Source organism: Lolium perenne, chromosome 6, assembly GCF_019359855.2.
Source record: "Lolium perenne isolate Kyuss_39 chromosome 6, Kyuss_2.0, whole genome shotgun sequence".
In the NCBI taxonomy this organism is placed as follows: Eukaryota; Viridiplantae; Streptophyta; class Magnoliopsida; order Poales; family Poaceae; genus Lolium; species Lolium perenne.
Window position 1 is genome coordinate 53,658,041 of NC_067249.2, and position 288,358 is coordinate 53,946,398.

General features: G+C 45.1%; 3 protein-coding genes across 7 annotated transcripts; all 3 read left to right on the plus strand.

Annotated features, from left to right (window-relative positions):
- Nucleotides 1-12,812: 12,812 nt before the first annotated feature.
- On the plus strand, nt 12,813-16,279 carry LOC127308010 (uncharacterized). Its single transcript, XM_051338770.1, has 4 exons — nt 12,813-13,963; nt 14,046-15,799; nt 15,875-15,982; nt 16,065-16,279. Exons 1-4 carry the CDS (start codon nt 13,136-13,138, stop codon nt 16,171-16,173), a joined length of 2,799 nt encoding a protein of 932 aa, XP_051194730.1. The 5' UTR covers nt 12,813-13,135; the 3' UTR covers nt 16,174-16,279.
- Nucleotides 16,280-66,245: 49,966 nt separating this feature from the next.
- On the plus strand, nt 66,246-185,977 carry LOC127308011 (uncharacterized). Of its 5 annotated transcripts, XM_071821709.1 has the most exons (3): nt 66,246-66,274; nt 183,535-184,256; nt 185,508-185,977. In XM_071821709.1, the coding sequence occupies exons 2-3, from the start codon at nt 183,539-183,541 to the stop codon at nt 185,804-185,806; spliced, it is 1,017 nt and encodes a 338-aa protein (XP_071677810.1). In that variant the 5' UTR covers nt 66,246-66,274; nt 183,535-183,538; the 3' UTR covers nt 185,807-185,977. The 5 variants fall into 5 exon arrangements, with proteins under 5 accessions (XP_071677810.1, XP_051194732.1, XP_051194733.1 ...); XM_051338772.1 differs by lacking the exon at nt 66,246-66,274 and having other exon boundaries at nt 183,416-184,256; nt 185,511-185,977; XM_051338773.1 differs by lacking the exon at nt 66,246-66,274 and having other exon boundaries at nt 183,464-184,250.
- A 72,598-nt stretch (nt 185,978-258,575) lies between these two features.
- Nucleotides 258,576-259,483, plus strand: LOC127309662 (uncharacterized). The gene is made up of 2 exons (XM_051340424.2): nt 258,576-259,027; nt 259,106-259,483. The coding sequence occupies exons 1-2, from the start codon at nt 258,590-258,592 to the stop codon at nt 259,481-259,483; spliced, it is 816 nt and encodes a 271-aa protein (XP_051196384.2). The 5' UTR covers nt 258,576-258,589.
- The last annotated feature ends 28,875 nt before the right edge of the window (nt 259,484-288,358 follow it).

Sequence of the window (288,358 nt, forward strand, 5' to 3'; positions counted from 1 at the left end):
GAAAAGGAGGGGGCGTAGACATCAAGCTATTTTCTGGCGTCGTTGCCGGGGAACAAAAAGCTACAATACAGGGATTTCCTCCCTCGTCAACCACGCGCTAGTTGTAGGCAGTCAGCCGGCGCGGTCCAAGGGGGGGTGCGCCCCCCTATTGTGTGGCGCCCCCGTAACCCTTCTGACTCCGCCTCTTCGCCTATAAGAAGCCCCCTGACCTAAATCTTTGATACGAATAAGCCACGGGACGAGAAAAGTTACGCAACCGCCGCCATCGCGAAGCCAAGATTCGGGGGACAAAAGTCTCTGTTCCGGCACGCCGCCGGGACGGGGAAGTGCCCCCGGAAGGCATCTCCATCGACACCACCGCCATCTTCATTGCCGCTGCTGTCTCCTATGATGAGGAGGGAGTAGTTCTCCCTAGGGGCTGAGGGCTCTACCGTAGCTATGTGGTTCATCTCTCTCTTTGTGATCTAGTTGAATATCATCTATGTGTTACTCTGGTGATGTTATTAAAGTAGTCTATTCCTCCTCCATGATGTAATGTTGACAGTGTGTGCATCATGTAGTACTTGGTATAAGCTATGATTGTGATCTCTTGTAGATTATGAAGTTAACTATTACTATGATAGTATTGATGTGATCTATCCCCCCTTTCATAGCTGATGTTGATAATGTGCATGCTATGTTAGTACTCGGTATAATTGCGTTGGTCTATCATGCACTCTAAGGTTATTTAAATATGAACATCGAATGTTGTGGAGCTTGTTAACTCCGGCATTGAGGTGCTCTTGTAGCCCTACACAATTAATGGTGTTTGTCATCCAACAAGAGAGTGTAGAGTGGTTTTATTATGTGATCAATGTTGAGAGTGTCCACTAGTGAAAGTATGATCCCTAGGCCTTGTTTCCAAACATCGAATCTCCGTTTATTTACTGTTATGTTGCATGTTTACTCGCTGCCATATTTTATTTAGATCGTTATTACTACTCATATACATCCATATCACTTGCATCTCACTATCTCTTCGCCGAACTAGTGCACCTATACATCTGACAAGTGTATTAGGTGTGTTGGGGACACAAGAGACTTCTTGTATCGTGATTGCAGGGTTGCTTGAGAGGGATATCTTTGAACTCTTCCTCCCTGAGTTCGATAAACCTTGGGTGATTCACTTAAGGGAAACTTGCTGCTGTTCTACAAACCTCTGCTCTTGGAGGCCCAACACTGTCTACAAGAATAGAAGCGTGCGTAGACATCAGCCGCCTGTACAAAGGTCTAAGGAGAAAGTTCGCATTGGATTTCTCGCTTTTGATTATTCTCAACTTAGACATCCATACCGGGACAACATAGGCAACAGATAATGGACTCCTCTTTAATGCATAAGCATTCAACAACAGATAATATTCTCATGAGAGATTGAGGATTGTTGTCCAAACTGAAACTTCCACCATGGATCATGGCTTTAGTTAGCGGTCCAATGTTCTTCTCTAACAATATGCATACTCAAACCATTTGATCATGATAAATCACCCTTACTTCAGACAAGACGAACATGCATAGCAACTCACATGATATTCAACAAGGGTAAAATAGTTGATGGCGTCCCCAGGAACATGGTTATCGCTCAACAAGCAACTTATTAAAAATAGAACACATAAGTACATATTCAATACCACAATAGTTTTTAAGCTATTTGTCCCATGAGCTATATATTGCAAAGACAAAGAATGGAATTTTAAAGGTAGCACTCAAGCAATTTACTTTGGAATGGCAGAGAAATACCATGTAGTAGGTAGGTATGGTGGACACAAATGACATAGTTTTTGGCTCAAGGATTTTGGATGCACGAGAAGTAATCCCTCTCAATACAAGGCTTAGGCTAGCAAGGTTGTTTGAAGCAAACTCAAGTATGAACCGGTACAGTAAAACTTACATAAGAACATATTGCAAGCATTATAAGACTCTACACTGTCTTCCTTGTTGTTCAAACCCTCACCAGAAAATATCTAGACTTAGAGAGACCAATCATGCAAACCAAATTTCATCAATCTCTACAGTATTTCTTCACTAATAGGTGCAAAGTACATGATGCAAGAGCTTAAACATGAGCACAACAATTGCCAAGTATCAAATTATTCAAGACATTATACCAATTACCACATGTAGCATTTTCTGTTTCCAACCATATAACAATTAACGAAGCAGTTTCAACCTTCGCCATGAACATTAAGAATAAAGCTAAGAACATATGTGTTCATATGCAACAGCGGAGCGTGTCTCTCCCCCAAACAATGAATGCTAGGATCCAATTTTATTCAAACAAACAAAAACAAAAACAAACAGACGCTCCAAGTAAAGCACATAAGATGTGACGGAATAAAAATATAATTTCACTAGAGGAACCTGATAATGTTGTCGATGAAGAAGGGGATGCCTTGGGCATCCCCAAGCTTAGATGCTTGAGTCTTCTTGAAATATGCAGGGATGAACCACGGGGGCATCCCCAAGCTTAGAGCTTTCAATCTCCTTGATCATATTGTATCATCCTCCTCTCTTGATCCTTGAAAACTTCCTCCACACCAAACTCGAAACAAACTCATTAGAGGGTTAGTGCATAATCAAAATTCACATGTTCAGAGGTGACATAATCATTCTTAACACTTCTGGATATTGCACAAAGCTACTGGAAGTTAATGGAACAAAGAAATCCATCAAACATAGCAAAACAGGCAATGCGAAATAAAAGGCAGAATCTGTCAAAACAGAACAGTCCGTAAAGAAGAATTTTTCTGGGGCACCAGACTTGCTCAAATGCGAAAACTCAAAACTAATGAAAGTTGCGTACATATCTGAGGATCACGCACGTAAATTGGCATATTTTTCTGAGTTACCTACAGACGTGGCGCCTCAATTTCGTGACAGCAAGAAATCTGTTTCTGTGCAGTAATCCAAATCTAGTATCAACCTTCTATTAGAGACTTTACTTGGCACAACAATGCAATAAAATAAAGATAAGAAGAGGTTGCTACAGTAGTAACAACTTCCAAGACTCAAATATAAAACAAAATTGCTGTACTAAAATAAAAACATGGATTATCTCCCAAGAAGTGCTTTCTTTATAGCCATTAAGATGGGCTCAGCAGTTTTAATGATGCACTCGCAAGAAATAAGAGTTGAAGCAAAAGAGAGCATCAAAAAGCAAATTCAAAACACATTTAAGTCTAACCCACTTCCTATGAAAAGGAATCTTGTAAATAAAAAAATTCATGAAGCATAATGCAACAAGCATAGAAAGATAAAACAAGTGTAACTTCAAAAATTTCAGCATATAGAGAGGTGTTTTAGTAACATGAAAATTTCTACAACCATATTTTCCTCTCTCATAAAGATTTTCAGTAGCATCATGAACAAACTCAATAATATAACTATCAAATGAAACATTCTTATCATGAGTCTCATGCATAAAATTATTACTACTCCCAACATAAGCATGGTCATTCTTATTAATTGTAGTGGGAGCAAATTCAGCAAAGTAGCTATCATCAAATATAGGAGGCATATTGTAATCAGAATTAAATTTATCATCCATAGTAGGTGGTACCAAAAGACCACTATCATTATAATCATCATAAATAGGAGGTAAAGTATCATCAAAGAAAATTTTCTCCTCAATTCTTGGGGGACTAAAAATATCATGCTCATCAAAACCAGCTTCCCCAAGCTTAGAATTTTCCATATTACTAGCAACAATGGTGTTCAAAGCGTTCATACTAATATGTTCCATAGGTTTTTTCATTTTCGCATCAAACAATCCATGTCTCAACTCAGGAAATAGATTAAAAAGCTCATAGTTGCTTTCCATTATGCCTAACTAGTGTAAAACAAGAAACAAAAAGATGCAATTACAGGATCTAAAGGAAATAGCTTTGAGCACTTACAACGGCACCAGAAAAGTGCTTAGTTGCCTGGGACCATAGTGTGAGTACCGTTTACCTTTCCTCCCTGGCAACGGCGCCAGAAAAAGTGTTTGATGTCTACACACGCTTCTATTCCTGTAGACAGTGTTGGGCCTCCAAGAGCATAGGTTTGTAGAACAGCAGCAAGTTTCCCTTAAGTGAATCACCCAAGGTTTATCGAACTCAGGGAGGAAGAGGTCAAAGATATCCCTCTCAAGCAACCCTGCAATCACGATACAAGAAGTCTCTTGTGTCCCCAACACACCTAATACACTTGTCAGATGTATAGGTGCACTAGTTCGGCGAAGAGATAGTCCCACTCTGGCTCTCTGGAAGCTTCCGGGAAAAATAAGGTTCTGGGCGTTGATTTCGTCCAATTCCGAGAATATTTCCTTACTAGGATTTCTGAAACCAAAAACAGCAGAAAACAGCAACTGGTCCTTCGGCATCTCGTCAATAGGTTAGTTCCGGAAAACGCATCAAAACGATATAAAGTGTGAACAAAACATTTAGGTATTGTCATAAAACAAGCATGGAACATAAGAAATTATAGATACGTTGGAGACGTATCATTGGGCGTTGATTTCGTCCAATTCCGAGAATATTTCCTTACTAGGATTTCTGAAACCAAAAACAACAGAAAACAGGAACTGACACTTCGGCATCTCGTCAATAGGTTAGTTCCGGAAAATGCATAATAATAACATAAAGTGTGTATAAAACATGTGTGTATCATCATAAAAGTAGCATGGAACATAAGAAATTATAGATACGTTGGAGACGTATCAGTGATCTATTCCCCCTTTCATAGCTATTATTGACAGTGTGTATGCTATGTTAGTACTCGGTCTAAATTGCAACGGTCTATTATGCACTCTAGAGGTTACTTTAATATGAACTCCGGATGTTGTGGAGCTTGTTTACTCCGGCTTGAGGTGTGCTTTTATAGCCTTACACAATGAATGGTGTTTGTTATCCAACAAGAGAGTGTTTGAAGTAGCACAAGTGAAGAGAAGTTATTTATTTATGTGATCATTGTTGAGAGTGTCCACTAGTGAAAGTATGATCCCCAAGCCTTGTTTCTAAGCATTGAAACACCGTTTCCAACAAGTTCTGCTACATGTTTGCTTGCCGCCATCTTTATTTCAGATTGCAATTACTACTTACAATCATCCATATTACTTGTATTTCACTATCTCTTCGCCGTACTAGTGCACCTATACATCTGACAAGTGTATTAGGTGTGTTGGGGACACAAGAGACTTCTTGTATCTTAATTGCAGGGTTGCTTGAGAGGGATATCTTTGACCTCTACCTCCCTGAGTTCGATAAACCTTGGGTGATTCACTTAAGAGAAACTTGCTGATGTTCTACAAACCTCTGCTCTTGGAGGCCCAACACTGTCTACAGGAATAGAAGCGTGCGTAGACATCAGGCACCAGTGAGAATCATCAGAAACAACCATCCATGCTATAAATTTCACTTTCATGTCTTTCCTTGCCTCCTAATTTCTCTATATATAATACTTACCGCATTGTGGTTCCCCTCTCCTAACCTCGAGACTTTAGCGGCATCCCTTTACCTTCCCCATATAATCTACAGTTACAGAATAGAACTCTAGACTAGAAGTCGTAACATCTTATCCACCTTGATCTCTTACTTAGCCATTCTTGTGCACCCTTGTCCATTTCCGTGCTTAGCATTGATACCTAAAAGGAAAAGGTGATAACAAGGATCAAGAATGAATTTGGTGGCGTCCAAGGCTATGCTGATACATCTCAAAAGCAATATCATGTTTGACAGACCGGTGAATCCAACAAGTGATACAACAAGACGCGAGCCGAGGCCCTTGCCAAGGAGGTTGTGAACCCTAATCCAAGATGAGGATCCTAGAGAGGCATTCTATAAGTACATCAACACTAGTGTTTTTCTCAAAGTGAACAATTAATCTATAGCTTATAGAGTTGTTAAACTATTGTTGCAATTTGAGATTTTCTATGGTCTAGGTTACATTTTTTCAAATGTTTCCATAGACAAGTTAAAAACTAAACAAATTAATGCTCCATCCATCTGAAAATCTGAGTTGCCCTTGACTCTGCATAGTCTATATTGTAGGACTTTGACCACTAATATGTACGGAAAACTATGCATTGGGATTTTTGAATGTGATTGATGTATTTGTATTTGCAAAATCTTTCATTTCTAACTCATAATAATTTTGTAGAAATACTATAATTGAAAATGTTAGCGGAAATTATACACCAAAGATCAGAAAATCAAGTGTGTCTTACTCTTTCTTAATTAAGAGTTTAACCCATTTATATGAATCCCAATCATTTTATTGCTCATATGGAAATCATCCATGGAAAGCCACCTTTGATGAATTCAAGGTAATGCTATTCACCTGTGTCGTAGAGTTATATACACATGATGCGCAAACTAACTAAAATAGTTGCAAAACAGGGTCGTGTGGTCCTAGTTATTGTTATGTTGACTTATGGTCAAACGCCATGAGAGCATAACACGTCGTGTGTGCCCTACATGCTAATGGCACAAGGCTAGGTTATCCCTTTTTATTAAAAAACCCGCAACTTTGCTAGAATTGACAATTAAAGTCCTCCGTACTTAGAAAACAAAAAATCTTAGATTGATTCAGCAGTTCACCACAAATCCCTAACCCTACGTTCTCGACCACAACCATTGGTTGTGGTGGCGTGGACAGAGCGAACAACTTAGCGGCGGAGGGGTGAGAACGGGCGTATAGGCTCGATTCAGGATAGGGCGCGGAGGCAGGGTGAGCAGGATGTTGGCGATGATTGCACCTGTAGTACAGGTGACGTCGCCGGCCAAGAAAAGGTGAAAAGGGAGGTATTCTGGGACCGAAAATCTTCTTCTCATGTGACTTTTTTTTGCCATTGTTCAAACTGACCATGGTCTGCCATTGGCATTGGTGTTATTAAGTTCTTCCCAACTGTTGTGATCTTTTGTTTGCATTTTATTTTATTTAGGATAGTGAGAAATCGGAGCAGATTGATAATGTATGGTGATAGTTAAGTTTCATTTTCTTTCTTGAAGATCTAACACCTCTTTATAGTATGGCTTTTCCTACAACTCTGAATCTTTAGAAAAACCCTGCATCTTTGAGATTTCTTCTAAGTCCTCAGATTCATCAACACCACTCCTAATGACTCTTTAGAAACACTACTCGTCTTCAATTTTAGACCATACATTCTCCACTTTATTTTGAGGAGTCGATTTCCTTGTGGTTAAACCAACTAGCTGGGACTAATTTCCCGTGTATGCTCCCATCACGTTAATCTCTTAATCGTTTGTAGTTAATCATTTAAACCCAAGTAGAAAGGATCTAGATGCATTTTCAGCCCTACTTTTGTGACAGAGTAAGTAATATATTCGTTTTTATTGTACGTGTATTTCTTAATTATAAGCTAATGTCTCATATATATAAATCCCCTTATTGCTGATATTTATCATCCATGGAAAACCACCTTCGATGAATGCAATGCAATGTAAGGCTAGGCATGTGCATCGTATGAAAGATGTACATTTGTTCAGTTCATGAAGCCATTCATCCACTTATTGCAAATAATGAACATGCCAACTCTCACTTATAAATAGTGGCTTCTTGTGTCGCAAAACATGAAGAAAAATCGAGTTGTGCTTTACATGGTGAACTCGATGTCGAGTGTAAGAGCTATTGATTGGAATGAGATGCACTGGGAATTCGAGTTGAACCGCTACAGAATCAAGCAGCTCGTCAACGGTGCCCGGTCCGTTATTATGTTCGCCGCAATCAGCCAGGGACATGGCTGGACGTGGCTGCCACGAGAGCTTTCGTAGAATGTCACCGATGTCGAGAGCAATTTCAACAGTGTAGGCAGTTGTTGGCTATAAGCCAAGTGTCATATCATTTATAGTCAATTTAGAGCTAACATATATAATAGTGAGCTATAAAAATATAGTATTTTATCAATGTATGGCCTAACTTTCACTCTCATAAAGTGCCTAGGAGCACATGCTAGAGCTGGCTCTTGCATAAGGCTGGTGCCAATGCATCACAGGTTATAGCCTCGTCACATCAGCTTTTACCCTCACTCTCAGCCCACTCTCACCCCACTCTCACCACACGGTGCCAGTGCACGGGCTATAGTCCCAGCTCTCACTTCTCTCTCCTCCACATCACCCAACGGCTTGCTGACGTGGACGAATCAAATCGCGCCACCCGCTCTCGCCCCGCTACCACCCCTACCCGCCAGCGCGCCACTCCCGCTCTCGCCCCCTTCTCGCCCCCCTCTCCGCGCCAGCGCGGGAGGTACCGCCGGGCGGTGGATCTGTCGCCCCGCGTTGCCATCTCGCCGCCAACTCGCCCCGCTATCGCCCCGTCGCGGGCGATACCGCCCCAGCTCTCGCCCGCGTTGGCACCAGCCTAATAAGAGCCCACTCTCCTTCTCTCTCCTCCTCTCTCTCCTCCATCTAAATAATAATATATTATTTTAATCCTTATAGCCAGCTGACTAGGATTTATTGTACTTGCTCTAAGGCGGAGCTCTGGAGAGCTACATGTGCGGATACGTCTGTGAAAACCGTTTATTTGAAGAAATCTCTCATCTTTCGTAGGAAGCGCTGAGTTTTCGACGTTGTTGTACTCACTCGAAGACTTCACTCCCTCGAACTTCTCGCCTACAACATCTGCCTCCATGGATCCGAACGGCGCTGACCCCCGTGCATTGTCCAAGCCCCACCTCCCTACGTTAGGGTATCTCCAACAAGGCGAGGCAAACAAGCGTTGAGCGATCGTTTGCGTTCGCGCGGTCGAAAAATGCGTCTAGGACCAGACCCAGCGATCCGACATATAGTGACCGTGCCATCCACAGAGACGCAAACGCGACGCATATTTGCGTCTCGGACGCGTCTCCGCAGATGCTGCGCGGTTGTGCCGAGTGTCCGCATGCTTTTCCCACGGCCCGCTTGGAAGCGACCTGTTTCAATCGCATCGCTTCCGCGACCGTCGCTTCGGCGGTCTTCCTCCACGTCTGTGCCGCAACCTTCGCCATCAATAGCGCCGCTTTCTCTTCCGCAGCAGGACTGGCGGGTGGCGGATGGACTTCTGCTTCGCCATCAACGACATCGTGTCCCGCGTGCGCCCAACTTTTAAAAAGGCGCCAGATATCATTCCTACCATTGCCTAGACCACGGACACCTCCGCTCCAACCCTCACCACCGTGCGTCGCCACATCCACCATGGGAAAGAAAAAAGCATGACTCTGAGGCGTCTGGCAGCGGCACCAAGAAGGACACGCGGCCGAACAGGGTGCCACTGCCCGTCGAGGTGGCGCTGGTGCTGCACGCCAACTGGCTGGCGTGCAATCGCTGGAGGCACGTGCACCTTCCTGGCGGCGGCTGGCGGCTCAGCTACCACCGGGTGCCTGTCCCGCTGCTGCCTCGTCGCGAGGCAGAGAGGAGCGCCGAGATCCGGCGCAGGCGAGCTTACCTGCCGCCGGACCTCCACGACAATTTAGCCTTCGCCGTCAGCTCGTATCAGTTGCACACCTAGCGTCATACCGAGGAGGATCCGAGGAGGAAGGCGGGCTTTCTCAGTGACCGAGACTTCCCGTTCGCGCACCCGCCGCCTCATCGTTGAACATGGCACCCGCCGACGCCTCCACATGACGACGACGAGGATGAGGACGACGACGATGCGTACGCGCTGGTCTACCAGAACGAGGAGGCGAAGGACGACAGCGACGACTTCATCGTCTGCGTCTTCCACAACTGGCAGTTGGCCATGGCGGTGGGCCGAAAGGTCGACTTCCCGCCGAACATGACCGACAAGGAGATTGAGAGGCTCAGTGTCCTCGTCTCGCAAGTGGACCGACCGGTGCAGCCACCGCTGCCCCGATACGCCACCCATTTCATGTCGCGTGGCCTCACGGGGGAACATGCCCTACAGCAGGTGCTGCAGAACTCGACCTTGCACCCGCCGCCGCCTCCACCTCCGCCGTTCAATCCGTGGGCTCCTGAACCTCCACCTCCACCACCGGCGGCTCCGGCGTACGTTCCGCCAGTTGCAAACTGGACGTGGCAGGTACTAGACTTCGTCGTGATCGACGACAAGGACTAGGCTAGGGTTTGTAGTTTTTATATTTTATATTTTCTTCTATCACTATGTAAATTATGTTTAAACAATGTGAACTAAAAAAACTGTGTCGTGCCGCTGGAGGCAGCCCCGACGCAAACGGACGCGCGGTCAGTTTCGACCATTTTAACCGACAGAAACAAACGCGCGCGAACAATTTGAACGCCCGTTTTGCGTCGCTCCCTTGGAGATGCCCTTCTTTTTCATACGAAGCCCTACGATATGAAGATTCCACTCACACCTCACTCCTCATCCATTCTGAGTCTTCAGAGTGGTCAACCGCTCCACACGACTTCATAGAAATGCCACACGTATTTAATTCTAGCCATACCTTCTTCACTTTATTTTGAGGTGGCGAGTTCATTGTGGTTAAAAAAACTAGCAGGTACTAATTGCCCGTGTATACTCAACAACACGTTAGCCTCCTAATAGTCTGTCATTAGTCATTTAAGCCCCGTTAGAAAAAGCACAAGATGCACTTTCAGCCTTACTTTTAGGACAGAGTAAGCAATGTATTCATAAATTTAATTCAGCTCTTGGGTGCATATGCTCCCTTCATTCAAAAACATATTTTTAATTGCCAAAAATTTCTAACAAAATTTTCCTTAATTAAGCTAATGTCACATTATATCAATCCCAACCATCTTTGTTGCTCATATAGATATCATCCATTGAAAGCCACCTTCGATGAATGCAATGTAATGCCAGGCATGTGCATCGTATATAAGTTATATGTTCAGTTCATGAAGCTAATCATGCAGGACATGCTTCTCGCGCTATATCGGTCTCTTTCGATGATTTTCTGATATATCAAATAACTTAGCAATTCATTTTACTTGCCGGGCAGGGCTTGGAAGCGGTTCAAGTGCTTGACTGACGGTATCTCTCATGAGAAGCTGACGTTTAGGAGTGTTCAGGTAAGTAGTATGAGATAGGGCAGTGCATCTCTTTACTTCTATTTTAAATACAATAATGATGCTAGACTATTATTTTAATTAAATTTTATTCTCGTAAATTGCGACCAACAGTCACCGGAAACGCATATATGTGGATACTACGTTTGCGAGTACATTCGCAAAAGTGCAAGAATAATAGATACAACGTAAGCAATACATTCACAACTTTATTTTATTACCGTCACTTTTTGTTATCATGATTGATATTCATATTGATCTCCTTTTCTTGTACAATTTGAGGTCATACGGGAGAAGTTCCTGCCAGAGCAACGCGCAATTGCTGTTGCAGAGGAGCTGACGGGTTTTTTGAGGATAGAAGCTGTAGACGATAAATGACGATTTAGTGTAGCTAAGAGCCATTACTGATGTCGGCCCGTGTAATCAAATAGACGGGCTCTAGTCTCGATAATTATGATTTTCATGTAATTGTATATATATGTTCGATCGTAAAACAAGTTATCTTATATGTATGTACGAACCTGTATGCGTACAAATATACAAAAACTATTTTGAAATGAAGAAAGGAATAAATAAAACACAAAAAAATAAATTCTCTACCGCAGGACAGAAAGTGCCCAAGTTCCTGCCGCGGCAGAGACTCTTTAGTCCTGGTCCGTGTTACGAGCCGAGACTAAAGGAGGTGCCCCAGCGTGCTCTGCGGCGCCCACGTGGACTATTGGTTCCAGCTGGTAACGGCCGGGATTAAAGGTTCAACCTTTAGTCCCGCCTGGTTAGTCACGGTTGGCCAACCTGAACTAAAACCCTTGACCGGGACAGGAGGGCCTGTCTCCACTAGTGAGGCACTAGATGCAGTAGTGAGGCACTAGATGCACTTTCAGCCTTACTTTTACGACAGAGTAAGTAATGGAGTATTGGTTTTTATTGTAGTATTTCTTATTTAAGCTAATGTCACATTATATCAACCCCAACCATCTTTGTTGCTCATACTGATATCATCCATTGAAAGCCACCTTCGATGAATGTAATGTTATGCCAGCCATGTGCATGGTATTTATTTAAAGATTTAAGCCTGTTGAATACCCAACCTGCTGAGAGCACTTTCGTCGCGGGTGTTAACAGCCGTTGGATTTCGGGTAGAATCCATATGGACCGTTCGTTCGGGCTGGTTTACCTGGTTTTTTCTTACCGCCCGGAATGTCTCTCATGTGAAGCCACCCCGACTTGGGTCCACCACACATCGACGGTTGTAAAAAGGGAAAATTTGCTACGGGACACTGTTATTTCCCGGTCTTTGCTAAAACACACTAATAAAACGTGTCTTTGCCTAGTACCATTATAATTTTGGATACGTTTGCTAAAACACACCACATGACCCAAAACGGAAAATATTTATTTTTTTATTGCAAAATTACCAGATTATTGAGAATTAAACCGGTTTTCCTTCTCATCTAGTTAGACAAGAAAAAAACCAACCAGACTTTGGTTTTAATTCCATACGGGTAGGGATGAAGGGGAGGAAGCCCTGCATCTGTATCAGCTACGAGCCCTAGTGAGATTTACGAACCGCCGTCCTCCATCTTGCCGGCCGCCGCCGTTTTGATTCTCACCGCCGGCGAGCACGCGTACGTCGTCCAGGAGGGGTCCGGGGACCGGCGCCCTCGGCCGCACTCGCCGGTGCCCTCGCGTTCGACAACAATCTGCTGGCGGCCATGGTTGGCGACACAGCCTGGGTGCCCAAAGGGTATATTTCTGCCCAGATTGTTTCCCAGTCACGTCTGTATGTATCTTGATCTTAGTTGAGCACTAAATCATTTGCTAGCTCACGCCTCATGGTTGTAGATAGCCCGTTCATATTATTCAGTAGTAAGGAATGCTGAATATGATCCAAAAACATTACGTGATGCCTGCACCTTTGTGCACTTTATCAGTATTCAGTAGTTATATCAAGGGATTGCTTATATCATTGGGATACCTATATCATTCGGTACTGATGGTGCGATGTAACAATTCAGATTACCCCAACTGATGTGATTATTACTACGTACTTGATCCAGTCTTACTAGAGTATTTTGTTCTAGAATATAGTCTGTAATATCCGTATTATTTTGAACAGGATGGATTGTAGTTCAGCTACCAGAATTGATGTCCGGGTGTGTGCATATGCTGAATTTTGCGATAATGGCACACAAGTATGGCGTCCAACTAGAGATGAACTGAAAGTTGTAGACAGGGATTGTGTCAATTTCAAAGATTTCAGCGAAGAACTTGATCAAGAAATAAATCATGGGCTAAGTCAGAAGTTGTTAATCACTTATTGGGATAAAGTTAGGCAGTCTTTTGCAGAAATCAACCATGAAACTTTGTTGTTGACTGCGATACACATGTATTGGGATGAAAGGAGGCTTCCTATTATGGTTTCCGTTGTTTCCAAAGGGGATAGTTCTACATCTGCTTGTGTGCCACATCTAACTGATCCCTCAATTCAAGTTGATAAACCAGAACATCAGCCTCATAATGACCATGAGTCTTCTAGCAGCGACGAACCACCTGTTTTTGATGATTGGGTTGATGCGGAAGTTGAGTATGTTGGCGTAGATGATGAGTGTGAATACAAAGAGTTGCTAACTGACTCTGATGAATCTAACTTAGATGATGGGTATGATTCCGGTGAGTCATTTCATGATGACCTAGTTGTGGATGACACAGTTGGGTGTGAGACCATTGTCCATGTGACAGATTTTGAGAACCCCAAAATTGAAGTTGGTGTTACATTTGAAGATGGTAAATGCTTTAAGAAAGCAATTAGGCAATATGCAGTAAAGGGTGAATATGAAATTGCAGCTCCATATTCCGAGGCAACAAGGTACAGGGGCTATTGCAAGGCTAAGAAGTGCAAGTGGAGGATACATGCAAGCCAACTTCAAGATGGCAGGACTTGGCAGGTATGTAGTGTTTTGCTTTAATAAATATATTTTGCTAATATATTCTATAACATGGTTTTGATGTGTACATTTGTTAACGTAGATAAAGAAGATGCCAAGGGAACACAATTGCGGAAGCACAGGGACAGTGGAAAAGAACTGCATGGCAAATAATCATTGGGTATGTGACAGGGTCATAGAATGGCTCTCAAACGATGCTAGCATCGGGCCTACTGAACTTCGAAAGAAATTAGAAGAGAAGTACAAAATCAAGATATCAAATTGGGTTGTCTGGGATGGAAAAGAAATGGCTCTCAAGAAGCTCCAAGGCGACTGGGATGCTAGCTTTGAGGATGCTTTTAGCTTCAAAGCTGAGCTGGAGAGGACAAATCCGGGAAGCATAGTGGACATTCAGTTCGAGAAGGATGGGGAGGGAAAACAAAGGTTCACTAGGATGTTTGTTGCGCTGCGTGCATGTGTCGACGGGTTTTTGTATGGTTGTAGACCATATGTAGGCGTTGACTCAACAGCATTAACTGGAAAGTGGAAAGGACAACTTGCATCTGCCATTGCTATTGATGGGAACCATTGGATGTTTCCAGTAGCATACGGTGTATTTGGTTCAGAGACGACTGATAATTGGACATGGTTTTTTGATAGGCTGCACATGGCTATTGGGTCACCCCCTGGATTAGTTATATCCACTGACGCGGGTAAAGGTATAGATGCTGCTGTTACCCAAGTTTTCACAAATGGAGTGGAGCATAGAGAGTGCATGCGGCACTTAGTCAAGAACTTCATGAAAAAATTCCGTGGTGATGTCTTCCTCAAGCACTTGTGGCCAGCTTGTAGAGCGTATAGAGTACTTCGCTTTGAGCAGCATTACAATCCTATGCTTGAAGCATCTCCTGAAGCCATGCAGTGGCTGGAGGATAACCACAAACACCTATGGAAAAGGTACCAATTCTCAGAAACCAGCAAAGTAGATTATGTGACCAATAATATTGCTGAATCCTTTAATAGTTGGATAAGAACAGAAAAGTCTCTTCCAGTCATTCCTCTTTTTGATAAAATAAGGCAGATGATAATGGAGAAAATGGACTTGAGAAGAAGAATTTCTTATAAACTTTGTGGGAAAATTCTTCCTCGTGTTGTCAAGGATGTAAATGCTAAGAGCCGAGGATTGCCATACATCCACACATTTTCTAACAAAGATCATGAAAACGTTGCACTTTTAGCTGAGGTTCAAGGAGTTGATAAGGACCTCCAACCGTGGAGGCATGCATTGGATCTCACAAATAGAACATGCACATGTAGGCAGTGGCAAATAACTGGTTTGCCTTGCTATCATGCTGTTCATGTTATCACTAGCATGAGAAATCCCAAGATGGAAGATTACATCGACAACTACTACTCAGTTAACAAGTTCAAAAAAGCATATGAAAATTGGGTAGGGCCAATGACAGATAGGCAGCAGTGGCCGAAGGTAGACCCTGGCTTTAAACTTTGGCCCCCTATTCTAAAACGTGCAGCTGGAAGGCCAAGGACAAGAAGATACAAAGGATGGGAAGAAGGGGGAAAGGGACGCAGAACTGTCACGTGCAAACGTTGCCATCAAAAGGGCCACATGAAGAAAACTTGCAATGAGACCGTTCTTGATCCGAATGCACCTCCACCTGCACCACCTAAACCGAAGAGAGTAAGGAAAAGGAGCAAGAAAGCAGTTGAAGTTCAACCACAATCTAAACAGACTGAAGCACCATCTACACACATTGAATCATCATCTCTGGATATTAGTACTACACCCTCGAAGGCCCAGGCTCCATCCATGGATATTAGTAGCCCAATGACACGGAGGTAATCATAAATGCAATTTTTCACTAATTTCATGCTAGCAAAAATGTTTACACTTGCCTTCATACTTTTCTACAGCCGTAAGCGGCAATTAGATCTTGATTCTGCGGCTATACAAGGAATGTGCACACCAACAAAACAACTTGCTTGTACCGATGATACCAACAATAGCCCCATGACAAGAAGGTAATCAAGTATGCAAGTTCTTTTGCAATATTTACATGATGTTTGTTGTCCAATGTGATTTACATGTGTGTAATTATTTCAGCCGCAAGAAACAATCGGGGTTGGACACAGCTAAGTCGAAAGTTGCTGCTAAGCCTAAAGTCATGAAGAAAACAACTCGCAAGTTGGAGGTCAAAAGGGCCAAAAAGTAAAGCTCAATATGATTTGCCATATGTAATAGAGCGAATATATACACGATCTGTTACTTTTGCTAGTTGAACTCATATAGGATATATACACGATGTGTTACTTTTGCTAGTTGAACTCATATGGGATATATACACGATCTGTTACTTTTGCTAGTTGAACTCCCACAGCTTGTTGAGTTTGGAACCATGTCAATCTGCTCGGTTATGTTCAAAACCATGTCAATCTGCTCGGTTATTTTCAACCTGTGAATTTATGGGATGTGTTGAGCATTTTAAAGTGTCTTTTCCAAGTTCTTATTTTAATATGCCGATGGTGCTTGTAGTACTTCCAATATGGCTCGGACTGGGACTAAATGTTTGCCATTTTCTTTTTTTGCATCCGATTGATACGTACAAACTAACAAGGCAAAGGAAAAAAAACTTTTCTTTCATTAGAAATTGATACCTACGCACTAACAAGGGCCCCCAAAAAAACCGTTAAAGCTAAAGATGGCTGGGCCAAAGTTTTAACTACCAGAAAAACCAAACTAAACCGGACGTGGATGGTTATCCTAAGCAGAAAAAATAAACTTTCCGTTTTGGGTCAAGTGGTGTGTTTTGGCAAACGTATCTAAAATTATAATGGTACTAGGCAAAGACACGTTTTAGCGGTGTTTTTTAGCAAAGACCGGAAAATAACGGTGTCCCGTAGCAAATTTTCCCTTGTAAAAAAGTCGCAGGTCTCTACCATCCTTCCCAATCCGCGAACCTTCGACCTCGGCCTCGGCACCGCTTCCTTGCCCCAGCCGCGGTGGCACCTTACACTCGCCCAACCAAGATGAAATCAGCAGGCGGGGCGGCGGAACTAGGCCGGTTGCCCTCCCCTTCGCTCAAACCGGAAGCTCGAGCGGTGGCACGGAGGACGCCATTCTATTCAGTTGTTCCAAGATCCCCAAAATCCCCCATCCAGCTATGGAGAAGGAGGGGTGGGAGAGTGGTCGATGTCTCGCGCAGAGGCACGGCGACCTTCAACCTGCAGAGAAGAAATCGCCCACTCCCTCGAGCAACAGGAGGACGAGGTCCCCTGCTCAAGGCCACTCGTGTAGTTGTTCCACTAAGAAGGCCAGGAGTTCCTTGCCGTCGGCCAAGATGCTTGCTCTCCTGCCGCTTCTGCCTCCACTCAGAGAAGCCCAGCAGTGAAGTCACGGGACTTATCTGCGGCTGCCTGCATCTTTCTTTGTTCGGAATGGATGTGAGAAACTAATCTGAATTCTGTTTGTTCTCGACTCTGACTTTCTCGTGCTTATCATGTGCTTGTAGGAATGCATCATAAGAAGCGACCAATTTTTTTCTGTACTTGTATATATGTGTTGTGGTGTAAGTGCAGATACGGGCATGGCTCTCAGGATCTGTGGTTTGAACCTGGGTTTTGGTAGTGCTGATTCTCAGCAAGCTTTTGTGGATGGTGTGCATATGCCTTAGTTTTATTTTGTAATGCATATACTTGGAATAGTGAAGATATGCTCTAGCTGGTGCGTGTTTAACCAAGAAAGGTTGCAATGAATTGAGACAAGAGAATTCGGTTTTTACCTAACAAATTCATTTCTCTTATGTTTAGTGTTGTAGCTCTCCATCATTTTAAGTGCCTACATCTATATACAAAAAAGGAGCACAAGCAAGATTCAATTTTTATGGATTTCTAGATTTATGTATAGAGATTATTTTTCTTTAGACAAAGATAGATGATGTTTCATATTTATGCCTGCGTAGTACTTCCAACCTTACAATTGTGTTCTATCAGCATACAAACTGATTCAATTATTATGGAGAACAAGCACTGAAGCACGGGTCGCTTAATTTTGTGATTTTGTCAAAGCTTTCTCTTTCATATGAGTCATGAGTCATGTTCCTAAAGAGAAGACAATGAATATAGGCTTATAGCATCGTATCTTCTGCGTAATTTACACTAATCAAACTGTGAGCTAGCATAGCAAAGATGGGGTTTAATAATTCATTATTCATTTTGTTATAGTAGGAGGTGATTTGCACCCAGCTCCTCATGTAACACATTTTGTTTCGAGAAACCAAATCACACAATCTAGCATGCTCCTGATTGTTTTGTTTCACATGTGATGGGATGGGAGTAGGATACATCATGTATACATGATTACATGTGAAAAGATAAGTAGCTATTTATGTAGATCAGTTGTGAATATTTCTTCCATGCTTTCGACTGAATCATCAGAATATCTTTATTTGCTTCTGTGGTACCTTAAAAAAAGATAATGTTCTGTTCACTGATTCAATAGTGAAATCTGCAGAGATACGACACGCAGCCGCATAGGTAAATTTGGACTACTTTTAGTGATTCAGGCTTCCTAGGCTACTCAAATACTCCATTTTATTACTAGATGATCTCCTTGGAAATCGGTGGCGACTCTTGGTACAAGATAATCTGTTTGACATCCAATTTGGATAGTCTTAACTGCCTTATTGCTAAAAGAATGGAGTCTGTTTGTTGGTAAAGGAATTCGTTGTTTATGTGTTCAATATAATTATGGGAGGATGCACAAGCTAGGTTTCCTTAGAATGCAGAGTGTTTATCTCTCCCTTTCAAGTTAGTGAATTCATTATCTTTACAGTAATATGAGTATATGTACATGTGGGAAAAGGGGGATCATTTAGTGTTACATATTGTGTGCCATCTTCAGCATATCCCTCTTCTTGCATGGACAGTTTGGTAATTTCAGATTTGCTGTCTTCTAGGTTGCAAGTTTGTTTACTACTTATGTATTTAATTATATGTAGTGGAAGAGAGATGAAGGATGCATTATTTACCATCTTTGCGAAATCAATAATTTACTATATTTGTTAAGGACTATAACAGAACCCATACCGATTTGAAAAATAGTATAACAATTAGAAACTTACATTGACAAACGTAGCGGAACCGGTTAACCTCCTTAGAGGGCCGGGTTGCATGTTATATAGGGGGCAAGAATAACCCTTGCCAGGGTATTACATGTGGGGCAGCTATACGTGCGGTGTACTACACCGTATCCGTATAGTGCTATAATACAACTCTAACAGCCTCCCTTAATCTAAACTTTGTACAAGATTTAGATTACGCCTAAACTCATGTAAATTTCTAACTGGGAGAGCTTTAGTAAAGCCATCTGCAACTTGATATTTACTAGAAACAAACCGAATTTCTAGTCTTTTCTTTGCCACTCTTTCACGAACAAAGTGAAAATCAATCTTAATGTGTTTGGTACGGGCATGAAACACTGGATTTGCAGACAAATATGTAGCACCAATGTTGTCACAGCATAAACAAGGTTTCTTCTGTAATCTGACCCCAAGCTCATGTAGAAGTGCTTCAACCCATATCATTTCAGCTGTGGCATTTGCTAAGGCTTTATATTCTGCTTCAGTACTTGAACGAGAAACAATATCTTGCTTCCTGGCACTCCAAGAAATCAAGTTTGGTCCTAAGAATATAGCAAAACCACCTGTAGACCGTATATCATCAAGACAACCTGCCCAATCAGCATCTGAGAAAGCACTCAAAAGGGTAGATTGAGATGGCCGAAATTTTATACCAAGATGAATGGTGTCCTTAACATATCGTAGGATCCTCTTAACATCTGTCCAATGTACAGTTGTAGGAGCATGCAAATGTTGACATACTTTGTTCACTGAGAAAGCCAAGTCAGGACGAGTCAGTGTAAGATACTGCAAGGCACCAATGATGCTGCGATACTGTGTGCTATCTTCAGACCCAAGGAGATCTCCTGCAACAAGAGACAATGGCTCTGTAGGGGACAGAGGTGTGGGTGCTGACTTGCATTGGAGCATACCGACTTTTTCTAGCAATTCCGCAGCATATTTTCCTTGTGTCAAAACTAGGCCGGCTGAGGTTGTCTTGACCTCAATGCCCAGAAAATAGTGCAAAACTCCAAGATCCTTGATAGCAAAATCCTTATTGAGATCTTTAAGCAAATCACTAATAGCATGATCTGAAGAACTTGTGACAATAATATCATCAACATAAATCAAGACAAATATGGCAATACCTGATTTCTGATAGAGAAACAAAGAGGTATCTGCTTTTGATGCTGAGAACCCATAACTGTGTAATTTGGAACTGATACGAGAATACCATGCTCGAGGGGCTTGTTTTAGGCCATAGAGAGATTTATCAAGCTTGCAAACATAATTAGGAACTTTGGGATTCTCAAAACCTGGAGGTTGTTTCATGCAAACCTCCTCTTCCAGAATACCATGGAGAAACGCGTTCTTGAGATCTAGCTGCCGCAAACTCCAGCCTCTGGAGACTGAAATGGCTAACACAATTCTGATAGTAGTTATTTTAACTATAGGACTGAAGGTATCTTCATAATCAATTCCATATATTTGCTTGAAACCTTTTGCAACAAGACGAGCGTTATACATGTTAATAGTGCCATCTGCTCGTTTCTTGATACGATACACCCATTTGCAATCAATCAAATTTTTGGTAGCACTTGGTGGAACCAAATGCCAATGTTTTATTCTGAAGCAAAGCATCATACTCTTCCTCCATTGTTTTGCGCCAGTTATCATCATGGAGAGCATCAGATAGTGTTCGGGGTTCACCTGAAGAAGCAAGCATACCATAGCGAACAGTGCCATCTTTGTAAAATTTCGGGTTTTTTATACCTTTTTGTAACCTTGTTTGGACTCCAGCCACAGGAAGAGTAGTAGCAGGAGCGGCCGCAGAGGATCCAACATGTGCAGCAGGAGGAGTAGTAGCTTCAGATCCAGGGTGTGCTGCTGTGTCAGCAGTAGTGTTGGTCGGCGATGTGGCAGGCGCGGAGTGGTGGGAGTCGGTGCCAGCATGCGTTGGAGACAGCGACTGGCGTGGACCACGCGAGCGCCCAAGCCGCGTGTAAACCTGCAGGCGAGGCGGGGACCGGGACCTGGAGCGGCCACGCGCCTGCGACGGCTGCAGCTGGGAGCTCCCGCCCTCGGGAGCAGTGAGGCCAGGCGTGCCAGGCGGATCCTCCTCGGGATCAGCATGCGAGTGATCCGAGGTACGCGGAGAATCCTCCTCGGATCTGGTACCAGGCTCCTCATTTTGTGCCAAATCTGAATTTGCTTCATTTGAGCTCAAATCTTCATCATTTTGACTGAAATTTTCACTGGAATCTTCAGTATCGGAGTGGCCTTCCTCTGGACCAGTCTGAGGATTGTGTTCCAGAGTATGATTAGCAACAACAGGAACAAATGGTAAAGGCATATGATCATCAAAACATGCATCCCCACTAGTACATGAAGAAGAGTCTTTTGGCAAAAGAAGAATATCATTGCTAAGTCGAGAGCCAGCATTGGGATGCAATGAGGCAAAGGGAAAGACAGTCTCATCAAAGACAACATCTCGAGACACATAGACTCGACCAGTAGATACATCCAGACATTTTACACCTTTATGAAGAGGACTGTAGCCTAGGAAAACACATCGTGTAGAACGGAAAGCAAGCTTTCTTTTATTGTAGGGACGAAGATTGGGCCAACATGCACAGCCAAAGATTCGAAGAGATTCATAGTTTGGTTTGGCACCAAGGAGTTTTTCAGCAGGAGTATGGAAATCAATTACCTTGCTAGGAAGGAGATTGATTAGAAAAGTAGCTGTAAGAAAAGCTTCATCCCAAAACTTAAGAGGCATGGATGCATGTGCAAGTAAAGAGAGCCCAACCTCTAGTATATGACGGTGTTTGCGTTCAGCAGAACCATTTTGTTGATGAGCATGAGGACAAGACACATGATGAACTATGCCAATTTTCTGAAAGAAACCATTGAGTTTTTCATATTCACCACCCCAGTCTGTTTGCATAGTAATGATCTTTCTATTGAATTTGCGCTCAACATAAGCTTGATAATTAAGAAAGACTTGATAAACATCAGAACGCTTCTTAAGAAGATAAATCCATGTGAATTTACTATAATCATCAATGAAGCCTACATAGTAGAGATGTTTGCCAACAGAGGCAGGTGCAGGACACCATACATCAGAGAACACTAATTCAAAAGGAACAGTGGATACACTAGAAGATATAGGATATGGCAACTGGTGGCTCTTAGCTAATTGACAGGCATCACAAATATAAGAATTTATTTCTGGGGTGTATGAAATCTGATTTTTCCTAAGAACTTGTTGCACCACGGAGGAGGAAGGATGTCCTAGGCGGGGATGCCATGTAGAAGACGACGGCTTTATTGTGAGGAAAGCTTGCTTGGATGACCCTGTAGAGAATGGCACTAGTGGATAGAGGCCAACATGACATGGTCCTCTAAAGAGAATCCTTCGCGTGACCTGATCCTTAATAAGAAAGAACCAAGGATGGAACTCAATAAACACATTATTATCAAGACAAAGTCTATGAACAGATAAAAGATTTTTAGAGGCATTGGGAACATAAAGTATGTCATGAAGATGTAAAGTACTATGGGGAGTATGCAATTTTGAATAACCAGTATGACTTATAACCATACCATTGCCATCAGCAGTGTGCACACGATCACGGCCCTTGTACTTCTCTTGAGTAGTAAGCTTGTGGAGTTCACCGGTGATATGATCTGTAGCACCAGAATCAGAGTACCAATTTGAGTCTACACCATATGATGCAACATTGGCACTCTTTTTGTTGGCTCTTCCACCACCATCATCATCATCATCAGAATCATTCTTGAACTGCCACCAACAATCACTTGCGGGATGGCCATGAATCGTGCAAATCTGGCAAGTCACATCCACATAGTGTTGGAGATATGCCCAAGAGGCAATAATAAAAGTGGTTATTATATATATTTGTGTTTATGATAAATGTTTATATACCATGCTATAATTGTATTAACAACAATGAGTCCCTAGTATGCCTCTTAACTAGCTTGTTGATTAATAGATGATTAGTTTCATAATCTTGAACATTGGATGTTATTAATAACAAGGTTATATCATTATATGAATGATGTAATGGACACACCCAAATTAAGCGTAGCATAAGATCACGTCATTAAGTTATTTTCTATAAGCTTTCGATACATAGTTGCCTAGTCCTTATGACCATGAGATCATGTAAATCACTTATACTGGAAAGGTACTTTGATTACATCAAACGCCACTGCGTAAATGGGTGGTTATAAAGGTGGGATTAAGTATCCGAAAAGTATAAGTTGAGGCATATGGATCAACAGTGGGATTTGTCCATCCCGATGACGGATAGATATACTCTGGGCCCTCTCGGTGGAATGTCGTCTAATGTCTTGCAAGCATATGAATAAGTTCATAAGAGACCACATACCACGGTACGAGTAAAGAGTACTTGTCAGGAGACGAGGTTGAACAAGGTATAGAGTGATACCGATGATCAAACCTCGGACAAGTAAAATATCGCGTGACAAAGGGAATTGGTATCATATGTGAATGGTTCATTCGATCACTAAAGTCATCGTTGAATATGTGGGAGCCATTATGGATCTCCAGATCCCGCTATTGGTTATTGGTCGGAGAAAGTTCTCAACCATGTCCACATAGTTCGCGAACCGTAGGGTGACACACTTAAGGTTTGATGTTGTAATAGTAGAACTTGAATATGGAATGGAGTTCGAAGTATTGTCCGAAGTCTCGGATGGGATCCCGAACATCACGAGGAGTTCTGGAATGGTCCGGAGAATAAGATTCATATATAGGAAGTCATATTCCAAGTTTGGAAATGATCCGGTGCATTTATGGAAGGTTCTAGAAGGTTCTAGAAAAGTCCGGAAGAAATCACTTTGGAAGGCGGAGTCCCGAAGGGTCTCCACCACCCATGGCCGCCCAACCCTAGGGGTGGAGTCCCAGGTGGACTCCACCTAAGGTGGCCGGCCACCTCCCCCTCATGGAAGGGTGGGAATCCCACTTGGGTGGGAGTCCCACCTTGGGTAGGTTTCCCTACTACATGGAAGGTTTTGGGTTGGGGTCTTATTCGAAGACTTGTAGTCCAACACTTGGGGTTCCACCTATATAATGAGGGGCATAGGGGAGGGGGCCGGCCACCACAAAGCCATAGCTTGGCCGCACCCCTCAAGTGGCCGGCCACCCCCTCTCCCAAACCCTAGCCGCCCCACCTCCTCCCTCTCTCCCGCAACGCTTAGCGAAGCTCCGCCGGAGATCTCCATCACCACCGCCACCACGCCGTCGTGCTGCCGGATTAAGGAGGAGCTACTACTTCCGCTGCCCGCTGGAATGGGGAGAAGGACGTCGTCTTCATCAACACCGAACGTGTGACCGAGTACGGAGGTGCTGCCCGATCGTGGTACCGTGCTCAAGATCTTCTACGCGCTTTTGCAAGCGGCAAGTGATCATCTACCGCAGCAACAAGAGCCTCATCTTGTAGGATTTGGAAATCTTCAAGGGTGAGTCTCGATCATCTCCTCGTTGCTCCCGTCTTCTAGATTGCATCTTGGCTTGGATTGCGTTCTCGCGGTAGGAAATTTTTTGTTTTCTATGCAACGTATCCCTACAGTGGTATCAGAGCCGTGTCTATGCATAGATGGTTGCACGAGTAGAACACAATGGTTTGTGGGCGTTGATGCTTATGTTGTCTTTAGTTTGAGTACTTTGCATCTTTGTGGCATAGTGGGATGAAGCGGCTCGGGCTAACTTTACATGACCGCGTTCATGAGATTTGCTCCACGCTCGACATGCAACTTGTATTGCATAAGTGGCTTTGCGGGTGTCTGTCTCTCCTACTATAGTGAAGATTCAATTTACTCTTCTATTGAAAACACTAGTATCACCGTTGTGGTTCATGTTCGTAGGTAGATTAGATCTCCCTCGAAAACCCTAAACCACGTAAAATATGCAAACCAAATTAGAGACGTCTAACTTGTTTTTGCAGGGTTTGGTGATGTGATATGGCCATAATGTGATGATGAATATGTATGAGATGATCATTATTGTATTGTGGCAACCGGCAGGAGCTTTATGGTTGTCTTTAAATTTCATGTTGAGTAGTATTTCAAAGAAGTTGTAATAGTTGCTACATGGGAGAACAATCATGAAGATGGCGCCATTGACCTTGATGCTACGCCGACGATGATGGAGATCATGCCCGTTGATGATGGAGATCATGTCCGTGCTTTGGAGATGAAGATCAAAGGCGCAAAGACAAAAGGGCCATATCATATCACATATGAACTGCATGTGATGTTAATCCTTTTATGCAGCTTATTTTGCTTTGATCGCGACGGTAGCATTATAAGATGATCCCTCTCACTAAAATATCAAGATAATAAAGTGTTCATCCTTAGTAGCACCGTTGCCAAGACTTGTCGTTTCGAAGCATCTCGTGATGATCGGGTGTGATAGAATCAACAAGTGCATACAATGGGTGCAAGCCAGTTTTGCACATGCGGATACTAAGGTGGCCTTGACGAGCCTAGCATGTACAGACATGGTCTCGGAACACGTGATACCGAAAGGTAGAGCATGAATCATATGATTGATATGATGAACACTTTGAATGTTCGCCATTGAAATTACATCTTGTCTCGTGATGATCGAACTTGGTGTGGTGGATTTGGTTCATGTGATCACTAAGACAATTCGAGGGATATTGTTTTGAGTGGGAGTTCACCTAGTTTTTAATTATGTTGAATTAAAATTTGAACTCAATTTGTCATAAACTTAGTCTAAACTATTGCAAATATATGTTGTAGATATGGCGTCCCCAATCAATTTTAACCAGTTCCTAGAGAAAGAAAAGCTTAAGAGCAATGGTAGCAACTTCACCGACTGGTTCCGTCATGTGAGGATTTTCCTCGCTGGCGGAAATCTGCAATATGTGCTTGATGCACCGCTAGGTGACCCTCCTGCAGAAACTGAAACCGATGAAGTAAAGAATGTTTACGCGACTCGGGAAACTTGGTACTCTCAAGTTCAGTGTGCCATCCTATGCAGTCTGCAAGTCGATCTTCAAAAACGTTTTGAGCACCACAATCCACATGAGTTGATAAAAGAGTTGAAGACTATTTTTTAAACTCATGCGGCCGTGGAATGCTATGAAGCATCGAAACACTTCTTCAGTTGCATGATGGAAGAAGGTAGCTCCGTTAGTGAGCACATGCTCGTTATGACCGGGCATGCGAAGAAACTCAGTGACTTGGAAATAGTTATTCCTAACAGACTGGGGATTAATCGTATCCTTCAATCACTGCCACCTAGTTACAAGAACTTTGTGATGAACTACAATATGCAGAACATGAACAAAGAGTTACCTGAACTCTTCTCCATGCTTAAAGCTGCTGAGATTGAGATCAAGAAAGAGCACCAAGTGTTGATGGTCAACAAGACCACCAGTTTCAAGAAACAGGGCAAGTCTAAAGGCAAATTCAAGAAGGGTGGCAAGAAAGCTGCCACGCCTCCTGTGAAACCTAAGACTGGCCCTAAGCCTGATGCTGAGTGTTATTACTGCAAGGAGAAGGGACACTAGAAGCGTAATTGCTCCAAGTATTTGGCGGATCTGAAGAGCGGCCTTGTCAAGAAGAAGAAAGAAGGTATATCTGATATACATGTTATAGATGTTTATCTTACTGGTTCTCGTACTAGTACCTGGGTATTTGATACTAGTTCGGTTGCTCATATTTGTAACTCGAAACAGGAACTAAAGAATAAACGAAGACTACTAAAGGATGAAGTGACGATGCGCGTTGGAAATGGATCCAAAGTCGATGTGATCGCTGTCGGCACACTTCCTCTACATCTACCTTCGGGATTAGTTTTAAACCTCAATAATTGTTATTTTGTACCCGCGTTGAGCATGAACATTATATCTGGATCTTGTTTAATGCAAGACGGTTATTCATTCAAGTCTGAGAATAATGGTTGTTCTATTTTTATGAATAATATCTTTTATGGTCGAGCACCTGAAAAGAATGGTTTATTTCGGTTAGATCTCGATAGTAGTGATACACATATTCATAACATTGATGCTAAGCGAATTAAATTGAATGATAATTCTACTTATATGTGGCACTGTCGTCTTGGTCATATTGGAGTGAAACGCATGAAGAAACTCCGTACCGATGGATTACTTGAATCACTTGACTTTGAGTCACTTGATAGATGCGAAGCATGTCTAATGGAAAAATGACTAAGACTCCATTCTCTGGTATTATGGAGCGAGCTACAGACTTATTGTAAATCATACATACCGATGTGTGTGGACCAATGAGTGTAGCCTCGTGCGGTGGTTATCGTTATGTTCTAACCTTCACAGATGATCTGAGTAGATATGGGTATATCAATTTCATGAAACATAAATCTGAAACTTTTGAGAAGTTTAAGGAATTCCAAAGTGAAGTAGAAAATCAACGTAACAAGAAGATTAAATTTCTACGATCTGATCGCGGAGGTGAATATCTGAGTTATGAGTTTGGCATGCATTTAAAGAAATGCAGAATACTTTCACAATTGACACCGCCGGGAACACCACAACGTAACGGTGTGTCCGAACGTCGTAATCGAACTCTCTTAGATATGGTTCGTTCTATGATGTCTCTTACTGATTTGCCGTTATCATTTTGGAGTTATGCATTAGAGACAGCCACATTCACTTTAAATAGAGCACCATCAAAATCCGTTGAAACGACAGCGCATGAGTTATGGTTTAACAAGAAACCTAAGCTGTCGTTCCTTAAAGTTTGGGGTTGCGAAGCCTATGTAAAGAAGTTACAACCGGACAAGCTAGAACCCAAAGCGGAGAAATGCGTCTTCATAGGATACCCTAAGGAAACTATAGGGTACACTTTCTATCACAGATCCGAAGGCAAAATCTTTGTTGCTAAGAACGGAACTTTTCTTGAGAAAGAATTTCTCACTAAAGAAGTGACTGGAAGAAAAGTAGAACTCGATGAGATTGATGAATCTTCACAAGTTGATCAGAGTAGCGCAGTACCGGAAGTTGTTCCTGTGCTGCCTACACCGACAACAGAGGAAGCTAATGATAATGATCATGAAACTTCAAACGAGATAGCTACGGAACCTCGCAGATCGACATGGGAACGTGCCACTCCTGATTGGTATGATCCTTGTCTAAATGTCATGATTGTGGACAACAATGATGAAGACCCTGCGACGTATGAAGAAGCGATGATGAGCCCAGATTCTAAAAAATTGCAAGAAGCCATGAAATCCGAAATAGGATCCATGTATGATAACAAAGTGTGGACTTTGGTAGACTTACCTGATAGCCGAAAGGCTGCCGAGAATAAATGGATCTTCAAGAGAAAAACAGATGCTGATGGTAATATTACTGTCTATAAAGCTCGACTTGTCGCAAAGGGTTTCCGACAAATTCAAGGTGTTGACTACGATGAGACTTTCTCACCTGTAGCGAAGCTAAAATCTGTGAGGATTTTGTTAGCAATAGCTGCATTTTTCGGTTATGAGATTTGGCAGATGGATGTCAAAACGGCATTCCTTAATGGAGACATTGAGGAAGAATTGTATATGGTACAATCCAAAGGTTTTGTCGATCCTAAAAATGTTGACAAAGTATGCAAACTTCAGCGTTCAATTTATGGACTGAAGCAAGCATCGAGAAGTTGGAACCGACGCTTTGATAAGGTGATCAAAGACTTCGGGTTTATACAGTGTCATGGAGAGGCCTGTATTTACAAGAAAGTGAGTGGGAGCTCTGTAGCATTCCTGATATTATATGTAGATGACATATTATTGATTGGGAATGATATAGAACTATTAAGCAGTGTAAAAGGTTATTTGAATAATAGTTTTTCAATGAAAGACCTTGGTGAAGCATCGTATATATTAGGCATCAAGATTTATAGAGATAGATCAAGACGCCTAATAGGGCTATCACAAAGTACATACCTGGACAAGATTCTAAAGAAGTTTAGAATGGACGAAAGTAAGAAAGGATTCTTACCTATGTTACCAGGCAAGGTCTTGAGTAAGACTCAAGGTCCGGCTACGGCAGAAGAAAGAGAAAGGATGAGTCAGATCCCCTATGCTTCGGCAGTAGGCTCTATTATGTATGCCATGCTATGTACTAGACCGGATATAGCACATGCTGTCAGTTTGACTAGCAGATATCAAAGTGATCCAGGAATGGAACACTGGACAGCGGTCAAAAATATCCTGAAGTACTTGAAAAGAACTAAGGATATGTTTCTTTGTTATGGAGGTGACCAAGAGCTCGTTGTAACCAGTTACACCGATGCAAGTTGGAACACTGATCCTGATGACTCTAAGTCACAGTCTGGGTACGTGTTTATATTGAATGGTGCTGCAGTAAGCTGGGCAAGCTCAAAGCAGTGCACGGTGGCGAAGTCTTCAACAGAATCGGAGTACATAGCGGCTTCAGAGGCTTCATCAGAAGCGGTATGGATGAAGAGGTTCATTGTAGAGCTCGGTGTGGTTCCTAGTGCATTGGACCCACTAGTCATCTACTGTGACAACATGGGTGCCATCGCCAATGCACAAGAACCAAGGTCACACAAGAGGCTGAAGCATATCAAGCTGCGTTATCATTCGATTCGCGAGTACATCGAAGATGGAGAAGTAATGATTTGCAAAGTACACACTGATCTGAATGTAGCAGATCCGTTGACTAAAGCTCTCCCTAGGGCAAAGCATGACCAACACCAGAATGCCATGGGTGTTAGGTACCTTACAATGTAATCTAGATTATCGACTCTAGTGCAAGTGGGAGACTGTTGGAGATATGCCCAAGAGGCAATAATAAAAGTGGTTATTATATATCTTTGTGTTTATGATAAATGTTTATATACCATGTGATACGTCTCAAACGTATCTATAATTCTTATGTTCCATGCTACTTTTATGATGATACTCACATGTTTTATACACATTATATGTCATTATTATGCATTTTCCGGCACTAACCTATTAACAAGATGCCGAAGAGCCAGTTGCTGTTTTCTGCTGTTTTTGGTTTCAGAAATCCTAGTAAGGAAATATTCTCGGAATTGGACGAAATCAAAGCCCAGGGTCCTATTTTTGCACGAAGCTTCCAGAAGACCGAGGGGGAAAGGAAGTGGGGCCACGAGGCGCCACCACAACAGGGCGGCGCGGCCAAGCCCTAGGCCGCGCGGCCCTGGCGTGTGGGGCCCTCGTGTGGCCCCCGCGTTGCCCTTCCGCCTACTTAAAGCCTCCGTCGCGAAACCCCCAGTACCGAGAGCCACGATACGGAAAACCTTACTGAGACGCCGCCGCCGCCAATCCCATCTCGGGGGATTCAGGAGATCGCCTCCGGCACCCTGCCGGAGAGGGGATTCATCTCCCGGAGGACTCTACACCGCCATGGTCGCCTCCGGATTGATGAGTGAGTAGTCCACCCCTGGACTATGGGTCCATAGCAGTAGCTAGATGGTTGTCTTCTCCTCATGTGCTTCATTGTCGGATCTTGTGAGCTGCCTAACATGATCAAGATCATCTATCTGTAATGCTATATGTTGTGTTTGTTGGGATCCGATGGATAGAGAATATTATGTTATGTTGATTATCAATCTATTACCTATGTGTTGTTTATGATCTTGCATGCTCTCCGTTGTTAGTAGAGGCTCTGGCCAAGTTTTTGCTAGTAACTCCAAGAGGGAGTATTTATGCTCGATAGTGGGTTCATGCCTCCATTAAATCTGGGACAGTGACAGAAAGTTCTAAGGTTGTGGATGTGCTGTTGCCACTAGGGATAAAACATTGATGCTATGTTCGAGGATATAGTTATTGATTACATTACGCACCATACTTAATGCAATTGTCTGTTGCTTGCAACTTAATACCGGAAGGGGTTCGGATGATAACCTGAAAGTGGACTTTTTAGGCATAGATGCATGCTGGATAGCGGTCTATGTACTTTGTCGTAATGCCCAATTGAATCTCACAATATTCATCATGTCATGTATGTGCATTGTCATGTCCTCTCTATTTGTCAATTGCCCAACTGTAATTTGTTCACCCAACATGCTATTTATCTTATGGGAGAGACACCTCTAGTGAACTGTGGACCCCGGTCCATTCTTTTAATCGAATACAATCTACTGCAATACTTGTTTTACTGTTCTCTGCAAACAATCATCATCCACACTATACATCTAATCCTTTGTAACAGCAAGCCGGTGAGATTGACAACCTCACTGTTTCGTTGGGGCAAAGTACTTTGGTTGTGTTGTGCAGGTTCCACGTTGGCGCCGGAATCCCTGGTGTTGCGCCGCACTACATCTCGCCGCCATCAACCTTCAACGTGCTTCATGGCTCCTACTGGTTCGATAAACCTTGGTTTCTTACTGAGGGAAAACTTGCTGCTGTACGCATCACACCTTCCTCTTTGGGTTCCCAACGGACGTGTGTATACACGCTATCAAGCATATTTTCTGGCGCCGTTGCCGGGGAGATCAAGACACGCTGCAAGGGGAGTCTTCACAATCCAATCTCTTTACTTTGTTTTTGTCTTGCTTTATTTTATTTACTACTTTGTTTGCTGCACTAAAACAAAACACAAAAAAATTAGTTGCTAGTTTTACTTTACTTGCTATCTTGTTTGCTATATCAAAAACACAAAAAAATTAGTTACTTGCATTTACTTTATCTAATTTGCTTTATTTACTGCTGCTAAAATGAGTAATCCTGAAGTTGAAGTTCGTTCTTTTAAACAACAAGGTGGAGAAAGTTTTAAAGATGCTTGGTATAGAATTAGTGATGCTCATCATAGGTGCACGAAGAAACACTCCACTATTATCCTACTTAGGAACTTTTATGTTGGTATATCTAGTTGGAATAGGTATGTTCTTGATACTCTTTCGGGGGGTAATTTCCTAGGTACTCCTGCTTTAGAAGCTAGTTGCATCAACGAGAGTCTAGTTGGAATACCACCTGTTAATGAAACTAAAAGCGAAATCTCTCTTGAGGACGTTATGAAAAAATTGGAAACCATAGAGAAAAAATTTCCAAGCATTGAAACTAAATTGCAAATGCTGCTTGATAAAACTGATGAACTTGATAAATCCTTAGGAGGAATTGATGAAAGAATTAGTGTTCTAGGAACTTGTGTTGACCATGATAATCAAATCAATAGGATCGGTGAACTTGAAGAAGCTATGGAAACCTTCGGTTCAACTTTTTCTCTTAAGTATAAAGAGAAAGCTTATGTGGGTAAGGAGCAAAAGTTTATGTATGTCTCTAAGGTGCCTAAACCAAAAAATATTATTATAGGCCTAAAATTGACAAAGCCCTTAGTACCACTACAGATGGGGGAGCTAATGATATCAATGCTTCATCTCTTGATAATACTTGATACACACTTTCTGCGCCTAGCTGAAAGGTGTTAAAGAAAAGCGCTTATGGGAGACAACCCATGTTTTTACTACAGTAATTTTTTTTATATTTGAGTCTTGGAAGTTGTTTACTACTGTATCAACCTCTCCTTATCTTAGTTTTGTGTTTTTTTGTGCCAAGTAAAGTCTCTAATAGAAGTAAGATACTAGATTTGGATTACTGCGCAGAAACAGTTTTCTTTGCTGTCACGAATCTGGGTACAATTCTCTGTAGGTAACTCAGAAAATTATGCCAATTTACGTGAGTGATCCTCAGATATGTACGCAACTTTCATTAGTTTTAAGTTTTCTCATCTGAGCAAGTCTGGTGCCTGTTAAAAATTCGTCTTTACGAACTGTTCTGTTTTGACAGATTCTGCCTTTTATTTTGCATTACCTGTTTTGCTATGTTAGATGGATTTCTTTGTTCCATTGACTTTCAGTAGCTTTGTGCAATGTCTAGAAGTATAAAGAATGATTGTGTCACATCTGAATGTGTGAATTTTGATTATGCACTAACCCTCTAATGAGTTTGTTTCGAGTTTGGTGTGGAGGAAGTTTTCAAGGATCAAGAGAGGAGGATGATATACACTATGATCAAGGAGAGTGAAAGCTCTAAGCTTGGGGATGCCCCGGTGGTTCACCCCTGCATATATCAAGAAGACTCAAGCGTCTAAGCTTGGGGATGCCCAAGGCATCCCCTTCTTCATCGACAACATTATCAGGTTCCTCCCCTGAAACTATATTTTTATTCCGTCACATCTTATGTACTTTGCTTGGAGCGTCTGTTTGTTTTTGTTTTTGTTTTTTTTGAATAAAGTTGGATCCTAGCATTCATTGTGTGGGAGAGAGACACGCTCCGCTGTTGCATATGGACAAATATGTCCTTAGGCTTTACTCATAGTATTCATGGCGAAGGTTGAATCTTCTTCGTTAAATTGTTATATGGTTGGAATCGGAAAATGATATATGTGGTAATTGGTATAATATCTTGAATAATGTGATACTTGGCAATTGTTGTGCTCATGTTTAAGCTCTTGCATCATATACTTTGCACTTATTAATAAAGAAATACATAGAGCATGCTAAAATCTGATTTGCATGTTTGGTTTCTCTAAGGTCTAGATAATTTCTAGTATTGAGTTTGAACAACAAGGAAGACGGTGTAGAATCTTATAATGTTTACAATATGTCTTTTATGTGAGTTTTTCTGTACCGGTTCATCCTTGTGTTTGTTTCAAATAAACCTTGCTAGCCTAAACCTTGTATCGAGAGGGAATACTTCTCATGCATCCAAAATCCTTGAGCCAACCACTATGCCATTTGTGTCCACCATACCTACCTACCACATGGTATTTCTCCGCCATTCCAAAGTAAATTGCTTGAGTGCTACCTTTAAAACTTCCATTCTTTATCTTTGCAATATATAGCTCATGGGACAAATAGCTTAAAAACTATTGTGGTATTGAATATGTACTTATGCACTTTATCTCTTATTAAGTTGCTTGTTGAGCGATAACCATGTTCCTGGGGACGCCATCAACTATTTCTTTGTTGAATATCATGTGAGTTGCTATGCATGTCCGTCTTGTCTGAAGTAAGGGCGATTTACCACTCATTTAATGGTTAGAGCATGCATATTGTTAGAGAAGAACATTGGGCCGCTAACTAAAGCCATGATCCATGGTGGAAGTTTAAGTTTTGGACATATATCCTCAATCTCATATGAGAACATTAATTGTTGCTACATACTTATGCATTAACGAGGAGTCCATTATCTGTTATCTATGTTGTCCCGGTATAGATGTCTAAGTTGAGAATAATCAAAAGCAAGAAATCCAATGCGAACTTTCTCCTTAGACCTTTGTACATGCGGCATAGAGGTACCCCTTTGTGACACTTGGTTAAAACATGTGTACTGCGATGATAATCTCGGTAATCCAAGCTAATTAGGACAAGGTGCGGGCACTATTAGTATACTATGCATGAGGCTTGCAACTTGTAGGATATAATTTACATAACTCATATGCTTTATTACTACCGTTGACAAAATTGTTTCTTGTTTTCAAAACCAAAGCTCTAGCACAAATATAGCAATCAATGCTTCCCTCTGCGAAGGGCCATTCTTTTACTTTTATGTTGAGTCAGTTCACCTATTTCTCTCCACCTCAAGAAGCAAACACTTGTGTGAACTGTGCATTGATTCCTACATACTTGCATATTGCATTTATTATATTGCTTTACATTGACAATATCCATGAGATATATGATGTCTACGTTCCCCCCCCTTTCCTGTAGACAGTGTTGGGCCTCCAAGAGCAGAGGTTTGTAGAACAGCAGCAAGTTTTCCCTTAAGTGGATCACCCAAGGTTTATCGAACTCAGGGAGGAAGAGGTCAAAGATATCCCTCTCATGCAACCCTGCAACCACAAAGCAAGAAGTCTCTTGTCTCCCCAACACACCTAATAGGTGCACTAGTTCGGCGAAGAGATAGTGAAATACAGGTGGTATGAATATATATGAGCAGTAGCAACGGTGCCAGAAAATAGCTTGCTGGCGTGTAGTTGATGGTGGTAGTATTGCAGCAGTAGTAACACAGTGAAACAAGAAACAAGCGTAGTAACGCAGCAGTATTTAGGAACAAGGCCTAGGGATTAGACTTTCACTAGTGGACACTCTCAACATTGATCACATAACAGAATAGATAAATGCATACTCTACACTTTTGTTGGATGATGAACGCATTGCGTAGGATTACACGAACCCTCAATGCCGGAGTTAACAAGCTCCACAATTTGTTCATATTTAAGTAACCTTATAGTGTAAGATAGATCAAAAGACTAAACCAAGTACTAACATAGCATGCACACTGTCACCTTCATGCATATGTAGGAGGAATAGATCACATCAATATTATCATAGCAATAGTTAACTTCGCAATCTACAAGAGATCATGATCATAGCATAAACCAAGTACTAACACGGTGCACACACTGTCACCTTTACACACGTGCAGGAGGAATATAACTACTTTAATAACATTGCTAGAGTAGCACATAGATGAATAGTGATACAAAACTCATATGAATCTCAATCATGTAAAGCAGCTCATGAGATTATTGTATTGAGGTACATGGGAGAGATGAGCCACATAGCTACCGGTACAGCCCCGAGCCTCGATGGAGAACTACTCCCTCCTCATGGGAGCAGCAGCGGTGATGAAGATGGCGGTGGAGATGGCAGCGGTGTCGATGGAGAAGCCTTCCGGGGGCACTTCCCCATCCCGGCGGCGTGCCGGGACAGAGACTCCTGTCCCCCAGATCTTGGCTTCGCGATGGCGGCGGCTCTGGAAGGTTTCTGTGGGTTTCGTCGAACGTCTCAGGGTTTTCGCGACGGAGGCTTTAAATAGGCGAAGAGGCGGCGCAGGAGGGCTGAAGGGGTGCCCACACCATAGGGTGGCGCGGGCCCCCCTGGCCGCGCCGCCATGTGGTTTGGTGGGCCTGTGCCCCCTCCCTGGTGGCTCTCGGGTGTTCTGGATGCTTCCGGTGAAAATAGGAACCTGGGCGTTGATTTCGTCCGATTCCGAGAATATTTTGTTACTAGGATTTCTGAAACCAAAAATAGCAGAAAACAGGAACTGGCACTTCGGCATCTTGTTAATAGGTTAGTTCCAGAAAATGCACGAATATGACATAAAGTGTGCATAAAACATGTAGATAACATCAATAATGTGGCATGGAACATAAGAAATTATCGATACGTCGGAGACGTATCAGCATCCCCAAGCTTAGTTCTGCTCGTCCCGAGCAGGTAAAACGATAACACAGATAATTTCTGGAGTGACATGCCATCATAACCTTGATCATACTATTTGTAAAGCATATGTAGTGAATTCAGCGATCAAAACAATGTATATGACATGAGTAAACAAGTGAATCATAAAGCAAAGACTTTTCATGAATAGCACTTCAAGACAAGCATCAATAAGTCTTGCATAAGAGTTAACTCATAAAGCAATAATTCATAGTAAAAGCATTGAAGCAACATAAAAGAAGATTAAGTTTCAGCGGTTGCTTTCAACTTGTAACATGTATATCTCATGGATAATTGTCAACATAGAGTAATATAATTGTGCAATATGCAAATATGTAGGAATCAATGCACAGTTCACACAAGTGTTTGCTTCTTGAGGTGGAGAGAAATAGGTGAACTGACTCAACATAAAAGTAAAAGAAAGGCCCTTCGCAGAGGGAAGCAGGGATTAAATCATGTGCTAGAGCTTTTTAAGTTTTGAAATCATATAGAGAGCATAAAAGTAAAATTTTGAGAGGTGTTTGTTGTTGTCAACGAATGGTAATGGGTACTCTAACTACCTCGCCAACCAGACTTTCAAGAGCGGCTCCCATGAAGGACGTTATCTCTACCAGCAAGGTAGATCATCCCTCTTCTCTTTTGTTTACACATGTACTTTAGTTTTTGTTTATTTATGGGTGACACTCCTCCCAACCTTTGCTTACACAAGCCATGGCTAACCGAATCCTCGGGTGCCTACCATCAATCTCATACCATGGAGGAGTGTCTATTTGCAAAATTAAGTTGCTTTGCTGATGAATCAGAGCAAAACATGTGAAGAGAATTATTAATGCAAGTTGTAATTAATTGGGGCTGGGAACCCCATTGCCAGCTCTTTTTGCAAAATTATTGGATAAGCGGATGTGCCACTAGTCCATTATGAAAGTCTGTCAAAAGTAAATGACAAGGTTGAAAGATAAACACCACATACTTCCTCATGAGCTATAAAACATTAACACAAATTGAGAAGCATTTTGAAGGTTTAAAGGTAGCACATGAAGTATTTACTTGGAATGGCAGAAAATACCATGTAGTAGGTAGGTATGGTGGACACAAATGGCATAGTGGTTGGCTCAAGGATTTTGGATGCATGAGAAGTATTCCCTCTCGATACAAGGTTTAGGCTAGCAAGGCTTATTTGAAACAAACACAAGGATGAACCGGTGCAGCAAAACTTACATAAAAGACATATTGAAAACATTATAAGACTCTACACCGTCTTCCTTGTTGTTCAAACTCAATACTAGAAATTATCTAGACCTTAGAGAGACCAATTATGCAAACCAAATTTTAGCATGCTCTATGTATTTCTTCATTAATAGGTGCAAAGTATATGATGCAAGAGCTTAAACATGAGCACAACAATTGCCAAGTATCACATTACCCAAGACATTATAGCAATTACTACATGTATCATTTTCCAATTCCAACCATATAACAATTTAACGAAGAAGAAACTTCGCCATGAATACTATGAGTAGAAACTAAGGACATACTTGTCCATATGCTACAGCGGAGCGTGTCTCTCTCCCACACAAGCATGATGTAATCCAATTTATTCAAACACAAACAAAAACAAAAACAAACAGACGCTCCAAGTAAAGTACATAAGATGTGACCGAATAAAAATATAGTTTCAAGGGAGGAACCTGATAATGTTGTCGATGAAGAAGGGGATGCCTTGGGCATCCCCAAGCTTAGACGCTTGAGTCTTCCTGAAATATGCAGGGATGAACCACCGGGGCATCCCCAAGCTTAGACTTTTCACTCTTCTTGATCATAGTATATCATCCTCCTCTCTTGACCCTTGAAAACTTCCTTCACACCAAACTCGAAACAAAATCATTAGAGGGTTAGTGCATAATCAAAAACTCACATGTTCAGAGGTGACACAATCATTCTTAACACTTCTGGACATTGCCCAAAGCTACTGGAAGGTAATGGAACAAAGAAATCCACCCAACACAGCGAAAGAAGCAATGCGAAATAAAAGGCAGAATCTGTCAAAACAGAACAGTTCGTATTGACGAATTTTATCGAGGCACCAGACTTGCTCAAATGAAAATGGTCAAATTGAATGAAAGTTGCGTACATATCTGAGGATCATGCACGTAAATTGGCTTAATTTTCTGAGCTACCTACAGGGAGGCAGGTCGAAATTCGTGACAGCAAAGAAATCTGAAACTGCGCAGTAATCCAAATCTAGTATGAACCTTACTATTAAAGACTTTACTTGGCACAACAAAACACAAAACTAAGATAAGGAGAGGTTGCTACAGTAGTAGACAACTTCCAAGACACAAATATAAAACAAAGTACTGTAGCAAAATAACACATGGGTTATCTCCCAAGAAGTTCTTTCTTTATAGCCATTAAGATGGGCTCAGCAGTTTTAATGATGCACTTGCAAGAAATAGTATTTGAAGCAAAAGAGAGCATCAAGAAGCAAATCCAAAACACATTTAAGTCTAACATGCTTCCTATGCATAGGAATCTTGTAAATAAACAAGTTCATGAAAAGCAAAGTAACAAGCATAGGAAGATAAAACAAGTATAGCTTCACAAATTTCAGCACATAGAGAGGTGTTTTAGTAACATGAAAATTTCTACAACCATATTTTCCTCTCTCATAATAACTTTCAGTAGTATCATGAGCAAACTCAACAATATAACCATCACATAAAACATTCTTATCATGAGTCTCATGCATAAAATTATTACTACTCCCAACATAAGCATAATCAATTTTATTAGTTGTAGTGGGAGCAAATTCAACAAAGTAGCTATCATATATAGGAGGTATATTGTAATCATAATCAAATTTATCCTCCATAACAGGTGGCAACAAAAGACTACTATCATTATAATCATCATAAATGGGAGGTAGAGTATCATCAAAGTAAATTTTCTCCTCAATGCTTGCGGGACTAAAAAGATCATGCTCATCAAAACCAGCTTCCCCAAGCTTAGAATTTTCCATATCATTAGCAACAATGGTGTTCAAAGTGTTCATATTAATATGTTCCATGGGTTTTTTAATTTTCGGATCAAACCATCCATGTCTTAAATCAGGAAATAGAGTAAAAAGCTCATTGTTGTCCATTATGCCAAACTAGTGTAAACAAGAAACAAAAAGATGCAATTGCAGGATCTAAAGGAAATAGCTTCGAGTACTTACAACGCCGGAAAATAGCTTAGTAGCCGAGATACGGAGTGTGAGTACCTTTTACGTTTCCTCCCCGGCAACGGCGCCAGAAAATACTTGATGCTGTCCAGGACTGGCGCGTGGTTGATGAGGGAGGAAATCCCTGTTGTGTAGCTTTCTGGTCCCCGGCAACGGCGCCAGAAAATAGCTTGATGTCTACGTTCCCCCCCTTTCCTATAGACAGTGTTGGGCCTCCAAGAGCAGAGGTTTGTAGAACAGCAGCAAGTTTTCCCTTAAGTGGATCACCCAAGGTTTATCGAACTCAGGGAGGAAGAGGTCAAAGATATCCCTCTCATGCAACCCTGCAACCACAAAGCAAGAAGTCTCTTGTGTCCCCAACACACCTAATAGGTGCACTAGTTCGGCGAAGAGATAGTGAAATACAGGTGGTATGAATATATATGAGCAGTAGCAACGGTGCCAGAAAATAGCTTGCTGGCGTGTAGTTGATGGTGGTAGTATTGCAGCAGTAGTAACACAGTGAAACAGTAAACAAGCAGTAGTAACGCAGCAGTATTTAGGAACAAGGCCTAGGGATTAGACTTTCACTAGTGGACACTCTCAACATTGATCACATAACAGAATAGATAAATGCATACTCTACACTTTTGTTGGATGATGAACGCATTGCGTAGGATTACACGAACCCTCAATGCCGGAGTTAACAAGCTCCACAATTTGTTCATATTTAAGTAACCTTATAGTGTAAGATAGATCAAAAGACTAAACCAAGTACTAACATAGCATGCACACTGTCACCTTCATGCATATGTAGGAGGAATAGATCACATCAATATTATCATAGCAATAGTTAACTTCGCAATCTACAAGAGATCATGATCATAGCATAAACCAAGTACTAACACGGTGCACGCACTGTCACCTTTACACACGTGCAGGAGGAATATAACTACTTTAATAACATTGCTACAGTAGCACATAGATGAATAGTGATACAAAACTCATATGAATCTCAATCATGTAAAGCAGCTCATGAGATTATTGTATTGAGGTACATGGGAGAGATGAACCACATAGCTACCGGTACAGCCCCGAGCCTCGATGGAGAACTACTCCCCCCTCATGGGAGCAGCAGCGGTGATGAAGATGGCGGTGGAGATGGCAGCGGTGTCGATGGAGAAGCCTTCCGGGGGCACTTCCCCATCCCGGCGGCGTGCCGGGACAGAGACTCCTGTCCCCCAGATCTTGGCTTCGCGATGGCGGCGGCTCTGGAAGGTTTCTGTGGGTTTCGTCGAACGTCTCAGGGTTTTCGCGACGGAGGCTTTAAATAGGCGAAGAGGCGGCGCAGGAGGGCTGAAGGGGTGCCCACACCATAGGGTGGCGCGGGCCCCCCCTGGCCGCGCCGCCATGTGGTTTGGTGGGCATGTGCCCCCTCCCTGGTGGCTCTCGGGTGTTCTGGATGCTTCCGGTGAAAATAGGAACCTGGGCGTTGATTTCGTCCGATTCCGAGAATATTTTGTTACTAGGATTTCTGAAACCAAAAACAGCAGAAAACAGAAACTGGCACTTCGGCATCTTGTTAATAGGTTAGTTCCAGAAAATGCACGAATATGACATAAAGTGTGCATAAAACATGTAGATAACATCAATAATGTGGCACGGAACATAAGAAATTATCGATACGTCGGAGACGTATCAATATACATGTTACAAGTTGAAAGCAACCGCTGAAACTTTATCTTCCTTTGTGTTGCTTCAATACCTTTACTTTGAATTATTGCTTTATGAGTTAACTCTTATGCAAGACTTATTGATGCTTGTTTTTAAGTACTATTCATGAAAAGTCTTTGCTTTATGATTCAATTGTTTACTCATGTCATTTACCATTGTTTCAAATCGCTGCATTCATTACATGTGCTTACAATAGTATTGATCAAGATTATGTTGGTAGCATTGTCACTTAAGAAATTATCTTTGTTATCGTTTACCTACTCGGGACGAGTAGGAACTAAGCTTGGGGATGCTTGATACGTCTCAAACGTATCTATAATTTCTTATGTTCCATGCTACTTTTATGATGATACTCACATGTTTTATACACATTATATGTCATTATTATGCATTTTCCGGCACTAACCTATTAACGAGATGCCGAAGAGCCAGTTGCTATTTTCTGCTGTTTTTGGTTTCAGAAATCCTAGTAAGGAAATATTCTCGGAATTGGACGAAATCAAAGCCCAGGGTCCTATTTTTGCACGAAGCTTCCAGAAGACCGAGGGGGAAAGGAAGTGGGGCCACGAGGCGCCGCCACAACAGGGCGGCGCGGCCAAGCCCTAGGCCGCGCGGCCCTGGCGTGTGGGGCCCTCATGTGGCCCCCCACGTTGCCCTTCCGCCTACTTAAAGCCTCCGTCGCGAAACCCCCAGTACCGAGAGCCACGATACGGAAAACCTTACTGAGACGCCGCCGCCGCCAATCCCATCTCGGGGATTCAGGAGATCGCCTCCGGCACCCTGCCGGAGAGGGGATTCATCTCCCGGAGGACTCTACACCGCCATGGTCGCCTCCGGATTGATGAGTGAGTAGTTCACCCCTGGACTATGGGTCCATAGCAGTAGCTAGATGGTTGTCTTCTCCTCATGTGCTTCATTGTCGGATCTTGTGAGCTGCCTAACATGATCAAGATCATCTATCTGTAATGCTATATGTTGTGTTTGTTGGGATCCGATGGATAGAGAATATTATGTTATGTTGATTATCAATCTATTACCTATGTGTTGTTTATGATCTTGCATGCTCTCCGTTGTTAGTAGAGGCTCTGGCCAAGTTTTTGCTAGTAACTCCAAGAGGGAGTATTTATGCTCGATAGTGGGTTCATGCCTCCATTTAATCTGGGACAGTGACAGAAAGTTCTAAGGTTGTGGATGTGCTGTTGCCACTAGGGATAAAACATTGATGCTATGTTCGAGGATATAGTTATTGATTACATTACGCACCATACTTAATGCAATTGTCTGTTGCTTGCAACTTAATACCGGAAGGGGTTCGGATGATAACCTGAAAGTGGACTTTTTACGCATAGATGCATGCTGGATAGCGGTCTATGTACTTTGTCGTAATGCCCAATTGAATCTCACAATATTCATCATGTCATGTATGTGCATTGTCATGCCCTCTCTATTTGTCAATTGCCCAACTGTAATTTGTTCACCCAACGTGCTATTTATCTTATGGGAGAGACACCTCTAGTAAACTGTGGACCCTGGTCCATTCTTTTAATCGAATACAATCTACTGCAATATTTGTTTTACTGTTCTCTGCAAACAATCATCATCCACACTATACATCTAATCCTTTGTAACAGCAAGCCGGTGAGATTGACAACCTCACTGTTTCGTTGGGGCAAAGTACTTTGGTTGTGTTGTGCAGGTTCCACGTTGGCGCCGGAATCCCTGGTGTTGCGCCGCACTACATCTCGCCGCCATCAACCTTCAACGTGCTTCTTGGCTCCTACTGGTTCGATAAACCTTGGTTTCTTACTGAGGGAAAACTTGCTGCTGTACGCATCACACCTTCCTCTTGGGGTTCCCAACGGACATGTGTATACACGCTATCACCATGCTATAATTGTATTAACCGAAACATTGATACATGTGTGTTATGTAAACAACAATGAGTCCCTAGTATGCCTCTTAACTAGCTTGTTGATTAATAGATGATTAGTTTCGTAATCATGAACATTGGATGTTATTAATAACAAGGTTATATCATTATATGAATGATGTAATGGACACACCCAAATTAAGCGTAGCATAAGATCACGTCATTAAGTTATTTTCTATAAGCTTTCGATACATAGTTACCTAGTTGTTGTGACCCGGCATACCACTGCATGATGTAGTATGCAAGTCTGATATAACACCAATGAAACACCGTTCCACTCGTATTATATCGCTCAGAGTGGTACAACAGAAACATATGCGGGTCCAAGGCATGTCTATAGAATTACAACACAGACTCTTTACAAAAGATCCACACAGCCTCCTACTTTATAATGAGGTAAAACTGCAAATAAACTCCAAAAGAACGACTCGTGATCTAATCTTATCACGGACTCTATTTATAGAGTATTTGACTAGCTAAAGAGGCTATGACTAGATTCTAGCTAAATAGGAGCTAGGTTTAGGAAGCTAGTTCCCTTCTACTACTTAATTTAGGTTTTCTCCATGGTAGTTGTAGTGTTTGACCCTTCCGGCAGGTTCCTGTCCCCTTGAAGTATTTGTAGACTCCTCGGTCTTCGAGTTGCATGGTAGATCCTCCTTCGATGCCTCCATATCTAAGCAGGGGATTTAAGAGTGGGATGAGTACGAGCGTACTCAACAAGTTCATTATAGGAAAGAGGTGTTTAATGCACTAGCTACGGCATTAGACCAGAAAGTCTAATACCAATGCAGGTTTTCATAACCATTTCTTCAAAAGGTTGCTTTTATTCAGAAGAACTATGTCCGTCAGCCTTCACCGGTTTACTAGAACTTCATGGAGCTCCTTTCCGGCCGCGTCATAGCGATTCCATATCCCAGAACAGGGAGTGACAGGTCACGGTTCTTTACACTCTGCAGAGGTGTGTTGCTTTACCCATAAGAGATCTTAACCTTGGTGCCAACCGGGCGTACACCCCGTCCACACTTCCTTTGGTGTGAGGCCCGGTATAAGGTCATAGTCAATCATATTCCTCCGCTACCTCGCACACCCACCCTTTGTTGCAAACCCCGACCCTGGGTCCTCGCCGGTCCCATTATTCCCGTAATTTCAGGGTGGGCCCCGACCACGACGACAGTCTGGGATTGAACCAAACTCCTTCGCCGGTAGCTGCAACCCATCATAGACCACATTACCGTGGGGAATTAGAAGGGGATCCCCACCCACCAATTGTTCCGCAAGCAGCAACCGTCTACGGTAAGCAACAGCTATACCGTGGGGAATTAGAAGGGGCTCCCCACCCACCAATTGCTCCGCAAGATACAACCGTCTACGGTAAGCGAATCCGTTGATGTACAAGAGGTGGAAATACGGTTGACTATTCCGTCCCACTCCAGATCTTATGGTTAACACGGGTATTACGGCACAAGAATCACTGGCGACATTTGTTGTTTAATCCTAGATGGATATAAGCCCGTGCAATGGAACCTCCACCATATCAACACAATCCATGGTTCCATTGCCCACCACATAGTCATATTCATAGTTATGAAAGTAGTGGTTTTGATTTTTATGCAATAGTGATAACCATAATACTTTTGCAAGTAATTTGATAGAAATACACAAATGACATGAGCAAGTGATGAACTTGCCTTTCTTGGCTGCAAGATTATGCAGACAAGGTCTTCGATACGCAATAACTCCAAATTCTGAAATAGCATCATCGTCCGGTAAGGACGATGTTTAAAAGATTGGCAAGGATGCAATAATGCATAAGTATGAGATGCAATCGCTCTAAACGTGACCTAACCCCGATGATTTAGGATTAGTGAGTGGAAATGATTTGTTTAAGGTGTGTTGCACTTTTAGAGTGATTCACAAACAAGGTTCTTATTCAGGTGGGGTTACATGGTATCATAAACAGGTGCTGCAATGTATCATAACAATAGCATTAATAGCACATAGCAATAAGATTTGGTGTAATCCTAACATGTAATGAATATTGGTTGGTTTTAGCACTATATGTCATGGTTAATGATTGATTATTATATACTTCAAAAGAATAACTTTTGAAGAACATGTTCTTTGATAAAGAACAAGTATGATAATTAGGGTTGTGGAGTTCTATGGTTTTCTATGGTTCTAATTGGTTTCTGGAGTAAGTAGTAGATGGATCACAACCTAGTTGGATTCATCAACACAAAGGGCCTGTAAGGTTGAGTTAAGCCTGGCATTCTAAGCAATTATTCATACAAGATGGTTGTCAAGGTTGGTTTATCTTGCTAGTGATAGCTGGCTAGGGTTTATAGGTCCTTATAAGCAGGGTTGAGGATGATTCTTTATTTACTTCAAAAGAATAACTTTTGAAGAACATACTTCTTAAATAATAAGAAGTTTATCAATTAGGGTTGAGATGGTTTAGGTTGTACTGTTGGTTCTATTAAGTAAAGAATAATTGGCTCCTAAATAGGATGATTAATAATTATCTCATACTGATAGGGTTTAGTGGAACAGGGCTATGCAATGTTAAATAGTAGGTATGGTTGCTATTAGGGTTCATCACAATGGTGTGATGCTAAATAGGGATAAATAATGCTGATGGCTTTGGTAATAGGATCTAGGGTTTACACTTGGTTAACCCTACTTAATTATCTAGGTCTGATGAAGATGAATACATGGGATACCCATATATTAGTGATAGGTCTTCTACATTTTATGTGGCCAAGACAAGTATTTAGTTGCGACTCTGGTTCTATGCTTTGAAAGAAGGTACCATGATCTCAGGTTCTAACCTAGGGTTTAGGTTAGAAACAATTAAGGTTCACATGTAATAATGGAACTAGGGTTCCTAATTAATTTAGGGTTTTAGGAGTCACATGAAATGGTAGGGTTATAATATCATTCAATATGAAATTAGGGGTTTGCTATTTACCATGTAGTTCTATGATTAATAACTTCAATTTAAAGTTGAAGTTATTAATAACTAGGGAATAAAAATAAAAATAATATTGAATTAGGCATTTTATTATTTTTAAACAATTAATAATTAAGGTAATTATTAATTAGGGTTTAAATCTTTCTAATTATGATTTAACAAAATAACAAATAAAGAAAATTAGTCTAAATGTTTTCTTTATTTATCTACTGGTTTTTATTTACTTTTGGAAATTTTTACTAATTATTGAATTTTAATTGAATTTAGAATAATAAATAAGGCTTTAATAACAAGTATTAAATAATTGAGTTTTTATTAAAAATATAAATTTCATTTTATATTTTTATTGGATAGCTTTTTCTTTTATAAGAATTTTGATATCTCATTTGTGTTTTTCTGAGCTTTTATGAATTTCCTATAAATTTGCAAAGTTTCAGCTATTAATGAAATTTAGAATTTAAAACGAATGGGCTAAAGTCACCCGGGCAGAATGTACCCCCAGCCAATGACTGGTGGGCCATTAGCCACGTAGGCATTGACTATGTCAAAATTGCAAACAATTGGCTTGGAAGCTCACTGCCGGCGGGGATTCACGACGGCGGCGAGGCTCCAGGTGATTTACTAGCGCGCGACGATGCTCTTGCTACTCTACGCGACACGGGGGTTCTAATGGTGGTGGCGCCGCCCACTTTTGGTCGCCGGCGCTTGCCCGACGGCAAGGCCGAGCGGCGGAGCTCGCAGGTCCACAACGGCGACGCAGTACAGCGAGCTAGGGATGGTGCGGGGTGGTCCACAAGGTGCAGGAGCTCACCAGAAACTCGTCGGAGTGCCCAGACGAGGCAGAGGTGACCGGACGGCGACGCCATCGCCGGCGGAGACGGTGGCCGGGGGCGGAGAAGATGGCTTGGTAAGGTCGATTTAGGACGCGTCGGCTCGATTCCTGGTGCAGGCTTAGCAAGTCTAGGACGGCGGTCCTCGTGGTGGTCACGGCGAGGCTTGGGAAGGCTCTGAACGGCGGCAATGAGGTTGGCCGGAGCGAGCTAGGGTTTCGTCTGGGGAAGATTTTGGACGAACAGAGAGGAAATGGAGGACGCCAGTGCGTTTTATAGGGCTTCCTGAGTGTGCTGGCGGTCAGCAACTGCGGCGGCGACGCGGGACGTGGCGTGGGCGTCGCGGTGTCGTTCTCCAGTGCGTGCGGCGAGACAGAGACGAAGGAGAAGAAGACGTGCTCGTCCTCTTCGAGTTTATCTGGAGCGAAGGGTTACGGGCCAGTGTTGGGCTGTGGTTTGGCGGTGGATTGGGCTGGAGTGCTGGGCTGCCGCGTGGGCTGCTGGTGGGCTACCCGGCCAGGTAAGTCCAGGTGAGGCCTTTCTTCTTTTTCTCTTTTTCTGTTTTCATTTTCTGTTTTATAATTTACCAAATTGAACTCATATATGAATTCTTTTATTTTTGGCAGGTGTCTCAATTGTGTTAATTCCATTTGGATGTTGTGAAATGACTATTACACCCATAATCCATTTGAAACAAGTATTTTATAAAGCATTATATTACATACTTGTGTTTTATTCAAAATAGCAAATGAGCATGAATTTATATCCTCATTTATTTTTATGTTTTTCTTTTCTTGTGGATCAATCTATTTGAAGTATTAGAGTTGGTAAGTCCAGCTCAAGGTATTTTAGAGTTTATCATTAGGACTTGTTTTCTTATTTAAGAAGTTGGTTCTTCACATATGATTTTATGTGAGCATCAATCTGTTAGGGTTTTATGATTTCTATTACAACCATATTTCAGAGTTGGCACTAGGATTATATTTAATAACACCTTTAATTACTTAGAGTAGGTATTACTGCATTTATGGGTTGGTCTTAATTAAGTAGTTGATCTCCACCATGGTTCTAAACAAATGGTTTAGCACTAGGTTATTCTTGAGTTCCATAATGAAGCATGAGCTTTAATTAGTGATTAATTATAGGGTTCTCATCATGTTCACCTAATGGCAACTGGTTTGAATCTCAATTAGGGTTTAGGTTTTATTTGTGATCACCCAAGTGATACACAAACTAGGGTTGAAATTTAATTCTGGATTGTAGAGATGAGATGACACCATATTGTATGTGCTAGGGTTTAATCTCCCCTAACCATGATAAGGTGGTTACTTGCTTAATATTTCATGTGCTTCTCTAATTACTAAGGATTTGAGAATTGGTTTTATCTTGTACCAATTAACTCCTATTATTATCCCCAACTTATCATTAAAGTAACCACATTGATTATAGTTCTTTTTTTTATAGTTAACTTTGGTCATATGGATGTATGGTTACTCACTACATAAAGTATAGTGTTTAACTCTAAGGTTCTCTTGGGTTCTTTAATTTAGGAAATATAGATATGGTAGGATTCTAATTGTGAGCACCAAGTGGTTCACAAGTAAGGTTGGGATATAAGCCTAGGATTGCTTACTATTGATCTCCCTATAATTTCATGTGGTGAATGATATCTACTTATCCTATTAGGGTTTATCTTATCCTCACATATCTCAAGAGCATGATCATGGTTAGACATGATCAACTTGTTCTTGATATCATTTCCTCAAGTTCTTAGGTTTTATGATCATCATTCAATTTATAATGTTCAAGGTTGGGCTTCCTAAAGTATTTCTAATGGAATGGTTTTCACTTCCATGTTCAAATGTTGTCTTGATTAACTAAACATAATATCTCCCTTATAGTTTCTTGGGTGGACATGGCTATGGTTGTCTCTATAGGTTATATCCCAGGAAAATGCCTGAGATATTTTGTTAGGGTTTCACTTAAATAAGGTTGATATTATCATCTGGTAAATGGGTAGTTCTCTCCCTCAAACTCAAGTGTTGCCTCAACTAACTTGTGTGTAACACCATAATTGATCTCTCTTATATAAGAATGGATTATTCTAGGTTATGGTGTACTCCTAATACTCTAGTTCAATTATTGTCCTTTATTCTTAAATAGATAAAGCTATGTTTTGTATGATTGGTCTCACTCATTTTGGAAAGTACTTTAATACTAATTTAAGGTTAGGCTCCATAGGGATTGATGTGATCATCAATATCTATGTTTAACATAAATGGTTTCTCTCTCTAGGAATATCTTGAATAATATCCTAGGGTTCCTCTTAAAGATGATGATTTGTATACTTGGATGTATATCCAAGGTTTAGCTCAAGGTTTGTTATTGCTTCTCTAATAATTATAATAGAACTCTCACCTCTCTAGGTTTGATACTTAATTATTTGGAATAGAGAAGAATATATAGTTCTAGAGTTGATCTCCATGTCATGCTTCCAAGATTCAAGTAGAATGGATATCATAGAGTTTATGATAAGAGCATGGATTAGTTTAAGATATGGAGAAGATAAGTGAAGAATAGTTTCTCCAGTTATTGTTACTTGATTTCCAATTAGATGTATGTTCATATGTTATGGTAAGGGTTACCTTATTATGATCTGTTATGAGATCAAGCAATTGATCATTGATTCAAATGTTGTTGTGTTGATTTTAATTCCATTTGATCTAACCCCTTAGATCAAATCATCTCTACCCAAAACAATGTTTTAACAAAGTCACATTGAGGTTTATAGCGCTTGACTTGATGAGCTACTTCAATTCCACCAAGATCAAGTGAAACTTGATTATCGTGGACTGTTTTACTTTAAAGCGCGAAAATTCCCCAGATTTTCTATGCATGAATGCAATGCACACATCTGTTTCCTCTATTTTTGTAACCCCAATACCTGGGATATTACAGTCTCTACCCCTTAAACTAAACTTCGTCCTCGAAGTTTGATCTCTCTCACGTTTCCGGAGTGTGGATCTGTCTTGTGCAGACTACGACTTTTCTCAAACTCCGTATTGATCTTACTGGATATAATTGAATATATCCCTTGTCCAGATTCTTCCTGGAATCCTTTATGGTTTGTCTCTGAACATAAGTTTCTAACTCCAGTTCTATGATTTTCTTCCGGGAATCTAATAATACCTGTCTCTGAGCCATGGCTTCTAACTTTAATTATTTGATTTCTTTCAACTCTATAAACTTGTTTCCTTTCTCTTTGAATATTTAATGATTGGGACTTCTTCTTGTCCTGACAGTCTTAATTGAGGGTTAATTGGATAACATTCTCCTATTTGATCAAATAGGTCTTTGTTTTTCCCTTGCTACCAAAACTGCAATAATGTTACTTGGTAAGGTACTTACCATGGAAATGGTCGTGATGGTTTATTTCCCTAAGAATGGATTAGACTCATTTAGTCCATCCAATCATGGATTATGGTTGATACCTCTAACTATTTTATTTCTTTTAGGTTCCATGAAAGGAATCTTTCAATTGGACTTAAGTTTTGGTATAGTCAATCTCCTTTGGTCTTTGGCCTTCTAGGGCTGTATTTTATCTACGGTATTTCCTTCGTCCAACTTCATTATCATTAGCTGACTTGAGCTTGAGTACTTAGGAGTAATTACTACTCACTTTCTCAAGTTATAGTCCACTTCTTACTTCCTCGAGGTATGAATCTCGGCTTCTGGTCTGACATCCTTCTGAAGGTAATGTTCAACAATCTTATAAAAATAAGATTGAACTTCCTCTCAGTTCAGACCTTCTGCTTCTATCTAGCTTAAAGTATTGAGTTATTGTACATCCATCTCAATCTTTACTCTACCCCTTTGAGTTTTCTTATGGTCTTCAACTCCTTTTCTTCCAACTATTGGATTGATGGTTAGAATATTGGTCTAGGTGTAGCTTATGGTTTATATTCTTCTAACGTCTCGTGAAGAATCCTTGTGGTGTATCTAATCAATTGTGGACATCCAATGTGAATCCTTTGACTAAATGATTATAGATCATAGTTATTTGGCTGACAAAATTTTATTTGTTCACAACTTCTTGGTACAAATGATCCAATGGTGGACTACTTGATACCAATTGTGGCTATTTGTTATCTAAAAATGAATTCTATTATAGGTTCTGATCAACTGGACGAGACATCTTCTACTCTATCTCGCAGTATTGATCCTATACCATAACTATGGTCTTCTGATACCAACTATGGTCTTCTTATATCTGCTATGGTTTCATAAGTCATCTACCGTTTTCGAGGTTTCATTGGTGCAAGAAAACCACTAGCTGACACTTTGAATATAGTATCCTAAGTGATTTCCCATGCATTCCCTCTTCTATGTTGACTATGGATCTGCTTGAGCTTCCCATAATCACCAGATTTCTCACCCTCATGCTTCTCCCGTACTTAAGTACTCCTCTGTTGAGGCTAAGCATGAGTTTTGATTGGTACTTCCTTCTGAATATTGTGGTTGCTTCCCACAATTTTGCTTCCTTCTTCTGATGAACCTTCATCTTGTCTTCAGAATCTTCAGAATTCGTCACTTCCTCACACGAATACTATTACCCTCTAGATCTATAACATCAAGTAAGAACTTGATATTGCAACATGCATTTGCATATCAGAGTCAAACTTCATGTATGGATCTAGTCAAACAATGAAAATCCAAATAAAATCCAAGAAGATTCAGCTTTGTGCTTATAATACACATCATCATAAGCCTGAATATAATAGTTGAGTAAGACATCTCTAAACATCAGGCTCTGATGTGTAGTATATAACACCACATAGATAGGTTTATATTGTGATACTTAGCACATATAGTTGGCATTCTACTATTTGTCTTGACATTTACCTGAATTGCACAATTGCAATGAGATAAACTGGAAACAAAGTGGTCTAGGATAGCTAAGGTTAGCCTAATTTTCTTTGGAAGTACTAACTTAGCTTCCATTTTGTTGAGGACTACTTCACATGATATATCTGGGTTCTAACATTGCTACTCTAAACACATAACTATGAAAATATAGCTCCTATACTTCCAATTGTTTCTACCATAAAACTATGGTCATGATGTGCTTGGCACACTTCCCATGGTTTTGGAACACAAATCTTGCACTATTATTGAACAACTGGCTTCTTATTGTTCTCCTCCTAATATTGTGATGTTCTAGTTCATCACATAATGACTCTCAAGTGAAACACTATGATTACTATCTCTACCATGTAAGTAGACATATTTCATTTCTATCACTATTCCTTTCCTCCCATGATTGACTCATCATGGTCTTTACTTCCTCATATGACTCATAGTTATCACTTACTATCAATTGTTTCACCTGTCTAGATAATTTTACTAACTCATTACTTAACTTGGCCTACATCTTCTATTAGGATATTTTAATTATCTTTGTCACTTAATATTACTCCTATTACAGTTCTGGATAACTCTTACTTAACCATAACATGTGTTGGTACACATCTTCCAATAGGATATCTTCCTTATGATTGTATCCTCTCTTTGGACTACCAAGCATTGTATACCAACTGTGATCTACTCATCTATTGTTTAGGAACTTAATTGTGCACTACATGTTTGGGATTAGCTGACTAACTTTACTTTATCTTAGTAAGTTAGGTAAGAAATGTTGACTCAAGTGTGTCAGGATTATTCTCCAGTGAATATCCATCTCAAGTCATAAGAAGTATTTGTTTTAGCTAAGACAACTTCCTATAGACACTACCAATCCTATAGGTCTCATTTAAAGGGTTTTAATCCTAGGGTCAAAGCATTTGCTCTGATACCAACTGTTGTGACCCGGCATACCACTGCATGATGTAGTATGCAAGTCTGATATAACACCAATGAAACACCGTTCCACTCGTATTATATCGCTCAGAGTGGTACAACAGAAACATATGCGGGTCCAAGGCATGTCTATAGAATTACAACACAGACTCTTTACAAAAGATCCACACAGCCTCCTACTTTATAATGAGGTAAACTGCAAATAAACTCCAAAAGAACGACTCGTGATCTAATCTTATCACGGACTCTATTTATAGAGTATTTGACTAGCTAAAGAGGCTATGACTAGATTCTAGCTAAATAGGAGCTAGGTTTAGGAAGCTAGTTCCCTTCTACTACTTAATTTAGGTTTTCTCCATGGTAGTTGTAGTGTTTGACCCATCCGGTAGGTTCCTGTCCCCTTGAAGTATTTGTAGACTCCTCGGTCTTCGAGTTGCATGGTAGATCCTCCTTCGATGCCTCCATATCTAAGCAGGGGATTTAAGAGTGGGATGAGTACGAGCGTACTCAACAAGTTCATTATAGGAAAGAGGTGCTTAATGCACTAGCTACGGCATTAGACCAGAAAGTCTAATACCAATGCAGGTTTTCATAACCATTTCTTCAAAAGGTTGCTTTTATTCAGAAGAACTATGTCCGTCAGCCTTCACCGGTTTATTAGAACTTCATGGAGCTCCTTTCCGGCCGCGTTCGCAGTTCCATATCCCGGAACAGGGAGTGACAGGTCACGGTTCTTTACACTCTGCAGAGGTGTGTTGCTTTACCCATAAGAGATCTTAACCTTGGTGCCAACCGGGCGTACACCCCGTCCACACTTCCTTTGGTGTGAGGCCCGGTATAAGGTCATAGTCAATCATATTCCTCCGCTACCTCGCACACCCACCCTTTGTTGCAAACCCCGACCCTGGGTCCTCGCCGGTCCCATTATTCCCGTAATTTCAGGGTGGGCCCCGACCACGACGACAGTCTGGGATTGAACCAAACTCCTTCGCCGGTAGCTGCAACCCATCATAGACCACATTACCGTGGGGAATTAGAAGGGGATCCCCACCCACAAATTGTTCCGCAAGCAGCAACCGTCTACGGTAAGCAACAGCTATACCGTGGGGAATTAGAAGGGGCTCCCCACCCACCAATTGCTCCGCAAGATACAACCGTCTACGGTAAGCGAATCCGTTGATGTACAAGAGGTGGAAATACGGTTGACTATTCCGTCCCACTCCAGATCTTATGGTTAACACGGGTATTACGGCACAAGAATCACTGACGACATTTGTTGTTTAATCCTAGATGGATATAAGCCCGTGCAATGGAACCTCCACCATATCAACACAATCCATGGTTCCATTGCCCACCACATAGTCATATTCATAGTTATGAAAGTAGTGGTTTTGATTTTTATGCAATAGTGATAACCATAATACTTTTGCAAGTAATTTGATAGAAATACACAAATGACATGAGCAAGTGATGAACTTGCCTTTCTTGGCTGCAAGATTATGCAGACAAGGTCTTCGATACGCAATAACTCCAAATTCTGAAATAGCATCATCGTCCGGTAAGGACGATGTTTAAAAGATTGGCAAGGATGCAATAATGCATAAGTATGAGATGCAATCGCTCTAAACGTGACCTAACCCCGATGATTTAGGATTAGTGAGTGGAAATGATTTGTTTAAGGTGTGTTGCACTTTTAGAGTGATTCACAAACAAGGTTCTTATTCAGGTGGGGTTACATGGTATCATAAACAGGTGCTGCAATGTATCATAACAATAACATTAATAGCACATAGCAATAAGATTTGGTGTAATCCTAACATGTAATGAATATTGGTTGGTTTTAGCACTATATGTCATGGTTAATGATTGATTATTATATACTTCAAAAGAATAACTTTTGAAGAACATGTTCTTTGATAAAGAACAAGTATGATAATTAGGGTTGTGGAGTTCTATGGTTTTCTATGGTTCTAATTGGTTTCTGGAGTAAGTAGTAGATGGATCACAACCTAGTTGGATTCATCAACACAAAGGGCTTGTAAGGTTGAGTTAAGCCTGGCATTCTAAGCAATTATTCATACAAGATGGTTGTCAAGGTTGGTTTATCTTGCTAGTGATAGCTGGCTTGGGTTTATAGGTCCTTATAAGCAGGGTTGAGGATGATTCTTTATTTACTTCAAAAGAATAACTTTTGAAGAACATACTTCTTAAATAATAAGAAGTTTATCAATTAGGGTTGAGATGGTTTAGGTTGTACTGTTGGTTCTATTAAGTAAAGAATAATTGGCTCCTAAATAGGATGATTAATAATTATCTCATACTGACAGGGTTTAGTGGAATAGGGCTATGCAATGTTAAATAGTAGGTATGGTTGCTATTAGGGTTCATCACAATGGTGTGATGCTAAATAGGGATAAATAATGCTGATGGCTTTGGTAATAGGATCTAGGGTTTACACTTGGTTAACCCTACTTAATTATCTAGGTCTGATGAAGATGAATACATGGGATACCCATATATTAGTGATAGGTCTTCTACATTTTATGTGGCCAAGACAAGTATTTAGTTGCGACTCTGGTTCTATGCTTTGAAAGAAGGTACCATGATCTCAGGTTCTAACCTAGGGTTTAGGTTAGAAACAATTAAGGTTCACATGTAATAATGGAACTAGGGTTCCTAATTAATTTAGGGTTTTAGGAGTCACATGAAATGGTAGGGTTATAATATCATTCAATATGAAATTAGGGGTTTGCTATTTACCATGTAGTTCTATGATTAATAACTTCAATTTAAAGTTGAAGTTATTAATAACTAGGGAATAAAAATAAAAATAATATTGAATTAGGCATTTTATTATTTTTAAACAATTAATAATTAAGGTAATTATTAATTAGGGTTTAAATCTTTCTAATTATGATTTAACAAAATAACAAATAAAGAAAATTAGTCTAAATGTTTTCTTTATTTATCTACTGGTTTTTATTTACTTTTGGAAATTTTTACTAATTATTGAATTTTAATTGAATTTAGAATAATAAATAAGGCTTTAATAACAAGTATTAAATAATTGAGTTTTTATTAAAAATATAAATTTCATTTTATATTTTTATTGGATAGCTTTTTCTTTTATAAGAATTTTGATATCTCATTTGTGTTTTTCTGAGCTTTTATGAATTTCCTATAAATTTGCAAAGTTTCAGCTATTAATGAAATTTAGAATTTAAAACGAATGGGCTAAAGTCACCCGGGCAGAATGTACCCCCAGCCAATGACTGGTGGGCCATTAGCCACGTAGGCATTGACTATGTCAAAATTGCAAACAATTGGCTTGGAAGCTCACTGCCGGCGGGGATTCACGACGGCGGCGAGGCTCCAGGTGATTTACTGGCGCGCGACGATGCTCTTGCTGCTCTACGCGACACGGGGGTTCTGATGGTGGTGGCGCCGCCCACTTTTGGTCGCCGGCGCTTGCCCGACGGCAAGGCCGAGCGGCGGAGCTCGCAGGTCCACAACGGCGACGCAGTACAGCGAGCTAGGGATGGTGCGGGGTGGTCCACAAGGTGCATGAGCTCACCAGAAACTCGTCGGAGTGCCCAGACGAGGCAGAGGTGACCGGACGGCGACGCCATCGCCGGCGGAGACGGTGGCCGGGGGCGGAGAAGATGGCTCGGTGAGGTCGATTTAGGACGCGTCGGCTCGATTCCTGGTGCAGGCTTAGCAAGTCGAGGACGGCGGTCCTCGTGGTGGTCACGGCGAGGCTTGGGAAGGCTCTGAACGGCGGCAATGAGGTTGGCCGGAGCGAGCTAGGGTTTCGTCTGGGGAGGATTTTGGACGAACAGAGAGGAAATGGAGGACGCCAGTGCGTTTTATACGGCTTCCTGAGTGTGCTGGCGGTCAGCAACTGCGGCGGCGACGCGGGACGTGGCGTGGGCGTCGCGGTGTCGTTCTCCAGTGCGTGCGGCGAGATAGAGACGAACGAGAAGAAGACGTGCTCGTCCTCTTCGAGTTTATCTGGAGCGAAGGGTTACGGGCCAGTGTTGGGCTGTGGTTTGGCGGTGGATTGGGCTGGAGTGCTGGGCTGCCGCGTGGGCTGCTGGTGGGCTACCCGGCCAGGTAAGTCCAGGTGAGGCCTTTCTTCTTTTTCTCTTTTTCTGTTTTCATTTTCTGTTTTATAATTTACCAAATTGAACTCATATATGAATTCTATTATTTTTGGCAGGTGTCTCAATTGTGTTAATTCCATTTGGATGTTGTGAAATGTCTATTACACCCATAATCCATTTGAAACAAGTATTTTATAAAGCATTATATTACATACTTGTGTTTTATTCAAAATAGCAAATGAGCATGAATTTATATCCTCATTTATTTTTATGTTTTTCTTTTCTTGTGGATCAATCTATTTGAAGTATTAGAGTTGGTAAGTCCAGCTCAAGGTATTTTAGAGTTTATCATTAGGACTTGTTTTCTTATTTAAGAAGTTGGTTCTTCACATATGATTTTATGTGAGCATCAATCTGTTAGGGTTTTATGATTTCTATTACAACCATATTTCAGAGTTGGCACTAGGATTATATTTAATAACACCTTGAATTACTTAGAGTAGGTATTACTGCATTTATGGGTTGGTCTTAATTAAGTAGTTGATCTCCACCATGGTTCTAAACAAATGGTTTAGCACTAGGTTATTCTTGAGTTCCATAATGAAGCATGAGCTTTAATTAGTGATTAATTATAGGGTTCTCATCATGTTCACCTAATGGCAACTGGTTTGAATCTCAATTAGGGTTTAGGTTTTATTTGTGATCACCCAAGTGATACACAAACTAGGGTTGAAATTTAATTCTGGATTGTAGAGATGAGATGACACCATATTGTATGTGCTAGGGTTTAATCTCCCCTAACCATGATAAGGTGGTTACTTGCTTAATATTTCATGTGCTTCTCTAATTACTAAGGATTTGAGAATTGGTTTTATCTTGTACCAATTAACTCCTATTATTATCCCCAACTTATCATTAAAGTAACCACATTGATTATAGTTCTTTTTTTTATAGTTAACTTTGGTCATATGGATGTATGGTTACTCACTACATAAAGTATAGTGTTTAACTCTAAGGTTCTCTTGGGTTCTTTAATTTAGGAAATATAGATATGGTAGGATTCTAATTGTGAGCACCAAGTGGTTCACAAGTAAGGTTGGGATATAAGCCTAGGATTGCTTACTATTGATCTCCCTATAATTTCATGTGGTGAATGATATCTACTTATCCTATTAGGGTTTATCTTATCCTCACATATCTCAAGAGCATGATCATGGTTAGACATGATCAACTTGTTCTTGATATCATTTCCTCAAGTTCTTAGGTTTTATGATCATCATTCAATTTATAATGTTCAAGGTTGGGCTTCCTAAAGTATTTCTAATGGAATGGTTTTCACTTCCATGTTCAAATGTTGTCTTGATTAACTAAACATAATATCTCCCTTATAGTTTCTTGGGTGGACATGGCTATGGTTGTCTCTATAGGTTATATCCCAGGAAAATGCCTGAGATATTTTGTTAGGGTTTCACTTAAATAAGGTTGATATTATCATCTGGTAAATGGGTAGTTCTCTCCCTCAAACTCAAGTGTTGCCTCAACTAACTTGTGTGTAACACCATAATTGATCTCTCTTATATAAGAATGGATTATTCTAGGTTATGGTGTACTCCTAATACTCTAGTTCAATTATTGTCCTTTATTCTTAAATAGATAAAGCTATGTTTTGTATGATTGGTCTCACTCATTTTGGAAAGTACTTTAATACTAATTTAAGGTTAGGCTCCATAGGGATTGATGTGATCATCAATATCTATGTTTAACATAAATGGTTTCTCTCTCTAGGAATATCTTGAATAATATCCTAGGGTTCCTCTTAAAGATGATGATTTGTATACTTGGATGTATATCCAAGGTTTAGCTCAAGGTTTGTTATTGCTTCTCTAATAATTATAATAGAACTCTCACCTCTCTAGGTTTGATACTTAATTATTTGGAATAGAGAAGAATATATAGTTCTAGAGTTGATCTCCATGTCATGCTTCCAAGATTCAAGTAGAATGGATATCATAGAGTTTATGATAAGAGCATGGATTAGTTTAAGATATGGAGAAGATAAGTGAAGAATAGTTTCTCCAGTTATTGTTACTTGATTTCCAATTAGATGTATGTTCATATGTTATGGTAAGGGTTACCTTATTATGATCTGTTATGAGATCAAGCAATTGATCATTGATTCAAATGTTGTTGTGTTGATTTTAATTCCATTTGATCTAACCCCTTAGATCAAATCATCTCTACCCAAAACAATGTTTTAACAAAGTCACATTGAGGTTTATAGCGCTTGACTTGATGAGCTACTTCAATTCCACCAAGATCAAGTGAAACTTCGATTCGTGGATCGTTTTACTTTAAAGCGCGAAAATTCCCCAGATTTTCTATGCATGAATGCAATGCACACATCTGTTTCCTCTATTTTTGTAACCCCAATACCTGGGATATTACACTAGTCCTTATGACCATGAGATCATGTAAATCACTTATACTGGAAAGGTACTTTGATTACATCAAACGCCACTGCGTAAATGGGTGGTTATAAAGGTGGGATTAAGTATCCGAAAAGTATGAGTTGAGGCATATGGATCAACAGTGGGATGTGTCCATCCCGATGACGGATAGATATACTCTGGGCCCTCTCGGTGGAATGTCGTCTAATGTCTTGCAAGCATATGAATAAGTTCATAAGAGACCACATACCACGGTACGAGTAAAGAGTACTTGTCCGGAGACGAGGTTGAACAAGGTATAGAGTGATACCGATGATCAAACCTCGAACAAGTAAAATATCGCGTGACAAAGGGAATTGGTATCGTATGTGAATGGTTCATTCGATCACTAAAGTCATCGTTGAATATGTGGGAGCCATTATGGATCTCCAGATCCCGCTATTGGTTATTGGTCGGAGAAAGTTCTCAACCATGTCCACATAGTTCGCGAACCGTAGGGTGACACACTTAAGGTTTGATGTTGTAATAGTAGAACTTGAATATGGAATGGAGTTCGAAGTATTGTTCGAAGTCTCGGATGGGATCCCGGACATCACGAGGAGTTCCGGAATGGTCCGGAGAATAAGATTCATATATAGGAAGTCATATTCCAAGTTTGGAAATGATCCGGTGCATTTATGGAAGGTTCTAGAAGGTTCTAGAAAAGTCCGGAAGAAATCACTTTGGAAGGCGGAGTCCCGAAGGGACTCCACCACCCATGGCCGGCCAACCCTAGGGGTGGAGTCCCAGGTGGACTCCACCTAAGGTGGCCGGCCACCTCCCGCTCATGGAAGGGTGGGAATCCAACTTGGGTGGGAGTCCCACCTTGGGTAGGTTTCCCTACTACATGGAAGGTTTTGGGTTGGGGTCTTATTCGAAGACTTGTAGTCCAACACTTGGGGTTCCACCTATATAATGAGGGGCATAGGGGAGGGGGCCGGCCACCACAAAGCCATAGCTTGGCCGCACCCCTCAAGTGGCCGGCCACCCCCTCTCCCAAACCCTAGCCGCCCCACCTCCTCCCTCTCTCCCGCAACGCTTAGCGAAGCTCCGCCGGAGATCTCCATCGCCACCGCCACCATGCCGTCGTGCTGCCGGATTCAAGGAGGAGCTACTACTTCTGCTGCCCGCTGGAACGGGGAGAAGGACGTCGTCTTCATCAACACCGAACGTGTGACCGAGTACGGAGGTGCTGCCCTATCGTGGCACCGTGATCAAGATCTTCTACGCGCTTTTGCAAGCGGCAAGTGATCATCTACCGCAGCAACAAGAGCCTCATCTTGTAGGCTTTGGAAATATTCAAGGGTGAGTCTCGATCATCTCCTTGTTGCTCCCGTCTTCTAGATTGCATCTTGGCTTGGATTGCGTTCTCGCGGTAGGAATTTTTTTGTTTTCTATGCAACGTATCTCTACACATAGGGGGTTGGGGCGCGGCCATGCCCCTTCCGGTGTCGTAGTCCTTTTCCATCAGTTCTGTCATCACGGCGACGGTCACGGTCATCAGGACGGCGACGGTCACCGCGGTCATCTTTGCGGCGACGATCCTCCCAGCGATCATCACGGCGACGGTCTTCCCACTTGCTCCCATCACGGCGACGGTCAGGGGACTGGGCATGATCACCACGGGGCTGGCGGTAATAGTCAGGGGACTTGCCGCGATCACCGCGAGAGGCACGATAGCCACGGTCAGAGTCACGGCGACGGCTGGCAGCATTGGCAGAAGAGGTGAATCCAGAGCCAGCACCCTGTCCAGTAGAGGAGAGCATGTCTTGACGTCGATCATGAGCATAGACTTGGTCATACAGGTCATCGAGGGTAGTGTCAGCATTGCCATTGACATTAGCAGCAACATCGTTGTAAGATGCATCAAGTCCATTGACTATGTAACCCACCATCTCATCTTCATCAACATGTTTTCCCGCAACAGCCAATTCCGAAGCAAAGCTCTTCATCTTGGCGAAATAGGCAGTCGGGGTGAGATCATTTTTTTTGGTGCTGGTGAGTGCGCCCCGCAGCTCGTTAAGCTTGGACCGAGAGCGCCCACTGAACATAGTTGTGAGAACTGCCCACAGGACGGCAGAGGAGTCGATGCCGACAACATGGGCTATGACTTCCGGCGAGAGGGTTTGTAGCAGCCACCCAAGCACCGTCTGATCCCGAGACAGCCAGGCCGCATACGCAGGATTGGCCTGCCGGGTTTTCTTCTTCTCTGAATCTTCCACCTCGAAGAACTTCTCCAGCGCAGGATCTGTGCCCTCAAGCAGCTCAAGGACCTGGGCACCGCGCAGAGGAGGCAACCAAGGTTTTGAATAGAAACTTTGTCCTGGTTAGCTTGGTGGAGGGTGGGCTTCCCAGAACAGCGGCCAGTGCGATCGACGAGGAAGACGAGGCCATGGCACCGATCAGGGAGATTTCCGATCGTGCAGATCGTGGTAGATTTGGGTTTTCCGATCAAGGGATCGTGAGGCTGATGGGTTTTCTGATCAAGGGATGGTGAGACTTCCGATCTGGGGATCGTGACTGCTTGGAGATTTCCGATCAGAGAGAGGATCGTGGAGGAATTCTTGTGGTTTTTGGTGTTTCCGATCAAGATCGATCGTGGGAGGTTTCGGCGGCTAGGTCATGGAGAGGATTGCTCTGATACCATATTGACTAACGTAGCGGAACCGGTTAATTAACCTCCTTAGAGAGCCGGGTTGCATGTTATATAGGGGGCAAGAATAACCCTTGCCAGGGTATTACATGTGGGGCAGCTATATGTGCGGTGTACTACACCGTATCCGTATAGTGCTATAACACAACTCTAACAACTTATTCATTATTGTGTACTTCAAAATAACTAATATCCGAGGATGATGTGTGGTTTGGCATGGTTCGGGAGAAACTTGTGTCATCTGGTTTCAATATAAAAAGCTAGAGAAACTTACCTTTTGTTCTATTACCAGAATCACGCTATGGTTGAGTCATTTACATTTAGTTTTGCTTAACTACAGAAGAACCGGTTTGGATGAATCTAAAGTTAGCATGCTGCCTAATTTTTTTTATTTAGCTGAGTTTTACTTTCCTTGCACATAGACTTGTGGCTATAAAATTGTGGTAATTTACCTCTTATAGTTGTATATTTGCTTCTGAGTTTATGACTGTCATAATGTCGTCGCTCAATGCTTACTGACATGTGCAACTATACAGTGTGGTATAAGAATTTTCTTCATAGTAAAATATATTATTCATGTTGTTTGAGAAACCAGGAAATAGCTGCTCATTTTAAAGTGCTATTAGAGGAATCGTTAGAAGATAAATAGACTTCTGTTACATTTGACCCTGTACTTTTAGTAACTTGGCACTCTATCCTTTAGCAATTGACAAATAAAACATGTTGTCTAGGTACTCTATTCTTAGTGAAGGTGCATCCGATTGTTTTTCTTTTCAATTTAGTATGAAATCTGAAGTACTAGGGACTTCAGTAATCATCGATGTTGTCCTTAGTCAAGATACGGACAACCATGGAACTGCCTTTTCTCACTATGTTCTTAGGCTCGCAAACGTGGACTGGTGAAGAGCTTACTCATGGTGAAACTATATATCTTTCAGTATCTTGGTGCTATTATACATATAATTTCATTCCGCTACTTTCACTGTTTTAGTTGCAGGGGTAAGCACTAGGGTGTGATTTCTTCTTTGACTAAACAACTCAGTTTTCTTGTTTCTCAGAGCACGCTGACATAATGTTCCTTTTATTAATTACACAATCTGTCATTACATGGCTTTTTCCCGATGCTTGACACCAAGTGTTTTGTTCCGACCTTCCTTTGATTTTTGTTTGTTTCCCTTATAAATGCTCACTCGAGGCTGTCCTAATCTATCTAACTGATTCTTAATTTGCATTTTCAGATGCTTGCGCCCTGAAGGTTAGAGGGGCCATGATTCTTTGTTTATACTCATTTTTTGGACAGTCTCCAAGTTTTAGCTTGAGTATATTACTGAGTTTTTTGCTGGTCCTATTGATCGCTGAAAATAAAAGAAAAATATATTCCTAGGACCGAGTCTTAATTTTGATATATGCAAGTGAGTTTATCATTTCGGATGTTGAGTTTTACATCTCATAATGAGTTTCCATCAAAACAAGGTGCAAAGGTACAAAAATGTCTATTATAGTTATGGTGTGTTTTGAACTTCATTAATTTCATTGGTTTGAGCTCGAGTTTTCTCTCTCAATCCATGGACATCCAGTAACTATAACCTAATATATGATGGTCACTTAGTTTGAAGATCCAGGCCGGTATAAACTAAGTGCATTAATGTTTCGATGTTTCACTGCACACAAGACAACATTTCCTGATAAGTTATTTGAAAGATCAAATGTACTCAGTTTTGTTTGTAAAGATTTTTGAAGATAATAGCTTAATGGAAAAAAATTGTGCGCCGGGTATCTTTTTGATATGAATATAAATCTGTTTGTGCCCACTTTGGTCCTTGAATATTAAAAATCTTTTCCCCTAATGATGCAATAGGAAACATTGAACAACCTCCAATTAGTATTATTAAATATAATCTGATATTTGTAGATGGCTGATCGCTGCTTGTTACGTATTCAAAATAAAGAAAATGTAATTTTCTGGTGTTCAGATATTTATGCTTCCAAACTATGCATAGAACTTCTATTCGTGACTGCACATATACATCTTTTTTTTGCATATGACCAATTGCAGTTCCTTCCACTCATTAATTCATATTTTATGCTCATGCTGCTTATAACCATGTCATCCTCTCGATACACATTGATGTGCACATGTCAAATGGGATCCTTTCCTCTGCATAATGTAAAAACTTGGAGAACATAAACGTATTATGCCTTACACATCTACCACACCCGGCCACTTTGTGTCAGGATGCCATGCAGGCGGCGAGGCAAAGCTCGCTTATTCATCTAGTATAAGTCATATGTTCAGTTCATGAAGCAAATCATCCACTTATTGCAAAGGAAAAACTCCAAAATAAACCTTGAATTTATAGGTGCTAGCTAAATCAAACCTTGACCTTTGAATCTCTAGAATCGGCACTCTTAACTTATGAACCCCGTTCTACCCCAAACCATAAACATATTTGGCACACAAAGAAAACTATGATCACGACTAGGATTATGGGCTCCTCTCACTGACAGTTGGGCCCACAAGTCATATTTATCTTTTTTAAATATTTTCTCCTTTTTCCCCATCCTGTGACTTTCTTCCAGTCAAACCTACCATCTAGGCCCAGTGGCTAGGCGTTTCTGCTCGGCGACAAAGTGATCCCGCAAGGCACGTCAGTAGCGGGAATCGGGGAGGCGCTCACCATACGCAGTGGCGACAGAGCAAGAACATCGCAGGAAGAGAAACTCGTTAGGAAGATCGATCAACGGTGGCTCCCGATCGAAGACGGAGAAGAAACGCGTGGTGCCGATGATTGGGGGACTTCGGGGTCGATTACTTCTTTGAGGAGAAGCGAGATGACATGACGAGGAAGGTTTGCCGATCAGCTAGACTTGGGGATGGCCGCGACGGCGACACGGTCAATAGCCGCGACGAAGGTCACGTGTCTTTGTCGATGTGTTCGATGCGGGGACTGTCGAGCTCGATGGAGTCGTATCGGAGGTGCTCCTCGGCTCCAAGAAAATCCTCCGATGGTTGGCTAACAACAATGTTGCTTCCCCTAGCAGCATTTGCTCTCCGAAGTAGCGACAATGGCGGAGCTCGGAGCTTTCAACACGGGCATGAGGTTGCAGCAACGAGCTCATCCAACCTTCCTAGTGAAGCCTTGCTCCCCATGCGGCACGGCCCTGGACGAGGACATCAACTAGGTCGCCGACATTCCTCCGGGTTCGAGTCTAGGCGAAGCCGGGGGGAAGGGGGAAAAGTAGTGGTGTTAACCATCTAAGGTCTAACTTGCGACGTCAGCGAGTACCGGCTGAAACCGCCCGAAGCTTAAAAATAAACCGGAAGAATGCAATTTAATGCTACTCATGTGTGTTGTATGAAAAATGCACATTGGTCTGCCTATAAAGTGGCACATCCACTTATTGCAAATAAAGCCCATGCACTGTGTATAGTTGGCTGGTTACTTAATGATTATGCCAACTCTTACTTATAAATAGTGGTTTCTTCCGTGTCGCAAAACATGAAAGGAAAATCAAATTCTACTTTACATGTAGATGCTTGTGTCGATGTCTAACAAAAGAGCTATTAATGGGAAGGAGATACACTGGGAATTCGAGTTGAAGTATCAGGATAAAAAGAAGCTCGTCTTTGGACAGCAATAGGCACAGATATGTTCGTGCAAAAACGCGTTTATTTAGAACACTTTCACCTCTTTTCATACGAAGTGCTAAGGCTACTACAAAATCTGTACGACATGAATATTCGACTCACTCAATCTGAGCTTGTTCAACAGACACAACAATGTGAGTGGTTTGTGCAATTTCCTCTTAATGCAAACACGTTTGTTTAGATTAGAGGACTTAATGATTGTGCCAACTCTCACTTATAAATAATGGCTTCTTCTGTGTCGCAAAATATGAAAGAAAATCCAGTTCCACTTTACATGTAGATATGTCTAATGAAAGAGCTATTAATCGGAACGAGATACACTGGGAAATCGAGTTGAAGTATCAGAAAGAAAGAAGCTCGTCTTTGGAGAGCAATAGGCGCAGATATATTTGTGCAAAGAAGTTTATTTAGAAAACTTTCACCTTTTTCCATACGAAGTGCTAAGTTTGCTTCGAAATCTGTACGAGACGGAAGATTCCAATTCACTCCTCACTCATTCTGAGCTTCTGCCACCCGGCTCTCGCCTCCCCATTCCCAACAGCCTCTGCCGGCCTCCATGGATCCCCACAGCGCCGACCTCCCGTGCACCGTCCAAGCCCTAGCCACCGATATGTACTTTTTCTTATTTTTTATGGTCCTTTGATTATCATCAATTACAGCACTCACATGTTCCATGAGGTCTTGATGAAATCATTAATAGTACAAAGAGTCTTCATATTTGCTTGAATTCCAGCGAACCAACGCTCCCGATGGGAGTAATAGTTGTAATAGCCGAAGATATTTCAGGAGCCCCGAGTGATTCCAACGCTCCCGAAAATATATCGGGTCAATATTATATAAGATGATATCCATTGAAGATCACAGTCGATGAATCCACTGACTCGGAAGTATATCGGGTCAATATTTATATAGTCATAGAAGATAAATCCATTGATAACCATAGACGATGAAGCCATTGACCCGTGATTGCATCGGGTCAATATTTATATAGCCGTGGAAGACAAATCCATTGATAACCGTAGATGATGAAGCCATTAGTTCAGTTGCAACGAGACCAATGTGGAAGCAGGTCGCATGGTGAACGCAGTCAAAGTAATTGCGAAATCAGAAATAGTCGATGTGGCGAACGCAGTTGAAGTAATCGCTCGGCCAGAAATAATCGATGTGGCAGGCGCATTTGAGGTAATCGCCCGGCCAGAAATAGTCGATGTGGCGGGCACAGTTGTCGCGCGGCCAGAAATAGTTGATATAGCCGCGCGGCGCTTGGCCGGCGTGATCGATGAACAAGACGTAGTTAATATGGCGGATTCGCGACTGTTGAGCACCCGAGTATATCGAGTCCTTAATGTCGTGTCCGCGACAAGCGAGCCCCCGAGTGCGACGAGTGCACGATGGCGGGCGCGGTCGACCGGGCAGAGTAGTCGAAGCTTTGTTTCAATCTGCAGTTATACTGTAGTGCGCAAATTCTCGCGCAAATAACAGCACAAGAAAAAAAAATTGGCCAAATAATTTTATAAATAGTAATTAATTGGAAATATAGAACCTGATAGTCCTTTGTATCGGATGTTCGTGATGAAGAGTCCGCGAAAGTTTCGTGTCCGTGCTAGCGAATCCGCTAAGGCGATCGTGAGACGTCGAGTAAAGCGAAGCAAGGCTGCTGAAGCTATCTTGTAGCTCCGTATGACTTGTAGTTGCCGTTGTAGGTAGATTCCGGTCACAGGTGATTTCCGTGCTACCAAAGATGATGCTGTTGAGTTCCGCACGTATCGTTTTATGTCTTGAAGCTTCTCTTGATTGGAACTGATCCGATCATGCATGTATCGCTTCAAGACTTCGCTTCTCCCCCTTGGAACTTAAAGCGTGTACGCGTGTGCTGCTCCAGGGTATGGCATCAAAACTTGATCCTGAACTTGACGGTGCGGAGCGAACGGTTGCTGAAGCCGATGCGGCCAGGATTTTCTTCTAGTCGACTCATGGCACGTGCAACGGAGTTGACGTCTTCATACACGATCAGTCGATGTCTATTGACTGCTTCTTGGATGTTGATGATGATGAATTTGATGGATCCAGCCCGGATAACGAATCTAGTCATCGTGCTTTCCACAGACGGCACCAATTGACGAGGCGGCTCCTCGACAATGCCCACCATGAGGGGCTTAGGATTGACGGAAGACGATGATGGAGATTCTGGGAGCGAGAGAAGGCACAACGTACCTAGGTTCACGTCCCCGCAGTGGAGTATTGCTACGTCCTGCTAGCAATCCACTATATGAATATATGTGTACAGGGGGCCGCTATAGGCGGAGTTGTTGTATCTAGTTTAGTTCTAATCTGCGGGTTGCGATGTCTAGACGTATCGCGTCTATGTTTTTTATGTTTCTCAATCTAAGATCTAAGGGGTGCCCCTGCCTGGTTTTATATATCAACAAGGTTAGGTTTATAAGAGTGCTAGTAGAATTTATATTGGAGTCTTCTTTCTTGCAGTCCAAGTTGATATTCCTTGTGGGTCCAGCTTATCGAGTCATTGCGCTGGTTCATCTTTATAATCTGTACCGGGTATAGCAATGTCGGGTACCCGAAGGGTAATGCCCATATCACCCATACTTGGAAAAATAAAAATAAATTCAAAAAAAGGTTAAAAAATTCGAACTTTTTTTGAAATCAAAGATGATTAGGTATTGTACTTGTATAAAATTATTTATCTAGGGAATTACTTTCATTGTATCATGGGTAAAAAAAAACTCAAAACGCTCCATGACCAGGTACTATTCACTTTCTATTCGTCATATTTTTTTGCGTGAAGAAGACCATGGGAACCATTTTTTTTCAGACATTTTTTACGAGTACAAACTTGATCATCCTAAGTGAAGGAAGGTTTTCTTTTTTTGGCTTTTTAAAATTACTACAATTTTTGGGGTGTATGGGGTGTGTAGCACGGGAAAGCCAAAAGTCCGCGTTACACATTTCGGTCTATAAAGTGGCACATCCACTTATTGCAAATAAAGCCGATGCACTGTGTATAGTTGGCTGGTTGATTGTCGAGTGAATTTATAGATCGATTACCTAATGATTATGCCAACTCTCACTTATAAATGGTGGCTTCTTCTGTGTCGCAAAACATGAAAGAAAATCGAGTTCTACTTTACATGTAGATGCTTGTGTCGATGTCTAATGAAAGAACTATTAGTCGGAACGAGATACACTGAGAAATCGAGTTGATGTATCAGACAATAAAGAAGCTCGTCTTTGGAGAGCAATAGGCGCAGATACACTGGTGGAAAAAGGGCCTTCCATCCAGCCACATTAGTCCCCAAATATTTGGAACCGTGATTAATGGGACATTTAGTCGCGGTTCGGGAGGCGAACCGCGACCAAAGGCCTGGGCCTAGGGCGCTCGCTGGCCAGCTGGTGCAGGTGAGGGGCTTTAGTCGCGGTTGGTGGCCAACCGCGACTAAAGGCCTTCGGGCACCTTTAGTCGCGGTTTGCCAGGCCAACCGCGACTAAAGTCCCTCCCCTATATATACCTATCCAGCAGCCAGCACTTAGCCATTTGGATCCATTCTCTTCACAAACTTCACAAGTGGGTGTTAGGTTTGCTTTTGGTTCATCTTATGCACACAAGGTGTTTGATGAAATGCCCAAAGAGCATGAAACAAACATGATATGAAGTGTCGGAGCCACACTTGAGCTTCCTCATTTATTTTTTCCTCCTCGATCGCGGTTAGCAACTTGAACCTTTCATGTGTCATTGATAAAATATGCATATGTGTGTAGTTCATTGTTTGATTTCTATTGTTTGTAGTTAGTTAATTAGTTTAACAAATGCATGATGGTTAATTATATATTTTATATTATAATAATGCAGATGAATCGGCAATGGATGTACGGTAACCGACTCTCCGGTGAGTTCACTACGGGTTTGAAAGATTTTCTCGTAGTGGCTAATGCGAACAAGCAGGGGGTTTTGTTATCTGTCCATGTGTTGCCTGTAAGAATCAGAAGGGTTACTCTTCCTCAAGATATGTTCACATGCACCTGCTTCGGCAGGGTTTCATGCCAAGCTATAATTGTTGGACCAAGCATGGAGAAAGAGGGGTTATAATGGAAGAAGATGAAGAAGGGGATGATTTCATCGATGACAACTATCTTGATCATTTTGGTGATACTTTCATGGAGGATGCTGAAGGTGGGGAAGGTGAAGGGGAAGGTCAAGGGGAAGGTGAAGAAGAGGCAGGTGATGAGCCCGTTGATGATCTTGGTCGAACCATTGCTGATGCACGGAGAAGCTGCGAAACTGAAAAGGAGAGGGAGAATTTGGATCGCATGTTAGAGGATCACAAAAAGTCGATGTACCCCGGATGCGATAATGGTCTGAAAAAGCTGGGCTGCACACTGGATTTGCTGAAATGGAAGGCACAGGAAGGTCTATCTGACTCGGGATTTGAAAACTTGCTGAAAATGTTGAAGAATATGTTTCCAAAGAATAACGAGTTGCCCGCCAGTACGTACGAAGCAAAGAAGGTTGTCTGCCCTCTAGGTTTAGAGGTTCTGAAGATACATGCATGCATCAACGACTGCATCCTCTACCGCGGTGAATATGAGAATTTGAATGAATGTCCGGTATGCACTGCATTGCGTTATAAGATCAGAGGCGATGACCATGGTGACGATGTTGAGGGCCAGAAACCCAAGAAGAGGGTTCCCGCCAAGGTGATGTGGTATGCTCCTATAATACCACGGTTGAAACGTCTGTTCAGGAACAAAGAGCATGCCAAGTTGTTGCGATGGCACAAAGAGGACCGTAAGTCGGACGGGCAGTTGAGACACCCCGCAGATGGAACGCAATGGAGAAAGATCGACAGAGAGTTCAAAGATTTTGCAGCTGACGCAAGGAACATAAGATTTGGTCTAAGTACAGATGGCATGAATCCTTTTGGCGAGCAGAGCTCCAGCCATAACACCTGGACCGTGACTCTATGCATCTACAACCTTCCTCCTTGGTTGTGCATGAAGCGGAAGTTCATTATGATGCCAGTGCTCATCCAAGGTCCGAAGCAACCCGGCAACAACATCGATGTGTACCTAAGGCCATTAGTTGATGAACTTTTACAGTTGTGGGGCAGACCTGGTGTACGTGTGTGGGATGAGCACAAAGAAGAGGAATTTGACCTACGAGCGTTGCTTTTCGTAACCATCAACGATTGGCCTGCTCTTAGTAACCTTTCCAGACTGTCAAATAAGGGATACAATGCATGCACGCACTGCTTACATGAGACTGAAAGTGAATATTTGGGTAATTGAAAGAAGAACGTGTACCTTGGGCATCGTCGATTTCTTCCAAAAATTCATCCAGTAAGAAAGAAAGGCAAGCATTACAATGGCAAGGCAGATCACCGGCCAAAGCCTGCGGAACGTACTGGTGCTGAGGTATTTGATATGGTCAAGGATTTGAAAGTCATCTTTGGAAAGGGTCCTGGCGGACAATCAGTTTCGCAGGGAGCTGACGGGCGCGCACCCATGTGGAAGAAGAAATCTATATTCTGGGAGCTAGAATATTGGATAGTCCTAGATGTCCGCTCTGCAATCGACGTGATGCATGTTACGAAGAATATTTGCGTGAACCTCCTAAGCTTCTTGGGCGTGTATGGGAAGATAAATGATACAAAGGAAGCACGGCAGGACCAGCAACATTTGAAAGACCCTAATGACCGGCATCCGTAATGGTTTCAAGGTCGTGCCAGCTACGCTCTGACCAAAGAAGAGAAGGTCATCTTTTTTGAATGCCTGAGCAGTACGAAGGTCCCGGCTGGATTCTCGTCGAATATAAAGGGAATAATAAACATGGCGGACAAAAAGTTCCAAAACCTGAAGTCTCACGACTGCCACGTGATTATGACGCAATTGCTTCAGGTTGCTTTGAGGGGGCTCCTACCGGAAAATGTTCGAGTAGCCATTGTGAAGCTATGTGCATTCCTCAATGCAATCTCTCAGAAGGTAATCAATCCAGAAGATCTACCACGGCTACAGAACGATGTGGTCCAATGTCTTGTCAGTTTCGAGTTGGTGTTCCCGCCATCCTACTTCAATATTATGACGCACCTCCTGGTTCACCTAGTCGAAGATATTTCCATCCTCGGTCCGGTATTTCTACACAATATGTTCCCCTTTGAGAGGTTCATGGGAGTATTAAAGAAATATGTTCGTAACCGTGCTAGGCCAGAAGGAAGCATTGCCAAGGGCTATGGAAATGAGGAGGTAATTGAGTTCTGTGTTGACTTTGTTCCTGACCTTAAGCCGATTGGTCTTTCTCGATCGCGGCACGAGGGGAGACTAAGTGGAAAAGGCACGATCGGCAGGAAATCAACGATATGTATGGACGGCCATTCTATGACTGAAGCACACTACACCGTTCTGACCAATTCCAGCTTGGTGGCTCCGTACTTTGAGAAACACAAGAATATTTTACGCGAGGACAACCCGGGGAAGCCTGAATCCTGGATTACGAAGGCCCACATGGAGACTTTCGGCTGTTGGTTGAGAAAACATTTAATGAATGACGATCATGTTGTAGATCAGCTGTACATGTTGGCCAAGACACCATCTTCGACTATAACGACTTTCCAAGGGTACGAGATAAATGGGAATACATTTTACACGATCGCCCAAGATAAAAAGAGCACCAACCAAAACAGTGGTGTCCGCTTTGATGCAGCAACCGAGAATGGGCAAAAGGTCACATATTATGGTTACATAGAGGAGATATGGGAACTTGACTATGGACCCTCCTTTAAGGTCCCTTTGTTCCGGTGCAAATGGTTCAAGCTAACAGGAGGTGGGGTAAAGGTGGACCAGCAATACGGAATGACAATGGTGGATTTCAACAATCTTGGTTACCTTGACGAACCATTCGTCCTAGCGAAAGATGTCGCTCAGGTTTTCTATGTGAAGGACATGAGTAGCAAACCGAGGAAACGGAAAGATAAGAAAACGATCAGTACATCATGCGATGATCCAAAGCGCCACATTGTTCTTTCAGGGAAAAGAAACATCGTGGGAGTGGAGGGCAAGACAGACATGTCAGAAGATTATAATATGTTTGGTGAAATTCCGCCCTTCAAAGTGAACACCGACCCAAACATTAAGTTAAATGATGAGGATGCTCCATGGATACGGCTCAATAATTTATTGTACCAAACTTTGTTGAATGGATCATGTGAATTATATTATATGTGATGTGTTTGGTGTCCATTTTCGAATGATTCGATTGATTCGAGATACCACTGATGATACATGAAATTTGGAGTGACTAAGTCATACTCCTGCCTAGGCGTATAATGGGAAAAGGACTAGAGGAGACGTAATTGCATGGGATTTGGTGGATCTAGCATTGCCCAAATTGATTGGCCATGCCATAAATACCACTGATGATACATGAAATTTGGAGTGACTTAGTCATACTCCTGCCTAGGCGTATAATATGCATACTCGTAGTCTTCATAGTCGCCAACGTTGTACTGGTAGTCGTCGCCTTCTAAGTTGCCGCCATTGTCGTCGCTGCTGTCGTCGTCGCTGTCGTCGGGCGGCGCTCGTGGCTCGAACTGAGGGTAGCGCAGGCGGGGGATATCGCCGGCCGTGATGTAGTCCATGACGCTCTGTAGAGTCCGGCCGTACCACCATAGCCGACGGCCGGCCTCGTTGAAGTTCCCAGGAGGCAGACCGTCCTCCTCATACCTGGCGAGCGCCCTGTGATACGTCTCAAACGTATCTATAATTTCTTATGTTCCATGCTACTTTTATGATGATACTCACATGTTTTATACACATTATATGTCATTATTATGCATTTTCCGACACTAACCTATTAACGAGATGCCGAAGAGCCGATTCTTTGTTTTCTGCTGTTTTTGGTTTCAGAAATCCTAGTAAGGAAATATTCTCGGAATTGGACGAAATCAACGCCCAGGGGCCTATTTTTCCACGAAGCTTCCAGAAGACCTAGGGAGAGACGAAGTGGGGCCACAGGGCGCCGCCACACTAGGGCGGCGCGGCCTAGGGGGGCCTGCGCGGCCCTAGCGTGTGGGGCCCCCGTGAGCCCCCCGACTCCGCCCTTCCGCCTACTTCAGCCTTTGTCGAAGATAGCCCCAGTACCGAGAGCCACGATATGGAAAACCTTCCAGAGATGCCGCCGCCGCCAATCCCATCTCGGGGGATTCAGGAGATCGCCTCTGGCACCCTGCCGAAGAGGGGAATCATGTCCCGGAGGACTCTACACCGCCATGGTCGCCTCCGGATTGATGTGTGAGTAGTTCACCCCTGGACTATGGGTCCATAGCAGTAGCTAGATCGTCGTCTTCTCCTCATTGTGCTATCATTGTCTGATCTTGTGAGCTGCCTATCATGATCAAGATCATTTATCTGTAATGCTACATGTGCGTTTGTTGGGATCTGATGAATAATGAATACTATGCTATGTTGATTATCAATCTATCTATGTGTTGTTTATGATCTTGCATGCTCTCCGTTGCTAGTAGAGGCTCTGGCCAAGTCATTGCGTGTAACTCCAAGAAGGATTATTTATGCTCGATAGTGGGTTCATGCCTCCATTGAATCTGGGGGAGTGACAGCAACCTCTAAGGTTGTGGATGTGCTGTTGCCACTAGGGATAAAACATCAATTCTATATCTAAGGATGTATTTGTTGATTACATTACGCACCATACTTAATGCAATTGTCTGTTGTTTGCAACTTAATACTGGAGGGGGTTCGGATGATAACCTGAAGGTGGACTTTTTAGGCATAGATGCATGCTGGATAGCGGTCTATGTAGTTTGTCGTAATGCCCAATTAAATCTCACACTACTCATCATAACATGTATGTGCATTGTTATGCTCTCTTTATTTGTCAATTGCCTAACTGTAATTTGTTTACCCAATATGCTATTTCTTATGGGAGAGACACCTCTAGTGAACTGTGCACCCCGGTCCATTCTTTTACATCAAATACAATCTACTGCAATACTCGTTCTACTGTTGTCTGCAAACAATCATCTTCCACACTATAATCTAATCCTTTGTTACAACAAGCCAGTGAGATTGACAACCTCACTGTTACGTTGGGGCAAAGTAATTTGGTTGTGTTGTGCAGGTTCCACGTTGGCGCCGGAATCCCTGGTGTTGCGCCGCACTACACTCAGCCGCCATCAACCTTCAACGTGCTTCTTGGCTCCTACTGGTTCGATAACCTTGGTTTCTTACTGAGGGAAAACTTGCTTCTATACGCATCACACCTTCCTCTTGGGGTTCCCAACGGACGTGTGTATACACGCTATCAAGCAACTTTTTCTGGCGCCGTTGTCGGGGAGATCAAGACACGCTGCAAGGGGAGTCTCCACTTCCAATCTCTTTACTTTGTTTTTGTCTTGCTTTACTTTTATTTACTACTTTTTTTGCTGCACTAAAACAAAACACAAAAAAATTAGTTGTTAGTTTTACTTTATTTACTATCTTGTTTGCAATATTAAAAACACAAAAAAATTAGTTACTTGCATTTACTTTATCTAGTTTACCTTATTTCCTATTGCAAAATGAATACTCCTAAAAATACTAAGTTGTGTGACTTCACAAACACAAATAATAATGATTTATTATGCACACCTATTGCTCCACCTGCTACTACAGCAGAATTCTTTGAAATTAAACCTGCTTTACTGAATCTTGTTATGAGAGAGCAATTTTCTGGTGTTAGTTTTGATGATGTTGCTGCCCATCTTAATAATTTTTTTGAACTATGTGAAATGCAAAACTATAAGGATGTAGATGGTGACATTATAAAGTTAAAATTGTTTCCTTTCTCATTAAGAGGAAGAGCTAAAGATTGGTTGTTATCTCTGCCTAAGAATAGTATTGATTCATGGACTAAATGTAAGAATGCTTTCATTGGTAGATATTATCCTCCTGCTAAAATTATATCTTTGAGAAGTAGCATAATGAATTTTAAGCAATTAGATACTGATCATGTTGCACAAGCATGGGAAAGAATGAAGTCTTTGGTTAAAAATTGCCCAACCCATGGACTGACTACTTGGATGATCATCCAAACCTTTTATGCAGGATTGAATTTTTCTTCACGGAACCTATTGGATTCAGCTGCTGGAGGTACCTTTATGTCCATCACTTTGGGGGCAGCAACAAAGCTTCTTGATGATATGATGATAAATTACTCTGAATGGCACACGGAAAGAGCTCCGCAAGGTAAGAAGGTAAATTCTGTCGAAGAAACCTCTTCCTTGGGTGATAAGATTGATGCTATTATGTCTATGTGTAGGATAACGTTGCATAGAAAACAAAAAATTTCCTACCGCGAACACGCAATCCAAGCCAAGATGCAATCTAGAAGACGGTAGCAACGAGGGGGTATCGAGTCTCACCCTTGAAGAGATTCCAAAGCCTACAAGAGGAGGCTCTTGTTGCTGCGGTAGACGATCACTTGCCGCTTGCAAAAGCGCGTAGAAGATCTTGATCACGATCGGTTCCGGCGCCACGAACGGGCAGCACCTCCGTACTCGGTCACACGTTCGGTTGTTGATGAAGACGACGTCCACCTCCCCGTTCCAGCGGGCAGCGGAAGTAGTAGCTCCTCTTGAATCCGACAGCACGACGGCGTGGTGTCGGTGGCGGTGTAGAAGTCCGGCGGAGCTTCGCTAAGCAATGCGGGCAATATGGAGTGGAGGAGCTTGGCTAGGGTTTGGGAGGGGTGGCCGGCCACTCTATGGGGGGCGGCCAGCTTGTGGTCTTAGGGTGGCCGGCCCCCTCCCTTGGCCCCTCATTATATAGGTGGATCCCAAGTGTTGGTGTCCAAGTCTTCGAATAAGACCCGAAACCAAAACCTTCCATAGGAGGGGGAAACCTAGCCCAACTAGGACTCCCACCCAAAGGTGGGATTCCCACCTCCCATGTGGGGGGTGGCCGGCCCCCTATGGTGGAGTCCACTTGGGACTCCACCCCATCTAGGGCTGGCCTTGGTGGTTTCTTCCGGACTTTTCTAGAACCTTCTAGAACCTTCCATAGAACCTTCCGCGACATTTTATTTCACATAAAATGACATCCTATATATGAATCTTATTCTCCGGACCATTCCGGAACTCCTCGTGATGTCCGGGATCTCATCCGGGACTCCGAACAAATATTCGAACTCCATTCCATAATTCAAGTGCTACCATTTCAACATCCAACTTTAAGTGTGTCACCCTACGGTTCGAGAACTATGCGGACATGGTTGAGTACTCACTCCGACCAATAACCAATAGCGGGATCTGGAGATCCATAATGGCTCCCACATATTCAACGATGACTTTAGTGATCGAATGAACCATACACATATATTACCAATTCCCTTTGTCTCGCGATATTTTACTTGTCCGAGGTTTGATCTTCGGTATCACTCTATACCTTGTTCAACCTCGTCTCCTGACAAGTACTCTTTACTCGTACCGTGGTATGTGGTCTCTTATGAACTCATTCATATGCTTGCAAGACATTAGACGACATTCCACCGAGAGGGCCCAGAGTATATCTATCCGTCATCGGGATGGACAAATCCCACTGTTGATCCATATGCCTCAACTCATACTTTCCGGATACTTAATCCCACCTTTATAGCCACCCATTTACGCAGTGGTGTTTGGTGTAATCAAAGTACCTTTCCGGTATAAGTGATTTACATGATCTCATGGTCATAAGGACTAGGTAACTATGTATCGAAAGCTTATAGCAAATAACTTAATGACGAGATCTTATGCTACGCTTAATTGGGTGTGTCCATTATATCATTCACATAATGACATAACCTTGTTATTAATAACATCCAATGTTTATGATTATGAAACTAATCATCCATTAATCAACAAGCTAGTTTAAGAGGCATACTAGGGACTTCTTGTTTGTCTACATATCACACATGTACTAATGTTTCGGTTAATACAATTCTAGCATGATATATAAACTTTTATCATAAACATAAAGATATAAATAATAACCACTTTATTATTGCCTCTAGGGCATATCTCCTTCAGTCTCCCACTTGCACTAGAGTCAATAATCTAGATTACATTGTAATATACCTAACACCCATGGCATTCTGGTGTTGGTCATGCTTTGCCCTAGGGAGAGCTTTAGTCAACGGATCTGCTACATTCAGATCAGTGTGTACTTTGCAAATCTTTACTTCTCCATCTTCGATGTACTCGCGAATCGAGTGGTAACGCAGCTTGATATGCTTCAGCCTCTTGTGTGATCTTGGCTCTTGTGCATTGGCGATGGCACCCATGTTATCACAGTAAATGATTAATGGGTCCAATGCACTAGGAACCACACCGAGCTCTACAATGAACCTCTTCATCCATACCGCTTCTGATGAAGCCTCTGAAGCCGCTATGTACTCTGATTCTGTTGAAGACTTCACCACCGTGCACTCCGCTTCGAGCTTGCCCAGCCATCGCAGCACCATTCAATATAAACACGTACCCAGATTGTGACTTAGAGTCATCAGGATCAGTGTTCCAACTTGCATCGGTGTAACCGTTTACAACGAGCTCTTGGTCACCTCCATAACAAAGAAACATATCCTTAGTTCTTTTCAAGTACTTCAGGATATTCTTGACCGTTGTCCAGTGTTCCATTCCTGGATCACTTTGATATCTGCTAGTCAAACTAACAGCATGTGCTATATCCGGTCTAGTACATAGCATGGCATACATGATAGATCCTATCGCCGAGGCATAGGGGATGTTACACATCCTTTCTCTTTCTTCTGCCGTAGCCGGTCCTTGAGTTTTACTCAATACCTTGCCTGGTAACATAGGTAAGAACCCTTTCTTACTTTCGTCCATTCTAAACTTCTTTAGAATCTTGTCCAGATATGTACTCTGTGATAGCCCTATTAGGCGTCTTGATCTATCTCTATAAATCTTGATGCCTAATATATACGATGCTTCACCAAGGTCTTTCATTGAAAAACTATTATTCAAATAACCCTTAACACTGCTTAATAGTTCTATATCATTCCCGATCAATAATATGTCATCTACATATAATATCAGGAATGCTACAGAGCTCCCACTCACTTTCTTGTAAATACAGGCCTCTCCATGACACTGTATAAACCCGAAGTCTTTGATCACCTTATCAAAGCGTCGGTTCCAACTTCTTGATGCTTGCTTCAGTCCATAGATTGAACGCTGAAGTTTGCATACTTTGTCAGCATTTTTAGGATCGACAAAACCTTTGGGTTGTACCATATACAACTCTTCCTCAATGTCTCCATTAAGGAACGCCGTTTTGACATCCATCTCGCCAAATCTCATAATCGAAAAATGCAGCTATTGCTAACAAAATCCTCACAGATTTTAGCTTCGCTACTGGTGAGAATGTCTCATCGTAGTCAACTCCTTGAATTTGTCGGAAACCCTTTGCGACAAGTCGAGCTTTATAGACAGTAATATTACCATCAGCATCTGTTTTTCTCTTGAAGATCCATTTATTCTCGACAGCCTTACGGCTATCAGGTAAGTCTACCAAAGTCCATACTTTGTTATCATACATGGATCCCATTTCGGATTTCATGGCTTCTTGCCATTTGTTGGAATCTGGGCTCATCATCGCTTCTTCATACGTCGCAGGGTCCTCATCATTGTTATCCACAATCATGACATTTAGACAAGGATCATACCAATCAGGAGTGGCACGTTCCCTTGTCGATCTGCGAGGTTTAGTAGTTTCCTCGTTCGAAGTTTCATGATCATTATCATTAGCTTCCTCTGTTGCCGGTGTAGGCGGTACAGGTACAACTTCTGGTACTGCGCTACTCTGATCAACGAGTATAGATTCATCAATCTCATCGAGTTCTACTTTTCTTCCAGTCACTTCTTTAGTGAGAAATTCTTTCTCAAGAAAGGTTCCGTTCTTAGCAACAAAGATTTTGCTTTCGGATCTGTGATAGAAAGTGTACCCTATAGTTTCCTTAGGGTATCCTATGAAGACGCATTTCTCCGCTTTGGGTTCTAGCTTGTCCGGTTGTAACTTCTTTACATAGGCTTCGCAACCCCAAACTTTCAGGAACGACAGCTTAGGTTTCTTATTAAACCATAATTCATACGGTGTCGTTTCTACGGATTTTGATGGTGCTCTATTTAAAGTGAATGCGGCTGTCTCTAATGCATAACTCCAAAATGATAACGGCAAATCAGTAAGAGACATCATACTACGAACCATATCTAAGAGAGTTCGATTACGACGTTCGGACACACCGTTTCGTTGAGGTGTTCCCGGCGGTGTCAATTGTGAAAGTATTCCGCATTTCTTTAAATGCATGCCAAACTCATAACTCAGATATTCACCTCCACGATCAGATCGTAGAAATTTGATCTTCTTGTTACGTTGATTTTCTACTTCACTTTGAAATTCCTTAAACTTCTCGAAAGTTTCGGATTTATGTTTCATGAAATAGATATACCCATATCTACTCAGATCATCTGTGAAGGTTAGAACATAACGATAACCACCGCGCGATGCTACGCTCATTGGTCCACATACATCTGTATGTATGATTTCCAATAAGTCAGTAGCTCGCTCCATCATACCAGAAAATGGAGTCTTTGTCATTTTACCCATTAGACATGCTTCGCATCTATCAAGTGACTCAAAGTCAAGTGATTCAAGTAATCCATCAGTATGGAGTTTCTTCATGCGTTTCACTCCAATATGACCAAGACGACAGTGCCACATATAAGTAGAATTATCATTAAGTTTAATTCGCTTAGCATCAATGTTATGTATATGCGTATCACTACTATCGAGATCTAATAGAAATAAGCCATTCTTTTGTGGTGCTCGACCATAAAAGATATTATTCATAAAAATAGAACAACCATTATTCTCAGACTTGAATGAATAACCGTCTTGCATTAAACAAGATCCAGATATAATGTTCATGCTCAACGCAGGTACATAATAGCATTTATTTAGGCTTAAAACTAATCCCGAAGGTAGATGTAGAGGAAGTGTGCCGACTGCGATCACATTGACCTTGGATCCGTTTCCAACGCGCATCGTCACTTCATCTTTCAGCAGTTGTCGTTTATTCTTTAGTTCCTGTTTCGAGTTACAAATATGAGCAACCGAACCAGTATCAAATACCCAGGTACTAGAACGAGACCTAGTGAGAGAAACAGCTATAACATGTATATCAAATATACCTTCTTTCTTCTTCTTGACAAGGCCGCTCTTGAGATCAGCCAGGATACTTGGAGCAATTACGCTTCCAGTTGTCCCTTCTCCTTGCGATAATAGCACTCAGCATCGTGCTTAGGGCCGTTCTTAGGTTTCATAGGAGGCGTGGCAGCTTTCTTGCCACCCTTCTTGAATTTTCCCTTAGACTTGCCCTGTTTCTTGAAACTGGTGGTCTTGTTGACCATCAACACTTGGTGCTCTTTCTTGATCTCAATCTCAGCAGCTTTTAGCATGCCAAGAGTTCAGGTAACTCCTTGTTCATGTTCTGCATATTGTAGTTCATCACAAAGTTCTTGTAACTTGGTGGCAGTGATTGAAGGACACGATTAATCCCCAGTCTGTTAGGAATCACTATTCCCAAGTCACTGAGTTTCTTCGCATGCCCGGTCATGGCGAGCATGTGCTCACTAACGGAGCTGCCTTCTTCCATCATGCAGCTGAAGAAATGTTTCGATGCTTCATAGCATTCCATCGCCGCATGAGTCTCGAATATAGCTTTCAGCTCATTCATCAACTCATGAGGATCATGGTGCTCAAAACGTTTTTGAAGATCGGATTCCAAACTGCACAGGATGGCACACTGAACTTGAGAGTACCGAGTTTTCCGAGTCACGTAAACAGCTTTTACTTCATCGGATTCATCTTCTGCAGGAGGGTCACCTAGCGGTGCATCAAGCACAAATTGCAGATTTCCGCCAGAGAGGAAGATCCTCACATGACGGAACCAGTCGGTGAAGTTGCTACCGTTGCTCTTAAGTTTCTCTTTCTCTAGGAACTGATTAAAATTGATTGGGGACGCCATCTCTTCAACATATATTTGCAATAGTTTAGACTAAGTTTATGACAAATTGAGTTCAAATTTTAATTCAACATAATTAAAAACCTAAGTGAACTCCCACTCAAAACAATATCCCTCGCATTGTCTTAGTGATCACACGAACCAAATCCACCGCACCTAAACCCGATCATCACGAGAAAAGGTGTGATTTCAATGGCGAACACTCAAAGTGTTCATCATATCAACCATATGATTCATGCTCTACCTTTCGGTATCACGTGTTCCGAGACCATGTCTGTACATGCTAGGCTCGTCAAGGCCACCTTAGTATCCGCATGCGCAAAACTGTCTTGCACCCGTCATATGTACTTATTGAATCTATCACACCCGATCATCACGAGGTGCTTCAAACGACAAGACTTGGCAACGGTGCTACTAAGGATGAACACTTTATTATCTTGAGATTTTAGTGAGGGATCATCTTATAATGCTACCGTCGCGATCTAAGCAAAATAAGATGCATAAAAAGGATTAACATCACATGCAGTTCATATGTGATATGATATGGCCCTTTTGTTCTTGCGCCTTTGATCTTCATCTCCAAAGCACGGATATGATCTCCATCATCTTCGGGCATGATCTCCATCATCGTCGGCGTAGCATCAAGGTCAATGGCGCCGTCTTCATGATTGTCCTCCATGTAGCAACTATTACAACTACTTTGAAATACTACTCAACATGAAATTTAAAGACAACCATAAGGCTCCTGCCGTTGCCACAATACAATAATGATCATCTCATACATATTCATCATCACATTATGGCCATATCACATCACCAAACCCTGCAAAAACAAGTTAGACGTCTCTAATTTGGTTTGCATATTTTACGTGGTTTAGGGTTTTCGAGAGAGATCTAATCTACCTACGAACATGAACCACAACATTGATACTAATGTTTTCAATAGAAGAGTAAATTGAATCTTTACTATAGTAGGAGAGACAGACACCCGCAAAGCCTCTTATGCAATACAAGTTGCATGTCGAACGAGGAACAAGTCTCATGAACGCGGTCATGTAAAGTTAGTCCGAGCCGCTTCATCCCACTATGCCATAAAGATGCAAAGTACTCAAACTAAAGATAACAAGAGCATCAACGCCCACAAACCATTGTGTTCTACTCGTGCAACCATCTATGCATAGACACGGCTCTGATACCACTGTAGGATAACGTTGCATAGAAAACAACATGTCCTACCGCGAACACGCAATCCAAGCCAAGATGCAATCTAGAAGACGGTAGCAACGAGGGGGTATCGAGTCTCACCCTTGAAGAGATTCCAAAGCCTACAAGAGGAGGCTCTTGTTGCTGCGGTAGACGATCACTTGCCGCTTGCAAAAGCGCGTAGAAGATCTTGATCACGATCGGTTCCGGCGCCACGAACGGGCAGCACCTCCGTACTCGGTCACACGTTCGGTTGTTGATGAAGACGACGTCCACCTCCCCGTTCCAGCGGGCAGCGGAAGTAGTAGCTCCTCTTGAATCCGACAGCACGACGGCGTGGTGTCGGTGGCGGTGTAGAAGTCCGGCGGAGCTTCGCTAAGCAATGCGGGCAATATGGAGTGGAGGAGCTTGGCTAGGGTTTGGGAGGGGTGGCCGGCCACTCTATGGGGGGCGGCCAGCTTGTGGTCTTAGGGTGGCCGGCCCCCTCCCTTGGCCCCTCATTATATAGGTGGATCCCAAGTGTTGGTGTCCAAGTCTTCGAATAAGACCCGAAACCAAAACCTTCCATAGGAGGGGGAAACCTAGCCCAACTAGGACTCCCACCCAAAGGTGGGATTCCCACCTCCCATGTGGGGGGTGGCCGGCCCCCTATGGTGGAGTCCACTTGGGACTCCACCCCATCTAGGGCTGGCCGGCCATGGAGGTGGAGTCCCTTGTGGACTCCACCTTCCTTGGTGGTTTCTTCCGGACTTTTCTAGAACCTTCTAGAACCTTCCATAGAACCTTCCGCGACAGTTTATTTCACATAAAATGACATCCTATATATGAATCTTATTCTCCGGACCATTCCGGAACTCCTCGTGATGTCCGGGATCTCATCCGGGACTCCGAACAAATATTCGAACTCCATTCCATAATTCAAGTGCTACCATTTCAACATCCAACTTTAAGTGTGTCACCCTACGGTTCGAGAACTATGCGGACATGGTTGAGTACTCACTCCGACCAATAACCAATAGCGGGATCTGGAGATCCATAATGGCTCCCACATATTCAACGATGACTTTAGTGATCGAATGAACCATACACATATATTACCAATTCCCTTTGTCTCGCGATATTTTACTTGTCCGAGGTTTGATCTTCGGTATCACTCTATACCTTGTTCAACCTCGTCTCCTGACAAGTACTCTTTACTCGTACCGTGGTATGTGGTCTCTTATGAACTCATTCATATGCTTGCAAGACATTAGACGACATTCCACCGAGAGGGCCCAGAGTATATCTATCCGTCATCGGGATGGACAAATCCCACTGTTGATCCATATGCCTCAACTCATACTTTCCGGATACTTAATCCCACCTTTATAGCCACCCATTTACGCAGTGGTGTTTGGTGTAATCAAAGTACCTTTCCGGTATAAGTGATTTACATGATCTCATGGTCATAAGGACTAGGTAACTATGTATCGAAAGCTTATAGCAAATAACTTAATGACGAGATCTTATGCTACGCTTAATTGGGTGTGTCCATTATATCATTCACATAATGACATAACCTTGTTATTAATAACATCCAATGTTTATGATTATGAAACTAATCATCCATTAATCAACAAGCTAGTTTAAGAGGCATACTAGGGACTTCTTGTTTGTCTACATATCACACATGTACTAATGTTTCGGTTAATACAATTCTAGCATGATATATAAACTTTTATCATAAACATAAAGATATAAATAATAACCACTTTATTATTGCCTCTAGGGCATATCTCCTTCACTATGCTTGTGAGTGGTAGGACTAATGTTGATCCTAATAATGTTCCGTTAGCTTCATTGGTTGCTCAAGAAGAACATGTTGACGTTAACTTCATTAAAAATAATAATATCAACAACAATGCTTATCGGAACAATTCTAGCAACAACTATAGGCCATATCCTTATAATAATGGTAACGGTTATGGTAATTCTTATGGGAATTCTTACAACAATAATAGGAATACACCCCCTGGACTTGAAGCCATGCTTAAAGAATTTATTAGTACACAAACTGCTTTTAACAAATCTGTTGAAGAAAAGCTTGGGAAAATTGATATACTTGCTTCTAAAGTTGATAGTCTTGCTGCTGATGTAGATCTTTTGAAATTGAAAGTTATGCCTAATAGGGATAATGAAAATAAAATTGTTACTAAAGCAAATGACATTCAAGTTAGAATTAATGAGAATATAAGATTAATGGCTGAATTGCATGCTAGGTGGGAAAGAGAAGAAAATAAAAAACTAGCTAAAGAGAATAATGTAGCTAAAGTTTGGACTATTACCACCACTAGTAATGCTAATGCTCCAGATGTTGCTGCACCTCCTACTATCAATGGTAAAATAATTGGTGTTGGCAATGTTTCTACTCCTAATGCAAAGTGAGCAAAACTGCCTGAAACTGCTAAAACTATTTAAAAGCCCGTGATAAAACTGCTGAATTTTTTTCCAACATTGGGAACAATGATCCCATTGCTTTAGATCATAATGGTTTAGATTTTGATGATTTCCACATCTCTGAAGTTATAAAGTTCTTACAAAAACTTGCTAAAAGTCCCAACGCTAGTGCTATAAATTTGGCCTTTACAAAACATATTACAAATGCTCTCATAAAAGCTAGAGAAGAGAAACTAAAACTTGAAACTTCTATTCCTAGGAAGTTAGAAGATGGTTGGGAGCCCATCATTAAGATGAGGGTCAATGATTTTAATTGTAATGCTTTGTGTGATCTTGGTGCAAGTATTTCTGTTATGCCTAAGAAAATCTATAATATGCTTGACTTGCCACCATTGAAAAATTGTTATCTGAATGTTAATCTTGCTGATAATGCTATAAAGAAACCTTTTGGGAGGATTGATAATGTTCGTATTATGGTTAACAATAACCTTGTCCCCGTTGATTTTGTTGTCTTGGATATTGAATGCAATGCATCTTGTCCCATCATATTGGGAAGACCTTTTCTTCGAACTGTTGGTGCTACCATTGATATGAAGGAAGGTAATATTAAATATCAATTTCCTCTCAAGAAAGGTATGGAACACTTCCCTAGAAAGAGAATGAAGTTACCTTTTGATTCTATCATTAGAACAAATTATGATGTTGATGCTTCATCTTTTGATAATACTTGATACACACTTTCTGCGCCTAGCTGAAAGGCGTTAAAGAAAAGCGCTTATGGGAGACAACCCATCATTTTACTACAGTACTTTTGTTTTATATTTGAGTCTTGGAAGTTGTTACTACTATAGCAACCTTTCCTTATCTTAGTTTTATTGCATTGTTGTGCCAAGTAAAGTCTCTAATCGAAGGACGATACTAGATTTGGATTACTGCGCAGAAACAGATTTCTTTCTGTCACGAATCTGGGTAAAATTCTCTGTAGGTAACTCAGAAAATTATGCCAATTTACGTGCGTGATCCTCGGATATGTACGCAACTTTCATTAGTTTTGAGTTTTCTCATTTGAGCAAGTCTGGTGCCCCAGAAAAATATGTCTTTACAGACTGTTCTGTTTTGACAGATTCTGCCTTTTATTTCGCATTGCCTGTTTTGCTATGTTTGATGGATTTCTTTGTTCCATTAACTTTCAGTAGCTTTGTGCAATGTCCAGAAGTGTTAAGAATGATTGTGTCACCTCTGAACATGTGAAATTTTTGGTTATGCACTAACCCTCTAATGAGTTTGTTTCGAGTTTGGTGTGGAGGAAGTTTTCAAGGATCAAGAGAGGAGGATGATACAATATGATCAAGGAGAGTGAAAGCTCTAAGCTTGGGGATGCCCCGGTGGTTCATCCCTGCATATTTCAAGAAGACTCAAGCGTCTAAGCTTGGGGATGCCCAAGGCATCCCCTTCTTCATCGACAACACTATCAGGTTCCTCTAGTGAAACTATATTTTTATTTCATCACATCTTATGTGCTTTACTTGGAGCGTCTGTTTGTTTTTGTTTTTGTTTTGTTTGAATAAAGTTGGATCCTAGCATTCATTGTGTGGGAGAGAGACACGCTCCGCTGTTGCATATGGACACATATGTCCTTAGGCTTTACTCATAATATTCATGGCGAAGGTTGAACTGCTTCGTTAAATTGTTATATGGTTGGAAACGGGAAATGCTACATGTGGTAATTGGTATAACATCTTGAATAATGTGATACTTGGAAATTGTTGTGCTCATGTTTAAGCTCTTGCATCATATACTTTTCACCTATTAATGAAGAAATACATAGAGCTTGCTAAAATTTGGTTTGCATAATTGGTCTCTCTAAGGTCTAGATATTTTCTAGTAAAGGTCGAACAACAAGGAAGACGGTATAGAGTCTTATAATGCTTACAATATGTCTTTTATGTGAGTTTTGCTGTACCGGTTCATACTTGTGTTTGCTTTAAACAACCTTGCTAGCCTAAACCTTGTATCGAGAGGGAATACTTCTCATGCATCCAAAATCCTTGAGCCAAATACTATGCCACTTGTGTCCACCATACCTACCTACTACATGGTATTTCTCCGCCATTCCAAAGTAAATTGCTTGAGTGCTACCTTTAAAATTTCCATTCTTTATCTTTGCAATATATAGCTCATGGGACAGATAGCCTAAAAACTATTGTGGTATTGAATATGTACTTATGCATCTTATCTCTTATAAGTTGCTTGTTGTGCGATAACCATGTTCCTAGGGACGCCATCAACTATTTCTTTGTTGAATATCATGTGAGTTGCTATGCATGTTCGTCTTGTCTGAAGTAAGGGCGATTTACCATGAGTTGAATGGTTTGAGTATGCATATTGTTAGAGAAGAACATTGAGCCGCTAACTAAAGCCATGATTCATGGTGGAAGTTTCAGTTTGGACAACAAACCTCAATCTCTTATGAGAACATTATTTGTTGCTAAATGCTTATGCATTAAAGAGGAGTCCATTATCTGTTGTCTATGTTGTCCCGGTATGGATGTCTAAGTTGAGAATAACCAAAAGCGAGAAATCCAATGCGAGCTTTCTCCTTAGACCTTTGTACAGGCGGCATAGAGGTACCCCATTGTGACACTTGGTTAAAACATATGTATTGCGATGATAATCCGGGTAATCCGAGCTAATTAGGACAAGGTGCGAGCACTATTGGTATACTATGCATGAGGCTTGCAACTTGTAGGATATAATTTACATGATACATATGCTTTATTACTACCGTTGACAAAATTGTTTCATGTTTTCAAAATCAAAGCTCTAGCACAAATATAGCAATCGATGCTTTTCCTCTATGGAGGACCATTCTTTTACTTTCAATGTTGAGTCAGTTCACCTATTTCTCTCCACCTCAAGAAGCAAACACTTGTGTGAACTGTGCATTGATTCCTACATATTTGCTTATTGCACTTATTATATTACTCTATGTTGACAATATTCATGAGATATACATGTTACAAGTTGAAAGCAACTGCTGAAACTTAATCTTCCTTTGTGTTGCTTCAATGCTTTTACTTTGAAACTATTGCTTTATGAGTTAACTCTTATGCAAGACTTATTGATGCTTGTCTTGAAAGTACTATTCATGAAAAGCCTTTGCCATATGGTTCAATTGTTTACTCATAACATTTGTCATTGCTTTGAATCATTGCATTCATTACATGTGCTTACAATAGTATTGATCAAGATTATGATAGCATGTCACTTAAGAAATTATCTTTGTTATCGTTTACCTACTCGGGACGAGTAGGAACTAAGCTTGGGGATGCTTGATACGTCTCAAACGTATCTATAATTTCTTATGTTCCATGCTACTTTTATGATGATACTCACATGTTTTATACACATTATATGTCATTATTATGCATTTTCCGGCACTAACCTATTAACGAGATGCCGAAGAGCCAGTTGTTGTTTTCTGCTGTTTTTGGTTTCAGAAATCCTAGTAAGGAAATATTCTCGGAATTGGACGAAATCAACACCCAGGGGCCTATTTTTCCACGAAGCTTCCAGAAGACCTAGGGAGAGACGAAGTGAGGCCACGGGGCGCCGCCACACTAGGGCGGCGCGGCCTAGGGGGGCCCGCGCGACCCTAGCGTGTGGGGCCCCCGTGAGCCCCCCGACTCCGCCCTTCCGCCTACTTAAGCCTTCGTTGAAGATAGCCCCAGTACCGAGAGCCACGATACGGAAAACCTTCCAGAGATGCCGCCGCCGCCAATCCCATCTCGGGGGATTCAGGAGATCGCCTCCGGCACCCTGCCGGAGAGGGGAATCATCTCCCGGAGGACTCTACACCGCCATGGTCGCCTCCGGATTGATGTGTGAGTAGTTCACCCCTGGACTATGGGTCCATAGCAGTAGCTAGATGGTCGTCTTCTCCTCATTGTGCTATCATTGTCTGATCTTGTGACCTGCCTATCATGATCAAGATCATCTATCTGTAATGCTACATGTGCGTTTGTTGGGATCTGATGAATAATGAATACTATGCTATGTTGATTATCAATCTATCTATGTGTTGTTTATGATCATGCATGCTCTCCGTTGCTAGTAGAGGCTCTGGCCAAGTCATTGCTTGTAACTCCAAGAGGGAGTATTTATGCTCGATAGTGGGTTCATGCCTCCATTGAATCTGGGGGAGTGACAGCAACCTCTAAGGTTGTGGATGTGCTGTTGCCACTAGGGATAAAACATCAATTCTATATCTAAGGATGTATTTGTTGATTACATTACGCACCATACTTAATGCAATTGTCTGTTGTTTGCAACTTAATACTGGAGGGGGTTCGGATGATAACCTGAAGGTGGACTTTTTAGGCATAGATGCATGCTGGATAGCGGTCTATGTACTTTGTCGTAATGCCCAATTAAATCTCACACTACTCATCATAACATGTATGTGCATTGTTATGCTCTCTTTATTTGTCAATTGCCCAACTGTAATTTGTTTACCCAATATGCTATTTCTTATGGGAGAGACACCTCTAGTGAACTGTGGACCCCGGTCCATTCTTTTACATTGAATACAATCTACTGCAATACTCGTTCTACTGTTTTCTGCAAACAATCATCTTCCACACTATACATCTAATCCTTTGTTACAGCAAGCCAGTGAGATTGACAACCTCACTGTTACGTTGGGGCAAAGTAATTTGGTTGTGTTGTGCAGGTTCCACGTTGGCACCGGAATCCCTGGTGTTGCGCCGCACTACACTCAGCCGCCATCAACCTTCAACGTGCTTCTTGGCTCCTACTGGTTCGATAACCTTGGTTTCTTACTGAGGGAAAACTTGCTTCTATACGCATCACACCTTCCTCTTGGGGTTCCCAACGGACGTGTGTATACACGCTATCACCCTGTTACGCCGAGTGATGAAGAAGGCGTCCCAAGTATGCTGGTTATCGGGATGCCAGCGGGGATTCATCCGCTACTCCGGCGTGAGATCGAGGTAGTAGTGGTTCGTGATGGCCGCCCGGCGCGCAGTACCCTGAGGGACGGGAGGGACCGGCACGCCTCCGGCGCTTAGGCTCCAGCCGGCGGGGACGCGGTAGCCCGGTGGGTAAGGGTAGTTCGAGGCGCAAAGCTCCTCCACCTGCTGGTACGTTAGAGTGGGTGCGGTGGAAGCCATGAGAGAGTGATGAGAGATTGCAGAGATGTGATAATGCTGGCCAAGCCGGGCTACATATATGTAGTGAGAAATGGCGGGAAAATGGGAGCGGGAAGACAGGAGGCGGGAAGAAAGTGGCGGGAAGACAGGGAAGAAATGGCGGGAAGAAGAGGAGTAATACAGAGCTGGTCATCTAACCTTTAGTCCCGGCTGGTGGGTGCAACCGGGACTAAATGTGGTTTTTGTGTCATCTAACAAAACTGTCGGTGGGATATGTACGTTTGGGTAAGCTTTAGTCCCGGCTGGAGGGTGCAACCGTGACTAAAGCTGTCGGCAGGATAAGGACGCGTGGGTAGCGCACGACGCCCTATCGGAGGAACAGGACAAAGCAGAAGCATCGATACGCGGGAAGATAGAGGCGTGAAAAAATGGCGGGAAGACATAGGCGGGAAAGAACAGGCGGGAAGACGGGCCGGGAAGAAATTGTGGGAAGACAGAGGCGGCCGGGAAGAACTTCTCTGAATTTTTTGATATATTATTTGTATTTTTAACATTTTGCATTGAATTATTTTTATTTTTCTTAATTTTTTGATATATTATTTGTATTTTTAAGATTTTTAAATGAATTAGTTCTATTTTCTGATTTTTTTTATATATTATTTGTATTTTTAACATTTTGAATTGAATTAGTTTTATTTTTCTTAATTTTTTGATATATTATTTGTATTTTTAACATATTGAAATGAATTAGTTTTATTTTCCTGATTTTTTGATATATAATTTGTATTTTTAAGATTTTGAAATGAATTAGTTTTATTTTTCTGAATTTTTTGATATATTATTTGTATTTTTCACATTTAGAAATGAATTAGTTTTATTTTTCACATTTAGAAAATGATTTTTTTTTGAAAAAAGCCTTTAGTCGCGGTTGGCTGGCCAACCGCGATTAAAGGTCATTTTCCGCGGGAACCGCAAAAGGGGCGAAAAAAAGGCTTTAGTCGCGGTTGGGGTCACCAACCGCGACTAAAGGGTACTTTAGTCGCGGTTGGTGACCCCAACCGCGACTAAAGCCCCACGCCTATAAATAAGAGCGGGCGGCGCCTCTTCTCTTCTTCCTCGCCCGCTCCGTCTCTCGCGATCGAATCGCCGCGCCATCGCCGCGTCGTCATCGCGCCCTCGACGCTGCAATCGTCGCCATCGCCGCCGTCGCCGTCGCCGCCGCGTCGTGATCGCCGCCGCCGCCCGTACGTCCTCTCGATGAACGCGCGTGCGCCCGCGCCGCCCTCTCTCGCGCGCCCGCCGCGTCTTGTGGCCGCGCGCCCTCGCCCGCCGCCCGCGCGCGCCGCTCTCACCGGCCCGCCGGCCTCCGGCCACGCGCGCGGCCGCGCTGTACAGAGGAGAGATGAGGAGGGAGAGACGAAGGGGCCGTGGCCGGTGCCCCTTTTTTTGTTTTTTTTTATTAATTAACTCACAATTTGTTAATTAAAATTGTAAACTAAAATTTGACTTAAAAAGATTGTGTAAAAAAAAACTAAAATTTGGCTTAAAAAACTAAAAATTGACTTAAAAAAGATTGTGTAAAAAAACTAAAATTTGACTTAAAAAAGATCGTGTAAAAAAAAACTAAAATTTGACTTAAAAAACTAAAAATCGACTTAAAAATTCTGTCTCAAAAAAGAACTACAATTTGACTTAAAAAAAACTCAAATTTGACTTAAAAATTTTGTCTTAATTTTTTTGACTTAACCACCGCGCGTATACGGAGGGGGCAGCGAGCCCCTCGTCGCCCCCTCTGTATACGCGCGGTGTTTTTTTTTTGGGATCGAGAGGGGGCGGCGAGGGTTATGTGTGTTGTCCTCGGCACCGCCACTGCCCTTTCGCCACCGCCACCCTTTCGCCACCGACCCTGCGTGTATACGGAGGGGGCGGCGAGGCCCTCGCCTCCCCCTCCATATACGCGCGGTTTTTTTTTTGTTTTTTTACGAGAGAGAGGACCGGCACCGCCACCGCCCTTTCGCCACCGCCACCGATCTCTCGGTCACGCGGTCACTGCGAGGCGAGGTCGATCGTCCGCATATACACATCTAATACGCGTCCCCCCTCTCGCGTCCCTCGTCGCCCTCTCTCTTTATATGTAGAAGAGATGTGATAATGTTGGCATATACACAATTAATTAGTTTTTACTACATGTTTTCAGGTGACACATATGGCGGACGATAGAGCCGACCCGATTAGGGATAACTATAATCCGGAAGCCGAGGCACATCTTTTCGGCATCATAAACGGCGACATTCTTTATGTGCCGCCCCAAGAAGATGAAGAAGACGATATCTCTTCTTATCTGAACCTTGGCGGTGAAGATGAAGGTCGTCAGCGAGGTGATGACGAAGGAACGGGTACTGTTGATGGAGGTGAACCATCGACAAACACCTCCGGCGATGTTGATAAGCAATTAGCAATCACCACCTCCGGTGAGGTATATATATACATTGAGCCTCTGGTGATACAAATTTACCGATTTCAATAAATATGTGTATTAACTCGACTCTCTTTCTTTTTTTAGCCCTCGGCCAGTGGATCGTCGAAAAAATCGGTGAAGACAAAGCGTGGCAAAACCAAGACGCTGAAACAAGGAGTGATATATACCATTGATGATATCAGTCCAAAAGGCAAGCCGCTGGAGCCCGAAGAGGCGTACACCAAGTTCATCAACCAATGCGGAGTCGTTGTTAGAGACAGCGTCCCGATCACCGTCCAGGAATGGCATGAGCCAGTGAAGGTTTTGGTTCCAGTTTTGTCAGCAAGAGAAAGAAAAAGGAATGCTGGAGAACGGTTATGGAGCATTTCGTTCTACCTCCGGAATACCGCAAAAAAGATGAATTCGGTAACGACGATCCTGAGGGACGTAAGAGGAGGAGGCTGGTCAAAGAGTTCGCTCTTCAGAAGATGGCCACAGCATTCCGCACATACAAGAAAAATTTAGCGGCTCAATAAGTCGAGAAGGGGAAGACTCCGGATTTCACCGGACAGTATGAGAAGCTGAAAGATGATTGGCCCAAATTTGTGAGGCAAAAGAAATCAGAGGAATTCAAGGCCATATCGGATAAAAATAAGGCAAATGCGGCTAAGAAGCAGTACAATCATATTATGGGGCCAGGAGGATACCGCCTTTCGGAGCCCCACCGGATGTCGAAATTACTGTACCGGAGCCTCCGGTTATCGAAATTACTGCACCGGAGCCTCCTCGCTACCCCGTGGACGATGTAAAGGAGATGAAAGAATGTCATCTGTATTATCCAATCGGGAACATGTCCATGAAGGTAGCCATCGGCAGTGCTTTACCATGTTTACCTGGAGCACTCCACCACAACAACCCCATTCAAGATGGCTATGCTCGTGTCACGGTGGAGGACATAGTCCAAGGGTTTGAAGACCTGGAGATTGACATTGCTACACCTGAAGGGGCGAGAAGACTTGCAGATGTCTACCGCCAGTTCATTCTATGGCAAAAGAAGTTTATCAAGTTTCTAGGCGAGGCGCCAAGGCCAACAAGTCCACCCCCCTACGGTGGTGGTGGCGGTGGCGGTGGTGGTGGTGGTGGTGGTGGTGGTGCTTCACCGACGCCGCCCCCCAATTCACCTCCGGCGGGTAAGCAGTCGCCGCCCCCCAGTCCGCCTCGGGCGGGTAAGCAGACGCCGCCCCCCAATCCACCTCCGTCGAAGAAGCAGAAGCAGTCCTGGACTATTAACCCGGACCCTTATGTACCTAAGACCACAAAGGTACCGGAGCCATCACTGAAGCCTCTCCCCACAAGGCCTTGGGAACGTAGTGCCGAGGAAGTCGACGCGGCCGCGACTGCTGATTATGAGAAATGGAAGGCGGACTGCAATAAGAAAAGAGAGCCCGAGCCCAAGCCAGTATTTTCTAATGAGCAAAAGAAGTGGGCTAAGTCATTTTTGAGCACACCGTCCCAAGCCGCGAAGAATCTGCCCGAGGACTATGCACGTGAACTTCGTAGGCAAGCACTCATGTTGAAGGAGAAGAAAGAGTTGGCGGAGAAGCAGGAGAAGAAAGCCTTGGAGGAGGCCGAGAAAAAGTTAGAAAGTAAAATAAGAGGGAAACGAGTTGCCCAGCTCGGGGAACAAAGTAAACAATCGATCCTCCCGCTCATAGTGAAAGCCGCATGTCCGGATGCTGAACTAATGGACCCCACAATCATAGCAGCTGCGGCAGCACAGGGATTGACTGTAACGGGTGCCAGAGAACAAGCGGCCCAGATGGGTATGACTCTTCGTGCAGTGTTAGGCCTTGAGGAGGCGCCAGTGAGTGAGGTAGTAATTACATATGTGCCGAATGGGCCTCTCGTCGAGCCTGCGCAGGAAGAGGATCTACCTCCACAAATGAAAATCTGCTAATTTGGTACAAGGGTTACATAAAAAATAAAAACGCCAAAGAATATATTTATGCGGAAGTTAAACAGGAGCATCACTTCAAACATTACTATGTAACAGTTCATCGGAGTGAATTGTTCCAGCTGTTCAATCTGCGCGAGCTCGACAAATCTATCATCAGTTGCTACGTTCTGTAAGTAATCTATTTCTACCTCATCTCGTTCATTGCCTGCACTATATATATATATATATATAGGGTCACACTATTCTGAAACCGATGCTCAGAATATTATTCTGAGCACCTTTCCGTGTATAAGGACGCGATGAACTGGAAATATACAGACCCGGAAAAAGGAACCTACTCCACGTCTCCACGAACCCATCGTCACCAACCTCCCGACCAGTTCCCCCCGTTGGCCGCTGCATCCCGTCCTCCCGCCGGCGGCCGCGCCCTTTTCTCCCTCCAGCGACCATGGCTGCGCCCCTTTTCCCCTCCGGCAAACGGCCCACGCCCGCCCCTTTACCCCTCCGGCGACCGTAGCCGCGCCCCTTTCCCCCTCCGGCGAACGCGCCCACGCCCGCGGTGCCCTGAACTTTTGCCGCCTTCGTGCGCCGAATTGACATCCCGCGGATGGCCTGGGCCTCGCATCCCCACCCCTACATCCCGATGCTGCATGGGAGGTCCGCCGTCCCCCGTGTCCCGCTCGACGGCTGACGCCGCGCCCCCGCATCGACGGCCCCTGCAGCGCCCAGTCATGGTCGGTGAGCTAACGTTCGCGCGCCGATGCCATTGAGCTGGTAACGTCGAGGTGGTACTGGCGGTTTAGCTGCAGGCAGATGAGTTGCACGATCCAGATTTCCCCAAGCACTGCTATAGCACTTCCCCAACCGCTGCAATGATACTTCTCTGATCCCGAAGTGGACGTCCCTGCAAGTGCTGATGATGGATTTTCGGGCGCCGCCCTCCCCTGAAATCTCATGCTTCGCCCACCTTTGCACGACGGATGATGTCACCCTGTAAACTGCTCGCGTGCGCTTTTTCTTCTGTCGGGTTCCGTCGTCTTGATCTGAACCTCACCGCGAGTGGAGACTGCCGCACGCTCCCTGGCTAGTGATTGGACTGCCATGGAGATGCGAGTGAACTGCCGCCGGAGATACGTGTAAGCTGCTGCTGGTGATGCGGATGAACAGTTGCGTTCTCCGGCTTCGTAGCCCCATCCCCTCCACAAAATTAGCCCATGGCGCCAAAGGTGAGCTCCGCGATGGCTCGACTCTTTGCTGTTGGATCCCGTTCGCACCTGTATCTAGCAAACTAGCACGACAAGAACAGCGCTCTCGGAACGGCTCGGGCACTTGGCACGATGGCGAGTGCGCGGCGGTGGCCTGCGAATACGAGAATACCTCGAGCTCCATGGGCAGCCAACTGAGGCCAGCACCTCAGGCCTCGCCTCATCCTGACCAGTCGCCGGTCCCGTCGTTAGCTCGGTGCTCTGGATCTTCTCTCTGTTTCTCTCAGCAGTACAAATTTGTTGACAGAGGCAGCGCACTTGGTTGTTAACAAAAGTACATATAGTTTTGATTTGCAGCAAACATGTATTGCTGAATTTGTTTGAGCGAACAACAGCTAGGAGTCGAGAGCAGAAAAAAAGGAGTCGAGAGCAGAAAGATAGCAGGCATTCGATGCAGAGAGGTTGGCCACGACCACATGTTTCTCTGTCTCTTCTCCATCTCTCTGAAGTGCAGTTATTTCTCCACGGTGCTAGAGGAGCGTTGCTCGACCATCTTCCCGTATGCTAGGGTGCTGCTGCTCTCTCACTCGCTACTCCAGCACTGCAGCAGCGTCCTAGTCAGCAGAGCATCCCCCTGCATGTGCCATGGCCAACGATGGCCAACTCCATGGCCGGGCACTACAGTTTATTTTTGAGATGGCCGGGAGAGAGAGGGAGCCATGGGGCGCACACGAGGTACTCGCTAGTTAAGAACGTAGGAATGCTGACATCCCGCTCAACAAAAAAGATAAATAATTAAATAATTATCTGGCGCGAAGCGCAAAAACTAAATACAAATATATACACAAACTTCATTTTCAGGAAAAGTACACATCCCACTGTTAGTCCATGAAAATAAATCAAAAAGTTTATACCAAATCTATCCAACGGAAATTATAAATGTTTGTCGAGAAGTACAAGGTGTTGACATTGAGAGGTACAGAGCTTCAGGTTCTACAAGTACAAATTCCCACCCAGTAATCTAGAAAAAATTTAGTAAGGCCGTCGGGAAGTACAAACAATTAACCCTAGGAAGTAAAAAAAACATATGAAGTGTAAGAAAAAATAATAAAATTGTACACCAAAATTATTAAATTCATCCATACAAAATAATATAAAATTATCGTCAAAAAAACTATCCGACGGGAAGTATACATGGACGATGGAAAGTACAAGAGTTCATTCCCGGTAAGTACATATAGTATTGACGGGAATTACATGGGTTAATTATTTTTCTAGAATTTTCAAGCAAGGCATGTACTTCCTATTTAAAATTTGTCACGTCAAGAAGTACACTTAGTAAAAATAATTCAACGTTGGGAAGTACAAGACAACGGGATGTAGCTAGGCAATTGTGTGGGAAGGACAGATGGATTATCATATGAAGTATACTCGCTCGCCACCGACAGAACAAGTCTATGTAGTGAAAATGTGTATAAAAAATTATCTACTGTATTAGAAATTCTAGCTTAATTATGCGGATGTACAACTAAAAATATTCGTAAATACACGGAAAAGGCAGCGTCTACAGAAGAGATAACTTCGTTTCTAAGTACACAAACCCTGGATGGATGGTACAGACAAATCATCAGCATGGTAACCGTGAAAGCTAGGAAGTAAAGCCGATGTGTTTTTTCATATTCATATTTCATTTGTTTTTCTATTTCCTAAACAGAAGCAGTTAAATTTCAAAAACCGTAAAGTACAAAAGTACTCCCTGCCCACCTCTATTTGACGACATTAGTAGAGTTTTGCTGACAAGAAATGAATTGAGCAGCTCTACCCAACGCTAGCCCCTCCATTTTTTGATATGATGTCACAAACAACCGCGTCTCACCGTAGATGATTGGGAAAGCGTATTTAAACATTGTGCAATGCCCCTGTGCTGCAGACTCACCTCTTTGCTATTTTTTAGAGAACCGTGTGTGAATTTGTGTTGCCAATTTAACATTGTTTGTTTGCAAGCGTATGTGAGCTTTTTTGTCGATAAAACATGTGCAAAAAATACATGCAGCACGCATGTTAGTAAATAGGAAATCCAAGTCTTTGGTTTAAAAGTATAGTACTAATGCCCAAAAAATAGATAAAATCATCAAACATGAAACACATATAGTAAAATCGGGAAAGTACAATGATTGGGGAAGTACAAAACGTTACTGCGAAAAGTACAATTGCATCATCATAGGCAATTCAACTTGTAGATACTTCATTTCTCGGAAAGTATACACATCAACATTGGGAAGTACAACTGATTAGTGTTAGGAAGCACACAATTTTCCTTGTAGTGTATTAAAAATAATAAATCATTCAATTTTTTTATCTCACGGGAAGTACAAGCAACAAATATAGGAAGTATAACCACTCAAAATCCAAATGTAGAAAAAACAAAATAATCCCGTCATTCGCTAGAAACTTCAAATGCTTGACGATGAGAAGTACAACCATTCGACACGACCAGTACAACCACTAATTATAGGAAGTACAAGAAAACCGATAAAATCAAAATGTAGAAAAAAACAAAATAATGTAGTCATCCGGAGTGAAGTTCAAATACTTGCGGTTGAGACGTACAACCATTTGGCGCGAGCAGTGCACCCACTTAATATTGGAAGTACTAGAAAAACAACTAAAAACCAATGTAGAAAAAACAAAATAATCTTGTTACTCACGAGGAAGTTCAAATACTTGACGCTGAGAAGTACAAGCATTCAACACGAGCAGTACACCTGCTTAATATATGAAGTACAAGAAAACCGAGAAAATACAAATGTACAAAAAAATATACTCCGGTCATCCACGAGGAAGTTCAAATGCTAGACACAGATAAGTACAACCATTTAACACGAGCAGTACAAGCAGTTATTATAGGAAGTAAAAGAAAACCAACAAAATCCAAATCTAGAAAAAAACATAAAAAAATCCCGTCATCCGTGAGGAAGTTCAAATAGTTGATGCGGAGAAGTGCAACCATTCAACACGAGCAGTACACCCGCTTAATATAGGAAGTACAAGAAAACCGACAAAATCCAAATGTACAAAAAACAAAAATAATCCCGTCACCCGCGAGGAAGTTCATATACTTGAAAACGAGAAGCACAACCATTCGGCACGAGCAGTACACCCACTTAATATAGAAAAGTACAATAAACCCGACAAAGTCCAAATGTAGAAAAAACAAAATAATCCCGTCATCTGCGAGAAAGTACGTGCAGTGATTCCGAGAAGTACAGGCGGAGACAACAGGAAGTACAAGCGGTAATTACATGAATTAAAAGTGTTCAAAGAAAAATACTCCCACCTAAGTTCACATAGGAAAAAACAATAATAATCCCATCACCCGTAAAGAAGTTCATATACTTGACAATGAGAAGTACAACCATTAAACACGAGCAATACACCCACTTAATATAGGAAGTATCAGAAACCCAACAAAATCCAAATGTAGAAAAAACAAAATAATCTCGTCATCTGCAAGGAAGTACGAGCAGTGATTCTGAGAAGTACAGGCGGAGATAACAGTAAGTACATGCGGTAATTACATCAAGAAAATTCCCCCACATAAGTTCACATAGCAACATTGTGAAGTTCAAATATTAAGATCCGGGAAGTGCAGAATCTCTTAAAATAGAATATAGGGACAATCTAACATTATCATTTTGAAGCACACATGCTAGTTTTTGTAAAACACACTAGTATCAAAACATTTCCAGGAAGTACAACCACGAAGGCCAAGCAGTACAAGGACGTGTCGTGGGAAGTTCAGATGCGCGTGGTTGTGCTGAGCATTTTGTGTGGTCATGGACCTCAAACGAACACCGTATGAGAAACTTATAGTCATTTTACTGAACACTTTCGTGAAACGGCGCCGAGAAGTACAACCGCATTTCCCAAGAAGTGCAAGTTCGTGTCGAGGGAAGTTCAATGCTCTATTTTTACGGGGCGGAAATGTATTGTTCAAATCTCATCGATTTGATCACCAACCACTTCAATCATTGTCACCAAAAGCTTTATATGGTAGAGTATATGTCTAATTTCCTTACCTACAACATTTTACAACAAATAAATGGATCTAATCCATCAAATTCAAATCGTTGTCCCACAAAATATACCCGAAACATAATTTCAAAACTTCTAAAATTAGTTTTAAACCATTCGGATTTGGCAAAAAATGGTAGATACAAAAAAGATGCGCCATTTCGACACCTTTCCAACCGTATATCATTTCCATTGTTTAAATATACTGCATGGAAATCGCGGCGGAATTACTCGATGCCCGTCACATAAAATAGGCGGACAGTAATTCGAGTTATTCTTTTAAACTGTAAAGAATTAGAGAAAACAATTGGAATAAGAAAGTTGCGCCTAGTCCATAGCTTTCCAACGCCATATCATTTGCATCATTCCGACATACGGTTGAAACAAATCATCCAGATTACTGTCCGCTCGTTTTTTGAGTACGTCCGAATTTCGGTATTTTCAAAATCATTCAAAAACTGTTAGGATTTCGAAAAAACATAAAATATGAAAAAGTTGCGCAATTTCATTATCTTTCCAATGGTATATCATTTGCACAGTTTCGATAAGCGATTCGAAAATCGAACTAAAAGTTCGTTTTCTGGCCATATAGAAGCGTTTTCGTATTTTCAAAATTAAATTTAAACCGTGCAAAATCTATGAAAAGTGTTAACATGAAAAAGTTGCGGTTTTTTATTATCTATCCAACGGTATATTATTTGCATAGTTTGAACAAACGGTTGAGAAACACGAGGTATAAGCAGTACCTCTAAAGAAAACGGGAAGTTCAGGTAAGTTCGACAGAAAGTTAAACCCTGTTATCCAGAAAGTACAACCTTCTGTCCAAGAAAGTACAAGTCGGTGCTCAGAATATTATTCTGCAACTGGTTGCAGAATAGTGCTGGTATATATATATATATATATATATATATATATATATATATATATATATATATATCGACGCGGATTTTCTACCAAGGGTGGTAGCTATGCATAGGGTAGCAGCCATTGGATAGAAGGAGTTATTGATTGTACTACTGACAAGATAAAAAACCCGGGAGCACTTTCATGAAACGGGCGTTTGTGCTCCGTGATTGCATGCAGACTAAGAGGTTGGAAAAACGTTGCCACAACTTTCACATACATGTTTTTAACATCATTTCACACATTGTTTCGGCAACGGTCAAGGCAGCCATCCGTGTGCAATTTAGCTTTTTTTACATGTTTTGACACATTGCAACGGTGACGGTACCTAGTGCCATACCGTATGGAATTTGTCTTTTTTACTCTTTTTCACACATTTGAGACGGAACGGTCCGATTTAAAAAGAATTACATTGTAATTAAGGACAACCATGGTCGTTGATAAGTGGTCGTTCAATTAGCCGCGGCATTTTTTCCAATCGACCTGTTATAGGTTAGCTCTTTTATTTTATGTGGTTCACCTAATATAATTTTTCTTCTAACGAAGAAGCTGCGGTTTCTCGATGGCTGATACTGATCACGGCTATGGTGAAGTACAAGGATAGAAAAAAGATGTGATCGTTGGATGCTTTTCACAAGTTGGCAAAAAACAACCGTGACCGTGCTTTGTTTGTTGTTTTGGTATAATCTTTACCACGGCGTGGTTGAAATTTTGGTACGATCCATACCGTAGTATGGTTGTCGTTTTGGAATTTTTCCATGCCTACGGTCGTTTTTCTAGGTACAAACTGTGACCATGGTCTGGTTGTGGTTTTGTTATTTAAAAAACGTACTGTGGTGGATCGGTTGACCATGGTCTGCTTGTGCTTTTCTAACTCTGGACGATGAGGCTAAACTGAAAAAACATTACACATACATGAGCATAGTTCGTCTTCCATAGTTCTAAAATTGCCAACGCAATCGTGTACAGTGTATTGCAGATCCAAAAATAATCTTGCTAACTTTGTTTTTGTTTACATTGCGCTCCTGCTATATCAAGATACCAAACTAGGATAATGACTGAATTAAGCCAGATTATCTCTTCATGCCAAGCCGATTGATTGCACTTCTCCCTTGATCTTTCATACGATGACCCATGCTGCCGTGATACCTTTTCCCCAACTTTAAACTATGCCAACAGAGAAACTCTTACGGCCATTTCCTTCACCGAGCATGCTACTACTTCACATGCATTTTCACAGTTTCTCAACGGCATGGGAGAATGGCCTGTGTCAGCCTGCCCAGCCGCTAAACGATCCAGTGCTTTTTCACCCGAGCCGTGCATATTTTGCACTTTTCTATATGATTCCACAATTTCACTACGGCATGGATCAAGGACTTGTGTCAGCCCGCCGAGCGGTGCAGTGTTTCTGCACTTCCGCAACCGAACCGTAGTTGTTTTGCGCTTTTCTCTATGATTTCACAGTTTTACTACGGCTGCATAGCAACTGAATCAAGCGACTTATCACCTCCATCTCGTGCAAGGTAGTCATGGCTGTTCAGCGTTATCTGCCAGCTGTTGATGTCCTTCACCGGTGGTTAGAAGCAACGAGTGGTAAAACAATGCAAAAATGATAGTAAGCATGTTGATGATGGGAAAACAGTACGCGCATGTACAAATTTACATCTTGTGACGGTACGGTGCATAGTACTCAAATGATCTAACATTCCATGCTACCTTTTCAGCGCGTCCGCCTGCGGCGTGCCCTCAGCTCTACTCCTCTCTCGTCCAGTAGTCGCACCGGAGAAGCGGTCAGACGAGTGTGTGGACTTGGTCGAGGGCAGCGCCTCCCCGACAGGAACTAGATGGCGACGCGGAGGGCAGGGTCGCGCGGTCTGGTCATGGTGGAGGAAAAGCCCCCCATCGAGATAGCTGTACAGAAATGGCAACCACCATTCCTTTTCGCATACACGGAATTGGAAAATGAACAAAACATACTCTAAAATCACAAGATGCATTTCTGCTATGGAAAGAAAATGTATTGTGCAAAGAACAAATATGGGAACCATTCTTTGCAATTTGCTCTAACATCCAATGAAAATAAATGATCTATCTCTACCATCCAACAAAATTACATGATCTAGACAAACATGAGAACAAGTTTTTTTTTGTGCGGAAGAACATGCGAACAGGTTGAAACACCTCTTTGCACGAATTAGTGGATCTTAAAAAATAATTTCAAAAATAAAAGGAAAAAATCAGCAAACATAGGGCGGCCCCGCATCAGTGGAGACGAAATCCATGGTGGGAGGATCCAATCGGGCTGTTCGTCACATGAATCAGAACGGATGGAATCTAGAAAACCTCAGCGCAATGTAAACCGATGGTAATCTCAACTTGCAACAAAAAAAAACATATGCAGCCACGGGAAGATGAGGCGCGCGTCGGTCGAATGGAGCTATCCGCGAAATCTGACAAAAACAGAAAAAACACGAACCACCAAAAAAAAGTTTTAGGGGAGGCAGAACCAGAGGAGAGCCAGATGCAGCAGAAACGGATCTACAACACGCGACGGGAAAAAAAAAGATCAGATTCCTTGCAATATCTAGATTGGAGCAAAAACGAGGAGATGGTGTTTTTGTTACTGTGAAAATCGATCATACGGCTGCCGCGTAGCTCTGCAATAAGCCGTCAGCAAATAAACACCAAGTGCTGGCACGAATGGCAATGCACGTGTGTGATGCCTTCTGGCTCACATACTTGCTTTTTCCCAACCTCCAAAATCTCTTGCAATAGGTTGGGGTGGATAAAATATATATGTTATGCATCGGCGGAAGTCTATTGTCAGAGATGCCCAGCCTTCTTGTTTCATGTCGTGAGAAGCAACAACCTGTCGATATTTGTGAGCAACGGATATTAGGCATATAATGGAGGCTGATCAATAGAAAGATCTTGGTAATGAATTAAACTAAAGGACAGGTCTGCTCCACAGAATAATATCCTTTTTTATGTGTACAAGGAGGCTTATGTGTGAACAATAAACTTCCTGTTCATGAAGAGAAAACAACCAAAACGACGCATTGCTACGGCTGCGGTCACTTACGGTCCGTGAGAAGAAAACAACCAAAACGACGCATTGCTACGGCTGCGGTGTGGTACACCGGATGCTATCCAAACGTAGTCAACTGAGAAACTGCCAACCGTGACTGTCACTTGGTTGTTGTTTTAGCAAAAAAAATTGCTACGGTCTTTAGGTACGATCCATACCGTGGTATGGTTGATGTTTTGGAATTTAACCGTTCAACTTGTTCTTTTCCTATGGTACAAACCGTGCCCATGGCTGGTTGTTGTTTTGGTATTTAGAAGAGTTACAGTATGGTTAACTAACAGAGTTGCCTGTTCGAAAATGGATGAAAACCAAGTGGTCTAACACCGTGTGCTCCTTATGTGCTCCATATAGAAGATCTAATGGTTGGATGTATATGCATAGCTACCACCCATGGTAGCCCACTATTTTCCATATATATATATATATATATATATATATATATGTGTATATATTGTCCTAACTATCTCGTTGTGTACGCTATTATGCAGAATGAAGCTTAGGGAATGCAAAATAAGGAACATCCATGATCTTGGGTTCATTGACCCACAAATCGTTAATGGATATGTGTTAAAAAATCACCCCGCCGACGTGGAGGAAGACCTGTGGCGGTTTCTTTCAAAGCAGGAACTCAAAAGTGATATTCTATTTCCTTACCATTTTGGGTGAGTGTTTCTGTCCTGAGCACATTCTCTTTTGTTTACTCCATGCATGGTATGTGGCTAATCGATGAGTTATGCATGACTGTGCATGTATCGTGTCCGCAGGTTCCACTGGATTCTGCTAGTAATTCAATTTCACGAATCCACAGTTCTCGTCCATGACTCTCTGAATCTGGATGCAAAGCTTTGGGCCGACATGAGAAAAATGATGCAGAAGTAATTATTTTCATTCATTTGCGCTCTATATCGATCGGCCTATTTCGTTCATTTCCTAATATCAAGTAACTAATAACTCTCTTGTTCATTTAATTTTCTTTGCCTCGTAGGGTTTGGAGACGGTTCGTAGATGAAAAGGTCGGTGAATTCAAAAAAGAGCTACAATTTAAAAGGTCAATTCTTGGGACTGGGGATATTCAGCCAAAGGGGACCAATCTATGTGGATACTATGTTTGTGAGATGATCCGGAGATACACCTCTGAGCGGGTTCCGTGTGATAACAATGTCAAGAGGAATAACCTACGGCAGATGCTTAGTCCAGAAGCTCGCTTCCGACCACTTCAAGAGGAACTAGCTGGATGGTTCGTGAGGGAAGTCATCGATCCTAAAGGAGAACACTATGTAGAGGACGGAGAACTTCTGATGCAGTAAATTATGTATGGAAACTTGTTCAAAATTGTATATGGTCATCCGATATTGAATATATATTGTATATTCCTCTTGAATTCTCTTTGGTTCTAATTTCAAATTTGTATGAAATTGTACATTCATATGCATGTATGTAGTACCGTAGAATATGTGAAACTCCTTCAAAATTAAAATAAAACACAAAATAAATAAAACAATACAAATTAAAAAGAAACCATGTTTAGGGGGGCTAAAACCCTAAACCTGCGGCGGCCTTTAGTCGCGGTTGGCTAGGAGAACCGCGACTAAACCGTCGCCTGGCGCCCACGTGGATGGCCCTTTAGTCGCGGTTCGTAACCAACCGCGACTAAAGGGGGGGGGGTTAGTCCCGCATGTTTAATACCGGTTGCACAACCGGTATTAATGGAACGTTACGAACCGTGACTATTGGCCCTTTTTCCACCAGTGATATGTTCGTGCAAAGACGTCTATTTAGAGAACTTTCACCTTTTTCCATACGAAGTGCTAACCTTACTTCGATATCTGTACGAGACGGATGATTCCACTTCGCTCCTCACTCATTCTGAACCTCTGTAAAAAGAATCAGCTCAAAATGAGCTAGCGTATGAAAATGGTGGCCCTCCAAAGTTGGAACATTTTCCTGATTTTTAAAACTATAAAACTAAAAACAGAAAAGGGAAAACATCTTTTATTAATGAAACTTTGATGGGTGGGCCCCACCAGAATCTAACCCGAATAGGTATCATGTTTTTTTTAAAAAAAAATAGGACGTGGCGCGCATGAGAGCACCGGCGAAGCTCGCCGGCGAGAGAGTAGGAGAGAGGGCTCAGGACCTACCTAGACCGACGTATAATGGAGAAGCGCGTCGAACGAGCTCCTAGTCAACCTCCGGGGTGAACTGGACGTCGAATTGGTCGTCTTCTCCGTCAACGGCGGCGACAGAGGAAGATATCGTTAGTGCTAGCGTGATCTCCTAGCTTCAGCGATGACTGCATTGGAAAGAGGGTGGAGTGGGGGTTCGATGGGTTCAAGGAATCAAAGAACGGTGGCCTAGGTCGAGCTGAATTGAAAACAACAGGGGCAGTAGTCTTGAGCTTGCTCTAGCGAGGTGAAGCCTCGTCGGCGGCGATGCTCGAACATGTGTGACCAAGGAGGGGGAGGAGAGGTGGTGCAAGGAAAAGTGGAAGCAAGGTGTATCCTTTTATAGGGTGAGCGTGAGTGGGCAGGGGCGGTGCACGCACGGCAACGGTAAGCGGATGCGGCAGATGCAGTTCACCGGTTTGGTGCAGAGCGTCTTGGTGGGAGCGAGTGCATCGATGGAGTTGACGAGCACGCGTGGGCGGTGGCTGAAGCGGCGTACGGCGTGCTGTTGCCACCGAGCGCACAGTGGCATGATTTGTGTGCGGTAGCTAGGCGGCGCGTCGGCTAGTGGCTTGGCGCGGTGCATCTCGACGACGGGTGGTGTGTTGCGCCTAGGTGCGTACGCGTGCGTGCTACGGAGTGGCGAGCGACGTGGCACTGACGACGACCACAACTCGGTGGTGCATGTGGTCACCCGTGGTGAGCGTGTCTATCGATGCCAAGGTCGGCATCGATCTCGTGTAGGAGCTATGGTGCTCCAAAATTGCAGTTTTGGTGTTTGCCGTGTGCAGGAGAGAGAGAGAGAGAGAGAGAGGGAGGGAGGGAGGGAGAGAGAGAGAGAGAGAGAGAGAGAGAGAGAGAGAGAGAGAGAGAGAGAGAGAGAGAGAGAGAGCTACAACTTTGTAATTGGAAGCATCTTCAAATTTTAAAGTTGAGAATTGAGAAAGTTTGGAAATTCAGTAAACCCTGAAAATCCAGAAAGGATTTTGGGAAACAATATGGAAGATTTTGGAGTTTGGATTTTTGCAGCAGATGCCCCACATAATTTTCAAATTTTTTGTAAACTACCATTTTTTTAAATTCAGAACTTTGGTAATGTTGAAATTTGGAAAATTAAAACATGTTAGAAATGGCTTTGAATTTTGAAAGGGTTTGTGTAAGATTTTGGATTTGGGATTTTAGTGGCTTTTATAGAATGCAAGGATGCATCTAAAATAATCCAACTTGGCCATCGAGAAGAAAGTTTGAGAATTCAAATATTTTCAAAATTCAGAAACAACGATAAAAGGGTTTGGCATTTTGGTGAGATTTTTGCTATGCCCTTGATCCAAGGTTTTACTAGAAGGGGGCATTGGATCAGAAAAATAAATTCATTGGTAAACCATTTTGAAAGGGAATTTGAAAAAGGTAGAAACAAGATGGGTTAAAATTTTGAAGTTAGTCCAAAGTGACCATGGGATATTTTGGATATTTGGTGTCTAGGGGTACTAGGGATCGCTCCCTAATGTTTGTGGAATTTTTTGAGGTTTAGAAAGTAGGGTTTCTTTGGAAAGCTAGAGTTTAGGTTTTTTCTTTGGATAAATAAAAGAAAATCATTTTGAAACATTTTGGTGTGGGAGACAAATTCAATGAATCAGATTATGTCATAGCGTCAAGGTGAAAAGAAAACCAAATCCAACATCCTCAACTTTGCCAAGGTTGAGTAATAGAGAAGCATATGAAAGTCAAATGGAAAAGAAATTCAAATACGGTAAATAGTTTTTGTTTTTGGATTTTTTCTGAGAAGGCCTAAAATTTGGGGTGTTACAGCGAACCATCAAGTTATTGCAAATAAAGATCATGCACCAGGTGCAGTTGTTTATCGCTGAGTCAGTGTATAGTTTGGTTACTTAATGAACGTACCAACTCTCACTTATAAATAGTGGCTTCTTCCGTGTCACAAAATATGAAGAAAAATCGAATTCTTTACATGTAGAAGCTTGTGTCGACGTCTAGTGTAAGACCTATTGTCGTCGTGGGGAACGAGCAGATGCCATGGGATGGCTTAAGTTGGGGCCGAATGGACGCTAGAGGATTCGGGGGAGGGTTTGCGACTAGACGGGATGAACCTCCGGTTGCTTTCCTCAAGAACACAGCACGAGGCAGGTAAACAAGAAGAAAGACAAAAGGAAGAACTCTGCTCTAGATCGCTAGCTTCATTGATCTTAACACGGTTACAGGTTTCTGGATAGAAGGTTCCTCTTCTAATCTCCTCTATCGTCTCGCAACGCAACGCGACGTGCCCGTAAGAGGCTGTGCCCCCTCTCCTTATATAGGGGAGAGGGTGGCTTACAGTGCAAGAAACCCTAATGGCATCTTTGACTGGACAAACTACTTTACAAAGCTACTTTAATCATGGATGACGCCGGGGTCTTCTTTAATCAGGGACGCTGACGTCCTCCGGCTTCTTTCAGCGTCACCCTTCTCTTTGGCGCCAGGGCTCCGATTAAAGTCACTTTGCTTAGCTCATCCTTGTCTTCTAGCTCCAGAGAGAATCTTTGACCAGCTGCGCCGACACGCTCTCCTTCCGGTATCTTCTTTATCCGGTTCCGGTATACCCCTCTTGGGGATACCGGCTTACCTTTACTTAGCCAAATATACAACTTTGTCCTCCGGCTTAAATATTAAACCGGTATCTTGATGGCCCAAACCATCCGGTTTGGCATGCCTTTGGCATACCGGGGGTCATCCCCCCAACATTAGTCCCCGAAGCTGGTATAGTCTGACGGATTCTATCCTACAGACCATGCCAGGTTCTCATACCATAAGATTCCGGTTTAATCATTCCGGCGTTTAACTCAGATTCGGCATCTTTACCCGGACTTACGTTTTCTATCTTTATGTAGTATCCCCCGGTATCTTATTCTCCGGTATTCCAGCCATTAATTGCCTCCTCGGCGAGGTCGAGAATTTCTCGGTCCCCGCGCCTATCAGTGACATGCGCACTGTGACTGACAGGCCAGTGTCAGGGGTCACTTCCCTTCGGCTCCCGCGCGCACATTAAATGCTCCGCTGCGGATCCTCGTCGCCAATTCGGATCTGTGTGCCCCTCCGTGTGGCTTTCTGTTTCCTCGCGTGTATTATTGCGCCACGTGGCGGCCCGTTATGTGAACCGTCGCGGCCCGCGGTGCGAACCGCCGTGGCCCGACGGTTTTCGGCCCATCTTCTTTCTTCTTTATAAGGAGAACCACCCCCTCTTCTTCCTCTTCTCGCATTCTCCACCCTTCGCGCACAGTGCTCCTCGCTCTCTGCGCCTTCGCCGTTCTCCGTCCGCCGCCGTTCGATCGAGCTCTGCCGCCCGGCGAACTTGTGCCGCTCCTCTGCCGGACATCGCCGTGCGGAAATCCCTCGTAGCGTCTCCGCTGCGACCGCTGCATTCACGCTTCCTCGCGCCTTCCTCTGCTCCGCCGTCGTGGGAGCTCCTCGGTGACCGCAGGCCCACTGCTTCGCCGGTGAACTTCTTCCCTAGCGACTGTGCCGCCTCAGGTCGGTTCCAATCTTAGTTTGCTTGCCCTTTGCTCGTTTTCTAGATCTTGGGTCGACAGTGTTTTTATTTCCCCTTTTCCTTTGATTTTCCTCTTACTCGTAGATCTTCGCGCGAGGGCCAACCGTGGGATTTCTGTTTTTCTGCCTTTAAACCAATGTCTAGCGAGGAATCTTCCTCTGCCTCCTCCTCTGCCTCTTCTTCCGGTAGCCGGCGTAGGCATTCTTCCGATAGATCCGCCGATTCCGCTTCGATGGATACCGATTCCGGTAGCCACGGAGAATCCGGTAGCTCTAGCCAAGCTTCCGGTGTAAATCCTTCCGCTGTCACCCGTGGAGCCTGGATGGGCTCCAACGTTACTGAGTACGAGATCGACTGGTTATACCGGCCCCGTAGGATTCCGGAAGGAGTAACCTGCCGGCTTCCCGGTGACGAGATTGAACCGGAGCTTGAGCCCGGTGAACACGTTGTTTTCCTCGCTCACTTTGAGCGTGGCTTCGGCCTTCCTGCTTCGCCGTTTTTTCGGAAGTTCTTAGATTTCTATGAACTTCAACCTCATCACCTCCCTGGCAACGCCATTTTTTATCTTTCTTGCTTTGCCACCTTCATGGAGGCTTATGTTGGCATTCATCCCCTCCGTGAGACGTTTGCCCGTTTCTTCGCTCTGCGGATCAATTCCGTTCAGGGCAAGGACATCCCTGCGCCCAAGCCCCCCGTTCAGTGCGGGTCTTGCATCATCGGCTCCCGTCAGGGGAGCCCCTTTTTCAAGTTTGCCGGTCTCGAGTCATGCCGGGCATGGCAAGGGACCTTCTTTTATGTGAAGAATAACGGCGCCGCGGATCTCATTGATCTGCCGCCCTTCAATCCGGCACCGCCCAGCAAAGCCAACTGGAGCTACAACCCGAAGTCGGGTCATACGGAAACCAACCGGGTGGTACGCTATATGGCGAGCTTGATGAAGGAAACCAACATCTGCTCTGACGATATTATTCGCACCTTTATCTCGCACCGGGTGCTTCCTCTCAAGCGTCGGCAGCACAAGATGAGCGAGATGTACAGCCCCGGCGATCCCACCAAGATTACCGGCCTCCCTCTCAGCAAAAGGGACGTCGTCCGCAAGGCTAAGCAGATCTGCCAGACTGCCATGCCGGATGATTGGGAATGGGGCCTTCTTCCTTTCAGTACTACTAACCCTCCAACCCAAGAAGTAAGAGATTATGCAACTCGGGTCGGTTTACCGGTAACGTTCATGCTGTTGTTAACCTTCTTTTCATTTGTTTCAGGTCAAGGACCGCTTCCCCTCTATTCACGCAGAGCGACGAGGCCCCTGCGTGAAGCGTGCCTTAGACTCTGTTGATCCGGATCCTTTTATCCGTTGGTTGGATCTGAAGATGGGCAAGACCAAAGCTTCGCGCCTCGGCCCGTCCGTGCCCAAACCAACCGGTTCCTCGGATGACCTGACCATCCTCGAGGTAGCTTTCTTTTTCGATTTCTCATATTTTTCATTATTGCTCTTTTGTAGATGTTTTCTTACTTATCTCAATCCTGCAGGTTCATGAGCATGTGCCGCCGCTGCAAGCCGAGGCCGGCCACGAGTTCGTGGACAAGCTTGTGGCCCAAGGCCAGAAGAACAAGGCGCCGGCATCTGATGCCGGTTCCAGCGAGGCCCCTCCCTCGAAGCGCTTCCGGACGAAGCCTTTGGGGCAGAAGGAAGTAGGTATGCGGCGCTATAAGCGCAAGCAGATGCCGACCTCCTCTGGGTAAGCTCCTGTTTCCTTGCTTGTTTCTTTTTGCTAAGTTCTTTTTTCGGTTTCTTTTTTCCAACCCTTTCTTCTTCTTTTATTTAGCCCTGCGCTCAAGCTTCGCCCAAGGCCCGAGGGCCCTGAAGGTACCGCGAGGACCTCAACTCCTCCTCCTCACTCAAGCCCGGCACCATCTGGTGCCGGCAACATCTCTGCCTCCCCTCTGGGGGGCACTCCAAGTTCGGGGCGCGCGGCCCCTACACCGCCAGAACACCGCGCGGAGGAGGACCTTGTCTCCCCTCCTGAAACCCAAGATGTAGGCGCCAGCAACATCGGCGCCGAAGAAGAAGATGCCGGGCAGGCGGAACCTCTGGTTCCTCCCGTCCCGAAAAAGAAGAAGAAGACTCCCGCGCCGGAAACTTCCGTGCCGGGAGGTTCCAACTCGGGTGAGGCGCCTAGCGCTCCCCTTTCTCCAAGAACTGCCCCAACGCCACCGCCGGAAGCTCCTCGCAGCGAGCCGACCGGCGCCACTCTGACTCCGCCGCCGCCCAAGACCTCCAAGCTTATCAAGGAAGGCGACGGCCTCCAATGTCCCCTCCGGCGGACCGCAGCCCTTGGTGCTGCACGCCTCCCGCGCCGCAAGTGCCGTCAGCGAGAAGGCAACTGGCCTGCTCGGCCGGATTACTGAATTTAAACGCCAAGGCCGGGAGCTGGGGCACCTTTTGCCCTACGCGGAGAAGTGGAACGCCGCGGACATGTCCCCGGCGACCCGCGGCATGGGCAAGGATAGGCTGCCGCTGCCTGACCCTGCTGGAGATCGATCCTCCGAGGAGCATTTCATGCGGCTGCGCCGGGCCGTCAAGGAGCTGGATAGTGTGTGGTATGATTCCACGAACAATCTGATGGTAAGTCCCACTAACTTTCTTCAACTTTTTCCGGTTTTCCTGCTTCTGGATCTTTTCTATCTCTTTCTTAATTTCATGCCGTTTTTTCTCTTATCTTTACTGAATCTTATCTATCTTCCCAGTCCCCGAGTTTCGTGTTGAGAGCGTAGCTCTTAGCACAAAACTCAACTTAGAAACGCGCAAAACCGGCATGCCCAGTCCCCGAGTTTCGGGTTAAGAACTTTGTTCTTAGGGCGAAACTCTAACTAATCTCTTTGTCTTGAACAGCACACAGCTGACGCCCGGAAGGTCCTCTTTGAGGAGCTTTTATGGGAGCACCAGGAGCTTGCTGAGGCACACGAGAAGTGCCAAGGTAAACTCTTTGTGCCTCCGGTAACTTTTTTCGGTAAGCTTTTCCTTCTTAACTCTCACAACTCTTTGTTCAACAGCAATTCTGGAAGCTTCCATTGTAGCCCTCCGGCAGCAGGTCGCTGCGCTCCAAGGTACGGTTGCCTGTTTTCCGGTGAACTTGTCTTTTCCTTACTTTACCAACTTCAATTTCGTTAACATTTTCTTTCCGGGGTTTAGCCGAAAAGGAGCAGCTTATCCGGCAGCATCGCGAGGCTCTGGACGTCCAGGAGACCTACGCCAGCGGGCTAAAGGAGCAGCTGATCCAGGTCGGGCTGAAGCACAGCGCCGCCATGAAGGCCGCCCAAGCCGCCGCCGAGGCCAAGTTGAATGAGGCTCTGGAGGATGCCAACAACTCCAACGCAGTGCTCAATTCTGAGTTGGAGGAGGGGGCGAAGGCGCGGAAGGCTGCTGAGGAGAAGGCCGCACGGCTGGAGGCGGAGCAGAAGGAGTACGACCTTCTGGTCACGCAAACTGATGCGCTTGCCCTCCGTAAGCTTCTTCCTTCTTCCTTTCCGATTTCTGCTTATAAGCTTATCTCTCTCGGTAGCATTTGCTTAACTTCTTTCTTTTGCCTTGTAGGGCTCTTCCCGGACTCCCAGGGGTTTGCAGCGAAAAGAGTTGGAGAGCGCCGGGTTGCCCAGGGCTATGAAAATCTGGGCGCGCCGTCGGACCCTTATGACCACTTGGTTGCGTTGAGCGCACGGGTCTCCCATATGCGCGCCATCGACCGCAATCTCTCTGATATTCCTGAGGTAGCCACCCAGCTCTTCAAGACCCTCTGGCCCGGAGAAGTGGTGCCAGACACCTTCTCCCTCATCAGCGACCGCCTCAAGGGTGCCGGCAGAAGGATCCGGGAGTGGCAGTGCTCTGCCGCCCGTGCCGGAGCTGACTCCGCGCTTCGCGTTGCCTGCTCCTGGTACCCGGAGCTGGACTTGGACGCCCTCACCGGAGTGCGCGAAAACGCCGAAACCGATCTGGACCCGGTCCTCACCGCTAAGCGGCAGGATCGCGCATACCACATCGCGGAGTACGCCGATGCGCGCACCTTCATCGCCGCTCCCTCAGACGTCAAAGATTATCTGAGCGAAGAGGAGGAGGGTGAAGGCGAGGAGGAGGCCGGAGCCGTTGACGAGCCTCTGGATGGTCCTGGCGCTGGCGATGCTCCCCCTGAAGCCCCTGTCGCGTGATTTATCTGATGCTGACTATTTGCTTGTGAAATACCTGTTGTTCCTGTTAACTTAAAACATTGCTGGTTAAATTCTACCCGGTATGCCGGGGTTTTATGATGTAATTTAAAACTTAGCCTTTTGGCTTTTGGTTGTGCTACAACGATTTACGCCGGTATGCTATACCGGTAAGTCATTAAGTTGTGTTTGCCTAACTTAGCATTTTGCTCTCAATTTTGCTTTTTTATCTTGCACTGTGAAGATTCCGAGATTGTTTCGGCATTCAATCCGATGCACACTTGGTTCTTTTGCTTTGTCTATGCCTACCCTCTGGGTTTTTTGGCGTATGAGTCACAAAGTTCTTTTGCCAAGCAAGCACTTTCTTGAACTTAGAAATAATATGAAACTTTTCACAAAAAACCGGTATAACCGGGGTTAGTTAAACTTTCCGGATTGTTTGTTCCCATCTCCTCTCTTCGTCGTTCGCGTGCTTAGTTCCTACCAGTTTATCTTGCTTGCCATGAAGCCGGGTTTTGGACAGCAGCAGAGTCGAAGACTCCGGTAGGTTTAGCACGTTACTAAACCGGAAAGAAAAAATGCTCTGCAACCAACCGGTAACTGAAAAAATAAACATATTACATGCAATTTTCGGTAGAGGCAGTCCCCGAGATTCAATCGAGGGTGCCGGCATCTTTTATTCATAGCATATAAGGTACAAAAAGGAACTTCTTACAACACAGCCTCATGCATAGAAGGGACGCAAAAGAGCTACATTCCATGGGCGCTTGGTTTCTTCTCCTGACCTGTCCGCCTTTCCTTTCTTAGCTTCCTGCGCGTCAACCAAGTAATAGGCATCATTGTGTAGAGCCTTGCTCACAATGAAAGGTCCTTCCCATGGGGGAGATAGTTTGTGCCGGCCCTCAGTGCGCTGCACTAGGCGCAACACCAGATCTCCTTCCCGGAATGTTCTCGGGTTAACCTTGCGGTTATGATAGCGTCTTAGGTTTTGCTAGTAAATGGTTGTTCTTGCCAGGGCCAGCTCTCTTGCTTCTTCTAGCAAGTCCACATCATTTTCTCTTGCCTCTTTCACCTCTTCTTCGGTGTATTGTTGAACTCTTGGTGAGTCATGTATGATATCGGTTGGAATTACAGCTTCAGCCCCATAGACCATGAAAAATGGAGTGTATCCGGTAGACCGGTTTGGAGTCGTTCTTATGCTCCACAACACTGATGTTAGCTCATCGAGCCAACACCCCGGTGTCTTTTCAAGAGGTTCAATTAGCCTGGGCTTGATACCGGAAAGTACCAAGGCGTTTGTTCTCTCCACTTGGCCATTGCCTTGTGGGTGCGCGACTGAGCACAAATCCAACCGGATATTGTTATCTTCACAAAATCTTTTGAACTCACCTTGAGCAAAGTTTGTGCCATTGTCAGTAATTATGCTATGCGGGTATCCATACCGCAAGATAACATCTTTTAAGAATTTTACGGCTGTATGCCCATCACATTTTGCGATAGGCTTTACTTCTAACCATTTGGTGAACTTATCCACCATCACTAGGATGTGGGTAAAACTGCTTCTAGCGGTTTTGAAAGGACCAACCATGTCAAGGCACCAAACAGCAAATGGCCAAGTTAGTGGTATTGTTTTTAGCCCGGATGCTGGGGTATGATTTTGCTTGGCGTACCTCTGGCACCCATTGCATTTTCGTACTAAATCCTCAGCATCCTCCAAAGCAGTGAGCCAATAGAAGCCGTGCCGGAATACTTTTGCAACCAGCGCCCTTAATGAAGCATGGTGCCCACATTCTCCTTGGTGAATTTCCACGAGCATTTCTTTTCCCTCTTCCGGTTCCACACATCTTTGAAGGACACCGGTAACACTTCTCTTGTACACCTCACCATTGATAATGGTGTAAGCTTTGGACCTTCTCTGGATCCTTCTTGACTCATTTTCGTCAACCGGCAAGGTGCCGTTGATCAGGAATTCCTTAATAGGTTTAACCCAAGATGGTGCTTCCCGGACTGTGAATACTGGTACATCTACTTCCATGTTATCCACCAGCATTGCTTCTCCTGGTACAGACGCAGCAGTCCCCGAGTTTACCGGAGCATTCCCCGGGTTTACTTCGTCAATATCCATTGGTACAACATGTGATTCCGGTACGAAAATTGATTCCGATTCCGGGCTTGGTTTGATCGATGGGTCTCTTAAGTGTGCCAAGGCTATTCCGGGTGGAATTTCTTGCCTCGACGATCCGAGCTTGGAAAAAGCATCCGCGGCTTCATTTTCTGCGCGCGGCACATGGTGAAACTCACAGCCCTCGAAGAAGCCGGAAATCTTCTGCACGTGAAACCGGTATGAAGCCATGTTGGCATCTTTTGCATCCCAATCGCCGGAACACTGCTGCACCACGAGGTCTGAATCACCATAGCAAATGATTCGGTGCGCACCGATTTCTTTTGCGACTTTGAGTCCATGTATTAGAGCCTCATACTCAGCCACATTGTTTGATGCTCTGAAGTGTACTTGCAAAACATACCGGAGATGATCTCCCTTAGGTGAGGTAAGTACCACACCGGCACCTAGACCTTCCTTGAGCTTGGATCCGTCAAAGTGCATCTTCCAGTATTCTATCTTTTGCTCTGGCGGCTTATATTGCATTTCCGCCCAATCAACAAGAAAGTCAGCCAAAGCTTGCGACTTTATGGCATCTCTTCTCTCGTACTCCGGTACATATGGTGATATCTGGATTGCCCATTTCGCGATCCTGCCGCTAGCATCTTTGTTACACATGATATCGGAAATGGGAGCTTCACTTACCACCTTCATGGGGTGTTCCTCAAAGTAGTGCTTAAGCTTTGTGGCGGCCATGAACACGCCATAAGTCATTTTTTGGAAGTGAGGGTAGTTTTGTTTCGAGAGGGAGAGCACTTCGCTCAGGTAGTATACCGGTCTTTGCACGGTTTTTCCTTCCTCTTCTCTTTCAACCACAACCACTACACTCACAACCCGGTTTGTTGCTGCTATGTACAACAACATGGGCTCCCTTTCCAAAGGTGAAGCCAATATGGGCGCAGTGGCCAGCATCTTTTTTAGCTCCTTGAACGCCGCGTCTGCCTGAGGGGTCCAGACGAATGTATCGGATTATTTCATCAAGGCATAGAGGGGCAGAGCTTTTTCTCCCAACCTGCTTATGAACCGGCTTAGCGATGCCAAGCTTCCGGTAAACTTTTGCACATCTTTTAGATCGTGCGGTATGGTCATTCTTTCGATCGCCCGGATTTTTACCGGATTCACCTCTATTCCCCGGCTCGATACGAGGAAACCAAGCAACTTGCCGGCTGGGACACCAAAGGTGCATTTTGCCGGATTAAGTTTCATCCGGAACCTTCTTAGGTTATCAAATGTTTGCCGGAGATCATCGATTAAGGTTTTTTTTCTTAGTTTTTATCACGACATCGTCTACGTAGACTTGCACGTTTTTGCCGATTTGATCGTACAAACATTTTTGCATACAGCGCTGGTACGTTGCACCAGCGTTGCGCAAACCGAAAGGCATTGTGACATAGCAATAAGCCCCGTGCGGGGTGATAAACGTAGTCTTTATTTGGTCCTCCTTTTTCAAGGGGATTTGGTGGAAACCGGAATAAGCATCCAGGAAAGACAACAGTTCACATCCAGCAGTGGAATCAATCACTTGATCGATCCGGGGTAACGGGAAAGGATCTTTTGGGCAAGCCTTGTTCAGGTTGGTGTAGTCGATGCACATGCGCCATACCTTTGGAGCTTTTGCTTCGAGGTTCTCTTCTTTCTTCTTTTCGACCATCACCGGATTGGCTAGCCACTCTGTGTGCAGCACTTCCACGATGAAACCGGCAACCAACAACTTTGTTACCTCCTCTCCAATGATCTTTCTTCTGTCTTCAGCAAACCGGCGCAACGGCTGCCTTACCGGTTTAGCATCTTTCCGGACGTTTAGACAGTGCTCAGCCAGCTCCCTCGGAACACCCACCAAGTCATCAGTAGACCAGGCGAAGATATTCTGATTCTCACGGAGGAAGCTGGTGAGCGCGCTTTCCTATGCCTCAGTGAGGCCGGCACCGATGCGAACGGTGCGCTCAGGGTAAGCCGGGTCCAGCACAATGTCTTTTGTTTCATTGGTTGGCATGAATGCCGGTGTGCCCAGATTTCCACTCATTGCCGCTAAGCTCAACTGTGAAGATTGAGCCAGCGCAACCGTGGTCTGCATTCTTTTCTTTTCCTCTGCAATCACCAGCGATTCGGCCAGATTTGATCCGGCGGAAGCGGTTTCCAGTGACACTTTATAATTCCCCACCACGGTTAAGGGTCCACGAGGTGCCGGCATCTTCATCTTGAGATATGCCGTGTGGGTCGAGGCCATGAAAGCAGCCAATGCCGGTCTCCCCAGCAGTGCATGGTAAGGACTATCCAGATCCACCACCTCGAACAGAAGGTTTTCCACCCGGCAATTATCACGTCCACCGAATGAAACATCCACCCGGACTTTTCCCATGGGCGAACAAGACAGCCCCGGAACGATTCCGTGGAAAGTTGTGTGCGTTGGCTGCAGCATATTCTCGGTTATTCCAAGTGTGTGCATGGTGTGCCGGTACATGATGTTTATGCTGCTCCCATTGTCTATCAGCACTTTGCTGAATTTGACTCGAGCGTTTGGCCCATGCATGATTGGGTCCACAACCAGAGCGTAACCACCCGGATTAGGCATTATTTTCGGGTGATCCTTGAACGACCAGCTTATCTCTTGATCAGACCACAGCATGTATTTTGGAACTGCCGGCATCACCGCGTTCACTTCCATGGAACGGCGCCGCAGGCTTTGCTTGTCTGTTGGCTCAGTAACGAACACAACACAGCACATATCTGGGTCATAGTAAACATTCCGGCCCAAAGGTGCCGGCGGAGGTGGTTGGCCATTGGCGTCTCCCACCTGATGAACTTGTTGTGGTGGAGTCCTGTTTTGCTGAGGCTGCACCGGTATAGCATTTGGTCCGGTAAGCGGGGGTGGTGGCGGTAATTTTCCAGCATCTTTTGCTGCGCCTTGGCCCATTAACCTTCTGGTCCAAGTACAATATTTTGTTAAGTGGTTCGCCGGCCTTCCGGGGTTTGGTGTGTGCCACCGGCATGGCTGGTCCATTGCGGATTCCATGGTGTACCTTTCCTCATTGTTTTGCCATGGTTTTTTCTCAACCCATTGTTTCTTAGGACCCGCCCATGGCTGCGATCCGGTTTTTTGCCTTTGGCTTCCGCTGGCGCTGGAATTTTCCTGCACCGCGGCTACTTGCTGTGGACCATACCTTCGATCCGGAAACTCTTCTCTTCGTTTGTTTTGCCGGTTGTCCCGGTATGGCTCTTGGCGTTGCTGTGGTTGGTTTGTTTGCTCCGGCTCAGCTTGTACTGCCGGTTGCATTGGGTCTCCCAATGCATAGCTATCTGCCACACGTATCATCTCTGCCAATGTTGCCGGCATGTTCCGTTGCAACTTTTGCCACAACGGTGAACCTCTTCTGCACCCACTGCTAAACCAAGCTATGGCTTGTGCTTCTATCACCCCTTCACAGGAGTTCCTTGTGGTGTTCCACCGGGCCAGGTAATCCCGGTCTGTTTCATTCTGGCGATGTATGCACAGAGAGAGCTGCTGCGGCCTATTTGGCCTCCGGTAGGTACTGCTAAAATTGCTCACAAAAGCTTCCTCAAAGTCCAACCAACCGTTAATGCTTCCGGCTGGCAAATTGTTCAGCCAGATTCTTGCCGGTCCCACCAGGAATGATGGTATGATTCTTACGGCCCAGCGGCGATTTCCGCCTCCGGCTACGGTTCCTCCGCCACCAGCGACATAGACCGCGGTGACATAATCTGCGAGCCAGTCTTCCGGCTTGGTGGTGCCATCGTACGTTTTTGTGTCACGCAGCAACTGGAAATTGCGAACTGGCGGTCCCTCTTTCATGATCCTCGGACCAAAACATTTTGGACCTGGAGGTCCTTCTTCCTCAATTATTTCATACAGGTACACCCTGTCCAAACGGTGCCTCGCATCCCGTACTGGCAGGTGCCTTTCTCCCACGCGATCTCCCAACGGATTCCGGTATGCCACGGGTCTGTCAGCTGTTGAGTCAGCCTCATCATAAGGTTCCGGTACCGCGGCCCTTGCCTGCCGGTACCTTGGGGGAATCTCATCTTCCTCTTCATATGCAGCCCTTGCCGCTTGATAATTTTTCCCGGTTTCGTATTTACCGGCATGATTGTTTCCGGCATAGCCCCTTTTGGCGTAGCCTCGATCTGCCCCTTGGCTTTTCCTTCCGGCATCATATTGCCTGGCTTTTTGTTTTCCGGCAAGGACTGGATCATACACAGTCATCTGCTGCGCATTCACCTCTTTTTCCCTTCTTTTATCCGGATGAGGGGACGATGCTTGTCCCTGAGACTTGCTACCGGCATTCTTTGTCGAACGCGTGGACTTCGAAGCCACAGCTTTGTTCAGCTTAGCCAGATGCTCAGCATTTTGCTGCTCGATGGTTTCAAGCAGGTCCCGGACGCGCTCTTGCTGTTTTACCAGAGCTTCCCCGGAAAGCGATTCGCACAGCTCTACCGCAGCCTTAGCAGCTCTTATAGTTTTATCCGGGCTACTGTACTTGGGCTTTTCTATGATGCTTACAGATGCAGAGGCACTTTTGCCGGCTAGAATCTCTTTGCGCAGATCCTGATCTAGATTGCGAGCCTTAAGCCGGTTTTCCGGTACCCTAGCAGCATGCGCGCTAACAGAAGCAAAGCCATGGGCAGCATTGTACTCACGTAGGGTTAGGTTCAGCTCGCGCTGCGCCCGGATGATGTCCTTGCCGTTCTCGAGCAGCTTCTGGCGTTGCGCCTCCAGCTCCGCTTGCACTGCTGCCGGGTCGATGTTCTGTGCGATGGGGGTGGCGAGGACGTTCATGGCCGCTTGGAGTGGTGCCTCCGGTAGCGTTGAAGATGCTCCCGCAACGTCAGGGTCGCGCTCCAGCGGTGGCTTGGCTGCGCGGGTTGAAACCGCACGCCCAGCACCTTCTTCCACAGCTTCTTTGCCGGCGACGACCGCGCCTGCCATCATCACCTCCACGCTGCCAGGAGCACGGCCAGCATGTAGCCATCTTGGCGGATCCGGCGCCACCAGCACCGGCGAGAGGCGCTGGCGCACAGGGACGGTGCCGAAGTAGATGCGGTGGCTGCCGAACTCGATGATGCGGCCGTTCTTGGGGAAGATGCCGCCATTGGCGAAGCAGCCCGCGTTGTCGTTGATGAAGTCCATGTCGTAGAAACGCTGCACCAGCGCGGACACCGTTCGCTGGCCGGCGGCGTCAAGGATGCCCGCCCGAATGTGAACTCCATCAAGCGCCACTTTCTGCCACACGGTGGGCGCCAACTGTCGTCGTGGGGAACGAGCAAATGCCATTGGATGGCTTAAGTTGGGGCCGAATGGACGCTAGAGGATTCGGGGGAGGGTTTGCGACTAGACGGGATGAACCTCCGGTTGCTTTCCTCAAGAACACAGCACGAGGCAGGTAAACAAGAAGAAAGACAAAAGGAAGAACTCTGCTCTAGATCGCTAGCTTCATTGATCTTAACACGGTTACAGGTTTCTGGATAGAAGGTTCGTCTTCTAATCTCCTCTATCGTCTCGCAACGCAACGCGACGTGCCCGTAAGAGGTTGTGCCCCCTCTCCTTATATAGGGGAGAGGGTGGCTTACAGTGCAAGAAACCCTAATGGCATCTTTGACTGGACAAACTACTTTACAAAGCTACTTTAATCATGGATAACGCCGGGGTCTTCTTTAATCAGGGACGCTGACGTCCTCCGGCTTCTTTCAGCGTCACCCTTCTCTTTGGCGCCAGGGCTCCGATTAAAGTCACTTTGCTTAGCTCATCCTTGTCTTCTAGCTCCAGAGAGAATCTTTGACCAGCTGCGCCGACAAGCTCTCCTTCCGGTATCTTCTTTATCCGGTTCCGGTATACCCCTCTTGGGGATACCGGCTTAGCTTTACTTAGCCAAATATACAACTTTGTCCTCCGGCTTAAACATTAAACCGGTATCTTGATGGCCCAAACCATCTAGTTTGACATGCCTTTGGCATACCGGGGGTCATCCCCCAACACCTATTGGATCGGAATGAGATGCATTGGAATTTCAAGTTGAAGTGCCAGAAAAAGAAGAAGCTCATCAAACTCGGTGTCCATTATGTTTGCCACCACCAGCCAGGGACATGGCGGGACGTGGCTGCCATAGCTGTTTTCGTAGCGTATCACAATGGACATGGCCGGATCGTGGAGGAGCTCTGGAGAACAAATAGGCGCAGATATATTCGTGCAAAACATTTACTATAGGAGAAAATTTTCATTTTTCATACAAAACGCTAAGTTTACCGAATAATTTGTACGATACAGAGGTTTCACTCACTCCCCAGTCTTTATTCATTCTGAGTCTTCAGTGTGCCAAGGTTGAGTAATAGAGAAGCATATGAAAGTCAAATGGAAAAGAAATTCAAATACGGTAAATAGTTTTTGTTTTTGGATTTTTTCTGAGAAGGCCTAAAATTTGGGGTGTTACAGCGAACCATCAAGTTATTGCAAATAAAGATCATGCACCAGGTGCAGTTGTTTATCGCTGAGTCAGTGTATAGTTTGGTTACTTAATGAACGTACCAACTCTCACTTATAAATAGTGGCTTCTTCCGTGTCACAAAATATGAAGAAAAATCGAATTCTTTACATGTAGAAGCTTGTGTCGACGTCTAGTGTAAGACCTATTGGATCGGAATGAGATGCATTGGAATTTCAAGTTGAAGTGCCAGAAAAAAAAGAAGCTCATCAAACTCGGTGTCCATTATGTTTGCCACCACCAGCCAGGGACATGGCGGGACGTGGCTGCCATAGCTGTTTTCGTAGCGTATCACAATGGACATGGCCGGATCGTGGAGGAGCTCTGGAGAGCAAATAGGCGCAGATATATTCGTGCAAAACATTTACTATAGAAAAAAACACCGCTCCGGACGAACTCTATAGAAATGCTACGGTTATCCAATTCTAGCCATACCTTCCTGGCTTTATTTTGAGGGGTCGATTTTCTTGTGGTCAAACAACTAGCTGAGACTAATTACCCCTGTATGGCTGTATACTCAACAACGTGTTACATCCTAATCATTTTTCATTACTCATTAGTCATTTGCACCCCATTAGAAAAGGCAGTAGATGCACTTCCGGCCTTACTTTTATGTCAGAGTAAGCAATGGAGTATTAGATTTTATTGTAGTATGTCTTAATTAAGATAACGTCACATTTATTGTTGCTCATACTCATATCATCCATTAAAAGCCATCTTGGATGAACACAATGTAATGCCAGGCATGTGTATCGTATGAAAGTTATACATCATTCAGTTCATGAAGCAAATCATCCACTTATTGCAAAATAAAAAGTTCAAAACAAACCTTGAACTTGTAGGTGTTAGCTAAATCAAACCTTTAACTTTGAATCCCCGAAATTGGCACTCTTAACTTATGAATCCTGTTCCACCCCAAACCCTATACATGTTTGGCACACCAAGAAAACAACGATCACGACTAGGATTATGGGCTCCTCTCACTGACAGTTGGGCCCATAGTTCATAATTATCTTTATATTTTTTTTCCTTTTCCCCATTGTAAGGGTATTTTATCCTTATCCATTATTTTGGTAACAATGACACCGTGCTAGAGTATTTGGCCTAATACATGTCTATAAGGATAATCTCAGGTATTAGGCAAAGAGGCATAAATGGTGTATCAAAGAAACAAGAAGGCTGAAGGAGACCCCCCATTTCAACAACAATCAAAAAGGGGTCTACAGCAGGAATCCGGTCAGCTGCCCGGTCAGACCGGCCTCCCGACCGGCCAGGCTGGCGTGCCGACCGGTCGACCGGGCGCCAACTAGGCGCCAACCGGGCGCCAACCGGGCGCCGAACTGATCCGGCCTGCTGCCCGGTCAACCGGCCTACAGACCGACGGGCCCGGCGTGACGGCTGGTCGACCGGGCGCCAACCGGACGAGCTCCTGGACGTCGCAAAGTGACCCCGGTCGGGGTCCGGCCTGCTGACCGGTTTGGACCGGCTGGTCCGGTCCCTGGTCCGGTCCGACCGGGCTCTGAACCGGAAGATCCGGTCTGTGGTCCGGTTGACCGGGTTTGTCGGGAGAAAGGATGATGTGGCAAGTGACCAACGGCCATATTTCGAAGAACACTATAAATAGCCCTTCTCCTACCTCTGAACAGTTAGGCACTACACTAAAAGCTGTTCTTGAGCTCTCTCTCTCATACTCCATTGCTAGAAACACCAAAAGCCTCAGATCTCCATCCTCCTCCACCCAAACTCAAATCCCTCCGGGGAAACCTTAGAGGAGGACCCGATCTACTGTTCTACTAAGCCAAATCTCATTCCCCCTTGTATTCATCAGAAGCTTGCTTCCTAGGGTTCCTTGGAAACCCTAGGTGGGCAAGAGGAGTCTGGAAGCATCCGGGCTGTGGATTTGCTCCGTGATTGTGAAGGTTTGGAGGCTACCTCAAAGTCTACCACAAGTGAGTGAGCTATTCCTTCGTGGGATAGGCTCCGGAGAATAGGGTGAGCCTTCGTGGCGTGGGGAATCCTTCGTGGGACCTCCACCCCTCCAAACGTGACGTACCTTCTTGCAAAGGAAGGGAACACGGGAATACATACTCGTCTCCGCGTGCTATCGGTTATCTCTAACCGAACTCCTTACTTGTGATTTAACTGCCTGTGAGAGCCTTCGTGCTCGAGTTAGTTGTATCCTCATATAGGTTGTTTCACCTAGTTTGCATTAGGCTCACCTTTATATTCCGCAAAGCCTAATATTGCAAAGAAAGAATTAAAATCTGTAGAAACCTATTCACCCCCCCCCCTCTAGGTTTACCATCTCTATACTTTCAATTGGTATTAGAGCTTGGACTCTTATTAAGGGCTTCACCGCCTTAAGAGTGAGATGGAAAACTATTCGAGGGTCTAGATGAAGACTCTAACCTTTCGGTTAAAGAGATGAAATCTAGATTCTTGGCATATGATGCCGAGAAGAAGAAAAAGGAGGATGAACTACAAAGCCAAATGGCGGAGATGTCCGCCATGCTTAAGAACTTGACTAGTGGGCCTCCTAGTGGGGCTTCGGCCTCCCTAGGGAGCTATCATGAAGTCAACCATGACTATCCCAAAAACACTTCACCCATGCCTCATATAAATCATAGTGGGAACGTTCCCCATTTTGATGGAACTCACTTTCCTTTTTGGAAATCTGCTATGGAATCTCATATTCGCAGCTGCAGTGTGGAGTTATGGGAGATCATTGTTCATGGATACCGAGTGCCACAAGATCCCATTCGGTTGACCTCCGCCGAATTCTACAACCGTCAACTCAATGCCTCCGCACGTGACAAGATTAGGAGTGGCATCAACCGCAAGCTCCTTGATCAAGTCAACGATATAGACTCCGCTAAAGAGTTGTGGGATCGAATCATAGTACTTCAAGAGGGAACCGATTTGATCCAATCAGCTCTTTATGAGACCGCAAAGCAAGAGGCCCATCAATTCATGATTCGAGAAGGAGAATCCGTGGCCGATGCTTATGCAAGGCTTGGTGCTCTTAGAGTAAGGGTCAAGGGACTTGGTGTTGAGAAGTACAATGACAGCTTCGAGATGAATGAAGCATTCATAAAGTCCAAGGTCATTGCTATGATTGCTGTCAAGCAAGAAGACACCAACCTTGCACTCAACTTGCAAATCATGACCAAGAGCGCCGATCTCAACTCCGATGATCTAGTCTCCTATGTGGTCGCCAATGAAAACATGGCCAAAGCCGGAAAGAGGCTCATGGCAATGAACCGTGTTGATGAAGCCTCACACAAGCATGAAGCGTCACACAACCTTGCTCTCAAAGCTAGAGCCGACCATGGAAGAGAAGAAGACTATGAACTTGGAAAAGATGAAGAGATGACTTCAACTAGTGACATTGCTACCGACTTTGCTTTCTTTGCCAAGAAGTACAAGGCAAAGTTTCCAATGCTCCTCAATGACAAGAATAAGAAGAGAACTTGCTACAACTGTGATGAAGATAACCACTTTGCAAATGAGTGCCCTTATGAGCACTACTAGGGAAAAGCCTATAGGTGGAGGCAAGTGGTGCCGGTGCACCACCTTGGACATGCGCCGGTGGAAAGGGTTGCCGGCGCACCACTTTGCAGCAGCGCCGGCGATGAAGGACTACTGCCGGCGCACCTCCGGGAAAGACGCGCCGGGGAAACATCCTAGCATGGCCGCAGTCGATTCGGGCCAGGCCCAAGAATCATTGCCGGCGCACCAGCCCAGGGGTGCGCCGGCGGAAAATGCGCTATTGCCGGCGCACCCCCGGGCTGGTGCGCCGGCAATGATTCTTGGGCCTGGCCCGGGGGTGATATAGCCGAAAGGGCTATGTGCTGCCGGCGCACCAGCCCAGGGGTGCGCCGGCAGTAACCTGGGCAGTTATTTCTGCTCAACAACCACTCCCCCCACTACTACCACTCCACTCCTCCACACAAACCCGAGCCTTCTCCCAACCCAGCTCATTTTTGCCCATTTCTATCCCCGATTTCACCAATTTGACCAAACAAAATCATATTTTTTGAGCAAATCTTCCCTTCCTACATGCATCTCCCACATCCCCCTATGTAGATCTAGATCTACTATCCCGCATTGACCGCTCAATCTAGATCTAGATCTAGAAAGTCGGCTTCCATACGCCATTGTCGCGGCGCGTCATCTCGATCTTATCAACGAATATATCAAACAAATAGGTGATTAATGAACAAATTAAGGAATGAAATCGATGTATGTTGGACATTTGAAGAAAAGCTCTCGTGTGTGGCATATATATATGTTGTGCTTGTGCTTGTGTGTGTGTTGGCGTTGAAAATGAGTTGCCAACGTTGCGCCGAAATGTTGATTCTTCAAGTTTCCGTTTCGGCACATTTCTGGCGCTCCTATGTCCTACCGTGTAGGAAGGTCATGCCGAAATTTTCCGTGAAAACTACCGACGGATGCATGGTTCTAATGAATTATGTAATCTTACCATGCAGGCGATAATGGTTATCGAGATGAGTGAAAGCATCGTGATGAGATATCTGAAACACGCGATCATCGACATGTATGAAAATAACCGCACGGAGGTATTGTGTCCGTGCCGGAGATGCAAACGAGGGAAATGGTTTGACCCGTATTCAGGCAAATTGCAGGGGCACCTGCTCACTAATGGTTTCATGCATGGACACACTCAATGGATGAGTGATGATGGCGCGGAGGTCAATGGGGCGACGGCGGCAGGTGGTAAAAATGGCCGGCAAGAAGGAGGGCATCATGATATTGATGACGATGAAGAGTTTGTCGCACAGGACGATAACCTTGACGACGACAATAACCTTGACGACGATGAAGAGGTGCCGCTAGCTTCAGTCGTGCGGGACCCTCATCTTCAAGATCTGCTTCTCGAAAAGATGAAAGGCGCCAAGCGGAAATCAAAGTTTGAGCAACTCGAGATAGACTCGAATACTCCGTTGTACGACTCAGGTCGCGGGTTGGAGGAGTCTCGCTTGAGAGTAGCTCTCGATGTGCTGCAGATGAAGGCGAAACACGGATGGACGGACACAAGCATCGACGACATCCTGGAATACGTGAAAGATCTCCTTCCTGCCGGGAACACGTGTCCTGGTAGTCTAGCCGAGGCCAAGAGAATCACGTGCCCTCTCGACTTACCCCACGAAAAGTATCACGCCTGCATCAACGACTGTATCATGTATCGCAAGGAGCACATGGACAAGACCTAACGTCCTGTGTGTGAAGCTGAACGGTACAAGAAAGGGAAGAAGAAAGCTCCTCGGAAAGTTGTGTGGTACTTCCCGCTCGCCCCCCGGCTTCAACGGTTCTACGCGGACCGCAAGGAAGCAAAGCTCATGCGCTGGCACGCAGAAAGAAAGGAGGCAGTGTTGAATGATAAAGAGCGGATTGAGCACCCAGTGCTGACGCACCCTTCGGATGCAAGCCAGTGGAAAGCATTAGACAATGAATTCGGAAGTTTTGGGGCAGATCCCAGAAACATCAGGTTGGGTGCGAGCACGGACGGATTCAATCCGTTCGGAAACCAGAGCAGCACACATAGCACATGGCCCGTGTTTGTATGGATCTACAACCTCCCGCCCTGGCTGTGCATGAAGAGGAAGTACATACAGATGAGTATGCTAATTCAAGGGCCGACACAGCCAGGAAACGATATCAACATGTATCTCGAACTATTAAAGGAGGAGCTTGAAACGTTGTGGGCGGAGGAAGGGGTAGATACATGGGACGCCGTCGCGGAAGAATATTTCCCTTTGAGAGCCGCGTTGATCACGACGGTGCAGGACTACCTCGGATACGGTTACATTTCGTGCCAGGTGTGCCATGGACACAAGGCATGTGTCAGGTGCATGGAAGAGTCGATGTTTTTGCAGCTTGGTAAGGATCCCGGCTCTTCGAAAACAGTTTACATGGGGCATCGAAGGTGGCTACAGAAAACTGACCCGTGGAGAAAGCGTGGAGATCTGTTCGATGGTACAAATGAACCCCGAGGACCTCCACGTAAGAAGAGCGGCGAAGAGATCGATACATTACTGAAAGGTTGGAAGGAGTGCCCTGCGCCGGGAAAGATTCGTCAAAAGCCGGGAGAGAAGAAGAAGAAAAAGGAAACGACGCCGCTCATTGGTGTATGGAAAAGGAGGTCCGTGTTTTGGGACTTGCCATACTGGAAAATTCTCGATACACCTCACTGCCTTGATGTCATGCATATTACAAAGAACGTGTGCGAGAGCTTGCTTGGCACTCTTCTCAACATGCTGGACCGGACCAAAGATGGGCCGAAAGCAAGACAGGACCTGAAAGTTTTGGGCATCGTGGAAGAGCTTCGAGATCCCGCCGGCCCAAGAGGGACAAATGGAGGAGGAGGCGGACGGCGGTCAGAAGCGCAAAAGGATTAAGCAGCCAGACTATTACTGTCCCCCCTCCTGCTTCACTTTTAGTCCGGCCGAGGTCGATCAATTTTTCAATTGCCTTGTAGGAGTCAGAGTGCCCTTCGGTTACTCCGGGCTAATAAGCAGATACATGGACCCCAAGAAACGAAACTTCAGCGGCATGAAGTCTCATGACTGTCACGTGATGATGACGCAGATTCTTCCGGTTGCAATCCGAGGTATAATGGATGACCATGTCCGTGCAACGCTGATCGGGCTCAGAATCTCTTCGACGTCATAACTCGGAAGTCGATAAGCGTGAAGAAACTCGCAAGCCTCCAGGAACAGATCGTGGTGATCCTAGCTGAGATGGAGATGTACTTCCCGCCCGCATTCTTTGACGTGATGGTCCATCTCGTTGGTCCATATCATGGATGATATCGTCGATCTAGGGCCGGCATTCTTACACAACATGATGCCGTTTGAAAGAATGAATGGGGTCATTAAAGGATACGTTCGTAACAGGTCACATCCGGATGGAAGCATCGTACAGGGCTGGCTCACCGAAGAGTGCATCTCTTTCTGCACGAATTATCTAGACATCGAGGACCCTGTTGGTTTCCCTCAAAACAAGCACCTCTGCAGGTTCGAGGGAGTAGGCCACAAAAATGGAAGGAAGAAACTGCACGTGCACATGTCTGGTCGGAGTTCCGACTTTGACAGGGCCAACTTAGTAGCGCTACAACACATTGACTTGATCGATCCTTGGTTTAAAGAGCACAAAACCATGATAGAGAACAGTGGCAAGCCGATGATGACGGAAGCAGAAATATACAGAGAGCACAACTCCTCTTTCGCGCGCTGGTTCAAAGACCACATTGATGCTAATCCCCCACCAATGGATTCTGACAAGGATAAACTAGTATTGGCCTTGTCACATGGCCCCGCGCCCAACATCATGACTTACCAAGCGTACGATATCAACGGGTACACATTCTACACGGAAGAAAAAGACAAGAACAGTGTTTACCAGAACTCAGGGGTAACGATGGATTCCTGGACGGGTGACGTAAAGACTAGATACTACGGAAAAATCGAGGAAATCTGGGAGCTTAGCTACGCTGGGGAGAAAGTGCCGATGTTCCGTATCAGATGGGCTAAGAGCGTCAGAAAAGAAGACCGGTATTTCACCACCATGTTTCTACCCGAAGCCAACAAATCAAAGTCCACGAACGCCACCGCGCAGAATGAGCCATGGGTACTGGCAGAACACGTGCACCAATGCTTCTTCATAACCGACCCATCCAGGCCTAGCCGTGTTATCGTGAGGAGAGGCAAGAGGACCATCGTCGGAATGGATGGAGTCTCCAACGAGGAAGACTTCGAAGGACAAGTCGGAAACCCAATGATGGAAGAATCCGAGGAGGAAGACACAACATACACCACAAGAAGAAGCAGGACCACGCTACCGAGGTTAGGTCGACCCTTCAAAAGAAGAAGTCACGACACGGGGCTAAATTATTCAACGACGAGCAAGAAAAGCAAGAAGAAAGCGAAACACTCTTCTCAATCGATGATGTAAAAATTTATTTGCAATCTATAACTCATATTTTGTGTAATTCATAACTACTCATATGGTCATGGCCAATATTTTATGTATGACTAATTAATATTGTGTTGGTCAATATTTTGTGTATGTATATATAACTCATATTTTTTTGTGATGCCTAATTAAGATTTTGAAATTGTTTTTGCATATATAACTCATGCATATTTCTTGGCTATTATCTTGAAAAGATAAGAACATAAATATAATAGAAAAGGCCAGAAAAGAAATAAAGAAAAACAAAAGAAATAAAGAACATGTGATCTGGGCCAAGTCCCAGGTATACACGGGGTACACTTATTGCCGGCGCACCAGGGCTTTGGTGCGCCGGGGGTCCACCTGTCCCCGGCGCACCAAAGCCCTGGTGCGCCGGCAATATGTGTACCCCGTGTATACTTGGGACTTAACCGCACGCGACTACCTTTCTCCCTCCCCATTCCCAATTCATCGACGACGAACCCTAACCGCCACCGTGAGCGCCGCCGTGAGCTTCACTGCCCCGCCACGCTGTCCTCGACCGTTCGCCACCATCCCCCTCCACCAGCCCCCACCACCTGCCCCATACACGCCGCCGCTGCCGTTGGAGTAGGGGACGTCGGAGGAGGACCACGCCGCCACCGCCGTCGGAGGAGGACCACGCTGCCGCCGCCGTTGGAGGAGGAACACTCTGTCGCCGCCGTTGGAGGAGGACCACGCTGCCGCCACCGTGAGCTTCCCTCTCCACTTCCCTCTCCCCTCCCCCTTCCCGTTCAAATTTCTTCCAATTGCTATGAAATTGGTTCAAATTGATGCTCGATCCCCTCCTGTACCCTGCATTGCAATGAAATTGATGATTTAGGGTTCATTTAAATGCTTGCAGTATGCTCGATCCCCTCCTGTTCTGTCCATCAATTCTCTGGTTCATTGAAATATATCAGCTTATAAGGAGGTTAATTGCTAGCAGTAGCAAAAAAGGAAGTTTGTTTACTTAATTTAAATTTGATGTCCAACGAAATTGCCCAAAAAGGAAGTTTGAATGCTAAAATTGGTTTGAAAAGCTAGCAGTAGCTTCAAATGCTAGCAGTATTGTTCTCTGGTTTTGGTTCTTTATGTTCATAGAAGAATGGCTGATATTGGAATAATGCATGACATTGTTGGTGCATAGAAGAATTTCTGGATAATCTTGTTGTTGCAGTCCATGCTATTATAAGTGGGTACAAGCTCTGTATGTTGTATGCTCTCTTGTTTGAAACTAAACCAATTTTAAAATGAACCATATATATGCCACTTGATTTAGTTGCAGGTTGCAGTAGGAAAAAAGAAAATGAACTTTATATATGTTGAAAATGAACTTTATATATGTTGGTTTAGTTAATAAAATTTGCTAGCAGTACATGGTTCATTTAAATGAAATGAACACTAGTCGGCAGTAGCAAATGCTACTACTGGTTTAGCCATTCTTGATTCATGTTTATTAAATTTTTAGGGTTCATATATAGCAAGAATGCATTCTCTGGTTCATTTAAATGCCTAATGAAATGCATTCTCTGGTTCATGCTAATAACAAGAATGAAATGCTGATATACAAAATGAATTGCTGCCACTGTAGGTGTTGCATGCTCATGCTAATAATATGAATGAAATGCAAAATTGCTTGCTCATGCTCATGCTCCTAACAAGAATGAAATGCAAAAATGCTGCCATAATTGCTACTGGTTAAAAATGCTCAATTGTTTAGTTCAAAATGCTCATGCATGCTCACTGGTTGTAAATTAATTTGGTTCAAAATGAAAATGCATCATTACCTACTGCCAAAAAAAGAAAATGAAATAGAGGTTTGGCTCAAAATTGATTTTACTTGCAGTAGCTAAAATGAAAATTGATTTTGTTTAGTTAATTGGCCAGTGCATGTACAAGGTGAAGGAATGTCACTTTAATTCCACTTTAATTCCACTTATAGCAGCAGTTGCTACTGCTGCTATATATGCAGTAGTGGTTCTTCATTTAAATGCCTACTGCCAAGAATTGGTTGATATATAAAATTCATTGGTTGATATGCAAAAATTCATTGGTATTTGCTTCTTATTTTTGAATACATAAAAACTAATTAAGCATCAAATGCTACCAGTAGCAAGTGTTAGGGTTAGGCATACCTCACATTTATTCACTAGCAGTAGGTTTACTTTATTTAAAAAGAACAAGTGATATGTTCATTCTCTGGTTCATTTAAAAAGAACAAGTGCTATGTTCATTCTCTGGTTTTAAATGGATGCTGTCAACTGATGTACACTGTTAAACATAGCTGGTGCTACTGTAAGAACAAGTGCTATTTTATGCTACTGTAAGTGCTATGAAATGATTTTGTGTCAGGAATTCAGTATGCATATAAAATGATTTTGTGTCTCTGGTTAAATGCATGCTACTGAATTTGTTCTCTGGTTTGAAAATGAAATGCATGCTACTGGCATGGTGCTGCTGATGTTAAGTGCATGATGATGTATATGAAATGATTAAGTGCATGTTGATGTATATGGTGCTGTGTATGCTGATGTATATGGTGCTGTGCATGCTGATGCAATGGTGCTGCTCTCCACACTAAATGATCAAGAATGAAATGGTGCTAAAGTATATGGTCTTCTTTTTGCATTTCTGTACATTTGCAGGGATTGAGTTGCTATTGAGTGCCGGAATGTCGATTCATTTCCGTTCCGGCAATTCTAGCACTCGGCATGACCAATTTTTAGCAAAGGTCATGCCGAATTTTTCCGTGAATTCTAACTCTTTTTCATCTTCTATTAGTGCAAGCCACCATGTCGTCTCAAGAAGAGTTAGAGGAGCACTACAATAGGCACTTCTTTAGGACGGAGGAGGATGCCGAGGCCGCTGGTGTTGGTGGCGACGAGGACCATGAGATGGAGGATGCCGCTGGGGGTAGTGCCGACGAGCCGAGCGGCAACAAGGCAAGCGCCGCCGCCGGGGGTAGTACCTACGAGCCTAGCGGCGATGAGGCAACCGGCGCCGCCGGGGGTGGCGGCGAGACAAGCGGCGACGATCCTAGCGGCGCCGCCGGGAGTAGTGGCACCGGGACAAGTGGAGCCAAGAGGCCGCAGAAGGCAAGGCGCCAAAACACGGTCGGCACCGGCAGAGACACAGTCAAAGAGGTGGACCCCGCCAGTGGTTTGCCGGTGGAGCCTAAGGATGTTGCCAAGGGGTACGGCAACCAACTGGCATGTATCCTCCGAGAGGTCGTCAATCTCAACGAGACGGACCTCCGAGCTGAGAGCAAAGCGCCTTTGCGAGCCCAGCTCATTGCGAGGTTGCACGCACGATACAAGTTCCTAGGCGACTACGCCTCCAGTCATCAAACCAACAACATTGTGAACTCACAAGCCCTCCTGAAGTTCACCAAACACCTCAGCAGCTATAAGTACATGGTGCGGAAGTTGATTGCTGAGGGCAAAGGTTTCGAAGAGGTCCACTCCGCCTTTCCGCATGCCACCCAGGCGGACTTTGATGCTTTTGTGGCCAATGAAGAGCTACAAGCAACCAAGAATCGCAAGTTGTGGGGGAAGGAAATGTGGGAGCTTAACATCGGCAACCACAACCTTGGGAGCCGTGGGTACGAGGGAAAGGAGCCCTATTGGGCGAAGGAGGACGAGGCGTATGTAAATGCCGGCATTGAGAACCCCTGGCTCAAGTACAAGGACCCGCTTGAAAGAAGATTCATCAGGTCCCGGTACCATAAGAAGAAACTAACCGGGGAACTTGTCACGGACCCGAAGGTCGTAACCGACATAATTTGGTTCACGAACGACAAGAAGGTCCTGGCGTTGGAGAAAAACTGGTAAGCAATTTACCGGTTTTATTAGATCAAGTATCGTTCATATAATAGTAGCAACATTTCTAAATGGTTCGCGTTTCTTCCGCAGGAAGAAGAAAGACAAAGACTTTCTCAAGGTGACGAAGGCTCCTCGTCCCAGGCGTCGACGGGCAGGGTAGCCTGGGACAAGCCTCTCGTACGGGCGCTAAACATCGTTAATGAGCATTCACCGACGAGAAGGCCGCATAGAGGCCGTGTGGCTGGCGCCGGTACAGGCTACAAGCATGGTCACTATGGCTTGTCGTCTGCGGCCGATAAAAATGCGCGTAATGAGAGGAAGCAGCGGGAGGCGGAGGAAATGAGGGAGTCAATCCTAGCCCAAGTCCAAGCTGGTTTGGTACCGCAACTGGTACCGCAACTCAAAGCTACACTCGTACCTGAAGTCAAAGCTGAAGTCGCCGCTGGAGTCCAAGCAGATTTCAACGCTCTACAAGCGTGGTATGAGGGTGGCAAACAAGGCCCCCGAAAATGCAAGTGGTTAGCTTCAACGGCAGCAACTCGATGGTGCCGCCGTCCGCCGGCAATGACAATGTTATAATCGAGACTCCTCCGGCCGCCGGCAATGTCGCTGGTGCTAGGGATTCACCGTCCATGCCGGGTAGCAGCCCCTCCGTCACTTGCACGCCCGCCGCCGCATGTGCTGGCCCGTCGACATTAGCCGAGCTCAACGCCCTCACGGTAATTAACTAATGTGTACATCAAGTTAATATATTAGTTTCGTCATCCTTGCCCTCTCTCTAACGCCATACACATGTTCTCGCAGGCGCTCTCAACGCCATGCACCTTCCTGATGAGAGTAAATGACGAACTCAAAGACGTCGCGAGGGGGTCCATCCTTCGGCCCCTGGATAAGAAGTGGCACACACGAGATATGGCGGATGACGTTTACCGGGTTGAAGTGGATCGGGCGTTACCGGGCTATGAGGATTTGTTTCCTCCTAATCAACCGCATGGTGCCGATGACGATAGCCCGTTGAATCTGGCCTCACTGAAGGGTTGGGTACTGCTATGGCCGAAGACCCTAATTCGGATCAACACCTACTCGGGGTCGACGGCAAGCAAAGACAAGCACCTTGCGGCGCCACATGTCAGCGTCCCTCCACGACAGCCAGCGGCGCCCGTGGTCATCGCCCCACCAGAACGGCCAGCTGCGCCAGAGGTCAGCGCCCCACCACAATAGCCAGCTGTGCCAGAGGCCGAGGAATATGAACGTGACAACTTCCAATGGGATATTCCTACGTCTTCACAAGTTGTCCATGAGGATGCGCCGGGCTTGAAATATGTGTGCTCCAAGAAGCTGTTCGATTCTCAAGAAACGGCTGATGAGGAGGAAAATCCTGAGGAGGTCGCCACCGCCGCCGTCAAAAATATGTTGAGCCCAAACACACTCCGTGCTACGGCCACTACGGCGATGGAGGGTCCATCAGTACAACCCAAGAAGAGGAAGAGGCAAAATAAGAAGGACGCCCAAGACAAGGCGGCGGCGGCCAAATCCAAGGACAAGGTCCCACTCCTTGACAAGTTGCCAAACAATTGGCGACCTCTGCATCACTTGGGTCAACCGATGCTGCCGGAGCATGTCGTGAAGAAACTCACCCCGGATATGAGGAGCTTGCATGAGACTGTCTTGCATGTGGAGAACCTTCTTCTCAAATCAAAAGATCATGGTTACCCTCTCTTCGTGGCGAAGGTGCCAACTGGCATGAACTTCGTCGAGAAGTACCCCGCGGACTTGTGCTTCATCCGGTTCAACGACATCTTCAGCATCTATCGCATGCAAACGCTCCACTTTAGTGTGGTTCGCCTAGTTGCTCTTAGCTTATCTTCCCAGATTGTTAAGGAGGGGACGCCGACCATCGCGATAATGGACCCCTTCTATATGCGGGAGAGCATCATCTGCAACCCTGGGGATCGCGCGATTGCCACCCAGCAGGTCGAGGATTTCATGCTGGCGAACATTAAGAAGGGCGCCATTCTCATCCCTTACTTCCCCGAGTAAGTAATCACTCGCTAGTCCCCCATCACCATTCTATCCTACATCTCCATTTGCATTTCCAAAGGTTAATCCGTGTGTTTTCCGCAGAGACAAGTTCTGCACCCTCATCGTCGTGCACCCGCAACACTCGCATGCAGTCTATCTCGACTCGGGTAGGGACCGCAAGAAAGACTACTCCCACATCAGGGCCCTTCTCAATGATGCTCTCACCGGCTTCGCCAACAAGGCAGGCCCCCTCAAAGTAGAGAGGAAATCCCGAGGAGGCTTGGTCTTAACCCACACAACCAACTTCCCCTGCCTCAGGCAGTCGACGCCCGACAATGGGATGGACGCGTGGTACGCCATCCTTCAGATGCAGGAGTACATAAAGTACGCAGATGACATGTTGCTGCCAGAGAATCTCAGAAACAGGTTTGCAAACATGGCGGATGTCCCTGATAGAGAGATTAGAAAGAACTGGGGTCGCATCCAGCAGTTCATTTGCACGATAATCCTGCAGGATGTCAACAATAGGTCTGGCGAGTTCTTCTACGGCCATGGTCTACCACCTAATGACGAGATAGACCTCCGCTTGGAGATGTCGCGTGATGAGAGGCCGTTCAACTCGCTTGAGGGCTGCCGTCCATTCCCCCCTAGGCGTACAACCTGATCCTACGACGGGAACACTTGCTAAAGCTTGAACGATATGTCCTTGAACTTCCGTATCGTAATAATTGCTATATATTCCCATAGAATCGACTAGTTGCTTTTATTTAGTTGTATGAATGTGCATGTGAACATGTGTCTGTAGTTTCATTTACTTCGCTATATATTTCAAGATTATAGCGTACATAGCTTAATAATTATTTGCATTTACTCGACCACTACTTGCCTCGTATTTGGAGTTCGCCGATGATTAGAATGTTCGGTCAATCGTACACTCGGGGGTGGAGCCAGTGAGCCTTGGTGCGACGGCCACAAGTATCAATCTATTGTGCATCCTACCTAGCCTCACTGACTCCATCCCTGGATGTTAATATTTGTTTCGACCGACAAAGTATGAGGCACGCTATTTAATTCGTACTACTTGTCTTCTATTTGAGTTCGCACTTCTTAATTGCATTGGCCGATGATTAAAATGTTCGGTCACTTGTACACTCCGGGGTGGGGCCAGTGAGGCTTGGTGTGATGGCCACAAATATCAATCTATTGTGCATCCTACCTAGCCTCACTGACCCCATCCCTGTATGTTATTATTTATTTCGACCAACAAAGTATGAGGCACATGCTATTTAGTTCATACTACTTGTCTCTTATTTGAGTTGGCACTTGTTCATTGCATTGGTACTAACGTTTTACTTGTCTTGTGAATGGAGATGCCGACGACATATGTCGTGTACAAGGAGGGTTCTGGAGTCTACGACAATCGGGAGGACTGTCGGAGACAGGTGCACCGTTTCAGCGGCAACAGCTACAAGGGATACCCCACTAGGGTGGAGGCGGAAGGAAGATACGCCCGTTATCTAGCGGGAGAGATGAGGGACATGAGGAGGAACCGGATGAAGACCATGGCCTTCGTGATGATGGTCATCATGACCATGTTGGTCATGTTCTATGTGATTGTAGTTTAGGTTAGGACCTACATTGTGAGGTGTATGACGATACTTGTGACGACTATGTACCGAGACTTCTAACTTTGTGAAACTTCGTCGTTCGGTGTTGCATATGCACATGTGTTGTATGAATCAACACATTCCGGAACGAGACTTGCGTAATTGTGTATTGATACCGAAATGAAACTTGGCTCTCTATGTGCTTCTCATATTGCATGTAATGCTGTCTAAATATGAACTGCGTTGTAAATATATACTGCTGTCAAATATGTATTGTAATATGCTAGAAAAAAAGCTGGAAAATGAATTTTCGAATATAATTACCGGCGCATCTAAATGCCCTACTACCGGCGCACGTGGCATGCGCCAGTGCTGGAAGACCTACTGCCGGCGCAGCTGCACGTGCGCCGGTGGAATTTCTCTTTGCCGGCGAAGCTTGGGTGGTGCGCCGGCAGTAGCTGACATATCGCCGGCGCACTACCTGGTGCGCCGGCAGTGTCCATTTATCACCGGCGCGTTCGCACCGGCGGGCTCGTGGTGCGCCGGCAATGGGCCTTTTAGGTGCGCCGGCAATGGGCCTTTTCCTAGTAGTGGAGAAAAGGGTAGACAAGCCAAAGTTCATCAAAGGGGTCAAGCCAAGATTGAAGCCAAACCCAATCAACGATCGATACAAGAAGAACAAGGGAAGATCCTTTGTTGGAGCCGAGTACTTGTCCGATGAAGAAGAGGAAGATGATGAGAAGGAGGCCGGAGTGGCCGGTTTGGCTTTCTCTAAGCCCTGGTCACTCTTCACATTTGACTACTCCAAGGATTACTCCACAGAGAATGATGTTGGTTCTTCCTTCATGGCAAGAATAACTCAAGATGATGACTCCGATGGCTCTCCCTCCTCTACAACCGTTGGCTCTTGTCTTATGGCAAGAGAAACGAAGGTAATGGAATCCCCACCTTCCTTATCTAGTGTTCTTGATGATGAAACTGAAAATCAAGAGGAATTAATTGTGCTTAAGGAACTTTATAATGTTAGATGCACCCTTCGTGGTGAAGCTCTTGTCAAATTTTATTTCTTGATGGACTCCCTCAAAGAAAAGGATGAGTCCCTTGAGGAATTAGAATATCAATTGAATGAAAAAGATCGAAGATTCAATCTCCTTAGACAAGAGCTAAAAACCAAAAGGTGCATATCTCAAGGTCTTAAGCAACAAATTGAAACTTATGAACTTGATAAAGTTAAGGACCTAGAAACTATTGATAGGGCTCAATCATTGACTCAAGAGCTCAATGCCTCAAAGGAGGAACTTGAAGTTTCTCATGCTTCTCTCACTAGGGATCTTGACCACCTTGAAAGAGCTAACAAGCTTGTTAAGGATGAGCTCAAGAAACTTGGAGAGAACCATGACCTACTCCAAGAAACCTACGAAAAGGCTCTTGGATAAATGAAGGATCCCATTGTTGTTGAAAAGCTTGCTTGTTCCTCCACCTCCTTTACTAGTGAGCATGCTAAACTTGTTGAGGAACATGTTCGTTTACAAGAGGAACTCTCTTTGCATGTTGAGACCAATGCATATCTTGAATCCTTGGTGACCAAATATGGTCTCGACTATCATCCTAATGAATCTTCTTGTGAGCAAGCATCTATTCTTGAGGAAAATGTTAGGTTAACAAAGGAACTTGCAAAGTTCACCGCCGCCAAGAACAAGATGGGATTGGATTACCTCTTGAGTAAGCAAAGGTCAAACAATCAAAAGTTTGGACTTGGATATGTTTCCAAGTCCTACAAGAAGAACAACTACAAGAAGGAGAAACCCGCTCAAGATAAGAACAAGAAGGTCACTAACAATGGCAAAGCCTCAAAGGGCAAAGCCACTACTGGTGACCGCACGGGGCCAAACGATCACTATGCTTTATTTATTGATTATTATGGTGATGTCTATGCTAACTATGTTGGCCCTCCTAATGGCTATGCTTATAGAGAGTACTCAATTGGGGTACCAAAAGATATTGTTGCCATTGCAAAGGGACCCATTAATCGATGGGTTCCTAAATCCTCTACTTGATTTTGTAGGGGTATTCCTCCGGTGGTCCAAAATGGGTGTTTGATAGTGGATGCACCAATCATATGACCGGAGGAAGAGGTGTGCTTGATCAATTCATTGAAGATATCAACAAGAAGTCAAGCATCACCTTTGGTGACAACTCAAAGGGAAAGGTACTTGGGTATGGCAAGGTGGCAATCTCTAAGGACTTGTGCCTTGAGACGGTCATGCTTGTTGAATCCCTTGGCTATAACTTACTTTCTATATATCATCTTGCCGATGCCGGTTACAATTCATATTTTACTAATTATTGTGTGAAAGTCTTTAGGAGTGACAATCTCAAATTGGTCCTTGTTGGATATGTGGAGAACAACCTTTACGTGGTTGACCTCTCGAAAGAGAGCTCCTCTCCCTCCACATGTCTAATGGCGGCCAAGCATGACGAAGGTTGGTTGTGGCATCGCCATCTTGGTCATTTTAACATGAGAAATCTTAAACAACTCCTAAAGGGTGAGCACATTGTGGGACTAACCGGCATTTCTTTTGAGAAAGATCGTGTTTGCAATGCATGTGTACCCGGAAAGCAATGCAAGACGAAACATCCTATCAAGAGTATTGTCACCACATCTAGGCCTTTGGAGCTCCTTCATTTGGATCTCTTTGGGCCATCACATTATGATACTCTTGGTGGGAGCAAGTATGGACTTGTCATTGTTGATGATTACTCAAGATACTCTTGGGTCTTTCTCCTTAAGTCTAAGGACGAGACCCATAGAGAGTTCATCACCTTTGCCAAGAAAGCTCAACGTATGTATGAATCCGAGATCAAGGCGATTAGGACCGACAATGGCACCGAGTTCAAGAACTACACCATGCAAGAGTTTGTTGATGATGAGGGCATCAAGCATGAGTTTTCGGCGCCATACACCCCTCAACAAAATGGTGTTGTTGAAAGGAAGAACCGGACTATCATTGAGATGGCAAGAACCATGTTGAGTGAATTCAACTCACCCCACAACTTTTGGGGAGAAGCCATCTCTACGGCTGTCCACTACTCCAACCGGCTCTTCCTCCGTCCTCTCCACAACAAAACTCCATACGAGCTTCTTACCGGTAACAAGCCTAATGTCATGTATATTCGTGTCTTTGGATGCAAATGTCTTGTTAAAAACAACAAAGGAAAGCTCGGTAAATTTGAAACTAGAACCATAGAGGGTATATTTGTTGGGTATGCGGAAAACTCTCATGCCTATAGATACTACAACCGGTCCACTGGGACTATTGAAGTATCTTGTGACGTGGTGTTCTTGGAGGATAATGGCTCCCAAGTGGAGCAAGTTGTTCCATGTGTTGCAGGTAATAATGACGATCCATCTAGTGCCATCAAGCATATGGGCATTGGACACATCCGGCCCATGGAAGTTCATAATGATGATCAAGATGATGGAGTAGAAGTATCAAGCTCGGCTCAAATGGAGCCTAGCTCAACTCAAGCCGAACCATCAAGTGCAACTCAAGAACCATCCTCCACTCAAGATGAGTCACATTCCGAAGAACAAGAAGAAAGCCCTCATACCACGGAGCAAGACCATGATGATGATCAAGAAACATCCTCAACTCATGATCAAGCTCAAGTGGTCCCTCATGATCGAGTACTAGCAAGAGATGAATTCATTGATCATGAAGGAACCATTCGGAAGATCAAGGCCGCTACAAGGGCAAGTGACATGAAAGTAGATCAAGTCCTTGGTAGCATCTCAAGAGGAGTGGTAACTCGTAGACACCATGCATTACTTATCACTTATTGTCAACACCATGCTTTTGTGTCTAGTTTTGAACCACTCAAGGTACATGAAGCCTTGGTTGATCCGGATTGGGTAATTGCCATGCAAGAAGAATTGGAGTGTTTCACTCGTAATGAAGTATGGTCTCTAGTTGAGAGACCCAAGGATCATCGCATCAATGTTATTGGGACCAAATGGGTATTCAAGAACAAGCAAGATGAGAATGGCATTGTCATACGAAACAAAGCAAGGTTAGTGGCGCAAGGGTTTGCCCAAATAGAAGGTATGGATTTTGAGGATACCTTTGCGCCGGTAGCCCGTCTTGAAGCTATTCGTCTTTTGCTTGCATTTGCATCTTTCCACAATTTCAAACTATATCAAATGGATGTGAATAGCGCATTTTTGAATGGTCCTCTAAAAGAAACCGCATATGTGGCTCAACCCCCGGGTTTCGAAGACCCATGCCGACCCAACCACGTGTATTTACTCCATAAGGCACTCTACGGTCCCAAACAAGCTCCACGTGCTTGGTATAAGTTCCTTAGGGATTTCTTACTACATGATGGGTTTTGCATGGGTACGGTCGATTCCACCCTTTTCACCAAGCGGGTTAAAGGGGGTGGCTTATTTATATGTCAAATATATGTTGATGATATTATCTTTGGTGGAACTAACCCCAATCATAACAAAGCTTTTGAGCTATTGATGACTAGGAAATTTGAGATGTCCATGATGGGAGAGTTGAAGTTCTTCCTAGGCTTTCAAGTGAGGCAACTTGCAAAAGGCACCTTCATCTCTCAAGAAAAGTATGTGAAGGACATGCTCAAGAAATTCAACATGACCAATGCAAGCCCAATGAAGACACCCATGCCCGTAAAGGGGCAACTTGGCTCATGTGATGGTGAGAAGGATGTGGACATAAAGGTATACCGCTCCATGATAGGATCCTTGCTCTACCTTTGTGCCTCTAGGCCGGATATCATGCTAAGTGTAGGGATGTGTGCTCGTTTTCAATCCGCTCCCAAGGAGAGCCATTTAATGGCGGTCAAACGGATTCTAAGACACCTTGTTCTCACTCCTACTCTCGGGCTATGGTATCCAAAGGGGTCAACCTTTGAACTCATTGGCTATTCGGATTCCGATTGGGCCGGTGATAAGGTTAACCGGAAATCTACCTCCGGGGCTTGCCAATTTATTGGCCGGTCATTGGTGAGTTGGTCATCCAAGAAACAAAACTCCACCGTGATGACGCGTCAAGCACACGCCCGTTGGGAACCCCAAGAGGAAGGTGTAGTGCGTACAACAGTAAGTTTTTCCTCAGTAAGAAACCAAGGTTATCGAACCAGTAGGAGTCAAGGGCCACGTGAAGGTTGTTGGTGGCGGAGTGTAGTGCAGCGGAACACCAGGGATTCCGGCGCCAACGTGGAACCTACACAACACAATCAAAATACTTTGCCCCAACTTAACAGTGAGGTTGTCAATCTCACAGGCTTGCTGTAAACAAAGGATTATATGTATGGTGTGGAAAATGATGTTCGTTTGTGAAGAACAGTAGAGAACAATGATTGCAGTAGATTGTATTCAGATGTAAAAGAATTGGACCGGGGTCCACAGTTCACTAGCGGTGTCTCTCCAATAAGAAATAGCATGTTGGGTGAACAAATTACAGTTGGGCAATTGACAAATAAAGAGGGCATAACAATGCACATACATATCATGATGAGTAAAGTGAGATTCAATCGGGCATTACGACAAAGTACATAGGCCGCTATCCAGCATGCATCTATGCCTAAAAAGTCCACCTTCGGGTTAGCATCCGCACCCCTTCCAGTATTAAGTTGCAAACAACAGACAATTGCATTAAGTATGGTGCGTAATGTAATCAACACAAATATCCTTAGACAAAGCATTGATGTTTTATCCCTAGTGGAAACAGCACATCCACAACCTTAGAACTTTCTGTCACTGTCCCAGATTTAATGGAGGCATGAACCCACTATCGAGCATAAATACTCCCTCTTGGAGTTACAAGTATCAACTTGGCCAGAGCCTCTACTAGCAACGGAGAGCATGCAAGATCATAAACAACACATATATGATAGATTGATAATCAACATAACATAGTATTCCATATTCATCGGATCCCAACAAACACAACATGTAGCATTACAAATAGATGATCTTGATCATGATAGGCAGCTCACAAGATCTAACATGATAGCACAAGAGGAGAAGACAACCATCTAGCTACTGCTATGGACCCATAGTCCAGGGGTGAACTACTCACACATCGATCCGGAGGCGATGAAGAGTCCTCCGGGAGATGATTCCCCTCTCCGGCAGGGTGCCGGAGGCGATCTCCTGAATCCCCGAGATGGGATTGGCGGCGGCGGCGCCTCTGGAAGGTTTTCCGTATCGTGGCTCTCGGTACTGGGGTTTTCACGACGAAGGCTTTAAGTAGGCGGAAGGGTAGGGTTGGAGGTATCACGAGGGGCCCACACACTAGGGCGGCGCGGGCCCCTCCTTGGCCGCGCCGCCTTGGTGTGTCGCCACCTCGTGGCCCCACTTCGTATCCTCTTCGGTCTTCTGGAAGCTTCGTGGAAAAATAAGACCCTGGGCGTTGATTTCGTCCAATTCCGAGAATATTTCCTTTGTAGGATTTCTGAAACCAAAAACAGCAGAAAACAGCAACTGGCTCTTCGGCATCTCGTCAATAGGTTAGTGCCGGAAAATGCATAATAATGACATAAAGTGTGTATAAAACATGTGAGTATCATCATAAAAGTGGTATGGAACATAAAAAATTATAGATACGTTTGAGACGTATGAAGCATCCCCAAGCTTAGTTCCTACTCGCCCTCGAGTAGGTAAACGATAACAAGGATAATTTCTGAAGTGACATGCTATCATAATCTTGATCAATACTATTGTAAAGCATATGAGATGAATGAAGTGATTCGAAGCAATGGTAAAAACAATGAATAAACAACTGAATCATATAGCAAAGACTTTTCATGAATAGTACTTTCAAGACAAGCATTAATAAGACTTGCATAGGAGTTAACTCATGAAGCAATAGATTCTTAGTAGAAAGTTTTGAAGCAACACAAAGGAAGATATAAGTTTCAGCGGTTGCTTTCAACTTCAACATGTTTATCTCATGGATAATTGTCAACACAAAGTAATATGATGAATGCAAATAAGCAAGTATGTAGGAATCAATGCACACGGTTGACACAAGTGTTTGCTTCTAAGATAGAAAGAAGTAGGTAAACTGACTCAACATAAAAGTAAAAGAATGGCCCTTCGCAGAGGGAAGCATGGATTGCTATATTTGTGCTAGAGCTTTTATTTTGAAAACATAGAAACAATTTTGTCAACGGTAGTAATAATTCATATGTGTTATGCATAAGACATTTTATAAGTTGCAAGCCTCATGCATAGTATACTAATAGTGCCCGCACCTTGTCCTAATTAGCTTGGATTTACATGGATTATCATTGCATAACATATGTTTCAACCAAGTGTCACAAAGGGGTACCTCTATGCCGCCTGTACAAAGGTCTAAGGAGAAAGTTCGCATTGGATTTCTCGCTTTTGATTATTCTCAACTTAGACATCCATACCGGGACAACATAGACAATAGATAATGGACTCCTCTTTAATGCATAAGCATTCAACAACAGATAATATTCTCACATGAGATTGAGGATTGTTGTCCAAACTAAAACTTCCACCATGGATCATGGCTTTAGTTAGCGGCCCAATGTTCTTCTCTAACAATATGCATACTCAAACCATTTGATCATGATAAACCACCCTTACTTCAGACAAGACGAACATGCATAGCAACTCACATGATATTCAAAAAAGGTGAAATAGTTGATGGCGTCCCCAGGAACATGGTTATCGCTCAACAAGCAACTTATTAGGAAATAAGATACATAAGTACATATTCAATACCACAATAGTTTTTTAGGCTATTTTCCCATGAGCTATATATTGCAAAGACAAAGAATGGAATTTTTAAAGGTAGCACTCAAGCAATTTACTTTGGAATGGCAGATAAATACCATGTAGTAGGTAGGTATGGTGGACACAAGTGGCATAGTTTTTGGCTCAAGGTTTTGGATGCACGAGAAGTATTCCCTCTCAATACAAGGCTTAGGCTAGCAAGGTTATTTGAAACAAACACAAGTATGAACCGGTACAACAAAACTTACATAAGAACATATTGCAAGCATTATAAGACTCTACACTGTCTTCCTTGTTGTTCAAACCCTCACCAGAAAATATCTAGACTCTAGAGAGACCAATCATGCAAACCAAATTTCAACAAGCTCTACAGTATTTCTTCATTAACAGGTGCAAAGTACATGATGCAAGAGCTTAAACATGACCTATTTGAGCACAACAACTGCCAAGTATCAAATTATTCAAGACATTATACCAATTACCACATGCAGCATTTTCTGTTTCCAACCATATAACAATGAACGAAGCAGTTTCAACCTTCGCCATGAACATTAAGAGTAAAGCCAAGAACACATGTGTTCATATGCAACAGCGAAGCGTGTCTCTCTCCCATATAAAGAATGCTAGGATCCGATTTTATTCAAACAAAAACAAAAATAAAACATACGGACGCTCCAAGTAAAGCACATAAGATGTGACGGAATAAAAATATAGTTTCACTAGAGGTGACCTGATAAGTTGTCGATGAAGAAGGGGATGCCTTGGGCATCCCCAAGCTTAGATGCTTGAGTCTTGTTGAAATATGCAGGGATGAACCACGAGGGCATCCCCAAGCTTAGAGTTTTCACTCTTCTTGATCATATTGTATCATCCTCCTCTCTTGATCCTTGAAAACTTCCTCCACACCAAACTCAAAACAAACTCATTAGAGGGTTAGTGCATAATCAAAAATTCACATATTCAGAGGTGACATAATCATTCTTAACACTTCTGGACATTGCACAAAGCTACTGAAAGTTAATGGAACAAAGAAATCCATCAAACATAGCAAAACAAGCAATGTGAAATAAAAGGCAGAATCTGTCAAAACAGAAGAGTACGTAAAGACGAATTTTCTGGGGCACTTAACTTGCTCAGATGAAAATGCTCAAATTGAATGAAAGTTGCATACATATCTAAGGATCACGCACGTAAATTGGCAGATTTTTCTGAGTTAATTACAGACGGGGCTACTCAATTTCGTGACAGTAAGAATTCTGTTTCTGCGCAGTAATCCAAATCTAGTATCATCTTTACTATCAAAGACTTTACTTGGCACAACAATGCGATAAAATAAAGATAAGGAGAGGTTGCTACAGTAGTAAAAACTTCCAAGACTCAAATATAAAACAAAAGTGCTGTAGTGAAATAATGGGTTGTCTCCCATAAGCGCTTTTCTTTAACGTCTTTCAGCTAGGCGCAGAAAGTGTGAATCAAGTATTATCAAGAGGTGAAGCATCAACATCATAATTTTCACAACTTGTCACAATAGGTATCTTAGATGTTCCATTATCTATAGTGGTGCTAAGGGCTTTGTAAATTTTAGGCCTATAATAGTTTTTTGGCTTAGGCACCTTAGAGACATACATGAACTTTTGCTCCTTACCCACATAAGCTTTCTCCTTAAACTTAAGAGAAGAAAAAGTTGAACCCAAGGTTACCATAGCTTCTTCAAGTTCACTAATCCTATGTGTTTGATTATCATGAGTAGCACAAGTTTCTAAGATGGCAATTCTCTCATTAATTCCACCTAGAGATTTATCAAGTTTATCAGTGCTATTAAGTAATATTCCCAATTTAGTATTAATACTTGGAAGATTTTGCTCTATGGTCTCCAACCTTTTCATGACATCCTCAAGAGAGATTTCAAATTTAGCTTCATTAAAAGGTGGTATTCCAACTAGACTCTCAATAATGCAACTAGCCTCTAAAGCAGGAGTGCCTAGGAAATTACCTCCCGCGAGAGTATCAAGAACATACATATTCCAACTAGAGATACCAACATAAAAATTCCTGAGTAGGATAATAGTGGAGTGTTTTTTTGTGCACCTATTATGAGCATCACTAATTCTATACCAAGCATCTTTTAAACATTATCCCCCTTGTTGCTTAAACGAACGAACTTCAACTTCAGGATTACTCATTTTAGCAATAGTAAATAAAGCAAACTAAATAAAGTAAATGCAAGTAACTAATTTTTTTTGTGTTTTTAATATAGAGAACGCAAACAAGATAATAAATAAAGTAAAAGCAAGTAACAAATTTTTTTGTGTTTTTAATATGGAGAACGCAAACAAGATAATAAATAAAGTAAAGAGAGTAACTAATTTTTTTGTATTTTGATATAAGAAAGCAAACAAAGCAGTAAGTAAAATAAAGTAAAGAAAGACAAATGCAAAGTAAAGAGATTGGAAGTGAAAGACTCCCCTTGCAGCGTGTCTTGATCTCCCCGGCAACGGCGCCAGAAAACAGTCTTGATGACGCGTCAAGCACACGCCCGTTGGGAACCCCAAGAGGAAGGTGTAATGCGTACATCAGTAAGTTTTCCCTCAGTAAGAAACCAAGGTTATCGAACCAGTAGGAGTCAAGGGCCACGTGAAGGTTGTTGGTGGCGGAGTGTAGTGCGGCGCAACACCAGGGATTCCGGCGCCAACGTGGAACCTGCACAACACAATCAAAATACTTTGCCCCAACTTAACAGTGAGGTTGTCAATCTCACCGGCTTGCTATAAACAAAGGATTAAATGTATGGTGTGGAAAATGATGTTTGTTTGCGAAAAACAGTAGAGAACAATGATTGCAGTGGATTGTATTCAGATGTAAAAGAATTGGACCGGGGTCCACAGTTCACTAGTGGTGTCTCTCCAATAAGAAATAGCATGTTGGGTGAACAAATTACAGTTGGGCAATTGACAAATAGAGAGGGCATAACAATGCACATACATATCATGATGAGTAAAGTGAGATTCAATCGGGCATTACGACAAAGTACATAGACCGCTATCCAGCATGCATCTATGCCTAAAAAGTCCACCTTTGGGTTAGCATCCGCACCCCTTCCAATATTAAGTTGCAAACAACAGACAATTGCATTAAGTATGGTGCGTAATGTAATCAACACAAATATCCTTACACAAAGCATTGATGTTTTATCCCTAGTGGCAACAACACATCCACAACCTTAGAACTTTCTGTCACTGTCCCAGATTTAATGGAGGCATGAACCCACTATCGAGCATAAATACTCCCTCTTGGAGTTACAAGTATCAACTTGGCCAGAGCCTCTACTAGCAACGGAGAGCATGCAAGATCATAAACAACACATATATGATAGATTGATAATCAACATAACATAGTATTCCATATTCATCGGATCCCAACAAACACAACATGTAGCATTACAAATAGATGATCTTGATCATGATAGGCAGCTCACAAGATCTAACATGATAGCACAAGAGGAGAAGACAACCATCTAGCTACTGCTATGGACCCATAGTCCAGGGGTGAACTACTCACACATCGATCCGGAGGCGATGAAGAGTCCTCCGGGAGATGATTCCCCTCTCCGGTAGGGTGCCGGAGGCGATCTCCTGAATCCCCCGAGATGGGATTGGCGGCGGCGGCGCCTCTGGAAGGTTTTCCGTATCGTGGCTCTCGGTACTGGGGTTTTCGCGACGAAGGCTTTAAGTAGGCGGAAGGGTAGGGTTGGAGGCATCACGAGGGGCCCACACACTAGGGCGGCACGGGCCCATCCTTGGCCGCGCCGCCTTGGTGTGTCGCCACCTCGTGGCCCCACTTCGTATCCTCTTCGGTCTTCTGGAAGCTTCGTGGAAAATAAGACCCTGGGCGTTGATTTCGTCCAATTCCGAGAATATTTCCTTTGTAGGATTTCTGAAACCAAAAACAGCAGAAAACAGCAACTGGCTCTTCGACATCTCGTCAATAGGTTAGTGCCGGAAAATTCATAATAATGACATAAAGTGTGTATAAAACATGTGAGTATCATCATAAAAGTAGCATGGAACATAAGAAATTATAGATACGTTTGAGACGTATCACACCGCTTTATCCACCGTCGAAGCCGAATACATATCCGCGGCATCTTGTTGCACTCAATTGTTATGGATGAAGCAAACCTTGAAAGACTATGGTGTGTCTCTTGGTACGGTGCCTCTTCTTTGTGACAATGAAAGTGCAATTAAGATCGCCAATAACCCGGTTCAACATTGTCGCACCAAACATATTGACATTCGCCATCACTTCCTACGTGATCATGTTGCCAATAAGGATATTGATCTCACTCATGTGGGGACAACCTACCAATTGGCGGATATTTTCACTAAGCCTTTGGATGAAGCCCGGTTTGTTAACTTGAGAGGAGAACTTGGTATTCTTGATCCTAAAAACTTGGATTGATTAACTTCTTGCACTATATTCTTGCATTTATCGTGCTCTCTAGCTTAGAGGCATAGCACATATGGGGATAGTCATCTTACCATGTCTTGGTATGATGCATACCTATGTGTGCAACATAAATAGACCCAATGTCATTATATGGACCCAAGCATGTCTCTTCGCGGTCTCATGACATTTGCGCTTTCACATAGGGGGAGTAATCCTCCGCCCCTCATTGAGCCTCAATTCCAATTTTGATTTGACTATATAAGGCTAAATGATCTTATTGCAAAAACTATTCCACAATGTTTTATGGTTCTTGATATACTTCGAATCATGCCCATTGTTGCTATTTATATCTTGTTTGGATTTCCCTCCAATGGGTATGCCTAGAGAACTTTGTGTTTCCAACCCCATGTCTATGCTCCTCTCATCATCATCTATCTATCTATATGTACATGTCATCATCTGAGCATTCATGCACTTTTACACAAAGAATAGGGCAAAACGAGGCAAAACGAGACAAAACTGGGCAGATTGGCCCTGGCCGGTCTCTGGCCCGGTCGGACTGGCCTCTGGGCCGGACCAGCCGGCGCCAGGCCCGGTCGACCGGGCGCCCGACCGGCCGTGCGGCTGGTTATGTTTGGGGGAGGATACCCCTTGGGGTCTTCTTCCTCATTATTCCCCAACTCCACAACCACCATTGCCGCCGCCCTCTTCACCTCCACCTCTCCCTAGGGTCTTCCCACCAATAGATCTCTCCCAAACTCCACCAAACCATAGATCGGGCCTCTTGGAACATCTCTACCAAAGGATTTGGCCTCTCTCAGGCTATTTTGGGAGATCGTGCAGTTTTGGCTTTCAAGGCCTACCTAGGTGTTCTTCTTGTTCTCTTGATCAAGAAGGACCATGTCTTCGGGTAATTTGTTCTCTCTTTCTCTCTATTTCCTAGTCCTCATCACACATTGCACATCTTTGAGAAGATTTGAGGAAATTTTAGGGTTACGGTTAGGGTTTGTAAGTCCTCATGCCATTAGAGTGTCTCACAACACAATGCACATACTCCACTCTATTGATATAGTCTATGTCCAAGTTTATGAGTTTTTGCATGATTTTGTGGTGGACATTCTGGGCAACATCTCACAAATTCGACAGATCCGGTCACCAGCTGATGACCCACAAGTATAGGGGATCGCAACAGTCTTCGAGGGAAGTAAAACCCAATTTATTGATTCGACACAAGGGGAGACAAAGAACACTTGGAAGCCTTAACAGCGGAGTTGTCAATTCAGCTGCACCTGGAAACAGACTTGCTCGCAAGAGTTTATCAGTAGTAACAGTTTTATAGCAGTAGCAGTAGTGAAATAACAGCAACAGAGTAACAGAGACAGCAGTAGTGATTTTAGTAAACAGCAGGATTAAAATACTGTAGGCACGGGGACGGATGACGGGCGTTGCATGGATGAGAGAAACTCATGTAACAATCATAGCAGGGCATTTGCAGATAATAATAAAACGGTGTCCAAGTACAAAGCAATCAATAGGCATGTGTTCCAATTATAGTCGTACGTGCTTGCAATGAGAAACTTGCACAACATCTTTTGTCCTACCAGCCGGTGGCAGCCGGGCCTCAAGGGAATCTACTGGATATTAAGGTACTCCTTTTAATAGAGTACCGGAGCAAAGCATTAACACTCCGTGAACACATGTGATCCTCACATCACTACCATCCCCTCCGGTTGTCCCGATTTCTGTCACTTCGGGGCCATTGGTTCCGGACAGCGACATGTGTATACAACTTGCAGGTAAGATCATAAAACAATGAATATCATGATGAAACAATAACATGTTCAGATCTGAGATCATGGCACTCGGGCCCTAGTGACAAGCATTAAGCATAACAAGTTGCAACAATATCATCAAAGTACCAATTACGGACACTAGGCACTATGCCCTAACAATCTTATGCTATTACATGACCAATCTCATCCAATCCCTACCATCCCCTTCGGCCTACAGCGGGGGAATTACTCACACATGGATGGGGGAAACATGGCTGGTTGATGAAGAGGCGTCGGTGGTGATGATGGCGATGATCTCCTCCAATTCCCCGTCCCGGCGGAGTGCCAGAACGGAGACTTCTGGCTCCCGCGACGGAGTTTCGCGATATGGCGGCGTTCTGGAGGGTTTCTGGCGACTTCGACTTCTCTCTGTGCGTTTTTAGGTCGAGGCCGATAAATAGTCCGAAGGAGGGCGTCGGAGGCCGGCCGAGGGGGCCACACCACAGGGCCGCGCGGGCCCCCCCTGGGCCGCGCCGCCCTATGGTGTGGGGCCCTCGGGCCTCCACTTCAATTGCCCTTCTGGCTCCGTTAGTTTCCTGGGAAAATAGGCCCTTCTGCATAAATTCCGAGGTTTTTCCCGAAAGTTGGATTTCTGCACAAAAACGAGACACCAGAGCAGTTCTGCTGAAAACAGCGTTAGTCCGTGTTAGTTGCATCCAAAACACACAAATTAGAGGCAAAACAATAGCAAAAGTGTTCGGGAAAGTAGATACGTTTTGGACGTATCAACTCCCCCCAAGCTTAGCTTATTGCTTGTCCTCAAGCAATTCAGTTAACAACTGAGCGATAAAAGAACTTTCACGAACACATTTGCTCATATGATGTATATATTCTCATGCTATGGCTAATACTCGAGCAGTTCATAATGAGATATATGCAAATAAGATCATCTAACAGCTATGTCAATCATGGAGAGGTACCAACAATTAATAAGAAGCATCATGAATCATGTGTATAAGCAAAATTGTAATGTTCATAAGAGAGCATGATAAAGTGGTATCTCGCTTGCCTGTATTTGGTTGGCAAAACATAAATGCCCGGGCACCTCTGGAGTTCATAGAAAGACTAGAAGTAGTGATTGTCAAAAGATAAATGCATCAAAGTTATACCACAATCAATCATATTTTGAGACAAGCATATTATACTAAGAATGACAGTTGTGCTCTCAAGATAGTGCTCAAAGAAATAATGGAGACACAACATAAAAGTAAAAGATTGACCCTTCGCAGAGGGAAGCAGGGATTAACATGCGCTAGAGCTTTTCATTTTTATAAAGACAGGAGTAAAATTATTTTGAGAGGTGTTTGTTGTTGTCAACGAATGGTAATGGGTACACTAACTACCTCGCCAACCGGACTTTCAAGAGCGGCTCCCATGAATTATTGCATATTTATTTGGCACTCCTTCCAACCTTTCTTTCACAAACCATGGCTAACCGAATCCTCGGGTGCCTGCCGACAATCTCATACCATGAAGGAGTGCCTTTTTATTTAGTTTTATTATGATGATGACACTCCCCCCAACCTTTGCTTACACAAGCCATGGCTAACCGAGTCCTTCGGGTGCCGTCCAACAATCACAAACCATGGAGGAGTGTCTATTTAAGTTAATTAATTCGGGACTAGGAATCCCATTGCCAGCTCTTTTTTGCAAAATTATTGGATAAGCGGATGTGCCACTAGTCCATATGAGAGTCCGTCAAAAGTAAATGACAAGGTTGAAAGCTAAACACCACATACTTCCTCATGAGCTATGAAACATAAACACAAATTGAGAAGCATTTTGAAGGTTTTAAAGGTAGCGCATGAGAATTTACTTGGAATGGTTTGAAATGCCATGCATAGGTATTTATGGTGGACACGCTGGAATAACTTGGTTTTCATGTGTTTGGAAGTACGAGCAGCGTTCCCGCTCAGTACAAGTGAAGGCTAGCAATAGACTAGGGAGCGACAAATCAAGAGAGCAGTAACTGTCATAATCATGCTTGCGGCAAAATAAATTAACGGAGGCATAAAAGTGATACAAGAACTCTGAAGCAATATAAATCATCGAGGCTTAATTGACTTTTTGTTCAGTAATATGCATGCGTGAGCATGTGCCAAGTCGATATAAATGAATTATTCAGAGGAGGATACCACAATGCCATACTTACTTATGAACAAAACAATGCAAGCAAACATCCATGACATGCTACTCATATTAATAAATTGGAGCTAAACATGAGAGATCATGAACTACTAGACTTTCTCAAATAACATATACCTCACATGAACCAACTAAGCATGCTCACATGGATGAGTATATGTACAAAAATGAAAACAAATAGAGTTCATACCAGCCTCTCACCACAATCAGATTGTCGTAGATCGTCATTATTGCCTTTTCACTTGTGTAGCTTGGATAATATGAAATGAAAACCACGCTCCAGCCACCGAAGACCGTTGAACTCATAAAGAACTTTACAAACCAAAGAATAACAGCAAATATTTTTGGTGTTTTCAAATTGCAAATAAGGACAAGAGGAAACAAACAAACAAAGCAAAATCTTTTTGGGTTTTCTTATAGCAAACTAGTAATAGCAAATAAAGTGAAACAAATGCAAGAAACCAAAGCAAACAAATGGTGAAGAGAAACAACAGAAATATTTTTGGTCTTTTTGTGTTTTGGGAAGGAAACAAAGCAAGAACAAGAAATAGCAAATTAAAAGAAACACAGAAAAGCGAGATGGCAGGAATCTGCCAAAACCTGACAGCAGTACAGAAATCGATTTTAACAAAAATCTTACGTTGCTCAGATCGAAAAGTGTTAAACTAATGAAAGTTAGATAACAACCTGGGGAACCTACAAAAAAATTTGCAGCTCAAAATGACGCTCTGGCTATTTTTGAGAATTTTTACGGTAACGTTCCAGAATCTGTTTTCAGGCAGCACTTCCCCAAATATTATCTTCTTCTTATTAGAAAACCACTCAAACGAACAAAACAAGTATGTGCAAGTATCCAGCAACCATAATATGCAAAGAATGAGTGATGCCGGTATACCTCCCCCCAAGCTTAGGCTTTTGGCCTAAGTGGAGTTCAATCCCATCGATCCCATGAAGTAGTGTCTCCGTAATATGAAGATGGGTCGTATTCCGGGTATGTGCTAGAAGAAGCACCCGGATATGTGACGGTGTGGTCGTAGGAGGTCCCGACGTCCTCGGAGTCATGTTGCTGGTGGAAGTCTCTTATCTTCAAATGTCCATCCACCTCCTCCTTAGTGCACGACCATGACTGCCTGTCAATACTCAACAAACTAGGTTGGGGAAGAGGGATTTCCTTCTCCTCCCCGTCAGAAAACAACATTCTATACACCATACTATCTAAAGTAGAGTCAGTAGTAACAAAATGATGACTCTTCATAGCAGTAATATCAAGTCTCCTAGGGGCCAATGGCACATCATTAGGATCAATAGGAAGATTAAGATATGTTAACACGCGCAGTGCAATGGTTCCTCCAAAAATAGGCCCCCCGGTAGTCGCGGCGAGCAATAAGAGCACCAAGGTGATAGGAGGTTTGACCAGTAAGTGCAATATTCAGGAAAGCAAGATGGTAGCTAGAGATATTACTAGTGTTCTCCCTACCAAGAATGCTAGTAGCAATGTAGTATGCAAAATATTTAATGGCGGGAGTTGAATGTTCCTTATCTTGCCCCGCTGAATGGTGCGACAATCATCGTCGGTGATCCCACGGTAGAGCTCCAGCAAGTCCCGGGGGTTGTCATCAATCCTACTTGCTGTACCTACAGGGGCAATATCCAAGGCACAACAAAAATCCTTCAATGGCATAGTCACAGTATTACCATAAATCCTGAACGCAACTGTTGGCTCATAGTGTTTGTTGTTGAACTGGAAACTCTCGACGAAGATTTTGGTGAGCAAGTAGTATTGCTCCCTTTCATCGCCCATATAAGTGGTTAACCCTGCCCTGTTGACAAGGGTTAAGAAATCCTCCGTATCCCTGCATTCCTTAGAAAATCATAACATGGAAAAGTAGAAGCATTAGGAGGACCGTTGTCCTCTTCAGCGCCGAAGCTAGGCGCGAGGATGTCTTCATTATATGATTGCCTAATCCGGGTGGCGGCCCTAGAAGGCCTCCCGGTGCTGGTTGTCCCCTTCTTGAACAACTCTCCAAAGCTAAACTTCTTCATAGCTTCTCTGAAATTTTCAACAAATGACATAAATTTTTTGATTTGGTGACATATAATTGAGGGAAACTACCATAGGAACTTGCTAGAGTACTAATCATGCATCAAAACTAGTTTCTACCATTTAGAACAAGCATGCAAGCTCACTAAACATGTTACCTACAGCAGCAAAATATTCAAGATATACTCAACCAAACGAAATTCTACTTGGATGGGTGGAGGAGTCACATACCGAAGAGCAAATGTGCCAAATTTCAGACAGAAATCTGGGCTGAGCAAAGAGATCGAGAAATCTGGAGCTCTGGAGCAAAAACGCGAGTGAGAGGAACTTGGTACGAGTTTTTTCGGGAGAGAGACTGTTCTGGGCGAAAGAGATGACAAAGTGGGGCAGAGGGGGGCCCACACCACATGGTGGCGCGGCCACCTCCTTGGCCGCGCCGGCCTGTGGTCTGGCGCCCTCTGGTGCCCCACAGGTCATCCTCTGGTGTTCCCAGATGCCTCGTCGAAAAATAGGACCAATAGTATAATTTTTGCGAATTTTTGAAAACTTTGAAAAACGCACATTTCTGGGTATTTAGTTTATTATTACTGGCCAGGAAAAATTTCGAAATCTTCAAATAACTAAAGAACTTTGCAAATTAAAAGTGCTACAGCAACTAGAGCAAGTGGAGGAAGAAAGAGATGTTGTTTACCCTCTCTATGCATATAAAAAGTATCCGTTAACAAGGTTGATCAAGTCTTGTCACCAAATAACTTTTTCATAGCATAAGAAGAAATAAACCTCAAATCAATCATGTTACCTTGAATTGTATTGATATGGATCCAATCACGAGAGTTTGATATTCTTCCTTAGGCTCATATATAGGACAATCAATAGTTCCCACTTTGATAGTTCTCACATTAGAAATAGTATTAACTCCACACGCTTTCTCAATCTTCTTAGGAAAATAAACGGTATGCTCCCTATCATCAACATTGAAAGTAACCTTTCCTTTATTGCAATCAATAACAGCCCCTGCGGTGTTAAGAAAAGGTCTCCCAAGAATAATAGACATATTATCATCTTCAGGCATTTCCAACACAACAAAATCAGTTAATATTAAGCAGTTAGTAGTAACTTGAACAGGAACATTCTCACATATACCAACAGGAATAGCAGTAGATTTATCAGCCATTTGCAAAGATATATCAGTAGGTATCAACTTATCTAAGTAAAGTCTCTTATAAAGAGAAAAAGGCATAACACTAACACCGGCTCCCAAGTCACATAGAGCAGTTTTAACATAATTATTCTTAATAGAACAAGGAATAGTAGGTATACCTGGGTCGCCCAACTTCTTTGGAACTTTGCCATTGAAAGAGTAATTAGCAAGCATAGTGGAAATTTCCTCATTGGGGATTTTCCTTTTGTTAGTAACAATATCTTTCATATACTTTGAATAAGGAGGCAATTTAATAGCATCAGTCAAAGGGATTTGCAAGAATAAAGGTTTCATCCAATCGCAAAATTTATTATAGTGTTCTTCTTCCTTTGATTTTAGTTTCTTAGCAGGAAAAGGCATTTGCTTTTGCACCCAAGGTTCTCTTTCATTACCATGTTTCTCTGCAATAAAATCTTCTTTAGTGTACTTTTTATTTTTAGCATGCTTTTCAGGTTCTTCTTCAACCTCTTCTTTATCAGGAGTATCATTCTTATCATTATCATTATCATTATCATGTTCATTACCACTTTCAGTTTCAGCATCATAAATAGAAATACTATTAGGATCATTAACAGGTTCAGAGGATTCTACAACATTTTTATGTTTCTTCTTCTTTTTCTTCCTAGAATGAGCACTAGGTTCAATGCGTTGAGAATCTTGTTCAACTCTTTTGGGATGCCCTTCAGGATATAGAGGATCCTGGGTAGAGACACCACCTCTAGTTGTTACTTCATAAGCATGTTTCTCTTTAGAATTATTCCCTAACAAGTCATTTTGCACTTTAGTGAGTTGATCAATTTGAGTTTGAATCATTTGAAAATGTTTAACAAGCATCTTAACATCATTGGAGGTTCTCTCCACAATATCATGCAATTCACTAATAGCTTGAGAATTTTCCATTAAATGATTCTCTACTCTCATATTAAAATTTTCTTGCTTAACAATATAATTATCAAACTCATCTAAGCATTGTGCAGGAGGTTTCGAATACGGAATATCTTCCCTAGTAAAGCGTTGAAGGGAATTTACCTCAATCATGGATGAAGGGGGAATTATCTCACATATATCTTCAATAGGAGGTAGATTCTTCACATCTTCAGATTTAATACCTTTCTCCTTGAGAGACTTCTTGGCTTCCCTCATATCTTCATCATTCAATTTAATTAAACCCCGCTTCTTCAATATTGGAGTTGGAGTCGGTTCAGGCGTAGTCCAATCATCATGATTCCGGCTTATTTTAGCCAATAATTCTTCAGCGTCGTCTGGAGTTCTTTTCCGGAAAACACAACCAGCACAACTATCCAGGTATGCCCTAGACTCAATGGTTAATCCACTATAAAATATATCAAGTAAATCATGCTTTTCCAGATCATGCTCAGGTCGAGCTCCAATAAGAGAGCAGAATCTCGACCAAGCCTCAGGCAATTTCTCTTCATCTCCCTGATTAAAATTATAAATTCTCTGCAAAGCAATATGTTGAGCACTAGCAGGAAAGTATTTGCGGAAGAAAACATCAAGCAATTCTTTCGGACTTTTAATAGAATTAGGTGGCAAATTATTATACCAAGTTTTAGCGTCATCCTTTAATGAGAATGGAAATATTTTAGCAACAAAGTAAGTACGCATCTTGACATCATCAGAAAACAAGCTACTAAGAGTAGATAGCTCAGTCATGTGTTCAACAGCACTTTCTTTTTCAGTACCACAAAAGGGTGCTTTCTCAACAATAGCTATATGAGATAGATCAAGAGAAAAATCATAATCTTTATCCCTAATGTTTATAGGAGATGTGGCAAACTTAGGATCAGGAGACAGTTTATATCTAACAGCATGTTCTGCAAGCAACTTTTTAATTTTTCTTGCATCAGTAGTAGCATTGCATTTTTCAATAAAATCATCATTAAGCTCCACATAATCTTCCTCAGGATCATCACTAAAATAACTAAGTTCAGGTGAACTAACAGGTGTAGTAGCATTAGGAGTTTCAGTATTTTCAATTCGTCTAGACCTAGCAATTGTAGCATCTAGAAAAGATCCCAATGAACCACTATCATCAAGCACAGCAGAAACATTATCAATATTATGAGAGTGTTCAGATTCAGCAGATGTACCCGCATGCGAAGCATGTGGCGGTGAAACAAGTTTATCAATCACAGATGGTGAATCAAGAGCAGCAGAGGTATTCAGAATTGTACCTTTTCTTGTAGTGGATGGTAATATGGCGATCTTAGTATCGCGAGGTTTACCCATGATGGAGAATTTGCAGCGAACAATATTAATCCAAGTGAACTTCCAAATAAAGCTATGCTCCCCGGCAACGGCGCTTTAAAAATAGTCTTGATGACCCACAAGTATAGGGGATCGCAACAGTCTTCGAGGGAAGTAAAACCCAATTTATTGATTCGACACAAGGGGAGACAAAGAACACTTGGAAGCCTTAACAGCGGAGTTGTCAATTCAGCTGCACCTGGAAACAGACTTGCTCGCAAGGGTTTATCAGTAGTAACAGTTTTATAGCAGTAGCAGTAGTGGAATAACAGCAGCAGAGTAACAGAGACAGCAGTAGTGATTTTAGTAAACAGCAGGATTAAAATACTGTAGGCACGGGGACGGATGACGGGCGTTGCATGGATGAGAGAAACTCATGTAACAATCATAGCAGGGCATTTGCAGATAATAATAAAACGGTGTCCAAGTACAAAGCAATCAATAGGCATGTGTTCCAATTATAGTCGTACGTGCTCGCAATGAGAAACTTGCACAACATCTTTTGCCCTACCAGCCGGTGGCAGCCGGGCCTCAAGGGAATCTACTGGATATTAAGGTACTCCTTTTAATAGAGTACCGGAGCAAAGCATTAACACTCCGTGAACACATGTGATCCTCACATCACTACCATCCCCTCCGGTTGTCCCGATTTCTGTCACTTCGGGGCCATTGGTTCCGGACAGCGACATGTGTATACAACTTGCAGGTAAGATCATAAAACAATGAATATCATGATGAAACAATAACATGTTCAGATCTGAGATCATGGCACTCGGGCCCTAGTGACAAGCATTAAGCATAACAAGTTGCAACAATATCATCAAAGTACCAATTACGGACACTAGGCACTATGCCCTAACAATCTTATGCTATTACATGACCAATCTCATCCAATCCCTACCATCCCCTTCGGCCTACAGCGGGGGAATTACTCACACATGGATGGGGGAAACATGGCTGGTTGATGAAGAGGCGTCGGTGGTGATGATGGCGATGATCTCCTCCAATTCCCCATCCCGGCGGAGTGCCAGAACGGAGACTTCTGGCTCCCGCGACGGAGTTTCGCGATGTGGCGGCGTTCTGGAGGGTTTCTGGCGACTTCGACTTCTCTCTGTGCGTTTTTAGGTCGAGGCCGATAAATAGTCCGAAGGAGGGCGTCGGAGGCCGGCCGAGGGGGCCACACCACAGGGCCGCGCGGGCCCCCCCTGGGCTGCGCCGCCCTATGGTGTGGGGCCCTCGGGCCTCCACTTCAATTGCCCTTCTGGCTCCGTTAGTTTCCTGGGAAAATAGGCCCTTCTGCATAAATTCCGAGGTTTTTCCTGAAAGTTGGATTTCTGCACAAAAACGAGACACCAGAGCAGTTCTGCTGAAAACAGCGTTAGTCCGTGTTAGTTGCATCCAAAACACACAAATTAGAGGCAAAACAATAGCAAAAGTGTTCGGGAAAGTAGATACGTTTTGGACGTATCACCAGCCCGGTCAACCGGCCCCTCAACCGGTCGGCCCGGCGTGCCGCCCGGTCAACCGGATTGGCAACCGGCTCGTCCGGTCTGCCGCCCGGTTCGACCGGCCTGTGCGCCGGATCGCCCAGTTTTCGCACAATCTCATTGAAACACTTGGATATATGCTATGCTTTTTGGCTTCCCTACTTACTGATGACATGTACACTTACCCCACTGCTATCTTCGCTCTATTTTCTCATTCACAGATAGTTGGAGTGGAGAAGAACGTGGCAGTCTTGCCAAGAGAGGAAGGCCTACAACGCCTCCACCCCGCCGTACTAGTAGCCGCATGCCCTCTAAAGCACCTCAGACCACTGACACTGGCAGCTCTGCTGGAGGAAGAACCAAGACTGTTGGTGGTAAGAGGAAGGACAAGCAAGTCGCCCAAGAGGATGAGGAAATAGTGCCATCCTTTAACATTGGAGACGCACATCGTGCTCATTGGCAGGATTTGAGGACTGAGAATCCGTATCGCTTTGAGCAACGGACTTACACTAGTGGGGACAAGTTTTTCTGGACCAAGACTCAAGCCCGTCTATGGGAAGATTTCTATGACACAAGAGAATGTATGAAGAATGGTGCGGTTGTGATGCCCAAGGCCATCAACCCCGAAGAGCTTGACTTCCATGCCGCCACAAAGTATCGCTTTGTGGTTGATACATTGAAGGGTTTGGGACTATATGAACTTGTGTGCTTGAAGTCCGATGTTGAACAAGCAGAAAGCCTCTATTGTCCTCTTCTAGTCCGTCAGTTCCACTGCACCGTCTTCTTCCATGATGATGAGGACCGCTCTATGACTTGGATGACTGGCAAGGAAAAGTACTCATGCACCTACACTCACTTCTGTGAAGCCATGGGGTTTGGTGGTGGTCGTGCTCAAGGGTTCCGGATTCACACTCGGCCTAAGCTCACTAAAGGTGACATCTCCTTTTGCTATCCACCGAACCCCACCCCTGGGCCTCCCACTATCTCTGGGATGTACTACTCTTATCTTGTCCTTGCTAAGATGTTCTGTGAGAATCTCATCAGCAAGTCAGGAGATACCAGTGAAGTCAGGAGCTACCACCTGAATCTGATGTACTTTTGCCACCCTGACATGCTAAGGAAGATTGATGGCTGTGATCTTATTCACTGTGAACTGAAGCATTCAGTTATGGGCTGCATGACTCTGAATTATGCTCAGTATGTTCAGCGGCTCATCAACCACATAGTACCTCCTCCTCTCAACACACTTGATGAAAGAGTCATCATGGAACCATTCAAGTTCCCCTCGCAGGACGGTCGCCAGAACGTCATGATCCTGCAGCTAGCTCTAGCTCCTCTTGGCGCCCACAGCGTGGTGTCTCTCAGTTCTTCTCCTCCATGTGGCAGATGTGCAAGAATACCAATGATGTTGCACATCAAAGTCTTGCTATGAACCAAGAGACGAGTGATGGCGTGTAACTCACACGTTCGTTGGGAACCCCAAGAGGAAGGTATGATGCGCACAGCAGCAAGTTTTCCCTCAGAAAGAAACCAAGGTTTATCGAACCAGGAGGAGCCAAGAAGCACGTTGAAGGTTGATGGCGGCGGGATGTAGTGCGGCGCAACACCAGAGATTCCGGCGCCAACGTGGAACCTGCACAACACAAACCAAGTACTTTGCCCCAACGAAACAGTGAGGTTGTCAATCTCACCGGCTTGCTGTAACAAAGGATTAACTGTATTGTGTGGAAGATGATTGTTTGTAGAAAACAGTAAAACAAGTATTGCGGTAGTTTGTATTTCAGTAAAGAGAATTGGACCGGGGTCCACAGTTCACTAGAGGTGTCTCTCCCATAAGATAAAAGCATGTTGGGTGAACAAATTACAGTCGGGCAATTGACAAATAGAGAGAGCATAACAATGCACATACATGTCATGATAAATATAGTGAGATTTAATTGGGCATTACGACAAAGTACATAGACCGCTATCCAGCATGCATCTATGCCTAAAAAGTCCACTTTCAGGTTATCATCCGAACCCCCTCCAGTATTAAGTTGAAAACAACAGACAATTGCATTAAGTATTGCGCGTAATGTAATCAATAACTACATCCTTAGACATAGCATCAATGTTTTATCCCTAGTGGCAACAGCACATCCATAATCTTAGAACTTTATGTCACTGTCCCAGATTCACGGAGACATGAACCCACTATCGAGCATAAATACTCCCTCTTGGAGTTACTAGCATCAACTTGGCCAGAGCCTCTACTAATAACGGAGAGCATGCAAGATCATAAACAACACATAGGTAATAACTTGATAATTAACATAACATAGTATTCTCTATCCATCGGATCCCGACAAACACAACATATAGTATTACAGATAGATGATCTTGATCATGTTAGGCAGCTCACAAGATCCAACAATGAAGCACAATAAGGAGAAGACAACCATCTAGCTACTGCTATGGACCCATAGTCCAGGGGTGAACTACTCACTCATCACTCCGGAGGCAACCATGGCAGCGTAGAGTCCTCCGGGAGATGAATCCCCTCTCCGGCAGGGTGCCGGAGGAGATCTCCAGAATCCCCCGAGATGGGATTGGCGGCGGCGGCGTCTCAGTAAGGTTTCCCGTATCGTGGCTCTCGGTACTGGGGGTTTCGCGACGGAGGCTATTTGTAGGCGGAAGGGCAGGTAAAGAGGCGGCACGAGGGGCCCACACCATAGGTCGGCGCGGCCAGGGCTTGGGCCGCGCCGCCCTATAGTCTGGCCACCTCGTGGTCCCACTTCGTCTCCTCTTCGGTCTTCTGGAAGCTTCGTGGCAAAATAGGACCCTGGGCGTTGATTTCGTCCAATTCCGAGAATATTTCGTTACTAGGATTTCTGAAACCAAAAACAGCAGAAAACAGCAACTGGCACTTCGGCATCTTGTTAATAGGTTAGTTCCAGAAAATGCACGAATATGACATAAATTGTGCATAAAACATGTAGATATCATCAATAATGTGGCATGGAACACAAGAAATTATCGATACGTCGGAGACGTATCAGCATCCCCAAGCTTAGTTCTGCTCGTCCCGAGCAGGTAAAACGATAATAAAGATAATTTCTGGAGTGACATGCCATCATAACCTTGATCATACTATTTGTAAAGCATATGTAGTGAATGCAGCGATCAAAACAATGGAAATGACATGAGTAAACAAGTGAATCATAAAGCAAAGACTTTTCATGAATAGTACTTCAAGACAAGCATCAATAAGTCTTGCATAAGAGTTAACTCATAAAGCAATAAATCAAAGTAAAGGTATTGAAGCAACACATAAGAAAATTAAGTTTCAGCGGTTGCTTTCAACTTATAACATGTATATCTCATGGATAATTGTCAACATAGAGTAATATAATAAGTGCAATATGCAAGTATGTAGGAATCAATACACAGTTCACACAAGTGTTTGCTTCTTGAGGTGGAGAGAAATAGGTGAACTGACTCAACATAAAAGTAAAAAAGAATGGTCCTTCAAAGAGGAAAGCATCGATTGCTATATTTGTGCTAGAGCTTTTATTTTGAAAACATGAAACAATTTTGTCAACGGTAGTAATAAAGCATATGAGTTATGTAAATTATATCTTACAAGTTGCAAGCCTCATGCATAGTATACCAATAGTGCCCGCACCTTGTCCTAATTAGCTTGGACTACCGGATCATCGCAATACACATGTTTTTACCAAGTGGCACAATGGGGTACCTCCATGCCGCCTGTACAAAGGTCTAAGGAGAAAGCTCGCATTTTGGATTTCTCGCTTTTGATTATTCTCAACTTAGACATCCATACCGGGACAACATGGACAACAGATAATGGACTCCTCTTTAATGCGTAAGCATGTGGCAACAATTATTATTCTCATATGAGATTGAGGATATATGTCCAAAACTGAAACTTCCACCATGAATCATGGCTTTAGTTAGCGGCCCAATGTTCTTCTCTAACAATATGTATGCTCCAACCATAAGGTGGTAGATCGCTCTTACTTCAGACAAGACGAACATGCATAGCAACTCACATGAAATTCAACAAAGAATAGTTGATGGTGTCCCCAGAAACATGGTTATCGCACAACAAGCAACTTAATAAGAGATAAAGTGCATAAGTACATATTCAATACCACAATAGTTTTTAAGCTATTTGTCCCATGAGCTATATATTGCAAGGGTGAATGATGGAATTTTAAAGGTAGCACTCAAGCAATTTACTTTGGAATGGCGGAGAAATACCATGTAGTAGGTAGGTATGGTGGACACAAATGGCATAGTGGTTGGCTCAAGGATTTTGGATGCAAGAGAAGTATTCCCTCTCGATACAAGGTTTGGGCTAGCAAGGTTATTTGAAACAAACACAAGGATGAACCGGTGCAGCAAAACTCACATAAAAGACATATTGTAAACATTATAAGAATCTACACCGTCTTCCTTGTTGTTCAAAACTCAATACTAGATATTATCTAGACTTTAGAGAGACCAAATATGCAAACCAAATTTTAGCATGCTCTATGTATTTCTTCATTAATGGGTGCAAAGTATATGATGCAAGAGCTTAAACATGAGCACAACAATTGCCAAGTATCACATTATCCAAGACATTTTAGCAATTTACTACATGTATCATTTTCCAATTCCAACCATATAACAATTTAACGAAGAAGAAACTTCGCCATGAATACTATGAGTAAAGCCTAAGGACATACTTGTCCATATGCAACAGCGGAGCGTGTCTCTCTCCTACACAATGAATGCTAGGATCCATTTATTCAAACAAAAACAAAAACAAACCGACGCTCCAAGCAAAGCACATAAGATGTGATGAAATAAAAATATAGTTTCAGGGGAGGAACCTGATAATGTTGTCGATGAAGAAGGGGACGCCTTGGGCATCCCCAAGCTTAGACGCTTGAGTCTTCTTAGAATATGCAGGGGTGAACCACCGGGGCATCCCCAAGCTTAGAGCTTTCACTCTCCTTGATCATATTGCATCATACTCCTCTCTTGATCCTTGAAAACTTCCTCCACACCAAACTCGAAACAACTCATTAGAGGGCTAGTGCACAATAAAAATTTACATGTTCAGAGGTGACATAATCATTCTTAACACTTCTGGACATTGCACAAAGCTACTGGACATTAATGGAACAAAGAAATTCATCCAACATAGCAAAAGAGGCAATGCGAAATAAAAGGCAGAATCTGTCAAAACAGAACAGTTCGTAAAGACGAATTTTAAAGTGGCACCAGACTTGCTCAAATGAAAATTCCCAAATTTAATGAAAGTTGCGTACATATCTGAGGATCACTCACGTAAATTGGCATAATTTTCTGAGTTACCTACAGAGAATTAGGTCGAAATTCGCGACAGCAAAGAAATCTGTTTCTGCGCAGTAATCCAAATCTAGTATGAACCTTACTATCAACGACTTTACTTGGCACAACAATGCACAAAACTAAGATAAGGAGAGGTTGCTACAGTAGTAACAACTTCCAAGACTCAACAAAATAGTAGCAAAATAAACACATGGGTTATCTCCCAAGAAGTTCTTTCTTTATAGCCATTAAGATGGGCTCAGCAATTTTAATGATGCACTCCCAAGAAATAAGAGTTGAAGCAAAAGAGAGCATCAAAAAGCAAATTCAAAACACATTTAAGTCTAACCCACTTCCTATGAAAAGGAATCTTGTAAATAAACAAAATAATGAAGCATAATGCAACAAGCATAGAAAGATAAAACAAGTGTAACTTCAAGATTTTCAGCACAAAGAGAGGTGTTTTAGTAACACGAAAATTTCTACAACCATATTTTCCTCTCTCATAAAGATTTTCAGTAGCATCATGAACAAACTCAACAATATAACTATCAAATGAAACATTCTTATCATGAGCTATATGCATAAAATTATTACTCTCCACATAAGCATAATCAATTTTATTAGTTGTAGTGGGAGCGAATTCAACAAAGTAGCTATCATTATTATTCTCATCAAGTGTAGGAGGCATAGTATAATCATAATAAAATTTACTCTCCATAGTAGGCGGCACCAAAAGACCACTATCATTATAATCATAAATAGGAGGCAAAGTATCATCAAAGAAAATTTTCTCCTCAATGCTTGGGGGACTAAAAATATCATGCTCATCAAAGCCAGCTTCCCCAAGCTTAGAATTTTCCATAGCATTAGCAACAATGGTGTTCAAAGCATTCATACTAATAACATTCCCATTAGCATGCATATAAAGTTCCATGGGTTTTTTAATTCTTTCTTCAAACACATCATGTCCTAGTTCAAGATAAATACTATAAAGATCTCTAATATTTTTGTTGTTTTCCATTAAGCCTAACTAGTGAAATCACTCAACTTAGTGTTCTCAGGAGTATTCATTTTAGCAGTAGTAACTAAAGCAAACTAAATAAAGTAAATGCAAGTAACTAATTTTTTTTTGTGTTTTTGATATAGAGAACAAGACAGTAAATAAAGTAAAACTAGCAACTAATTTTTTTGTGTTTTGATATAATGCAGCAAACAAGAAAGTAAATAAAATAAAGCAAGACAAAAACAAAGTAAAGAGATTGGATTGTGGAGACTCCCCTTGCAGCGTGTCTTGATCTCCCCGGCAACGGCGCCAGAAAAAGAGCTTGATGGCGTGTAACTCACACGTTCGTTGGGAACCCCAAGAGGAAGGTATGATGCGCACAGCAGCAAGTTTTCCCTCAGAAAGAAACCAAGGTTTATCGAACCAGGAGGAGCCAAGAAGCACGTTGAAGGTTGATGGCGGCGGGATGTAGTGCGGCGCAACACCAGAGATTTCGGCGCCAACGTGGAACCTGCACAACACAAACCAAGTACTTTGCCCCAACGAAACAGTGAGGTTGTCAATCTCACCGGCTTGCTGTAACAAAGGATTAACCGTATTGTGTGGAAGATGATTGTTTGCAGAAAACAGTAAAACAAGTATTGCAGTAGATTGTATTTCAGTAAAGAGAATTGGACCGGGGTCCACAGTTCACTAGAGGTGTCTCTCCCATAAGATAAAAGCATGTTGGGTGAACAAATTACAGTCGGGCAATTGACAAATAGAGAGAGCATAACAATGCACATACATGTCATGATAAATATAGTGAGATTTAATTGGGCATTACGACAAAGTACATAGACCGCTATCCAGCATGCATCTATGCCTAAAAAGTCCACTTTCAGGTTATCATCCGAACCCCCTCCAGTATTAAGTTGAAAACAACAGAAAATTGCATTAAGTATTGCACGTAATGTAATCAATAACTACATCCTTAGACATAGCATCAATGTTTTATCCCTAGTGGCAACAGCACATCCATAATCTTAGAACTTTCTGTCACTGTCCCAGATTCACGGAGACATGAACCCACTATCGAGCATAAATACTCCCTCTTGGAGTTACTAGCATCAACTTGGCCAGAGCCTCTACTAATAACGGAGAGCATGCAAGATCATAAACAACACATAGGTAATAACTTGATAATTAACATAACATAGTATTCTCTATCCATCGGATCCCGACAAACACAACATATAGTATTACAGATAGATGATCTTGATCATGTTAGGCAGCTCACAAGATCCAACAATGAAGCACAATGAGGAGAAGACAACCATCTAGCTACTGCTATGGACCCATAGTCCAGGGGTGAACTACTCACTCATCACTCCGGAGGCGACCATGGCGGCGTAGAGTCCTCCGGGAGATGAATCCCCTCTCCGGCAGGGTGCCAGAGGAGATCTCCAGAATCCCCCGAGATGGGATTGGCGGCGGCGGCGTCTCAGTAAGGTTTTCCGTATCGTGGCTCTCGGTACTGGGGGTTTCGCGACGGAGGCTATTTGTAGGCGGAAGGGCAGGTAAAGAGGCGGCACGAGGGGCCCACACCATAGGTCGGCGCGGCCAGGGCTTGGGCCGCGCCGCCCTATAGTCTGGCCACCTCGTGGCCCCACTTCGTCTCCTCTTCGGTCTTCTGGAAGCTTCGTGGCAAAATAGGACCCTGGGCATTGATTTCGTCCAATTCCGAGAATATTTCGTTACTAGGATTTTTGAAACCAAAAACAGCAGAAAACAGCAACTGGCACTTCGGCATCTTGTTAATAGGTTAGTTCCAGAAAATGCACGAATATGACATAAAGTGTGCATAAAACATTTAGATATCATCAATAATGTGGCATGGAACACAAGAAATTATCGATACGTCGGAGACGTATCAACGAGGAGGCGCCAAAATGAGTTCATGGCTACTAGGAATGTCTCTGTTCCTCCTCCTGGCCCTGAGTTGGAGCCCGTTCATGCAACTAACTGGGAGATGCCTCCCATCTCTGATCAGATGTTCCAGAACTTTGATCCCACATGGTACGGTTTTGGTGGTCCTCCTCCTATGCCTGCAAGTGCTCCTACTCCTGATGATGCTGAAGACAATACTGGTCACGAGGATGAGGGACAGGATGATGATCGCGAGGGCTCCTATTCCCCTTTACATGAGTTCTACTGATGGGTGCGCTAGTATCTCTCCCCTTTTTCTTCCCCTTTTTGGTGTTCCGATGCCAAAGGGGGGGAAGAGAGTAGAGTCTAGGATTCACGGGGTTCTTTGATTGTCACAAGCCATGGGTGTTGCTTTATTTGATTCTTATATGGCTTGTGCTTATTTGCTTTTATCATTCCAAGAACCATTTGCTATTCGTGTATGGACATGTACCTTTATGCTTAAACTCTATTATGTGTGCAACTCTATGTTAGGATGATTATGTGTGCTATGCTATATATCTTGATATGTACATCTCCATACCATGCTTGTTTCCTAAAGATATTGGGGGAGCTTCTCATGTTCCACAAAAGTTGCACTTTGCATTCAAACGCAAATTCTCCAAGTGCACACTTTATGGGGGAGCCGTCTCAATATCTTATATGGAATCAAGGTTTAAAGCTCATCATAATATCTATATGTGACTCTAGCTCGGTTTGTCATCGTATACCAAAAAGGGGGAGATTGTAAGGGTATTTTACCCTTATCCATTATTTTGGTAACAATGACACCGTGCTAGAGTATTTGGCCTAATACATGTCTATAAGGATAATCTCAGGTATTAGGCAAAGAGGCATAAATGGTGTATCAAAGGAACAAGAAGGCTGAAGGAGACCCCCATTTCAACAACAATCAAAAAGGGGTCTACAGCAGGAATCCGGTCAGCTGCCCGGTCAGACCGGCCTCCCGACCGGCCAGGCCGGCGTGCCGACCGGTCGACCGGGCGCCGAACTGATCCGGCCTGCTGCCCGGTCAGCCGGCCTACATACCGACGGGCCCGGCGTGACGGCCGGTCGACCGGGCGCCAACCGGACGAGTTCCTGGACGTCGCAAAGTGACCCCGGTGGGGGTCCGGCCTGCCGACCGGTTTGGACCGGCTGGTCCGGTCCGACCGGGCTCTGAACCGGACGATCCGGTCTGTGGTCCGGTTGACCGGGTTTGTCGGGAGAAAGGATGATGTGGCAAGTGACCAACGGCCATATTTCGAAGAACACTATAAATAGCCCTTCTCCTACCTCTGAACAGTTAGGCACTACACTACAAGCTGTTCTTGAGCTCTCTCTCTCATACTCCATTGCTAGAAACACCAAAAGCCTCAGATCTCCCTCCTCCTCCACCCAAACTCAAATCCCTCCGGGGAAACGTTAGAGGAGGACCCGATCTACTGTTCTACCAAGCCAAATCTCATTCCCCCTTGTATTCATCGAGAAGCTTGCTTCCTAGGGTTCCTTGGAAACCCTAGGTGGGCAAGAGGAGTCCGGAAGCATCCGGGCTGTGGATTTGCTCCGGGCAAGATTGTGAAGGTTTGGAGGCTACCTCAAAGTCTACCACAAGTGAGTGAGCTATTCCTTCGTGGGATAGGCTCCGGAGAATAGGGTGAGCCTTCGTGGCGTGGGGAATCCTTCGTGGGACCTCCACCCCTCCAAACGTGACGTACCTTCTTGCAAAGGAAGGGAACACGGGAATACATCCTCGTCTCCGCGTGCTATCGGTTATCTCTAACCGAACTCCTTACTTGTGATTTAACTGCATGTGAGAGCCTTCATGCTCGAGTTAGTTGTATCCTCAAATAGGTTGTTTCACCTAGTTTGCATTAGGCTCACCTTTATATTCCGCAAAGCCTAATATTGCAAAGAAAGAATTATAATCTGTAGAAACATATTCACCCCCCCTCTAGGTTTACCATCTCTATACTTTCACCCATCCCGTAACTTTCTTCCGGTAAAACCTACCATCGAGGCCCGGTGGCTAGGCGTTTCAACTCGGCGGCGGAGTGATCCTGCAAGGCACGTCAACATCGGGGAGCAGGGAGGCACTCACCATACGCAGTGGTGGCGGAGAAGGAACATCGCGGGAAGAGCAACTCGTGAGGAAGATCGATGAGCGATAGCTCCCGATTGAAGACTGAAACGCGTGCTGCCGACGATTGGGGCCTTCAGGGTCGATTACTTCTGTGAAGAGAAGCAAGATGACACGACGAGGACGGGCCGCCGATCAACTGGACTTGGGGATGGCCACGACAACGAAACGATCAATAGCCGTGATGAAGGCCATGTGTCTTCGTCTCTGTGTTCACTACGGGGACTATCGAGCTCGATGGAGTCGTATCGGAGGTGCTCCTCGACTCCAAGAAAATCCTCCGGTGGTTGGCTCACAACAGCGTTGCTTCCCCTGGAAGCATTTGCTCGCCGGAGTGGCAAAAATGCGGAGCTCAGAGCTTTCAACACGGGCACGTGGCTGCAACAATGAGCTCATCCAACCTCCCTAGTGAAGCCTTGCTCCCCATGTCGGCACGGCCCTGGACGAGGGTGTCAACTAGGTCACTGACAGTCCTCCGGGTTGGAGTCTAGGCAAAGCCAGGGGGTAGGGGGAGTAGTGGCGTTAACCATCTAGGGTCTAACTTGCCACGTCAGCAAGTACCTTATGAACCGTTCTAAGCTTAAAAATAAACATGAAGAATGCAATTTAATGCTATTCATGTGTGTTGTATGAAAAATGCACATTGTTCGATCTATAAAGTGGCACATCAACTTATTGCAAATAAAGCCCATGCACTATGTATAGTTGGCTTGTTGATGATCGAGTAAATTTATAGGTCGGTTACTTAATCATTATGCCAACTCTCGCTTATAAATAGTGGCATCTTCCGTGTCGCAAGATACAAAAGGAAAATGGAATTCTATTTTACATGTAGATACTACTTGTGTCGATGTCTAATGAAAGAGCTATTAATCGGAATGAGATACACTGGGAAATCGAGTTGAAGTATCAGAAAAAAAAGAAGCTCGTTGATACGTCTCCGACGTATCGATAATTTCTTATGTTCCATGCCACATTATTGATGATATCTACATGTTTTATGCATACTTTATGTCATATTTATGCATTTTCCGGCACTAACCTATTAACGAGATGCCGAAGAGCCAGTTGCTGTTTTCTGCTGTTTTTGGTTTCAGAAATCCTAGTAAGGAAATATTCTCGGAATTGGACGAAATCAACGCCCAGGGTCCTATTTTTCCACGAAGCTTCCAGAAGACCGAGGGAGAAACGAAGTGGGGCCACGAGGTGGTCAGACAACAGGGCGGCGCGGCCTGGACCCTGGCCGCGCGGCCCTGGCGTCTGGGCCCCTCGTGACGCCCCTTGACCTACCCTTCTGCCTACTTAAGCCTTCGTCGATAATAGCCCCAGTACCGAGAGCCACGATACGGAAAACCTTCCAGAGACGCCGCCGCCGCCAATCCCATCTCGGGGTATTCAGGAGATCACCTCCGGCACCCTGCCGGAGAGGGGAATCATCTCCCGGAGGACTCTACACCGCCATGGTCGCCTCCGGATTGATGAGTGAGTAGTTCACCCCTGGACTATGGGTCCATAGCAGTAGCTAGATGGTCGTCTTCTCCTTATGTGCTTCATTGTCGGATCTTGTGAGCTGCCTAACATGATCAAGATCATCTATCTGTAATGCTATATGTTGTGTTTGTTGGGATCCGATGGATAGAGAATACTATGTTATGTTGATTATCAATCTATTACCTATGTGTTGTTTATGATCTTGCATGCTCTCCGTTATTAGTAGAGGCTCTGGCCAAGTTTTTACTCTTAACTCCAAGAGGGAGTATTTATGCTCGATAGTGGGTTCATGCCTCCATTAAATCTGGGACAGTGACAGAAAGTTCTAAGGTTGTGGATGTGCTGTTGCCACTAGGGATAAAACATTGATGCTATGTCCGAGGATGTAGTTATTGATTACATTACGCACCATACTTAATGCAATTGTCTGTTGTTTGCAACTTAATACTGGAAGGGGTTCGGATGATAACCTGAAGGTGGACTTTTTAGGCATAGATGCATGCTGGATAGCGGTCTATGTACTTTGTCGTAATGCCCAATTAAATCTCACACTACTCATTATATCATGTATGTGCATTGTCAAGCCCTCTCTATTTTCAATTGCCCAACTGTAATTTGTTCACCCAACATGCTATTTATCTTATGGGAGAGACACATCTAGTGAACTGTGGATCCCGGTCCATTCTTTTAATCGAATACAATCTACTACAATACTTGTTCTACTGTTTTCTGCAAACAATCATCATCCACACTATACATCTAATCCTTTGTTACAGCAAGCCGGTGAGATTGACAACCTCACTGTTTCGTTGGGGCAAAGTACTTTGCTTGTGTTGTGCAGGTTCCACTTTGGCGCCGGAATCCCTGGTGTTGCGCCGCACTACATCTCGCCGCCATCAACCTTCAACGTGCTTCTTGGCTCCTACTGGTTCGATAAACCTTGGTTTCTTACCGAGGGAAACTTGCTGCTGTACGCATCACACCTTCCACTTGGGGTTCCCAACGGACGCGTGTTGTACGCGTATCAAGCTAAATTTCTGGCGCCGTTGCCGGGCAGATCAAGACACGCTGCAAGGGGAGTCTCCACATCGCAATCTCTTTACTTTGTTTTTGTCTTGCTTTATTTTATTTACTACTTTGTTTGCTGCACTAAATCAAAACACAAAAAAATTAGTTGCTAGTTTTACTTTATTTACTATCTTGTTTGCTATATTAAAAACACAAAAAATTAGTTACTTGCATTTACTTTATCTAGTTTGCTTTATTTACTGTTGCTAAAATGGGTACTCCTGAAAATACTAAGTTGTGTGACTTCACAACCACAAATAATAATGATTTCTTATGCACACCTATTGCTCCACCTGCTACTACAGCAGAATTCTTTGAAATTAAACCTGCTTTACTGAATCTTGTTATGCGAGAGCAATTTTCTGGTGTTAGTTCTGATGATGCTGCTGCCCATCTTAATAATTTTGTTGAACTTTGTGAAATGCAAAAGTATAAAGATGCAGATGGTGACATAATAAAATTAAAATTGTTCCCTTTCTCATTAAGAGGAAGAGCTAAAGATTGGTTGCTATCTCTGCCTAAGAATAGTATTGATTCATGGACTAAATGCAAGGATGCTTTTATTGGTAGATATTATCCCCCTGCTAAAATTATATCTTTGAGGAGTAGCATAATGAATTTTAAACTATTGGATACTGAGCATGTTGCACAAGCATGGGAAAGAATGAAATCTTTGGTTAAAAATTGCCCAACCCATGGACTGACTACTTGGATGATCATCCAAACCTTTTATGCAGGACTGAATTTTTCTTCACGGAACCTATTGGATTCAGCTGCTGGAGGTACCTTTATGTCCATCACTCTTGGTGAAGCAACAAAGCTTCTTGATAATATGATGATTAATTACTCTGAATGGCACACGGAAAGAGCTCCACAAGGTAAGAAGGTAAATTCTGTCGAAGAAACCTCTTCCTTGAGTGATAAGATTGATGCTATTATGTCTATGCTTGTGAATGATAGGACAAATATTGATCCTAATAATGTTCCGTTAGCGTCATTGGTTGCTCAAAAAGAATATGTTGATGTGAATTTCATTAAAAATAACAATTACAATGATTCCTGGCCATATCCTGCCAATGGTAACTCTTATGGTAGATATGTTTCACCTAATGAGGAAAAGATGTTAGAAATTGAAAGATCCACCAAGAACTTTATGCAATCACAATATGAGCAAAATAAATTGTTTACTAAAACTATGAATGAGCAATCTACCTTGTTGAAGAATATAGGAAATCAACTTGAAAATCTGAATATGGAGATCTCTGGGTTGCAAACTAAACTTGCAAATGCTGAAAACCGAATCTCATACATGTCTGCGTCACAATCTTCTTTAATTAATAAAATGGCTGCTAAACCTGAGGATATAGATAATAAAATTGTTACTACAGCAAATGCCATCCAAGTTAGAATTAATGAGAATATAAGATTAATGGCTGAATTACATGCTAGGTGGGAAAGAGAAGAAAATGAAAAACTAGCTAAAGAGAATAATATAGCTAAAGTTTGGACTATTACCACCACTAGCAATGCTAATGCTACACATGTTGCTGCACCTCCTACTAATAATGGTGAAATAATTGGTGTTGGCAATGTTTCCACTTCTAATGCAAAGCGCGAAAAACTGCCTAAAACTGCTGAAACTGCCTGTGATAAAACTGCTGAAATTTTTTCCAACATTGGGGATAATGATCCCATTACTTTAGATTATAATGGTTTGGATTTTGATGATTGTCATATCTCTGAAGTTATAAAGTTCTTACAAAAACTTGCTAAGAGTCCTAATGCTAGTGCTATAAATTTGGCTTTCACGAAACATATTACAAACGCTCTCATAAAAGCTAGAGAAGAGAAACTAAATCGCGAAACTTCTATTCCTAGGAAGTTAGAAGATGGTTGGGAGCCCATCATTAAGATGAGGGTCAATGACTTTGATTGTAATGCTTTATGTGATCTTGGTGCAAGTATTTCCGTTATGCCTAAGAAAATCTATAATATGCTTGACTTGCCACCATTGAAAAATTGTTATTTGGATGTTAATCTTGCTGATAATTCTACGAAGAAACCTTTAGGGAGAGTTGATAATGTTCGCATTACCGTTAAAAATAACCTTGTCCCCGTTGATTTTGTTGTCTTGGATATTGAATGCAATGCATCTTGTCCCATCATATTGGGAAGACCTTTTCTTCGAACTGTTGGTGCTATCATTGATATGAAGGAAGGTAATATTAAATATCAATTTCCTCTCAAGAAAGGTATGGAACACTTCCCTAGAAAGAGAATGAAGTTACCTTTTGATTCTATTATTAGAACAAATTATGATGTTGACACTTCGTCTCTTGATAATACTTGATACACACTTTCTGCGCCTAGCTGAAAGGCGTTAAAGAAAAGCGCTTATGGGAGACAACCCATGTTTTTACTACAGTACTTTTATTTTATATTTGAGTCTTGGAAGTTGTTACTACTGTATCAACCTCTCCTTATCTTAGTTTTGTGCATTGTTGTGCCAAGTAAAGTCGTTGATAGTAAGGTTCATACTAGATTTGGATTACTGCGCAGAAACAGATTTCTTTGCTGTCACGAATCTGGGCCTAATTCTCTGTAGGTAACTCCGAAAATTATGCCAATTTACGTGAGTGATCCTCAGATATGTACGCAACTTTCATTCAATTTGAGAATTTTCATTTGAGCAAGTCTGGTGCCTCAATAAAATTCGTCTTTACGAACTGTTCTGTTTTGACAGATTCTGCCTTTTATTTCGCATTGCCTGTTTTGCCATGCTTCATGGATTTTTCGATTCCATTGACTTTCAGTAGCTTTGTGCAATGTTCAGAAGTGTAAATAATGATTGTGTCACCTCTGAACATGTAAATTTTGATTGTGCACTAACCCTCTAATGAGTTGTTTTGAGTTTGGTGTGGAGGAAGTTTTCAAGGATCAAGAGAGGAGAATGATACAATATGATCAAGGAGAGTGAAAGCTCTAAGCTTGGGGATGCCCCGGTGGTTCACCCCTGCATATATCAAGAAGACTCAAGCGTCTAAGCTTGGGGATGCCCAAGGCATCCCCTTCTTCATCGACAACATTATCAGGTTCCTCCCCTGAAACTATATTTTTATTCCATCACATCTTATGTACTTTGCTTGGAGCGTCTGTTTGTTTTTGTTTTTGTTTTGTTTGAATAAAATGGATCCTAGCATTCATTGTGTGGGAGAGAGACACGCTCCGCTGTTGCATATGGACAAGTATGTCCTTAGGCTTTACTCATAGTATTCATGGCGAAAGTTTCTTCTTCGTTAAATTGTTATATGGTTGGAATTGGAAAATGATACATGTAGTAATTGCTAAAATGTCTTGGATAATGTGATACTTGGAAATTGTTGTGCTCATGTTTAAGCTCTTGCATCATATACTTTGCACCTATTAATGAAGAAATACATAGAGCATGCTAAAATTTGGTTTGCATAATTGGTCTCTCTAAGGTCTAGATAATTTCTAGTATTGAGTTTGAACAACAAGGAAGATGGTGTAGAGTCTTATAATGTTTACAATATGTCTTTTATGTGAGTTTTGCTGCACCGGTTCATCCTTGTGTTTGTTTCAAATAACCTTGCTAGCCTAAAACCTTGTATCGAGAGTGAATACTTCTCATGCATCCAAAATCCTTGAGCCAACCACTATGCCATTTGTGTCCACCATACCTACCTACTACATGATATTTCTCCGCCATTCCAAAGTAAATTGCTTGAGTGCTATCTTTAAAATTTCTATTCTTCACCTTTACAATATATAGCTCATGGGACAAATAGCTTAAAAACTATTGTGGTATTGAATATGTACTTATGCACTTTATCTCTTATTAAGTTGCTTGTTGTGCGATAACCATGTTCCTGGGGACGCCATCAACTACTCTTTGTTGAATATCATGTGAGTTGCTATGCATGTTCGTCTTGTCTGAAGTAAGGGAGATTTACCACTAAAATGATTAGAGCATGCATAATGTTAGAGAAGAACATTGGGCCGCTAACTAAAGCCATGATCCATGGTGGAAGTTTCAGTTCTGGACAAATATCCTCAATCTCATATGAGAAAAATCAATTGTTGTTGAATGCTTATGCATAAAAGAGGAGTCCATTATCTGTTGTCTGTGTTGTCCCGGTATGGATGTCTAAGTTGAGAATAATCAAAAGCGAGAAATCCAATGCGAGCTTTCTCCTTAGACCTTTGTACAGGCGGCATAGAGGTACCCCTTTGTGACACTTGGTTAAAACATGTGTATTGCGATGATAATCCAGGTAATCCAAGCTAATTAGGACAAGGTGCGGGCACTATTAGTATACTATGCATGAGGCTTGCAACTTGTAGGATATAATTTACATAACACATATGCTTTATTACTACCGTTGACAAAATTGTTTCTTGTTTTCAAAACCAAAGCTCTAGCACAAATATAGCAATCGATGCTTTCCTCTTTGAAGGACCTTTCTTTTACTTTTATGTTGAGTCAGTTCACCTATCTCTCTCCACCTCAAGAAGCAAACACTTGTGTGAACTGTGCATTGATTCCTACATACTTGCATATTGCACTTGTTATATTACTTTGCATTGACAACTATCCATGAGATATACATGTTACAAGTTGAAAGCAAACGCTGAAACTTCCTCTTCCTTTATGTTGCTTCAATACCTTTACTTTGAATTATTGCTTTATGAGTTAACTCTTATGCAAGACTTATTGATGCTTGTCTTGAAGTACTATTCATGAAAGTCTTTGCTTTATGATTCACTTGTTTACTCATGTCATTTACCATTGTTTGATCACTGCATTCATTACATATGCTTACAATAGTATGATCAAGGTTATAATGGCATGTCACTCCAGAAATTATCTTTGTTATCGTTTACCTGCTCGGGACGAGCAGAAACTAAGCTTGGGGATGCTGATACGTCTCCGACGTATCGATAATTTCTTATGTTCCATGCCACATTATTGATGATATCTACATGTTTTATGCATACTTTATGTCATATTTATGCATTTTCCGGCACTAACCTATTAACGAGATGCCGAAGAGCCAGTTGCTGTTTTCTGCTGTTTTTGGTTTCAGAAATCCTAGTAAGGAAATATTCTCGGAATTGGACGAAATCAACGCCCAGGGTCCTATTTTTCCACGAAGCTTCCAGAAGACTGAGGGAGAAACGAAGTGGGGCCACGAGGTGGCCAGACAACAGGGCGGCGCGGCCTGGACCCTGGCCGCGCAGCCCTGGCGTCTGGGCCCCTCGTGACGCCCCTTGACCTACCCTTCCGCCTACTTAAGCCTTCGTCGATAATAGCCCCAGTACCGAGAGCCACGATACGGAAAACCTTCCAGAGACGCCGCCGCCGCCAATCCCATCTCAGGGGATTCAGGAGATCACCTCCGGCACCCTGCCGGAGAGGGGAATCATCTCCCGGAGGACTCTACACCGCCATGGTCGCCTCCGAATTGATGAGTGAGTAGTTCACCCCTGGACTATGGGTCCATAGCAGTAGCTAGATGGTCGTCTTCTCCTTATGTGCTTCATTGTTGGATCTTGTGAGCTGCCTAACATGATCAAGATCATCTATCTGTAATGCTATATGTTGTGTTTGTTGGGATCCGATGGATAGAGAATACTATGTTATGTTGATTATCAATCTATTACCTATGTGTTGTTTATGATCTTGCATGCTCTCCGTTATTAGTAGAGGCTCTGGCCAAGTTTTTACTCTTAACTCCAAGAGGGAGTATTTATGCTCGATAGTGGGTTCATGCCTCCATTAAATCTGAGACAAAGGATGTGAAAGTTCTAAGGTTGTGGATGTGCTATTGCCACTAGGGATAAAACATTGATGCTATGTCCGAGGATGTAGTTATTGATTACATTACGCACCATACTTAATGCAATTGTCTGTTGTTTGCAACTTAATACTGGAAGGGGTTCGGATGATAACCTGAAGGTGAACTTTTTAGGCATAGATGCATGCTGGATAGCGGTCTATGTACTTTGTCGTAATGCCCAATTAAATCTCACACTACTCATTATATCATGTATGTGCATTGTCATGCCCTCTCTATTTGTCAATTGCCCAACTGTAATTTGTTCACCCAACATGCTATTTATCTTATGGGAGAGACACCTCTAGTGAACTGTGGATCCCGGTCCATTCTTTTAATCGAATACAATCTACTGCAATACTTGTTCTACTGTTTTCTGCAAACAATCATCATCCACACTATACATCTAATCCTTTGTTACAGCAAGCCGGTGAGATTGACAACCTCACTGTTTCGTTGGGGCAAAGTACTTTGGTTGTGTTGTGCAGGTTCCACGTTGGCGCCGGAATCCCTGATGTTGCGCCGCACTACATCTCGCCGCCATCAACCTTCAACGTGCTTCTTGGCTCCTACTGGTTCGATAAACCTTGGTTTCTTACTGAGGGAAACTTGCAGCTGTACGCATCACACCTTCCACTTGGGGTTCCCAACGGACGCGTGTTGTACGCGTATCACTCGTCTTTAGAGAGCAATAGGCACATATATGTTTGTGCAGAGACGTTTATTTAGAAAACTTTCACCTCTTTTCATACGAAGTGCTAAGAGCATCTCCACTCGTCTCCCCGACGAGGCCCCCGAGCGACGTTTTTCTCATCCGGACGGTGTAATTCGGCCCAGTCACGCCCCCGGTTCCTCGTTTTCGTCCGGATTTGGACCTAAATCCATCCGGCGATCCCAGGCCATCCCCGCCCCCCCCCCCCCCCCCCCGGGGAGCGCTCGGGGACTCCGGACGAGTGAAAAGCGGGGAAGGGCCCGATCTGTCGGCGACTCGACACACGAACCCCACCGCCACCTCGCTCAAAATCTCCCCCACCCCTCGTATCTCTCTCGCCGCCGGCACCACCCCGCCGTCTTGTTGCCCAGATTCCGCTGTCCCTCCTTCTCCACCTGCCTATATTCCACCGTCTTTCGACGAAGGCCTATCTGGCTGCTCCTCCGCCGGCCTGTTTTCCGACTTTGGCCTACTCCTCGTCGCTGGCGGCTCGGGTCGCCTAGACCACGCCCGTCAGGTGTTCGTCCATTTGCCTCGCCGGCCATGGACTCGGACGAAGAGGAGGAGCAGATGTTCGTCGAGCTTATGCGAGAAGAGATGGCAGCCGCCGCCCAAGACGAGGAGCACATGATGATCCTCGGCTGCTTGTCAAGCATGTACGCTGGACTGGCAACTGGTCGACGTGGTGGGTCGGCACCAGGTCGCCGGAAGTGCAAGCCGAGACAACGACTGGAGGGCTACTGCATGTTGTACGCCGACTACTTCGCCGACAATCCATTGCATGGTGAGAGTGTTTTCCGGCGTCGTTTCAGGATGAGCAGAAAGCTATTTCTGCAAATTGTGTATGCCATCCGAGACTTCGATCCCTACTTCAGATGCAAGGCGGATTGCACTGGTTTGGTTGGATTTTCGTCACTGCAGAAGTGCACAGTGGCTATGAGGATGCTGGCGTATGGAGCTCCCGGTGATGGTGCAGATGACTATCTTCGGATGGCGGAGTCCACCGCCCTTGATTGCTTCTACCGGTTCTGCTGGGCCGTCATAGCAGTGTTCGGGGACTATTACTTGAGAACACCCACTGTCGAAGACACTCAGAGGATCCTTGCAACAAATGAAGCCAGGGGTTTTCCAGGGATGCTTGGAAGCATTGACTGCATGCATTGGAAAGGGAAGAACTGTCCGTTTGCGTGGCAGTGAATGTACAAGGGTCACAAAAACGGCTGCACTGTGATACTTGAAGCAGTGGCTACCCATGATCTCTGGATTTGGCACTCTTTCTTTGGTATGGCTGGATCCAACAATGACATCAACGTCCTAAACTGCTCCCCGATCTTTTCCAAGCTTGTTGAGGGCCATGCTCCCCCGGTGAACTATGTGATCAATGGTCGGCACTACAACAAAGGATACTACCTTGCAGACGGTATCTATCCAAAGTGGGCAACATTTGTGAAGACTATCTCGAAACCTAGCACCCCCAAACTTTGCGAGTTTGTGAAGAAACAAGAAGCTTGTCGAAAAGACGTCGAGCGTGCATTTGGTGTCCTCCAGCAGAGATTTACTGTCATCCGGTTCCCCGCTATGACTTGGTCCAAAGATCAGATGTGGGAGGTGATGAACTGCTGTGTGTGCCTACACAATATGATTATTGAAAATGAGCGAAAACATCCGGTTCCTCTGGCTGAGCAACAAGCACCATATGAGAGAGAGGGACCTCTTGCACAGCCTAATCACCAGGTGCCGACAGACTGGGCGGCTTTCATTGCTATGCGCCAGGAGATCCGAGACCCTACAATGCATCGACAGCTGCAAGATGATCTGGTGGAGCACATATGGACGCGCCGAGGCAACGCCAACGCCGACACCGACGCCAACTAGTCTGTGCTTTATTTATTTATTTCAAAACTTGTGAAATTGTGTGCTTCATTTGTTTCAGCACTTGTTAAACATTGCACTGCTTTTCGCCGAAATTGTTTGAATCTTGTTTGCCGAACTTGTTAAATTTTATATCGAATTTGTTTGAAATATGTCAAATGCCCCAAGTTGGGGGTGTCCTGCCGGGGAACGGCTGGAACTTCGGCGCTCCCCACGCCAGATTTACGTCCAATCCGGACGAAGCAATCGCCGGATTTGGGCGTGGGGAGCGCCAACCAGTGGGGATGCTATAAGGCTACTACAACATATGTACAACACGAATATTGCACTCACTCACTCTGAGCTTGTGCAACAGACACAGCATGAGTGGTTTGTGCAATTTCCTCTTGGTGCGAACACGTTTGTTTAGATTAATGAACTTTTACCTTTCTTCGTACGAGATGCTAAAGTTTACTGCAAAATCTGACACGAAGATTCCACTCACTCACTCCTCACTCATTGTGAGCTTCTGCCACCCGGCTCTCGCCTCCGCATTCCCAACAGCCTCCATGGATCCCCACGGCGCCGACCTCCCGTGCATCGTCCAAGCCCTAGCCTCCATGGACCCCAACGACGCCGCCGAACGTCCCTGCATCGTCCAAGCCCTAGCGGCGTCCCCCTCCAAACCCCAAGCGGCCTTTCCCGCCGCCGCCGCCGGAGACCATCCGACGCCGCCCGCCCCCAAATCCTCCAGGACCAGAGCCACGAGCCCGCGCCGCACGCGCTCCGGCGGCGCCCCCGAGTGGACCGCCGCCGAGACCCTCGCGCTGGTCGCCACGGTCGCCGCCGTCGACGACGACGGCTGGGCCCGCTCCGTCTCCGCGTTCCAGAAGTGGGCCATCGTCGCCGACAACCTCGCCTCCTCCGCGGGGCCCTCCTCCAGGCGGAAGGGGAGGGCGGCCGGCGAGTGCAAGCGGCGCTGGGAGGCGCTCGTGGCGGAGTACGGGGCGGTAAGGCGCGCCGGGGGGAGGTACTGGGGGATGGGCGCCGCCGCGAGGAGGAAGGCCGGGCTCCCCGAGGGGTTCGACGCCGAGGTGTACGGCATCATGGACGCGCTGATCCAGGTCGAGGAGGCGTTCCTGGCGGGTGCCGGTGGTGCTCAGCCAACTCAGGTGCGGAAAGAAGAGAGTGGTGATGCTGGAGTCGGGGAAGAGGAGGAGGTGGATGGTGAGGACGGTGAGGGGGAGATGCAGGTGGATGGAGATGCTAATGCTCCTGAAGGTTTGGGTAAAATAATTCTCTCATTCTGCTTTCTGTGTTCACACTCCTGACCTGATCCGCATGTGGGTCTGAATCTAGTAGATATTTCGATCTGGTAATTGTGTGTGCTTTTGGTTGTGATATGTTGGGGATACTTTATGGATTATTAGAAAATGCGGCCATGTAGCATTTCAACGATACAATGTGGAAATAGATCTGGTAATGAGACGATATGCCTATGGAATCAAGCTACTGAATTAGGATGATTTGGTCAAGCCATCATTTTGCATGCCAGTATGGTTCCATTCTGGGTTGTGTTATGGAACTGATATTAAGCATATTTCTGATAGTGTTAGTAGTAGTTGCCATGAAGGAGGCTTATATTGTCTTTCCTTTCGGATTTTTCTTACTAGTAACAATATTGTGTCCTAGTCCAATTGGAATACTTTGTTTTCCTTGTAACTGCCATGTCCACTCCAGTAGCTCTTCTCTATAGTTGGCTGGGAGCCCGGAGCCACAGATCCTCTGTGATTACAATCCAGAATCTTCAGATACAGTATCTTAATTCATTTTGATGCATTCTAGGTTGTCATTTATTAGGATCTAGAGAAATTCACCCTTTGTAACATCATAAGGAAACAAGTCTTTCTTGTCATTTTGCTGTCTGTATAACTTTGACCCAATTATTCCATGTACAAGCAAGCAATTCTCTTAATGATCTCATCATTCTCATGATGTGCGGTGTTACACAGTGAGGTGTTCCTTATCTGAATAATGAATGTGGCTTTAATAGAAGTTATGCCACAACAATATCATTTTGGTAGTGGTAAACCTGAATTTGGTCACTAGCTCTATCTCCTCATGCTATAATTGTATCCGTTGATTCCAAAATAGTGACATATCGTAGGGACATACATGGAAACATTTATCTAGATTTTTAGTATGAAAGTAATATTTCATATCAAATCTGTGCTCTTGTGTAAGTCGGTAGAAATTTATGATGACAGAGCATATACTGAGAGAAGGAGAGGTTCAGTTTCTCATATTATTGAAATATGATTGGTTGAACTGTCGAAGCCCATTTTCTACAAACTTATTTTACTTTGCATTGACGTCTTTACTATGTAGATCGTTTCCTTAAATACCATTGTTTGTGTTTGTTGATTACTCGAATGTTGAAACAGATTCTTTCAGCACACAGAATTATGGCATCTGTTTATGGTATTTGTTTGTGGCCTGTCATGTTTTGCCGCTAACTTGCGTGTTCTGTTTGTCCAGAAGATGCTGGGGCGGAAGCACACAACAAGCACAAGAAGAGCCAAACTGATGCATGGGAGCTGGCCAACAAGTTAAACGAAAACGCGCAACATATTCATATGCTACTAAACGGAGAGGCCAACGAAGAAGCTGGCAAGAACCATGTTCCTGGCGATGGTATCTCACCCGAGGCAATGGAGACCAGTCGCCAGAAAGCCGACGAGCTGATCAAATCGCTAGGCGGGCTCGTGAGCTACTTGAACCAATTCACCGATCTTATCAAGGAAAATGGGATCGAGGACGTCGTCGGTGTGAACTGATTGGTGCTAGGCAGGTTTCCTTTGAACTGAAGTGAGAATCCTGCAGCCCAATCCTGTATCATTGTCCCTATCCGTCTCGTCTATCTCTGTAAATATGAGGGCCCTGTAAGATGCTTCTAATCAAATGATGTAGGTTTGTAGCACACACTGTTATGTGCGTTGGTGCCATTATTTCTCATGGTCTCACCTCTGTGTCGTGGGATTTCTCATCGCTTGAGGCCACTACCCAGGGTACCGTGCCAGGTAGTGATACCTGGCTATACAAGGATGCCGTTCCAGGCAGTGAAATCAGGCCAGTAAATTGGTGAATATACATCAAACAGCTTGAAGTCATCACTCAATACCTACAAACCGAACAACGGAGAATTTCATGTCATTAGAACCTTATGCATTTGATATGCAAACAATGCCCATCGGTAGCAAACCAGGAGCCCACAAGACATCCAACAGGATGCTGATCTGGAAGAACGCCTGCGCAGCAAGATTGCGCCACATCGCATTGCTGATGAGCGGCGCAGTGCGGCGGATGGGCGGACGGTCCATGCGAGCTTTGGTCGGTGTGTTGAGGCCAGCGCGCGGCGCCCATGGTGTCAATTATCAGATGGGTCTAATCCTAGTGCTGACAGAGCTAGCTGTTCACAGTCCTAATGCTGATGGGTCTAGTCTAGAACAAGGAATTATAGGGGGGAAATGGAAGGATCTGGCACATTCAGCTTACCAGCAAAAAAAAAAAAAAGGCACATTCAGCTGTTCTTATAGCTGTGCACAATAGTGCAATCGGCGGGCATTCAGAGTACTCCCTATGAGAAGCTTCTGTTTTGTTATGGGTATACTGGATTTGTTTCGAGAGCGAAAAAGCTAAGATTCATGATCGGACGATGACGACGTTTGTGTACTACTTCCCTCTTAAAGATATCTCTTTGGGTGCATCCGTACTACCTATATTATGTTAGGGTATCTCCAACGGGGCGTCGCAAACAGACCATGAGCGACCGTTTGTGTCTGCATGGTCGAAAAATACGTATGGGACCAGGCCCAGCGACCCGACGAATAGTGTCCGAGCTGTTCGCGGAAATGCAAACCTGGCCCAAATATGCGCCTCGGGTACGTCTCTGCGGACCCGCCGAGTTCCCGCTTGCGTTTGGCGGACGTTTCGTTGGACCCGCCTGGCAGCGACCCAGGCTCGATGCGTCTTCTCAGGCGCACCACTGGCACCGTTGCGTCGCTTCGGCAGTCTGCACCACGTTAATTGCGTGCCTCGCCTGCTGAGCCACCGCCAACCACCTCTGCCAACGAAGTAATGGCGATGACACGCGTGCCGCGCCCCTCGCCTGCCTCCGGCCTATATAAAGAGGGGGGTGCTCGTCTTCCTCATCCACTCCTCCACACAAACCCTAGCCGCCACAACCTCCACCGTAGTGCCGCCCAGCTCTTCCTGCGACGCAACCATCCCCGCGAGGAACTCTATGGCGTGTCCAGGTGGCCGACGAGGTGGTCGAGGCCACGGGCGTGGCCACCCCGGGGCCAGAGCCGTCGAGATGGAGCAGCTACGGCCGCACGGTCACCGTCGTCTGCGCCGTCGTCATCTTCGCAGGGGGACCGCTGCTTCTCTGTGGTGACCCGGCATACCACTGCATGGTGTAGTATGCAAGTCTGATATAACACCAATGAAACACCGTTCCACTAGTATTATATCACTCAGAGTGGTACAACAGAAACATATGCGGATCCAAGGCATGTCTATAGAATTACAATATTGACTCTGTTACATAAGATCCTCATAGCCTCCTACTTTACAATGAGGTAAAACTGCAAATAAACTCCAGAAGAACGACTCGTAGTCTAGTCTTATCACGAACTCTATTTGTGGAGTATTTAACTAGCTATAGAGGCTAGGAATAGATTCTAGCTAAATAGGAGCTAGGTTTAGGAAGCTAGTTCCCTTCTATGGCTAAACTAGGTTTTCTCCTTGTTGGATGTGGTATCTGCCTCCTCTGACAGGTTCCTATCTCTTGAAGTAGTTGTTGACTCCTCGGCCTTCGAGTTGCACTGTAGATCCTCCTTCGATGCCTCCATATCTAAGCAGGGGATTTAAGAGTGGGATGAGTACGAGCGTACTCAACAAGTTCATTATAGGAAAGAGGTGTTTAATGCACTAGCTACAGCATTAGACCAGAAAGTCTAATACCAATGCAAGTTTTCATAATCATTTCTTCAAAATGTTGCTTTTATTCAGAAGAACTATGTCCGTCAGCCTTCACCGGTTTACTAGAACTTCATGGAGCTCCTTTCCGGCAGCGTTCGCAGTTTCATATCCCGGAACAGGGAGTGACAGGTCACGGTTCATTACACTCTGCAGAGGTGTGTTGCTTTACCCATAAGAGATCTTAACCTTGGTGCCAACCGGGAATGACCCGTCCACACTTCCTTTGGTGTGAGGCCCAGTATAAGGTCATAGCCAATCATATTCCTCCGCTACCTCGCACACCCACCCTTTTGTAAGATTGTCTTCCCCTATATATATGGTGAGACCGACCCAGGTGTTGGGGGGATGACCCCCGGTATGCCAAAGGCATGCCAAACCGGATGGTTTGAGCCATCAAGATACCGGTTTAATGTTTATATCGGAGCACAAAGAAACGAGTTTGGTTAAGTAAAGCCAGGCCGGTATCCCCAAGAGGGGTATACCGGAACCGGATGAAGAAGACACCGGGCTACCGGTAAGAAGAGCATGTCGGCAAGACTGGTCAAAGATTCTCTTCAGAGCTAGAGGACAAGGATGAGCTAAGCAAAGTAGCTTTAAACGAAGCCCTGGCGCCAAAGAGAGGGATGACGCTGAAAGAAGCCGGAGGACGTCAGCTTCCCTGATTAAAGAAGACCCCGGCGTCATCCATGATTAAAGTTACTTTGTAAAGTAGTTTGTCCAGTCAAAGATGCCATTAGGGTTTCTTGCCCTGTAAGCCACCCTCTCCCCTATATAAGGAGAGGGGGCACCCCCGTATCCGAGAGGTGAGAGGTTAGATGAAAGAGAGGGATAGAGGAACCTTGTAACCAGAAACCTGTACCATGTTGAGATCAATGAAGATAGTGATCTAGAGCAGAGTTCTTCCTTGTGTGTTTCTTCTTGTATCCCTGCCTTTGGCTGAGTTCTTGAGGAAAGCATCCGGAAGTTCATCCCATCTAATCACAAACCCTCCCCCGAATCCTCTAGCGTCCATTCGGCCCCAACTCAAGCCATCCCATGGCATCTGCTCGTTCACCACGACGACAGTTGGCGCCCACCGGGGGGCATGAAGTGGCGCTTGCTGGAGTTCACATTCGGGCGGGCATCCTCGACGTCGCCGGCCAGCGTACGGTGTCCGCGCTGGTGCAGCGCATCTACGCCATGGACTTCATCAACGACAACGCGGGCTGCTTCGCCAACGGCGGCATCTTCCCAAGAACGGCCGCATCATCGAGTTCGGCAGCCACCGCGTCTACTTCGGCACTGTCCCTGTGCGCTAGCGCCCCTCGCCGGTGCTGGTGGCGCCGGATCCGCCAAGGTGGCTACATGCTGGCCGCGCACCCGGCAGCGTGGAGGTGATGATGGCTGGCGTGGTCGGCGCCGGCAAAGAAGCTGTGGAAGAAGGTGCTGGGCGTGCGGCTTCAACCCGTGCGGCCAAGCCACCGCTCGAGCGCGACGCAGGCGCTGCGGGAGCATCATCCGCGCTACCGGAGACACCGCTCCAACGGCGATGAACGTCCTCGCCACGCCCATCGCGCAGAACATCGACCCGGCAGCGGCTCAGGCGGAGCTGGAGGCGCAGCGCCAGAAGGTCCTCGAGAGCGGCAAGGACGTCGTCAGGGCGCAGCGCGAGCTGAACCTAACCATACGTGAGTATAACGCTGCCCATGGCTTTGCTTCTGTTAGCGCTCATGCTGCTAGGATACCGGAGAACCGGCTTAAGGCTCACAATCTAGATCAGGATTTGCGTAAGGAGATTCATGCCGGCAAAAGTACCTCTGCATCTGTGAGCATCGTAGAGAAACCAAAGTACAGTAGCCCGGATAAAACCATAAAAGCTGCTAAGGCTGCTGTAGATCTGTGTGAATCGCTTTCCGGGGACGCTCTGGCAAAACAACAAGAGCGTGTCCGGGAGTTGCTTGAAACTATCGAGCAGCAAAACGCTGAGCAGCTTGCTAGTGTTATCACCAGATTTTAACCAGATCAGAAGTGGGCCGTGATTGAGATGGGCTTAGCAAATATACGTAAAAATTATTCATGAATCAGCCTTGTATGAAGAGTTTGGGCTAAATTGCCCGTGTATCTGTAAATATAGTAGGATATGTGTCGGTTATGATTAAAAGGTAGAGTTTAGCTCGTACACGGTTGGGATTATTCCCACGTTAGGAAGTCTACGGACTATAAATATGTATCTAGGGTTATTGAGAAAGGAGGACGATCACGTTCACAACAAACCAATCTAGGCGCATCGCCACCCCTTGTTTCGAGGGTTTCTTCCGGGTAAGCGCTATGCTGCCTAGATCGCATCTTGCGATCTAGGCAGAATCTTGTTTATTCGTTGTTCATGTGTTGCTCGTACTGAAGCCTTTTTGATGGCGAGCAACACCGTTATCATGGATATGTTAGGGTTAGCATCGGTACTTTCTTGATGTATTTGATTAGTCATGCTACCCCTGGATATCTAGCCACTCTTGTACTGATCTTAGGTGCAAGGGTGGCACCCTGCTTAGTCATTGTTTAGTAGATTCGATCCGTTACGATTGCTCCTTGTTCTTCAAGGATTAGTTTGATATCTACATAGTTAGGCCTTGCAAACGGGTTGAAGGATCCAGTAGCACGTAAGGTATAGTTTGCTAGCCCTAGAGAAGATGTTTCGGGAATCAACTCCACGTTGGTTTTTAGGCCTTGTCTAGAGCTGGTTTATTATCACCTTTCGTGTCTGCCAGGCTCAATTACGTGTAGGATGTTCCGGTTATGTGGTGAAAACCCTAGATCATCGTAGATCGTTTTAACCTAATATTGATCAAGCAGGACCACCATGTTATCGTAGATCTCATACGAATCATGGGTGGATCGGCTCCTTGAGCCGATTCACAGGACAACCTGAGAGCCGATCGAGGCTCGTATTTAATGTTTACGTGTATGCCATGCAGGAAACTAGTCGAAGCAATCCATCACCTTCCTGACCAGGTATAGGTCAGGTGGCACGCCCTTGCACCAGCATCGGACGTGCGTGCCGGAGCTTTGCGGGCCGTCGCCCGAGGGACCAGGGCCCACCAGCAGTCCTGGGAGCCTCCCGGCTCTTCGTGTTGCCCGTCACTACTCGTCGGTGGGTTTTGGTGGTCAACACATTCTGGCACGCCCGGTGGGACATTCTTCTGCATCAACTGCATCAACATCCGCATCAGAGATGGCCGAAGATCCAGTCACGTATGAAGACCTGTCTGAGGAGTACAAGAAGAAGTACGACGAGATCAAAGCTCTCTTCGAAACCGACCTCATCGGCTCTTTCCAGAGGACCCGCTCACACGGCATCAGGTGGAAAGGGTTCTCAGCTGAAGGCGCTCTCGATGGAGTGGATCTGTCTACTCCTTCAGAAGAACGCACCAGGTCCCTACGTCAAGAGGTTAATCACATGGTAGCTCATTCGCTACACCGCCATTCTGAGAGCCTGGTGAACGCTCTGGAGCGTGTCGCGCTTCGCGTGGTCCAGGAAATCATGAAGCATCAGTACTCTCCGTCAGGACCTGCTCTAGGGACTCACCAAGGAGAGATACCGTTCCAGACCAGGCCACAGCTGCCATTCGCGCTAGCAGCACCAGAACTGCCGAGTTCACCGGCATACGTCGTCTACAAGATCGGTGGCGATCCTAGCGATTACCAGTTCTTGTATGAACCGCCTAAGGAGATCCCGCACGGATACATGTGCACATATGTGCCAGACTGCAATAATTGGGCGCGCACGAACCAGGTTGCAACAGGAGGGATTTCTGGAACAGCGGGAGGGGTTTCTGGATCGGATCCCGAGAAGCAGGCGTGGCCAGATAAGTATGCCACTCCAACGAATCATCAAAGCTCAACTCCTGCAGCTAGCACCGTGGACCAGATCAGTGCAATCTTGAGGGACCAGTTCGGCATGGTGCCGAAGAGGAGGGCAATCAGCTACTCCAAGCCGTACCCCAACGAGTACGATTTGATCCCATTACCACCCAAATATCGGCTCCCCGAATTCTCCAAGTTTAGTGGATCGGAAGGCTCTAGTTCAGTTGAGCATGTGAGCCGATATTTGGCGCATTTGGGCATGATCTCAGCATCAGACCCATTACGTGTGAGGTTTTTCGCGCAATCTCTCACAGGATCGGCTTTCGGGTGGTACACCTCGCTGCCACCAGATTCAATCCGGACTTGGAAGCAGATGGAAGAACAGTTCCACATGCAATATCACTCAGAAGATTCCGAGGCTGGCATTGCCGATCTAGCACAAGTACGACAGAAGCGCGGAGAAACGGTATCGGAATACATTCAGCGCTTCAGGGCCGTCAGGAACCGATGCTATTCGGCTCGTATGAATGAAAAAGAGGCAGTCGATCTGGCAGTGGTGGGTCTCGCATCGCCGATCAAGGATATGGCTTCCCAAGCAGAATACACTTCACTGGCGCATATAGTTCAGAAACTATCATTATATGAACATCGCCACCCAGAGTTGTACCAGGACAAGTTCAAGCGCTCGGTAGTCCTGGTTGAGACAGAAGAAGATGAAGACTTTGCGGGAGATCAGGAGGTAGCCGTGGCTGAATGGACTCGGGGGGCAAACCCCGTGTCCTGCAAATGGGTTAAACCACAAGGTCCTGCAAAAGGGTTTGACTTCGACGTAAGCAAAGCTGAGCAGATTTTTGACCTCTTACTCAAGGAGAAGCAGCTGAAGTTACCCGAAGGCCATAAAATCCCTACGGTGCAAGAGATGAACGGAAGGCCATACTGCAAGTGGCATAACTCGTTCACCCATACTACCAGCGACTACAGGGTGTGGCATCAGCAGATCCAAATGGCGATAGAACAAGGCCGTCTAATTTTCAACCAGTACGCCATGAAAGTTGACACGCACCCCTTCCCTGTCGTTAACATGGTGGAGTGCACTTACCCTGGGAGGTGCCAGCCAGGTTTCTCGTTCAGTATTAACATGGTAGGACCTGTGCACCACCCTGGTAAGGACAAAGACGAGAGCAACCGCTCTCGTGGCAAGGACAAAGAAGAGGCCGTTCCACGCGACCGCTCCCAACGTAATGACAAGCGCTACATCACAGAGGAGCAAGTGAGGAACGTGCGATACCAGCGACCTCTCTCCGAGCACCTCCTCAACAAATATGAGCGTCAGTACGACCAGCGCCGGCGATACGACAGCGACAACGAAAAAGATCGTCGGTCTAGTGTGGATAATAGGAAATATCGTCGGTACGATCGAGACGACGAAAGATATGAGCGCCGCGTCAAGGAAAAGTCAAGAGAGCAAGACGACATTGACAGACACTGGGATTGTCCTTTCTTCAAGCATTGCTGGGATTCAGGGATGAGCTGATTGCCTACAATCGGCAACTACCCAGAGTGTAGACAGAAAAAGAGGGACACAGGAGATGTGTCAGTGTTCAAGCGTCTAGGGCCTCTCTCGTCTCGGAACAAGCAAGCTGAGTCCTCTCGGGTGGAAGATCTCGAGGAGTTAGAAGATGAAGATGAAGAAGAAGAAGATAGATACCACCGGCCAAGGTGGTGCCCTGACGGACTCAGTCATTCTCAAAAGCGTAGGGTTCAGCGACTACGTAGCGTAGAGGAAGCCGAGAGACGATACCTACACGCGTTAAGGAAAGCGCGGCCTGATCTGGCCGCGAAAATTCAGCAAACTCTGGACGAGGAGGGTCGTCCACAGAAGAAAGAGTGGCGCCCCAAACAAAAGAAAGCCGATGATAAGACATCGGCTGGCACGAACATGGTGTTCATTCTTCCATCGGAGTTTTGTGCTCCAGGAACAGAAGAGGCACCTATAGCACAGCTCGACTGCGGCCCACAACCAGTTATCTTTGAGAAGCCACAAGAAAGGAGCTACAGAAATCTGAAGGCCCTGTACTTAAGAGGTTATATCAACGGGCAGCCTATCAATAAGATGCTGGTCAACACGGGAGCGGCAGTCAATATAATGCCATACTCCATGCTACGTCGCTTGGGACGCTCTAGCGCGGATCTGATCAAAACCAACGTCACTTTAAACGACTTCAACGGCCAAGCATCAGAGGCGCAAGGAGTTCTGAACGTGGATTTAACTGTAGGCCGAAAGACCATCCCTACGTCATTCTTCATCGTCGACAGCAAAAGCACCTACGCTGTCCTGCTAGGGAGAGATTGGATCCACGCTAACTGCTGCATTCCATCCACTATGCACCAATGCTTGATACAGTGGGATGGAGATGAAGTCGAGGTCGTCCATGCAGATGATTCAGCCGAAATCTCAACAGCTGGCATGAACATTTGGGAAGCGGGAGGCCAAGAGCCGCTCTCCGGGATCAATCTGGACGGCTGCGAGTGCATCGAAGTGACAAAAAATGGGGTGAGGCTGGTCTTATCCACCGGCCTGACAGTATAGCAAGAGCAAATGCAATGGACATACGTGGCAAGGCCGATCCCTGCGATCGGCCCCAAAAAATAAAAAGTGACCATCTCGTCTCAAGCATGTCACGTAGTCACAGTAAACCACGAACAAGATGTAAACCTTCATTGAGCAATGCAATCAAAGTGGGGGCCGATTCCAGCAATCGGCCCATACTATCCTCGCCATACGTTTTGCCTGTGTTTAACATCGATCTAGCAAAGCATGTAAAAGCTAGGGTACGGGTTTACATCGGCTGATGAGCTAGAAGAGGTTGACATTGGTCCTGGGGATAAGCCACGACCAACTTTTATCAGCAAAAAGCTAGATCCACATCTCAGGAGCCAGATGATAGCTCTGTTAAAAGAATACCCAGATTGCTTTGCATGGGATTACACAGAGATGCCTGGGTTAGACAGGAGCATCATTGAGCATCGGCTCCCTCTCAAGAAAGGATTTCGGCCGTTCCAGCAACGTGCACGCCAGATGAAGGCCGATATCCCAGAAGAAGTCAAGAAGGAGGTCGAGAAAATGTTGACCGCCGGGTTCATCAGGCCATGCAGGTACGCTGAGTGGATTTCCAATATAGTGCCTGTGCATAAGAAGGATGGCCGATGGCGCGTTGCCATAGATTTTCGAGATCTCAATAGAGCCACTCCAAAGGATGAATATCCCATGCCGGTAGCAGAGACATTGGTCAATGCAGCTGCTGGTCATAAAGTCTTAAGTTTTATGGATGGCAACGCCGGTTACAATCAGATTTTCATGGCTCCAGAAGATATACACAAGACTGCATTCAGAGTACCAAGTTCAGTGGACTTGTTTGAATATGTAGTCATGACTTTTGGACTAAAGAACGCCGGTGCAACGTACCAAAGAGCCATGAATTAAATCTTTCATGATCTGATCGGCAAATTGGTGAAAATCTACATTGATGATGTGGTGGTCAAGTCTGTCTCCGTAGAAGGACACTTGGAGGATTTGCGACGCATCCTGGACCGAACAAGAAAATTCGGGCTAAGAATGAATCCAAAGAAGTGTGCCTTTGGGGTGACGGCCGGTCAGTTCTTGGGTTTCTTGGTTCATGAACGTGGAATCGAGATTGGCTTGAAAAGCCAGGAGGCAGTGCGCACCATGCAACCACCTACCACGAAGAAGGAACTCCAATGCCTCATCGGCAAAATCAACTTCGTCCGAAGATTCATCTCCAATCTGTCGGGACGAATTGAGCCGTTTATGGGATTGGTGAAAATTAAATCTGACGACGAGTTTCACTAGGGGGCAGAACAGCAGCAAGCGTTTGACGAGATTAAGGAGTATCTATCGACACCGCCTGTGCTGGTTCCGCCTCAGCAAGACAGACCATTCTACATTTACTTATCGGTAGCTGACACTTCCATCGCGTCAGTGGTGGTGCAACTGTATGATGGTCTGGAAAAGGTGGCTTTCTACCTCAGCAGAAGGATGTTGGATGCAGAGACGAGGTATCCTGAGATCGAGAAGTTGTGCCTCTGCTTGTTTTTCACCTGCACCAAGCTTCGTCACATCTTTCTGACGGCAGAAATCATCATCATATGCAAATCAGACGTCGTCAAACATATGTTGTCGGCCCCTGTTTTAAAAGGCCGACTCGGTAAATGGATGTTTGCACTATTGGAGTTTGATCTCCGGTATCAGCCTGCGAAAGCAGTCAAGGGGCAAGCATTGGCTGATCTCATTGCTGAACGAACCAATACTAATATAGCAGCACTATCTGTACGTGCATGGGCTATGTTCTTCGATGGATCGGCTTGTGACGATGGTTGTGGCATCGGCATTCTGCTTGTGTCGCCTCGGGGGGCAACATATTCCTTTTCCATCAGGTTATCTACCCCTTGCACCAACAATGTCGCTGAGTATGAAGCGATACGCAAGGGAATGGAGTTGCTTTTGGAAGCCGGGGCAGAAGCGGTGGAACTTTTTGGAGACTCTAAGTTGGTGATTTCCCAGCTCACGGATGAATACAAGTGCGAGAGTGAGTCACTCTTCCCATTATGGATGGAATGCCGCGAGTTGATGGCACAATTTCGGTACATCAACTTCAATTGGGTCCCAAGATCTCAAAATACCGAGGCCAACGATCTCGCACAGATGGCGTCAGGCTACAAGGACATACCAGACGGGTCAGAAGTTCAGGTGCAGTTCCTAGAACAGGATGACTGGAGAGCCGATATCTTCAATTACTTGAAGGATCCGGCTCGGGGGGCACCTAAACGGATAAGGTATAAGGCCATGAAATATGTCCTTATCGGAGATAATATGTTCTACCGGACGTTAGAAGGGTTACTTCTCAAATGCCTGGGACCAGCCGAGTCTAATCGGCTCTTACATGAGGTGCATGAAGGCGCCTATGGAACTCACCAATCGGCTCATAAGATGAAGTGGCTAATTAGGCGATCAGGGTTTTACTGGCCCACCATGCTTGAGGACTGCTTTAGGTACTATAAAGGGTGTCAAGCGTGTCAGATGTTTGGGAAAATTCAGATGGTGCCTGCATCAGCAATGAACCCCATCATCAAGCCTTGGCCATTTCGAGGTTGGGGCATGGATATGATCGGTAAAATCCATCCTGCATCGAGCAAAGGCCACGAGTGGATTTTGGCCATTATAGATTACTTCACTAAATGGGTGGAGGCCGTCCCTATGAAGAAGGTAAAATCGGAAGATGTTATCAATTTTGTGAAAGAACATGTCATTCATAGATTCGGGATTCCCCAGACTATCACGACCGATGGAGGATCGGTCTTTGTTTCTAAGGAATTCAGAAAGTTCTGCGATGACATGGGGATTAAGCTGATCCGATCGTCTCCATACTATGCTCAAGCCAACGGGCAAGCTGAAGCGTCCAACCAGAGCCTTATCAAGCTGATTAAGAGGAAAGTTGACGAGAACCCTAGGCGTTGGCATGAGGTATTGTCAGAAGGTTTGTGGGCCTATCGCATGTCATGCCATGGAGCTATAAAAACTTCGCCATACCAGCTGGTCTATGGGCAGGAAGCCGTATTGGCTTGGGAAATTACGGCTGGATCGAGACGTGTTACGTTTCAGAATGATCTAACAGCTGAAGAATATGCAGCCCTGATGAGTGATACTATTGAGGACTCAACGGAACTCAGACTTTGGTCGTTGGAGAAGATTAAAGAGAACAAAGCCAAGGTAGCCCGCGCATACAATAAGAAGGTGAGACCAAAGGAGTTTCAGGTTGGTGATCTAGTATGGGAAGCTGTGTTGCCATTAGGGACTAAGGATAAAGAATATGGTAAATGGTCTCCTAATTGGCACGGTCCGTACAGAGTCGACCAGGTTTTGAAGGGTAATGCATACATGCTCGAGCAGCTGGACGGTGTTAAATTCCCAGTAGATGTCAATGGTCAACATCTCAAGAAATATTTCCCAAGCATGTGGGATGACGGACAGTGAAATATGGGGGCCGATGCATAAAATCGGCCGGTAAAAAAAAAGCCGATGCGTAGCCATCGACTCTAGAGGAACAAGCTCAATTGAGCAGTTAACAGATTATTTTCAGGCCAGAGATTGTGGCATTGGGATGATTCTCCCATTGGATTCGCTGAGGAGTGGAATCTGTGCGTTTGAGGTTTAAGGTTGGCGTGGACACGGATTGGACCTGTTTGGACGGCAATTTGGGGGATTTGATTTTATTCTATCAAACGAAGGTTACAGATGACCGTGTAAATAGGCAACTGAGTTGGCCTTAATCGCGTTTTATGGTAAAGGCCGATGCCCTGCCATCGGCTCTTTGCGCGTTGACTTACTTTGGCAATCGGTAAATTTGATGTGAAAGCAAAATCGACAAGGAACATTTTCTTCATTAATGGAGGGGATTTCTTACAAAGAAAGAGCCGATTGCTCAAGGGAGGAAGAACAAAAGAGAGGTCTATTGACCAATCTGCTACTACTACTAGACCTATACTAGTAGGTGCTGCTCTACGGGCCGTCGCTGCCCTCGTCGTCGCCGTTGGAGCTGCCGTCGGCACTCCTGCCGGCGGGCTCCTCGTCGCTGCTCCCGTAGCCCTCATTGGGAGCCTCCTCCTCCTCGTCGTCGTCGTCATCGTCATCGTCATCTGATCCAGCGCGGAAGCGCTTCGCCGGCGGGTAGTTTTCGAGGGAGTCGTCGTCCTCCTCTTCTTCCTCCTCCTCGGAGGAAGTGTAGTCGTCCCAGGAGAACGAGTCATCCTCGCTCTCCGCCTCCAGTTCCCCATCGGCGAGGAACTGGAGGTCATTGATACGTCTCCGACGTATCGATAATTTCTTATGTTCCATGCCACATTATTGATGTTATCTACATGTTTTATGCACACTTTATGTCATATTCGTGCATTTTCTGGAACTAACCTATTAACAAGATGCCGAAGTGCCAGTTGCTGTTTTCTGCTGTTTTTGGTTTCAGAAATCCTAGTAACGAAATATTCTCGGAATTAGACGAAATCAACGCCCAGGGTCCTATTTTGCCACGAAGCTTCCAGAAGTCCGAAGAGGAGACGAAGAGGGGCCACGAGGGGGCCACACCCTAGGGCGGCGCGGCCCCCCCCCTTGGCCGCGCGGCCCTGTGGTGTGGGGCCCCCGTGCCGCCTCTTGACCTGCCCTTCCGCCTACAAATAGCCTCCATCGCGAAACCCCCAGTACCGAGAGCCACGATACGGAAAACCTTCCAGAGACGCCGCCGCCGCCGATCCCATCTCGGGGGATCCAGGAGATCGCCTCCGGCACCCTGCCGGAGAGGGGAATCATCTCCCGGAGGACTCTACGCCGCCATGGTCGCCTCCGGTGTGATGTGTGAGTAGTCTACCCCTGGACTATGGGTCCATAGCAGTAGCTAGATGGTTGTCTTCTCCCCATTGTGCTATCATTGTCGGATCTTGTGAGCTGCCTAACATGATCAAGATCATCTATTTGTAATTCTATATGTTGCGTTTGTTGGGATCCGATGAATAGAGAATACTTGTTATGTTGATTATCAAAGTTATATCTATGTGTTGTTTATGATCTTGCATGCTCTCCGTTACTAGTAGATGCTCTGGCCAAGTAGATGCTTGTAACTCCAAGAGGGAGTATTTATGCTCGATAGTGGGTTCATGCCTGCATTGACACCTGGGACAGTGACAGAAAGTTCTAAGGTTGTGTTGTGCTGTTGCCACTAGGGATAAAACATTGATGCTATGTCTAAGGATGTAGTTGTTGATTACATTACGCACCATACTTAATGCAATTGTTTGTTGCTTTGCAACTTAATACTGGAGGGGTTCGGATGATAACTTGAAGGTGGACTTTTTAGGCATAGATGCAGTTGGATGGCGGTCTATGTACTTTGTCGTAATGCCCAATTAAATCTCACTATACTCATCATGATATGTATGTGCATGGTCATGCTCTCTTTATTTGTCAATTGCCCAACTGTAATTTGTTCACCCAACATGCTGTTTATCTTATGGGAGAGACACCTCTAGTGAACTGTGGACCCCGGTCCAATTCTCTTTACTGAAATACAATCTACTGCAATACTTGTTCTACTGTTTTCTGCAAACAATCATCTTCCACACAATACGGTTAATCCTTTGTTACAGCAAGCCGGTGAGATTGACAACCTCACTGTTTCGTTGGGGCAAAGTACTTTGGTTGTGTTGTGCAGGTTCCACGTTGGCGCCGGAATCCCTGGTGTTGCGCCGCACTACATCCCGCCGCCATCAACCTTCAACGTGCTTCTTGGCTCCTACTGGTTCGATAACCTTGGTTTCATACTGAGGGAAACTTGCCGCTGTACGCATCACACCTTCCTCTTGGGGTTCCCAACGGACGCGTGTTGAACGCGTATCAAGCAGCTTTTTCTGGCGCCGTTGCCGGGGAGATCAAGACACGCTGCAAGGGGAGTCTCCACTTCTCAATCTCTTTACTTTGTTTTTGTCTTGCTTAGTTTTATTTACTACTTTGTTTGCTGCACTAAATCAAAATACAAAAAAATTAGTTGCTAGTTTTACTTTATTTGCTATCTTGTTTGCTATATCAAAAACACAAAAAATTAGTTACTTGCATTTACTTTATCTAGTTTGCTTTATTTACTGTTGCTAAAATGGCCAACCCTGAAAACACTAAGTTGTGTGACTTCACAACCACAAATAATAATGATTTCTTATGCACACCTATTGCTCCACCTGCTACTACAACAGAATTCTTTGAAATTAAACCTGCTTTACTGAATCTTGTTATGCGAGAGCAATTTTCTGGTGTTAGTTCTGATGATTGCCACATCTCTGAAGTTATAAAGTTCTTGCAAAAACTTGCTAAAAGTCCTAATGCTAGTGCTATAAATTTGGCTTTCACGCAACATATTACAAATGCTCTCATAAAAGCTAGAGAAGAGAAACTAGAGCGCGAAGCCTCTATTCCTAAAAAGCTAGAGGATGGTTGGGAGCCCATCATTAAGATGAAGGTTAAAAATTTTGATTGTAATGCTTTATGTGATCTTGGTGCAAGTATTTCTGTTATGCCTAAGAAAATTTATAATATGCTTGACTTGCCACCGCTGAAAAATTGTTATTTGGATGTTAATCTTGCTGATCATTCTACAAAGAAACCTTTGGGGAAAGTTGATAATGTTCGCATTACCGTTAACAATAACCTTGTCCCCGTTGATTTTGTTGTCTTGGATATTGAATGCAATGCATCTTGTCCCATTATATTGGGAAGACCTTTTCTTCGAACTGTTGGTGCTACCATTGATATGAAGGAAGGTAATATAAAATATCAATTTCCTCTCAAGAAAGGTATGGAACACTTCCCTAGAAAGAGAATGAAGTTACCTTTTGATTCTATTATGAGAACAAATTATGATGTTGACACTTCGTCTCTTGATAATACTTGATACACACTTTCTGCGCCTAGCTGAAAGACGTTAAAGAAAAGCGCTTATGGGAGACAACCCATGTTTTTACCTACAGTACTTTGTTTTTATTTTGTGTCTTGGAAGTTGTTTACTACTGTAGCAACCTCTCGTTATCTTAGTTTTGTGTTTTGTTGTGCCAAGTAAAGTCTTTGATAGAAAAGTAAGTACTAGATTTGGATTACTGCGCAGTTCCAGATTTCTTTGCTGTCACGAATCTGGGTCTACCTCCCTGTAGGTAGCTCAGAAAATTAAGCCAATTTACGTGCATGATCCTCAGATATGTACGCAACTTTCATTCAATTTGGGCATTTTCATTTGAGAAAGTCTGGTGCCATTTTAAAATTCGTCAATACGAACTGTTCTGTTTTGACAGATTCTGCCTTTTATTTCGCATTGCCTCTTTTGCTATGTTGGATGAATTTCTTTGTTCCATTAATGTCCAGTAGCTTTATGCAATGTCCAGAAGTGTTAAGAATGATTGTGTCACCTCTGAATATGTTAATTTTTATTGTGCACTAACCCTCTAATGAGTTGTTTCGAGTTTGGTGTGGAGGAAGTTTTCAAGGATCAAGAGAGGAGTATGATGCAACATGATCAAGGAGAGTGAAAGCTCTAAGCTTGGGGATGCCCCGGTGGTTCACCCCTGCATATATCAAGAAGACTCAAGCGTCTAAGCTTGGGGATGCCCAAGGCATCCCCTTCTTCATCGACAACATTATCAGGTTCCTCCCCTGAAACTATATTTTTATTCCATCACATCTTATGTGCTTTACTTGGAGCGTCGGTTTGTTTTTGTTTTTTGTTTTGTTTGAATAAAATGGATCCTAGCATTCACTTTATGGGAGAGAGACACGCTCCGCTGTAGCATATGGACAAGTATGTCCTTGGTTTCTACTCATAGTATTCATGGCGAAGTTTCTCCTTCGTTAAATTGTTATATGGTTGGAATTGGAAAATGATACATGTAGTAATTGCTATAAATGTCTTGGGTAATGTGATACTTGGCAATTGTTGTGCTCATGTTTAAGCTCTTGCATCATATACTTTGCACCCATTAATGAAGAAATACATAGAGCATGCTAAAATTTGGTTTGCATATTTGGTCTCTCTAAGGTCTAGATAATTTCTAGTATTGAGTTTGAACAACAAGGAAGACGGTGTAGAGTCTTATAATGTTTACAATATGTCTTTTATGTGAGTTTTGCTGCACCGTTCATCCTTGTGTTTGTTTCAAATAAGCCTTGCTAGCCTAAACCTTGTATCGAGAAGGAATACTTCTCATGCATCCAAAATACTTGAGCCAACCACTATGCCATTTGTGTCCACCATACCTACCTACTACATGGTATTTCTCCGCCATTCCAAAGTAAATTGCTTGAGTGCTACCTTTAAAATTCCATCATTCACCTTTGCAATATATAGCTCATGGGACAAATAGCTTAAAAACTATTGTGGTATTGAATATGTAATTATGCACTTTATCTCTTATTAAGTTGCTTGTTGTGCGATAACCATGTTCACTGGGGACGCCATCAACTACTCTTTGTTGAATTTCATGTGAGTTGCTATGCATGTCCGTCTTGTCTGAAGTAAGAGAGATCTACCACCTTATGGTTAAGCATGCATATTGTTAGAGAAGAGCATTGGGCCGCTAACTAAAGCCATGATCCATGGTGGAAGTTTCAGTTTTGGACATATATCCTCAATCTCAAATGAGAAAATTATTAATTGTTGTTACATGCTTATGCATAAAAGAGGAGTCCATTATCTGTTGTCTATGTTGTCCCGGTATGGATGTCTAAGTTGAGAATAATCAATAGCGAGAAATCCAATGCGAGCTTTCTCCTTAGACCTTTCTACAGGCGGCATAGAGGTACCCCTTTGTGACACTTGGTAAAAACATGTGCATTGTGATGATCCGGTAGTCCAAGCTAATTAGGACAAGGTGCGGGCACTATTAGTATACTATGCATGAGGCTTGCAACTTATAAGATATAATTTACATGATACATATGCTTTATTACTACCGTTGACAAAATTGTTTCATGTTTTCGAAATCAAAGCTCTAGCACAAATATAGCAATCGATGCTTTTCCTCTATGGAGGAACATTCTTTTACTTTCATGTTGAGTCAGTTCACCTATTTCTCTCCACCTCAAGAAGCAAACACTTGTGTGAACTGTGCATTGATTCCTACATATTTGCTTATTGCACTTATTATATTACTCTATGTTGACAATATCCATGAGATATACATGTTATGAGTTGAAAGCAACCGCTGAAACTTAATCTTCTTTTGTGTTGCTTCAATGCCTTTACTTTGAATTATTGCTTTATGAGTTAACTCTTATGCAAGACTTATTGATGCTTGTCTTGAAGTGCTATTCATGAAAAGTCTTTGCTATATGATTCACTTGTTTACTCATGTCATATACATTGTTTTGATCGCTGCATTCACTACATATGCTTTACAAATAGTATGATCAAGGTTATGATGGCATGTCACTCCAGAAATTATCTGTGTTATCGTTTTACCTGCTCGGGACGAGCAGAACTAAGCTTGGGGATGCTGATACGTCTCCGACGTATCGATAATTTCTTATGTTCCATGCCACATTATTGATGTTATCTACATGTTTTATGCACACTTTATGTCATATTCGTGCATTTTCTGGAACTAACCTATTAACAAGATGCCGAAGTGCCAGTTGTTGTTTTCTGCTGTTTTTGGTTTCAGAAATCCTAGTAACGAAATATTCTCGGAATTGGACGAAATCAACGCCCAGGGTCCTATTTTGCCACGAAGCTTCCAGAAGTCCGAAGAGGAGACGAAGAGGGGCCACGAGGGGGCCACACCCTAGGGCGGCGCGGCCCCCCCCCTTGGCCGCGCGGCCCTGTGGTGTGGGGCCCCCGTGCCACCTCTTGACCTGCCCTTCCGCCTACAAATAGCCTCCGTCGCGAAACCCCCAGTACCGAGAGCCACGATACGGAAAACCTTCCAGAGACGCCGCCGCCGCCGATCCCATCTCGGGGGATCCAGGAGATCGCCTCCGGCACCCTGCCGGAGAGGGGAATCATCTCCCGGAGGACTCTACGCCGCCATGGTCGCCTCCGGTGTGATGTGTGAGTAGTCTACCCCTGGACTATGGGTCCATAGCAGTAGCTAGATGGTTGTCTTCTCCCCATTGTGCTATCATTGTCGGATCTTGTGAGCTGCCTAACATGATCAAGATCATCTATCTGTAATTCTATATGTTGCGTTTGTTGGGATCCGATGAATAGAGAATACTTGTTATGTTGATTATCAAAGTTATATCTATGTGTTGTTTATGATCTTGCATGCTCTCCGTTACTAGTAGATGCTCTGGCCAAGTAGATGCTTGTAACTCCAAGAGGGAGTATTTATGCTCGATAGTGGGTTCATGCCTGCATTGACACCTAGGACAGTGATAGAAAGTTCTAAGGTTGTGTTGTGCTATTGCCACTAGGGATAAAACATTGATGCTATGTCTAAGGATGTAGTTGTTGATTACATTACGCACCATACTTAATGCAATTGTCTGTTGCTTTGCAACTTAATACTGGAGGGGGTTCGGATGATAACCTGAAGGTGGACTTTTTAGGCATAGATGCAGTTGGATGGCAGTCTATGTACTTTGTCGTAATGCCCAATTAAATCTCACTATACTCATCATGATATGTATGTGCATGGTCATGCTCTCTTTATTTGTCAATTGCCCAACTGTAATTTGTTCACCCAACATGCTGTTTATCTTATGGGAGAGACACCTCTAGTGAACTGTGGACCCCGGTCCAATTCTCTTTACTGAAATACAATCTACTGCAATACTTGTTCTACTGTTTTCTGCAAACAATCATCTTCCACACAATACGGTTAATCCTTTGTTACAGCAAGCCGGTGAGATTGACAAACTCACTGTTTCGTTGGGGCAAAGTACTTTGGTTGTGTTGTGCAGGTTCCACGTTGGCGCCGGAATCCCTGGTGTTGCGCCGCACTACATCCCGCCGCCATCAACCTTCAACGTGCTTCTTGGCTCCTACTGGTTCGATAACCTTGGTTTCATACTGAGGGAAACTTGCCGCTGTACGCATCACACCTTCCTCTTGGGGTTCCCAACGGACGCGTGTTGAACGCGTATCAGTCATCGTCTCCGCTGGTCAAGGACTTGTCGTCCTCAGACCAGACGGAGGAGTTGTGGTCCTCCTGGTCCCATTCCTCTGGGGCGCGGTGGTTGTGCGCCGCCGTCAAATCCCACTCCGGCGTGGGTTCGCGGGAGGAGGAAGATGAGGAAGAGGAGGATTGGGAAGAAAGACTCGACGAGGCGGAGGAGGAGGAAGAGGAAGACATTGCTACAGGAGAAGGGGGTTTTTTTTTGGTGCCGATGGCTAGAGCAGAGCAAGGGGATGAAGAGGCGAACTGTTCGGCGCGGTTAAATAAAAGGGGATATAGTGGAGATTTAATGCCACAGCAGTTTCCGAGGAAGTGGTGCCAAAAAAAAAACTGTCAGATCATGCGGAGAAGTTGAGAAGGCAAGGCATCATGATGAAGGATGCTGCGACAGTTCTGCTCTGCCACGACATGACCCGACGAAGAAAAAGCAGAGTGGTTTTGGAATTATCATTACCAAAACCAGGGGGCATGTGTTATCACCAGATTTTAACCAGATCAGAAGTGGGCCGTGATTGAGATGGGCTTAGCAAATATACGTAGAAATTATTCATGAATCAGCCTTGTATGAAGAGTTTGGGCTAAATTGCCTGTGTATCTGTAAATATAGTAGGATACGTGTCGGTTAGGATTAAAAGGTAGAGTTTAGCTCGTACACGGTTGGGATTATTCCCACGTTAGGAAGTGTACGGACTATAAATATGTATCTAGGGTTATTGAGAAAGGAGGACGATCACGTTCACAACAAACCAATCTAGGCGCATCGCCACCCCTTGTTTCGAGGGTTTCTTCCGGGTAAGCGCTATGCTGCCTCTTGCGATCTAGGCAGAATCTTGTTTATTCGTTGTTCATGTGTTGCTCGTACTGAAGCCTTTTTGATGGCGAGCAACACCGTTATCATGGATATGTTAGGGTTAGCATCGGTACTTTCTTGATGTATTTGATTAGTCATGCTACCCCTGGATATCTAGCCACCCTTGTACCGATCTTAGGTGCAAGGGTGGCACCCTGCTTAGTCATTGTTTAGTAGATTCAATCCGTTACGATTGCTCCTTGTTCTTCAAGGATTAGTTTGATATCTACATAGTTAGGCCTTGCAAATGGGTTGAAGGATCCAGTAGCACGTAAGGTATAGTTTGCTAGCCCTAGAGAAGATGTTCCGGGAATCAACTCCACGTTGGTTTTTAGGCCTTGTCTAGAGCTGGTTTATTATCACCTTTCGTGTCTGCCAGGCTCAATTACGTGTAGGATGTTCCGGTTATGTGGTGAAAACCCTAGATCATCGTAGATCGTTTTAACCTAATATTGATCAAGCAGGACCACCATGTTATCGTAGATCTCATACGAATCATGGGTGGATCGACTCCTTGAGCCGATTCACAGGATAACCTGAGAGCCGATCGAGGCTCGTATTTAATGTTTACGTGTATGCCATGCAGGAAACTAGTCGAAGCAATCCATCACCTTCCTGACCAGGTATAGGTCAGGTGGCACGCCCTTGCACCAGCATCGGACGTGCGTTCTGGAGCTTTGCGGGCCGTCGCCCGAGGGACCAGGGCCCACCAGCAGTCCTGGGAGCCTCCCGGCTCTTCGTGTTGCCCGTCGCTACTCGTCGGTGGGTTTTGGTGGTCAACAGCTAGGCTGAACAAGGCTGTGGCTTCAAAATCCGCGCGTTCAACAAAGAATGCCGGTAGCAAGTCCCATGGGCAGGCTTCGTCCCCCCATCCGGACAGAAGAAGAGAAAAAGAGATGAATGCGCAGCAGATGACTGTGTATGATCCGGTTCTTGCCGGAAAACAACAAGCCGGGCAACACGATGCCGGTAGAAAAAGCCAAGGGGCAGATAGAGGCTACGCCAAAGGAGGCTATACAGGAAAGAATCATGCCGGTAGACACGAAACCGGGCAAAATTATCAAGCTGCAAGGGAAGCATATGATGAGGAGGAAACGCTTCCCCCGAGGTACCGGCAGGCAAGGGCCGCGGTACCGGATTGTTATGATGAGGCTGATTCAACAAGACCGGCAGCATACCGGAACCCATTGGGAGAACGCCTGGGAGAAAGATACCTGCCGGAACGGGATGCGAGGCACCGTCTGGATAGAGTATATCTGTCAGAAATGATCGAGGCAGAAGGTCCTCCGGGCCCAAAGTGTTTTGGTCCAAGGATCATGAAAGAGGGGCCACCGGTTCGCAACTTCCAGTTGCCCCGTGACACAAAAACATACGATGGCACCACGAAGCCAGAAGACTGGCTCGCGGATTACGTGACCGCGGTATACGTCGCTGGCGGCGGAGGAACCGTAGCTGGGGGAGGAAACCGGCATTGGGCCGTGAGAATCATACCATCATTCTTGGTGGGACCGGCAAGAATCTGGCTGAACAACTTGCCGGCCGGAAGCATAAACTGCTGGTTGGACTTTGAGGAGGCTTTCGTGAGTAACTTCAGCAGCACATACCGGAGGCCAAACAGGCCGCAGCAGCTCGCTCTGTACGTGCAGCGCCCGAATGAAACAGACCGGGATTATCTAGCCCGGTGGAACACCACAAGGAACTCCTGTGAGGGGGTGATAGAGGCACAAGCCATTGCTTGGTTTAGCAGTGGATGCAGAAGAGGTTCGCCGTTGTGGCAAAAGCTGCAGCGGAACATGCCGACAACGCTAGCCGAAATGATACGCTTGGCGGATAACTATGCGTTGGGAGACCCAATGCAACCGGCAGTACAACCTGAGCCGGAGCAATCAAACCCGCCTCAGCAACGCCAAGAGCAACACCGGGATAACCGGAACAACAAAAGAAGGGAAGATTTCCCGGATCGAAGGTACGGTCCGCAGCAAGTTGCTGCCGTACAAGACAACTCTGAGGCCAGCGGCAGTCAGAGGCAAAGAACCGGATCGCAGCCGTGGGCGGGTCCTAAGAAACAGTGGGTCGAAAAGAAACCTTGGGGCCAGAAAAAGAACTGGCAAGAACCTGCGAAGTACACCATGGAAGCTGCCATGGATCAACCTTGCCGGTGGCACACACCAAATCCGGCTCACCCGTCAAATCATCTGACGAAGGATTGTACTTGGACCAAGTACCTGATGCTTAAGGGAGCAGCGAAAGATGCACAAGCACAAGGGTGCTCCACCATGCAACCACCATCCCAAGATATGCTATGACAGCAGCAACTACCACCACCACCGCCGCTTACCGGGCCAAACGCTTTACCGGTGCAGCCTCAGCCGAACCGGCAGCAGTACCAGCAAGTTAACCAGGTGGGAGAAGGCAATGGCCAACCGCCTCCACCGGCAGCTTTGGGCCGGAACGTTTACCATGACCCAGATATGTGCTGCGTTGTGTTCGTCACTGAGCCAACCGACAGACAGAGCCTGCATCGCCGTTCTATGGAAGTGAACGCTGTGATGCCGGCAGTGCCAAAATACATGATGTGGTCGGATCAAGAGATCTCTTGGTCGTTCAAGGATCACCCCAAGATCATGCCTAACCCGGGTGGCTATGCTCTTGTCCTGGACCCAATCATGCAGGGGCCAAACGCTCGAGTCAAGTTCAGCAAGGTGCTGATAGACAATGGGAGCAGCATAAACATCATGTACCGGCACACAATGAATATGCTGGGCATAACAGAAAACATGCTTCAGCCAACTCGTACAACTTTCCACGGAATTGTTCCGGGCCTGTCCTGTGCACCGGTTGGAAAAGTCCGGGTGGACGTGTCCTTTGGAGGACGTGACAATTGCCGGGTTGAAAACCTTTGAGTTTGAGGTGGTGGACTTAGATAGTCCCTACCATGCGTTGCTGGGGAGACCGGCGTTGGCTGCTTTCATGGCCTCAACTCACACGGCCTATCTCAAGATGAAGATGCCGGCACCTCGTGGACCCTTAACTGTGGTGGGAAACTACAAAGTCTCACTGGAAACCGCTTCAGCCGGATCAAACCTGGCAGAATCGCTGGTGATCACAGAGGAAAAGTGGAGAATGCAAACTGCGGTTGCGCTGGCTTAGTCCTCACAGCTGAGCTTAGCGGCAATGAGTGCAAACTTGGGCACACCAGCATTAAAGCCGACAAAAGAAACAAAGGACATTGTGCTGGATCCGGCTTACCCTGAGCGCACCGTTCGTATCGGTGCTGGCATGAATGAGGCATAGGAAAGCGCACTCGTCAGCTTCCTCCGTGAGAATCGGAATATCTTTGCCTGGTCTACTGATGACTTGGTAGGCGTTCCGAGGGAGCTGGCTGAGCACTCTTTAAATGTCCGAAAAGATGCGAAGCCAGTAAGGCAGCCGTTGCGCTGGTTTGCTGAAGACAGGAGAAAGATCATTGGAGAAGAGGTGACAAAGTTACTGGTTGCCGGTTTCATCGTGGAAGTACTGCACACTGAGTGGCTAGCCAATCCGGTGCTGGTCGAAAAGAAGAAAGAAGAGAACCTAGAAGCAAAAGCTCCAAAGGTGTGGCGCATGTGCATCAACTACACCAACTTGAACAAAGCTTGCCCAAAAGACCCTTTCCCTTTACCCCGGATCGATCAGGTGATTGATTCCACTGCTGGTTGTGAACTGTTGTCTTTTCTGGATGCTTTTTCCGATTTCCACCAAATCCCCATGAAAAAGGAAGATCAAATAAAAATTGCGTTCATTACCCCGCACGGGGCTTATTGCTATGTCACTATGCCTTTTGGTTTGCGCAACGCTGGTGCGACGTACCAGCGCTGTATGCAAAAATGTTTGTTTGATCAAATCGGAAAAAATGTGCAAGTCTATGTGGACGATGTCGTGGTAAAAACCAAGGTAAAAGAAACCTTAATCGATGACCTCCGGCAAACATTTGATAACCTGAGAAGATTCCGGATGAAACTCAATCCGGCAAAATGTACCTTCGGTGTCCCTGCCGGCAAGCTGCTCGGTTTTCTCGTATCAAGCCGGGGCATTGAGGTCAATCCGGTAAAAATCTGAGCAATTGAAAGAATGACTATACCGCGCGATCTCAAGGACGTGCAAAAGTTCACCGGAAGCTTGGCATCGCTAAGCCGGTTCATAAGCAGGTTGGGAGAAAAAGCTCTGCCACTCTATGCTCTTATGAAGAAATCCGATACGTTCGTCTGGACCCCTCAGGCAGACGCGGCGTTTAAAGAGCTAAAAACAATGCTGGCCACAGCGCCTATACTGGCTTCACCGCTAGAAAGAGAGCCTATGCTATTATACATAGCGGCAACAAACCGGGTTGTGAGCGTGGTAGTTGTGGTCGAAAGAGAAGAGGAAGGAAAAACCGTCCAAAGGCCGGTATACTACCTGAGCGAGGTGCTCTCCCTCTCAAAACAAAACTACCCTCACTTCCAGAAAATGACTTATGGCGTGTTCATGGCCGCCACAAAGCTTAAGCATTACTTTGAGGAGAACCCCATGAAAGTGGTGAGCGAGGCACCCATTTCCGATATCATGTGCAACAAAGATGCTAGCGGAAGGATTACAAAATGGGCAATCCAGATATCACCATACGTACCGGTGTACGAAAGGAGAGATGCCATAAAATCGCAGGCTTTGGCTGATTTCCTTGTTGATTGGGCGGAAATGCAATACAAGCCACCGGATCAAAACATAGAATACTGGAAGATGCACTTTGACGGATCCAAGCTGAAAGAGGGTCTAGGTGCCGGTGTGGTGCTTACCTGACCTAAGGGAGATCATCTCCGGTATGTTCTGCAAGTACATTTCAGGGCATCAAACAATGTCGCTGAGTATGAGGCTTTGATCCATGGACTAAAGGTTGCAAAAGAAATCGGTGCGCAGTGGATCATTTGCTATGGAGATTTAGATCTCGTGGTGCAACAATGTTCCAGAGATTGGGACGCAAAAGATGCTAACATGGCTTCGTACCAGTTTCACGTGCAAAAGATTGCCGACTTCTTTGAGGGCTGTGAGTTTCACCATGTGCCACGAGCAGAAAATGAGGCCGCGGATACTTTGTCCAAGTTGGGCTCATCTAGGCAAGAAATTCCTCCCGGGATAGCCTTGGCACACCTAAGGGTACCGTCGATCAAACCAAGCCCGGAGTCGGAATCAATTTTCGTACCGGAATCGCATGTGGTACCCATGGACATCGATGAAGGGAACTCGGGGACTGTTCCGGTAAGCTCAGGGACTGCAGCGGCCATACCGGAAGAAACAATGCTGGTGGATAACATGGAGATAGACGTACCGGTATTTCAGGTTCGAGAGGCACCGTCGTGGGTTAAACCTATTAAGGAATTCCTGATCAACGACACCTTGCTGGATGACGAAAATGAATCCAGAAGGATCCAGAGGAGATCCAAAGCATACACCATCATCAATGGCGAGGTGTACAAAAGAAGTGTTACCGGTGTCCTTCAAAGATGTGTGGAACCGGAAGAGGGAAAAGAAATGCTTGAGGAGATTCACCAGGGAGAATGTGGACACCACGCTTCATCAAGGGCGCTGGTAGCAAAAGTGTTCCGGCATGGGTTCTATTGGCCCACTGCTTTGGAAAATGCTGAGGATCTGGTAAGAAAATGCAATGGGTGCCAGAGGTACGCTAAGCAAAATCATACCCCAGCGTCCGGTTTAAAAACCATACCGCTAACTTGGCCGTTTGCTGTTTGGTGCCTTGATATGGTTGGCCCATTCAAAACTGCAAGAGGGAATATGACCCACATCTTGGTCATGGTGGACAAATTCACCAAATGGCTAGAAGTGAAACCTATCGCAAAGTGTGATGGGCGCACAGCGGTGAAGTTCTTAAAAGATGTTATTTTGCGGTATGGCTACCCGCATAGCATCATGACTGATAATGGAACCAATTTTGCTCAAGGTGAGTTCAAAAGATTTTGTGAGGATAACAACATCCGGTTGGATTTGTGCTCGGTAGCACACCCACAAGGCAATGGCCAGGTGGAAAGAACAAACGCATTGGTACTTTCCGGTATCAAACCAAGACTCATCGAGGCGGTGGAAAAGTCACCAGGGTGTTGGCTCGATGAGCTACCGTCAGTGCTGTGGAGCATAAGAACAACTCCAAACCGGTCCACCGGATACACTCCATTCTTTATGGTTTACGGAGCAGAAGCGGTCATACCAACCGACATTCTCCATGACTCACCAAGAGTGCAGCTCTATACCGAGCAAGAGGTAAAAGAGTCCAGAGAAAACGATGTGGACTTGCTAGAAGAAGCAAGAGAATTGGCATTGGCAAGAACAACCATTTACCAGCAAAACCTCAGACGCTATCATAGCCGGAAGGTTAACCCGAGAGTATTCCGGGAAGGAGATCTGGTGCTACGCCTAGTGCAGCGCACTGAAGGCCGGCATAAGCTTTCACCACCATGGGAAGGACCCTTCATTGTGAGCAAAGCTCTCCACAATGATGCCTATTACTTGATCGATGCACAGGAATGGAAAAAAGGAAAGGCGGACAGGTCCGGAGAGGAGAGCAAGCGTCCATGGAACGTAGCTCTGTTGCGTCCCTTCTACTCTTGAAGTTGTGGTGTAAGAAGTTCCTTTTTGTAACTTATATGCTATGAAAAAAAGATGTCGGGACCTCAAATGAATCTCGGGGACTACCTCTGCTAAATTGCATGCAATATGTTTATTTTTTCAGTTCACCGGTTGCTTAGTGAACATTTTTTCTTTCCGGTTTAGTAGCGTGCTAAACCTACCGGAGTCTTCGACTCTGCTGCTGTCCGCAACCCGGCTTCATGGCAAGCAAGATAAACCGGTAGCGATTAAGCACGCGAACTACGATAAGAGAGAGTGGGAACGAACAATCCAGAAAAGTTTAACTAACCCCGGTTAAACAGGTTTTTTGCAAAAATTTCGAGTTATTTCTAAGTTCAAGAAAGTGTTTGCTTGGTAAAAGAACTTTGTGCTCATACACCAAAGAACGCCCAGAGAAGGCAGGCAGAGCCAAAGTAAAAGAGCCAAGTGTGCATCGGATTGGATGCGGAAACAATTCCGGAATCTTTGCAGTGCAAGATAAAAGCAACGCAATAAGCAAATATGATAAGACAAACATAGCTTAATATGCTACCGGTATAACATACCAGCACAAACTGTTGTACCACAACCAAAAGAGCGATTAAGTTTTATCTTACATCATAGACCCCGGCATACCGGGGTAGAATTTAACGGACATTGTTTCGAAGTTAAACAGGACAGACAAGCATATCACAAGCAATGCTTAAGCAGCAGGGGCTTCAGGAGGAGCGTCATCGGCATCAGGACCTTCCAGAGGCGCGTCACCAGCTCCGGCCTCCTCATCGTCTTCATCCTCCTCCTCGTCGCTCAGATAGTCCTTGACGTCTGGAGGAGGGGGGATGAAGGTGCGTATCTCAGCGTACTCCGCGATATGGTACGCTCGATCCTGCCGCTTTGCGGTGAGGACCGGGTCCAGGTCAGTGGGAGCTTGCTCGTGCACGCCGATGAGGGCGTCCAAGTCCAGGTCCGGATACCAGGAGCAGGAACGCGAAGCGCTGAGTCCGCTCCGGCACGGGCAGCTGAGCACTGCCACTCCCGGATCCTCTGACCGGCACCCTTCAGGCGGTCGTTGATAAGAGAGAAAGTGTCTGGCACCTCTTCTCCAGGCCAGAGAACCCTGAACAGCTGGGTGGCCACCTCGGGGATGTCAGAGAGGTTCCGGTCCACAGCGCGCATGTGGGAAACCCGCGCATTCAGTGCGACCAAGTGGTCATAGGGGTCCCAGGGCGCATCCAGGTTCTCATATGCCTGTGCAACCCGGCGCTCTCCAACTTTCTTCAGTGCATACGCCTGGGAATCCGGGAAGAGCCCTGCAAGCCAAAGAAAAGAAGCTAAGTACGTGCTGCCAGAAAAGATAAGCTTATAAGCAGAAACCGGAAAAGAAAAAAGAGAAACTTACGGAAGGCAAGCGCGTCAGTTTGCGTGACCAGAAGGTCATATTCCTTCTGCTCCGCCTCCAGCCGCGCGGCCTTGTCCTCGGCTGCTTTCCGCGCCTTGGCGGCCTCCTCCAGCTCAGCCTGCAACACCACATTGGAGTTGCTGGCATCCTCCAGTGCCTCATCCAGGTTGGCTTCAGCGATGGCCTGGGCGGCCTTCAGTGCCTTGCTGTGCTCGAGCCCGAGCTGAATGAGCTGGTCCTTCAGCTCCTTGGAGATGGCCCTCTGGGCGCTCAGATCCTCCTGGTGCTGCCGGATGAGCTGGTCATTTTCCTCTGGAACCCGGAAAGAAGGTGTTAGCAAAAGTTGTACTGATAAAATGAAGAGGAAGCAAGTCAACTGAAAAAGAGCAAGCAGTACCTTGGGCGGCGGCAAGCTGAGTCCTGAGGGCCTCAATAGAAGCTTCCGGGATAGCTGTTAAACAAAGAATCATAAGTACTAAGAGAAAGAAAACCTTCCGGTAAGAGGATACCGGAGGCACAGAAGTTTACCTTGGCACTTGCTATGTGCCTCAGCGAGATCCCGGTGCTCCCAGAGAAGCTCCTCAAAGAGGACCTTCCGAGCGTCGGCCGTGGTCTGTTCAAGAAAAGAAAAGTGTTAGATAAGTTTCACGCTAAGAGCAAAGTTCTTAACCCGAAACTCGGGGACTGGCTATGCCGGTTTCGCGCGTTTCTAGATAAGTTTCGCGCTAAGAGCAAAGTTCTTAACCCGAAACTCGGGGACTGGCTATGCCGGTTTCGCGCGTTTCTAGATAAGTTTCGCGCTAAGAGCAAAGTTCTTAACCCGAAACTCGGGGACTGGCTATGCTGGTTTCGCGCGTTTTTACCTAAGTTTCGCGCTAAGACCTACGCTCTCAACACAAAACTCGGGGACTGGGAAGATAGACAAGATTCGGCAAAAGAGAAACCGGCATAAATTTGAAAATTGAAGAGAAGATAGACAAGATTCGGAAGAAGAGAAACCGGTGTGAATCGAAAAACGGAAAAGGTTTGGTGGGACTTACCATCATGTTGTTCGTGGCATCGAACCATGCGCTGTCTAGCTCCTTGATGGCCCAGCACAACCGCATGAAGTGCTCCTCTGAGCACCGAGGACCAGTAGGGTCAGGCGCCGGTAGCCGGTCCTTGCCCAGGCCGCGGGTCGCCTCGGACACGTCCGCGGCGTTCCACTTCTCGGCGTAGGGCAGCAGGTGCTCCAGCTCCCGGCCTTCGCGCTGGAACTCTGTTATCCGGCCAAGAAGGCCGGTGGCCTTCTCGCCGGCAGCGATAGTGGCACGGGCGGCGTGCAGCACCAAGGGCTGCGGGCCGCCGGAGGAAGTGCCGGAGGCTGACGCCTTCCCCTTGACGACCTTCAAGGTTTTTGGCGGCGGCGTTGGCGTGGCCCCGGCTAGCTCAGCGTGAGGAGCTTCCGGTGGTGGCGTAGGCGCGGTCTTGGGGGAAGGAGGAGCGTCAGGCGCGTCCTGACCCTGGTCGGAGCTTGCCGGCGCGGAAGTATCCGGCGCGGCTCTGGAGGGGGAAGACTCCTTGGTCTTCTTCTTCTTTCTTTTTGGGATGGGAGGAACCAGAGGTTCCGCCCGCCCGGCAGCTTCTTGTTCAGCGCCGATGTTGCTGGCGCCGGTGTCTTCTTTCTCAGGAGGGGAGACAAGGTCCTCCTCCGCGCGGTGATCAGGCGGTGTAGGGGCCGCGCGCCCCGCACTTGTGGTGCCTCCCAGAGGGGAGGCAGAAGCGTTGCCGGCACCAGATGGTGCCGGGCTCGAATGAGGAGGAGGGGTTGAGGTCCTTGCGGATCCATCAGAGCCCTCAGGCCTTGGGCCGAGCTTGAGCGCAGGGCTGAACGAGAGAAAAAGAAAGGGTTGGAAAAAAGTAACCGGAAAAGAACTTGGTAAAGACACAACAAGCAGAGAAACGAGAGCTTACCCGGAAGAGGTCGGCATCTGCTTGCCCTTGTAGCGCCTCCTGCCCGCTACTTTCCCCGCAAAAGCCTCCGTTCGGAAGCGTTTGGAAGGAGGAGCCTGGCTCGAGCCAGCGTCAGAGGCCGGAGCCTTGTTCTTCTGGCCCTGGGGCATAAGCTTCTCTAGGAACTCTTGGCCGGCCTCGGCCCACAGGGGAGGAACGTGCTCGTGGACCTGCGGGTTGGTGTTGGCTGAGGGAACATCTACAGAGGAACAATAACAGAAGAGTATGAGAGATCAAAAAGAAGAGCTACCTCAAGCAAGGTTAGGTCGTCGGCGGAACCGGATGCTTCAGGTGGAGATTTACTGAGGCGCGAAGTTTGCGTCCGGCCCATCTTCAGATCTTGCCAATGGATGTAGGGGTCAGGGTCTACCGAGTCCAGGGGGCGCTTCCGGCAAGGGCCTCGCCGATCCGAGTCGATGCGAGGGAAGCGGTCCTTGGCCTGAAACAGATGAAAAGAAGGTTAACCACAGCATAAAAGTTACCGGTAAACCGACCCGAGTTGCGTAATCTCTTACTTCTTGGGTCGGAGGGTTAGTGGAACTGAGAGGCCGGAAGCCCCATTCCCAATCATCCGGCATGGCAGTCTGGCAGATCTGCCTAGCCTTGAGGACAATGTCCTTCTTGCTGAGAGGAAGGCCGGTGATCTTGGTAGGATCACCGGGACCGTACATCTCGCTCATCTTGTGAGCCCGGCGCTTAAGAGGAAGCACCCGGCGCGAGATGAAGGCGCGGATGATATCATCGGAGCAGATGTTAGTCTCCTTCATCAGCTGCTCCATGAAGCGTATCACCCGGTTTGTTTCGACATGATTTGTCTTCGGGTTGAAGCCCCAGTTGATCTTTCTGGGCGGCGCTGGATTAAAAGGTGGCAGATTGATGAGATTTGCGGCGCCGTCGTTCTTCACATAGAAGAAGGTCCCTTGCCATAACCGGCAGGACTCGAGACCGGAGAATTTGAAGAAAGGGCTCCCTTGGCGGGAGCCGATGATGCAAGACCCGCATTGCACGGGGGGTTTGGGTTTAGGAATTTCCTTGCCCTGAATGGAATTGATCTGAAGAGCAAAGAAACGGGCAAACGTATCGCGAGTGGGACGAATGCCGATTTAGGCCTCCATAAAGGTGGCATAGCAAGAAAGATAGAAAACGGCGTTGCCGGGAAGGTGGTGAGGCTGGAGTCGGTAAAAATCAAGGAAACTCCGGAAGAAATCGGAGGCGGGAAGGCCGAAGCCGCGCTCGAAGTGAGCGAGAAAGACGACGTACTCACCGGGCCGAAGCACCGGTTCGATCTCGTCGCCAGGAAGCCGGCAGGATACTCCCTCCGGTATCCTTCTGGACCGGTAAAGCCAATCTATCTCGTATTGGGAAACGTCGGAGGCCTTCCAGGCCCCGCGGGTGATACCGGTAAGATCTATGCCGAAAGTTTGGCTAGAGCTGCCGGCCTCTTGGTCGTTGCCGGCATCGACGTCCATCTGGACAAGATCGGCAGTTAATCCGTCGGAAGATTGGCTATAGTGGCTACTAGAAGATGAAGCAGAGGAGGACTCTCCGCTAGACATGAGAATCGACGCGGAAAAACACAATCCCCAAGATTTACCCCCGCGCGAAGATCGATGAGTAAGAGAAAAAGCAAAAGAAAAGAGGAAGTAAATATACTACCGGCCCAAGATCTAGAAAGCAAGAAAAAGTGGGGCAAATGCAGATTGAGCCTAACCTGAGGCGGCGGAGTCGTTGAGGAAGGAGTTCGCCGGTGGAGCGACGAACTTGCGGTTGCCGAGGAAGTCCGGCGACGGAGAGGTGGAGAAAAGCTTGATGAAGCACCAGTGCTGCGGCTGCGAGGGAAGCACCGCGGGGATTATCCGCGCGGCGAAGCTCGGCGAGGTCCGGCGGAGCAGCTGCGGAGGTTCGCCGGGCGGCGAAGTTCGAGCGACGAGCGAGAGTGACGGAGGCGCAGAGGGCGAAGAGCTCTGTGCGCGAGGAAGTGGGGAATGCGAGGAAAGGAAGAAGAAAGGACGGTTTCTCCTTATAAAGGAAGAGGAAGAAGTGGGCCGAAAACCGTTGGGCCGCGACGGTTCACTCCGCGGGCCGCCACGTGGCATAGCGATACACGCGTGAAAAACAGGAAGCCACAGGGAAGCCACACGGATCCGGAACGGCAGCCAGGATCCGCTGTGCAGCAGTTATTGCGGGCGCAGAAGCCGAAGGGAAGTGACCCCTGACACTGGCGCGTCAGTTACAGTGCGCATGTCACTGACAGGCGCGGGACCCGAGAAATTCTCGACTTCGCCGAGGAGAGGTTTAATGGCTAAAATACCGGGGAATAAGATACCGGAAAATGCCTTGGAAAGAGAGAAACGTAAGTCCGGGCAAAGATGCCGGATCCAAGCTAACCGCCGGAAAGGTTAAACCGGTATCCTAAGACATAAGAACCTGGCATGGTCTGTTGGATAGAATCCACCAGACTATACCAGCTTCGGGGACTAATGTTGGGGGGATGACCCCCGGTATGCCAAAGGCATGCCAAACCTGATGGTTTGAGCCATCAAGATACCGGTTTAATGTTTATACCGGAGCACAAAGATAAGAGTTTGGTTAAGTAAAGCCAGGCCGGTATCCCCAAGAGGGGTATACCGGAACCGGATGAAGAAGACACCGGGCTACCGGTAAGAAGATCATGTCGGCAAGACTGGTCAAAGATTCTCTTCAGAGCTAGAGGACAAGGATGTGCTAAGCAAAGTAGCTTTAAACGAAGCCCTGGCGCCAAAGAGAGGGATGACGCTGAAAGAAGCCGGAGGACGTCAGCTTCCCTAATTAAAGAAGACCCCGGCGTCATCCATGATTAAAGTTACTTTGTAAAGTAGTTTGTCCAGTCAAAGATGCCATTAGGGTTTCTTGCCCTGTAAGCCACCCTCTCCCCTATATAAGGAGAGGGGGCACCCCCGTATCCGAGAGGTGAGAGGTTAGATGAAAGAGAGGGATAGAGGAACCTTGTAACCAGAAACCTGTACCATGTTGAGATCAATGAAGATAGTGATCTAGAGCAGAGTTCTTCCTTGTGTGTTTCTTCTTGTACCCTGCCTTTGGCTGAGTTCTTGAGGAAAGCATCCGGAAGTTCATCCCATCTAATCAAACCCTCCCCTGAATCCTCTAGCGTCCATTCGGCCCCAACTCAAGCCATCCCATGGCATCTGCTCGTTCACCACAACGACACCAGGCATTTGTTCTCCCCTATACCGATTAAGGTAGACCGTTCCGAACAATTTTATATGCCCTGCCCTATCAACCACAGATAGACCGTTCCGGACACCTTACAATCCATCATAGACCGCATTACCGTGGGGACTTTAGGCTTCCCCAGCCCACCGCTTGTCCCTCGGGATACAAGTGTCTACGGCAAGCGCATCCGTTGATGTACAAGAGGTGGAAATACGATTGACTATTCCGTCCCACTCCAGATCTTATTGTTAAGACGGGTATTACGGCACAAGAATCACTGGACGACATTTGTTGTTTAATCCTAGATGGATACAAACCCTTGCAATGGAACCTCCACCATATCAACACAATCCATGGTTCCATTGCCCACCACATAGTCATATTCATAGTTATGAAGATAGTGGTTTTGCTTTTTATGCAATAGTGATAAACATAGTACTTTGCAAGTAATTTGGTAAAAATACTCAAATGACATGAGCAAGCGATGAACTTGCCTTTCTTGACTGCAAGATTATGCAGGCAAGGTCTTCGATACGCAATAACTCCAAATTCTGAAATAGCATCATCGTCCGGTAAGGACGATGTTTAAAAGATTGGCAAGGATGCAATAATGCATAAGTATGAGATGCAATCGCTCTAAGCTTGACCTAACCCCGATGATTTAGGATTAGTGATTTGTAATGATTAGTTTAGGGTGTGTTGCACTTTTAGAGTGATTCATAAACAAGGTTCTTATTAGGGTTGATTACTTGGTATCATAAACATGTGCTGCAATATATCATAATAATAGCATTAATAGCACACAACAATAAGATTTGGTATAATCCTAACATGTAATGAATAGTGGTTGGTTTTAGCATTATATGGCATGGTTAATGATTAATTATCATATACTTAAAAAGAATAACTTTTGAAGAACATGTTCTATAATAAAGAACAAGTATGATAATTAGGTTGATGGGGTTCTATGGTTGACTATGGTTTCTTTTAGTTTCTGGAGTAAGTATTAGATGGATCCAAACAAGGTTGGATTCATCAACATATAGGGCTTGTAAGGTTGAGTTAAGCCTAAGCATCTTGATCAATTTATTATAAATAGTTGCTATCAAAGCTGGTTTACCTTGCTGATGATAGTTGGCTATTGGCTGTAGGTTCTATTAGGCAGGATTGATGATGATTCCTTATTTTCTTCAAAAGAATAACTTTTGAAGAACATACTTCTTAAGTAATAAGAAGTATTATAATTAAGGTTGAGGTTGCCTAGGGTTTGCTATTGGATTTACTAAGTAAGAAATAGTTGATTCCTAAGTAGGATGATTGTTAATTATCTTACACTAATAGGGTTTAGTGGAGTATGGTTAGGTAATGCAAGATAATAAGCCTGGTTGCTATTTAGGTTCATCACAATGGTGTGATGCTAAGCATGGATAGGTAAGGTTAATGTCTCTGAGGGTTGGAGCTAGGGTTTACATCTGGTCAACCCCATTTGATCATCTAGGTCTGATGAAGATGAGCACATGGGATACCCACCTATTAGTGATAGGTCTTCTACATTTTGTGTGGACATGACGAGTATTTAGTTGCTACTATGGTTCTATGACTACTATTCAAGTAACATGATCACATGTTAACTTGGGGTGCAGGTTTGGAAACCATTTAAGGTTCATATGAAGTAATGGAGCTGGGTTCTGAATGGCATTAGGGTTTTAGCATCCCACATGAAATTATGAACTACTATCTTAGGTATAATGGAACTAGGGTTTCCTAATTACCATATAGTTCTAAGATTAATAACTTCACTCTTAAAGTTTAAGTTATTAATAACTTTGAAATAAAAATAATATTGAATTTGGCATTTTATTATTTTTGAACAATTAATAATTAAGATAATTATTAATCAGGGTTTAATTCCTATTAATAGAGATTTAATAAGTTCCAGATAAAGAAAATTTGTTTTAATGTTTTATTTATTTACTTTACTGGTTTTTATTTATTTTATACCTTTTTCCTAATTATTGAATTTTAATTGAATTTAAAATTAAAATTAAAGGCTTAAATAACAAGTTTTAAATAATTGAATTTTTATTAAAAATAAAATTTTCATTTTATATTTTTATTGGATAGAGTTTTCTTTTCTAAGAGTTTTGATATCTTATTTTAATTTTTCTGAGTTAAATTGAATTTCCTAGATTTATTTGAAGTTGCAGTAATTTCTGGAATTAATAAGATTTGAATTAAACTAAAATTACTAAACACACACGAGCCTGTGCTACCCACAGACACAGACAAGTGGGCCAGTGCCACGCTGGCTGCCACGGTGGTGTCGAGATGGCAACCATGGCCACCACCGGCGGCCAGCCGTGGACGTCGCCGGCGTTCCCGGGTTTCCGCGGGCGTGTGCGTATGCTCGTTTGAACCGGGACACTGAGGCGAGTTGAGTGGTGGTGGCGCCGCCCCCTAATGGTCGTCGGAACTTGGCCGGCGGCGAGGTGCTGCGGTGGTGCCTACGGGTATACGGTGCGGAGTATGCTAGGGAGTGCTAGAGGAAGAGCTAGGATGCTCAGGAGAGTCAGTGACTCACCGCGAGCATGACGGGCATGTCGGCGAGGCAAGGGGAGGTCGCAGTCACCGGAATGGCTTGATGCCGGCGTCGGAGAAGATGAGATCGCCAATGGCGATACCGGGCATGGCGGCTTGATTCCTCTTGCAGGAAGAACAAGTCGAGGATGGCGGTCGCGTTGGTGGTCACGGCGAGGCCAGGGATGGTCTCCATCGGCGGCGATGGTCGGAGACCGTATGGCTAGGGTTTCGATTTGGGCGAAATTGAACAGAGAGGGGAAGAAATCGGGAGCTAGGGTTCGTCGCGGCTTTTATACGGCGCCAGGACGCGCCTCGTCACGACGCCGATGAAGGAGAGGGCGCCAGCGAGAGAAGAAGAGGAGCACGCCTTCGTGCTGGCATCCATGCGCGTCGAGAGGATGAGGACGACTTCCTCTCGTTGATTTTTCAACGAAGAGGTAAGTTGGGCTGGGCCAGGCCGTGGTGTTGGGCTGATTGGCAGGCTGCTGCTGGGCTGCGTTGTGGACTACTGATGGGCTCTGTTGCTGGGCTCTGTTTGCCAGGTAAGTCCATTTCTCTTCTCTCTTTTCTTATTTCTGTTTTTATTTCTTGTTTTGAATTCTATTTTAAATCCTGGTTTTAATTTAAGTTTGAATTCTTCTATACCATGCAGGTATTTTACAATTTGAACTCTTGTGTAAATCACCCAAGATACTTTATAATTACTGTTGGGTATTTTACATTTTAATATGGGTATTGAAACATTGGTCTATAATTATTATTTGACTTTGAATTACGTATCCATATGGCATGAATTTGAATATTATCTTGGAAAGATTCAAATTAGTTTCCAAATGATAGTATTCTTATTGAGTGGTATTTAGAGTTTTATTTGATATTACCTTGCTGTAAACAATCTCAAGGTAATACTTAGATTTGGATTTCAATAAGAAAGAGACTTAATGGCATGGGTTGATATGCCAAAATATCTCTAAGGCTTGACCTCCTATTTCATAATGTTGTCACTTGACTATTATTTTATGTGCCCATTTATTTAATAAAGAGTTGAGTCCTAGGTTAAATCTATTCCATGTTTGCTACTAGTAGTAATTCTATCTTGATTGCCCTAAGGTGACATTATTCTTATCATAGTTTGGTTTTGAGTTATGGGAATAAGTGGTTGGTAACTACACATGGGTTTAATTATAAGGTTTAGCACTAAGTGTTTCTTATGTTTCTTAATTGAACATAGGATTTAATTAGAGTGCACTTGTAGGGTTATATTGCTATTTATCTAATGATACATGGATTGGCACTTAATTATAGCTTAGGTTTTAGTTGTGATCACCCAAATGATGCACCAACTAAGGTTTAGATATAACTCTAGGTGGTAGAAATGAGATGACACATTAGAGTATTAACTAGGGTTTAATCTCCCCTAACTATGATAAGTTGGTTACTTGCTTAATAATTCATGTGCTCCTTTAATTACTAAGGACTTGAGAATTAGTTTTGTCTTCTCCCAATTAACTTCTATTGCTATACTCAATTTATCATTATAGTAACTAAAGTTGTTATAGTTCTTTTTATAGTTAACTTTGGGCATATGGAGGGATGGTTTCTCACCATACAAAGTATAGAGTTTGACTCTAAAGGTCTTCTTGTGGTTCTTAAGTGAAGAATAGTTGGAATGTAGATGTGATAGAATTGTACTTATGATCACCAAGTGATTCACAAGTTAAGGTTGGGATATAAGCCTAGATTTGATTACTAGTGATCTCCCTATAATTTCATGTGGAAATGGGATCTACTTATCCTAGTAGGGTTTAACTTATCATCACATACCTCAAGAGCATGATCATGGATTAGGCATGATCAACTTGTTCTTAATATCTTTACCTCAAGTTCTTAGGGTTTATGATCATCACTCAATTTATAATGTTCAAGGTTTGGCTTCCTAAAGTATTTCTAATGGAATGGTTTTCACTTCTATGATCAAGTGTTGTCTTGATCAACTAAGCATAATATCTCCCTTATAGTTTCTTGGGTGGACATGGCTATGGTTGTCTCTATAGATTATATCCCAGGAGAATGCCTGAGATATTCTGTTAGGGTTCCACTTAAATAATGTTGATATTATCATCTGGGTATATGGATAATTATCTCCCTCACATTCAAGTGTTGGCTTTAACTTTCTTGAGTGTAACACCTTAGCTTGGGCTCTCTTATAAAGGAATGGTTTATTCTAGGGTTTATGGTGTATTCACCATATCTCAATAGATATCAAGTCTAAAACTCCACTTGTCTATCTTGGTTGAATTAATCTCCTCCTTACTTTATCAATTCATAGATATAATATTATTCCATGTGATATTAGGTTATCTCACCACTCCAAGGTGAAATGGTTTACAACCTAATACTTTAGTTCAAAGGTTGTCCTTTATTCATTATTAGGTAAAGCTTGGATTGATATGAGTGGTCTCTCTCTTATTTGGGTAAGGACTTTAATACTAACCTAAGTTTGGGCTTCTTAGAGAATGATGTGATCATCAATATCTATGTTTAACATAATTGGGTTCTCTCTCTAGGGATGGTCTGGAATAATATTCTAGGGTTTCTCTTTAAAGGTGATGGTTTGAATATATGGATATATATCCAAGGTTCAGTTCAAGGTTTATCATTGATCCTCTAATAAGTAATATAGAACTCCCACTTCTCTAGGTTTGATGTTTATTAATATGTAGTAGAGAGGAATATATATTTCTAGAGTTTATCTCTTTGTCTTGTTTCCAAGAATGAAGTGAAATGGTTACAATGAGGTTCATGGTAGGATCAAGGATTACTTTAAGGCATGTAAAAGATGAGTGAAGAATGGTTTCTCCAATTATTGTTGCTTGAGTTCCAATTAAATGGATGTTCATATGTTATGGCAAGGAATATCATGTTGTGATCTTTAATAAGATCAAGTAGTTGATCCTTGATTAATAAGTTCTGGTGTTGATTATAATTCCATTTGATCTAATCCCTTAGATCAAATTATGTCTACCCAAAATAAGGTTTTAGCAAAGTCACATTGAGGTTTATAGCGCTTGACTTGATGAGCTACTTCAATTCCACCAAGATCAAGTGAAACTTCAGTTACTGTGACTGTTTTACTTTAAAGCGCGAAAATTCCCCAGATTTTCTATGCAAGAATGCAATGCACACATCTGTTTCCTCTATTTTTGTAACCCCATTACCTGGGATATTACAGTCTCTACCCCTTAAACTAAACTTCGTCCTCGAAGTTTGAACCCTCTCACGTTTCGGAGTGTGGATCTGACTTGTGCAGACTAAATCTTTTCTCGAACTCCATGGTGATCTTACTGGATATAATTGAATATATCCCTTGTCCAGATTCTTCCTGGAATCCATTAGGGTTTGTCCCTGAATCATGGCTCCTTACTTCAATTCCATGATTTCTTTCAATATCATAATCTTGTTTCCTTTCCCATTGAAGATTCAATGATTGGGGCTTATTCTGGTGCTGCTAGTCTTAAATGAGGACTAATTTGATAACATACTCCTAATTGGTAAAATAGGTCTTGGTTTTCCCTTACTACCAAAACTTTAATAATGGTACTAAGTAAGGTACTTAACATGGAAATGATCATGATGGTTTATTCCTCTAAGAATGGATTAGACTCATTTAGTCCATTCAATCATGGTTTATAGTTGATCCTATAACTATTTTGGGTTCTTTAGGTTCCATGAAAGGAATCATTCAAATAGACTTTAGTTTTGGTATGGTCAATCTCCTTCGGTCTTTGGCCTTCTTGAGCTGTATTTGGTCTACGGTATTTTCTTCGTCCAACTTCATTATGCTTGACTTACTTGAGCTTTTGTACTTCTGATTAAATATTACTCACTTTCTCAAGTTATAGTCCACTTCTTGCTTCCTTGAGGTATAAACCTCGACTTCTGGTCTGACATCCTTCTGAAAGTATTGTTCATCAATCTTATAAAAATAAGATCGAAATTCCTCTCAGTTCAGACCTTCTTCATCTATCTTGCTCAAAATATTGAGTTATTGTACATCCAACTCAATTTTTACTCTACCCCTTAGAGTTTTCTTATGGTCTTCAACTCCTTTTCTTCCAACCATTAGACTTATGGTTAGAAAATTGGTCTGGGTCTTACTTATGGTTTATACTTTTCTAAAAGTCTCACGAAGAATGTTTGTGGTGTATCCACTCACTTGTGGACACCCATTGTGAATCCTTCGACTAAATGATTATAGGTCATTGTTATTTGGCTAACAAAATTATTTGTTCACAACTTCTTGGTACAAATAATCCAATTATGGACTACTTGATACCAACTGTGGCTATTTGTTATCTAAAAATGGATTCTATTATAGGTTCTGATCAACTGGACGAGACATCTTCTACTTTATCTCGCAGTATTGATCCTATACCACAACTGTGGTCTTCTAATACCAACTATGGTCTTCTTATATCCCGCTACCACCCAAATATCGGCTCCCTGATTTCTCCAAGTTTAATGGATCAGATGGTTCCAGCTCCATCGAGCACGTGAGCCGATATTTGGCACAGCTGGGCACGATCTCAGCAGCAGATGAACTGCGTGTGAGGTTCTTCGCACAGTCCCTCACAGGATCGGCTTTCGGGTGGTACACATCGCTGCCACCAGACTCAATCCGGACGTGGAAGCAGTTGGAAGAGCAGTTCCACATGCAGTATCACTCAGAGGCTTCCGAGGCCGGCATTGCCGATCTAGCACAAGTACGTCAGAAGCGTGGAGAAACTGTGGCAGAATACGTCCAGCGCTTCAAACTTGTTAGGAACCGATGTTATTCGGCTCGTGTGACTGAAAAAGAAGCAGTCGAGTTGGCAGTGGTGGGCCTTGCATCACCAATCAAGGATATGGCCTCCCAAGCAGACTACCCTTCACTGGCGCACATGGTTCAGAAACTATCGTTATATGAACAGCGCCACCCAGACTTGTACCAGGACAAATTCAAGCATGCGGTAGTCCTGGTTGAGGCAGATGAAGACGAAGGCTCTGCGGGAGATCAAGAGGTAGCAGTGGCTGAATGGACTCGGGGGGCAACCCCCGTGTCCTGCAAATGGGTTAAGCCACCAGGTCCGCCCAGAGGGTTTGATTTTGACGTGACTAAAACTGAGCAAATCTTCGACCTCTTACTCAAGGAGAAGCAGCTGAAGATACCTGAAGGCCTCAAAATCCCCACGGTACAGGAGCTGAATGGAAAGCCATACTGCAAATGGCATAACTCGTTCTCCCATACCAGCAACGACTGCAGGGTGTGGCGTCAGCAGATCCAAATGGCGATAGAACAAGGACGTCTAATTTTCAACCAGTACGCCATGAAAGTCGACACTCACCCCTTCCCCGCCGTTAACATGGTGGAGTGCACTTACCCTGGAGGGTGCCAGCCAAGTTTCTCGTTCAACATCAACATGGTAGGACTTGGACGCCACTCTGGTAAGGACGGAGACGAGGGCAGCTGCTCTCGTAGCAAGGACACAGAGGAAGCCGTTCCACGCGATCGGCTCTGTCACGATGGCAAGCGCTACATCACAGAGGGAGAAGTGAGGAACGTGAGATATCAGCGACCTCTCTCTGATCACCTCCTCAACAAGTATGTGAGTCAATATGACCAACACCGACGACCCAACGACGATGATGAAAGGGATCGTCTGGCTAGGGACGCCAGGAGACGTCGTCGGCATGATCGCAACGAGGAGAGATATGAGCACCACGCCAAGGAAAGGTTAAGGGAGCAAGACGATGAGGATAGGCACTGGGACTGTCCCTTCTTCAGACACTGCTGGGATTCAGGAATGAGCCGATCGCCCACAATCGGCAACTGCCCAGAATGTAGACAGAAGAGGAAGGATGCAGCTAACGTGTCCGTGTTCAAACGTCTAGGGCCTCTCCCACCTCGGAACAAGCACGCTGAGTCCCCTCGGGTGGAAGATCTCGAGGATTTGGAAGACGATGATGAAGAAGAAGAAGACAGGTACCACCGGCCAAGGTGGTGCCCTGATGGACTCAGCCGTTCCCAAAAGCGTAGGGTTCAGCGACTGCGTGGCTTGGAGGAAGCCGAAAGGTTATACCTGCACACGCTAAGGAAGGCGCGGCCTGATCTGGCCGCGAAAATTCAGCGAACCCTGGATGAAGAGGGTCGACCACAAAAAATGGAGTGGTGCCCCAAGCAAAGGAAAGCCGATGATGAAACATCGGCTGGCACAAACATGGTGTTCATCCTTCCGACGGAGTTTAGTGCTCCAGGATTAGACGAGGCACCCGTGGCACAACTTGACTGCGGCCCACGGCCAGTTATCTTTGAGAAGCTACGAGAAAGAAGCTACAGACATCTGAAGGCCCTGTACTTGCGAGGTTATATCAATGGGCAGCCTGTCAACAAGATGCTGGTGGACACCGGAGCGGCAGTCAACATTATGCCATACTCCATGCTACGTCGGTTGGGACGCTCTAGCTCGGATCTGATCAAGACCAACGTGACACTGAGCGATTTCAACGGCCAAGCGTCTGACGCACAAGGTGTTCTGAACGTGGATCTGACCGTAGGAAGGAAAACCATCCCTACGACGTTCTTTATCGTCGACAGCAAGAGCACCTATGCTGTCCTGCTAGGAAGAGATTGGATCCACGCCAACTGTTGCATTCCATCCACGATGCACCAATGCGTAATACAGTGGGATGGAGATGAGGTAGAGGTCGTCCATGCAGATGACTCAGCCGAGATTTCAACGGCTGGCATGAACGCTTGGGAAACAGCAGGCCAAGAGCCACTCTCAGGCATCAATTTGGACGACTGCGAGCGCATCGACGTGACAAAGGATGGGGTTAGGCTGGTCTTATCCACCGGCCTGACCGTGTAGCAAGAACGAACCGATGGGCAAACGTGGCGAGGCCGATCCTTGGGATCGGCCCCAAAGATCTATGGAGGAACATTGCAAAACCTTCATTGAGCGATTCGATCAACGTGGAGGCCGATTCCAGCAATCGGCCAAAATTATCCTCACCACACATTCTGCCTGTGTTCAACGTCGATCTAATGGGCAGCGGTTTTACGTCGGCTGATGAGCTAAAAAATCAGCATTGGTCCTACTGGAGCCGACGCTCAAATACAGTGCTTTGGCTAACTATAGAGCCGATATCTGCAGTTACCTGACAGTTTCGGCTCGGGGGGCACCTAATCAGATGAACATGTGTAGATGAACATGTGTGCAGTGAAATATTGGGGGCCGATAGAAAAAATCGGCCAGTAAAAAAAAATTCTCATGGTATACAGCCGATGCACGGACATCGACTTTAGAGCTAAGAAACGAAGCCGATGCACAGCCATCGACTCTAGTACAATTACACAAGATCTACCAGCTGCGTGTTCAAGACACGGATTTCGACCAGGTCGGTTTTCAGTTCAGCTGTGAGGCCCTCTGCTGCCTCGAGGGAGTGAACAATGAGAGCTTCTTCAGCTGCAATGAGCCGATTTTGGTGCCCGAATCTTCTCTTCAAGGACTTCCAACCCTTTGCGCCAGTTCAGTGATCTTGTCAGAAGTCAGTTCTGGCATGCAAGGCAGCCTTTTGCTCATTAAGCCGTTGGTATTTCGTCTACAATATCGGCTTTCAACGGAGGAAGAGGCGATCGATGGGGGCAAGTTTGGCTGATTCTGCATGGTGGCTGTCTCGGAATTACCCGAGTTCAGATCTATGCATCCTCACCGTTATTCTCGCCTTGACTAAGGCTCGGGGGGCAGCTGGCCTGGTAGATGCTCTGTTTTTAGAAGCCGATTGGAGTGTCATCGGCTGATCCTGCATCATAACCTTCTTCGAAAGCGGTGAGTTGTTGCAGTAGAAGACTACTGGAGCTGCTGAAAGAGAAGCCGTCATCATCTACTGTGGTCGAACCGTTTCGTTCTCGCGAAAAGATAGAGCAAGGCGCTATGTTCGGACAGTAAGGGACAGTTAAGGATCACCTTCAGGCTGGAAACCATAGCGTGGGCATTGGATGGTGCTGCCCATGGATTCATTGCAGTTGCGAACCTGCGTGATCGACGTCTGAGGTTCGTATGGCCGTGGGTTGGATCTGTTCAAGTGGCGCTTTGAAGAATTGGGTTTTGCCCTTGCGGACAGGCCACAGATTACCATTTGGGTAAAACAATAGAGTTGGCTCTGCTCGCGTTTTCATGGCAAGGACCGGTGCGCTGCCATCGGCTCATAATTTGTTGACTTATTTTAGCAATCGGTAAATTTGGTGAAAGGACAGAATCAGCCGAGAAGTTCTTCTTCATAACAAGAGGGGTTTTTTACAAAAGAAGAGCCGATTGCTCAAGAAAGGGAAAACAAAAGAAGAGCCGATTGCTCAGGGGCTACTAGTCCTACTTTACTAGTCCTCGCTGGCCTCGTCGTCGGCATCGCTGCCGTCGGCGCTGCTTCCGGAGAGTTCCTCGTCGCTGCTACCCCAGCCCTCGGCCGGAGCCTCTTCTTCCTCGTCATCATCATCATCCTCGCTGTCCGCCCAAGCGCGGAAGCGCTTTGCCGGCGGATACCCAGCGGAGGAGGAGGAATCATCCTCCTCCTTTTCCTCTTCGTCCTCGTCATCATCATCGTCCTCGCTGTCCGCCCAAGCGCGGAATCGCTTTGCCGGCGGATACCCAGCGGAGGAGGAGGAATTATCCTCCTCCTTTTCTTCCTCTACTTCTTCTTCTTCCTCCTCCCCGTCGGAAGAGGTGGGTTTCGCCCAGGGGTGGAGGTCGTCTTCGCTTTCGCTCTTCAGCTCCCCTTCGATGAGGAACTTGAGGTCGTCTTCCCCATCGGTCAGGGGTAAGTCACCATCTAACCCGACGAGTGCTTCAGGTGGGCCGTCTGGCACATGATCAAAGTTCCACTCCTGCTCGCTCGAGGGGGAAGACTGGAGGGAGAGGCCTGAGGAGGTGGAGAAAGAGGAAGACATTGCTACAGGGAAAGAGGGTTTTTTAGGTGCCGATGGCCGGAGCAGAGCAAGGGGATGAAGTGACGAACCGTTCGGCACAGTTAAATAAGGGGGAGCCTAGTGGAGATTTAATGCCATTACAGTTTCCGAGGAAGTGATGCTAAAGCTATCAGGTCTTGCAGAGAAGTTGAGAAGGCGAGGCATCATGATGAAGGATGCTGCGACGGTTCTGCTCTGCCACGACATGACCCGACAAAGAAAAAAGCAGAGTGATTTTGGAATTATCAATTCCAAAACCAGGGGGGCATGTGTTATCACCAGAATTTGACCGAGTTAGAGGTGGGCCGCGATCAAGATGGGCTTGAAGAATATACATGGAAGAATATACGTGAATCGGCCTTATATGCAAAGTTTGGGCTAGTGTGCCCGTGTATCTGTAATATAGTAGGATACGTGTCGGTTAGTTAGAGTTTGGCTCGTGCACGGTTGGGATTATTCCCACGTTAGAAAGTCTACGGACTATAAATATGTATCTAGGGTTTATGAAATAAACAACAATCACGTTCACCACAAACCAATCTAGGCGCATCGCCAACTCCCTTGTCTCGAGGGTTTCTTCCGGGTAAGCATCATGCTGCCTAGATCGCATCTTGCGATCTAGGCAGCACAAGTTTATTCGCTGTTCATGCGTTGCTCGCATCGAAGCCTTTTTGATGGCGAGCAACGTAGTTATCTTAGATGTGTTAGGGTTAGCATTGTTCATCGTATCATATGCTATCGTCGTGCAACCCTTAGACATCTAGCCGCCCTTACGCCTACCTTAGGTGTAAGGGCGGCACCCCGCTTGATCATTATTTAGTAGATCCGATCCGTTATGGTTGCTCATTGTTCTTCAAGGATTAGTTTAATATCTGCATAGTTAGGCCTTACAAACGGGTTGAAGGATCCAGTGGCGCGTAGGGTGTAGTTTGCTAGCCCTAGACAGGATGTTCCGGGGATCAACCTCGTGTTGGTTTTTAGGCCTTGCCTAGGGTCGGTTTACGAACACCGTGCGTGGCCGCGAGGCTCAATCACGAGTAGGATGTTCCGATTATGTGGTGAAAACCCTAAATCGTAGTAGATCGTTTTAGCTTTATTTTGATCAAGCAGGACCACCATATATTCGTACACCTCGTGCGAATCATGGGTGGATTGGCTCTTTGAGCCGATTCACAGGACAACCTGAGAGCCGATCGAGGCTCGTATTTAATGTTTACGTGTATGCCATGCAGGAAACTAAGCGAGGCATCTCCATCACCTTCCTGACCAGGTTTAGGTCAGGTGGCACGCCCTTGCACCAGCATCGGACGTGCGTGCCGAGTCTTTGCGGGCCGTCGCTCGGAGGGACCAGGGCCAGCCGCAGTCCTGGGAGCCTCCCGGCTCTACTGTGTTGCCCGTCGCTGCTCGCCGGTGGGTTTCTGACCGCAACACATTCTGGCACGCCCGGTGGGACAGTCTTCGACATCAACCGCATCGCCATCTACATCTGAGATGGCGGACGGCACCCCAGTCACGTACGAGGATTTGACCGAGGAGCTCAAGAAGAAGTATGACGAGGTCAAAGCGATCCTCGAAGCCGACCTCATCGGCTCTTTCCACAGAACCCGCTCACATGGCATCAGGTGGAAAGGGTTCTCACCTGAAGGCGCGCTCGATGGAGTGGACCTGTCCGCCCCGTCAGAAGAACGCACCAGGTCCCTGCGTCAGGAGATTAACTACATGGTAGCTCACTCGCTGCACCGCCATTCTGAGAGCCTGGTGAACACTTTGGAGCGTGTCGCTCTTCGGGTGATCCAGGAAATCATGAGGCATCAGTACTCTCCGTCAGGACCAGCTCTCGAGACTTACCAAGGAGAGATGCCACTCCAGTCCCGTCCACCGCTGCCATTCGCGTTGGCAGCACCAGAAGTGCCGAGTTCACCGGCATACGTCGTCTACAAGATCGGTAGTGACCCTAGTGACTACCAGTTCTTGCATGAGGCGCCGAAGGAGATCCCTCATGGGTACACGTGCACATACGTGCCAGACTGCAGTAACTGGGCACTCACAAACCAGACTGCAATAGCAGGGACCTCTGGAACAACAGTAGGAACTTCGGGAACAGATCTTGAGAAGCAGACGTGGCTAGCTAAGTATGCCACCCCGACAAACCTCCAGAGCTCAGCTCCTGCAGTTGGCTCAGAGCTGGAAAAGCAAGCATGGCTGGCTAAGTATGCCACTCCGGCGAATCTTCAGAGTTCGACTCCTGCAGCCAGCACCGCGGATCAAATCAGTACCATCCTGAGAGACCAGTTCGGCATGGTGCCGAAGAGGAGGACAATCGGCTATTCCAAGCCGTACCCCAACGAGTACGAGTTGATCCCGCTACCACCCAAATATCGGCTCCCTGATTTCTCCAAGTTTAATGGATCTGATGGTTCCAGCTCCATCGAGCACGTGAGCCGATATTTGGCACAGCTGGGCACGATCTCAGCAGCAGATGAACTGCGTGTGAGGTTCTTCGCACAGTCCCTCACAGGATCGGCTTTCGGGTGGTACACATCGCTGCCACCAGACTCAATCCGGACGTGGAAGCAGTTGGAAGAGCAGTTCCACATGCAGTATCACTCAGAGGCTTCCGAGGCCGGCATTGCCGATCTATCACAAGTACATCAGAAGCGTGGAGAAACTGTGGCAGAATACGTCCAACGCTTCAAACTTGTTAGGAACCGATGTTATTCGGCTCGTGTGACTGAAAAAGAAGCAGTCGAGTTGGCAGTGGTGGGCCTTGCATCACCAATCAAGGATATGGCCTCCCAAGCAGACTACCCTTCACTGGCGCACATGGTTCAGAAACTATCGTTATATGAACAGCGCCACCCAGACTTGTACCAGGACAAATTCAAGCGTGCGGTAGTCCTGGTTGAGGCAGATGAAGACGAAGGCTCTGCGGGAGATCAAGAGGTAGCAGTGGCTGAATGGACTCGGGGGGCAACCCCCGTGTCCTGCAAATGGGTTAAGCCACCAGGTCCGCCCAGAGGGGTTGATTTTGACGTGACTAAAACTGAGCAAATCTTCGACCTCTTACTCAAGGAGAAGCAGCTGAAGATACCTGAAGGCCTCAAAATCCCCACGGTACAGGAGCTGAATGGAAAGCCATACTGCAAATGGCATAACTCGTTCTCCCATACCACCAACGACTGCAGGGTGTGGCGTCAGCAGATCCAAATGGCGATAGAACAAGGACGTCTAATTTTCAACCAGTACGCCATGAAAGTCGACACTCACCCCTTCCCCGCCGTTAACATGGTGGAGTGCACTTACCCTGGAGGGTGCCAGCCAAGTTTCTCGTTCAACATCAACATGGTAGGACTTGGACGCCACTCTGGTAAGGACGGAGACGAGGGCAGCTGCTCTCGTAGCAAGGACACAGAGGAAGCCGTTCCACGCGATCGGCTCCGTCACGATGGCAAGCGCTACATCACAGAGGGAGAAGTGAGGAACGTGAGATATCAGCGACCTCTCTCTGATCACCTCCTCAACAAGTATGTGAGTCAATATGACCAACGCCGACGACCCAACGACGATGATGAAAGGGATCGTCTGGCTAGGGATGCCAGGAGACGTCGTCGGCATGATCGCAACGAGGAGAGATATGAGCGCCACGCCAAGGAAAGGTTAAGGGAGCAAGACGACGAGGATAGGCACTGGGACTGTCCCTTCTTCAGACACTGCTGGGATTCAGGAATGAGCCGATCGCCCACAATCGGCAACTGCCCAGAATGTAGACAGAAGAGGAAGGATGCAGCTAACGTGTCCGTGTTCAAACGTCTAGGGCCTCTCCCACCTCGGAACAAGCACACTGAGTCCCCTCGGGTGGAAGATCTCGAGGATTTGGAAGACGATGATGAAGAAGAAGAAGACAGGTACCACCGGCCAAGGTGGTGCCCTGATGGACTCAGCCGTTCCCAAAAGCGTAGGGTTCAGCGACTGCGTGGCTTGGAGGAAGCCGAAAGGTTATACCTGCACACGCTAAGGAAGGCGCGGCCTGATCTGGCCGCGAAAATTCAGCGAACCCTGGATGAAGAGGGTCGACCACAAAAAATGGAGTGGCGCCCAAGCAAAGGAAAGCCGATGATGAAACATCGGCTAGCACAAACATGGTGTTCATCCTTCCGACGGAGTTTAGTGCTCCAGGATTAGACGAGGCACCCGTGGCACAACTTGACTGCGGCCCAGGGCCAGTTATCTTTGAGAAGCTACGAGAAAGAAGCTACAGACATCTGAAGGCCCTGTACTTGCGAGGTTATATCAATGGGCAGCCTATCAATAAGATGCTGGTGGACACCGGAGCGGCAGTCAACATTATGCCATACTCCATGCTACGTCGGTTGGGACGCTCTAGCTCGGATCTGATCAAGACCAACGTGACACTGAGCGATTTCAACGGCCAAGCGTCTGACGCACAAGGTGTTCTGAACGTGGATCTGACCGTAGGAAGGAAAACCATCCCTACGACGTTCTTTATCGTCGACAGCAAGAGCACCTATGCTGTCCTGCTAGGAAGAGATTGGATCCACGCCAACTGTTGCATTCCATCCACGATGCACCAATGCGTAATACAGTGGGATGGAGATGAGGTAGAGGTCGTCCATGCAGATGACTCAGCCGAGATTTCAACGGCTAGCATGAACGCTTGGGAAACAGCAGGCCAAGAGCCACTCTCAGGCATCAATTTGGACGACTGCGAGCGCATCGACGTGACAAAGGATGGGGTTAGGCTGGTCTTATCCACCGGCCTGACCGTGTAGCAAGAACGAACCGATGGGCAAACGTGGCGAGGCCGATCCTTGGGATCGGCCCCAAAGATCTATGGAGGAACATTGCAAAACCTTCATTGAGCGATTCGATCAACGTGGAGGCCGATTCCAGCAATCGGCCAAAATTATCCTCACCACACATTCTGCCTGTGTTCAACGTCGATCTAATGGGCAGCGGTTTTACGTCGGCTGATGAGCTAAAAAATCAGCATTGGTCCTACTGGAGCCGACGCTCAAATACAGTGCTTTGGCTAACTATAGAGCCGATATCTGCAGTTACCTGACAGATTCGGCTCGGGGGGCACCTAATTAGATGAACATGTGTAGATGAACATGTGTGCAGTGAAATATTGGGGGCCGATAGAAAAAATCGGCCAGTAAAAAAAAATTCTCATGGTAAACAGCCGATGCACGGACATCGACTTTAGAGCTAAGAAACGAAGCCGATGCACAGCCATCGACTCTAGTACAATTACACAAGATCTACCAGCTGCGTGTTCAAGACACGGATTTCGACCAGGTCGGTTTTCAGTTCAGCTGTGAGGCCCTCTGCTTCCTCGAGGGAGTGAACAATGAGAGCTTCTTCAGCTGCAATGAGCCGATTTTGGTGCCCGAATCTTCTCTTCAAGGACCACCCAAATATCGGCTCCCTGATTTCTCCAAGTTTAATGGATCAGATGGTTCCAGCTCCATCGAGCACGTGAGCCGATATTTGGCACAGCTGGGCACGATCTCAGCAGCAGATGAACTGCGTGTGAGGTTCTTCGCACAGTCCCTCACAGGATCGGCTTTCGGGTGGTACACATCGCTGCCACCAGACTCAATCCGGACGTGGAAGCAGTTGGAAGAGCAGTTCCACATGCAGTATCACTCAGAGGCTTCCGAGGCCGGCATTGCCGATCTAGCACAAGTACGTCAGAAGCGTGGAGAAACTGTGGCAGAATACGTCCAGCGCTTCAAACTTGTTAGGAACCGATGTTATTCGGCTCGTGTGACTGAAAAAGAAGCAGTCGAGTTGGCAGTGGTGGGCCTTGCATCACCAATCAAGGATATGGCCTCCCAAGCAGACTACCCTTCACTGGCGCACATGGTTCAGAAACTGTCGTTATATGAACAGCGCCACCCAGACTTGTACCAGGACAAATTCAAGCGTGCGGTAGTCCTGGTTGAGGCAGATGAAGACGAAGGCTCTGCGGGAGATCAAGAGGTAGCAGTGGCTGAATGGACTCGGGGGGCAACCCCCGTGTCCTGCAAATGGGTTAAGCCACCAGGTCCGCCCAGAGGGTTTGATTTTGACGTGACTAAAACTGAGCAAATCTTCGACCTCTTACTCAAGGAGAAGCAGCTGAAGATACCTGAAGGCCTCAAAATCCCCACGGTACAGGAGCTGAACGGAAAGCCATACTGCAAATGGCATAACTCGTTCTCCCATACCACCAACGACTGCAGGGTGTGGCGTCAGCAGATCCAAATGGCGATAGAACAAGGACGTCTAATTTTCAACCAGTACGCCATGAAAGTCGACACTCACCCCTTCCCCGCCGTTAACATGGTGGAGTGCACTTACCCTGGAGGGTGCCAGCCAAGTTTCTCGTTCAACATCAACATGGTAGGACTTGGACGCCACTCTGGTAAGGACGGAGACGAGGGCAGCTGCTCTCGTAGCAAGGACACAGAGGAAGCCGTTCCACGCGATCGGCTCCGTCACGATGGCAAGCGCTACATCACAGAGGGAGAAGTGAGGAACGTGAGATATCAGCGACCTCTCTCTGATCACCTCCTCAACAAGTATGTGAGTCAATATGACCAACGCCTACGACCCAACGACGATGATGAAAGGGATCGTCTGGCTAGGGACGCCAGGAGACGTCGTCGGCATGATCGCAACGAGGAGAGATATGAGCACCACGCCAAGGAAAGGTTAAGGGAGCAAGACGATGAGGATAGGCACTGGGACTGTCCCTTCTTCAGACACTGCTGGGATTCAGGAATGAGCCGATCGCCCATAATCGGCAACTGCCCAGAATGTAGACAGAAGAGGAAGGATGCAGCTAACGTGTCTGTGTTCAAACGTCTAGGGCCTCTCCCACCTCGGAACAAGCACGCTGAGTCCCCTCGGGTGGAAGATCTCGAGGATTTGGAAGACGATGATGAAGAAGAAGAAGACAGGTACCACCGGCCAAGGTGGTGCCCTGATGGACTCAGCCGTTCCCAAAAGCGTAGGGTTCAGCGACTGCGTGGCTTGGAGGAAGCCGAAAGGTTATACCTGCACACGCTAAGGAAGGCGCGGCCTGATCTGGCCGCGAAAATTCAGCGAACCCTGGATGAAGAGGGTCGACCACAAAAAATGGAGTGGCGCCCCAAGCAAAGGAAAGCCGATGATGAAACATCGGCTGGCACAAACATGGTGTTCATCCTTCCGACGGAGTTTAGTGCTCCAGGATTAGACGAGGCACCCGTGGCACAACTTGACTGCGGCCCACGGCCAGTTATCTTTGAGAAGCTACGAGAAAGAAGCTACAGACATCTGAAGGCCCTGTACTTGCGAGGTTATATCAATGGGCAGCCTGTCAACAAGATGCTGGTGGACACCGGAGCGGCAGTCAACATTATGCCATACTCCATGCTACATCGGTTGGGACGCTCTAGCTCGGATCTGATCAAGACCAACGTGACACTGAGCGATTTCAACGGCCAAGCGTCTGACGCACAAGGTGTTCTGAACGTGGATCTGACCGTAGGAAGGAAAACCATCCCTACGACGTTCTTTATCGTCGACAGCAAGAGCACCTATGCTGTCCTGCTAGGAAGAGATTGGATCCACGCCAACTGTTGCATTCCATCCACGATGCACCAATGCGTAATACAGTGGGATGGAGATGAGGTAGAGGTCGTCCATGCAGATGACTCAGCCGAGATTTCAACGGCTGGCATGAACGCTTGGGAAACAGCAGGCCAAGAGCCACTCTCAGGCATCAATTTGGACGACTGCGAGCGCATCGACGTGACAAAGGATGGGGTTAGGCTGGTCTTATCCACCGGCCTGACCGTGTAGCAAGAACGAACCGATGGGCAAACGTGGCGAGGCCGATCCTTGGGATCGGCCCCAAAGATCTATGGAGGAACATTGCAAAACCTTCATTGAGCGATTCGATCAACGTGGAGGCCGATTCCAGCAATCGGCCAAAATTATCCTCACCACACATTCTGCCTGTGTTCAACGTCGATCTAATGGGCAGCGGTTTTACGTCGGCTGATGAGCTAAAAAATCAGCATTGGTCCTACTGGAGCCGACGCTCAAATACAGTGCTTTGGCTAACTATAGAGCCGATATCTGCAGTTACCTGACAGTTTCGGCTCGGGGGGCACCTAATCAGATGAACATGTGTAGATGAACATGTGTGCAGTGAAATATTGGGGGCCGATAGAAAAAATCGGCCAGTAAAAAAAAATTCTCATGGTATACAGCCGATGCACGGACATCGACTTTAGAGCTAAGAAACGAAGCCGATGCACAGCCATCGACTCTAGTACAATTACACAAGATCTACCAGCTGCGTGTTCAAGACACGGATTTCGACCAGGTCGGTTTTCAGTTCAGCTGTGAGGCCCTCTGCTGCCTCGAGGGAGTGAACAATGAGAGCTTCTTCAGCTGCAATGAGCCGATTTTGGTGCCCGAATCTTCTCTTCAAGGACTTCCAACCCTTTGCGCCAGTTCAGCAGTACTGTCAGAAGTCAGTTCTGGCATGCAAGGCAGCCTTTTGCTCATTAAGCCGTTGGTATTTCGTCTACAATATCGGCTTTCAACGGAGGAAGAGGCGATCGATGGGGGCAAGTTTGGCTGATTCTGCATGGTGGCTGTCTCGGAATTACCCGAGTTCAGATCTATGCATCCTCACCGTTATTCTCGCCTTGACTAAGGCTCGGGGGGCAGCTGGCCTGGTAGATGCTCTGTTTTTAGAAGCCGATTGGAGTGTCATCGGCTGATCCTGCATCATAACCTTCTTCGAAAGCGGTGAGTTGTTGCAGTAGAAGACTACTGGAGCTGCTGAAAGAGAAGCCGTCATCATCTACAGGGTCAGAACCGTTTCTGTTCCTGCGAAAAGATAGAGCAAGGCGCTATGTTCGGACAGTAAGGGACAGTTAAGGATCACCTTCAGGCTGGAAACCATAGCGTGGGCATTGGATGGTGCTGCCCATGGATTCATTGCAGTTGCGAACCTGCGTGATCGACGTCTGAGGTTCGTATGGCCGTGGGTTGGATCTGTTCAAGTGGCGCTTTGAAGAATTGGGTTTTGCCCTTGCGGACAGGCCACAGATTACCATTTGGGTAAAACAATAGAGTTGGCTCTGCTCGCGTTTTCATGGCAAGGACCGGTGCGCTGCCATCGGCTCATAATTTGTTGACTTATTTTAGCAATCGGTAAATTTGGTGAAAGGACAGAATCAGCCGAGAAGTTCTTCTTCATAACAAGAGGGGTTTTTTACAAAAGAAGAGCCGATTGCTCAAGAAAGGGAAAACAAAAGAAGAGCCGATTGCTCAGGGGCTACTAGTCCTACTTTACTAGTCCTCGCTGGCCTCGTCGTCGGCATCGCTGCCGTCGGCGCTGCTTCCGGAGAGTTCCTCGTCGCTGCTACCCCAGCCCTCGGCCGGAGCCTCTTCTTCCTCGTCATCATCATCATCCTCGCTGTCCGCCCAAGCGCGGAAGCGCTTTGCCGGCGGATACCCAGCGGAGGAGGAGGAATCATCCTCCTCCTTTTCCTCTTCGTCCTCGTCATCATCATCGTCCTCGCTGTCCGCCCAAGCGCGGAATCGCTTTGCCGGCGGATACCCAGCGGAGGAGGAGGAATTATCCTCCTCCTTTTCTTCCTCTACTTCTTCTTCTTCCTCCTCCCCGTCGGAAGAGGTGGGTTTCGCCCAGGGGTGGAGGTCGTCTTCGCTTTCGCTCTTCAGCTCCCCTTCGATGAGGAACTTGAGGTCGTCTTCCCCATCGGTCAGGGGTAAGTCACCATCTAACCCGACGAGTGCTTCAGGTGGGCCGTCTGGCACATGATCAAAGTTCCACTCCTGCTCGCTCGAGGGGGAAGACTGGAGGGAGAGGCCTGAGGAGGTGGAGGAAGAGGAAGACATTGCTACAGGGAAAGAGGGTTTTTTAGGTGCCGATGGCCGGAGCAGAGCAAGGGGATGAAGTGACGAACCGTTCGACACAGTTAAATAAGGGGGAGCCTAGTGGAGATTTAATGCCATTACAGTTTCCGAGGAAGTGATGCTAAAGCTATCAGGTCTTGCAGAGAAGTTGAGAAGGCGAGGCATCATGATGAAGGATGCTGCGACGGTTCTGCTCTGCCACGACATGACCCGACGAAGAAAAAAGCAGAGTGATTTTGGAATTATCAATTCCAAAACCAGGGGGGCATGTGTTATCACCAGAATTTGACCGAGTTAGAGGTGGGCCGCGATCAAGATGGGCTTGAAGAATATACATGGAAGAATATACGTGAATCGGCCTTATATGCAAAGTTTGGGCTAGTGTGCCCGTGTATCTGTAATATAGTAGGATACGTGTCGGTTAGTTAGAGTTTGGCTCGTGCACGGTTGGGATTATTCCCACGTTAGAAAGTCTACGGACTATAAATATGTATCTAGGGTTTATGAAATAAACAACAATCACGTTCACCACAAACCAATCTAGGCGCATCGCCAACTCCCTTGTCTCGAGGGTTTCTTCCGGGTAAGCATCATGCTGCCTAGATCGCATCTTGCGATCTAGGCAGCACAAGTTTATTCGCTGTTCATGCGTTGCTCGTACTGAAGCCTTTTTGATGGCGAGCAACGTAGTTATCTTAGATGTGTTAGGGTTAGCATTGTTCATCGTATCATATGCTATCGTCGTGCAACCCTTAGACATCTAGCCGCCCTTACGCCTACCTTAGGTGTAAGGGCGGCACCCCGCTTGATCATTATTTAGTAGATCCGATCCGTTATGGTTGCTCCTTGTTCTTCAAGGATTAGTTTAATATCTGCATAGTTAGGCCTTACAAACGGGTTGAAGGATCCAGTGGCGCGTAGGGTGTAGTTTGCTAGCCCTAGACAGGATGTTCCGGGGATCAACCTCGTGTTGGTTTTTAGGCCTTGCCTAGGGTCGGTTTACGAACACCGTGCGTGGCCGCGAGGCTCAATCACGAGTAGGATGTTCCGATTATGTGGTGAAAACCCTAAATCGTAGTAGATCGTTTTAGCTTTATTTTGATCAAGCAGGACCACCATATATTCGTACACCTCGTGCGAATCATGGGTGGATCGGCTCTTTGAGCCGATTCACAGGACAACCTGAGAGCCGATCGAGGCTCGTATTTAATGTTTACGTGTATGCCATGCAGGAAACTAAGCGAGGCATCTCCATCACCTTCCTGACCAGGTATAGGTCAGGTGGCACGCCCTTGCACCAGCATCGGATGTGCGTGCCGAGTCTTTGCGGGCCGTCGCTCGGAGGGACCAGGGCCAGCCGCAGTCCTGGGAGCCTCCCGGCTCTACTGTGTTGCCCGTCGCTGCTCGCCGGTGGGTTTCTGACCGCAACACAAATTCAAACTTCATATATGGATCTAGTCAAACAATGAGAATCCAATAAAATCCAAGAAGATTCAGCTTTGTGTTTATAATACACACCATCATAAGCCTGAATATGATAGTTGAGTAAGACATCTCTAAACATCAGGCTGAGATGTGTAGTATATAACACCACATAAGATATGTTTGTATCGTGATACTTAGCACGAATATGTGGATTTCTACTATTTATCTCAACATTTACCGTAATTGCACATTTGCAATGAGATAAACTTGAAACAAAGTGGCCTAGGATAGTTAAAGTTAACCTAGTTTTGTTTGGAAGTACTAACAAAGTATTATACCATATATAAGTGCTATTGAGGACTATTTTATATGATACCACTAATTCTAATATGGTTACTCTGAACACATATTTATTAGGATATAGTTCCTATACTTCTAAGCGTTTCTACCATAAGCATATGGTCATGATGTGCTTGGCACACTTCCCATACTTTTGGAACCCAGTTCTTGCACTATTGTCTGGCTTCTTATTGTCCTCCTCCTAATTAATTATGAGGTTTTAGTCCATCACATAATGATTCTCAGGTGAATCATATATGATTACTATCACTACTCTGTGAGTAGACATGTTTTATTTCTATCTCTCTTACTTACCTCCCATGATTGACTCATCATGGTCTATACTACCTCATATGACTCATAGTTATCACTTACTATCAATTGTTTCACATGTCTAGATAATTTTTACTTTCTCATTACTTATCTGGGTCTAGATCTTCTATTAGGATATCTTAATTATCTTCATTACTCGATATAACTCCTATTACAGTTCTGGATAACTCTTACTTAATCATAACATATGTTGGTACACATCTTCCAATAGGATAGCTTCCTTATGGTTGTATCCTCTCTTTGGACTACCATGTATTGTATACCAACTGTGATCTACTCATCTATTGTTTTAAGGCCTTAATGATGTACTATATGTTTGGGATTAGCTAACTAACTTTACTTAGGAAAGATAGATAACAAGGTTGACTCAAGTGTGTCAGGATTATTCTCAAGTGAATATCCATCTCAAGTCATAAGGAGTATTTGGTTTATCTAAAACAACTTCCTATAGACACTACCAATCCTATAGGTCTCCTTTAAAGGGTTTTTTAATCCTAGGGTCAAAGCATTTGCTCTGATACCAACTGTGGTGACCCGGCATACCACTGCATGGTGTAGTATGCAAGTCTGATATAACACCAATGAAACACCGTTCCACTAGTATTATATCGCTCAGAGTGGTACAACAGAAACATATGCGGGTTCACGGCATGTCTATAGAATTACAATATTGACTCTGTTACATAAGATCCTCATAGCCTCCTACTTTACAATGAGGTAAAACTGCAAATAAACTCCAGAAGAACGACTCATAGTGTAGTCTTATCACGAACTCTATTTGTGGAGTATTTAACTAGCTATAGAGGCTAGGAATAGATTCTAGCTAAATAGGAGCTAGGTTTAGGAAGCTAGTTCCCTTCTATGGCTAAACTAGGTTTTCTCCTTGTTGGATGTGGTATCTTCCTCCTCTGACAGGTTCCTATCTCTTGAAGTAGTTGTTGACTCCTCGGCCTTCGAGTTGCACTGTAGATCCTCCTTCGATGCCTCCATATCTAAGCAGGGGATTTAAGAGTGGGATGAGTACGAGCGTACTCAACAAGTTCATTATAGGAAAGAGGTGTTTAATGCACTAGCTACATCATTAGACCTGAAAGTCTAATACCAATGCAAGTTTTCATAATCATTTCTTCAAAAGGTTGCTTTTATTCAGAAGAACTATGTCCGTCAGCCTTCACCGGTTTACTAGAACTTCATGGAGCTCCTTTCCGGCAGCGTTCGCAGTTCCATATCCCGGAACAGGGAGTGACAGGTCACGGTTCATTACACTCTGCAGAGGTGTGTTGCTTTACCCATAAGAGATCTTAACCTTGGTGCCAACCGGGAATGACCCGTCCACACTTCCTTTGGTGTGAGGCCCGGTATAAGGTCATAGCCAATCATATTCCTCCGCTACCTCGCACACCCACCCATTTGTAAGATTGTCTTCCCCTATATCTATGGTGAGACCGACCCAGGCATTTGTTCTCCCCTATACCGATTAAGGTAGACCGTTCCAAAAAAATTTATATGCCCTGCCCTATCAACCATAGATAGACCGTTCCGGACACCTTACAATCCATCATAGGCCACATTACCGTGGGGACTTTAGGCTTCCCCAGCCCACCGCTTGTCCCTCAGGATACAAGTGTCTACGGCAAGCGCATCCGTTGATGTACAAGAGGTGGAAATACGATTGACTATTCCATCCCACTCCAGATCTTATGGTTAACACGGGTATTATGGCACAAGAATCACTGGACGACATTTTTTGTTTAATCCTAGATGGATACAAACCCTTGCAATGGAACCTCCACCATATCAACACAATCCATGGTTCCATTGCGCACCACATAGTCATATTCATAGTTATGAAGATAGTGGTTTTGCTTTTTATGCAATAGTGATAAACATAGTACTTTGCAAGTAATTTGGTAAAAATACTCAAATGACATGAGCAAGCGATGAACTTGCATTTCTTGACTGCAAGATTATGCAGGCAAGGTCTTCGATACGCAATAACTCCAAATTCTGAAATAGCATCATCGTCCGGTAAGGACGATGTTTAAAAGATTGGCAAGGATGCAATAATGCATAAGTATGAGATGCAATCGCTCTAAGCGTGACCTAACCCCGATGATTTAGGATTAGTGATTTGTAATGATTAGTTCAGGGTGTGTTGCACTTTTAGAGTGATTCATAAACAAGGTTCTTATTAGGGTTGATTACTTGGTATCATAAACATGTGCTGCAATATATCATAATAATAGCATTAATAGCACACAACAATAAGATTTGGTATAATCCTAACATGTAATGAATAGTGGTTGGTTTTAGCATTATATGGCATGGTTAATGATTAATTATCATATACTTCAAAAGAATAACTTTTGAAGAACATGTTCTATAATAAAGAACAAGTATGATAACTAGGTTGATGGGGTTCTATGGTTGACTATGGTTTCTTTTAGTTTCTGGAGTAAGTATTAGCTGGATCCAAACAAGGTTGGATTCATCAACATCTAGGGCTTGTAAGGTTGAGTTAAGCCTAAGCATCTTGATCAATTTATTATAAATAGTTGCTATCAAAGCTGGTTTACCTTGCTGATGATAGTTGGCTATTGGCTGTAGGTTCTATTAGGCAGGATTGATGATGATTCCTTATTTTCTTCAAAAGAATAACTTTTGAAGAACATACTTCTTAAGTAATAAGAAGTATTATAATTAAGGTTGAGGTTGCCTAGGGTTTGCTATTGGATTTACTAAGTAAGAAATAGTTGATTCCTAAGTAGGATGATTATTAATTATCTTACACTAATAGGGTTTAGTGGAGTATGGTTAGGTAATGCAAGATAATAAGCCTGGTTGCTATTTAGGTTCATCACAATGGTGTGATGCTAAGCATGGATAGGTAAGGTTAATGTCTCTGAGGGTTGGAGCTAGGGTTTACATCTGGTCAACCCCATTTGATCATCTAGGTCTGATGAAGATGAGCACATGGGATACCCACCTATTAGTGATAGGTCTTCTACATTTTATGTGGACATGACGAGTATTTAGTTGCTACTATGGTTCTATGACTACTATTCAAGTAACATGATCACATGTTAACTTGGGGTGCAGGTTTGGAAACCATTTAAGGTTCATATGAAGTAATGGAGCTGGGTTCTGAATGGCATTAGGGTTTTAGGATCCCACATGAAATTATGAACTACTATCTTAGGTATAATGGAACTAGGGTTTCCTAATTACCATCTAGTTCTAAGATTAATAACTTCATTCTTAAGTTTAAGTTATTAATAACTTTGAAATAAAAATAATATTGAATTTGGCATTTTATTATTTTTGAACAATTAATAATTAAGATAATTATTAATCAGGGTTTAATTCCTATTAATAGAGATTTAATAAGTTCCAGATAAAGAAAATTTGTTTTAATGTTTTATTTATTTACTTTACTGGTTTTTATTTATTTTATACCTTTTTCCTAATTATTGAATTTTAATTGAATTTAAAATTAAAATTAAAGGCTTAAATAACAAGTTTTAAATAATTGAATTTTTATTAAAAATAAAAATTTAATTTTATAATTTTATTGGATAGAGTTTTCTTTTCTAAGAATTTTGATATCTTATTTTAATTTTTTTGAGTTAAATTGAATTTCCTAGATTTATTTGAAGTTGCAGTAATTTTCTGGAATTAATAATATTTGAATTAAACTAAAATTACTAAACACACACGTGTCTGTGCTACCCACAGACACAGACAAGTGGGCCAGTGCCACGCTGGCTGCCACGGTGGCATCGGGATGGCAACCATGGCCACCACCGGCGGCCAGCCGTGGACGTCGCCGGCGTTCCCGGGTTTCCGCGGGCGTGTGCGTATGCTCGTTTGAACCGGGACACTGAGGCGAGTTGAGTGGTGGTGGCGCCGCCCCCTAATGGTCGCCGGAACTTGGCCGGCGGCGAGGTGCTGCGGTGGTGCCTACGGGTATACGGTGCGGAGTATGCTAGGGAGTGCTAGAGGAAGAGCTAGGATGCTCAGGAGAGTCAGTGACTCACCGCGAGCATGACGGGCATGTCGGCGAGGCAAGGGGAGGTCGCAGTCGCCGGAATGGCTTGATGCCGGCGTCGGAGAAGATGAGATCGCCGAAGGCGATACCGGACATGGCAGCTCGATTCCTCTTGCAGGAAGAACAAGTCGAGGATGGCTGTCGCGTTGGTGGTCACGGCGAGGCCAGGGATGGTCTCCATCGGCGGCGATGGTCAGAGACCGTACGGCTAGGGTTTCGATTTGGGCGAAATTGAACAGTGAGGGGAAGAAATCGGGAGCTAGGGTTCGTCGCGGCTTTTATACGGCGCCAGGACGCGCCTCGTCACGACGCCGATGAAGGAGAGGGCGCCAGCAAGAGAAGAAGAGGAGCACACCTTCGTGCTGGCGTCCATGCGCGTCGAGAGGATGAGGACGACTTCCTCTCGTTGATTTTTCAACGAAGAGGTAAGTTGGGCTGGGCCAGGCCGTGGTGTTGGGCTGATTGACAGGCTACTGCTGGGCTGCGTTGTGGACTACTGATGGGCTTTGTTGCTGGGCTCTGTTGGCCAGGTAAGTCCATTTCTCTTCTCTCTTTTCTTATTTCTGTTTTTATTTCTTGTTTTGAATTCTATTTTAAATCCTGGTTTTAATTTAAGTTTGAATTCTTCTATACCATGCAGGTATTTTACAATTTGAACTCTTGTGTAAATCACCCAAGATACTTTATAATTACTGTTGGGTATTTTACATTTTAATATGGGTATTGAAACATTGGTCTATTAATTATTATTTGACTTTGAATTAAGTATCCATATGGCATGAATTTGAATATTATCTTGGAAAGATTCAAATTAGTTTCCAAATGATAGTATTCTTATTGAGTGGTATTTAGAGTTTTATTTGATATTACCTTGCAGTAAACAATCTCAAGGTAATACTTAGATTTGGATTTCAATGAGAAAGAGACTTAATGGCATGGATTGATATGCCAAAATATCTCTACGGCTTGACCTCCTATTTGATAATGTTGTCACTTGACTATTATTTTATGTGCCCATTTATTTAATAAAGAATTGAGTCCTAGGTTAAATCTATTCCATGTTTGCTACTAGTAGTAATTCTATCTTGATTGCCCTAAGGTGACATTATTCTTATCATAGTTTGGTTTTGAGTTATGGGAATAAGTGGTTGGTAACACACATGGGTTTAATTATAAGGTTTAGCACTAAGTGTTTCTTATGTTTCTTAATTGAACATAGGATTTAATTAGGGTGCACTTGTAGGGTTATATTGCTATTTATCTAATGATACATGGATTGGCACTTAATTATAGCTTAGGTTTTAGTTGTGATCACCCAAATGATGCACCAACTAAGGTTTAGATATAACTCTAGGTGGTAGAAATGAGATGACACATTAGAGTATTAACTAGGGTTTAATCTCCCCTAACTATGATAAGTTGGTTACTTGCTTAATAATTCATGTGCTCCTTTAATTACTAAGGACTTGAGAATTAGTTTTGTCTTCTCCCAATTAACTTCTATTGCTATCCTCAATTTATCATTATAGTAACTAAAGTTGTTATAGTTCTTTTTATAGTTAACTTTGGGCATATGGAGGGATGGTTTCTCACCATACAAATTATAGAGTTTTACTCTAAAGGTCTTCTTGTGGTTCTTAAGTGAAGAATAGTTGGAATGTGGATGTGATAGAATTGTACTTATGATCACCAAGTGATTCACAAGTTAAGGTTGGGATATAAGCCTAGATTTGATTACTAGTGATCTCCCTATAATTTCATGTGGAAATTGGATCTACTTATCCTAGTAGGGTTTAACTTATCATCACATACCTCAAGAGCATGATCATGGATTAGGCATGATCAACTTGTTCTTAATATCTTTACCTCAAGTTCTTAGGATTTATGATCATCACTCAATTTATAATGTACAAGGTTTGGCTTCCTAAAGTATTTCTAATGGAATGGTTTTCACTTCTATGATCAAGTGTTGTCTTGATCAACTAAGCATAATATCTCCCTTATAGTTTCTTGGGTGGACATGGCTATGGTTGTCTCTATAGATTATATCCCAGGAGAATGCCTGAGATATTCTGTTAGGGTTCCACTTAAATAATGTTGATATTATCATCTGGGTATATGGATAATTCTCTCCCTCACATTCAAGTGTTGGCTTTAACTTTCTTGAATGTAACACCTTAGCTTGGGCTCTCTTATAAAGGAATTGTTTATTCTAGGGTTTATGGTGTATTCACCATATCTCAATAGATATCAAGTCTAAAACTCCACTTGGCTATCTTGGTTGAATTAATCTCCTCCTTACTTTATCAATTCATGGATATGATATTATTCCATGTGATATTAGGTTATCTCACCACTCCAAGGTGAAATGGTTTACAACCTAATACTTTAGTTCAAAGGTTGTCCTTTATTCATTAATAGGTAAAGCTTGGATTGATATGAGTGGTCTCTCTCTTATTTGGGTAAGGACTTTAATACTAACCTAAGTTTGGGCTTCTTAGAGAATGATGTGATCATCAATATCTATGTTTAACATAATTGGGTTCTCTCTCTAGGGATGGTCTGGAATAATATTCTAGGGTTTCTCTTTAAAGGTGATGGTTTGAATATATGGATATATATCCAAGGTTCAGTTCAAGGTTTATCATTGATCCTCTAATAAGTAATATAGAACTCTCACTTCTCTAGATTTGATGTTTATTAATATATAGTAGAGAGGAATATATATTTCTAGAGTTTATCTCCTTGTCTTGTTTCCAAAAATGAAGTGAAATGGTTACAATGAGGTTCATGGTAGGATCAAGGAGTACTTTAAGGCATGTAAAAGATGAGTGAAGAATGGTTTCTCCAATTATTGTTGCTTGATTTCCAATTAAATGGATGTTCATATGTTATGGCAAGGAATATCATGTTGTGATCTTTAATAAGATCAAGTAGTTGATCCTTGATTAATAAGTTCTGGTGTTGATTATAATTCCATTTGATCTAATCCCTTAGATCAAATTATGTCTACCCAAAATAAGGTTTTAGCAAAGTCACATTGAGGTTTATAGCGCTTGACTTGATGAGCTACTTCAATTCCACCAAGATCAAGTGAAACTTCAGTTACTGTGACTGTTTTACTTTAAAACGCAAAAATTCCCCAGATTTTCTATGCATGAATGCAATGCACACATCTGTTTCCTCTATTTTTGTAACCCCATTACCTGGGATATTACATTCTCCTCCCCCGCATCGACCATAACCCTCTCGGCATCTAGCGGCTCCCGGACAAATTTGCCAAATTCGTCGATGGCATCGAGCCGGCCCAGTTGCAGCTACGGGAGGTCAGCTGCAACTTTTGTCGGTGGCCTGTCAGGTCTTGTTCGATGGGTAGGGCAAGATGTATGTGCACACTGGGTGAGACAAGTTCGCCCATGACATCGCTCTCGAGACCGGCTGCTAGTTCACCTTCCTCTATGAGGGGGATGGTGAGATGACCGTCAAGGTGTTAGACGACACATCCTGCCGCATGCACTACCACACCGGCGAGTCCGGCTCGAACACCGACGGTTAGAACTGTCAGAGTATTCTTTTTTTTTCAGCGAATACGGCCACGGGCCAATTGAAGCCGCTAGTGGCGGTTTCTGGATCTTCGTCCTTGATAGTACCAACAGGGCTATCATTACCAGCTGAATTTTCCAGTTTGGGTGACTAAGAGTGCCCGAGAGTGTTTTTTCTTGGCAACGAACATATGAAATCTACAAAGCCAACACTAGTTAGGTTTCCTTATTTTGCAATTTTTTAACTATGTATTAGTTTGTGTAAACTATGTTCCAAACTATATATTAGTTTGTGTAAAATCATGTTCCTAATTATGTATTAGTCTATGTAATGTTTGCAACTGTGTTTAAATGAAAACGAGAAAATAAAGTTGAAAAAATGATATGGGTTGGGTCATTGGAGGACCGTAGGCGCAAACGGACGCGCAAACAAAAACGATCATTTTCACGTCCGCGAGGCGACGCAAACGGACGCGCGAGGATAAATTTTTTTTTGGAGCCTGCGAGGACAATTTGGTGTCCAGTTTTGCTTCGCCCGGTTGGAGATAAGTAATTGGTACTTTTCGATGGGGCGAAGCCAGGCCCAGTGAAAAAAGGGCCATGGCCCGGGTCGGTGGGAAAATTTCTTCATAGTACTACCGAAGAAATAATTTAGCCCGGGGCGCAGGCCAGGTCAGCCCAACTCGACCCAGCGAGCAAGGCTCGTTTCGCCTCAAATCTAGCTGCAGGCCGCTCGCTGTTCCCGTAATCCCATCGCTGTTCATCGCTGGGAGCCGCCGCCACGCTTCCACGCTGTCACGCCCACACCGGCCGCCTTGCCGGTTGCCGCCGCGCGCCACCTCCCGTCATTCCGCCTCCGGCTTCCGGCACTGTTGCACGCGCCGCCGTTCAATTTCTGCCCCCAAGGCCACAACTCCTGCAGTCCTGCTAATTGATCTCTCGCTCGGTTGCTGCTCCTCTCAACTAGGTAATGTTTTGTTTTAGAAATAGATATGGGTTGGGAAGTGAAAATAGAAGGTGAATAAATATGGTTTAACAATTGTCTGTGACTGATGTCTTGTTTAGGAACAAAAGATGAAAAGATATTTTTTATTGATCTTAATAGCGAATGCATCAACAAATCTTCAATCCGAACATCAAGATTCAAGACTATGAACATTATCAAGACTGAGTTGAGGAATAAAATGGGCGATGCTTGGATGAATTATAACACGGTATGCTATATTATATTGTTTTACTCTATCAATGATGGTGACATTTATATCCTTTTCAATGATATGAATCACAAAGAGGAATTTTACCTCGTCATTTTGGTGACTTTTCATATTTGTTTCAATGGTTGATTATCTCACTTCATTTTTGTGCTTTTCGTTATGAAATATTCTTGCACCTTTGTAGGTAGTGGTTTCTCTTCTAGTGTTCGTGAGGTTGTTGATAAAATCATGGGAGGCTCGGACGAACAAACCTAGCGACTTGGTACCATCTTTTGTATCCCCGTTCTACTATTTCCAGTTTTTCGGTCATTTCTTATGCACATTCTTGGAGAGTTAACAATGGATCTGAAAATATATGTTAATGCTTGTTATGGTACAATTTTTTTGTGTTATTACAAGAGTTTTTTTAGATTTTTTACGCAGTTTTGGCCCGGGGCTTGCTCCAATCCTGACTTCGCCACTGGCGATATTAATATATTTCTTTTATCGAAAAAATGGGTCTAGAGGACACCTATTAAATATTGACATCCAATTTCACAACCTACTTCACCACACTGATTTCACAACCATAGCAGCGAGCGACGTAGCTTGATTTACACACAAATTTAACAAGGCCAAGCAATAAACAAATTAAGGCACCGACGCATAGCAGTAGTACGTAGCTCAAGGAAACCAAGCATGCTGGAGTACGAGTGTATCGCAGCGCAATCTAATCCACTTACTGATCGCATAACACACAGAATTAGTACAACATAACAGACAGCAGGAAGCATATATGGTCTCACTTCAGAGCTGATAACATCAAGCACTAGCTAGCCGCTACGATGGAGGAGAGCGACAACTAATATGAAATGGAGGAAGATCAGCCGTACATGTTGAGCAGGAAAGTAGAGGACTTACCAGCATATGGATAGGGTAGAGGGCAGCAGAATTCTGGCATTGGATTAGGTGAGGACCACAACTCGGCGAAAAATAGGGTCCTTTGAAGGTTCAGATCAGAAGTAGCCATGAAGTTTACGTGGTAGCACGTATCATAATCGAAGGGGGGTGATGCCTTGGTTTCTTTCCTCCACACCAAAGATAATATCAAGTTTATAGTTAGGTCCCTACAACAAGCAAGCAAGAGTGTTGGTCAAATGAAGGTAAAGCCAATATATCCGTAGCAGCTAACGATCAAAAATAACTGGATCAATGCCTACCCAAAATTGGTTGTCCGTGTAATCCTTGAGCATCTGTTCAATCTTTGAATGGAGCCAGGTCCTGTGCAACTCCAGCGCTAATCTTTTGCTTGATACCACCCTCAAGGCCTCTACACAAAGTGGAGGAGCTTACAAGGTAGTTTAAGGGGCCTTGAATCGACATTATTAAAAAAGAATTTCAAGAACTACAACTTGATGGAAGTAACTATCTATCATTTTCTATGGATATGAAAATAAATTTAACTAGACGCAATGTTGGTCCCAGGATTACTTCCCGTCCCCCAAATGCTCCAGAAATACCCCAAATGGTTAGGTATGCGACATTACATTTTATAAGAAACCACCTCCATCCTGATTTGAAGAATGAATACTATATGGAGGAGGACCCACTAGCTTTATGGAACTCCTTTTTATGAAACTCCCTTAAGAAGGGATATGACCAACAAAGAGCAGTTATATTGCCGGAAGCCGAGAGAGAATGGGCTCTCATAAGGTTCCAGGACTTCAAGTCTGTTGCGGCATATAATTCCACCGTGCATAAAGTCAACTCCAAACTGAGATTTTGCAATAAGCAAGTTTCAGATGAAGATTTAATAGAGAAGACCTTATGCACTTTCCATCCCTCGATGAGGATATTGCAACCACAATATCGTCAACACAAATACATGAAGTATTCTGAGATTATATACACATTACTTTAGGCCGAGAAGCATGATGAACTTCTCATGAAAAATCACAATGCTCGCCCAACGGGTGCGATGCCGATCCCTGAAGCACCTGCTAATGGTCATTTTACTAATAAATTCGGAAATCGTAAAAGGAACTTCCGAAAATTCAAGGGAAATTGAAAGAACAATGGTCAACTTAAGGGGAAACGTCATTTCAAGAAAAATGATCAAAATGACAACTCTCAAGCTTGTCAAAGGTGTGGATGTGCGAATCATCGTACAAACAAATGTCATATTTCCAAGTACTTAGTGGATCTATACATGAAGTATGGAGGAAAAGGGAATCAAGTTCATGAAAATAAGGCTGAAGCTCACTTCAATTCCATTGAAGACAATCCTCAAGCTGGACCTTGTCAAAATGCTATTGAAGAATTCAATGCAAAGGACAACATCATCCTCGATGAAGACATGCTTGTGGACTGCAGCCGCGATGTTTTTGGAGACCTCAATTAATCCCCTAAACAATTGATGTCACTTAGCTATTAAATACTATGGTGTGTTATATAATGTATAACAATAAGTAGAATAAAGTCTCTAAGACTACATATATTGTATTTATGTGAATCATACATAATATTGTAATGTATTTATATTTTGAATTTGTAGTATAAAAACTATGTATTTCATTTGATGAATATATGAATAAAATAAATTTGTTCTAAATATTCCCTTTCAAGTTTTAGAAATTTTACGGGAAAAATCTGATGAAAGAAGAATTATGTTTAGTCGATAGTGCTACCACTAACACAATTTTAAGTGAAAAAAAATACTTCCAAACTCTTACTAAGAGAAGGAGGATGTTATGAATATAACCGGGAGTAACAAAGCAATAATTGGTTCACGAAGAGCCACATTCACACTTCCTATGGATACTACTATTGTAATTTAGAATGCACTCTTGTATCCTGAATCAACGCGTACCCTTATAAATTCAAAGATATCCGATCAAATGATTTCCATCTTAAAACTATTAAGATGGATAAGAAAGAATATTTGCTTTTAACAAAAAGCGATGGATACGAGGAACAAACTCTTGAAAAATTCTCTTTATTTTCTTCCGGATTATACTTTACATACATTAAACCCATACCTTATGTTGCGTACAAAATAATTTTTCAAAATCTTGATAAATTCAAGACTTGGCATGATCGCCTTGGTCATCCTGGAATAGGTATGATGAGAAAAATTATAGGCAATTATATTGGTCATAATTTACCAATTAAAAGATTTCCTAAATCATGAGGCTTCATATGCACCGCTTGTGCTACTAGGAAATTAATTATTAAGCCATCCTACCTCAAAGTTAAAAATTTGTCGCTTAATTTTCTTGAAATAATCCAAGGAGATATATGTGGTCCAATACAACCTCTATCTGGGCCGCCATTTTGGTACTTTATGGGCTAATTGATGCATCCACTAGATCGTCACATGTCTGTCTATTATCAACGCGTAACCATGCATTTGCTAAATTAATAGCTTAAATTATCAAATTAAGAGGAAATCATCCTGAACACAGGATTAAAACAATAAGAATGGACAATGCGACTGAGTTCAGTTCAGGCGCATTTAATGATTATTGTATGGCCTTAGACATTCATCTAGAATATTATGTACCTTATGGTCATACTCAAAATGGATTGGCTGAATCTTTAATCAAAAGAGTAAAATTAATTGCTAGACCATTATTGTAGAATTGCAATTTACCTACCTCTTGTTGGGGACATGCGATTTTACACACTGCGGATTTAATACAAGTCATACCAACTGCATATCATGAAACTTCCCCAATTCAAATAGTACGAGGCAATCAACCAAGTATTTTCCACCAGCGAAAATTTGGTTGCGTTTTATACGTACCGATATCACCACCCCTCCATGGGCCCCATAGAAAAATTGGAATCTATGTAGGATATAAATCTCCTTCAATTATAAAATATTTAGACCCCTAATAGGGGACTTGTTTATAGCCTGGTACGCTGATTTCATTTTTGATGAGGATCATTTCTCGGCATTAGGGGGAGAAACAAACCACAAAGAATGCCAGGAAATAGATTGTAGTGTAATAGGCATCCAATCCTTAGATCCACGGACTAAAGAATCTGAATCTAAAGTTCAGAGAATAATAGATTTGCAACAACAAATAACTTGCCAGACGCATTTACTGATCACAAATGTGTCATTAAATCATATATACCTGCATTCAATGCATCAAAACGAGTAGAGGTACCAAATAAAACTACTCAACTCCCAATTAAAATAAAAGGGGGAGAAATCTGGTCTTAAGGGAAAAGGTTTCTCCAAAGACATCGCGGAAATAAAGAAAATCTATGATGGTAAATTAAAATCAAACTAAAGTTGATAGACACCAAGATGATGTTCAACATCAAGAACCTAGCATAAATGTGCACACAAATCCTAATGCTAGGACATTGAAACAACGAGATTTCGTTGTTATGGGAAATCACACGGTGCCAGAAGAAATTAATGAAATTTCCACAAACTATATCGATTCGGGAGAATCATATAATAGAAACACTACACTTGTCGACACATATTTCTCCTCTAAAATTGCTAAAACCTTTCAACTTTGTAGAGTTTGGATTGGTCTAAATGGAAGGAGATAATTGAGGCAGAATTGCGCTCGCTTAATAAAAGAGATGTGTTCTCTAAAGTAATACCTACTCCTCATAAAGTATTCCCTGTGGGAGCGAAATGAGTTTTCGTTTGAAAAATGACCGAAAATAATGGGGTGGTGAGATATAAAGCGAGACTAGTAGCACAAGGGTTTACGCAGAGACCCGGTATCGACTACGACGATACATATTCTCATGTAATGAGTGGAATTACATTTCAATACTTAATATCATTGGTAGTACAAATGAATTTATCAATGGAGTTAATGGATGTAGTGACCTCATATCTTTTTTTTGAGAGCAAAACTTGCTGCGATTATATTGATCAACCGGCACACTCAGATGCCAAGAGTTCTACAACGAAATCTGGTGGGGAAACTAACCAGGTATTACACAAATTATTGTCGCAACCCTGTTTAGCTAGCAAATTCGCTACACCATTGCACGGTCGACGTGTGTCGTGGATGTAACCACGGCAGATGCTACAGGGGGTAGCACTTCATTGATGCGAGGGGAAGGGAACATTGCCATCTACGGGTCGAGGTGCAAGAGACGCAAGGGTTTTACCCAGGTTCAGCCCCTCCGGAGAGTAAAAGGCCTACGTCCTGCTAGATCTTTATTGCTCAGTGGAGAATTACAATGGGGGGGCTCAGTCGGCGGCTACGCCGAGAGCTTACAGGGGGAGATTGGATCTCGAGTCAGGTGTCCTCTAGGGTTTAAGCTCGGGGGTTTATATAAGCACCCCCGGCCTAGGGTTACATGGAGATAACTCCGAATCATATCAGTTGCTACTAATCCGGGATCCGCTGTCCCTCTCGCAAGTAATCTTCTTGTCCAGCCGTGTGGACCTCCTCCTTGGGATCACGGCCCAGTCGCCTCAGGGCCCAGTCGCTTAGGTGACTGGCGATCCACCCAAGCCTCTATCGGCGTGGCGACTGGGACTGGCGACCCACCCCCTATGGGCATATCCCCATCAGTAGTCCCCAAGCGCGGTGGTGAAGAAGTGCGGATCTGGAACAAGTCTTGGAGAGGCGCGGTGATGGATCAAGATGAGTCGCCGCCGGGCTTCCAAAGATAAAGTCGCGGGTGCGGTGGCAGTCTCAGTCGCCATAACTTGATCAGTCAGTCGGCGTGTGACAGTCGGCTCTAGCCAGTCGCCGTTTGCCAGTCGACGCGTAGTCACCATAGAGACACGTGGAGAGGCCAACGGCTAGATTTCACGTTGACCGAGGCGCACACCGTCTGCATGTTGTTGACCGTTGGGCTCGACGTGACCGCTAACGGCTAGTTTAACGGCTATTCAGCCGGTGACGGCGCAGATCTCGACCGTTGATTGCGGGGCGGCGATTCCGGGACAATTCAACGAACAGATCTCATCCTCAATCCGAGCGAGTGCGGGCGGTATAAAGGGTCGCCCCTAGGATTAGGGTTCAACACTCCTCCGCATTCATCCCCCATCTTCTCTTCATCTCATCTTCATTCCACACTCCACACGCATCCATGGCGGCGAAGGGTTGGGGCAAGTCGAAGGTCACGCGGGAGTCTCTCCTCCCGTACGTCGCCTCCGGAGTCATCCCGGAGTTCAACCAGGAGCGATGGCGGGTTCCGCCGGCGAACGAGACGGAGCCCCTCCCACGGCCTGGGGAGTTCGTGATCTTCATGAGCTTCCTCGATCGCGGGTTCGCTCTCCCCACCTCCGATTTCCTCCGGCAGTTGCTGGCCTTCTACAGCATCAAGGTTTCCGACCTCGGGCCGCACAGCGTCCAGCAGATTTCTCTGTTCGTGGCGCTGTGCGAATGCTACTTGGGCTGTCCGCCCTACTTCCCGCTGTGGGTGTCCATCTTCCACGGGCGGGCGACTCGGGCCAGCAAGAACAGCGAAGCACTCATCCCGAACTGGGGATCACCTTCCGTGAAGTCCGGGGAAAGCTTCATCGACATGGCGCTCCCCAAGAAGGCGCAGTCGCTGTGGCGTCGTTTCTGGTTCTACGCCAAGGAGTACACTCCCCCGGGCGAGGTATGCATTCCCCAATACAGTCCCGAGCCGAGCGTCCCGCGGCGCCTCAATGTCCGGTCGCTGCCGCGCGAGCAGGAGAAGGTGGTGAAGGATATGCGCCAAGCGATCCAGGCGCTAAAAGATGACGGCCTGACGGCGGTCGACATGTACAACTGTTGGCTTGGCCGGCGGCTGATCCCCCTGCGGTGCCGAGCTCACCCCATGTGGGAGTACCGGGGACAGAACGACCGCACCCGGTCGACGGCGACCGAGTGGGACGAGGGCGAGTACCGGAAGGCGCTCGCTAAGATCACCACTGCCACCTTTACTTCCTTCGAGGACGGCTTGCAGCCCTACACCGAAGACACCCCAGCGCCTCAGGTAATGCTTCGCATGGCGACTTCGCACGGCTTAGCCGCGCTTCTTCCTTTCTGACTTGTTCCTTTGATTCGATTGCAGCGTTGGCAGAAGATCGCGGACCACCTCCCTCCTCTCGCCGGAAAGGAACCACCGGAGATGACCGAAGGCGAGGAGGAAGAGGTCGACGAGGAGGAGGAGCGCACCGAGTCGGACTCGGAGGCGCGGGACTTCATCAGACTCCCGCGCGGGTCGAAGAGGGGTGCCGAGTCCTCGTCCCAGGGCGCGGCTGAAGAGGAGGCGACCTCCCGTCCGGAGGACAAGGCGGAGCCCTCCAAGGAAGGGGCCGAGCCGCTATCGAAGCGACTGCGCCCCACTCTCCTGGAAGGGTCCATGAGGCTTCAGTGTCCCTTGAAGGACGCGATCGATGCGGGAGCTCGGGCCGGTCCGGGCGTAAAAGCGATTCCCACGGTGAAGTAAGTATTTCTTGTCGAATTTATCCTTCCTGCGACTGGACTGAGTGTCGACTCACCTCGCCTCTCTGTAGGTCCAAGAGGAAGACCTTGGCGAAGCCGCCCGCGGCCAGGGTGGCGGCCACGAGGGCGGCCGAGGCAAAGAAGAAAGCCGCGGAGAGGAAGGCGGCGCCGTCCGACCTTGGGGGTGCGGGGTCGGCTCCAGAAGAGCCCGCCGCCGGGAGTCAAGCGGAGAAGGAGAGCACTAGCCACGACGAGCCCACCGCCAACGTTTTTCCTCTACCCAGCATGGCTCGCGGGGGCATGGCGAGTGCGGCGACGGGTCCGGACGTTGCTCACTTTGTGGTGGAGGAGGAGTCGACTGACATTGGATCGACCGAGGGGCAGAAGGCACCCGAAGTTGAAGAGGACATCGTCGAGGAGGGCGGCCTGTCGGAGCCACTGAAAGAGCGCCGGTCCAAGGCCGCCAGGGACCGCGCCCCGCCCAGTGACACCGACACGCGGACGGGCGAGGTTCCGTCGACTGAGGCGGTGATGCGAGCGGACGGGGCGACCGAGTCGCGTCATCCGCCGCCGTCTTCATTGACCTTTACTGAGCTCCACACGGCGCTTGGCGAGGCGCATGTGGTAAGTGTCGCTGAACACGTGGCCTAGTCACCCCCAGTCCCCGAGGGTCGACTTGGGCTGAAAGGGCGAGTCGAGTCTCTATTGCTTTTTGTTTGTTGACCTTGGCATTTTTGTTTGGTTTCCGTAGGCGGAGATTAAGCGGCTGACCGCGCTTGTGGAGGAGGCGGCGCAGAAGAACCGGAAGCTGATTGCCCTGGGCAGTAAGTCATGCCCACTCGCCGTCCTCATTCAGTGTCACTGGCCCGGGCGTTCGTTCTCACCGTTTCCTTTTCTTGTAGCAGAGGCGCAGGCAAAGGCTCTTGCCGAGGCTCGGGAAGGGTTCGTCAAGGAGTCCTTCTACCGTGAAGCCGAGTTCCGGGCGCAGCAGGCCGAAGAGGCCCGGAAAAGGGCGAAAGCGGAGGTGGCGGAATTGACGAAGGTCCTGGAGCAGAAGGGCCGGGAGCTGGAGGACGTCATCACCGAATACAAGGTGAAGCTGGAGGCCGCGACTGATGCGCGGGACTCTGCACGTGGGGCTGCCGCGTCTCTGCGGGAGGAGGTGGCGGCCTTGAAGGAGCAGCACGCCAAAGAACTTGCTGCGGAGAAGGAGGCGTCCGAGGGCATCGTCCTGGCGGTGCAGGCCGAGAAGACCAACTTCGAGGCTTTCGTCAGGGAGATGTCGCGGCAGATTCTTGGTAAGTTCTTGTTGTCGCACTTCTTGTTTTATTTGCCGGGGGTTTGAGTATCTGAACACGGCGAGTCGGCCTCGGGGTCAGTCCCCGAGCGGGGCGAGTTGGCCTCGGGGGCCAGTCCCTGAGCGTGGCGAGTCGGTCTCGGGGGCCAGTCCCCGAGCGTGGCGAGTCGGCCTCGGGGGCCAGTCCCCGAGCGTGGCGAGTCGGCCTCGGGGCCCAGTCCCCGAGCGTGGCGAGTCGGCGTTGAAGGGGAAGTTCTCATTTTTCCCTTTTCCTTGTGTTGTTGACTGCAGGTACGTGCGACTTCGTGGAGACGGCGACTCCACGGGAATGCCTGTCGACCGCGACCGCGCGTATCATCGCCTGCGCGGGGAGATACTTGCCGCGCTCCGGTGCACGAGCCCGCGGGAGGTGATTCCGCGGGACACGCCATCCGTCTTCAAGGCCGTGTCCAACATTCCGGCTGTTGTTGATCGGCTTCGTCGCTCTTCCTGCCGCGTTGGCATTACCATGGCTCTGAGCATGGTGCCGGCGCATTACTACGAAGGGTTCGACGTGGAGGAGGTCACCGCTGGCTTCCCCTCGGAGGCGGGGAGTTCGATGTTGCCGAAGTGCTGCGGCTGATGGATGCGGTGCGCCTTCGCCGACCGAGCACTGGCGACCGCGGACTTGGAGACTCATATCCCCAGCCAAGCGGCTCCCGGTGACGCGGAGAAGGAGCCGGGCCCGGTGGACTACCCCGCGCGGAGCGCCTCTTCCATGCTGCTGCCGCCGGCTCGCTGTCTACATATCCGGTCGTGGTGTACACGCCGAAATTTCGTCACGGCGATGACGGCGTCGAGCCTGTCGTAGAGGGGGCTCCGGGGTCGTCCTCGTAGTTTCCTGAGTACCTGTGTAAGAAGTAGCTAGATTTCCCGCGAGCGGGTGTTAGTTGTAAATAGAATGATGACTTTTGCTTAAATGTGATTCGGTGGTTGCTTTTGCATTATTTGAGACGGCGATGCATTGGAGTTGGTTCCGACTATCCATGGCCTTCAGGTCGGTCGCCTTGCGACTCCCAATGAAGGCTATCGACTTGACTGTTTTCCTTTTCGAGCTGGGCGTCCCCGCCGCAGATGCGTAGTCATTATAGTACGAATAGCAGCCTCATGGGTGGAGTAGTGGTGTGGTGTAGTTTGCGCTGTTCGGATGTAGCGCGCCACTCGTCGTGGCTCGGTGAGCCAGTCGCTAGGCGACTCCAAAGGGGATCATTGCGGGCGTATTTTCCTTGGCGAGCCGCGGGTCCGTTTTGCGGGGTCCCTAGTCGAAGTACTTAGCCACGCAATTCGCCAACCTAAGGTAGAGGAGGGCATTGGTGTGCTTTATAACGTAGCACAAGGCGGTCGCCGAGGCCCGTGGGGCTGGCCGAGCGTGCGGCCCTGCTGTGGGTTCCAGTCGCCGTTTTCACCCGATGGCGTGAGAGATGGTGGGTGACCGGGCCTGGTGTTGCGCCTCGGTCACGCCGCCATCCCGTGTTAGCCCGGCTACTTGGCCGATCGTGGACTTCTCTCTTCCAGCAGCGGCGACCGGAGGTCTCTCAGTTCCTAGTCGCTTGTCGCGGCGACTAAGCCGGTATGTCCCGGGATGAGAGATGACGATATTTGGCGGGTGAAGGAGAGGTAGTCGGAGCTTGAGATCAAAAAAAAATGGTCGGCGATTTTTATTACCCTCTGAATTTTCGGATTACATTTTTCCCTTAGGTATAGAACCGCCGGAGGAGGTTGATGTTCCAGGGGCGCTCCACCTCTTTAGTGAGCGGCTCGCCTTTGTCGTCCTTGCGGACGTCGATGAGGTAGTAGGAGTCGTTGCCGAGTACGCGGCTGACGGCGAATGGTCCTTCCTGTGGCGGGGACAGCTTGTGCATCCCTTTCTTGTCCTGGATTAGCCGGAGTACCAGATCGCCGACTTGGAAGGAGCGACTCCGAACGCGGCGACTGTGGTAGCGACGGAGGTCCTGCTGGTAAATGGCGGTTCTGGAGAGTGCGAGGTCTCTGGCCTCGTCGAGGAGATCGATGTCATCTTGGCGAGCTCGCTCGTTGTCTTCTTCGGCGTAATTGGCGACCCGAGGTGAGTCGTAGGCGATGTCCGTGGGCATGACGGACCGGCGCCATATACCAGGAAGAAAGGCGTGAAGCCGGTTGACCTGTTAGGCGTTGTGCGGATGCCCCATAGTACCGAAGAGAGCTCCTACGCCCAGCAGCCGGCTGCGCGCTGTAGGGTCTCGCCCAGGCGTGGGTTGTGTCAGTGCAGGCTGCTCTGGTTTGCTCTTTCGCTTGGCCGTTCGACTCGGGGTGGGCGACTGAGGCGAGATCGCGTCGGATGCCCTTTTCTTCGCAAAAGTCAGCCATCTCCCCTTTGGCGAAGTTGGTGCCGTTGTCGGTTATGATACTGTGAGGGTAGCCGTACCGATAGACGAGCTCGCGTAGGAACTTTGTGGCCGTCTTCCCGTCGCACTTCTTTATGGGCTTTGCTTCCACCCATTTGGTGAACTTGTCCACCGCTACCAGGAGGTGAGTATATCCGCCGGGGGCCGTTTTGAATTTTCCCACCATGTCCATGCCCCATACGGCGAAGGGCCAGGTGAGGGGGATGGTCTTCAATGCCGATCCTGGCATGTGCGATCGCTTGCATGCTTTTGGCATCCGGCGCATGAACGGACAAGGGCGATTGCGTCTTCGTGGGCTGTTGGCCAGTAGAAGCCGTGACGAAAGGCCTTGGCGACGATTGACCGCGCGCTGCGTGGTGGCCGCGATCCCTGCGTGAATGTCGCGCAGAATGTTGCGCCCTTCCGCCGTGGTGACGCATCGTTGGAACACTCCCGAGACACTGCGCTTGTATAGCTCATTGTTGATGATGGTGAAGGACTTGCATCTGCGCACGATGGCGCGTGCTTTGGTTTCATCCATCGGCAGTGCACGGCTCTCGAGGTAGCTTATGTATGGCTCGGTCCAATCGGTCTTGTCGACGGCGAGTGCGACTAAGGCGGAGTCGGGAGCAGGTGGCTCGGCAATGTCCAGCTCGCGCGGTGCGCGCACCGAGGGGTGGCTGAGGATGTCCAGGACGACGCCCGGAGGAGGTTGAAGTCGCTTGGACCCGATTCTGGCTAGCGCGTCGGCTTCTTCGTTCTTGCGCTGTCAACCCACTCGACGACGTGACCGGCGAAGCTAGCGCCGGCTTGGTCGACGGCGCGTTTGTATGCGATCATGTTGGCGTCTGTGGCGTCGCAGGTGCCGGAAGTTTGGCTGGCGACTAGGTCGGAATCGCCGAGGCAGCGCAGCCGTGTTGCGCCCATCTCTTTTGCGACTCGCATGCCGTGCGAGAGCGCCTCGTACTCGGCCATGTTGTTGGTGCATGGCTCGAATCTGAGTTGCAGGACGTACTTCACTGTGTCGCCCTTTGGTGATGTGAGGACGACTCCCGCGCCTGCTCCTTCGAGGTTTTTAGAACCGTCGAAGTGCAACGTCCAATGTTTGAGGTCCGCGGGGAGCTTGGCTGCTGGGCCTCTTCCCGATCGGCGAGGAAGTCGGCGAGTGCTTGAGATTTGATGGCGTGGCGTGACTCGTAGGTGATGTTGTGGACGCCGAGCTCGACTGCCCACTTGGCGATCCGGCCAGTTGCGTCGCGGTTGCGGATGATGTCGGCGAGTGGTGTTGAGGCGACTACCTTGATGGGGTGCTCGTGGAAGTAAGGGGCCGATCGCCGCTGGGCCCGAGGACGGCGTACACCAGCTTCTGGTAGTGTGGATACCGTTGCTTGGATTCGATTAAGGCTTCGCTGATGTAGTAGACCGGGCGTTGTACCGGTTGCTCCCTTCCTTCCTCCTTCCGTTCGACGACCATGACTGCACTTATAGCGCGGTTCGACGCGGCGACGTATAGGAGCATGGTTTCTTTTGGCAGCGGGGCCGCGAGGATAGGGGCATTCGAGAGGGCGTGCTGGAGTTCCTCTAGGGCCCGCTGCGCCTCGTCTGTCCACCGGAATGATTCCGACTTCTTGAGCAAGCGGTATAGTGGCATGGCCTTGTCTCCGAGCCGGGGTATGAAGCGGCGAGGGCGGCGACTCGACCGGCGAGTTTTTGCGCGTCGACTAGGCATGCTGGCTGCTTGGTGCGCATGACCGCCGGTGTCTTCTCCGGGTTAGGTTCGATGCCTCGCTTGGAGACGACGTAGCCTAGCAGCTGTCTGATGGAACCCCGAAGGTGCACTTCAAAGGGTTGAGCTTGATCTTGTACCGCCGTAAGTTGGCGAATGTTTCGGCGAGGTCGCTGACGAGGTCGGTCTGTCGAGTCGATTTGACCACCACATCGTCGATGTAGACATGCACGTTGCGGCCGATCTGGCTTTCTAAGCAGCTGTTCATGCACCGCTGGTACGTTGCTCCGGCGTTCTTGAGGCCGAAGGTCATGGACGTGTAGCAGAGGCGCCTAGGGGTGTGATGAATGCAGTCTTCTCTTGGTCTTCCTTGGCCATCTTTATTTGATTGTACCCGGAGTATGCATCAAGGAAGCATAGCGACTCGGACCCGGCGACCGCGTCGATAATCTGGTCGATTCGCGGTAGGACGAATGGGTCCTTGGGGCACGCGCTGTTGAGGCTTGTGTAATCGATACACATTCGCCACGTCTTGTTCTTCTTTAGCACTAGGACTGGGTTTGCCAGCCATTTCGGGTGCTTGATTTCTATGATGAAGCCGGCAGCGAGCAGCCGGTTTACTTCTTCGGCGATTGCGCGTCGCCGTTCTTCTCCCACAGGGCGCATTGCCTGCCTAACGGGTCGCGCGGTGGGATCGACATGTAATTTGTGCTCAGCAAGTTCTCTCGGGACACCTGGCATGTCGATGGTTTCCATGCAAAGATATCTCGATTCTCACGGAGGAACTTGATGAGCGCGCTTTCCTATTGGGCGGACAGGCCCGTCCCAATGGTAACTTGCCTACTTGGATCGTTTTCTACAAGATCTACTTGGCGGGTGCTCGCTGCGGCCTTGAAGGTTGCTGCGGACGAGTCGAGCTCGGTTGGCTTCTCCAGGATGGCGGGGTCGTTGCGGTCGACTGGGTACTTGGCGAGCTCGGCGGAGTTGTCTTGTTCGTCGGCGATGACGGCGTCGGCGAGCTTGGCGCTGTCGTCCTCACATTCCAATGCCATCTCCGGGTCGCCATGGACGGTGATGACGCCTCGAGGCCCTGGCATCTTCATCATGTTGTACGCGTAGTGTGGGGTCGCCATGAAGCGGGCGAACGCTTGTCGGCCGAGTACGCAATGGTAAGAGCTTTTGAAGTTCACCACCTCGAACGTTATCCGCTCGGTACGGTAGTTCACGGGCGTGCCGAAGGTGATCGGCAGCGTCACCTTGCCGATCGGGAAGGCCTTCCGCCCGGGGACGATGCCGTGGAACGTGACCTTGGTTTTCTCAAGGCGTGAGTCCGGCAGGCCAAGCCGCTGGAAGGTGTCGTAGTACATGATGTTGATGGAGCTTCCCCGTCCATCAGGGTTTTTGGTAGCCGATGTCGGCGACCTTGGGCACGACGACTAGCGCCACTCGCCCGGGGTACTCGATGCGGGGGGCGTGATCTTCGCGGCTCCAGGTGATGCTTTGCTCGGACCAGTTGAGCCACCGGGGTACGTCGGAAAGTATGACTGCGTGTACCGCCACTGCCCTTGCGAGGACCTTCCTGTCCCGCCTGTCGCCGACCCCGGTGAAGGTGTGGAGCGAGCCGGCGCTGCGACCGAAGCCCTCTCCCTTGTGCTGGTCTTGGTCCTTGGCGCGCTCCTTGTGCTGGTTGCCGCCGTCGTTTTCCTTGGCGCGGCGAGCTCTTTCTATCTGCTTCAGGGAGTAGCAGTTTCCCGTCGTGTGGTTGGCGGGCTTGCCCTCCTTGCTGTGATAGATGCATGGTGCGTCTAGGAGGCTGCGGGCGTCGAAGCGCTTGGGCTGAGGCCGATCCTCCCGAGGTGGACGAGTGTCGCGCCGAAACGATTTTGGCTCGCGCTGCTCGTAATCGGTGGTAGCAACTAGCTCGTTGTGTCCTCCCTCTCCGCGGCGCTTGCCGTTGTTGGACCGGCCGGCGAAACGGTAGTCGCCACGCCGAGGCTCCGTGTGCGCAGGGCGGCGATTGCGTCGTTGACCGTACTCGTCGTCCGAGTCGACTGTAGGGTCTTCATCGGCGTAGCGGGTGGCGATGTCGAAGAGCTCGGAGATTGAGATATTGTCCCTGCTGACGCGACGGAGCTTGGCGCTTAGTGGTTCGTACCGGCAGCAGCGTCGGAAGCCGTAGATTGCCGTGTCCGTGCGGATGCCGCTGGAGGTCGTCCACATGTCCTGCCAGCGCTGCACCCACCGGCGGGTCGACTCGCGCGGGCCTTGGACGCAGCGATCTAGGTCTTCTATGGTTGTGGCACGGGTGTATGCGCTGGCGAAGTGCTGGATGAACGCGGCGCGGGCTTCTTCCCAGGAGTCGATGCTGTTGACGGTGAGGGTGTTGAACCAATGGCGATTGACGCCGTCCATCATGAGGGCAGGTATCGCGCTGCGAGTAACTCGGAGTGGCCCTGGATCCCCATTGCCATGGCGTACGAGTCGATCCAGACAGTGGGGTCAATGCTTGTATCGTACTTCTCGATGTCGCGGGGTCCTTTGAACCCCACAGGGTACGGCTCGCCTCTAATCATCGGCCCGAAGCAAGCGGGGCCGATTCGGGTGAACGCGCGCTGGCGCGGGGCTTCATCGGCGTGGCGGTCGTTCAATCGATTGCGCGCCCGCCATTCTTGGTCGTTGACGATGTGGGTTCGGGCGTCGACTGGCTGCCCGTTAGCGGCGACCATCACCCGCGCGGGGCGCGGCTCGACTCGGTTGTTAGACGAGTGGGCCGCGCGCGGTGCTGGCGGCGGGCCGTTGTTGGCGTTGACGATTGCGCGGTTTGCCGCGTCTGACGACGCCGCGCGACTGGCGGATGTGCGCGAATAGAGTCGCCCCTGCGAGTCGGCTGCGGCGTGCTGCTGCTCCAATGCCTTGGCTACCAAAGCCTTGGCGTGCTGGACGAGGATCGCGCCGTCTCCCGTTTCGGGGATTCTTGCGAGGACGGCCTGCGCAGCTGCCACGTTGTCGGCTGGAGACGAGTGCAGTGGTAGGCCGTTGGCGTCGACCTCTGCCCGAGGAACTTCGGGTGGTGGTGGTGGGGGGGGGGGTGGTGCTCCGCGCTGCTCTATCTGCAGCAGCCCGACTTCCTTCCGGGATGTCAGGGTTTTGGACTCGGGCGACCCGGATTTCTCCGTCTGGGTCGTCGAAGTTAAGGCGTGCGCTGGGAAAGTCGCTCGCGCGGGCGCGCTCCATGCGCCGGCGGTTTCGCGGCCGCCGACAGGGGGACACCGCCCTCCCTTCCTCGTGCTCGAGGCGGAATTTCTGCCTTTCGGCGAGCTCCTTTTTCCTCTGCTCCTCGAGGGCCGCCCGGTGCGCCTCGATCTCGGTCGCGGTGGCGGTTGCGGGGAGGGGAGTGGTGAAGGCGTCGACTGGGATCTCTCCTTCACCCCCTGCCATGAAGACTGCGGTCGGGTAGCGGTAACGCGGGGCCTCGACAGAGTCCGAGTCGTAATCGCTGCCGAAGAGGGAGAGGATGGAGTCGTCCTCGAAGCCACCTTCGAAGTCGCTCGGGTGGGAGACCAGGGAGATAGAGTCCTTGGTCGATGCTGTGGCGATGGAGCGGGCAGTCGGGGACGCAGCGGTGGATCCCGCAACCGACGTTGTAGCGATGATGTCGGTGAAGTCGGCGTCGATCGCAGCGATGATGGATTTGATGGCCGGGATGGTGTCGGCGGAATCGGCGACTGGAGCGGTGTCGGCGGAGTCGGTGGCTGCCGAGGCAACGGTGGAGTTAGCGGTCGGTGCCACGACCGCCGACTCGGCATCGTCTCCCGGGGCCGCCTCAGCCTCCGCGTATACCTCGCCGGTGACCGGGCGAGTAGCGGTGAGGAGCTGCCCGGGCGCGAAGGGGTCGTGTGAGCGACTGGGGCGAGGCTCAGAGGGATCGCTGACGCCGGCGAGCCCAACGAAGAGGTTGATGGAGCCGATCGGCACCATCCAGGCGTGTGCGAGAGGTGACGAGGCGGGCCGGTAGGTGCTTGGCTGGATGTGGAAGAAATTGCCGGTGGCGATCATTCTGCCGGAAGCAACCGGCCGCCGAACTGGCGAGTAGGGCCTCGCCGTAGCTCGAAGGCTTGATGTCCCATGCCCCACGGTGGGCGCCACTGTCGTGGATGTAACCACGGCAGATGCTACAGGGGGTAGCACTTCATTGATGCGAGGGGAAGGGAACATTGCCATCTACGGGTCGAGGTGCAAGAGACGCAAGGGTTTTACCCAGGTTCAGCCCCTCCGGAGAGTAAAAGGCCTACGTCCTGCTAGATCTTTATTGCTCAGTGGAGAATTACAATGGGGGGGCTCAGTCGGCGGCTACGCCGAGAGCTTACAGGGGGAGATTGGATCTCGAGTCAGGTGTCCTCTAGGGTTTAAGCTCGGGGGTTTATATAAGCACCCCCGGCCTAGGGTTACATGGAGATAACTCCGAATCATATCAGTTGCTACTAATCCGGGATCCGCTGTCCCTCTCGCAAGTAATCTTCTTGTCCAGCCGTGTGGACCTCCTCCTTGGGATCACGGCCCAGTCGCCTCAGGGCCCAGTCGCTTAGGTGACTGGCGATCCACCCAAGCCTCTATCGGCGTGGCGACTGGGACTGGCGACCCACCCCCTATGGGCATATCCCCATCAACGTGCATGCCTGATTAACTGCTCCACGAAGCCCTTCAGCAGAGATTTAACCTCTTCGACGAGGGCACCATGAACAGAACGATCCATCTCCTTGCTTCTCAGCTTGGTAACAACACCCATGCAATCCGTTTCCAGGCAAACCTTCTCCCTACCTTGTCTCTTGGCTAGCTCCAAAGACCTTTTGCAGGCAATCAGCTCGGCTCTCTCTGGATATTGATATGAAAGTCCTTGATGCAGATATTTATATGAAAGTCCCTGATGGACTTAAAATTCCTAATCTAGACACAAATCACAACATGTATTGTGTAAAATTACAAAAGTCACTATGGCTTAAAGCAGTCAGGTAAAATGTGGTATAACCGGCTTAGTGAGTTCCTTCTTCAGAAGGGATACTCAAATAATGATGATTGCCCATGTGTTTTCATAAAGCAAGCCTCAAAAGGATTTTGCATCATCTCAGTTTATGTTGATAACCTCAACATCATTGGTAAGGCAACAAATATATATGTAGCACACAATCATTTAATGAACGAGTTTTAGACGAAGGATTTGGGAAAAACCAAATTTTGCTTAGGTTTACAAATTGAGCATCTTCCCTCAGGAATACTCATTTATCAGCCTACATATATTCAGAAAGTTTTGAAAAAATTCAATATGGATAAATCATATCCATCCAAAACACCCATGGTCATTAGATCCCTTAATATGGAAAAGCATCCTTATAGACCTAGGGATGATAACGAAGATGTGTTGGGACCTGAGTTTTCATACCTTAGTGCCATAGGAGTACTAATGTACCTTGCTAATTGTACTATGCCAGATATTACCTTCCCAGTAAATTTACTGGCTAGACACATTGCAGCTCCAACAAAACACTATTGGAATGGAGTGAAGAATATCTTCAGGCATTTACAAGGTACTAAAGATTTTGGTACTCCCTCCGTCCCAGTTCGCAAGGCAAAGTTCCAAAAAATATTTATCCCAAAATGCCTCACCTCCTAGGCACATTTGCATTTAATGTGGGAATAAAACTGATTCATTATTGCATGCAAAAGACTCCTCCTTTCGTATCCCACCGTGTAAAACTAGGCTCATTAGTACTTTGCATGCACCATGTGTGAATTAAAGGTTAGAAAATAAAGTTCTTTTTGATTTTCCAATTAATTGCGGCACCGATATTAACGTTTTTACATGGAAATTTAGAGCCAATAAGAATTCACCTTGGGCCAAGATATTTGAAAACTTTGCCTTGTGAACTGAGACGGAGGGAGTATATTCTATGAGAAAAATCAAGACATGACTTTGATTGGTTATACTTTTGCTGTCTATCTTTCTGATCCCCATAATGCTAGATGCCAAACTGGATTTGTATTTTTATACAATAAACTGCTATCTCATGGAAGTCAAGTAAACAGACTCTAGTACCAACTTCCACTAACCACTTTGAAATAATTTATATAAAGCTTCACGTGAGGGTGTGGCATAGGTTCATTACAATCATCAACTATTGTTTATGAATATAATGTTGCATGTGCTGCTCAATGCATATGGGATATATTAAAAGTAATATCACAAAACATATTGCTCCAAAACTATTCTTTCCTCATAAATTATAGAAAAATGGAGAAATTAATATTTTGCAAACAAAATCTTGTGATAATCTTGCAGATTTGTTTACTAAGTCTTTACCAACAGCTGCATTTCAAAAATGCATTCATGGCATTGGTATGAGATGACTTAAAAGTTTGCAAAGTTCAGGGGGAGAAATCTCCTAGGACTGAACTTAGTATTTATCATCCGATAATAATATATTGTAATCTTTCCTTGTGAGGTATCCAACAGATTTCTCATATAGGTTTAAATGATACAATTATTATACCAATGATATATTGAATTCCTATATTCTCTTTATATTTTCTCTAGGACTTTTAGAGAATAAATTTTGGACAAGATGGGAGATTCTCAAATTTTCAAGATTAAAGGACTATCAAGATTTTCAAGCACTCAAGACGCTATGGAAAATTTCAAGATATTGGAGATTTTGTAGACACCGTTGCTCAAGGGGGGGGGGGGGGGGTGTTAGAAAATAATTAACAAATAATTATTAGCGTCGGTTTTCGGCTAAAATAGCAGTTATGATTTCCTATGTGCTAACTATAATATAGAAGTTACGATTTCCTATGGACTATCTGCCTACAGTTAGCGTTAATCAAATGATGTGAATCCCGAAGGGACATCACACTTGTTCTAAAAGGCACGAACATGTTTTGACCGACATTGTAAGCGATGGTTCGGGTAGTATATAAACCTGACTAAAGTATCAATAAAGACAATCATTCACTTCCAATCTTTTTTTGTCTCTGTTCAAGTATAATATGTAGGAGTAACAAATTTACTTCCCCTGTTTCTTGATATATAAGGAATATTGTTTTCTTGCACTAATATTAAGGCACGAGTTGAGAGGGATAATTCCGTTGCTGCTGGAAATTTGTACCACTGGTGATATACGTGAGGCTTGTATATAGAGAAAATAGGAAAATGCTGGATGAAAGGACGAGATGTCGCCTAGAGGGAGTGAATAGGCGTTTTTTTTGAGATAAGAGAGCTTTATATTACTTGGTTAACACTCACACAAGCGTCCTGAGTTACAATATCCCACAAAAGGTCAGGGAAAGCAGAAGTCCAAATACAACTGCCTGTTGATCTAGCTAACTTTGCTAAAGCGTCAGCAGCCCTATTGCTCTCTCTTCTAACATGGTTGATGCGGTAGATAAACGCATCCTTGAGCGATTTCTTCGTTTCGTCGATGGTGACCCAGCTCTCCGGTCTGTCGGGACCAGCCGCTTGAAGAGCTGACACAGCCGTCATGCAGTCCATTTCGAGGATGATCTGCGTGTAGCCCATGCCGGACATCATCTTGACTACCAACAATGCTGCTTGCGCCTCTGCATCCTATGCGTTCTTACAGCACCTGATGGGGGAGCATGCTACGATGATCACCGCTCCTTTGTAATCACGAGCAACAGCCCCCGCCCCTCCCGGCTGGTTCCTCCCGATGAACGAAGCATCCGAGTTGATTTTTATCCAACCTGGTGGTGGAGCGCACCATGTGGACTTCCTGGAGTTGGGGCTGGGTTTTGGATCAATGGTTGGAAACATTGGTGCCTTGCCCTTACCATCGAGAGGTTCAATCGTAGATTCTGTAGTCTGCTCGCAAGCATAGGACATGAGGAAAGCAACCGATCGAGCAATTGTTTCCTTACCCTCTGCGTGTATTATGTCATTTCTCAGGTGCCAAGACCTCCAAAGCAGCAGCAGAATCCTGGATTTCGTCAGCTCGTCAGCATGTCCGATGAGGATCTGTAGCCAGTCCTTTCCGGTATAGCTAAACGCCTTCTCGTCAGGCAGCTTCCAGTGTTCATGCATGGCATGGCGAAGAGCCGATGCCTTGGTGCAGCGAACCGTGGCGTGATAGGCATCCTCAACGCCGGAGCCACAGATTAAGCAGCGATCATGGATGTCGAGGGTTCTCCGGTGTTTGTTGTTCCTTGTGGTGAGGGTATCAGTGGCAAACCTCCAGTTGAAGACTCTGATTTTGGGCTGCACCTTTGCTTTCCAAATGTTATTCCAAATTGGTCTGACTCCATTCGGTGCCAAGCTACTGTTGAAATTGTCACGGTTCTGATGCTTCAGGTTTTGCGCAAGGCGATAAGCACTCTTGACAGAGAACATACCGTTTTTCTCAGGATACCAAGCAAAGCGATCAGATTGGCTGGTCTGCGGAATGTTGATGTCGAGGATGGTTTGGACATCATGATCATGGAATAACTCACGCAGCAGGCCAACGTTCCACTTCTTGGTCTCCCTATCAATGAGTTGATTAACCCATCTAAGACGGGATTTCTTTTTCATTGTTGTGATCATACGGCCACTGTCTCTGGGGAGCCATCTGTGGCGCCTGATACGTCACCGACGTATCGATAATTTCTTATGTTCCATGCCACATTATTGATGATATCTACATGTTTTATGCATACTTTATGTCATATTTATGCATTTTCTGGAACTAACCTATTAACGAGATGTCTAAGAGCCAGTTGCTGTTTTCTGCTGTTTTTAGTTTCAGAAATCCTAGTAAGGAAATATTCTCGAAATTGGACGAAATCAACGCCTAGGGGCCTATTTTGCCACGAAGCTTCCAGAAGACCGAAGAGGAGACGAAGTGGGGCCACGAGGTGGCCAGACAACAGGGCGGCGCGGCCCAGGTCTTGGCCGCGCGGCCCTAGCGTCTGGGCCCCTCGTGACGCCCCCCGACCTGCCCTTCCGCCTACATATAGCCTTCGTCGTGAAACCTCCAGTACCGAGAGCCACGATACGGAAAACCTTCCAGAGACGCCGCCGCCGCCAATCCCATCTCGGGGGATTCAGGAGATCGCCTCCAGCACCCTGCCGGAGAGGGGATTCATCTCCTGGAGGACTCTACACCGCCATGGTCGCCTCCGGAGTGATGAGTGAGTAGTTCACCCCTGGACTATGGGTCCATAGCAGTAGCTAGATAGTTGTCTTCTCCTTATGTGCTTCATTGTCGGATCTTGTGAGCTGCCTAACATGATCAAGATCATCTATCTGTAATGCTATATGTTGTGTTTGTTGGGATCCGATGGATAGAGAATACTATGTTATGTTGATTATCAATCTATTACCTATGTGTTGTTTATGATCTTGCATGCTCTCCGTTATTAGTAGAGGCTCTGGCCAAGTTTTTGCTAGTAACTCCAAGAGGGAGTATTTATGCTCGATAGTGGGTTCATGCCTCCATTAAATCTGGGACAGTGACAGAAAGTTCTAAGGTTGTGGATGTGCTGTTGCCACTAGGGATAAAACATTGATGCTATGTCCGAGGATGTAGTTATTGATTACATTATGCACCATACTTAATGCAATTGTCTGTTGTTTGCAACTTAATACTGGAAGGGGTTCGGATGATAACCTGAAGGTGGACTTTTTAGGCATAGATGCATGCTGGATAGCGGTCTATGTACTTTGTCGTAATGCCCAATTAAATCTCACAATACTCATCATATCATGTATGTGCATGGTCATTCCCTCTCTATTTGTCAATTGCCCAACTGTAATTTGTTCACCCAACATGCTATTTATCTTATGGGAGAGACACCACTAGTGAACTGTGGACCCCGGTCCATTCTTTTAATCGAATACAATCTACTGCAATACTTGTTCTACTGTTCTCTGCAAACAATCATCATCCACACTATACATCTAATCCTTTGTTACAGCAAGCCGGTGAGATTGACAACCTCACTGTTTCGTTGGGGCAAAGTACTTTGGTTGTGTTGTGCAGGTTCCACGTTGGCGCCGGAATCCCTGGTGTTGCGCCGCACTACATCTCGCCGCCATCAACCTTCAACGTGCTTCTTGGCTCCTACTGGTTCGATAAACCTTGGTTCCTTACTGAGGGAAAACTTGCCGCTGTACGCATCACACCTTCCTCTTGGGGTTCCCAATGGACGCGTGTTGTACGCGTATCAGCGCCTGAACTGAATTTTAGTGCCGTCGCCAACACGGCAAATAATTCCCTCCTTCAGCAGCTCGATTCCGAACTCGACCCCTTTCCAAACCGGCGAGGGGTCAGAGGAAAAGGAGGTGTCCAAGATGTTGCAGTGCGGGTAGTATCTCGCTTTTAGGACTCGGGCGCATAAACTGTCAGGGTTTTGGATTAGGCGCCAAGCGAGTCTAGCCAGCAAGGCTTGGTTGAAAAGGTTCATGTCCCTGAAACCCATTCCCCCCTTTCCTTTGGGTTTGGTGAGGATACCTTGATCAAGTCAGTTGCGCAAGCGCTGCCAGCTTGTAAGAATGCGGAATTAAACTAACATTTATTTTACAAACATAAACCCTAAATATGCTAGACTCAATTTAGTGCAACAACAACAAATAGATCTAAGCAAGATAGGCATAATATATTATGAACAACAAGTGACAGCAAGATATAATAAATACTTCAAGCTCGATGGCTATCACAAGGGAAACTAAGAAATAACCGAGGCACGCGAAGACGAAGATGTATTCCCATGTTCCCTTCCTTTGCAAGAAGTTACGTCACGTTTGGAGAGGTGGGGATCCCACGAAGGATTTCCCAGTGCCACGAAGGCTCACCTTCTTCTCCGAGCCTATCCCACTAAGGAATAGCCCCTTTACTTATGGTTAGATTTTCCTCCACTCTGGAGATGGCAAGCTCCACAACCACTTCACAAATGATAAGGAGTTTCCCGATCTTCTCGGTAAGCGACGGGGGTGGTGATGAACACAGTGGAGATACACGATGATGAAGTGGATGATAACTTGTATGACGCTGACGAGTCTCTCGACCGATCCCTGTCGCCAATGCAACAACTCTCAACTCTGAAAGATATTCGTAACTCCATACACTTGCGCATGTAGCCGTCGACCACAAAGCGGTAAGTTGCAACCATCTAATTCCCAATGGAACATCAGATCACACAAGACTTTCAGTAGCAAAACACCAGATAGATGCGAATTGGTGTTTAGATTCAATAGAGTTGCAAGGCAATCAACTATGAACTAGGGTTTATCTTAAACGTGGTCTAAACCTAATTTAATTTGGGGTCGTCCTGGGAACTTATATAGGGGTTCAGGACTACCAGAAGTCGAGAAAATACATTAAAAACTGACCCAGATCGGGATCTGGTCGAGACTGACTCGGACACGGCCGGCCTGGGGGCCGATCGACCGGGCCAGGGACCGACCGGTCAAGTTTGGACCGGGCCTGGGACCGGGCCACCGAGGTGAAAAATAGAACACCCCCCGGCTTGCACTGGCGTAGGATCCATTTGGCGTCGGCCTCATCCGGTGGCGTCCGGTTGGACCGGACGTGAGACCGGCCCGTACGACATGGTGGCCGGTTGGACCGGGCGTGGTGCCGGCCTGGACGTCGTATTCCTCCCTCGCGCATGCCTCCCTCTCCTCCCTCGTGCGTCCATGGGATGTCTTCTTGTCCAGCTTCATGTCCAGTTCCATGCCCAGATTCACGTCCAGCTGCTCCTCTTCTCCTCGTGCGATGCTTGCTCCATCTTCGTACCTGATCATACATAAGTAAAAGGACTTAGGCAGTATAAATTTATCATCGATCAAAGTATCATTTAGGAGTGAATTCACCTGCTCCTTAAGTAGCTTCGCACGAGCCCTTGTAATGGGTCCAATCCTGACTTCATTGGACTTGAGCTTCACAGCAACATCTTCTTCATCTTGTAATGACAGAGGTAGTGGATTGGTAGGGATGTCCTCATCATCTCCCCCTTCAAAAGGTGTCGACCTCGACGCTCCAAGGTCTTCTCCATCATATGGTGTCAAATCAGCCATATTGAAAGAATTACTGACACGAAGCTCATCAGTTGGAAGATCTATAGAGTATGCATTATCATTGATCTTGGTAAAAACTGTGTAAGGACCAGCACCACGAGGAAGAAACTTGGACTTCCGTAGCTTCGGGAACCTGTCCTTGCGAAAATGAACCTATACCATATCCCTTGCGCTTCTTGTTCACCCTTGGAGCATTGTTCTTGCCTTTCTTCTCTATCAGCTCTTTAGTCTTCACATGTATCTTTCGTACAAAATCTGCCCTCTTTGATGCCTCCATATTGACTCTCTCATGTATGGGTAGAGGCAACAAGTCAAGTGGAGTAATGTGTTTGAAACCATGCACCACCTAAAACGTACACAACTCTGTGGTAGAATGTACCGCCCTGTTGTAAGAAAACTCCACATGAGGCAAACAATCTTCCCACACCTTCAAGTTCTTCTTGATCATGGATCTCAACAGTTGTGATAATGTTCTATTCACCACGTCAGTTTGACCATCAGTTTGGGGATGACAAGTAGTGTTGAAAAGTAGCTTCGTCCCCAGCTTTTCCCAAAGTGTCTTCTAGAAGTAGCTCATGAACTTCACGTCACGATCAGAAACAATAGTCTTCGGGGCTCCATGTAGACGTACAATCTCCATGAAAAACAGGTTAGCAATATGCAACGCATCGTCGCTCTTGTGGCAGGCAATAAAGTGTGACATCTTAGAGAATCTATCCACTACCACAAATATAGAATCATAGACTCTCTTAGTACGCGGAAAACCCAACACAAAATCCATATTAATATCTTTCCATGGTGTAGTAGGTGCCGATAAAGGAGTATACAAACCGTGAGGCTTCAGCTTGGACTTGGACTAGTTGCAAGTAATGCACCTCTTCACATACCTGTCCACATCCCGTCTCATCTTGGCCAATAAAAATTATGAGCGAGCATGAGTAGCGTCTTCTCACACCCAAAGTGACCCATCAAACGTCCAGCATGTGATTCCTGCAATAAGAGCAAACGTACAGACGATTCTGGAACACATAGTTTGTTAGCTCTAAACAAGAACCCATCATATATGTGATATTTCTCCCATGCCTTACCAATAGCACACAAGCGATATGGTTCAGAAAAATCATGATCAGTGGCATACAAATCACATAGTACTTCTAATCCAGGAATCTTAACATCAAGTTGAGTTAATAGCATATTTTTCCTAGATAGAGCATCAACAATAATATTATCTTTTTTCCTTCTTATGCTAAATAATGTACGGAAAAGACTGAATGAACTCAACCCACTTAGCAAGAAGACTATGCAAGGTAGATTTAGCTTTCAGATATTTCAAAGCTTCATGATCATAATGTATGATAAATTATGTTGGCCACAAATAATGTTGCCAAACCTCAAGAACTCTAATTAAAGCATACAATTTTGTATCATATATAGGATAGTTCAACTTAGCACCCGAAAGTTTCTCAGAAAAATATGAAATTGGGCGACCCTCTTGCATCAACACACCACCAATTTCAATACCACTTCCATCACATTCAATCTCAAATTGCTTATTGAAATCAGGAAGTGCAAGCAACGGTGCAGAATTTAACAATCTTTTCAGTTCATCAAAAGCATGATCTTGGGCAATGCCCCACGCAAAAGCAACACTCTTTTTAGTTAATTCATTCAAAGGTGCATCAATAGTACTAAAATTGGGCACAAATCTTCTATAAAACCCAGTAAGACCATGAAAACTTCTTACTTGACTCACATTTATGGGAGTAGGCCAATTTTGAATTGCTTTAATTTTAGACACATCTACTTCTACTCCATGCTTAGAGACAACATATTCCAGAAATATGACCTTATCTTTGCAAAATGTGCACTTCTCAAGATTACCATAGAGTTTATTATCACACAACACTTGCAAAACATGTAGACTATGTATAGTATGATCAGATTCATTGCGGCTGTAAATTAATATCTCATCAAAGTACACAACCACAAACTTGCCAATAAAATCACGCAAAACATGGTTCATCAATCTCATGAAAGTGCTAGGTGCATTATTCAAACCAAAAAGGCATTACTAACCACTCATATAAACCAAATTTTGTTTTAAAGGTTGTTTTCCATTCATCCCCCTCTTTCATCCTAATTTGATGATAATCACTATGCAAATCAATTTTAGAGAAAACAACAGCACCACTCAATTCATCTAAATAGGATGAGGATATCGAATAGTAATGTTGTTTATCGCTCTACAATCTACACACATGCGCCAAGTACCATCATTCTTAGGAACTAAAATAACAGGAACAACACAAGGACTAAGGCTTATGCAGATATAACCTTTGTCGAGTAGCGCTCGTACTTGTTTCTGAATTTCCTTCGTCTCTTCGGGGTTCGTCCTATATGGCGCCCTGCTGGCTAGCGAGGCGCCGGGGATCAAGTCAATTTGATGCTCAATACCACACAATGGAGTCAATCCTGCGGGTACCTCCTCCGGAAACACGTCACTGAATTCCTGCAAAACATTTGAAACACCAAGAGAAACAGGGGTCATATCGTTAGAAACCAAAACCTCACCCTTGTACAGGAGCACAAGAGGTATGGCTGTAGGATCCTCACTAAATTCTCTCATATCTTCTTTGGTGGCTAATAGCACTAAGGAATTCACTCTCCCACTTTTCGTTATATCACTCACGGCATTACAATTCTCTCGTCTATCTATGGATGCATCCTCCAAGTTTACTTCAACTTTCTGACGAGATTTATTGACAATTTGCTGTGGTGACATAGGCTTCAAGTTAATTTTCTTGCCCTTGAACTCCAAGTGATATGTATTGGCGCGGCCATAGTGTTGCACAGAACGATCATAAAGCCATGGCCGACCCAATAGTAGGTGACACACCGTCATAGGAACCACATCAAAATCAATGGAATCCTTATACGGTCCAATCTCAAAATCAACACGCACCATGTGGTTTAACTTCATCTCACCATTGTCACTTAACCACTGAATATAGTATGGATGCGGGTGTGGGAGATACTTTAATTACATCTTGGCACACAACTCCTTGCTTGCTAGATTGCGACAACTCCCGCAATCAATAATGACCTTGCAAGCTTTATCAGGACCAACTAGTGCCTTTGTTTGGAACAAATTGCAGCGTTGAGTAGATGCACTCGGCTGCACATTAAGAGCACGCTGTGACACAACAATATTGCGAGCTTTAGACGGAAAAGCATCTACACCATCACTGTCATAATCATCATCTTCTGGAGCATACGGATCAGCATCATCTCAAGTCTCATACTCATCATGGTCATTAATGATCATCACTTTACGGTTAGGACAATCACTCTTGAAGTGACCCTTTCCTCTATATGTATGACAATTCATATCGCGGTTGCGCGCTGTAGAAATGCTAGAACCACTTGTACTTGCAGCAGGTTCGGGCTTCTTTGTGTTGCACACATTGGAGACCGGCTTGCTGGACGAAGTAGGAAAAGGTGCGGGGCGCGAAGACGGCGCCGACATCGTAGATGGAGGCTCCCTAGGCGTGTAGCGCCCAGCTCCCGTAGCAAGACCTTTGATTTGCGCCTCGTCAGCTAACTATGCTTTAGCTTCTCTTGCATGATGTGGCAGCTGATTCATAGTAGTGTAATTGTGATGACGAATAATGCCTTTGACATTATACTTCAGACCATGTAGAAAACGTTGCATTGTCATCTCAAGTGACTCACGGACGCGGCCACGCTGCATAAGCATCTCCATCTCCATGAGATAAGCATCAACTCTCATAACACCTTGTATTAAGAGGGTCAACTTATCATATATAGATTGCAAATAATTAGTGGGAATGAAACGAGCTTGCATAATTGCCTTCATCTCGCGCCAAGTAAGAACTGTCAATTCTCCATCTTCTTGACGAACACGTGTAATTCCATCCCTCCAACGTAATGCATAGCCATCAAATTCTGAGGAAGCAAGCTTAATCTTCCTATCTTTAGTATAGTCATGTAGGCGCCACAACTTCTCAATTTTCAGCTCCCAAGTGAGGTATTCTTCAACATCAGGATCTCCTTCAAATTTGGGTATTGAGAACTTTGGCTTACCCAAACCATCGTCTTGCGGTTGTGGAGGGACACAGCGGGCTCCAAGTTCAACAAATCCATGACCACGGTTACCACGTCCAACACCACGACCAGCAGCAGCATGTTGTTCTTCATCTCCATGAATATTGTCAGGTTGTTGTTATTGTTGTTTTGTTGTATTGACGGTCTCAGTAGTGGTATCAAGCTTCTCAGTGACCTTTTGAATTTTAGCAGTAAGTCCTTCGTCCTGTTCGCGGAATTCACATCGCATCTCATTACGAAGAGCTTCATACTCCCTTCAAGTCATAACATCATCTCCATCCTTCTGTTTCTGGTTAACAATTTTAGCATCACTAGAAGACATGATTAGTAGGTTAGTGCACTAAATCAAAAATATGTGGTGGTACTCTCACAACTCACTCAAAACTGATAAGAAAAGGTAAATCTTACCACTCCAAAGTGAATTAGTATTGCTTACCACTTGGATTGATAACTAGTGCACGGATGTAGCGAAGTGAATATCAAGGGTATAAGAACGATCACATGACAAAGCAGGATATATGTGTGGCTGTAGGTGGGCTACCTATTTGCACCAATAATAAGCTCTAGCGATGACCGTAGAACAACCAATGATACTCACACAAGATGATAAATGTGGCAATGCAACTATATGGATGAAATAGGTTGCAATGCACTCGAGAGACGCTAGCAAAGCTCAACGGGACAGGTACAAGATTTCTCAACTACAGGTGCAGGAAAGTAAACTTAGGCCTTCACTTGATTCTATTAGCACTTCGCTTTTCTTTCGTTTCTTTCGATTCTCACACGCAGCACAAGGTATCTCTTTTTGTTTCTTTTCAAAAAAATTGATTTTATGACTCAACTCCTTGTAACACGGCCAACAGATAATGCAAAGCACCAAAATCCTAATGAGCAGCCTGTCGAGCGGTAAAACTAGTCTCTTCTGGGGAAGTTTCAAGTCACTTATATCGAAAGGCCGTGTCTATGGTTGGGAACAAGCATACTGTATGGTATGTGTACTCGGAGCAACAAAAACTGAAAACTAGATGATATCAAAACACAAACCCTAGACAATCTATTAGAAGGAAGAAAAAGATACGCAAAACAACTACGAAAAGCAACTAAAACTCGAAATTAGTGCAATCTAAGGCAATGGCAAACCCTAACCCTAACTTTTTTTTGGCTTTTTCTGGATAGGAAACACTCACAACTCAACTATGCGGTGGATTGTGGATGGCTTACCGAGAAAACACTGAAATCTGATACCAAGATGATAAGGGGTTGCTCGATCTTCTCAGTAAGTGATGGGGGGGTGATGAACACACGATGAACACATCGGAGATACACGATGATGAAGTGGATGATAACTTGTATGACGTTGACGAGTCTCTCGATCGATCCATGTCGCCAATGCAACAACACTCAACCCTGCAAGATATTTGAAACTCCACACACTTGCGCACGTAGCCGCCGACCACGAAGCGGTAAGTTGCAACCATCTAATTCCCAATGGAACAACAGATCACACAAGACTTTCAGTAGCAAAACACCAGATCAATGCGAATTGGTGTATAGATTCAATAGAGTTGCAAAGTGATGGCGTGTACATCACACGTCCGTTGGGAACCCCAAGAGGAAGGTGTGATGCGTACAGCGGCAAGTTTTCCCTCAGTATGAAACCAAGGTTTATCGAACCAGTAGGAGCCAAGAAGCACGTTGAAGGTTGATGGCTGTGAGATGTAGTGCGGCACAACACCAGGGATTCCGGCGCCAACGTGGAACCTGCACAACACAAACCAAGTACTTTGCCCTAACGAAACAGCGAGGTTGTCAATCTCACCGGCTTGCTGTAACAAAGGATTAGATGTATAGTGTGGATGATGATTGTTTGCAGAAAACAGTAGAACAGTATTGCAGTAGATTGTATTTCAGTATAGAGAATTGGACCGGGGTCCACAGTTCACTAGAGGTGTCTCTCCCATAAGATAAACAGCATGTTGGGTGAACAAATTACAGTTGGGCAATTGACAAATAAAGAGGGCATGACCATGCACATACATATTATGATGAGTATAGTGAGATTTAATTGGGCATTACGACAAAGTACATAGACCGCTATCCAGCATGCATCTATGCCTAAAAAGTCCACCTTCAGGTTATCATCCGAACCCCCTCCAGTATTAAGTTGCTAACAACAGACAATTGCATTAAGTACTGCGCGTAATGTAATCAGTAACTACATCCTCGAACATAGCACCAATGTTTTATCCCTAGTGGCAACAACACATCCATAATCTTAGTGATTTCATCACTTCCTGCATTCACGGAGACATGAACCCACTATCGAGCATAAATACTCCCTCTTGGAGTTACAAGCATCTACTTGGCCAGAGCATCTACTAGTAACAGAGAGCATGCAAGATCATAAACAACACATAGATATAAATTGATAATCAACATAACATAGTATTCTCTATTCATCGGATCCCAACAAACGCAACATATAGAATTACAAATAGATGATCTTGATCATGTTAGGCAGCTCACAAGACCCGACAATTAAGCACAATGGGGAGAAGACAACCATCTAGCTACTGCTATGGACCCATAGTCCAGGGGTAGACTACTCACACATCACTCCGGAGGCGACCATGGCGGCGTAGAGTCCTCCGGGAGATGATTCCCCTCTCCGGCAGGGTGCCGGAGGCGATCTCCTGAATCCCCCGAGATGGGATTGGCGGCGGCGGCGTCTCAGTAAGGTTTTCCGTATCGTGGCTCTCGGTACTGGGGGTTTCGCGACGAAGGCTATTCGAGGCGGAAGGGCAGGTTAGGGGGCCACACGAGGGGCCCACACTACAGGCCGGCGCGGCCAGGGCCTGGGCCGCGCCGCCCTATGGTTTGGCCACCTCGTGGCCCCACTTCGTCTCCTCTTCGGTCTTCTGGAAGCTTCGTGGCAAAATAGGACCCTGGGCGTTGATTTCATCCAATTCCGAGAATATTTCTTTACTAGGATTTCTGAAACCAAAAACAGCAGAAAATAGCAACTGGCACTTCGGCATCTTGTTAATAGGTTAGTTCCAGAAAATGCACGAATATGACATAAAGTGTGCATAAAACATGTAGGTATCATCAATAATGTGGCATGGAACATAAGAAATTATCGATACGTCGGAGACGTATCAGCATCCCCAAGCTTAGTTCCTGCTCGTCCCGAGCAGGTAAACGATAAACAAAGATAATTTCTGGAGTGACATGCCATCATAACCTTGATCATACTATTTGTAAAGCATATGTAGTGAATGCAGCGATCAAAACAATGTATATGACATGAGTAAACAAGTGAATCATATAGCAAAGACTTTTCATGAATAGTACTTCAAGACAAGCATCAATAAGTCTTGCATAAGAGTTAACTCATAAAGCAATAATTCATAGTAGAAGCATTGAAGCAACACAAAGGAAGATTAAGTTTCAGCGGTTGCTTTCAACTTGTAACATGTATATCTCATGGATATTGTCAACATAGAGTAATATAACAAATGCAATATGCAAGTATGTAGGAATCAATGCACAGTTCACACAAGTGTTTGCTTCTTAAGATGGAGAGAAATAGGTGAACTGACTCAACATAAAAGTAAAAAAGAATGGTCCTTCAAAGAGGAAAAGCATCGATTGCTATATTTGTGCTAGAGCTTTGATTTTGAAAACAAGAAACAATTTTGTCAACGGTAGTAATAAAGCATATGTATCATGTAAATTATATCTTACAAGTTGCAAGCCTCATGCATAGTATACTAATAGTGCCCGCACCTTGTCCTAATTAGCTTGGACTACCGGGATCATCGCAATGCACATGTTTTAACCAAGTGTCACAAAGGGGTACCTCTATGCCGCCTGTACAAAGGTCTAAGGAGAAAGCTCGCATCGGATTTCTCGCTATTGATTATTCTCAACTTAGACATCCATACCGGGACAACATAGACAACAGATAATGGACTCCTCTTTTATGCATAAGCATGTAACAACAATTAATTTTCTCATATGAGATTGAGGATATATGTCCAAAACTGAAACTTCCACCATGGATCATGGCTTTAGTTAGCGGCCCAATGTTCTTCTCTAACAATATGCATGCTTAACCATAAGGTGGTAGATCTCCCTTACTTCAGACAAGACGAACATGCATAGCAACTCACATGATATTCAACAAAGAATAGTTGATGGCGTCCCCAGTGAACATGGTTATCGCACAACAAGCAACTTAATAAGAGATAAAGTGCATAAGTACATATTCAATACCACAATAGTTTTTAAGCTATTTGTCCCATGAGGTATATATTGTAAAGGTGAAGAATGGAAATTTAAAGGTAGCACTCAAGCAATTTACTTTGGAATGGCGCAGAAATACCATGTAGTAGGTAGGTATGGTGGACACAAATGGCATAGTGGTTGGCTCAAGTATTTTGGATGCATGAGAAGTATTCCCTCTCGATACAAGGTTTAGGCTAGCAAGGCTATTTGAAACAAACACAAGGATGAAGCGGTGCAGCAAAACTCACATAAAAGACATATTGAAAACATTATAAGACTCTACACCGTCTTCCTTGTTGTTCAAACTCAATACTAGAAATTATCTAGACCTTAGAGAGACCAAATATGCAAACCAAATTTTAGCATGCTCTATGTATTTCTTCATTAATGGGTGCAAAGCATATGATGCAAGAGCTTAAACATGAGCACAACAATTGCCAAGTATCACATTATCCAAGACATTATAGCAAATTACTACATGTATCATTTTCCAATTCCAACCATATAACAATTTAACGAAGAAGAAACTTCGCCATGAATACTATGAGTAGAGCCTAAGGACATACTTGTCCATATGCTACAGCGGAGCGTGTCTCTCTCCCATAAAGTGAATGCTAGGATCCATTTTATTCAAACAAAACAAAAAACAAAAACAAACCGACGCTCCAAGAAAAGCACATAAGATGTGATGGAATAAAAATATAGTTTCAGGGGAGGAACCTGATAATGTTGTCGATGAAGAAGGGGATGCCTTGGGCATCCCCAAGCTTAGACTCTTGAGCCTTCTTGATATATGCAGGGGTGAACCACCGGGGCATCCCCAAGCTTAGAGCTTTCACTCTCCTTGATCATGTTGTATCATCTCCCTCTCTTGATCCTTGAAAACTTCCTCCACACCAAACTTAGAACAACTCATTAGAGGGTTAGTGCACAATCAAAATATACATGTTCAGAGGTGACATAATCATTCTTAACACTTCTGGACATTGCACAAACCTACTGAAAGTCAATGGAATCAAAATATCCATCGAACATAACAAAACTGGCAATGCGAAATAAAAGGCAGAATCTGTCAAAATAGAACAGTTCGTATTGACGAATTTTATCGAGGCATCAGACTTGCTCAAATGAAAATGCTCAAATTGAATGAAAGTTGTGTACATATCTGAGGATCACTCACGTAAATTGGCATAATTTTCTGACTTACCTACAGAGAATTTTGCCCAGATTCGTGACAGCAAAGAAATCTGTTTCTGCGCAGTAATCCAAATCTAGTATGAACTTTACTATCAACGACTTTACTTGGCACAACAAAACACTAAACTAAGATAAGGAGAGGTTGCTACAGTAGTAAACAACTTCCAAGACACAAAATAAAAACAAAGTACTGTAGTAAAAACATGGGTTGTCTCCCATAAGCGCTTTTCTTTAACGCCTTTCAGCTAGGCGCAGAAAGTGTGTATCAAGTATTGTCGGAGGGTGGTGCATCAACCTTACCTTGAGCTTTACCCTTACCTTTCTTGCTCTTTTTCTTTACCTTTGATTTAGGAAATATATGATTTCCCCCCGGTGTAGAGGTGAACTCCAGGGTGCCTTCTCCCACATCTATGACTGCTCCCAATAGTTTCAGCAGGGATCTTCCGAGTGTGATTTTTCCTGTCCCTACACATTCAATAACAAGATAATCAATGGATATTGTTCTTCCAAGAATGGTTGTATGCACACCTGCGGCTATTCCCTTAGGAATTATAACAGAGTTATCAATGAGAGTTATTTCTTCTCCTCCTTCATCAACTCCCCAAAGTTTCAAATATTTATAAATGCTCTCAGGTATAAGGCAAAATTCAGACATAATATCACAGTTGGCACGAAGAGTTTGATCACCGATAACAATTTTAACAGTAGGATCCCATAATGAAGGTTTAGAGTTCACTAAAACTTGTTCAAGACGATTAAGAGCATGGTGATAATTGTCATCCAAGCGAGATGTACTTATCTCGAGATTGTTTAATCTATTATAAATGCTAGTGAGGGCTGAGTCAAAGTTATTAGCTGAATCATGTGATGCAACCAACTTCTTTATGGCATTAAAAGCTTGATCCCCATTGCAATGAAGGAAATCTCCTCCCACTAAAGCATCCAAAGCATATCTATAGCGAATCATAAGACCAAAATAAAAATTACTAAGGAGCAAACTTAGAGTCATTTGAGGTTCAGTTTTACGATAAGAAGTAAAAATTCTAGACCAAGCATCCTTAAAACTCTCCTCATCCCCTTGTTTAAAAGTGAAGACTAATTCTTCAGAAAAAAAAGTAACAGGTTCAGAGCTAGACATGGTAACAAAAGTAACCTTTTTTTTGTATTTTTAATATAGAGTGCAGGACAGTAAATAAAGCAAACTAGATAAAGTAAATGCAAGTAGCTAATTTTTTTGTGTTTTTGATATAGCAAACAAGATAGCAAATAAAGTAAAACTAGCAACTAATTTTTTTGTATTTTGATTTAGTGCAGCAAACAAAGTAGTAAATAAAACTAAGCAAGACAAAAACAAAGTAAAGAGATTGGGATGTGGAGACTCCCCTTGCAGCGTGTCTTGATCTCCCTGGCAACGGCGCCAGAAAAATTTGCTTGATGGCGTGTATAGCACACGTCCGTTGGGAACCCCAAGAGGAAGGTGTGATGCGTACAGCGGCAAGTTTTCCCTCAGTATGAAACCAAGGTTTATCGAACCAGTAGGAGCCAAGAAGCACGTTGAAAGTTGATGGCTGCGAGATGTAGTGCGGCGCAACACCAGGGATTCCGGCGCCAACGTGGAACCTGCACAACACAAACCAAGTACTTTGCCCCAACGAAACAGCGAGGTTGTCAATATCACCGGCTTGCTGTAACAAAGGATTAGATGTATAGTGTGGATGATGATTGTTTGCAGAAAACAGTAGAACAGTATTGCAGTAGATTGTATTTCAGTATAGAGA

What these genes read in the sequence shown, in the direction of transcription:
- LOC127308010 (XM_051338770.1), top strand. Translation starts at nt 13,136, where the DNA reads ATGGATTGTAGTTCAGCTACCAGAATTGATGTCCGGGTGTGTGCATAT. An exon ending in AGTAGCCCAATGACACGGAG is followed by an intron (nt 15,800 to 15,874) that starts GTAATCATAAAT and finishes ACTTTTCTACAG; the next exon opens with CCGTAAGCGGCAATTAGATC. An exon ending in AATAGCCCCATGACAAGAAG is followed by an intron (nt 15,983 to 16,064) that starts GTAATCAAGTAT and finishes TAATTATTTCAG; the next exon opens with CCGCAAGAAACAATCGGGGT.
- LOC127308011 (XM_051338772.1), top strand. Translation starts at nt 183,431, where the DNA reads ATGCTAAAGTTTACTGCAAAATCTGACACGAAGATTCCACTCACTCAC. An exon ending in TAATGCTCCTGAAGGTTTGG is followed by an intron (nt 184,257 to 185,510) that starts GTAAAATAATTC and finishes TTTGTCCAGAAG; the next exon opens with ATGCTGGGGCGGAAGCACAC.
- LOC127309662 (XM_051340424.2), top strand. Translation starts at nt 258,590, where the DNA reads ATGGCGCTCCCCAAGAAGGCGCAGTCGCTGTGGCGTCGTTTCTGGTTC. An exon ending in AAGACACCCCAGCGCCTCAG is followed by an intron (nt 259,028 to 259,105) that starts GTAATGCTTCGC and finishes ATTCGATTGCAG; the next exon opens with CGTTGGCAGAAGATCGCGGA.